This window comes from Chlorocebus sabaeus, chromosome 12 (assembly GCF_047675955.1).
Source record: "Chlorocebus sabaeus isolate Y175 chromosome 12, mChlSab1.0.hap1, whole genome shotgun sequence".
Taxonomy (NCBI): Eukaryota; Metazoa; Chordata; class Mammalia; order Primates; family Cercopithecidae; genus Chlorocebus; species Chlorocebus sabaeus.
The window spans coordinates 31,693,583-31,981,940 of NC_132915.1; the positions used below are offsets into that span (position 1 = coordinate 31,693,583).

General features: G+C 40.3%; 3 protein-coding genes across 6 annotated transcripts; 2 read left to right on the plus strand and 1 right to left on the minus strand.

The window, feature by feature from the left end:
- Window positions 1-29,964: 29,964 nt before the first annotated feature.
- LOC119624363 (uncharacterized) lies at window positions 29,965-119,574 on the minus strand. The gene is made up of 3 exons (XM_073022221.1): window positions 119,557-119,574; window positions 118,586-119,363; window positions 29,965-32,964 (listed from the first exon to the last, which is right to left on the minus strand). Exons 1-3 carry the CDS (start codon window positions 119,572-119,574, stop codon window positions 32,921-32,923), a joined length of 840 nt encoding a protein of 279 aa, XP_072878322.1. The 3' UTR covers window positions 29,965-32,920.
- VLDLR (very low density lipoprotein receptor) lies at window positions 119,073-152,005 on the plus strand. Of its 4 annotated transcripts, XM_007969375.3 has the most exons (19): window positions 119,073-119,654; window positions 132,763-132,882; window positions 137,477-137,599; window positions 138,991-139,113; window positions 140,760-141,131; window positions 141,228-141,350; window positions 141,437-141,559; window positions 142,317-142,436; window positions 142,540-142,665; window positions 143,152-143,323; window positions 143,908-144,126; window positions 144,996-145,114; window positions 145,731-145,870; window positions 146,193-146,334; window positions 147,895-148,041; window positions 148,946-149,029; window positions 149,405-149,485; window positions 150,314-150,483; window positions 151,354-152,005. In XM_007969375.3, the coding sequence occupies exons 1-19, from the start codon at window positions 119,573-119,575 to the stop codon at window positions 151,387-151,389; spliced, it is 2,622 nt and encodes an 873-aa protein (XP_007967566.3). In that variant the 5' UTR covers window positions 119,073-119,572; the 3' UTR covers window positions 151,390-152,005. The 4 variants fall into 4 exon arrangements, with proteins under 4 accessions (XP_007967566.3, XP_007967568.3, XP_007967569.3 ...); XM_007969377.3 differs by lacking the exon at window positions 148,946-149,029; XM_007969378.3 differs by lacking the exon at window positions 138,991-139,113.
- Window positions 152,006-214,758: 62,753 nt separating this feature from the next.
- Window positions 214,759-226,791, plus strand: KCNV2 (potassium voltage-gated channel modifier subfamily V member 2). Its single transcript, XM_007969374.3, has 2 exons — window positions 214,759-216,343; window positions 226,191-226,791. Exons 1-2 carry the CDS (start codon window positions 214,988-214,990, stop codon window positions 226,470-226,472), a joined length of 1,638 nt encoding a protein of 545 aa, XP_007967565.1. The 5' UTR covers window positions 214,759-214,987; the 3' UTR covers window positions 226,473-226,791.
- The last annotated feature ends 61,567 nt before the right edge of the window (window positions 226,792-288,358 follow it).

Here is a 288,358-nt window from a genome sequence, read left to right on the forward strand (position 1 = left end):
CATATTGTACTTTTTGGAATAAAGCGAATATGTTTAACCCACACTTAAGGAATGGGGGAGTTATGTTCTACTTCCTTGAGAGCAGAATATCCACATAAATTAGAAGTATTTAGCACAGGAAATTTGCCTATTCTTCATTTATTTATTTATTCAATAATATACTCACATCAGCATGGATGTATATATATTTATTTCACGTTTTGGGTATCAGTTCAATACTAAAGTACTGTATTCATTTTGTTGCTCAAATGTTCCAACTTTGGCTACTGGTAGTTCTTTTAGTTGGCTCTATGACCCTTTGACATATCCCCTTTGTTGTGTGTGTGTGTGCCTGTGTGTGAGGGCTTTTTTTTTCCTGGAACTTCCTTACTTTTTGGCATACAAGATGCTCCATGCACACCTTCTATATTTTCTTCTGTCATCCTAGAATCAGCCAGTTATCCAAGCTGTGGTTCATTTAGTTGGAGAATAGAAAACAGAAAATAGAAACCAAGAGCTTGGTGCTAGGTATACTCATTGCTACTGGGGTATCATTAACTCTAGACCTTCTCAACTGACAGAGCAAGGAAATACGTGTGCATATTTTAACCCATATCGATATAAATACACATATCCCTAAATATTTCTATACGTAACCATCAATATCTATAATAAGCTAATAGGAGTTGATATGATGTCTCCAACTATTATCCATTACCTCATAGATGATTCCAGCCTCCTCGTTTTGCTTATCTGTAACCTCCCACACCAACAGTGAGAAACTTGGCTCTCACCATTATCCATCCATTTACTTAATTGCTCAATTCTCGTATGCATGTATAGCAGAGTCAGAATTGCTAACCTGTACTTCCACAGAAACAACTTTATCAGCTGGAGTAGCATGCTTATGTTATAGGCTCCTTTATAGCCTTTACTCTCACAGTCTCCATTCATTTCTAAAGTTGTTTAGGTCACCACCATTTTTCCTTCACAATCCTCAGTGAGGTTGTTTTAATACATTTGTAATACAGTTAGCTTATTTTGTCATAATTTTGCATTTCATCCTGGAAACCTCCAATCCCCTAAACGATTTGTTAAAGTCTCACATACATTAAGGTTCACTCTTTGTGTTCCAAAGTTCTATAGGTTTTGACAAATGCATAAAATTATGTAACCATGATTACAGTATTATATAGAATAGCTTCACTGTCGTAAATAATCCCCTGTGCTTCACTTATTCAATCCTCTCCCCCTTTCCCTAAGCCCCTGGAAACCACTAATCTTTCTATTATCTCTATAGTTTTGCCTTTTTCAGAATGTCATTGAATTTGAATCATATAATGTGTAGCCTTATCATACTGGCTTCTTTCACTTAGCAATATGTACTTAAGATTCATCCATATCTTTTTGTGGCTTGATAGTTCATTTTCTTTTATTGTTGAATAATATTCCATTGTGTTGATATGCCACAGTTTGTCCATTCATGTATTGAAGGACATCTTGGTTGCTTCCATCCATAATTTTAGCAATTATGAATAAAACTGCTATAAACATTCACATACAAGTTTTTATATGGATATAAGTTTTCAAGTCAATAACTTAGTTTTCACATCAGTAAAAATATTTGATTACTAGATAGTATATTAAGACTGTCAGGCCTCTTGAGCCCAAGCTAAGCCATCATATCCCCTGTGACCTGCAGGTATACATCCAGATGGCCTGAAGCAACTGAAGAACCACAAAAGAAGTGAAAATAGCCTGTTCCTGCCTTAACAGATGACATTTCTCCATTGTGATTTGTTCCTGCCCCACCCTAACTGATCAATCCACCTTGTGACATTCCTTCCCAGGACAATGAGTCTCATGATCTCCCCACCCTGCACCTTGTGACCTCCACGCCAGCCTGAAAGAGCTAACCACCTTTAAGTGTACTTTTCCACTACCTACCCAAATCCTATAAAACTGCTCCACCCCTATTGTCCCTTTGCTGACTTCTTTTTCGGACTCAGCCTGCCTGCACCCGGGTGATTAAAAAGCTTTATTGCTCACACAAAGCCTGTTTGGTGGTCTCTTCACACAGACTCATGTAACATTTGGTGCCAAAGACCCGGGACAGGGGGACTACTTCGGGAGACTGGTCTCCTGTCCTCGCCCTCTCTCCTTGAGGAGATGCACCTACAACCTCGGGTCCTCAGACCAGCCCAAGGAACATCTCACCAATTTTCAATCGGGTAAGCGACCTCTTTTTATTCTCTTCTCCAGCCTCTCTCGCTATCCCTCCACCCTTCAATCTCTCCCTTCCTTAATTTTGGTTCCTTTCCCTTTCTGGTAGAGACAGAGGAGACGCATGTTATCCGTGAACTCAAAACTCTGGTGCCGGTCATGGACTCGGGAAGACAGTCTTCCGTTGGTGTCTAATCACTGCAGGGACGCCTGCCTGATTATTTACCTACATTCTAGAGGTATCTGATCACTGCGAGGATGCCTGCCTTGACCCTTCACCTTGGTAGCAAGTACCACCTGCCCTCTCTCCATGTCTCTACCCTCTCTTTTTTCTAAACTTACCTTTTTACTATGGGCAACCTTCCACTCTCCATTCCTCCTTCTTCTCCTTTAGCCTGTGTTCTAAAAAACTTAAAACCTCTTCAACTCTCGCCTGACCTAAAACCTAAGTGTCTTATTTTATTCTGCAACACCGCTTGGCCCCAATACAACCTTGACAATGGTTCTAAATGGCCAGAAAATGGCACTTTGATTTCTCCATCCTAGAAGATCCAGATAATTTTTGTCGAAAAATGGGCAAATCGTCTGAGGTGCCTGATGTCCAGACATTCTTTACACATCTGTCCCTCCCTACTCTGCTCCCAATGCCACTCGTCCCAAATCTTTCTTCTTTCTCTCCTGTCGGTTCCTTCAGTCTCCACCCCAAGCTCTGAGTCCTTTGAATCCTCCTTTTCTATGGACCCATCTAACCTCTCCACTCTTCCTCAAGCCAGGCCAAGCCAGGTCCCAATTCTTCCTCAGTCTCCACTCCCCCACCCTATAATCCTTCTATCACCTCCCCTCCTCACACCTGGTCCAGCTTACAGTTTCGTTCTGTGACTAGCCCTCCTCCACGTGCCCAACAATTTCTTCTTAGAGAGGTGGCTGGAGCTGAAGGCATAGTCAAGGTTAATGCTTTTTTTTTTTAAGCCGACCTCTCCCAAATCAGTTAGCAGTTAGGCTCTTTTTCATCAAATACAAAAACCCAGCCCAGTCCATCACGCATTTGGCAACAACCCTTAGACGCTTTACCGCCCTAGACCCAGAGGGGCCAGAAGGCCATCTTATTCTCAATGTGCATTTTATTACCCAATCTGCTCCCAACATTAGAAAAAGCTCCAAAAGGTAGATTCCAGCCCTCATACCCCACAACAGGACTGAATTAAACTCGCCTTCAAGGTATACAATAATAGAGAAGAGGCAGTCAAGCAGCAACGCATTTCTGAGTTGCAATTACTTGCCTCCACTGTGAGACAAACCCCAACCACTCTTCAGCACACAAGAACTTCAAAAAGTCTAAACCGCAGCGGCCAGGTGTTCCTCCAGGACCTCCTCCCACAGGATCTTGCTTCAAGTACTGGAAATCTGGCCACTGGGCCAAGGAATGCCCGCAGCCCATGATTTCCCCCAAGCCATGTCCCATCTGTGCAGGACCCCACTGGAAATTGGACTGTCCAACTCACCCAGCAGCCACTCCCAGAGCCCCTGGAACTCTGGCCCAAGGGTCTCTGACTGACTCCTTCCCAGATCTTTTCAGCTTAGTGGCTGAAGACTGACACTGCGTAATCGCCTCGGAAGCCTCCAGGACCATCACAGATGCTTTGGGTAAATCTTAGATTGGAGGGTAAATCTGTACCCTTCTTAATCAATACGGAGGCTACCCACTCCACATTATCTTCTTTTCAAGGGCCTGTTTCCCTTGCCTCCATAACTGTTGTGGATACTGATGGCCAAGCTTCTAAACCTGTTAAAACTCCCCAACTTCCATGCCAACTTGGACAACATTCTTTTATGCACTCCTTTTTATTTATCCCCACCTGCCTAGTTCCTTTATTAGGTTGAGACATTTTAACAAAATTATCCTCCACCCTGACTATTCCTGTACTACAGCCACATCTCATTGCCGCCCTTCTCCCCAACCCAAAGCCTCCTTCGTGTCTTCCTCTTGTATCCCCCTACCTTAACCCACAAGTATGGGACACCTCTACTCCCTCCATGGCAACCGATCACACGCCCATTACTATCCCATTAAAACCTAATCACCCTTACCCCGCTCAACGCCAGTACCCCATCCCACAACAGGCTTTAAGGAAATTAAAGCCTGTTATCACTCGCCTGCTGCAGCATGGGCTTTTAAAGCCTATAAACTCTCCTTACAATTCCCCCATTTTACCTGTCCAAAAACCGGACAAGTCTTACAGGTTAGTTCAGGATCTGCGCCTTATCAACCAAATTGTTTTGCCTGTCCACCCTGTGGTGCCCAACCTGTACACTCTTTTGTCCTCAATACCTTCCTCCACAACTCACTAGTCTGTTCTTGATCTTAAAGATGCTTTTTTCACTATTGCTCTGCACTCCTCATCCCAGCCTCTCTTTGCTTTTACCTGGACTGATCCTGACACCATCAGTCCCAGCAGCTTACCTGGGCTGTACTACTGCAAGGCTTCAGGGACAGCCCTCATTACTTCAGCCAAGCCCTTGCTCATGATTTACTTCCTTTCCACCCCTCTTCTTCTCACCTTATTCAATATTTTGATGATCTTCTTCTTTGCAGCCCCTCTTACCAATCTTCCCAGCAGGACACTATCCTGCTTCTTCAAAATCTCTACTCAAAGGGGTACCAAGTATGCCCCTCCAAGGCACAAATTTCATCCCCTAACATTACCTATCTTGGTATAATCCTCCAACAACATACATGTACCCTTCCTGCAGACCATGTTCAGTTAATCTCCCAGACCCCCATCCCCACCACCAAACAACAACTCCTTTCTTTCTTAGGCATTGTTAAATATTTCTGACTCTGGATACCAGGGTTTGCTATCCTAACCAAACCACCTTACAAGCTCACAAAGGTTAACTTAACTGATCCCATAGACCATAAGTCTTTTCTCCATTCTTCCTTTCACTCTCTCAAAAAGGCCGTGGAGACAGCTTCCACACTAGCACTCCCTAACTCATCTCATCCTTTTTCCTTACACACAGCTGAAATACAAGGCTGTGCTGCTGGAGTCCTCACACAGGAACCAGGCCCACAACCTGTTGCCTTTCTATCAAAACAACTTGACCTCACAGTTCTAGGCTGGCCCTCATGTCTGTGTAGGGCAGCAGCTGCCACTTTAATACTTCTAGAGGCCCTCAAAGTCACAAGCTATGTTCTACTTATCCTCTACAGTTCTCACAACCTTCAAGCATTAATATCCTCCTCACACCTTTCACATTTATTGTGTGCCCCTCCACTCCTCCAGCTCTATTGACTCTTTGTTAAAACTCCAACAGTAACTATTACCCATGGGCCTGATTTCAACCCAGCTTCTCAATGAGCACCCAACACAAGTCCTGAATCACATGACTGTATTTCTTTAATACACATAGCATCTTCCCCCTTTCCTCTTATTTCCATTCTTTTCAATTCCAAAGACAAATTCTATTCCATTCCAAACACAGACCACACTTGGTTAATCTATGGCAATTCTTCTAAACCCCATCAATTTTCACCAGCTAAAGCTGGATATGCTATCATGTCCCATATCTCTATTATTGAAGCTGCTGCACTTCCTCCCTCCACCACTTCCCAACAAGCCGAACTGATTGCTTTAACTCATGTGCTCTCTCTTGCTAAAGAAATGCACATTAACATTTACACTGACTCCAAACATGCTTTCCACATCCTCCATAAACATGCTGCCATTTGGGCTAGAAGAGGTTTTCTTACCACACAAGGCTCTTCCATTATCAATGCCTCCCTAATAAAGGCCCTCCTTAAGGCTGCTCTTCTGCTGGCCAAGGTTGGAGTCATTCATTATAAAGAACACCAGAAACCTACTGATCTTATTGCAAAGGGAAATGCCTATGCCAACAGGACAGCAAAAAAAAAAAAAAAAAAAAAAAAAAAAAAAAAAAAAAAATAGCCAATGCCTCCACACCCACTAATATTTCAACCCCCACTCCAGAGGGCCAGTATTTTTCTTTCCCCTCTATCACTCCTACCTACTCTTCTTCTGAAAACCTGCTCTACCAGTCTTTTTCAACGCAGGACAAGTGGTTCTTAGATTATGGAAAATTCATTCTTCCTGCCTCACAGGCTCATTCCATTCTTTCTTCCCTTCATGACCACTTCCATATGAGATACAAGCCTCTGGCTCTCCTTCTGCAGCCCCTCATCCTCTTCCCTTCATGGAAATCCATCCTTAAGACCATCACCTCTCAATGCTCTGTCTGCCATGCCACCAGCCCCCAAGGCTTTATCAGGCCTCCTTCTTTTCCTACGCATCAGACTCATGGATTTACTCCAACATAAGATTGGCAGATTGACTTTACTCATACGCCCCATGTCCATAAATTTAAGTATCTCCTGGTTTCGGTCAACAACTTCAATGGATAGGTCAAGGCCTTTCCCACTAGCTCCGAAAAGGCTACTGCAGTCATCTCTTCCCTTCTAACAGATAAAATTCCCTGATTTGGCCTCCCTTCTTCTATTCAGTCTGACAATGGTCTGGCTTTTACTAGTCAAATCACCCAAGCAATTTCTCAGGCTCTTGGTATTCAATGAAACCTTCATACCCATTACCATCCTTAATCTTCAGGAAAGGTAGAACGAACTAATGATCTTTTAAAAACACACCATACCAAGTTCAGCCTCCAACTTAAAAAGGAAAACTGTATATTTTTAAATGAAGAGTGTTGTTTTTACCTAAATCGATCTGGCCTGGTATATGAAAACATAAAAAAACCCTCAAGAATAGAGACCAAAAACTCGCCAAACAAGCAAATAATTATGCTGAACCCCCTTGGGCACTCTCTAATTGGATGTCTTGGGTCCTCCCAATTCTTATTCCTTTAATACCTGTTTTTCTCCTTCTCTTATTTGGACCTTGTGTCTTCCGTTTAGTTTCTCAATTCATACAAAACTGCATCTATGCCACCACCAATCATTCTATACAACAAATGCTCCTTCTAACAACCCTAGGATATCACCCCTTACCATAAAATCTTTCTTCAATTTAATCTCTCCCACTCTAGGCTCCCACACCACCCCTAATCCCACTCAAAACAGCCCTGGGAAACATCGCCCATTCTCTCTCCATACCATGCCCAAGAATTTTTGCTGCCCCAACACTTCAGCACTATTTCATTTTGTTTTTCTTATTAATATGAGAAGACAGGAATGTCAGGCCTCTGAGCCCAAGCTAAGCCATCATATCCTCTGTGACCTGCATGTATACATCCAGACGGCCTGAAGCAACTGAAGAACCACAAAAGAAGTGAAAATAGTCAGTTCCTGCCTTAACTGATGACATTCCTCCATGGTGATTTGTTCCTGCCCCACCCTAACTGATCAATTGACCTTGTGACATTCCTTCCCTGGACAACGAGTCTCATGATCTCCCCACCCTGCACCTTGTGACCCCCACCCCTGCCCACAAGAGATAACTACCTTTAACTGTAATTTTCCACTACCTACCCAAATCCTATAAAACTGCCCCACCCCTGTCTCCCTTTGCTGACTCATTTTTCAGACTCAGCCCACCTGCACCCAGGTGATTAAAAAGCTTTATTGCTCACACAAAGCCTGTTTGGTGGTCTTTTCACACAGACTTGCATAACAAAGACTATGTTAAGCTTTGTGAGAAACTGCCCAACTGTCTTCCCAAGTGGCTGTACTATTTTGCATTCTCACCAGCAATGTGTGGGACTTTCTGTTTGTCTACATCCTTGTCAGCAATTGATGTTGTCAGTTTTTTAAATTTTAGTCATTTTGATTGGTATGTAATGGTATTTCATTACTGCAACTTGCAATTCCCTAATCATAAATGATGTTGAATATCTTTTCACATGCTAATTTTCCATCTGTATATCTTCTCTGGTGAGGTATTTGTTCACTTGACCATTTTAAAATTTGATTGTTTTCTTATTGTTGAGTTTTAAGAGTTCTTTGTACATTTTAGATACAAATCCTTTATCAGATATGTGTTTTGCAAATATTTTCTCCCAGTCTGTGGCTTGTCTTTTGATTTTCTTAACAGTGTCATTCACAGAACAGAAATTATTCATGTTAATAAAGTCCAGCTTATCAATTTTTTCTTTCATAAATCATGCTTTAGGTCACATATCTAAAAACTCATCACCAAACTATGGTCACATAGCTTTTCTCCTATGTTTTCTTCTGAAAGTTTTATAGTTTCGTATATTGCATTTTGGCCTATGATCCATGTTGAGTTAACTTCTGTGAAAGTGTAAGGTCTGTGTCTAAGTTCGCTTTTTTTGTATATATCAACTTTCAATTGTGCCAGCACCATTTGTAAAAAAGCTTATCCTTTCTCCACTGAAATGCCTTTACTTCTTTGTCAAAGATCAGTTGAATATATTTGTGCAGGTCTATTTCTGGGCCCTCTATTCTGTTCCATAGATCTATGTGCCTATTCTTTCACCAATGTAATACTATCTTGATTACTGAAGCCTTATAGTAAGTCTTGAAGTCGGATAGTGTGACTCCTCCAATTTTGTTCTCCTTTTTTAGTATTGTGACAGGCATTGTTTTTATTATTATTATACTTTAAGTTCTGGGATACATGTGCAGAACATACAGGTTTGTTAGATAGGTATACTTGTGCCATGGCAGTTTGCTGCACCCATCTACTCATCATCTACATTAGGTATTTCTCCTAATGCTATCCCTCCCCTAGCCCCCACCTCCTGACAGGCCTAGTGTGTGATGTTCCCCTCCCTGTGTCCAAATGTTTTCATAGCTCAACTCCCACTTATGAGTGAGAACATGCAGTGTTTGGTTTTCTGTTCCTGTGTTAGTTTGCTGAGAATGATGGTTTCCAGCTTCATTCATGTCCCTGCAAAGGACATGAACTCATCCTTTTTCGTGGCTGAATAGTATTCCATGGTGTATATGTGCCACATTTTGTTTATCCAGTCTATCACTGATGGGCATCTGGGTTGGTTCCAAGTCTTTTTTGCTATTGTGAATAGTGCTGCAATAAATATACATGTGCATGTGTCTTTATAGTAGAATGATTTATAATCCTTTAGGTATATACCCAGTATACCCAGTAATGGGATTGCTGGGTCAAATGGTATTTCTGGTTCTAGATCCTTGAGGAATTGCCACACTGTCTTCCACAGTGGTTGAACTAATTACACTCACACCAACAGTGTAAAAGCATTCCTATTTCTCCACATCCTCTCCAAGATCTGTTGTTTCCTGATTTTTTAATGATCGCCATTCTAACTGGTATGAGATGGTATCTCACTGTGGTTTTGATATGCATCTAACGACCAGTGATGATGAGCCTTTTTTCCATGTTTGTTGGCTGCATAAATATCTTCTTTGAGAAGTGCCTGTTTATATCCTTCAACCACTTTTTGATGGGACTGTTTGTTTTCTTCTTGTAAATTTGTTTAAGTTATTTGTAGATTCTGGATATTAGCCATTTGTCAGATGTACAGATTGCAAAAGTTTTCTCCCATCCTGTAGGTTGCTTGTTGACTCCAATGATAGTTTCTTTTGCTGTGCAGAAGTTCTTTAGTTTAATTAGATCCTAGTTGTCAATTTTGGCTTTTGTTGCAATTGCTTTTGGTGTTTTCGTCATGAAGTCTTTGCCCATGTCTATGTCCTGAATGGTATTGCCTAGGTTTTCTTCTAGTGTATTTAGGCTTTTAGGTCTTATGTTTAACTCTTTAATCCATTTTGAGTTAATTTTTGTATAAGGTGTAAGAAAGGGGTCCAGTTTCTGTTTTCTGCATATGGCTAGCCAGTTTTCTCAACACCATTTATTAAATAGGGAATCCTTTCCCCATTGCTTGTTTTTGTCAGGTTTGTCAAAGATCTGATGGTTGTAGATATATGGCATTATTTCTTAGGCCTCTGTTCTGTTCCACTGGTCTATATATCTGTTTTGGTACCCATACCATACTGTTGTGGTGACTGTAGCCACGTAGTATAATTTGAAGTCAGGTAGCATGACGCCTCCAGCTTTGTTCTTTTTGCTTAGGATTGTCTTGGCTATATGACTCTTTTTTGATTCCATATGAAATTTAAAGTAGATTTTTCTAATTCTGTGAAGAGAGTCAATGGCAGCTTGAAGGGGATAGCATTGAATCTATAAACTACTTTGGGCAGTATAGCCATTTTCACGATATTGATTCTTCCTATCCAAGAGCATGGAATGTTTTTCCATTTGTTAGTGTCCTCTCTTATTTCCTTGAGCAGTGATTTGTAGTTCTCCTTGAAGAGGTCCTTCACATCCCTTGTACCTTGTATTTCTAGGTATTTTATTCTCTTTGTAGCAACTGTGAGTGGGAGTTCACTCATGATTTGGCTTTCTGTTTGTCTGTTATTGGTGTACAGGAATGCTTGTGATTTTTACACATTGATTTTGTATCCTGACACTTTGCTGAAGTTGCTTGTCAGTTTAAGGAGATTTGGGGCTGAGACAATGGGGTTTTCTACATATACAATCATGTCATCTGCAAACAGAGACAATTTTACTTCCTCTCTTCCCATTTGAATACACTTTCTTTCTCTTGCCTGATTGCCCTGGGCAGAATTTCTAATACTATGTTGAATAGGAGTGGTGAGAGAGGGCATCCTTGTCTTGTGCCAGTTTTCAAAGAGAATGCTTCCAGATTTTGCCTATTCAATATGATATTGGCTGTAGGTTTGTCATAAATAGCTCTCATTATTTTGAGATCTATTCCATCAATACCAAGTTTATCGAGAGTTTTTAGCATGAAGGGGTGTTGAATTTTATCAAAGGTCTTTTCTGCATCTATTGAGATAATCATGTGGTTTTTGTCATTGGTTTTATGTGATGGATTACATTAATTGATTTGCATATGTTGAACCAGCCTTGCATCCCAGGGATGAAGCTGACTTGATCGTGGTGGATAAGCTTTTTGATGTGCTGCTGGATTCAGTTTGCCAGCATTTTATTGAGGATTTTCACATGATGTTCATAAAATTAGTTAGGGAGGAGTCTCTATTGTTTGGAATAGTTTCAGAAGGAATAGTACCAGCTCCTCGTTGTACCTCTGGTAGAATTCAGCTGTGACCCTTCTGGTCCTGGGCTTTTTTTGGTTGGTAGGCTATTAATTACTGCCACAATTTCAGAACTTGTTATTGGTCTATTTAGGGATTCAGCTTCTTCCTGGTTTAGTCGTGGCAGCATGTATGTGTCCAGAAATTTATCCATTTCTTCTAGAATTTCTAGTTTATTTGCATAGAGGTGTTTATAGTATTGTCTGATGCTAGTTTGTATTTCTGTGGGATCAGTGGTGATATCCCCTTTATCATTTTTTATTGTGTCTATTTGATTCTTCTCTCTTTTCTTCTTTATTTTTCTAACAGTCTATCTATTTTGTTAATCTTTTCAAAAAACAAGCTCCTGCATTCATTGATTTTTAAAGGGTTTTTGTATCTCTATTTCCTTCAGTTCTTCTCTGATCTTAGTTATTTCTTGTCTTCTGCTAGCTTTTGAATTTGTTTGCTCTTGCTTCTCTAGTTATTTTAATTGTGATGTTAGGGTGTCAATTTTAGATCTTTTCCACTTTCTCCTGTGGGCATTTAGTGCTATACAATTCCCTCTAAACACTGCTTTAGCTGTTCCAGAGATTCTGGTACACTGTGTCTTTGTTCTCATTCGTTTCAAAGAACTTATTTATTTCTGTCTTAATTTCATTATTTATCCAGTAGTCATTCAGGAGCAGGTTGTTCAGTTTCCATGTAGTTGTGCAGTTTTGTGTGAGTTTTTAAATTATGAGTTGTAATTTGATTGCACTGTGGTCTGAGAGACTGTTATGATTTCCATTATTTTGCATTTGCTGAGGAGTGTTTCACTTCCAATTACGTGGTCAATTTTAGAATAAGTGCATTGTGGTGGTGAGAAGAATAGATATGCTGTTGATTCAGAGTGGAGAGTTCTGTAGATGTCTATTAGTTCTGCTTGGTCCAGAGCTGTGTTCAAGTCCTGAATATCATCGTTAATTTTCTGGCTCATTGATCTAATATTGATATTGGGGTGTTAAAGTCTCCCACTATTATTATGTAGGAGTCTAAGTCTCTTTGTAGGTCTCTAAGAACTTGCTTTATGAATCTGGGTGCTCCTGTATTAGGTGCATATATACTTAGGATAGTTAGCTCTTCTTGTTGCATTGATGTCTTTACCATTATGTAATGCCCTTCTTTGTCTTTTTTGATCTTTGTTAGTTTAAAGTCTATTTTATCAGCAACTAGGATTGCAACCTCTGTTGCTTTTTGCTTTCCATTTGCTTGGTATATCTTCCTCCATCCCTTTATTTTGAGCCTATGTGTGTCTTTGCACGTGAGATGTGTCTCCTGAATACAGCACACTAATGGGTCTTGGCTCCTTATCCAACTTGCCAGTCTGTGTCTTTTAACTGGGACATTTAGCAAGTTTATTTTCAAGGCTAATATTTGTTATGTATGAATTTGATCCTGTCATTATGATGCTAGCTGGTTATTTTGCCCATTAGTTGATGCAGTTTTTGCTTAGTGTCAATGGTCTTTATAATTTGGTATGTTTTTGCAGTGACTGGTACCAATTTTTCCTTTCCATATTTAGTGCTTCCTTCAGGAGCTCTTGTAAGGTAGGCCTAGTGGTGACAAAATCTCTCAGCATTTGCTTGTCTGTAAAGGATTTTATTTCTCCTTTGTTTATGAAGCTTAGTTTGGCTGGATATGAAATTCTGGGTTGAAAATTGTTTTCTTTAAGAATGATGAATATTGGCTCCCACTGTCTTGTGGCTTGTAGGGTTTCTGCAAAGAGATCTGCTATTAGTCTGATTGGCTCCCCTTTGTAGGTAACCCGACCTTTCTCTCTGGCTGCCCTTAACATTTTTTCTTTCTGGTGTTCTCTGTATTTCCTGAATTTGAATGTTGGCCTGTCTTGCTAGGTTGGGGAAGTTCTGGATAATATCCTGAAGAGTGTTTTCCAACTTGGTTCCATTCTCCCCATCACTTTCAGGTATATCAATTAAATGTAGGTTTGGTCTTTTCACATAGTCCCATATTTCTTGGAGGCTTTGTTAGTTCCTTTTCATTCTTTTTTCTCTAATCTTGTCTTCACGCTTTATTTGATTAAGTTGATCTTCCATCTCTGATATCTTTTCTTCTGCTTGATCGATTCAGCTATTGATATGTGTGTATGCCTCACAAAGTTTTCGTGTTTTGTTTTTTAGCTCCATCAGGTCATTTATGTTCTTCTCTAAACTGGTTATTCTAGTTAGCAATTTGTCTAACAGTTTTCAAAGTTCTTAGCTTCCTTGCATTGGGTTAGAACATGCTCCTTTAGCTTGGAAGAGTTTGTTATTACCCACCTTCTGAAGCCTACTTCGGTCAGTTTGTCAAACTCATTCTCCGTCCAGTTTTGTTCCCTTGCTGGCAAGGAGTTGTGATCCTTTGGAGGAGGAGAGGTGTTCTGGTTTTGGAATGTTCAGCGTTTTTGTGCTGGTTTTTCCTCATCTTTATGGATTTGTCTACCTTTGGTCTTTGATGTTGGTGACCTGCAGATGGGGTTTTTGTGTGGACGTCCTTTTTATTGATGTTGATGCTAGTTCTTTCTGTTTATTAGTTTTCCTTCTAATATTCAGTCCCTCTGCCGCAGGTCTGCTGGAGTTTGCTAGAGGTTCACTCCAGACCCTGTTTGCCTGGTATCAGCAATGGAGGCTGCAGAACAGCAAAGATTGCTGCCGGTTCCTTCCTCTGGAAGCTTCTTCCAAAATGGCCACCTGCCAGATGCCAGCTGGAGCTCTCCTGTATGAGGTGTCTGTCAACCCCTGCTGAGATGTCTCCCGTTCAGGAGGCACAAGGCTCAGGGACCCACTTGAGGAGGCAGTCTGTCCCTTAGCAGTGCTCGAACACTGTGCTGGGAGATCCACTGCTCTCTTCAGAGCCCACAGGCAGGAATGTTTAAGTCTGCTGAACCTGTGCCCATAGCTGCCCCTTCCCCCAGGTGTTCTGTCCCAGGTAGACGGGAATTTTATCTATAAGCCCCTGACTGGGGCTGCTGCCTTTCTTTCAGAGATGCCTTGCCCAGAGAGGAGGAATCTAGAGAGGCAGTGTGGCTACTAGAGGCTTTGCAGTGCTGCAGTGGGCTCTGCCCAGTTCGAACTTCCCAGCAGCTTTGTTTACACTGTGAAGGGAAAATCATACTCAAGCCTCAGTAACGGCAGATGCCCCTTCCCCCACTAAGCTCAAGTGTCCCAGGTCGACTTCAGACTGCTGTGCTGGCAGCGAGAATTTCAAGCCAGTGGATATTAGCTTGCTGGGCTTTGTGGGTGTGAGATCTGCTAAGTTAGACCACTTGGCTCTCTGGCTTCAGCCCCCTTTCTGGGGGAGCAAACGCTTCTGTCTCACTGGTGTTCCAGGTGCCACTGGGGTATAAGAAAAACATCCTTCAACTAGCTCGGTTTCTGCCCAAATAGCCACCCAGTTTTGTGCTTGAAACCCAGGCAGGGCCCAGGTGGTGTAGGCACCCGAGGGAATCTCTAGTCTGCGGGTTGCAAAGACTATGGGAAAAGCATAGTATCTGGGCCAGAATGTACCATTCATCATGGCACAGTCTTTCATGGCTTCCCTTAGTGAGGGGAAAGAGTTCCCCAACCCCTTTCACTTCCTGGGTAAGGTGATGCCCCACCCTGCTTCTGCTCGCCCTCTGTGGGCTGCCCCCACTGTCTAACCAGTCCCAATGAGATAAGCCAGGTACCTCAGCTGGAAATGCAGAAATTATTTACCTTCTGTGTTGATCTTGCTGGGAGCTGCAGACCAGAGCTGTTCTTATTCAGCCATCTTGCCCAGGTCCTGGGCATTGTTTTGTTTTTTTTTTTTCAGCTTCCCAAATGATTCCAATGTGTAGCCAAGGGTAAGAATCACTGCCTTGGAGGCAACTAGGAATAGAAATAAGAACATAGATTTTAAAGTCAAGAAGCCCTTTGTTCAAATTCATGGTCTGTGTTTCAAGTCATTTGAAATGTTGGGGCTTTAGTTTCATGTTCAGAAAATGGAAGATTAAAAGGCTTACTCAGGGTGTTTTGTCAAAGCAACATTTTGGAAGAAGCCAACATAAGGATGAGCATGTAGCAACTGACCAGTCAAGACAAGTTCTCTTTCTTCTACTTTGAGTGCTTTCTTGACTGTTTTCTTAGTGTACTCTGCTTTGACCAAATATTATGAAACATTGGCATAATTATTACTATGAAATGTCTCTCCATAGATGCAGGAACACACAAAATGGGTTATAATCCAGCATTTTGCTTCTCCTAGAAAATGACTGCATAGATTAAAGAAATAAGGCTGTTTGACTTTTTTTTTTTAGAAGGGAGTGATTCATGTTAAGCCGAGGGGACTTAACTGGTCTATTTTTATTAATGATTTGAGGAAGAGAATAATCTGACTACATGAAAACATTAATAGGAGAATAAGAAGCAAATAGCACAAGTGATTTTTAAAAATAAGGGTGAAGAAAGTATGTGCTTTTTAAAATAAGGCAAGCAGCAGAATGATCAGGAAGGACATATCTGAAGCAATGATGGATTGCTATAACTCTGTACTTTTTTATTTGAACCATTATTTTAGCACACATTTACATAAAAAATTATTAGGTAAAAAGTACAGTTTAAAGATTTTTCTATAAATGCCATCTTGCTTTCTAAAAACTCTTCCTTTGTTTTACAGAGTAAAAAATTATATTTACAAGCAAGCAAACAACAATAAAACAAAAAGTCAGAAAAGGCAAAAAGAGAACTAGCATTTATCAAGTTAGTTGCTCCAGGTTTCATGCTAGGAATTACATACATTTAAATTACTTAAACCTGTGACAAATTTAATACCATTCTCACTTCACAAAATCTCAGAAAAGCTAAATAACTTGTCATAAGGCATACCTTTAACATGGCGTGGCCAGGATGCTTCCCAACTGTGCCACAAATCCATTCCCATTCCAGGATTCATTCTGTTGTAATGCTCTGATTCTTTCATTTCTGAAAAGGAAAAAGAGTGTGGGGTTACAAAAATATCCCCAAAGTTTCTCTATATCTTATTTTTTCATTTTTAATTTTAAAATGCATTACCTATTGAAATGATAAAATTTTGGATACATAAAACGTTCAACTTTGGTTACAAAGTACACTAATAAAATTTTCAGCAATTTATTTTCACTTTTTTATTTTTAAATTTTTATTTTTTAAATTTTATTTTCTATTTTAGATTTAGGGGTTTGTTACATGAGTATATTGCATGATGCTGACATTTGGGTTTCTAATGATCGCCCAAGTAGCGAATATAGTAACCAATAGGTAGCTCTTCAGCCCTTGCTCCTCTCCTTCTCTCTCTCCCTCCCCACTTTTGGAATTCTCACTGGGGAGTCTATACATTTTATAAACTGAATCTTAAATTCTGCTTATTTTCCTGTATGGATATCCCAAGAATTCTGGTTCTAAGCATTTATGAGAGGAAAGAAATCTGTCATTACTTGCAGGACACAGGCAGGCACACTTTCACAATCATGCCCCAAGACGGTAAACTCCTGTCGCATCTCCCCAGCTGTCATTAGTGAATCCCAGAGGCCTCCATTCTGCTTTCAAATCATCTGCCAGCCCAGCAGCAATGGCCGTAATGAGTCTCAGCCACAGCATAAGAGATGCTGGCTTCTTACAGGACAGCGGGACCAGGCCCACCCGTGCCTTTCCCTCAGCCACAAGCATTAAGCCCAGACAAATTCCTCACAACAAAACTGAAGGCAAAACTCAAACGAAAATATCAGGAGGTCAGAACTGGTCACAGAAAGCATGGAAGAACCCAGTTAAAAGTTGCTGTTCCCCAGCCTCTCTTATGACAGGTACTTTTGTGCATAACCCGTCTTCATTTCCCTGAGGTGAGGTGATGAGACATAGACCAATAGAGTGGAAGATGCAGCTCTAAGAAAGGAACTGTTAGAGAACTCACAGCAGCTAGCAGGCACGAAGCAATGGAGGAGTAATTAAAGACACTCTAAGAGAAAACAATCTTCTGTCATGTAAACTAAGAGGAAATGGGGAATTGGTGACTTAAATTTTATGACATTTTATTCACAATAGAGCTGAATGGCATTCCCCTCATACTCATGCTGGGAATTCTAGGTGGGGTGATTTGAAAGTCATATGTCTAGGGTCTGATCGTACATCTTGAAAGCCAGAAATTTAACTTTGTCCACCTCTTCAGAGCTACTCCAAAACTTTCATGCTAGCTGACTTATAAGATCCTAAAACACATACTAAAATGCTCAGGTTTTTGTTTTCAATTTATAATATTTTTGTTTTTATTTTAATAGCACAGAATTTTCTATTAGTCATTACACTCACATCAGGATACCATCCTAATAGCAGTTAGCTCTTGCTGTGTAACAGCCATGCAAAACTCAGAGACTTTTTTTGTACTTCAATGGATGCAAATCAGTGACTTCAAACAAGGCATCATTTGTTTTTTTCTCACGTATCTAAGATCAGCTGGAAAATTTTGACATTCTGGGCCAGGTTCAGTTAATCTCTCCTGGGCTTTCTCAGGCCTTTATGGTCAGCCAATGGTTGGACTACAGGCTGGCTGATCAAAGAAGGCCCCACACACGTGTCTGGTGTTGCCTGGTCATCAATCAGAGTAACAGGAGTCAATAGGCCTCATTTCTCATCACTGAACAGGTTGGCCTGAGTATGACCCCATGGTGGTTATGCAGGTTGTTCAGAGAGAGGGAGAGAGAGAGTTAAGCATTCAAGGCCTCTTGATGCCTAGGCTTAGAACTGACACATTATTGTTAGTTACTTCATCTTGAATAGGGGCCAGGTAAAGTGGGGATGAGACCTGCTAGGCTTCATTCCCAGGAGGTTAGGAATTCTTAGTCAAAGGATGCTATAGAAGGTTGGCAGGATTGGTACCACAAGATGCAGGTCATAAAGACCCTGCTGATAAAACAGGATGTGGTGAAGATTCCAGCAAAAACCCACCAAAACCAAGATGGGGATGAAAGTGACCTCTGGTCATCCTCACTGCTCATTACACATTAATTATAATGTATTAGCATGCTAAAAGACACTCCCATTAATGCCATGACAGTTGACAAATGCTATGAGATGTCTGAGTTACCCTGTATAGTCTAAAAGGGGGAGAAACCCTCATTTCCAGGAATTGTCTGCCCCTTTCTTGGAAAACTCATGAATAATCCACTCCTTGTTTAGCATATAATCAAGAAATAACCATAAATTTACTCAGTCAAGCAGCCCATGCCACTGCTCTGCCTATAAAGTAGCCATTCTTTTCTTTCCTAATAGACTTACTTTCATTTTATGAACTCACCTCAAATTCTTTCTTGCATGAGTCTGGATTGGGAACCCTTTCTGGTAACACTATCACTTCCGCCACATTCTATTGGCCAAAACAAATTACAAAGCCAGCCCAGGTTCAAGAGGGTGAATAAATAGTTTCTACCCTCTGATGGGATGAGTTGCAAAGTCATACTGCATGTGGGCCTATATACAGGAAGGGAAATAGTTACAGCTATTTAGGCATCAATCTATCACACTTCCCATTCTCAAGCTCTTGGAAACTGAATTAATAAGCAGAGGTTGCTTGATGAACACAAAATCAAATATAATTGAATGATGCTCAGGGATTATTTCAACCAACCATCAAAAGAACTTAATGAGCACCCTAGCTCCAAAACTGGAATGTACCAGAATACCAGACTCACACTTTCTCTCTCAATCTCTCTCTCTCTCTCTCTCTCTCTCACACACACACACACACACACACACACACACACCCCTTACATGTCCCTTTGGAGATAATCTCTCAGGGTGGATTCCTTTTGCAGATGTCTGCCACTAAACTTTTCTATTATGCATCGCTTTTTGCTGGTTTTACTCTTACGGTGACACCAGTTTTCACATAGTAGATTTACTTTCTGTGATCTCTATATCAATGACTATGTTTGCTTTTTAGTCAGTTATGGCTACTGAAATTGTTTCAGGAAGAAAGGAGGAGACATTCTCTCCTTAACTACCACCTACCTCCTCAGGATTATAAAGACAGTGGCACTCTTGGAATCTGGAAATATAATCCTTCTTCTTTCTTTCATTCATTATGACTATGATCAGGAATTTCTGGCCCAGTCAAATGGAAGAGCCCAATCTCTGTGGGTCACAGCTTTATTGCACACCTAGGAATGTTTCCTGAACTAATTTGAAGCTGAAAGTTGGTTATTTTGTGGAAATTCAAGGAGCCCAAACTCTATTAGAATAAATTAACATTTTGGTTTTCCATATTGCTTTGGAATGAGTCATTCTGTAGAAATTAGTTTTCTAGGTCGCTATTTCATTACACAGTGCCCTCCTTATAACAGCCCAAGGGAGAAATTTCTTTCTGATCTCAGAATGGGAAATGCACGCTGCTTTCTAGTACTTAGAATGGTTTTGTGGTGACTCTTATTGCAGATAACGAGGATCATGGACATGAGGGCATCACCTTCTTTGCATTTCCTGCTGGACAACTTAGCACCAAACCTGAGACCCATTTATAGCTGATTGACAGGTCTTTTTGGTGTGAATTTTAGATGTTAACCTTGTGCTGGCTTTGCCTTATCTTTCTTATTTCTATATATAATCTGTTCTGCTTCCTCATTCAAGTATTTTTATATTTATATTTTTCTATTTAAGATACTTATTAAACAGCCTTAAATATCTTTGGAACATCAAAGAGAATAAATAAATATATAAATACCAACTTCACAAGAGAAGCCAGAGTTTGTTTTAAAAAAAATTTTTTTTAAATTATCTGCTTTCATCTATTTTGGTGGAACCCTTACTTTTTGAATTCAGGTACTGAAGCTGAGTTAATCACCCTTCTCAATGGTTTATTATAATCTTTGGTCCAACAAGATCTCTATCATTTTATTTATTTTTCCTTTATCCCACTCTAATTCCTCTACTGCCCCAAGGCAATCATTCCAACTATGTCCTTTTGTTAATAAGTATTCTTATAAAGCACACAGTTTTATATAAGCATGGGCCTTAACTATGTGCAAATGTCATTGTTATCTACCTCAACCTATTTCTTTCTTCATCCACCTTTCTGCTGAATAGTGTGAATTGAATGCATTTTGCCTCTCCACTCCCCAAATTGCCTCTAGTTCCCCATCACCAAGAATATCCTGTGATGACCAGCCTTAATCACAGGGAGGGAGAACATTTTTGAGAATGGAAGGGTGATATTAATAATTACACTAGGACAGCAGTTGTACACTATGACTATCCCAGGCAAGTTAGGATGTCTCATCACCCTATTCCTATAGAGCCCTTAGAAACTCTTGGATAATTTTTTTGTGATATGGTTTGGCTGCGTCCCCACCCAAATCTCATCTTGAATTGTAGTTTCCATAATCGCCATGTGTCATGGGAGGCACCCAGTGGGAGGTAATTGAATCATGAGGGCAGGTTTTCCCATGCTCTCATGATAGTGAATAAGGTTTTTCCATGTTCTTGTGATAGTGAATAAGTCTCACGAGATCTGATGGTTTCATAAAGGGCAGTTCCCTTGCACATGTTCTCTTGCCTGCTACCATGTAAGACACGCCTTTGCTCCTCCTTCACCTCCCGCCATGATTGTGAGGCCTCCCCAGCCATGTGGAAGTGTGAATCCATTAAATTTATTTTCTTTATAAATTATCCAGTCTTGGGTATATCTTTATCAGCAGCATGAGAACAGACTAACACATTTTGTGATATACATATGCAGAAATGGATTTGGCTGGCTAGGTCAGAAAGTATACATAGATCTATCTGCCCTTACCACTAGAGTCCTCTGCAGAATTTCTACACCAGTCTACAATCCCATTAGCAGTGTGTAAGTATTCTGATGGCCCCACATCCCTGTTAACACTTGGCATTATCCAGCTTCCTAATTTTTGCCAGTCTAATACATGTAAAGGAGTATCTCATTGTTTATTTTACATTTTTCTATCAACTAAGTTTGAACATCTCTTTAGATTCTTGCTAGCTTTTTGTATTTTATCTTCTCTGAAGTTTAACTCTTCATTATCTTTGCCCATTTTCCATTGATTTGTCAGAGATGAAACTTTTTCTATGGTGAGTACATATTTTGTTGTCTTAAACGGTGCATAGCAAGCATAACTATACTTTATTGAAGAACTAGGTCACATGATGATGATATAAGTAACAACGCTGTAATTATAAGATACTATAGACCACACCTGTAATCTCGAGACTTTGGGAGGCCAAGGTGGGTAGATCACTTGAGGTCAGGAGTTTGAGACCAGCCTGGCCACAATAGTGAAACCCCATCTCTATAAAAACACAAAAATTAGCAGGGTGTGGTGGCAAATGCTTGTAATCCCAGCTACTCGGGCAGCAGAAGCAGGAAAATCACTTTAACCCAGGAGGCAGAGGTTGCAGTGAACCAGGATCATGCCACTGCACTCCAGCCTGGGCGACAGAGTGAGACTGCCTCAAAAATGAATAAATAAATAAAAAGATACTATAGAGTCTAGAGTTAAATGGGTACCAACTAATCAACATGTAGAAACATTTTCACATTTAGCCATTTGTATCTTTCTCTTAAGATAAAATGAAAGATGCTCAGCTGTATGATCTGCTAGATAGTATAACCTGGCTGTCTTTCCAGAAAATTATTCACTGAGTCAACAACTAAGGAAACCACATTCCAAATGATTTCTTTAGACTCTAGCAATTTTTTTTTAATTGCAGCTATCAATGTCATCTGTCTTAGCAGCATCTTCTGAAGAAGCACAAAAAATAGATTATGGGTACTGCCAGTCAACTTTTTTTGTCTCTTTTATATAACTCACCCTGCTTAAGGATATGAGGGATGATTATCTTGCATCATTTAAAAGTTTGATTGAAGCTGGGCGCTGTGGCTCACACCTGTAATCCCAGCACTTTAGGAGGCTGATACGGTTGGATCACTTGAGGTCAGGAGTTCGAGACCAGCCTGGTCAACATTGTGAAACCCCATCTCTACTAAAACTACAGAAATTGGCTAGGCATGGTGGCTGACACCTGTAATCCCAGCTACTCGGGAGCCTGAGGCAGGAGAATCATGTGAACCTGGGAGGCGGAGCTTGCAGTGAGCGGAGATCATACCACTGCCCTCCAGCCTAGGCAACAGAGCAAGACTCTGTCTCAAAAAAAGAAAAAAAAAAAAAAAAAGGAGTTTGATTGGGACTTCAATACAGGGATTTTACTTGAAAACCTGTACATTTTTTATCCTTCAGGGAAAAGAACACCTTTAAAGAGATGATACCGGAACAAAGATGGAAAGTAAGTTTTATTTCACATAATATCAATCAAATTGACAATGGTTGCCCAGAATATTGTGTTGAGAAAAATTCAGAAGCTGAGTATAAACTCAGTAGGCACGAAAGCCAAGATGGATTAGTAATGCCTGCCACAGTCCTGCTGTGGGGTGTTGGTATGTATGCCATGTATTTGTTATTTCTACGTGAATAGACCCTCATTTTGTCTTTAATGTTTGACTATGAAAAACAAATTCTGGCATAGGTATCCTTCAGCATTTCATCTTGAATGTTATAAGATTCAAAGCTCGGTATATTATTTACAGGATGAAGAAAAGTGCTTCATGATATCACCTCTTAACTTCATTTTCTTTTCTGGGAAGTGCTTGATTAACAGTGCAAGTCAATGACCATGAAGCACTGAATACTTTCTATGTGCCTGGCACTGATGTGAGCACTTCATATCTATTAACTCATTTAAACTACACAGAATACCCATTTTACAGATAAGGGCACCAAGGCCCAAAGAGGTTAAACACCTTTTTAAGGTGCCAGTAAGTGAGGATTTGAACTCAGAAGTCTGACACTGTAATTATTGCTCTTAAATATTACATCATGTTGATGCCTAAAAACACCTTATCAAAAATGAATGCTGTTTTTCAGAGTAAGCTACTAATGAAAATGGTTCCCAATCCCTAGGCACTCGGGTACTAAGTGGGTACTGAGGTTCAAAGCTCGTAATACTGATGTGGAAATTAAAAGGAAAATACATAGAACTAATTAGAACACAAATGTTGCTTATCAATCCATTTGTTTCTGGAATGTTCCGAATGTTTATTTTATCATTCCCTGTGATGAGGTTTATAAAGATTATTTTATTTAATCATGCAGATTATCCTATGAAGTAATTATTCCTATTAAATGAATGAAGAAATGGAGGCAAGAGAAGTAGCTTGCTCCCAGATCACACAACTGATGAATAATGGAGCCAGGATCCCAAGCTAGGTAGTGTGACTCTAGAAACCAAGTCTTCTCTTTCTCTCTCTCTCTCTCTTTCTTTTTTTGACGGAGTTTCACTCTTGTCACCCAGTCCGGAGTGCAATGGTACCATCTTGGCTCACTCAACTTCTGCCTCCCGGGTTCAAGCAATTCTTCTGCCTCAGCCTCCCAAGTAGCTGGAATTATAGGTGTGTGCCACCATGCCCAGCTAATTTTTGTATTTTTAGTAGAGACAGAGTTTCACCACATTGGCCAGGCTGGTCTCGAACTCCTGACCTCAGTCCACCATCCTTGGCCTCCCAAAGTGCTTGGATTACAGGGGTGAGCCACCACACCTGGCCTGAACCCAAGTCTTAAAAGTACTCTGTTACTCTCTACTCAAAATTTACAAAGCTTTACTTTAGGTTTACTCCAGTTTAGATACAGGTAAATATCTGAAACTCACTTCAATTGCTTACCTCATTGGCCAGTTGGAAGCATCAAAACTTTCTGTAAAACACTTGGAATGCTTATTAAAAATCAGTCAGTTACATCATTTCTATAAAACAGTTCATATATAACAGACTGCTCATAAATCAGGTACTTCTTCCCCTGGAAAAGTCACTGAATTCTTCAACTTTATGACTTCTACTTTTTAAAAAATTTGTTTTCCAATATAATAACCTCCTCTGATAGCACCAAGTCCCTTAGAGGAAAATACCCATAGCTCAAACACCTATGCTGCTCTTATAAACCTTTTGCTTCTGCAATTAACAATGGGCCAGAGATAAAGGGGCGAACCTAAGATTTTTCCAATGGATGCAAGTTTGTCATGGGTACCATAGGATGGTTTCAGGGATGGTGCTAATTATTTTGCTGCTTGTAGGTATCTTACCAGCAACTCATATAATCCCAAACATTATGATCTGTTCCTGTGAATCTGTAGAGAACTAACTGCTTTTTTCCCAAAGCTAGAAAAAGCAGAAGCAGGAGTTCAACTCAGCTCTGTCTGGTGTCCAAATCTAGGCTTTTCTCACCATTTCAATTGACCCAAGATAGTGCTTGTCTGATCTGTTATGGATATGCCTACGTAACAGTTTCCCACAATTCTTCTATAGGTGTCCTTAGCTATTGGAGCCTCAGAAAACCCATTTTAATGCCACTTCTCTCTCCTGCTTAGTATTGCTACTACTTCCTGAAAGAGCCTATTCTCTCAGCAGCTGGTGATATTTCATTTGATTAACACCCTGGGACCGATCACCAGACTTAAAGATGATGCCTAATTAACTGCTTACATTAAAGAGATGGCACTTTCTGCATTTGGTTCACACTTCCAGCCTCAATCATGTTTTCGTTTCAGCAATAATATTTACATGATTAGCAAATAGTCAATTCATACTCTGGTGTGGACCTAAGCTGTGTTTGGGACTTCCCAAAGCAGATGTCCTTGACAGGTGTAAAGAAATAGGCTTTTTTTCATAGCAAGAGTCATAAGCAAGATCTTCTGCTCATTTGTCAATGAAAAATTATGTTTGGATCAAGAAATATTAGTTGAGCACTGACCTAAGTGCCAGTCATTATATTTCCAAGGCCCCCATACGCCCTCACTAAATAATCATATTAGACTCATCTCAGTTTTGTTATCCTTTTTCTTTCTTTCATTATATATTTATTTATAAATTTATTTATTTAGATGCATAGATTAGGAAAAGGCATTCTACATTAGACATTCGAAGTTTTAAAAGGCATTTGCAAAGGTCTCTCAAGTCATTTTCATGCAAAACCCAGAAATACATAGCCTTAATGATACTACAATTAAGTAAGCTTGTGATGTTAAATGATCCCCAAGATGTGAATAGACATTGAAGGAGCACAGAGAGTTTCACCCCAAAATAGGGCTCACTGATATAATGAATGTTTTGAATTGGAAACCCTTTGAAATCAATAGGCCTTGGAAGAGACTTTTCCCCTTCTTCGTAAGGATTAGATGGAATCACCAAGATGAACAATTGCTTTTCCTTTCTTTCCTTATAATCTTATCATCTATTTCAAGAAGGGAGAGGAAGAAGGTAACCGGACCAGGCCCAGCCTTTTTACAAAACAATGTCTGTCTCTCAGGTTCATTCAACTTCCAAAGAGAACCACGAGTCAATCACTGTTCACCACCCACCTGCTCTGCAATCCACTAATTCTCCCAAGTCTTCATTCATTTTTCTCGGTAATCATTTAATGCCCCTCAACAGAATTACCTATATTCTCCATGTTCCGCCTTGCCTCTAAAAGGTTATATAAGTGTTTGGGCCTCATTGGGATATTGGGAAATCACTCTGATTCTCCCTGTGTGCATGGTTAAATACATTTGTATGCCTTTTCTCTTATTAATCTGACTTACCATAAGTTGATTTTTCAGTGCACCCTCTGAGGGCAAGAGGGAAGATTCCCCTTGGCCCCAAATCCCTTGGCCCCAACAAGGTCAAACTGGAAAGATGCAAAGTGCCACAGGGCTATTCCTTTCTTTCTTTTTCTCTTTTCTTTTCTTTTTGAGACAAAGTCTCTCCCTGTCACCCAAGCTGGAATGCAATGGCATGATCTCAGCTCACTGCAACTTCCATCTCCCAGGTTCAAGCGATTCTCCTGCCTCAGCCTCCCCAGTAGCTGAGATTACAGGCACACGCCATCAGGCCTGGCTAAGTTTTTGTATCTTTAATAACATACAAAAATTAATAGAGACGGCGTTTCACCATGTTGGCCAGGCTGGTCTCGAGCTCCTGACCTCGTGATCCTCCCACCTTGGCCTCCCAAAGTGCTGGTATTATAGGCATGAGCCACTGAGCCTGGCCCTATGCAGTATTTTTAAATCAATAATTTGGGTAATGATATAGAAAAGCAAGATTATACCTTCAGGTAACAGGAATTTGGAAGGGAGAAGCCAGCATTTTGGATGACAAAGTTCTTGACAGACTGGATAATGGGTTGAACCATAATGTCATTAAATTTAGTAGGAACAAATGCCAAAAAACCACCAGCACAAGTACTAGATGGGGAAGATGTGGCTTCATGGCAGCAAGGGTGGAAAAGACTTGAGAACTGCACTTACACGAGACAAGCTTATATGAAACAATGGTGTGATGTATGGACCAAGTCCCTAACACATCTGTTTGGTTGCACCTGTAGTGTACCAAGGCTTAGGATGGTGAGAGCTCTGCCCTCACTTTTGCTAGTCAGCTCGCTCTTAGATATTACATTCTGTTCAGTTGTAGGTAGGTTTACCAAAAATGATATTCTAATAAGAACACTTTTGAGAATGAAGGAGTTCCTAGTAATAATTAAGCTCAGAAAATAGCCATAAACTAAGATCCCTGGACACAGAGGACCTATGTTAGCTAGTTATAAAAGATGTAGACACATTGGAGGATATTTGGAGGAGAGGCTCAAGGAAAGGAAAGTTCTCAAAGAAACAGACTATGATAAAATTAAAGGGGTGTTCAGCCTGGAGAAGAGTAACCTGAGGTTTATAAGAAAGTTTTTTTTTTTTTTTTTTTTTTTTTGAGATATTTAAAGGCAACAAATGGAGGAGGGATGGGGCTTGTGAATTATGGGTCTTAAAGTATAGAGAAAATTACAGCTTCTCAGGCCAGCTCAAGGGGAAGGGAATGAAAAGCCAATCTCCAACCCTAGATGTTACAATTTTATAAAACAAATTTGGAGTGCTTACAAGACACCAAATCTCCAAACTGCACCCCCACCCCAATTCCAATTCAATGATGACTATTTTCTGTTGTTGTTCTAACTGTTTCCAGAATGGACCCTATGAAAGACTTTTTGAACATCAGCCTAGCTACCACCATCAGTTCTTGTTCACATACCTACTCACTTCTTCAAAAAATCCAATAAAATAATTCTTTCTTAATGAAACCCAGCCATTTTTCTTTTAAAGATGTTATTTCATTGTCTAAATATATGGTGGTTCCTCTCTCTTTTTAAGATCTTGATAGCTGGACTTTATGGAAGTTAGACACCCACAGGTTTGTGATTCACTGGGCTCCTATAGTTTCACATATGCCTTTTTCAGGGAACTATTTGGACTTCAGAATCTTCTTCAATATTCTTCTCTGTAAAGACCAATGCAAATATCATGTTATACTGAACCTAAGACACCAGTGGTTGTAAGATGCACCACTATTATGTACCAGTAAGACAGAATAAAATGCTGCCAATTAAACTCTATTCCAAATTTCTTCACAAGTAGAGTATCCAACTCCTCTGAGTCCCTTTTCAACTCAGAAATGGCACCTTTGTTCCCATTTTTTGTATGATATTGGTATCCATGTCATCAAGAGCATTGAGAATGCAACACTTATTTATTTATTTATTTATTTATTTATTTATTTATTTATTTATTTTTGAGACGGAGTCTCGCTGTCTCCCAGGCTGGAGTGCAGTGGCCGGATCTCAGCTCACTGCAAGCTCCGCCTCCCGGGTTTACGCCATTCTCCTGCCTCAGCCTCCCGAGTAGCTGGGACTACAGGCACCCGCCACCTCGCCTGGCTAATTTTTTGTATTTTTAGTAGAGACGGGGTTTCACCGTGTTCGCCAGGATGGTCTCGATCTCCTGACCTCGTGATCCGCCCGTCTCGGCCTCCCAAAGTGCTGTGATTACAGGCTTGAGCCACCGCGCCCGGCCTGCAACACTTATTTATAAAACACTCTAATATTATCTTTGAATCTTCTTCCAAGCACTAACACTTGATCTAGAAGCATTGATGGTTTTACTTTTTAAAAAATCTAACCAGCAGATGACAACAGTAGATTTACTTTTTTTCCAGTAAATCAGGATTTACTTTTTCTTAGTTTGTTGACTGCAACTTTGAGGGGCTGAAATTGACCAGTTATGCCATTGTGACTAACAACAAAATTTATACTGCATGCACAATGATACGACATCCCAATGCCACCAGGCCAAGAGATGTCTGGGATGTTAAAATGTAAAATATGATTGTATTAGATTTGACAAAATACAATAACTCCTTTTGCATACCTGCCTTTTTGTCTTAGGTGATACCCTTACCTGATAATCTGAGCACTGCTTTCCTAGCTGACTGGGATAACCTTTATTAGCTCCTTTTCACTTTAGCTGAGCATCTTCTCAAATGCTCTACTGGGTTGTCCTTATTTCCATTTTATGTACAACCTACTCTACTTTGATAATATTCCTAATCCTTTCATTTCAGCTAGTTTTCCATTTTATGGTCATCAACTAGTAGAAAACAAAACAAAAATGAAAAGGTCAACCAAGATTTTGCATCTCAAAAGAAGACACACTTCATCTCTCACTGTTTTAAAGAAGAGCTGTACAGCTTTATGGTAAAGAGGCAGTTCTTAGCCAAGGCTGTCAAAAAAAAATAATTTGTGGAGATGTAGACTGCAGTGGGATAACATAAGACCCACTCACTCTGACTCTTGGAATGAAGGATGAGGCTTTCAAAGAAGCAGGCATTTATATCTTTCAAAAAGTTCCACAGATTAATGTGACATGTCATCTAAGTTGCAAACCCTCAGGAAGAGAAGGAAATTAGGCATTTTCCAGTTCATCTAGGGACAGCTCTATTGGCACATACAAACATAAATTTGAAATTAAGAGGGCTTAAGTCTAAGTGGGCTGCAAAAATGAATCCCCATGGACAGACCATGCTTGTATTCAAACCATGATATTCACACCATCCCGTACTCAACATGATTCAGTTAAGGGCTGTGATGGACACTATGATGACCAGACATGGGAATGGGTATGGTGAGAGCATAGGCATAAAACAAAGGATGAGATTTCCTTTTATCGACATCCCAACATCCCAACTGATGCCTGGTCTGAAGAAACAGAGAAAGTGATCTTTTCCTCCATTCTCCAGCCATAGTTTTCTAGGTCCATTTCAGGGGCAAGATGACCTACAGATAATTAAGAAATAGTTTCATGAATTGGGGATATCTTATAGCTTTAGAGTGGAGAGTGCTACTAATGAGGGCTTACACTTGGAAAAAATTCAAATCCCTACACCAAAGGGCTCAGAAGGCAGGTTATGGCTGTGGCAGAGCTCTGACATCCTCTCCTGATCATCTCCATTTTTGGCAAAAGTTCTTCTGAATTTTAGATAGATATTAAGATCCCCCATGTTGCCTGGGTAAAGCAGATAATTGGTGATTCTACTGTTAGCTCTATTGCCTTTTAATTGTGCCAGGGAATTCAGAATGCAGTACCAACTCCAAATCCCAGATCACCTCTTGCTCACCTATAGATCCAGAGACCTCTTGTTTGTGACCATGGAAGAGTATAAGAGTGATTGTCTCCTGTAAACTTCTTTTCCTTCTGAGCCTAAAGTAGACGCTGGAAGCAAGAACACCAAAAGCACAAATCATTGCAAATCGGTGCTGATGGTTCAAATATTTATTCTGTCCTTTTATTTTGGACAAACACTATGTGCCAGGCCCTTTATATACAGTCTCATCTATTCCTCACCACAACCTTTGTAGACATCATTATTCACCCCTATTTTACAAAGAGAAAACAGACTCAAGTTAAGCAACACCCCCAAGATTACAAAACAAGTAAGTGCTGAATCCAGGAATTAATCTGAGATCTGATTCCAAAGTCAAAGGTCTCTCATATGTTGGATGTATTTGAAAGGCAGTGAGGAAAAAATATGTATTGATGGATGGATAGCAGGACGAGTAGATGGACAGATATCATAACATAAATATAATAGAGGGCATATTATAGAAGCTATGTGGTCATTACATGGGTGTTCAATGAATGAGTCTTTAAACTGTTTGTATGTTTGAAAAAAATTGAAATAAGTTAGGGGTAAAGAAGAAAATTGTGAGGAATTCAGAGACATTGCCAATTAAACCTTCTTGTAAGCATCTGTCTCATGTTTCACTAACTATGTGTTTTAGAATTTTAAGCTAATTTAGTTTGACAAATATATGTTAAGGCTTTATTATGTAATAGGCACCAAAATACCTGCCAGCCTAGGATGCTACGTTCATTGTAGGTGCTGGGGCTGCACAAGATGGAGCTCTTCTGGGGTTTACAAATTAGCAGCTGACACTATCGTGACCAAAAACCTGCAATACAAAGGTGACTTGATAAAGGGCTATCATGGATGTGTGAGGTGCTGAAGGAGCATGAGGATGGATAAGATAATAATAGCTAAGAGGTTTGGAAAACTGTCAGGGAACAGACAAAATTGAAATTGCACCTTAGAAACTGGGGAAGATGTCAAAAGGACAGGAAGAGGAGCAGTATCTGAAGTAGGGGCTTTGGAACAAAGGCACAGAGGTGGGACAGGGCCTGTGAAGAATGCACAGGAAAAGACGAGACTGTTGGAAAAGAAGGAAGGAAGTGCTGGGCATTACCCACCAAAATATGGAACCAACTTTCACAAAGGAAATGTTTGACAATTATTAGAATTCTCTCAGATTTCACTTTGTTGAGTCTTCGTTTACTTATCAGTAAAGTGGGAATAATATCTGGTCTCACATATACTATTTAAAGGATTAAATGAGGAAAAATGGCAGAGGTTCCTAGAAGAGTGCCAGCCACATATCAGCACTTACTAAGCAATGCAGACTGAGCTACACCCACGAGCCTGGGGCTGCACATAAACTAACTACACAGCAATAGTCAAGATTTGTATTAGGCTGTAAGACAAACCTTGATTGGAATTGTTACAATTCTCCTAAATTCCAGAAAGGAGGAGCTAAATAGTTTTGTCAGGTATGACTGATTTTTTTAAATTAACTTATTGATTGAATGACTGGTTTTACTTTGGGTTCAGGACTCAATCAACAAATTCAATTGTACAAGAAGTGAAACTATTTTTCTGTAACCACTTATCTATTTTGAGCCTATCTTCAGTGTTAGAACCTAATTTCCCTCAATTCTGCACCCCCACTCTTTTCACTGGTTTCCAGGGGTCTTACGCTGTACCAGAGCAATGGGTGGAGATAGCATCACACATCTCTTTGTGATGCTATCTCAGCACCAGCCTTGGCTGATATGACCTTATTCCTGGTGGGTTTTCACCACTGAGCTGTTCCCCAGCATGAGACTCCTTCAGACATGGCACATTTTCTCTCAACTGTTGCCAAGCCCCTTGTTGGCACAGGAAACTTTACTGCACTGCTTTCAGGCCACAGGGGCACCAGGAAGCTCTGTGGGTCCTTCATTACTATTCTGGTGGGACTTTTGGGCACAGAAGACTCATTCTAACACTTGTGAGCTGTGCTGGGGTACACTCAGTTCTTTGAGGCTGGCTCCGACCATCTGTCCCCTGGATACCACTCAGCCATTTCTGTTGTGGTTTTTGCAGTCTTCTTGAGCTCTGCTTGGAGGTGATGACAACCCCAATCCATCTTCAGTTCTGTCGTCCACAACCCTCTCCTCTGGGGAGCAGGGTGTAGAGTCTTTTTCTCAGAGGAGAAGGGAGCCACCAGCATCTAAGAGCTGTCTCTGCTTCCTCTTCCCCTTCCACCTTCCCTTCCCTCCTCCCCACCAGCATCTAACAGTTCCCTTTCCTCCCCTAGCCCTAACACTGTCCTCACAGCACACCTGAAAAACTTCAGGTCCTACAAGGGGTGGGAAGCCTTATATCAGTTCAGCTTAGTGTCTCTATGCCAAGTGCCCTCAGGGTCTTGACTTTGGAAAATCAAAAGGCTTTTTTTCTTGCTCTCTGGTGAAACTTCTTCCTGATAGAACAAATGATATCTAAATGGGTTTGGGGGAGGCGGCAAAGGCAACAGGAGCTGCCAGCAGACGAAAATCAGTTAATATATTTAAAATATTCTGCCAGTGTTCTCATCCCTTTAAATTGACTTCATCCTTTGAACAAGGTGGGACATTTTTCCTGCTAGTTCTTATGTCTCAGAATTTCATTTCCAGGTGACCTGCTGCAGACTGGGCTAGAGTGGCACTAGGTGGCCCTAATACTTACAGAAGACGAATCACACTTCTTGAAAGCTGCCTTACCCTTAGAGTTATGGCTGACTCCCTGGAGGTTTCTTCAAGAAATTCAGCCGATGGCTCCCCAAGTTGCTAATCACCAAAGTGCATGATACTTTAGAAATAACACTTGATTTCTAGTATTTGTATGGCTGGTGTGCCTCCTGTACAGTCTTTGAAAAATTATAACACAAGATCCTTTAGTTGGGGCTATGTGCTTCACAAGTTTCATGTGCTAGTAATCACAACAGGGAATTAAGTATTGCTCATACTGCCACCTGTTCATGCACAGCTTCTTTCTGGCCTTGCTGGTAAGATTTCTGCTCCTTCTCATCCTTTAAGGCGTGTCTTTAGCTTGATGCTGGAGTAATTTCTTTTGTTTCAGTTACCCTCTCTGGGTATGATAATCTTCTATATCAAGCTTGGAGCCTGAAAGAGAAGTAACTTGTTGGTTTAAAAAAAAAAAAAAAGATAAAAGTCAAAGATCAGGATGTTTGAGAAAAAAAAAAATATTAACTTGGTTCTTTTCTTCACTAATTACTCTCCCCAAACAAGACCCCGAAGAGTTTCATTTCTAAAACATAACTCTCTATATTAAGAAGACTCCCAGTTCAGGTTGATAAATACCCATAAGGTCTATCTCTCACCATGAACCTGCACAGGCAAGGGGCAGAAAACTCTCTTTCCATTAAGCACTAAGAAACTTTCCTTGTCACAATTAAAGTCCTCTTTGGTGGCCAAGGATTTATCAGCAACCTTGTTCATAATGATCATCTTATGAATGGTGACGGAGAAAAATAAATCACTTCCTCTTGCTAATAAATTGCTCCAGTTGCTTCAAAATGGCAGACTTTCTGCTGAAATGAACCTTCCCTGGGCCAATAATAATATTCCTAGAGAAAAACTGGGTAAGTGAGGGGTTGAAGTGGGGTGGGGCCCATATTTCCAGCATCTGAAGGGAAACCGCAACACATGGCTTCATCACCTTACCTATATTCTTCAACAGCCCCTAGAAGAGATGCTGACCTCAGATAAGCTGAGGTTCACCTTCACCCATCCAAAGAGTTACATCTTAATTATTCAGTTGAACTTTTATTATTTAGTAAACAAGAATATAAGCGCCCAACATTTGGTGTTTTATCAATTACAGCCTTTGTCTTAATTCTGTACAAAATACACAGAAATTTCTCTCCCAACAACATCCTCCCTCAAAATAAGCATATGCTTAAAAAAAAAAATCACCTAACCAGACTTTTTCCAAGAAGCACATATAGTCCTTTTTATTCAAGGTAACATGCAGACCTGTTAAACTTTTTTTTTAATTTTTTAAAATTTGAAGTCTTCTCTGAAGACTTCAATAAAGGGAGCTCATATGCCTCACCCAGTCTGCCTGACTTAAAGCAGCGTGAGGCAAGAATCATCCACATGCAGAGTTAAACAATGAAATTTTCCAAGTATATGCACGCTGTGAGAATCAATAACCTCTTCTCAAACGAGCAAATTGGTCTCAAGTATTCGGTTCACTGGTTACATCCAACAGCCACAATAAGAGGCCACCTCCCGAGTGAAAGGGAAGGTGAAGATGAATTCTTGAAAAATGCGTTCTCACCAGAATTCCTGTGCTTCTTACTGCATGGATGGTATTTGTAAAACTCTTCGGAAAGAACACTGAGTTTAATTTCAGGCAACCTTTTTTGTTGATTTTTTTTCACTAACTTTAATTTTCTTATGTGAACTGTGATATACAAAGGCAATCACTTTCAGTATAAAATTAAGAATGGCAAAAGTAATTTTATAAAAACTACTGTAGAAATAACATCATCCAATTAAATTTATAGAATATGCCCGAAAGAAAAATGTAAGAATATTCACATGAAGAAATACTAATCTAGTGCTCAGAAGACCAGAATACGTACTCCAGGGGCGTCAGGGGCAGGAACTAGGAAATAGAGATAAAAGTTGCTTTTTGAGACATTTCTCGCCTTAACCCTGAATGCTTCATGCTCCCAAAGAATCCAGTTATGGAAACACAAATTACCTCATCCTCAGTTTCACTTAAAATACAAAAAACAGGTTACACTTTCTTCTTTTTTTATTATTTTTCTTTGAGACGCAGTTTTGCTCTTGTCACCCAGGCTGGAGTGCAATGGCACGATCTCAGCTCACTGCAACCTCCGCCTCCCAGGTTCAAGCGATTCTCCTGCCTCAGCCTCCTGAGTAGCTGGGACTACAGGCGCCCACCACCACGCCCAGCTAATTTTTGTATTTTTTTTAAGTAGAGGTGGGGTTTCCCCACATTGGCCAGGCTGGTGTCGAACTCCTGACCTCAGGTGATCTGCCCACCTCGGCTCCCCAAAGTGCTGGGATTACAGGCATGAGCCACCGCGCCTAGCCACAGGTTACATTTTCAAGTGTTATTAAGTTGTTTATACAAATTTAAAGTCATAAGCATGACTTCAGGATCTGTGCTTTTTATGTCAAGTGCTCCTCTTTGTTGGAATTTTAACAATAAAGTTTTTTTCAGAGTGCTGTGCAGTATCTCATTTCATGAAAATAATTCATGGCATAATTTGATGTTTTCTGGCTTAGATTTCTCTTTGCAGCCAGGCTATCCTTTCTAAAATAAAACTGATATTCTCTAGAAAGGTTTGCCTGAAGCGATTGCTGTTTCTACTGAGCTATGTTCTGGGAATATTTGTCAGAAAATCTGGTCATTGAAAGCAGAATTGTCTGTGTCCTTCATTCCCAAGCAAATAACCTGTGTTTTCTCTTTTCTCCCTTCCTTCCCTCTCATTCCCTGAGGGCATCCACCCTTCTCTCCAGCAATCCCTGTGTGTCATCACCTCCTCAAACTGACTTTCCTCCCATGCTCTCAGAGGGCTTCTGTTCCAATCCTTCTACCCTTGGAATCTCCTTTTCTTTTCTTCCTCTTGACATGGAATGTTAATATAGAAATTCTTGCAAAAATATGGCTACCTTTATAGTCTAGATAAAAGAAAAATCTTCCTCCTAACTTGTGTTTCTTTAAATTTTTTGCGGGGGGTTGTTTCCTAAGTTCTGGGATACATGTGCAGGGTGTGCAGGTTTTTTACATAGGTAAACATGTGCCATGGTGGTTTGCTGCATCCGTGAACCTATCACCTAGGTATTAAATCCAGCATGCAGTAGCTATTTTTCCTGATGCACTCCCTCCTGCTGCCATGCCACAGTAGGCCCTGGTGTATGTTGTTCCCCTCTCTGTCTCCATGTGTTCTCATTATTCAGCTCTCACTTATAAGGGAGAAAACGTGGCGTTTGGTTTTCTGCTCCTGAGTTAGTTTGCTGAGGATGATGGCTCCCAACTCCATCCATGTCCCTGCAAAGGACATGATCTCATTCCTTTTTATGGCTCCATAGTATTCCATGGTGCATATGTACCATGTTTTCTTTATCCAGTCTATCACTGATGGGCATTTGGGTTGGTTAATGGGATCACTGATGGGCAATTGGGTTGATTCCATGTCTTTGCTACTGTGAATAGTGCTGCAGTGAACACACATGTGCATATATCTTTATAATAGAATGATTTATATTCCTTTGAGTATAAACCAGGTAATGGGATTGTTGGGTCAAATGGTGTTTCTGGTTCTAGATCTTTGAGGAATTGCCACACTGCCTTCCACAGTAGTTGAACTAATTTACATTCCCACCAACAGTGTAAAAGCATTCCTATTTCCCTGCAACCTCACCCACATCTGTTGTTTCTTGACTTTTAATAATCGTCATTCTGACTGGCATGAGATTGTATCCCACTGTGGTTTTGATTTGCATTTCTCTAATGATCAGTGTTGTTGAGCTTTTTTCATGTTTGTTGGTGGCAGAAAAGTCTTCTTTTGAGAAGTGTCTGTTCATGTCCTTTGCCCACTTTTTAATGTGGTTGTTTTTTTCTGGTAAATTTGTTTAAGTTTCTTGTAGACTCTGGATATTATCCATTTGTCAGATGGATAGATTGCAAAAATTTTCTCCCATTCTGTAGGATGTCTGTTCACTCTGATGATAGTTTCTTTTGCTGTGCAGAAGCTGTTTAGTTTAATTAGGTCCCATTTGTCAAATACTTGCTTTTGGTGCAATTGCTTTTGGCATTTTTGTCATAAAATCTTTGCCAGTGCCTATGTCCTGAGTGGTATTGCCTTGGCTTTCTTCTAGGATTTTTGTAGTTTTAAGTTTTACATTTAAGTCTTTAATCCATCTTGAATTAATTTTTGTATAAGGTGTAAGGAAGGGGTCCAGTTTCAATTTTCTGCAGATTGCTAGCCAGTTCTCCCAGCACCATTTGTTAAATAGGGAATCCTTTCCTCATTTCTTGTTTTTGTCAGGTTTGTCAAAAATCAGATGGTCGTAGATGTGTGGTCTTACTTCTGAGATCTCTATCTTGTTCCATTGGTGTATGTGTCTGTTTTTGTACCAGTACCATGCTGTTTTGGTTACTGTAACCTGTAGTATAGTTTGAAGTTGGGTGGCATAATGCCAGCTTTGTTCTGTTTGCTTAAGATTGTCTTGGCTATATGGGCTCTTTTTTGGTTCTGTATAAATTTTAAAATAGTTTTTTTCTAATTCTGTGGAGAATGTCAATGATGGTTTAATGGGAATAGCATTGATTCTGTAAATTACTTTGGACAGTATTTTCTACTTAAGCACACGTACTTTCAAAGGGACATATATGGAAGAAAAGGAAAAGGGACCTATCCTAGCTAGCATATCACAGGGCTCATAAGCAGCTTCTTCCTTTGAATGGTCTCTGGGCTCTCCTCCATTCCCATCACTCTGGCCCACCCGACACTCACTACTAGAATTGCAGACATCAGAACATGGCTTGATGATATCTTTCATCCATGAAGCTCTGGAAATTGCTAGTAATTAGAATTCTCTTTCCTTTCATAGCCTCCAAATCCTTCTCAAAGGTCATAGGACTTAGTAAATGTTAGGGCTTAAAACTACTATTTTAGGGACACCTCATCCATTCAACAGGCCTTTATGGACTGACCTAGAACTATTACTAACACTAATTTATTTTATTTACTGATAACCTTATACCCCTATTTGTTAAAGGAATTTTAGCATTATTAATAGCATTGTTGATGACAAGCCTAGCACCTAAGAAAAACTATGAGTTAGAACCAACTGAATTATACACCTAATCTTTGATAAAGAGTATAAAAATTGAAGGCTCCTCCTTGTCTGTTTGCTTGCTTTTCACATTTTTTACCTTTCTGCATATTTATTTATTCAACAAATATTTGATAATCGCCTGCTACACATTCTATTAGGTGAGGTGACTAAAACAACAGGCTAAAGCAGAGAGCTCCTGCCCTTGTGGAGCTTACAGTCTAGTAGAATAGACAGACAACCAAATACTGGGGAAGGGGGAGTACAACTGCTACAATAACAAATGATGAAAAGGATGGGTACACAGTGCTATACTAGGAATAATCAGTCTAGTCAGAGAGGCCAAGGAAAGCTGAGTAAAGGTGGCAGAAAAGAATGTTCCAGGAGGAACAACATGTGTAAAAGCCCCATAGCAAAGGCAGCTTGGCAAGGCAAGGGCCTGAGGAGAAGTTGATGTTGGCTGGGTGCGGTGGCTCACGCACATAATCTCAGCACTTCGGGAGGCTGAGGTAAGCGGATTGCTTGAGCCTAAGAGTCCAAGGCTAGCCTGGGCAACATAGTGACACTCCATCTCTACCAAAAAAAAAAAAATTACCCAAGCATGGTGGCACATGCCTGTGGTCCCAGCTACTCAGGAAACTAAGGAGGAAAAATTGCTCGATTCTGGGAAGTCAAGGCTGCAGTGAGCCATGATCGCACCACTGCGCTCCAGCCTGAGCAACAGAAAGACCGTCTAAAAAGAAAAAAAGAAGATGATAATCAGGAACATATATAAGCAGCAGAGTAGGGCGCACGATGAGTCTGCACAGGCTGAACTTTATGGGGCTTTATGAGGAAGACTGAAGGAAACCTGAAATTACCTGAAAAACTTGACAGGATCAGTTAGGAACTTTAGATCAACTCTATAGTCATGGTGTGGAGAACCATTGGTGGCAAGAGCAGCTGTCCGCCATCTACATCTGAAAGGCCACTGCTGGAGTTCTCATGAGAAATAAGGGTCACTTAGACTAGAGCGGATGGAGAGAGACTCAAGATAATGGTAGATAGGAAAGCTCACAGGATCTGGCGGTGGGTTGGATAAGAGGGCTGAAGCTCAGGAAGCATGGCTAAATGATGCTTAGGTTTCTAACAGATCCTAGTTTAACTATTTGGTCCTTTGCTCTGTCATTGGCTGTTGCCTATGATTTTTAAGCATGAATTATTTTTTCTTCATGTTCCTACTTTATCTTGAAGGGAAAATTCTCTATTGCTTCAAACCTAAAAATGCAAGGAGTCCCTCAGCATTATTCCATCAATTTCCCCCAAATAAGGTTCCCAAACAACTTCTGTTTCTAATTTTTTAAGTAAGTTTGATCTCTCCCCCATATATATTATTTCTGTCTAGTGTAATTTCCTTCGTTGAAATGGGAAATCTGTAAGTGTGATATAGCGGTGAAAGATTTTTTGCTACAAATCATTGAAATCAACTTGAACCAACTTTGACACTAAAGAGAATTTATTACAAGAATATGAGAGTGTCTCATGCAATCAAATGCAAAAATGCAAGCAAAACATAGGAGTAGGATGGAATCCCTCAGATTCTCTCTCCATATTATCTGTTCTTCTCTGTAAGGTGGCTTCAGTCTCATCTTGGAAGGCCAGCTTTCTCCACACTTCAATCCACAAGACGGCCCCGTGATAGCTCCTGTGTTTATATGCTCTGGTTTTAACCACAAGGACTGACCTTGTGGTTTGTTTGTCCTCAGTGTCTCAAGGATGAAAATGTAGCCTAGCTATGGGTCAGGTGTTCAACCCTCATCATTTAACACTGGCTGGGGGGTAACTGGATACAAGAGTTCAAGGAAGAACTAGCCAACACCAATTCTGAGTTTTCAGAGAAGGGAGAATTGTTAAAAACTTGGCAGACACCCCACATGGAGAAGGAGGGAAACAATAGCTCCTTTGCTTCAGTGAACATGTATTAAGCACCAACCATGCTCCACGGCCAGGCTAGGCTTGTGGATATAAAAACAAGTACAAAAACTTCTACTTTCAAGGAACGTAACATGCAGCACTGACTGCGAACATACCTGTAAAGCAAGGCTCATTCTTACCCCCTCATTGTCAGTGTGGGGAAGAGGGAATTAAAAGGAATACAGAGCATAAGGGTAGCCAACGAAGTTACGAGAAAGCAGTCCAAATCAAGTACCAATAATAAGCAAAAGTAAAGAAGTGGGACCCACAAGCACTGCTGGAAGTTTGGGCAGCTGAGCTGACAAGAGTACAGTGTCTGTGTAGATGATGTGGTAAGAAATGAGGCTGAAAATTCATACAGGAGCCTTCGCTGAGGATTTATAAGTAAGGGGGAGGGATGAGTGAAGAACAAAGGGAATAGAAACACACAGGCCAGGCAACAGAAAGATTCTCTTCCAGACTTGTGGCTTGATTACCAGGTAGTTAACCTGCAGGCTGTACATTTCCAATTTTCCCCAATGCATGACATGCCTGTCACTTCGCAGATTTAGTTGTGTTTAATCTTTCCTTTTCAAACAAAGCAGAAACAAGCCACATAGTTAATGTAGTGACTTTGACCTACAAAAAAGAAAAGTTCATACTATTTCCTTCAGCTTCCTTATCCAGTACGATTTCCCCTCCATCCTTTATCCTCTCAAGCTCTTTGTTTCCTTTTATGATAAGCTTACATTCAGATTAGCTACCTCTCTAGAAAGCTTTCGTCTCCTTTTCAACTTCTTTTATTTCTGGCCTCACCAGATTTTATTTTTGCATTTTCAGCACTCACTAAATCTCTATTCATTTCTCTGAGCATTGCGTCCATTTGAAATGCCTATAGCATTTTAAATCAATAGTATTATTTTTCGCTTTTCCATTGCTCTCTCAATATGATCTCTAACTGCAGAACAGGAGATACTAAGCCAATTTTAATTGAATAAGTAATTTAAGCACCATTTTTAAAAAAACAAAAATGCTTTTAGAATTCACTCCTCTGTTACAAAGAATATTTCCCTGTAGGTAGGAAAATTGGTTCTTAGAGAGCAAAAATACCTTAGATATCACAGTGGGTCTGTAATCCTCCAATCCTTAACCCTGTCCAACTGCATAAAGAGATATATACCATACCTGTTGTGTAAAATTTCATGGGAAGAGAAGGCAATTTTTTAAAGTTTTAAATGTCTCCTTAGTGGGGCAATAAGAAAAAGGAATAGAAAATGTAGAAGAAAACAAGTTTAGCTCTAACTTATACTTACATAGTGTATAAATTTACAAAAGTTAAATGCAATCTTTAATTTGATCTCTACAAAAACCAAGGTGAATTAGCTACTTATTAACATCTTTCCCAACATGTAGATTGATTACCAGAAAGGTAACTTCCTAGTTGTGTGACTTGATAGGAAATTCCCCTCCATCTATGATAGCATAAAATACACATTTCTTTAAAGCAGGGATTCTCAACTTCAGAACTACTGATATCTCAGGCATGATAATTCTCTGTTGGATGCATCCCTTGCACTGTAGGATGTTCAGTACATCCCTAGCCTCTACAAAGTAGATGCCAGCAGGAACTTCCTATCACCAACTGATGGGACAACGAAAAATGTCTCCAGACATTGCCAAATGTTTCCCAGGTAGTGGGGTGGAAGAAATCACTCCTGATTTACAACCACTGATTTACAGCCTACTTAAAAGAAAGATTACTGTTTTAAAATTCATAAGCAGTTTCATAATAGTTGAAAGTTACTGAGCATTCACTATATATCAGGCACTTTATATGAATTGGCTCAATAATCCTCCCAACAACCCTGTGGGGCAGATACTAGTATCATGCCCATTTATGAATAAGAAAACCTAGGCCATAAGCATTGTAGTTAGTAAGTGGCAAAGCTGGGATACATGGGTACTTGTGTTATCACAAAGAAGTGCTTGAACTATTGATTCAAATATAACTATTTCCATTTATACAAAATTATCTGTATCATAATTATGATTATGAGGTTGACTTTTAATTTAAACCCAGGTCTGAGCAATGAACCACCATGCTACACTATTGGTTTCAGAACTAACATGTCCTCAGCTATTCTCCTCAATTCTACAGTATTTCTCCTCTGTTATCCCATTTTACATGCAAATATCAATTTCTGGTAGGTGCTGCTTTTTAGTCCATTCATTTACTCAATATACTTAAAATGAAATAATCTAATAACATATATAATAGATAAACAAATATGTTAATACATTTTTAAACTTATAACTATATGCTCAGTATAATTTCATTGTTGTAGAAGATTACATATACCGTAGTCACACACCCACAAATACATGCAGAAAAAAGGCTGAAAATGCACATATCAACTTCACAGGACTTATCTATAGGAAGTAGGATGATGAACATTTCTAATTTTTACCTTTTTGTTTACCCATATTTTCAACCTTTGCTACAACAAATAAGCTTTTGAAATTATAAAAATAATTTTTTAAAAGATTTGATGAGTTAGGTGAATAAGGATAGAATTTTGGGGGGTAGCAAAAAATATTTTGTTACATAAGTTCCCTAAATTTGAATTGCTTACACACTAACAGGAGTATCATGTCCACAGAAAACTAGAATCTAGACCAGTGGTTCTTTGTTTTCTAATTTTCTACTGAGACTAAATCATACCCTTTTCCAAATTTTCAAGAATAATTAAATTTAGGGACAACATTTAAAGCTTTGTCCTTGTACATTTTCTTTAAATCTTAGATATCTCCCTCTATTTGTTTCCAGCAAGACTACAAAAAGGCAAAATGAATAACTGAATTAGAAGCAAATAAGTATTTTGGAAAAACTTGGACATCTAAGTAGATACTTAATTTGTGGGACTAGTAGTCATACAATCATATTATTTTCTTTTTGGATGATTGAACTAAAAATAAGTAGTTCATGACTTCCAAATACAGTGACACCAAAACAAGGTCAAACTAGATTGAGTTCAAGGGTAGGCCCTGCACCTGATTTTTTTCTTTATAACTCCCATCAATTGGCATGCTGTGGAAGCACATCATGTTGTTAATGGATTTAATGAATGAATACAATGAAGAAAGTGTTATAATGTCTTAAGAGGAATAAATAAAACAACTGACATGAGAATTGAGAGGAGAGATGCCAGGCTGAGTTGTGGGGACAGAGACTGGCTAGTTGTTCACCAAACAATGTCTTCTTTCTCACCTGGAAATGCAGTTAGACAACATTCCCAGCATGCCTTGCATTTAGGTGTGGAAATGTGATCTGTTTACATCCATAGGAATGTATGCAGATGGCAGGAAACCACTTCTCAATCTGGCCCATAAAATGTACCAGCTGAAGAAAGAGGACCATGGGCACCTGGTGGAAGGTAGAGTCATAGAATGGAAGAAGCCGGAGTCCAAGAAACTCTGCCAGAATAAAAACTGCCCAACTGGGAACACCTATATTGGACTTCAGACACAAGAAAATAGGTATATTACACCTCTGGAATTTTGGAACTATTTGTTACATCAGTTGGCTACCCTGACTAATACATTTGGTTTAACCTGCAACCACAAATGCTCAGAACCAACCCTGGAACTGGAAGCTTTTTCCGTTAAGCGGATTCATAAAATCTCTAACTGATGCGCCATCAATCTGTTTTGCCTCTGGAGACAACAGTACCACTGTTATTAGGATAAAGGCAGGTGTGTGAATAAAGCACTTAAGGTCACAGCTGAGCTAAGATATATGGAATAAGAAAATTCCCTTGAACCAAAAGTACTTAAAGAGGCCTGTCTTCATTTTCATGTACCTTTATTTAATTTTATTTATTTATTTTTTAATATTATTATACTTTAAGTTCTAGGGTACATGTGCATAACGTGCAGGTTTGTTACATATGTATACCTGTGCCATGTTGCTGTGCTGCACCCATCAACTCGTCAGCACCCATCAACTCGTCATTTACATCAGGTATAACTCCCAATGCAATCCCTCCCCCCTCCCCCCTCCCCTTGATAGGCCCCGGTGTGTGATGTTCCTCTTCCTGAGTCCAAGTGATCTCATTGTTCAGTTCCCACCTATGAGTGAGAACATGCAGTGTTTGGTTTTCTGTTCTTGTGATAGTTTGCTAAGAATGATGGTTTCCAGCTGCATCCATGTCCCTACAAAGGACACAAACTCATCCTTTTTTATGGCTGCATAGTATTCCATGGTGTATATGTGCCACATTTTCTTTATCCAGTCTGTCACTGATGGACATTTGGGTTGATTCCAAGTCTTTGCTATTGTGAATAGTGCCGCAATAAACATACGCGTGCATGTGTCTTTATAGCAGCATGATTTATAATCCTTTGGGTATATACCCAGTAATGGGATGGCTGGGTCATATGGTACATCTAGTTCTAGATCCTTGAGGAATCGCCATACTGTTTTCCATAATGGTTGAACTAGTTTACAATCCCACCAACAGTGTAAAAGTGTTCCTATTTCTCCACATCCTCTCCAGCACCTGTTGTTTCCTGACTTTTGAATGATCGCCATTCTAACTGGTGTGAGATGGTATCTCATTGTGGTTTTGATTTGCATTTCTCTGATGGCCAGTGATGAGGAGCATTTTTTCATGTGTCTGTTGGCTGTATGAATGTCTTCTTTTGAGAAATGTCTGTTCATATCCTTTGCCCACTTTTTGATGGGGTTGTTTGTTTTTTTCTTGTCAATTTGTTTGAGTTCTTTGTAGGTTCTGGATATTAGCCCTTTGTCAGATGAGTAGATTGCAAAAATTTTCTCCCATTCTGTAGGTTGCCTGTTCACTCTGATGGTAGTTTCTTTTGCTGTGCAGAAGCTCTTTAGTTTAATGAGATCCCATTTGTCAATTTTGGCTTTTGCTGCCGTTGCTTTTGGTGTTTTAGACATGAAGTCTTTGCCCATGCCTATGTCCTGAATGGTACTACCTAGGTTTTCCTCTAGGGTTTTTATGGTATTAGGCCTAACATTTAAGTCTCTAATCCATCTTGAATTAATTTTCATATAAGGAGTAAGGAAAGGATCCAGTTTCAGCTTTCTACTAAGAATTGATGGCTAGAGTAATTAATGCAGAGAAGGTCATAAACGAAATGAAAGAGATGAAAACCATGACACGAGAAATACGTGACAAATGCACAAGCTTCAGTCACCGACTCAATCAACTGGAAGACAGAGTATCAGCGATTGAGGATCAAATGAATGAAATGAAGCGAGAAGAGAAACCAAAAGAAAAAAGAAGAAAAAGAAATGAACAAAGCCTGCAAGAAGTATGGGATTATGTAAAAAGACCAAATCTACGTCTGATTGGGGTGCCTGAAAGTGAGGGGGAAAATGGAACCAAGTTGGAAAACACTCTTCAGGATATCATCCAGGACAACTTCCCCAACCTAGTAGGGCAGGCCAACATTCAAATTCAGGAAATACAGAGAACGCCACAAAGATACTCCTCGAGAAGAGCAACTCCAAGACACATAATTGCCAGATTCACCAAAGTTGAAATGAAGGAAAAAATCTTAAGGGCAGCCAGAGAGAAAGGTTGGGTTACCCACAAAGGGAAGCCCATCAGACTAACAGCAGATCTCTCGGCAGAAACTCTACAAGCCAGAAGAGAGTGGGGGCCGATATTCAACATTCTTAAAGAAAAGAATTTTAAACCCAGAATTTCATATCCAGTCAAACTAAGTTTCATAAGTGAAGGAGAAATAAAATCCTTTACAGATAAGCAAATGCTTAGAGATTTTGTCACCACCAGGCCTGCCTTACAAGAGACCCTGAAGGAAGCACTAAACATGGAAAGGAACCACCGGTGCCAGCCATTGCAAAAACATGCCAAAATGTAAAGACCATCAAGGCTAGGAAGAAACTGCATCAACTAACGAGCAAAATAACCAGTTAATATCATAATGGCAGGATCAAGTTCACACATAACAATATTAACCTTAAATGTAAATGGACTAAATGCTCCAATTAAAAGACACAGACTGGCAAACTGGATAAAGAGTCAAGACCCATCAGTCTGCTGTATTCAGGAGACCCATCTCACATGGAGAGATATACATAGGCTCAAAATAAGGGGATGGAGGAAGATTTACCAAGCAAATGGAGAACAAAAAAAAGCAGGGGTTGCAATACTAGTCTCTGATAAAACAGACTTTAAACCATCAAAGATCAAAAGAGACAAAGAAGGCCATTACATAATGGTAAAGGGATCAATTCAACAGGAAGCGCTAACTATCCTAAATATATATGCACCCAATACAGGAGCACCCAGATTCATAAAGCAAGTCCTTAGAGACTTACAAAGAGACTTAGACTCCCATACAATAATAATGGGAGACTTCAACACTCCACTGTCAACATTAGACAGATCAACGAGACAGAAAGTTAACAAGGATATCCAGGAACTGAACTCATCTCTGCAGCAAGCAGACCTAATAGACATCTATAGAACTCTCCACCCCAAATCAACAGAATATACATTCTTCTCAGCACCACATCGTACTTACTCCAAAATTGACCACGTAATTGGAAGTAAAGCACTCCTCAGCAAATGTACAAGAACAGAAATTATAACAAACTGTCTCTCAGACCACAGTGCAATCAAACTAGAACTCAGGACTAAGAAACTCAATCAAAACCGCTCAACTACATGGAAACTGAACAACCTGCTCCTGAATGACTACTGGGTACATAACGAAATGAAGGCAGAAATAAAGATGTTCTTTGAAACCAATGAGAACAAAGATACAACATACCAGAATCTCTGGGACACATTTAAAGCAGTGTGTAGAGGGAAATTTATAGCACTAAATGCCCACAAGAGAAAGCAGGAAAGATCTAAAATTGACACTCTAACATCGCAGTTAAAAGAACTAGAGAAGCAAGAGCAAACACATTCGAAAGCTAGCAGAAGGCAAGAAATAACTAAGATCAGAGCAGAACTGAAGGAGGTAGAAACACAAAAAACCCTCCAAAAAATCAGTGAATCCAGGAGTTGGTTTTTTGAAAAGATCAACAAAATTGACAGACCGCTAGCAAGACTAATAAAGAAGAAAAGAGAGAAGAATCAAATTGACGCAATAAAAAATGATAAAGGGAATATCACCACTGACCTCACAGAAATACAAACCACCATCAGAGAATACTATAAACACCTCTACGCAAATAAACTGGAAAATCTAGAAGAAATGGATAATTTCCTGGACACTTACACTCTTCCAAGACTAAACCAGGAAGAAGTTGAATCCCTGAATAGACCAATAGCAGGCTCTGAAATTGAGGCAATAATTAATAGCCTACCAACCAAAAAAAGTCCAGGACCAGATGGATTCACAGCTGAATTCTACCAGAGGTACAAGGAGGAGCTGGTACCATTCCTTCTGAAACTATTCCAAACAATAGAAAAAGAGGGAATCCTGCCTAACTCATTTTATGAGGCCAACATCATCCTGATACCAAAGCCTGGCAGAGACACAACAGAAAAAGAGAATTTTAGACCAATATCCCTGATGAACATCGATGCAAAAATCCTCAATAAAATACTGGCAAACCGGATTCAGCAACACATCAAAAGCTTATCCACCATGATCAAGTGGGCTTCATCCCTGGGATGCAAGGCTGGTTCAACATTCGCAAATCAATAAACATAATCCAGCATATAAACAGAACCAAAGACAAGAACCACATGATTATCTCAATAGATGCAGAAAAGGCTTTTGACAAAATTCAACAGCCCTTCATGCTAAAAATGCTCAATAAATTCGGTATTGATGGAACGTACCTCAAAATAATAAGAGCTATTTATGACAAACCCACAGCCAATATCATACTGAATGGGCAAAAACTGGAAAAATTCCCTTTGAAAACTGGCACAAGACAGGGATGCCCTCTCTCACCACTCCTATTCAACATAGTGTTGGAAGTTCTGGCTAGGGCAATCAGGTAAGAGAAAGAAATCAAGGGGATTCAGTTAGGAAAAGAAGAAGTCAAATTGTCCCTCTTTGCAGATGACATGATTGTATATTTAGAAAACCCCATTGTCTCAGCCCAAAATCTCCTTAAGCTGATAAGCAACTTCAGCAAAGTCTCAGGATACAAAATTAATGTGCAAAAATCACAAGCATTCTTATACACCAGTAACAGACAAACAGAGAGCCAAATCAGGAATGAACTTCCATTCACAATTGCTTCAAAGAGAATAAAATACCTAGGAATCCAACTTACAAGGGATGTAAAGGACCTCTTCAAGGAGAACTACAAACCACTGCTCAGTGAAATAAAAGAGGACACAAACAAATGGAAGAACATACCATGCTCATGGATAGGAAGAATCAATATCGTGAAAATGGCCATACTGCCCAAGGTAATTTATAGATTCAATGCCATCCCCATCAAGCTACCAACGAGTTTCTTCACAGAATTGGAAAAAACTGCTTTAAAGTTCATATGGAACCAAAAAAGACCCCACATCTCCAAGACAATCCTAAGTCAAAAGAACAAAGCTGGAGGCATCACGCTACCTGACTTCAAACTATACTACAAGGCTACAGTAACCAAAACAGCATGGTACTGGTACCAAAACAGAGATATAAACCAATGGAACAGAATAGAGTCCTCAGAAATAATACCACACATCTACAGCCATCTGAACTTTGACAAACCTGAGAGAAACAAGAAATGGGGAAAGGATTCCCTATTTAATAAATGGTGCTGGGAAAATTGGCTAGCCATAAGTAGAAAGCTGAAACTGAATCCTTTCCTTACTCCTTATATGAAAATTAATTCAAGATGGATTAGAGACTTAAATGTTAGGCCTAATACCATAAAAACCCTAGAGGAAAACCTAGGTAGTACCATTCAGGACATAGACATGGGCAAAGACTTCATGTCTAAAACACCAAAAGCAATGGCAGCAAAAGCCAAAATTGACAAATGGGATCTCATTAAACTAAAGAGCTTCTGCACAGCAAAAGAAACTACCATCAGAGTGAACAGGCAACCTACAGAATGGGAGAAAATTTTTGCAATCTACTCATCTGACAAAGGGCTAATATCCAGAACCTACAAAGAACTCAAACAAATTGACAAGAAAAAAACAAACAACCCCATCAAAAAGTGGGCAAAGGATATGAACAGACATTTCTCAAAAGAAGACATTCATACAGCCAACAGACACATGAAAAAATGCTCATCATCACTGGCCATCAGAGAAATGCAAATCAAAACCACAATGAGATACCATCTCACACCAGTTAGAATGGCGATCATTCAAAAGTCAGGAAACAACAGGTGCTGGAGAGGATGTGGAGAAATAGGAACACTTTTACACTGTTGGTGGGATTGTAAACTAGTTCAACCATTATGGAAAACAGTATGGCGATTCCTCAAGGATCTAGAACTAGATGTACCATATGACCCAGCCATCCCATTACTGGGTATATACCCAAAGGATTATAAATCATGCTGCTATAAAGACACATGCACGCGTATGTTTATTGCGGCACTATTCACAATAGCAAAGACTTGGAATCAACCCAAATGTCCATCAGTGACAGACTGGATAAAGAAAATGTGGCACATATACACCATGGAATACTATGCAGCCATAAAAAAGGATGAGTTTGTGTCCTTTGTAGGGACATGGATGCAGCTGGAAACCATCATTCTTAGCAAACTATCACAAGAACAGAAAACCAAACACCGCATGTTCTCACTCATAGGTGGGAACTGAACAATGAGATCACTTGGACTCGGGAAGGGGAACATCACACACCGGGGCCTATCATGGGGAGGGGGGATGGGGGAGGGACTGCACTGGGAGTTATACCTGATGTAAATGATGAGTTGATGTGTGCTGACGAGTTGATGGGTGCAGCACAGCAACATGGCACAGGTATACATATGTAACAAACCTGCACGTTATGCACATGTACCCTAGAACTTAAAGTATAATAATAATAAAAAATAAAAAAATAAAAAAATGGAGGCTTCCTTATTATCAAGAATTTGAGTACATGCCACCTATTTAACTGTAGTTGCTAGTTAACATCTGTTAATGCTATATAAATGCTAGAGAAAATAAAGAACTTACACCTTATTAAATTTACAATAAACATAAATTTACTGTGTTTCTCCCTGTAGTCAACAAATATCTTGAGGGAGACACTTTGAGACTATGCAAATCTCTTTGTTCCTCTAACCTTGGCCCACTGTGTCTAGCATTCATCCATGGATCCATCTGCAACAATTACCACTGTGCAGGTTGCCTAGTGGCAGTTTTCTCTCATTCTTTCCACACTTATTAATTGAAATTCTATGCAAAAAAAAGAGCTGCCAGTTCTCCATACACAGTTAATCTTTATTCTCATGGATTACATATTTGAGAATTCACCTGCTTGCTAAAATTTATTTGTAACCCAAAAATCAATACTCATGTCATTTTCTTGGTCATTCACAGACGTGTGCAGAACAGCAAAAACTTTGAGAACTCAATGTGCATGTTCCCAGCTTAAATCAAACAAGGTGATACTCTGCCCTTCCTGTTTCAGCTCTCATCCTGTAAACAAGTGCCCTTTCTGCAGTCTATTAAGTGCCATATTTTTCATATTTTTGTGCCTTTTGTTGGTCATTTTGCTGTTTAAAATGCCCTCAAGCATAATGCTGATGTGCTGCCTAGTATTCCTAAATACGAGAAGGCTATGACAGGCCTGCCAGGGAAAATAACATCTATTAGAGAAGCTTCACTCAGGCATGAGTTACAGCACTGCTGGTGGTGAGTTCGATGTTAATGAATCGACAAAAAATATTAAATAAGGTGTTTTTAAACAGAAACACACATGAAACAAGATAATGTATTGATTAGTTGGCAATAGCTCACAGAAACCTAAACCTATATTTCCCCAAAGAGCAATGGGTCAGTATTTGCTAATTCAGTGTTCATAGTGACTTTATAAAACACAATTACCGTGAATAATGAGAATTGACTCTATCTATTCAACCAATTATTTATTGGTGTCACTATGAACTCATGGTTCATATTTATATTATTTTATGGACTACAATCCAGTACTATCATTATGTATTTTTTGGCTTAAACTTTTCCATCTTTGGCCATTTGGATAGCAACTTTATAGTGGAAAACTCTAGTGGTGATCATTTCCACCAGGTGATCAGCACCAATATCACCAATAACAATACATTCTGGCATCATGAAGGCCATGATTTGATGCACCTAGAAGGATGAGGCACCATTTCTGTGGTACCCTTGACAGGGATGCATAATGTCAGTTCAATCATGAGAAGATTCCAAAAGGCCCAAACTGAGGGATGTGTAGCAAAATAACAGATCAGTACTGTTCCAGGTGTCAGAATCATGAAAGACAAAGAAAGGTGGAGAAGCTGTTGCAGATGACAGGAGACCAGAGAGAAATAACAATCAAATGTAACGTGGAATCCTGAGTGGAATGTTGGAAACAACAACAACAAAGAGACATGAACGGGAACCTTCAAAGTGAAGTTCAACTGTAATCTTTAGTTTATGGTACTGTACTAATGTTAATTTCCTTGTTGTGATAATTATACTATGGCATGTAAGATGTTAACAATGGAGTGGCACAAGGACATATGGAAACTCTCTATACTGTTTCTGTGATTTTTTTGGAAAGTCTAAAAGTAGTTCAGAATTTTAACCATTGGGTCATCTTGCACACCCGTGGTTGCAGAATTTGTGGAAGGCAGCAGGGAGGAGGTGGGTGAGAAATTCAGTTTCGGAGACCATTACTTTAGTGAAGTGTTCCACCTTCCAGATAGTTTCTCTAAATCCAAAAAGAAATGTGAGGAATAGTACAGTAATAAATGCCTTCTATTTTAAGATATTACAGAAGGCTTACTTGTTTCTAGGCAGGAAACTTCACTTCTAGATGGTGACCTTAGGCAAGCCATCATTTCAGTTTCCTCATCCATAAAATGAAGGGACTGAAAGGAATAATCTTATATCTCAGATTCCTTAGAACATAAATTCTTATAATTCTAAATTAAACTTGTTATTCAGCATTTGAAATCAGGTTCTGCAAGAATACTCTTTTGGATGGTTATTTATTCTGGTTTCTTAGTAAAAAGCAGCAGTATTGACATATTACAGAAAATCTAGTAAACAAATCATCATCGTTTGAGGAAATTCTGTGGCAGTGCTTCCTGAAGCTCATCTACAAGATAGATACAAATTACATACTCATAAACAATATAAACATACCTAAGAGATCAAGAATTATGCAGCTCTTTAAACTGCATAAGTTGCTAGGCCCGGCGCGGTGGCTCACGCCTGTAATTCCAGCACTTTGGGAGACCGAGGCAGGCGGATCACGAGGTCAGGAGATCCAGACCATCCTGGCTAACACAGTGAAACCCTGTCTATACTAAAAATGCAAAAAATTATCCGGGCGTGGCCGTGGGCGCCTGTAGTCCCAGCTACTCGGGAGGCTGACGCAATTAGAATGGCATGAACCCGGGAGACGGAGCTTGCAGTGAGCTGAGGTGCCCCAGCTACTCAGGAGGCTGAGGCAAGAGAATGGCGTGAACCCGGGAGGCGGAGCCTGCAGTGAGCTGAGATGGCGCCACTGCACTCCAGCCTGGGCGATCAAGCGAGACTCCGTTTCAGAAAAAAGAAAAAAAAACAAAAAAGCATAAGTTGCTAAAACATTACATGGAAAAGCAGGTTATAAAAGTGCACATATGCACATATATAATGATCCCAGAGAAACATTTTCTCACAAATATTTTTAGATGGGGGTGTGGTAGAACTTCTGATAATAGTCTTGTTGATTGTTATTTTATGAGACATAAGTCACTGATACAAGAAAAATATATGCTATACACTGATAAAATGTAGCATTCAGAATAAACGATAAAATATCTATATATGTTGATCATCCTCATATCATAATGGAAATCATAATTTTGTCAGACATTGCTAAATCAGCTGAGAACTTTAACTTCTGCCTATTTCATAAGTGATTCCATTGGGGAAATACCAGGAGGGTAGGATGAGAATTAAATCAATGGATTTAACAGCCCTCAGTGTGTGATCACTTCACCAGGGTTTCAGAAGGAGGCAGGGAATGAGGAGATTGAATGTGAATCGTTTGTGGGTTCATGAGACAATTTCTCTTAATCTTCCTTCTTTTTTCATGTGACAAATCCATCAGTTTAGTTGAACAGTAAAGAAGGAATGAGAAACAAGGTTAAAGACAAGAATGGAGTTCAGTTTGTGGCGTTTCTCATGGGTAGTAATTCTCTGCCTCATGTAATACAGGCAAGAAAGGTACTCTGTTAAGAATTTTAAATTTAAATATTTTGAGCCACAATTAACACACATTAACTTATTTATTTAAAAGCTAATAACTCATTAGATTTAAAATAATCCTCTAATCACTAATAAATTCAATTTAAATATTAAGATCTATTATTAATAAAACACATATGGTGACCAAATTAGCATAGGATAAACATCATGGACTCTTGTCATCCTTAATTAATTTGGTCAAATAATTTCTTTCTCTGGGCCCTATTTCAGCATCTCTAGCATGGAAATAATGTAGGTTATATCACATTCGATTATAGTGAAGATTAATTAAATAAAATAATGTACATAAAATGCTTGGCACGGTATCTAATAAATGCCCCATATGTATAAACTATTAGTATAAAGTAACTTTTAAACAGATAAATTATATAGGTATATGTGTACTTAATAAATGTGTGAAGAAGATGGGAAAGAAATATAGCAAAATATTGACAGTGGTTATGTATGGGCAGTAGGATTATGGTACTCATGTTTTTATTTATTAGATTTCTTTATTTTGCCAAACTTCCTACAATAGACAGATATTTCCTGTATAATGAAAAAATATATTGTTTTACAAACTAAGCAAACAAGAACTGTAAATCCACAAATACATTTATTTATATCTTTTTTTAGTTTTCAGTGATCCATTATCTAATTATTTCTGACCCAGAGAAAAAGATAGATATTGACAGTTCATTTTCACTTTATCTTAATAGAAGTTGGGGTGGGTTTACCAGGCATCTTCATAGACAGAAATGCAGGATAATAAAAAATTAATTGGGGAAGGGTGAAGAGCAAAGGAAGAAGATCTCCAGGAAGAGGCAGATCTAGAAAAAAATGAAGAGACAGGAAAAGAACTAAGAAAGGGACCATTGCCAAAATTCTCACAGACCAAAGAGAGGTTGCCAACAGAGCATCAGAAGAAAGAAAAGATCAGATTTTACTGTGGAATATTTTGTGCAAGAACCATCCATAGGAATTTTTAAAACTCTATTGGAAACTTTTGGACTCCAGCCCTACATGTATGGAGCTTGGAAGTTGCTACTCTACCTTAACATTAAGCTGAACAAACTAAAACATCAAAAATTCTTCTTAAATTTGTAAAAGAAGCGAGATCACAATTGCCATAAATAAATCGAATACCTGGTAATACAGCTAAAAAGGGAAGTGAACGATCTCTACAAGGAGAACTGCAAACCATGACTTAAAGAAATCAGAGATGACACAAAAAAACGAAAAAGCATCTCATGCTCGTGGATAGGAAGAATCAACATTGTTAAAATGGCCATACTGCCCAAAGCAATTTATAGATTCAATGCTATTCCCATTAAACTACCATTGACATTCTTCAGAGAACTAGAAAAACCTTTTTTTGTTTTGTTTTGTTTTTGAGACAGAGTCTCACTCTGTCACCCAGGCTGGAGTGCAGTGGGACAATCTCGGCTCACTGCAACCTCCACCTTCTGGGTTCAAGTGATTCTTGTGCCTCAGCCTTCCAAGTAGCTGGGATTACAGGTATGCACCATCATGCCCAGCAAACTTTTGTATATTTAGTAAAGATGGGGCTTCACTGTGTTGGCCAAGCTGGTCTCAAACTGGCCTCAAGTGATCTGCCCGCCTTGGCCTCCCAAAGTGCTGGAATTACAGGTGTCAGCCAGCGCACCTGGCCCAAACTGTTTTAAAATTCATATGGAACAAAAGAAGAGCTCAAATAGCCAAGGTAATTCTAAGGGGGGAAAAAAAAAGCTGGAGGCATCACACTACTCAACTTCAAACTACACTACAGGGTTACAGTAACCAAAACAGCATAGTACTGGTACAAGAATAGACACATAGACCAATGGAACAAAATAGAGAACCCAGAAATAAGACTGCACACCCACAACTATCTGATCTTTGACAAACCTGTCAAAAACAAGCAATGGGGAAAGAATTCCCTATTCAATAAACAATGCTGGAAGAACTGGCTTAGCCATTAGCAGAAAATTGAAACTGGATCCTTTCCTTACACCATATAAAAAAATTAACTCAAGATGGATTAAAGATTTAAATGTAAAACCTAAAACTATAAAAACCCTGGAAGAAAACCTAGGCAATACCATCCAGGACATGGGCATGAGCAAAGATTTCATTACAACACCAACAGCAATTGCAACAAAAACAAAAATTGACAAATGGAATCTAATTAAACTAAAGAGCTTCTGCACAGCAAATGAAACTATCAATAGAGGAAACAGACAACCTACAGAATGGGAAAAAATTTTTGCAAACTATGTGTTGGAGTGATCAGACCCAATACCAGGTCACAGGGGCAGCAAAGTCTGGCAGAGCCAAAGGATTGAGAAAGTTTGAGAAGTAAAGTGGGACCAGGGTGCCATCGTGATTGTGGAGGCTGTGAAGGCCCTGAGCTCTGGGAGCCCACGCTATTTATTAGTAATCCAACAAAGCAACAGGTGGTGAGAATGAGGGGGTCAAAAGGGCGTGTGACATTAAGCACATGATTTACAGATGTGATGGTTTAGCATTTTGCTCTGCTACTTGAGATAATGGAGAGCAGGTTCTTTTAACTCAAGATACAATTGATCCCAGGAGAGCAAGGGCAAGGAGCCAGCAAGTCTAGACACATTCCAGAGCCACAAGCCCTGGATTCTATCCAAGCCACAAGGGATTTTATGCCCTGGGCTTAGATTATGGTGAGTCATGGTAGCCTTCCATCCTTTAGCACAGAACTTGGTGTTCCAAAGGCCACAAGGCATTTTAGACCCTGGACCCCGGACATGTTCCCAGACTCTTTTACATTATGTCCGACATGCAAGCCCTGCCTCAGCTTCTCCCAACACTCACCTTTTCCCAACAACTATGCATCTGACAAAGGTCTAATATCCTGCATCTATAAGGAACTTAAACAAATTTACGAGAAAAAACAACCCCATTAAAAAGTAGGCAGAGAACATAAACAGACACTTTTCAAAAAGAAGACATACATACAGCAGCAAGCATATGAAAAGAAGCTCAACATCACTGATCATTAGAGAAATGCAAATCGAAACCACCATGAGATACTATCACACACAAATCAGAATGGCTATTATTAAAAAGTCCAAAAATAACAGATGCTGGTGAGGTTGTAGAGAAACAGGAATGCTTTTCCACAGTTGGTGGTAATGTAAATTAGTTCAACCATCGTGAAAGACAGAGTAGTGATTCCTCAAAGACCTAAAGACAGAAATATCATTTCACCCAGCAAACCCATCACTGGGTATATACCCAAAGGAATATAAATCATTCTATTATAAAGACATATGCATTTGTATGTTCACTGCATCACTATTCACAATAACAAAGAAATAGAATCAACCCAAATGCCCATTAATGACAGACTGGGTAAAGAAAATGTGGTACATATACATCATGGAATGCTATGCAGCCATAAAAAAAGAATGAAATCACGTCCTTTGCAGGGGACATGGATGGAGCTGGAGGTCATTATTCCTTAGCAAACTAACAGACGAACAGAAGACCAAGTATCACATGTTCTCACATATAAGTGGGAGCCGCACAATGAGAACACAGGGACATACAGAGGGAAACAACACATACTTGAGCCTATCAGAGTTGGGAATGGAGGAAAGAGGGGATCAGGAAAAATAACTACTGGATACTAGGTTCAATACCTGGGTGATGAAATAATCTGTTCAACAACCAACCATGACACATGGTTACCTATGGAATAAACCTGCACATCCTGCACATGTACCCAGAACTTAAAATAAAAGTTTAAAAACAAAATTATTGCCTTTGTGTTGATTTTAATAGCCGGAAGACTATAGACCTTGGTGATATCTTTTTGCAATGAATCTCTGAGAAGTTCTTTCAGCTTCTTGTATTTGGATGTCTAAATCTCTAGTACAACAAGGAAAGTTTTCTTCAATTATTCCCTCAGATAAGTTTTCCAAATTTTTGCTTTTTCTTTCCCTTCATGAACACTAATTATTCTTAGGTTTGGCCATTTTGCATAATTCCATATTTTTTTGGAAACTTTCTTCATTTCTTTTAATTTGTTTTGTTTATTTTTGTCTGATTGGTTTAATTCAAAACCCTTGTCCTCAAGCTCTGAAATTCTTTCTTCTACTTGGTGTAGTCTGTTGTTAAAACTTTCCACTGCATTTTGTAATTCTCCAAAGGTTCTCTAAATTTCCAGAAATTTTGATTGGCTTTTCTTTAAAATATCTATCTCTTTAGATAATTTTTTCATTCATATCCTGAATTGTTTTTTAAATTTCTTTATGTTGGTTTTCACCTTTCTCTTGCATTTTCTTGAGTAACTTAACAATCAACCTTCTGATTGCTTTATCTGGTATTTCCAATATTACATATTGGAAAAAACTCACTTTAAATATAAAGATGCATGTAAATTAAAAGTAAATGGATGAAGAAAGATATAACATGCTAACACTAATCAAAAGAAAGTGAGATTGACTATATCAATTTCAGACAGAGCAGACTTTAGAGCAAAGAAAGTTATTAGGGATAAAAAATGTATTACATAATGATAAAGGAGTAAATTCTCCAAAAAAACCCCATAATAATCCTTATATGAATGTACCTAATAATAGAGTGTCAAAATATGTGAGGCAAAAACTGATAGAACTGTAAGGAGAAACAGATTAATCCACTACTGTAGTTAAAGACTTCAACACTCTTGTATCAGGAATGAACAGATCTAGCAGGCAGAAAATCAGTAAGGGTATAGCTGAAGTCAACAATACCATCAATTAAATGGAAATAATGGTTATCTATGGAATCCTTTATCCAGTACAGCAGAGTGTACACTCCCGCCAATCATACATGGAAAATTCACCAAGATAGACCACAAAGGAAGAAAGGCTATTACAAGGGAGTAAAGATAGTCTTTCAATAAGTTATGCTATAATAACTGGACATCCACATGCAAAACAAAACAATACAAAACAAAACTAGAAACAGACCTTACTCCCATCAGAAAAAAATTAACATGAATAGATTACAAACTTAAATGTAAAACACAAAACTATAAAATCTTTAGAAGATAACATAGGAGAAAATCTAGACAACATTGGTTTTTGAGATGAGTTTTTAGATACAACACCAAAGGCGTGAACTATGAAGGAAATAATTAATAAGCTAGATTTCATTAAAACTATAAATTGCTGCCCTATGAAGGACATTGTCAAGAAAATGAAATGGCAAGACACAGACTGGGAGAAAATATTTGAAAAGACATATGTGATAAAGAACTATTATCTGAAATATAAAAAAAACTCTTAAAACTCAACCATAAGAAAATAAACAACCTGACTAAAAAATTGTCTAGAGAGGTAGAGCAAGATCTCCAAATAGAAGCCTCCGCCAATTGACCTCCAAAGGAACACAAAATTTAACAACAATCTCCACAAAAAAAGCACCTTCATAAGAACAAAATCAGGTGAGTAATCACAGTACCTGGCTTGAACTTTATATCATTGAAAGAGGCACTGAAGAGGATAGGAAAGACAGTCTTGAACTGCCAATGCCACCCCTCCCACACCCCCTGGCAGCAGCCGTGTAGCACAAAAAGAGAGTATGTGTGTTGGGGGAGGAAGATTGCAGTAATTTAGGGAATTTACATTGGAATTCAGTGCTGCCCTGTTACAGTGGAAAGCAACACTGGGAAGAGCTCAGCTGATGCCCACAGAGGGAACATTTAGACCACCCCTAGCCAGGAAAATATTGTCCATCTCAATGGTCAAAACTCAAGTTCCAGCAAGCCTCACCATCACAGGCTAAAGCGTTCTGCGGCCCTAAATAGAAGTGAAATGCAGTCTAGGCCACAAGAACAGCAACTCCTAGGCAAATCCTAATGCTGTGCTGGACTCAGAGCCAGTGGACTTGGGAAGCATGTGACTAAATGCAATACCATCTGGAGCAGCCAAGAAAGTGTTTGTGTTATCTCTCCCTCAACCCTGCACAGTGCAGCTTGCAGCCTCTGAAAGAGACTCTTTCCTTCCGCTTGTGGAGAAGAGAAGGAAGAATAAAGAAGACTTTGTCTTACGGCTTGGATACCAGCTCAGCCACAATAGAATAGGGCACTGGCCAAAGTCCTGAGGCATCCATTCCAGGCCTTAGCTCTAAGATGACATTTCTAGACATACCCTGGGCCAGAAGGGAATCTGCTGCCTTGAAGGGAGGGACCCACTCCTGATAGGATTCATCACCTGCTGACTACAGAGCCTATGAGCCCTGAATAATCAGCAGCAGTAGCCAGGCAGTACCTGCCACGGTCTTGTGTTTAACTCTAAGATGGACCAGTTGTGGTGGCTACAAGGAGCGCCACCTTCTGATTGAGAAAAGCAGAAGACAGTAAAGGGGACTTTGTCTTGTGGCCTAGGTACCAGCTTGGCCACAGAAGGGTAGAGCACCAAGCAGGATCTTAGGGTCCCTGAGGCTAAGGGACAGCCTTGGCCTTGGCTCTTGGACAGAATTTCGGACCTGCTCTGGGCCAAAGGGGAGCCCAATTTCCCTGAAGGAAGAGTCCCAAGAGTGGCAGCATTCACCACAAGCCAACTGAAGAGCTCTTGAGCCTTGAGTAAACATTGACAGTAGCCAGACAGTGCTTCCCATGTGTCTGGAGCAGTGGTGGCCATGGGGAGAGACTCCTCTGTTTGTGGAAAGGGGAGGTAAAACTGGGAAGGACTTTTTCTTGTTGCTTGGGTGACAGCTCAGCTGTAGTACAACAGAGCACCAGGTAGATTTCTAAGGTTTTTGACTCCAGGCCCTGCTCCCAGATGGCACCTCTGGACCTACCCAGGGCCAAGGGGAACTCATCACCCTGAAGCGAAGAACAAAAGTCTGGCTGACTTTGCCACCTGCTGATCGTAGAACACTAAGCTCTTGAGTGAACATAGGCAATAGCCATGTAGTGGTTACAGTGAGCCTTGGGTGAGACTAGTGCTGTGCTGGCTTCAGGTCTGCCTCAGTACAGTCCCAGTGGTGGTGGTCACAAGGATGATTGTGTCACCCCTCCCCCAGTTCCAGGCAGTTCAGCACAGAAGGAGAGAAAGACTCTGTTTGGGAGAAAGTAAAGGAAGAGAACAAGAGTCTCTGACCAGAGAATTCTTCTGGATCCTATCAAAGACCACCACGGCGGTACCTCTACAAGGCTGCAAGAGCCACAGTATTACTGGACTTGTGGTGCACCCCCAATGCAGACATGGCTGCAGTGACCAAAAACATAGATCACAATACCCAAGTCCCTTTGAATATCTGAAAAGCCTTCTCCAGAAGGATGGGTATAAAAAAGCCAAGACTGCAAGGACTACAATAAATACCTAACTCTTTAATGCCCAGACACCAACAAACATCCACAAACATCAAGACCATCCATGAAAACATGATCTCACCAAACGAACTAAATAAGACACCAGGGAACTATCCTGGAGAGCCAAATATGTGACCTTTCAGACAGATAATTCAAAATATCTGTGTTGAGGATCACAGAGAAGGATTTCAGAATTCTATCAGATAAATTTTATGGGGACTGAAATAATTAAAAAGAAGCCAGCAGACATACTGAAGCTGAAAAATGCAATTGATAATACTGAAGAATGCAAGAGAATCTGTTGAGAGCAGAATTTACCAAGCAGAAGAATTAGTGAGCTTGAAGACAGACTATTTGAAAATACAGTTAGAGGAGACAAAAGAAAAAAGAATAAAAAACAATGAAGCAAGCCTACAAGATCTAGAAAGTAGCATGAAAGGGGCAAATCTAAGAGTTACTGGCCTTAAAAGGGAGGTAGAGTGAGATATGGGTAAAAAGTTCATTCGGAGATAATAACAAAAAACTTCTAAAACTAGAGAAATATATCAATATTCAAGTACAAGAAGGTTATAGAACACTAAGCAGATTTAACCCAAAAAAAGACTACCTTAAGTCATTTAATTGATTATTAAATTTCCTAAAATTCCCCTAAAAGGATCCTAAAAGTCCCCATAAAATTTATAAACTTCCAAAGGTCAAGGACAAAGAAATGTTCCTAAAAGCAGCAAGAGAAGAGAAACAAATAATATTCAGTGGACCTCCAATATGTCTGGCAGCAGCCTTTTCAGTGGTAACCTTACAGGCCAGGAGACAGTAGCATGACATATTTTAAGTGCTGAAGGATAAAAAAAAGTTCTATTTTACCCTAGAATAGTTTATCCAGCAAAATTATCTTTACAACTTGGAGGAGAAATAAAGACTTTCCCAGACAAAAAAACCTGAGGGATTTCATCAATACCAGACCTGTCCCACAAGAAATGCTAAGGGAAGTTCTTCAGTCAAAAAGCAAAGGATGTTAATGAGCAATAAGAAATCATCTGAAGATACAGAACTCACTGATGTTAGTAAGTGCAGAATAAAACACAGAATATTCTAGCACTGTAATTGTGGTGTGTAAACTACTTGTATGTTAAGTAGAGATATGAGTAGAAGATGAAATGATAAAATATAATAACTACCACAAGACATAGGCAATATAAAAAAATATAAATTGAAACAAAAAGTTAAAAAGAGGGAAAAAGTTAAAGTATAGATTTTTAAAATTAATTTTCTCTTTGCTTGTTTTGTTAGTTTGTTCATGCAAACAGTCATTGGGCCCTACTTGAGGGTGGAGGGTGGGAGGTAGCTGAGAATAGAAAAATTGCCTATCAGGTACTATGCTTATCATCTTGGTAACAACATACCATGTACACCAAACCCCCATGACATGCAATTTATCCATAGAACCAACTTGCACATGTACCCCTAAAACTAAAACTAAAATTAAATTAAACTAAAATAGAGATAGCATATGATCCAACAATCCCACTGCTATGTATATACCCAAAAGAAAGGAAATCAGTATATCAAAGAGCTATTTGCATTCCTATGTTTATTGCAGCACTATTCACAATAGCCAAGATTTGGAAGCGAGCTCAGTATCCATCAACAGATGAATGGACTTAAAAAATTTGGTACATATACACAATGGAGTGCTATTCAGCCATAAAAAATCATGAGATCCTGTCATTTGCAACAACATAGATGGAACCAGAGGTCATTATGTTAAGTGAAATAAGCCAGGCACAGAAAGACAAAGTTTGCATGTCCCCATCCCCACTTATTTGTGGGAGCTTAAAATTAAAACAATTGAACACATGGAGACAGAAAATAAAATGATGGTTACTAGAGGCTGTGAAGGGCAGTGACGTGGGGTACTGGGAATGGTTAACAGGTACAAAAAAGAGTTAAAATGAATAAGATCCAATATTTGATAGCACAACAGGGAGACTATAGTTAATAACAAGTTAATTGTACATTTTAAAATAATTGAAAGAGTATAATTGGACTGTTTGTAACTCAAAGGATAAATGCTTGTGGTGATAGATATCTTGTTTACCATGATGTGATTATGCATTGTATACCTATACCAAAATATCTCATGTACTGCCTATAATTATATATACCTACTATATGCCCACAAAAATTAAAAATTTTAAAGGATTAAATACGGCCAGGTGCGGTGGCTCATGCCTGTATTCCCAGCACTTTGGGAGGCCAAGATGGGCGGATCATCTGAGGTCAGGAGTTCGAGACCAGGCTGATCAACATGGAGAAACCCCATCTCTACTAAAAGTACAAAATTAGACAGGCATGGTGGCACATGCCTGTAATCCCCACTACTCAGGAGGCTGAGGCCAAAGAATCACTTGAACCTGGGAGGTGGAGGTTGTGGTGAGCCGAGATCAGGCCATTGCACTCTAGCCTGGGCAACAAGAATGAAACTGTCTCAAAAATCAAAGAAAAAGGTTTAAATACTTTAAAAAAACGCCTTACTAAAGAAGATATACAGATGGCAAATAAGCATAGGAAAAGATGCTCTACATCCTGTGCCATGAATAAAATGAAAACTAAAATGAGATACCTCTCTATACCTAATAGAATGGCCAAAATCCAGAACACTGACAACACCAAATGCTGGCAAAGACATAGAGAACAGGAGCTCTCATTCATTGCTGGTGGAATTCGAAATACCTCCACTTTGAAAGGCAATTTGGAAGTTTCTTAAAAAACTAATCATACGATCATAAGATCCAGCCACCATGCTCCATGATTTTTACCCAAAGGAAGTGAATACTTATGTCAACATAAAAACATGCACATGGATATTGATAGCAGCTTAATGCACAATTTGCAAAACTTGAAAGCTACCAAGATATCCTTCAATGAGTGAAGGGATAAACGGTCCTAACTCAAACAATGGAATATTATTCAGCACTAAAAATAAATGAGTTATCAAACTATGAAATGACATGAAAGAAACTTAAATGAATATTAATAAGTGAAAGGAGCCAATCTGAACAGACTATATACTGTATGATTTCAACTATATTATATTCTGGAAAAGGTGAAACAATAGACAGTAAAAAGATCAGTTGTTTCCAAAAGTTAGGGGAGACAAATAGGTAGAGCACAGAAGACTTTTAGGGCAGCGAAACTGCTTTATATGATATTGTAACGATAAATACATGTTATACATTTGTCCAAACCCATAGAATGTACAACACCAAGAGTCAACCCAAAGGTAAACTATGGACTCTGGGTGATAATGATGTAGGTTCATCCACTGTAACAAATGTGCTACTCTGGCGAGGGATGTTGATAATGGGTGAGGCTATTCATGTGTGGCAATAGTGGCATATCAGAAATCTCTGTATCATCTAATCATTTTTGCTGTGAGCATAAAACTTCTCAAAAAGTCTGTTAAAAATCTATTGAATGTCTGAAAAAAGAAAATACAATTAGCATTAACTGCTGTATTGGTCAGGATTCTCCAGAGGGACAGAACTAATAGGATATATATATATATATGAGTTTATTAAGGAGTATTAACTCACATGATCACAAGATCCCATAATAGGCCATCTGCAAGCTGAGGAGCAAGGAAGCCAGTCCATGTCCCAAAGCTGAAGAATTTGGAATCTGATGTTCAAGAGCAGGAAGCATTCAGCACAGGAGAAAGATGTAGGCTGGAAGGCTAATCCAGTATAGTCTTTTCATGTTCTTCTGCCTGCTTTTTATTCTGGCTGTGCTGGGAGCTGATTAGATTGTGCCCACCCAGATTAAGGGTGGGTCTGCCTTTCCCAGCCCACTGACTCAAATGTTAATCTCCTTTGGCAACACCCTCAACAGACACACCCAGGATCAATACTTTGCATCCTTTAATCCAATCAAGTTGGCACTCAGTATTAACCATCACAACTGTGTGCCATGCCTCTGAGTAACCATTCTTGAGGACTCTTGTAGTCATGCTCACAAGATAATGACTATTTGTGTTTCATTTTGAAACTTCGTAAAGAGACGTCAGACAGTGATAAGGACCCAAACAACCAGCAGATTAGACAAGACATATTTTTTTTTCTTATTGTTTAGAGACAGGGTCTCACACTCACCCGGGCTGGAGCACAGTGGCTACCACAGCTCACTGCAACCTTGCACTCCTGGGCTCAAGTGATCCTCTACTTCAGTTTCTGAAGCAGGCAGCACTACAGACTCATGCCACCACATCCATTTACTTTTTAGTTTTTTGTAAAGATGAGGTCTTGCTATGTTGCTCAGGCTGGTCTCAAATTCCTGGCCTCGAGCAATCCTCCCACTTTGGCCTCCCAAAGTGCTGGGATTACGGGCATGAGCCTCCGCACCTGGCCTTAGACAAGAAACTTTCTATTCACACTTGCTACTCCTAATTAAGCATCTTTTTTTTTTAAGACTGCTATTTCCAGTGTTATATATACAATTGCAAAATTAACACCTTATGTAAAGAACTGCCAATGACCTTACATAACCCACTGGTAGACTGGGGAGCAATCTCTGCAGGCCTTCTCCCTTGGATTACGAAATTCCCTTAACAAACCGTGATACTACTGATGTACCAGTCATCACTGAAAGATGTTTTCCAATGGGGCTAAAATATTTACACTGACCTAACTACTTGTAATACTATTTAATCTTCCTTGGGGGCCAATTTGCCACAGCCACCTATGGTGAAAGGTACAGCCAGTGACTGTAAGAGAGAATCAAGCAGAAATATAACTAGGAATGGAATCCACGAATGGTTTCATTGAATCCATGGACCAGATGGCTGCCTGTCATCCAGTCAGAAAAGAGTTAGGGTTAGACAGTTTCAAAATATAATCTGGTAGGCTATGAGCAGAACTGAAAATATGATTTAATTCCACTGAGTTCTATTTTTGGGAATAGCTAGGGGTTATTTACTAGTACATCCTTGGTGAATTATTAAGGGTTACTAAATAAACTAAACTTAGTATATTGCCTGAATTTACCAAGGATTTATTCTATATTTTCCTAAAATGGCTTAGTGCCAAGCAATACTTACCAATGTTCAAAAGCTCCCACTGGGCATGCCCCACATATAAATAGAATTCCTGCAAATTTTTAGAAAGGGTACTTAGGGAGGAGCCTCACCACTGTTGATTTGAGTTGGTCAGGTTTTTAATCACTGTTAATTTTCCTTTTTAATTATAAATTCCTCTTAGTTTTGCATCTTCATTATGGATTTAGTTTGTGCAGGGTTGTTCAGTTAATAACAACTACTATTTGAGTGTTTAGTCCAGGCCCTAGGCTGAGATCTCTACATGTTCATTTGTCGCTCTTAACACCCTTTTGAGACAGATAATAATATCATCCTCATTTTACAGATGAGGAAACTAAGGCACAGAGAAACTAGACAACTTGCCTATGATCATACAGCTAGACACTGCAGAACCAGGACCCAAACTCAGGGATCTTCACTGTAGGTCAGAAGTCAGCAAACTGTTTCTGTAAAGGGCCAGATACTAAATATTTGGGGCTCTGTAAACTGTAGAGTCCCTACTGAACTATGTTGTTGTAGCCCCAAAGCAGCCTTAAACATTACATAAACAAACTGGTATGACTGTGTTCCAATAAAACTTTACAAAAACAGACAGTAGACAGGATTTGGTCTCTGGGCCACAGTTTGCTGACTCTTGCTCTAGATACCTTGCTGTTAACCACTATGCCAATAATATTTGCCCTCTTAGGTTTCAGTGAAACACATATACAGACTAGGAAACTAAAATGCTCCAAGAGCTATATACTGAGACACAAAGGCATTGCAATTCAAATATTAATCAACTGTGCCTTTATTGATAAACAAGATATGAAATGTATGCCTGTACATTCATTGCTGATGTGAAGAAATTTGCTTGCCTTTTTTTAGCTGCAAATTATTTTGATTACCTAAACTTATATTGTAGCATTCTAGAATGTAAAATCTATACATAAGCTTACTATTTTAAAGTAGGCATAAAATCCACATATTTTGGGCCTCAATGCTTTATATAATCTAGTTTGAACACTTAAAGTAGAGAGTCAAGAGGTCTTTTGAACCGCTGGGCTGGCTATAGTCCAAAAATGTTTGAGAGCCATCACTCTGAAGAAATGAGTAGGAAAACTTCTGGGGCCAAATCATATCTTGGAGGAGATCCCAAATGGCAACAGCAAGGAGTGAGGGCATTTTATATTCAGCAATAGTTTAACACAATGGTTCCTGTTAAGGGCTAAATGGTGTTACCCCAAAATTCATGTTAGAAGACCTAATCCCCATGTGACTATATTTGGAGATAGGGCCTTTACAGAGATAATTAAGGTTAAATGAGATCACTGGGTTGGGGCCCAAATCCAATAAGACTGATGTCCTTCTAAGAAGAAGAAAGGGCACCAGAACTGACACTTTGCCCATGAATACACAGAGAAAAAGTCATGCGAAGACACAGAAAGAAAGTAGCCATCTACAAGACAGGGAGAGGGGCCTGACCAGAAATCAACCCTCTTGGAACTTTGGTATTGGACTTCCAGCCTCCAGGATTGTGAGAAAATACATTGTTATTTAAGCCATTCAGTCCATGTTATTTTGTTATGGCAGCCAGAGCAGCCCAATACAGTATCCAACTTTTGAATGCAAAAAATTATATGAACTTCCACAAACTTTTAGTTATTCTATCTTCATTAACTGTTGACTGAAATGATATATAAATACATATATACACACACAAATAACTAGATATAATGAATTCAGCAATACTTATATGTTACTAATAATAACAACATATAAATATATTTGTGGGAAAAAGTTGTATACATATTTGGAAGATTTGATTTTATTCAGGTTCAGATAATACTTGATATTAATGTGTTTTCACAGTCCACACCCTTACAACAGTTACTCCATTGACTTCTTGGGATCCTCAGTCTTTGGGGTAGGAATCATCTATTCCCCCCCCCCCCTTTTAAGTCTAGCCATATTAGGATTAACTTGGGCTCAGTCCCTCTTCTGCAGCTGCTTCTCTTGATAGAGGACATGGCACACACACACCCAGAATAAAATGTGTCAGTCACAGTTTGAGTAAATGATCTAATTGCAGGGATCCCATGAGCCAGGACAGATTTTCAGGCCACGAAAAAGTCATGGCAGTAATGGGATTAAAAGCTGACTGACATATTGGTGTCTGTCTTACTACCCAACCATCTTATTTGCCTGAGACTAGAAGCTCATCAGGAAAAAGCACCAACATCTTCATCTTAAACCTCTTTCTATATCCCTTATGGAATTTATAATTGCACGAGCTTAATTAACATTGTTTAACAAAAGAGGGGTCCAACCCAAGTGTTTCCAAACCTGGCTCATCATCAGTGTTTTTAAAACTGTGGGTGACCAATCCTACCCTGTGCATGTCTAAAGGGTAGAGAGATTGGAGGACCTGCATTTTTACTATGATTCCTCTGTTAATTCTGATGTAGCCATTTCAGCACCATTTCTCAGATTTGCATTTGATAACTGTGTTAGATGAATATAGCCAATGGCCTCAATTAATGATCACCCCATATCCTCCCCCTTTGCCCTGTAACTTTATAGTGTCATGCCACTGTGACTCTGAGCTTGCCCCAAGTGACTTGTTTTGGCCAACAGAATTTCCGCAAACTTGATGCAAGGAGAGACTTGGAAAAGTGCTTGCCTGCATGTCTCCATTTTCCCTCTTCAACCCCTGTCACTGCAATGAGACTATCCAAGGCTAGCCTGGTGAAAGGGCATGAGAAACACATAAAATAGGACTGAGTCATCCCAGCTAAGGCCACACTAGACCAGTCATCCCCCAGCCTACTCACCAGCTGGCTGAAGATACATAAGTAAACCCAATTGAGATCAATCAAGACCTCAATCAGAGAGCAATGTCAACCAGTGAACTGCAGACTTGGGAGAAATAATAAATGGTTATTATTTTAAGCTACTAAGGACTGGGGTGGTTTGCTCCACAACACAGCTAATTAATACAACCACCATGATGCAGACCGACTGGAGGGATGGAGCATCTAAACCAAAGGCTGGTGTCAGACTTGTAGAAATCTTCAATGTCTATTGCACAGGATGGTGTTAAAAAGAAGAAAGGGTTTTCCAAGGTCAGGTATATGAGAAGTGCCAAGTTACAGTTTAGTTTAGTTGGTTTCCTTGTGTCTTCCAAAGAGACAGCATGTAAGCAATGTTTCCCAAATTTATTTGACCACAGAACCTTCTTTATCCCCCACTCCCAAACTAAGAATCATACAAAATGAATATTCCATAGAGCATATACATTGGGACATTATTTAAGATAAATTGGTCTTCATCCTGCTTCAATGTTATTCCAAGGGGTAGAACTGAATTTAAGGCATTATAATTATAGGGAGAATTGGGATTACACATATTCAGGCAAGGGTTTGTCAACTATGAGAATTATCCAAAGATGAAATTGCTGGCCTTGTGAAACGGTGACTCCAAACCCCAAGACTGAAGGTATTCAAAGAGAGAAATCTGAAATTTAGAGGATTTGGGTGGTGACAAGTTACCTTCCTTGAAATCTTTATTCCCCAATAGCATGACAAAGGCTTCTGATTACTTCTTTCAGTTCTAAGTGGTGTGACAGTTCATTTTATGTGTCAGCTGGGCTAGGCTACGGTGCCCTCTTGTTTGGTTAAACACTAGTCTAGATGGGATGTGAAGGTATTTCGTAGATGTGATTAACATTTGTAATCAGTAGACTTTTTAAGTAAAGCAGATTATGCCCCATAATATGGGTGGGTCTTATCTAATCAGTTGAGGGCCTCTTAACAACTGAGGCTTCCCACAGAAGAAAGAATTCTGCTTCAAGACTGCAACACAGAAATCCTGTGAATTTCTCTCCTCCTGCCCTGCCCTGTGGATTTTGAACATACCAGACCCCATAATTACGTTAGCAAATTCTTTAAAATAACTAGAATAATTCTTTTTCTCTCTCTGCCCTACCACATGTGTATGTGTGTGTGTGTGCATATATATATATATATCTCCTATTGGTTTTGTTTCTCTGGAAAACCCTGACTGATACAAGTAAATATCAAACATCATTTATATTTTATCACAATCCTAGACTAAAATACGCAGCAGTTCTACCCTGCTTCCTAATACTTGCGTTGGAATCAGTGTTAGGTTTCCCAGATTTCCCGTGTAGTTCCTCTAAGGACTCTTGCGGGTAGTCATCAGAGAATCAGAACTCCTAATTGCATTATTGTGGTAGCCAGGAGGTGATATTTCTCATATTCCCTTTTTAAGAAGGGCAGATTTTATGAGTCACCTTGGGTGGCATAGCAATTTTGCAGCTGTGTAGTGTTTGTAAGAAACTGACAGTCCCTCATAAACCACAGTGACCCAACTTGGCAGGGCCCCAGCACCTATTTATGGCCTTAAATATGGGGGAAGAGGTCACAGGAGGAGGTTCTCTCTTCTGGAATTGAGCCAGACAGATGGTAACACTCTAGGTCAGAGTTAACACAGTCTGATTCACTGTAACATGTTCTCTGAATGACTTCCTAGGAGCCTAACTGAACTACTACAAATCCAGTGTTGATATCCAGTATTTAGCCAAAAAAAATTTAAAAGATTTTAAAAATTTAGAAAAAGATTTAAAAAAATAAAATAAAAGAGAAGAACAATAATAAAAAAGTAGGCTTTAAGAGAAATAAACGAAAAATACCAAGTGTAGCCCAGTGATAGTGGGAATACAGACCTGGAACAACCCACTTGTTCAGTTAGATGCTCTGTTCACGTTACTCAGAAGATCTCTCACACTGCAGCCACCGTCAACAGTAGCTAGTGCCTTGAGGACAAACTCTTGTTTTTCCTTGCCTAGTTCAATACCTAGCACATACAAGGAGCTTAAAAACGATTTACCGAGTGAATGAGCCACTTAGGACATACAGCCCTTCACATCCTGTAGCTATTAAGCCAGGATTGTTTTTCATCCTGTCATTGAGCTTCACAAGCCCAGTATGATCCAGCACCTGAGAATATTTCTTTCTAAACTAGCCCTGATACATGTGTGCAGTTTCTGGGTTCTTAAAATCTTTAGAACTAAGGTCCTTATATTTGGGTACTGTGTTTGTATTCATTTGCTAGGGCTGCCAAAACAAAGTACCACACACTGAGTGGCTTAAACAATAGAAATTTATTTCCTCACAGTCGTGGTGGCTAGAAGTCTGAGATTAAGGTGTTGGCAGGGTCGGTTTCTTCTGAGGCCGCTGTCTTTGACTTGTGGATAGCCATCTTCTCTTTGTATCCTCACATGATTTTCCCTCTGTAACTGTCTGCATCCTAGTCTCATCTTCTTAGAAGGACACTAACCACATTGGATTAGGGCCCACTCTAATTGTCGCATTTTATTTCATTATCTCTTTAAGGATCTGTCTCCAAATTTAGTCACATTCTGAAGTACTAGGGCTTAGGAATTTGATATACACACTTCAGAGGGTCACAGACACATATACACACACATATAAGATACATATAATAGATCTATAAATCTTCTCACAGCTTTAAGGTCAGAAAGGGAATGTCTTTTCATCTATTCTATCTTAATAGCTTTTCTCTGGCTGCATACTTAGAACCCTCCTACGAGTGTGAAGAAGAAAAACTATAGTATACAATCTCTGTATCTTTCCTCTAATAAATAATTAAACTAACTTTAATCTAATTAATTGATTTCTTTTACATGATTCTCAAATTTTTATTTCCTCTTTGTATTAAGCTGTTCTTGCATTGCCACAAAGAAATACCTGAGACTGGGCAATTTATTTAAAAAGGGGTTTAATTGGCTCAGAGTTCTGTAGGTGTACAGGAAGCACAGCAGCATCTGCTTCTGGAGAGACCTCAGGAAGCTTCCAATCACGGCAGAAGGCAAAGGGGGTACAGGCACGTCCTATGGCAGGAACAGGAGCAAGAGAGAGTGGAGATGGGAGGTGCCACACACTTTTAAAGGATCAGATCTTGCCAGAATTCACTGTCACGAAGACAGCACCAGGCCATGAGGGATTCATCCCATGACGAAACACCTCCCACCAGGCCCCACCTCCAGCACTGGGGTTTACAATTCAACATGAGATTTGGGCAGCAATAAATATCCAAATCATATCACTCTTAGAATTCTTATAAGCTGAAAGAAACAGAAACACAGGAGTCTAGAAGTGGCCCACAGAGAAGTTGTTATGTCCTGAGCTCCTTGAGAACAGGCTGGGTCTTATGTCTGTGTACTGTGAGCATATACTACATTACCTGGCATGGAATGGTTGTTCTAAAAATATATAGGTAAATGATGTATGCAGGAAACAAATCTCATGCTAGGTTCCTAGTTTTATGTTCCAGAATCACATTTGCCCCCTAAGCAATGTTAACATATGCTGACTTACGTTGGCCCACTGCACCCTTAACTTTTTAAAACACATTTATATATAATTACTTATTTCCTAGTGTTTCAACAGACTTGTTTGCAGCCATTTATGTTAAAACAAAAGATAAATGTCTGTAGAGTATTATCTACACATAAACAAACCCCTAATAGCATCAATCTGCGAGACAGCATTGTCCCATTCAGAGATGAACTTCACTGAAACATACACTGATTGTCACTCATGGAGCTCACCTGACTCCCCATTGCTAAGGGAGTGTATTCAAGAGTCACATACCTGTCAGGGTCAGCCTTGCATCTGACCTTGGCTTTGCCCTGGCCAAAGAGGCAGCACTAAGAGGCAAGTGTGGGAACTTGGTTAATCTTCAGCGCCTTTCTTGTTTAATACTATCAAGGTATTCCTGTAATGGACCAGTAATCCATTGATAAGGAGACATTGTTGCTGAAAATCTTGAAAATTGAATGTCTAACATTCTATATCTGACCTGTGGCTGATTATTTAACTCTGATACTTGAATGAATTATTCTGATCTGGTTAACCTCCTATCTTCTGTCTCTGGACCCAGACTACCTATAGTCTAGATCCTGTTCTGACATGGTTGTCTATCTGGAAGGGGGATGTGGAAATAAATAATAATTACTACAACACAGTGACTAATCAGCAAGTTGGTTTATATTTGTTCATTCAGAACAACAACAACAAAAAAAGTAAACTAGTTGGGCATGGTGGCTCATGCCTGTAATCCCAGCACTTTGGGAGGCTGAGGCAGTTGGATCACTTGAGGTCAGGAGTTCGAGACCAGCCTGGCCAACATGGTGAAACCCCCATCTCTACTAAAAAAAAATACAAAAATTATTTGGGTGTGGTGGTGCATGCCTGTAATCCCAGCTACTCAGGAGGCTGAGGCAAGAGAATTCCTTGAACCCAGGAGGCAGAGGTTGCAGCAAGCCAGGATTGAGCCACTGCACTCCAGCCTGGGTGACAGAGTAAGACTGTCTCAAAAACACAAAAACTAAACTTATTATTCTCCCTATTGAGACTGAGGAATCTTGATTAATAGATACATATATGGGTCACAACTTAATTTCTTGAAAAAAATCATTATCAGCTGTAAACCAGCTATAACCTAATGATTCTGTCCTCCCATTAAACATCAATGACCAAATCCTGGAATGCCACTTGCCAGCACTCACTAGCATTGCCATATAGTTCCACATCACTAGGTGGGGTTAAAAGTGTGATATGATGAACACTGAACTCAGAGTCATAAGGACAAAAGTTCAAAACTCAGCTCCATAGTAGCTGTATTCTCTCAGCAAGTTACTGAGCCTGCTTTCTCAGTTCATCAGATCAAAATACCAGCATCTAACCCATAAATGAAGTGCCACAAGGATTAAATAAGATAAGGAATTATTCCATCAATTAGTCAACATATATTTACCGGGGCATATTAAGTGCTAGGCACTGTTCTGGGACCTAGGGAGAACATCTCTGTGAACATCCTGGTGGGACTTTTATGTTAGTAGGGGTAGAGGAAGTGATGGAATGGACGATAAATGAGCAAGGCAAAGAGAGATGATGAGTAATACAGCCTGGGGATAGGAGTCTGTTATTTTATTAATAGGGTGACCAGGGAAGGCTTCTCCAATGAGAGAACATGTACAGAGCTTAGAATGAGGTGCAGGAATGAAGTGTACATGTATGAGAGGGAAAGAACTTCCCTATCCCCTAGAGGGAAGAACAGGCACAGATGACCCAAGGCAGGAACATGTGGAGGAAGGCCAGTATAGAGGAAACAGAGTGAGCAAGGGGGATGTTTGAAGACGATGTCAATAAGTTGGCCTTATGTCATCTAGGGTCTTGTAACTAATGCATGGATATTGGATGTTACTCTCTCATAGGAAACACATGGATGATCAGAGCAGCAGATATGAACATATGTGTGTTTTAAGGGAGCACTCTGGCTGCTGTGTTGAAAAAGATCAATAGACAAGGCTGGAAGTAGGGAGCTCACTGAGGAAAAGATGGAGGTCTAGGTGAATAAGACTGGAGGCCTGGACTAGAGTTGCAGTCTGGAGATGGGGAGAAGCGGATGGGATCGGGATTTTTTTTAGATGGAGCCACTAGGATTTGCTAATATATTCGATGTGGATATGAGATAAAGCACATGTACATAGTGTTACTTGGTACCTGCTGATTTGGGGACTCTGTAAAGAGGCATCCTTCTTAAGAACGTAGATCTAAAGAAGTTAGATTGCACCTAGGCATAAACTCTAAGATCAGGACACAATGGCTCATAAACAAGGTCTGCAGTGTCACCTTAACAGGACAGCCCAATTCCTCTGCCAATAGGATGAGGCCTCAAAGGTTTTAATATAGGTAAAGAAGGCATGTGTCAGCCAAATGAGGGTTTCCCAGACATGGAAACATATACAAAAAGAAAATTATAGAGGCAGAAGTTGACTATACCTTTCCAAATACCATCTGGAGGATGGGAGCATTTGCCAAGTGATTTCATTTATTATGGTTCCATTGGCACGACCATCTCTATGGTAAAGATTGATATAGGAAATTACAGCTAAATGACTTCCAGTATCCTAGACCTTTGGCAAGATAAGCCTTATTGTGGAGATGGATGCTGATTGCTTGGTAAGCATGGCAGGCAGTAATAAGGGAAACCTGGCTGGTACTATCACAAAAGTCCAGCAAATGGCTATTAACAGGAGAGAAGTCAACAAATCAAGAAATCATTGTTGCTTTGCCCAAGTGAAAGAATTGTAGTCAAACATAGGTTCTTTCTTCTATTGAAGCCTGATCTGTATCATCACTTCTAAATTAAAGGACAATAAGACTTGTCATGTAAAGACGTGTTTCAATAAGAAAGCACTGTAATCATTATTTTCAACCTTGGTGCTAGGTAGTAAAGAACCTAGTGGATTATTTTCAATGACTGAAATACCAACATTAAATTTTGTTATCTCTTGCATAATTCAGTAGAAAAAAAATTGTTCCTACTGAGTGACCCTAGAAAATACTGAAGTGTTTGTTAATGCGTGAGATTTATCAGGTTTTAGACAGAAAACATTCCACATAAATGATATTTCAAATGATTGATTACAACCCACAGACACACCAATACTTTAGGTACATTGACAAAAATAATTCTAAAATAGATTACACTCGTCCTTGCCCTCTTAAACAAAGGACACTGAAGATAGTTCCTAGAGACTCAGAATCATTACTATGAACATTAGTCATCATGATGCTCACAAGAACCACTGACCTCCATAGAGTGATATGTCCCTGCACTAAATGGTCACTCTTAAAAATAAAATATTAGCTGGACGCAGTGGCTCATGCATGTTATCCCAACACTTTGGGAAGCCGAGGCAAGGGGTTGAGGGAAGGGGTAGTGGTGATTGCTTGAGTCCAGGAGTTTAAGGCTATGGTGAGCTCTGCACTCCAGTCTAGGTGACAGAGGAAGATCCTGTCTTTAAAAAACAAAAAACAAAACTTAAAAAAAATAGATAACAATTTTTCTTTGGTCCTTCCCTAGCAAACAACAACTTTCTTTTGATTGCTATTGTTATGTCTGACTTTGCAGGGGGTGCCCCCAAATTCATATGTCGAATCCCTAACCCAATGTGATGTATTTGAAGGTGAGGCTTTGGGGAAGTAATTAGGGACCAATGAGGTCAGGAGAGTGGGGCCTCTATGCTGGCGTAGTGCCCTTATAAGAAGAGACATGCGAGAGCTCACCCTTGTTCTCTCTCCGTGTGCACATACCTAGCAAAGGCCATGCAAGAAGGGGGTCATCTGCAAGACAAGAAGAGAGCCCTCACCACAAACCTGAATTGACCAGCACTTTGATCTTGGACTCCTAACCTCTAGAGCTATAAGAAAACAAAAAAAATTCTGTTGTTTAAGCTACTCAGTCTACAGTATTTTGTTATGGCAGCCTGACCTGACTAGACATAGGGTGACTGCATTTCATTTCTGATTCACTGCTTCTAATCTCCTGTGAACTGCTTGATTAAATTTTGCTTAAAATAAACATTTAGATATGTTCCATGGGTGCTGTTTCATTTATTTTGACTGTTTAGGTGTCTTCATTGTCTACTTTCAAATTCCAAGTTAAATCCTGGCATTTGGAAGTTCAGTATTTACATTTGTTTTCTAGGCTGCTAATAACTAAAAGCTGTTTGGCAAAGTTAACAATGCAGACCATGATTTCTGTTTTTCGTTTTTAACTTAAGGAAAAAGAGAAAAGTCTTCAATTGTTCCTCACATCTGAGTTAGGAGAAGAATCTTGAAGCCCTCTCAAATTCAAAAAGAGTTCCCTTTGAGAAATCATAATTATATTCTGACTGTTAATGTTTTGGGTGTGAATGGTTAAAAGATGGGGGCAGGTGAAACAAACAGAAAATGCATATGCTAGCATTTATTTTATCTTCAGGGATATAGTTAAGATGATATTTTTAGATGCTAGCCCTTCCTCAGAGTATGAGAGTATTTGGGAGCAAGGGATGATTGTTGCTTACGAAACCTCTGGAATAATAAAAGTAATTAGTATGCAGTTCACATCAAACCTATAATTACTGTGGTTGGGTGACAAGATATGCATAAACTGCAAAAGACTATTATTCTCAGAGTAAATAATGTGACTTCTGACCAGTTTTAACATTTGCTGTAGGGAGAAGAAGCTAGAAGCTTGTGGGGGTGGGGGATGGGGTGGAGGAAGGCTGAACTGTTTTTCTAAGATTTTAGCAGTTGGCTTAACAATGAGCGGCTAGGACACTTAACAGAATGGGGTCAAGGAATATCTGATGATGACCCTGCTAAGGAGATGAAATTTTAAGATTGCCAATTGCTAACAAGGCACTGAGGAGAAAAAAAAAAGTACTTTGTGAGTAATGACTTGTTATTTCATGTACATTTTATGCCACGTATATATTATTGAGGGTTTCAGGATATAAGAGAGGAAAGGAAATGGAGCTTAGTTATAAAGCAAATAAAGAGACCATTTACTGATTTCAACTTCCACCTTTGGAGCACAGCCAAGTGTGTCATGTGGGTAATATATAAAATGAATACAAATATTCTATGGGCCAGGTGCTAGAACTTTAGGAGTGGCAATTGAAAAATTTAAAAAGCCAAGAAGAAAATGATTTGACTCTCCCTTGTCTATCTCATAAGCACAGGTTCCTAGGTAGTGCAGTTAGATGTCTAATATCCCTCTCCCCAGCAAATTTTACAACCTGGCCAAGCATAATAGCTTAGAGACAGTAAGGCAGCTAACAAATGTTTGTGTAAGAAATAGCTACATTTGTGAGACAGTTTACTAAACACTCTCACCTGAATTATTACTATAGCCTCCTAAGAGAGAATGCGTTATTCTTCCCAATCCACAGATGAGGAAGGCAAAACTCAAGAAGTTGAGTTCTTTGCCCAAGATCAAACAGCTTAAAAAGGGATCAAAGAGAGGTTTCAAACTCATACCTGCCTCTAAATTCAACACTCTTTCCAATGACTGTTCGAAGACAGTACACACCAAATAAAGAGGCGTATTGATCCTACAGCCCTGGACTTGAGCACAGCCTGGCAGCACAATAAATATTAGCTTCAGAGTAACAATCCACATCCAAATAATTGGTTTCATACTCTACCTTACATTCCTAACTTATTTCAGATACCTAAGTCTACCCAAAAGTACCATGACATCCTGGCTGAGAAAGAGCATCTCATTATACAACCCATCATGCCCCCTTTTCACTGGGAAAATATGTATTTGTTTACAAGCTTTCTGACTGTAATTCATTGCACAACTCTCAATCGATTGTCTGTGGGCAGCACCTGAAAGACAGAGCTTATTTGCAATGAATGACAGAGTAATTTCTAGTGATGCTTAAGCTTATGGGCCAGCAAGACCAAGTGTGTTAAGTGAGATTGAAAATGCTACCACATCAAATGGTTTTGAAAGTTTTTCAAAGTTTTAAGACTTTCCAAAGCATGCACAAGAATCACCAAGTTACTCATCTATGCCAGTAGTTTGCATTGAAAATAATTTCAGAGGCTACTTTTACATGGTAATTCTGACCCAAGATTTTATTTTCCAGAAATGTCTTATTTCAACTCTTTGATCCTATATTCCACCTGGAGTATTCTGTATTCTATTCTACCACATGTCCTTTATAGCCAATTTATCTCACTTCCACCAAAAGGTCATGAGAATTTCAGGGGTTTCTTCCTTCCTTGAGTTGCAATAACCTCCTCATTTAAATCATTAAGTTTGACACTTAACATGTGATCATCTGTAATTTCTTCACACATATAGTGTTTTATTTCTTGTCAAGGTAATACCTTCCCTAAGGATAAGGATTATGTATTGTAGACTTCATACTATAGCAAAACCCCACAGATGGATAAAGTAACTACAGTAAGTCTTTAAAATAGTGGGAACATAAAGGGAACTGATTACACAGAGATAGAAGAGTTGAGAAGCCAAATGGAGTATGGCAACCCACAAGATAGCAACAATAGGAAGCCTCTACCATCCTTAGAGGTGGGGCAAGTAATGGAAAGAATGGGATTAGCATAACTCAGGTGGCAGGGCCTTCCAGTAAGAGCTGGAACTATGAAGGAGACAGAGCTACTGTCTGAGAAACCATAGAAAACAAAAATAAGAAATGAGAATACCTTGACTTCTCTTCCCTGCTCTCACTCTCCAACTTTCTACCAGCGCCTCCTTTTGGTCATATATTCTTGGAAACCAAAGAGTGAGGGAGCTTCTATCTATGGCACACATCAGAGAAGAAAAGGAGCAAGGACTAGATCTGAGTATAAACGAGCAATTTACAGAATGGTTATCAATACACTCTCACAGTAGATACAGATATAAATGAATCCAGATGCAATCATTGTAAATTACAATTCAATTTTTCCTTTTAAAAATGATTACTATGAAAAACTGCAGGATGATAGACTGTTTAAGGAATGCATAGAACAGGCTTTTGCTTCTGGTAATGGTAGACCAGGAGATATGGACTAATTATCCTGCTGAGGATAACTAAGATATACACACTCATATACATATACATATACATATTCTACTTGACAGCATTAGAGAGCCAACACAATAGTAAAGATCCAATGTTTGGGGTTTTCCTCTGGGGCGTTTTCCAATTCAGGAAGTGGTAGCCAAATGGATAGGCAGCACTTTTGGCAGTCTCATGGGGATAAAGTCACAAACGTTGGATTATTGGGCTTGGTAACAGAGCCTGGGTCACCCTAACAGTGTTGATCCAGATGTAGACCAGCTCTTCTAGGAACTTTAGTTCAGCTTTAAATCACCTTTATCCCTGAAATTGGATTACGGTGATTCTAGATGCAAGAACCACCAGACACTTAGAAGAAAACATACGCCCTCCCTGCAGAAAGAAATTATTATAGGCACAAATTATTTAAGCAAATACTTTTTCAATACAATGTCTGAAACAAAATAAAAGCAAGAAGCCAAGAACAAGGGACAATAGAACCAACAGATAATGGAAATGGGCCCACAGTGGATCCAGATATTAGACTTTCAGGCATGAACTTTAAAATAACTACAGTCACTAAATATTGATAATTGCTGGAACTGGGTGATAAGATCTTTCAGGTTCATATACTTTTCTCTCTACTTCAGTGTATATCATAATTTTTATACGGAAAATGAAAAAAAAAGTCTATAAGCCAATCCAAAGAGAATTTTAGTTGCTGCCTTTGCTGCTACCTCATCAAGAACATACTGAATACCACTGCCTGGGGAAACACCATATCATCTCTCTGACATTCGTTGGTATGGCATAAATAGCAATGAAACGTAGACTACATAAAAACATAACTATGTGTACTCTTTCAAGGAAATAAAAAGAATTCAGCCCAGATTATAAATGATTTCTTAAAGGACTTACAAGATTGGAAAATAAATAAAAATTCTGTAATTGAAAAATATAATAGGCTGGGCGCGGGGGCTCATGCCTGTAAATCCCAGCACTTTAGGAGGCCGAGGTGGGCGGATCACGAGGTCAGTAGATGGAGACCATCCTGGCTAACACGGTGAAACCACGTCTCTACTAAAAATACAAAAAATTAGCCAGGCGTGGCGGTGGGTGCCTGTAGTCCCAGCTACTCCAGAGGCTGAGGCCAGAGAATGGCGTGAACCCTGGAGGCGGAGCTTGCAGTGAGCCCAGATCGCCCTACTGCACTCCAGCCTGGGCAACAGAGTAAGACTCAGTCTCAAAAAAAAAAAAAAAGAAAAAAAGAAAAAAGAAAAATACAATAAACAAAATTAAGATGTCAGTGGATCATTTAGAGCAGTTTATATCACAGCTCAAGAGAGATTTAATGAACTAGAACTAGTGGACAGGATCAGAAAAAAAAACTCAGATTTAAGCATAAAGAGACAAAAAGTTGGAAAATATTTTTAAAAGAAAGAAAGTAAGTGGGTAGTGAAAATCTCTAAGACAAATCTGAAATACCGAAGGGAAAGGAGAGGAAGAATGACACCAAAACAACAGTTGAAGAAACATTAGCTGAGAATTTTCCAAAATGATGAAAAACAACAAACTGTGGGTTCAAGAAGTTTTATGAACTCCAAGCAGGTTAAAGAATCAGTTTAAAGGAAAAACTTTGAAGATAAGTTTTAGGCACGTCATGGTAAAACTATTGAACCTCAGATATAAAGAGAGAACATTTAAATACAGCCAGAGTAAAAAGAAAATTGTTTTCTGTGATGGTTAATACTGAGTGTCAACTTGATTGGATTGAAGGATGCAATATTGATCCTGGGTGTGTCTGTGAGGGTGCTGCCAAAAGAGATTAACATTTGAGTCAGTGGGCTGGGGAAGGCAGACCCACCCTTAATGGGATGGGCCCCATCTAATCAGCCACCAGCGAATATAAAGCCGTCAGAAAAACGTGAAGCAACGAGACAGGTCTAGCCTCCCAGCCTGCATCTTTCTCCGTGGTGAATGCTTCCTGTCCTCAAATACCAGACTCCAAGTTCTTTAGTTCTGGGACTTGGACTGGCTCTCCTTGCTCCTCAGCTTGCAGACAGCCTATTGTGAGACCTTGTGATAGTATAAGTTAATACTTAATAAACTCCCCTATCTATCTATCTGACTATCCATCCATCCATCATCTATCTATTAGTTCTGTCCCTCTAAGAGAACCCTGACTAATATACTTTCAAAGAAGCAATGAGAACAATAGCCATCTTCTCAAACCATAAAAATCAAAGTTGAATGTCACTGGAATAATTTCTTCAAAGCAGTAGCCTTTTCGGTGCAGGAAGGAGTGATTGGGAGAACTTAAGAGGAGGACTTCTGGGCCTCTGTCAGTGTTTTACTTCTTGATCTGGGATTGACTGTGATAACTCATTGAGCTAGATATTTATATGTTTTGTGCACTTTTATGTATGTTTTTAATAATTCACAATAATTTTAAAAAATAGATTGTGGTAGAAAGAATTATAATTGTTCAGTAATCATATAATAACTGTCATACTGTGCTAGCTCTATTTGAAAGCACACTATATTGCATTGTAAAATTTTAGACTACAGAAGGAAAAGGCTGAATATTTGGGGAAAAAAAGTTTATGAGTTCCAGATTTATAATTAAAGCTAGTCTAACCTCATCTTTCTTATTTGTGATTTTTAAAAAAAAAGCCTGACTGTAATGACTGAATAAATCTGCCAATCACAAATATTCACATCAACAATATGTTAAAGATGCTACTAAAGAGGGTAGTTGAGATGTTTGAAAGATATTGTTCTCTAAACCCTTAACTATCCGCCATCTATGCTCTTTGTATTGTTTGTCAAAAGGTAATAAACAAAAGGGAAAGACTAGGTCTTTAATTACTATCACAAATGTAGAGTAAAGCATCATTGGTTGTATTGTCTTAGATACTTTGCTTTTCTGTATAATAAATTTGCATGCTCTCAAAATTACAGGAATAGAAATGGATTGACATTATTCACTGCAGTGGTGGTAAGGCCATATCCATGCTGCCTGTTGCACTCTTCAGGGTTGCCATGAAAACATGAAGAGAAGCTAATTGCACATAGTAAGTGTTTTAATTGACAAGTACCTGACCATTACAGCAATTTCTACTTCCCAGAAGTATCCCAGCTGACATTGTTATAGAGTAGCAGAAATGAAAAAAGTGAGGCTAATTGGAGCAATTAATTAAAAACACACAACTAGTTTCCATGGCAAACTTTTTTTTTTTTTTTTTTTTTTTAAACTTCTTTTCCTCATTGCTTGAGGCCTGTGAGGGTTTTATTGAGTTTTACCACATTGGGGGTTGTCTGTGCTGATAATTAACAAGGAAAGACTGGAAAAACAGGGATTGAGCCTGCAGCCAAACCAGGTGAGAAGGTTTGGCCACTTTTCTCTCTGGCAAGCCAAAAACAGAGCAAAGACCTGAAGCCTAAATAGGAATTCAGGATGGGGTCTACGTAAGAGCTGCTGAAACTGAGAATGTGGATAGCTCTTGCCAGATCCTTTAACTGCAAAAAAGTAAGAAAAGGATTACTTGTTTATTTCCCAAGAACATGGAGAAGACACTTCAACGATTATGGTGTTGGCAGAAAAGAACACTGCCCCTTTGCAGTTGACCATTGCTGCTGCCCAGCCTAAGGTTGGGCTATTTCAAGATTTGGCAGCTGGCTTCTAGAATCAAGTTTGATTTTCTCTTTCTTTCTCTCTTTCTTTCTTTCCTTTATTTGGCTGCACCTCTGAGTGATATGAAGGAATCAAAACATCTCTAAAAAGACATGAAGAGTCAAGAAAGGGACATATTCTCCTTCATTCACATCCCAGTCTCACAGAGACCCGACCCAGTTCTCACCTGAAAACATGCCTAGAACATGCCAATAAGCCTGGGGTACAGGATAAATCACAAAAAATCTCTAATACATTTAAAATCAAGGTTGTCAGGCTGAAGCTTGCACCCAGTTACCTGGCCACAAAGGAAGCTGAAAGTGAATGAGTGAACTGAAAGTAAAAATCCTTATTAGTAAAACCCTTCTCTGGAAAAGGTCACCACTTGATTTCATGTGTCAGTCTGTAACACCTTCCAAAGCTTCGGACCTAAACACCATCACAATGGGCCTAGTAGTCAACATATTTGTGGAAAATAAACATTCAGTCTATAGCAATACTCATATTTTTAATGAATAAATTGTATAGATAAAGCTGTAGATTGACTGTAAGAACAAACCAGCAATCCTGAGAGGACCCACAGACCCTCTGAAGGAAGCGGACCGCTCCTGCAGGACCCAGGAGATACCCCAAATACTCCTTGGAGGCAGAAAGCCTTGGGTAAGTTTTCAAGCTGGTCTTCCCTGCACTTGGAAACAGACTTGGAAACAAAACATGCTGTTTTGGAGGGCATGGTGGTAGTGACACTGGCCCTTTGGTTTGCATGGGAGCTGGGTGAGGCCTGTGATTGCCAGCTTTCCCCCACTTCCCTGACAAACTGCATGACTCAGCAGAGGCAGCCATAATCCTCCTAGGTACACAACTCCAGTGACCTGGGAATCTCACCCCCATCCCCAACAGCAGCCGCATCAAGACCTGCCCAAGCAGAGACTGAGCTCAGACATGCCTAGCCTTGCCTCCACCTGATGGTCCTTACCTACCCACCCTGGTAGGGCATATAATCTTGGGAGTTCTAGGACCCCACCCACCGCCAGTCCCTCTCCATACTACTACAGCTGACGCTTTCTGGAAAGGGCAACCTCCTGGCAGGAGGCCAACCAGCACAAAAATAGAGCATTAAACCACCAAAGCTAAGGACACACAGTAGAGTTCATTGCATCCACCACAACCTCCACTGGAACAGGCACTGGTATCCATGGCTGAGAGACCCATAGAAAGTTCACATCACAGGACTCTGTGCAGACAACCCCCAGTACCAGCCCCAAGCCAGGTAGACTCACTGGGTGGCTAGACCCAGAAGAAAGACAACAATCACTGCAGTTCGGCTCACAGGAAGTCACATCCACAGGAAAATGGGGAGAGCACTATATCAAGGGAAAACCCATGGGACAAAAAAAATCTGAACAACAGCCTTCAGCCCTAGACCATCCCTCTGACAGAGCCTACCCAAATGAGAAGGAACCAGAAAACCGCCTCTGCTAATATGATAAAACAAGGCTTGTCAACAATCCCCAAAATTCATGCTAGTTCACCAGCAATGGATCCAAACCAAGAAGAAATCCCTGATTTACTTGAAAAAGAATTCAGGAGGTTAGTTATTAAGCTAATCAGGAAGGGACCAGAGAAAGGTGAAGCCCAATGCAAGGAAATCCAAAAAGTGATACAAGAAGTGAAGAGAGAAATATTCAACAAAATAGATAGCTTAAAGAAAAAAAAAACAAAATTCAGGAAACTTTGGACACACTTTTAGAAATGTGAAATGCTCTGGAAAGTCTCACAGTAGAATTGAACAAGTAGGAGAAAGAAATTCAGAGCCCAAAGATAAGGTGTTTGAATTAACCCAATCCAACAAAGACAAAGAAAAAGAATAAGAAAATATGAACAAAGCCTCCAAGAAGTTTGGGATGATGTTAAATGACCAAACCTAAGAATGATCGGTGCTCCTGAGGAAGAAGACAATTCTAAAAGCTTGGAAAACATATTTGGGGGAATAATCAAGGAAAACTTCCCTGGTCTTGCTAGAGACCTAGACATGCAAATACAAGAAGCACAAAGAATACCTGGGAAATTCATCACAAAAATATCTTCGCCTACACACACTGTCATCAGGTTATCCAAAGTTAAGACGAAGGAAAGAACTGTAAGAGCTGTGAGATAGAAGCACCAGGTAACCTATAAAGAAAAACCTATCAGGTTAACAGCAGATTTCTCAGCAAGGACCCTACAAGGTAGAAGGGGTTGGGGCCCTATCTTCAGCCTCCTCAAACAAAACAATTATTAGCCAAGAATTTTGTATCCAGTGAAACTAAGCATCATATCTGAAGGAAAGATGCAGTCATTTTCAAACAAACAAATGCTCAGAGAATTCAGCATTACCAAGCCACAACTACAAGAACTGCTAAAAGGAGCTCTAAATATTGAAACAAATCCTGGAAACACATCAGAACAGACCCTCTTTAAAGCATAAATCATACAGGATCTATAAAACAAAAATACAAGTTAAAAAGCAAAAACAAAAAAATCAAAGTACACAGGCAACGAAGAGCATGATTAATGCAATGATACCTCACATTTCAATACTAACGTTGAATGTAAGGGCCTAAATGCTTCACTTAAAAGATACAGAACTGCAGAATGGATAAGAACTCACCAACCAACTATCTGCTGCCTTTAGGAACCTCACCTAACACATAAGGACTCACATAAACTTAAAGTAAAGGGGTAGAAAAAGGCATTTCATGCAAACGGACACCAAAAGCAAGCAGGAGTAGTTATTCTTATACCAGACAAAACAAACTTGAAATCACCAGTGGTTAAAAGGGACAAAGAGGGACATTATATAGTGGTAAAAGGCCTTTTCCAACAGGAAAATATCACAATCCTAAACATATATGCACCTAACACTGGAGCTCCCAAATTTATAAAACATTTACTAGTAGACCTAATAAATGAGATAGATAGCAACACAATAATAGTGGGGGACTTCAATACTCCACTGACAGCACTAGACAGGCCATCAAGATAGAAGGCCAACAAATAAATAATGGACTTAAACAATACCCTGGAACAAATGGACTCAACAGATATATAGAGAACATTTCATCCAACAACCACAGAATACTCATCTATTCAACAGCTCATGGAACTTTCTCTAAGATAGACCATATGATAGGCCATACAATGAGCCTCAATCGATTTTTAAAAATTGAAATTATACCAACACTCTCTCAGACCACAGTGGAATAAAACCGGAAACCAACTCCAAAAGGAACCTTCAAAACCATATAAATACATGAAAATTAAATAACCTGCTCCTGGATGAGCATTGGGTCAAAAATGAAATCAAGATGGAAAATTTAAAAATTCTTTAAACCGAATGACAATGACACAACCTATCAAAACCTCTGGAATACAGCTAACGCAGTGCTAAGAGGAAAGTTCATAGCCCTAAATGCCTCCATCAAAAAGTCTGAAAGAGCATAAACAGACAATCTAAGGTCACATCTCAAGAAACTAGAGAAACAAGAATAAACCAAACCCAAACCTAGCAGAAGAAAGGAAATCACCAGGATCAGAGAAGAACTAAATGAAATTGAAACCAATGAACAACAACAACAAAATACAAAAGATAAATGAAACAAAAAGCTGGTTCTTTGAAAACATAAATATAATTGATATACCATTAGCAAGATTAACCAAGAAAAGAAGAGAGAAAATCCAAATAACCTCACTATGAAATGAAACAGGAGATGTTATAACTGACACCACTGAAATATAAAAGATCATTCAAAGCTATTATGAACACCTTTACACACACAAACTAGGAAACCTAGAAGAGATGAATAAATTCCTGGAAAAATACAACCCTCCTAGCTTAAATCAGGAAGAATTAGACACCCTGAACAGACCAATAACGAACAGTGAGACTGAAATGGTAATTTAAAAATTACCAACAACAACAACAAAAAAGTCAAGGAGTAGACAGATTCACAGCAGAATTCCAACAGACATTCAAAGAAGAACTGGTACCAATCTTTTTGACACTATTCCACAAGACAGAGAAAGAAGGAACCCTTCCTAATTCATTCTATGAAGTCAGCATCACCTTAATACCAAAACCAGGAAAGGATACAAGCAAAAAAGAAAACTACATACCAATATCCTTGATGAACATAGATGCTAAAATCCTTAACAAAATACTAGCTAACCAAATGCAACAACATATCAAAACCACCATGATAAAGTGGATTTCATGCCAGGGATGCAGGGATGGTTTAATGTACACAAGTCAATAAATATGATACACAACATAAACAGAATTAAAAACAAAAATCACATGATTATCTCAATAGATGCAGAAAAAGCATTTGACAAAATCCAACATCCTTTTATGATTAAAACCCTCAGCAAAACCAGCATTCAAGGGACATACCTTAATGTAATAAAAGCCATCTATGACAAACCCATAGCCAACATAATACTGAATAGGGAAAAATTGAAAGCATTCCCTCTGAGAATGGGAACAAGACAAGGATGCCCACTCTCACCACTTCTCTTCAACATAGTACTGGAAGTCCTAGCCAGAGCAATCAGACAAGAGAAAGAAATAAAGGGCATCCAAATCAGTAAAGAGGAAGTCAAACTGTCACTGTTTGCTGACAATATGATCAGTTACCTTGAAAACCCTTAGGACTCCTCCAGAAAGCTCCTAGAACTGATAAAAGAATTCATCAAAGTTTCCAGATACAAGATTAATGTAGACAAATCAGTAGCTCTTCTATACACCAACAGCGACCAAGCAGAGAATCAAACCAAGAACTCAATCCCTTTCGCAATAGCTGCAAAAATAAATAAATAAATAAATAAAATACTTTGGAATATATCTAACAAAGGAGTCAAAAGACCTCTATAAGGAAAACTACAAAACACTGCTGAAAGAAATCACAGATTACACACACAAATGGAAACATATCCCATGCTCATGGATGGGTAGAAATCAGTATTGTGAAAATGACCATACTGCCAAAAGCAGTTTACAAATTCAACACAATCCCCATCAAAATACCACCATCATTCTTCACAGAGTTAGAAAATACAATTCTAAAATTCATATGGAACCAAAAAAAGAGCCTACATAGCCAAAGCAAGACCAAGCAAAAAGAACAAATCTGAAGGCATCACACTATCTGATTTCCAACTATACTATAAGACTATAGTCACCATAATAGTGTGGTACTGGTATAAAAGTAGGCACATAGACCAACGGAACAGAATAGGGAACTCAGAAATAAGCCCAAGTACTTACAGCCAATTGATCTTCAACAAAGCAAACAAAAACATAAAGTGGGGAAAGGATGGCCTTTTCAACAAATGGTGCTGGGATAATTGGCTAGCCACATGTAAATGAAACTGGATCCTCATCTCTCACCTTATATAAAAATCAACTCAAGATAGATTCAGGACTTAAACCTAAGACCTGAAACTAAAAATTCTAGAAGATAATTTTGGAAAAACCCTTCTAGACGTTGGCTTAGGCAAGGATTTCATGACCAAGAACCCAAAAGCAAATATAATAAAAAACAAAGATAAATAGCTGGGACCCAATTAAACTAAAGAGCTTGTACATGGCAAAAGGAACAGTCAGCAGAGTAAAGAGACAACCCACAGAGTGGGAGAAAATCTTCACAATCTACACATCTAACAAAAGACTAATATCCAGAATCTACAATGAACTCAAACAAACCAGAAAGAAAACAACAAGCAATCCCATCAAAAAATGGCCTGAGGACATAAATAGACAATTCTCAAAAGAAGATATACAAATGGACAACAAACATATGAAAAAATGCTCAACATCACTAATGATCAGGGAAATGCAAATCAAAACCACAATGTGATACCATCTTACTACTGCAAGAATGGCCATAATCAAAACATAAAAAAATAGTAGATGTTGGTGTGGATGCAGTGATCAGGGAACACTTCTGCACTGCTGGTGGGAATGTAAACTAGTAAAACCACTATGGAAAATAGTGTGGAGATTCCTTAAAGAACTAAAAGTAGAACTACCATTTGATCCAGTAATTCCACTACTGAGTATCTACCCAGAAGAAAATAAGTCATTATTCAAAAAAGATACTTGCACATGCATGTTTATAGCAGTACAATTCACAATTGCAAAATCATGGAATTAGCCCAAATGCCCATCAATCAACAAATGGATAAAGAAACTCTGAGATTTTATATATATATATATATATATATATATATATCATATATATATATATCACATCATATATATATGATGGAATACTACACAGCCATAAAAAGGAATAAATTAAAAGCATTTACAGTGACCTGGATGAGATTGAAGACTATTATTCTAAGTGAAGGAACTCAGGAATGAAAAACCAAACATTGTATGTTCTCACTGATATGTGGAGGCTAAGCTATGAGGATGCAAAGGCATAAGAATGATACAATAGACTTTGGGAACTTGGGGGTGGAGAGTGGGAGGGGGACGAGGGATAAAAGACAACAAATATGGTGCAGTGTACCCTGCTCAGGTGATGGGTGCACCAAAACCTCACAAATCACCACTAAAGAACTTACTCGTGTAACCAAACACCATCCATACCCCAATAACTTATGGAAAAATTAAAATTAAAATTTTAAAAAGTGCCAGTCTGCAAAGGATGTACTCGGGTTTCCCTTTGCAAACATTTTCTAGATACTCTGGTAGGAAATAACATTCTACAAGGCTCCTTTCTACCCATCATCAGTTTCTGTTCTCATCAGGTAGAGCTAGAATCATGATGACAAGGTTATGTAAAGAGTGTGCACCAGTAAGCAAGTAATATGAGTTAAGCTTCAAAGAAAGCTCTTTTTCATAACTGTTTTCATGGTCTAGTACATGTTACATCTGAAAAAGAAAATGAACATAGTGATTTTTGGTCACAAGTAAACCAAGTCTTTCTTTCAGTATTTTAGTTCAAGCCCAGAATTGTAATTATATATTTTTGCCTTTTACTTTCACATATTTAAGATGACTAAAGCATTATGTAGTGGTAAAATGCTGACCAGTTCTATGCATCCCTACATATCTTATGAGAAACAAAGAGTGCACAGCCAGAAAACAATGCAAAACCTGCCTGAAAATCTCTCACCTAGGTAAAGCTTGTGATTATTACACAAAGGTAAGAGGTTAAATTTGCCTTTATTTTACAACTTAGTTCAACACTTATCATATCAATGACTGAACATTTGATAGATTTCTCTTTAACTTCAAACAATTTGCATTTTCTTGGCCATCCCTCAGTTGAATGCACATAAATAATAACTACTTGTTTTCAGTAAATATGTACATCACATAATTGATCAAAAATTGATGATACTCCAGTGATTGATACAAAATGCCAAAAGGTATTAATTGCCTTATATACCCAAGGTTTGACCTCACTCCAACAAAATCAATTTAGGCACTGGCGTAAGAGTTTCCAGCGCAGAATAAATATATGTAACCTCAAATTACATTCATTACCAAAACTGTTGCAATCATTGTATCAAAATCAGAGTAGTATACTGGTAGTTAGATGGCAAAAGGTACCAAGATCAGCCTCCTCACCTTACCAGGACTTAGAGGAGAGATATCTATAAGAAACAATGGTAATTAGGAAACAAATACCTATCATTCTGTATGTTTGTGGGCCACTATTCAAAGCTGAAAGTTTGGAGAAGTTGTTATAGACAATCACTCTCCACCATTTGTTTCTATTTGAATTAAGCCTACATAGCTTTAGGCTGAATCAAGGTTACTTACTGGAATAAGGCAATATGTTAGTTTTTATTAATATAAAGGAATACCAGAGAATGGGTAATTTATAAAGAAAAGAGGTTTATTTTGGCTAACAGTTATGTGGGATGTACAGGAAGTGTGGTGCTGGCATCTGCTTTGGGTGTGGACCTCAGGGAGCTAACTACAATCATGGAGGAAGACAAAGAGGGAGCCAGTGTATCATATATTGAGAGAGGGAATAAGGCAGGTGCAGGTGCCAGGCTCTTTTAAACAACCAGATCTTGCTTGTACCACCAGAGCAAGAACTCACTCATTGCTGTGGGGATGACACCAAGCCATTCATAAGGAATCTGCCCCCATGACCTAAACACCTCCCATCAGGCCCACCTCCAACGTTGGAGGTCACATTTCAACATGAGATGTAGAGGAGACACACATTCAAACTGTATCATTCTGCCCCTGGCCCCCCAAATCTCGTGTTCTTCTCACATTGCAAACTACAATCATCCTGCCCAATAGTCCCCCCCAAAGTCTTAATTCACTCTATCATTACCTCAAAGTCCAAAGACTCACCTAAGACTTAAGATCAAGTTCCTTCCACCTATAAGCCTATAAAATCAAAACAAGTTATTTACTCCCAAGATGCAATGGTGGTACAGACGTTGGGTAGACATTCCCATTCCAAAAGGAAAAAATCAGCCAAAAAAAAAGGGACAAAAAATCCCATGCAGGTCTGAAACCCAACAAGGTATTCATTAAATCTTAAAGTTCCAACATAATCTCCTTTGACTCAATGATCTGCATACAGGACACACTAGTGCAACAGGTGGGCTCCCAAGGTCTTGGGCAGCTCTGCCTCTGTGGCTGCTCTCACAGGTTGGAATCTGGTACCTGAAGCCTTTTCATGCTGAGGGTGCAAGCTGCCAGTGGCTCTACCATTCTGGTGTCTGGAGAGTGACAAACCTGTTCCCACAGCTCCACTAGGCAATACCCTGGTGGGGACTCTGTGTAAGGGCTCTAACCCCACCTGTCCCCTTGGCACTGCCCCACTAGAGGCTCTTTGCAGGGTTCCACCACTGTAGCAGGCTTCTGCCTAGGCACCCAGACTTTCTGATACATCAGAAATCTAGGGAGAATCTGCCAAGCCCCTTTCATGTTTGTGTTTTGTGTGCCTGCAGACTTAACACCATGTGGAAGCTGCTAAGACTTACAGCTTGTGCTCTCAGGAGTGGCAGCCCCAGCTGTACCTGGAGCCCTTTGAGCCATGGCTAGAACAAGAGCAGTCAGGATGCAGGAGGCAGTATCCCAAGGATGACCAGGGCAGCACGACCCAGAACCTGGTCCCTGAAACCATTCTTTCCTCCTAGGCCACTGGGCCTGTGATGGGGGCCATTCAGACCTCTGAAATGCCTTCAAGGTCTTTTTCCCATTGTTATGAATATTAGCACTTGGCTCCCATTTAGTCATGCTAATGTCTCTAGCAGGTGGTTGCTGCATAGCCTGCTTGTGTTCCTTGCCTGAAAATACTCTTTCCTTCTCTATCACATGACTATGCTGCAAATTTTCCAAACTTTTATGCTCTGCTGCCCTTTTAAATATAAGTTCTAACTTTAAGTTATTCTTTTACTCCCATATCTTATCATAGGCTGTTAGAAACAGCCACCCACTTCTTGAATGCTTTGCTGCTTAGAAATTTATTCTACCAGATACCGTGGGTCATCACTGTAAAGCTCGAGCTTCCACAAAGCTCTAGGTCATGGACACAATGCAGCCAAGTTCTTTGCTAGGGCATAACATAGATGATCTATGCTTCAGTTCCCACTTAGCTCCTCATTTCCATTCAAGGCCTCATTAGCCCAGCCTTCACTGTCCATATTTATATCATAATTTTTGTCACAACCATTTAACCAGTCTCTAAGAAGTTTCAAACTTTCCCTCATTTTCCTGTCTTCTTCTGAGTCCTCCAAACTCTTCCAACCTCTGCCCATTACCCAGTTCCAAAACTGTTTCCACATTTTCAGGTATCTTTATAGCAACATCCCACTTATTGGTAACAATTTTCTCCATTAGTCCATTTTCATTGCTATAAAGGAACACCTGAGACAGGATAATTCGTAAAGAAAAGAGGTTTATTTTAGCTCACAGTTCTGTGGGCTGTATAGGAAACGTGGTGCTGGCATCTGCTTCTGGTGAGGACTTCAGGGAGCTTGCAATCATGATGGAAGGTGAAGGGGAAGTTGATGTATCACATGGCAAGAGAGGAAGCAAGAGAGATTGGGGAGGGGGTTGCCAGACTATTTTAAACAACCAGCTCTTTCATGAACTACCAGAGCAAGAACTCACTCACTACCATTAGGAAGCCATCAAACCATTCATGAGGGATCCAATCCCATGACCCAAACACCTCCCGCTTCTCCCTGCTTCAATCAAAAGCAGGACTCAGAATAAACACCTCCCAGACCCACCTCCAAAACTGGAGGTCATATTTCAACATGAGATTTGAAGAGGGTGCACATCCCAAATATATCAGGCAGGAACAATCAGGAACAGACAACACTGAGAAGCAATGATTTTCCCTAGTTCTTTGCCCAAGAATGAGCATTGCCACTAGTGTGAATATAATAAAAGGAAGATAAAGTAGGTGGGCCTCATCCCATTTAGGAAGAGCCTTGGCCTTTTAATTCCATTCTTACATGGAATATTTATAAAATGGCAAGCTATAATCAATAGCTAAATGTGGTATTGACTAATATTTGGGTGAACCAGAAATGCTTTCAGCTGAAAGTAACAAAAAAGCCATCTAACACTGACTTGACCAAGGGTGTATTGTCCTCACGTAAGAAGGCTGCAGGTGGGTAATGGTTAGTGTTGGTTCAGCAGGTCAAAGATAGCAGAGACAGAATCTCCACCATTCTCTTGATCCTTCTGTCAGTTCCATTACCTTATGGTTGCAAAGTGACCACCAAAGTCTAGGCATCACATGTGAATTCAAGCCTAGAAGGTAGAGAAGGGGGTTCCAGTATCACTATGCCTTTATTCAGAAAATGAGTCTCTTCCCCGAAAGCTCTCGGTAGAATTCAGTTTACATATAATTGGACAGAATTTTGTCATATCACCACTCTTGGCTGCAAGAGAGTATGGAGAAGTGAATATTTGGACAGGTGCACAAGGGAGTTCTTCTTGGGGAAGAGCAAGAGGTAGGGCTGGAGGCATGATAGAAATGAGGAAATGAGAGCCTTTAGGAAGATCACATAGTAAATATCTGGCATCAGATTTTGAAGTAAGATCACTAGAGGAGAGAAGGAAACATTCTCTTCCTTTATTTAACACACATAGGAAAATAATTTCAAGAAAGAACAGAACGATACACATCAGCATATATTAGCAGGATGAGTGAAAAGGGCTTCCCTAACTAACTCAATCCAAAGTAGGACTCAGATCATGTCTGGAGCTTCACTGAACCTTCATCAAAACTGGCAGGCCAAAGTCACAGGCAATTACAGCCTTCTTTAGTATTTTAATCTACCAAACAAGAAGATATGGGTAAATAACACCACACTAAGACACTGAAGAAACCCTTGCATTTGACGATGCATGTCCTGGTATTCAAAATGCCTAAATAAATTAAATATTTCATAATCAATTGAATAGTGATGAGAAGGACAAGACAACTGGCATTTACCAGTTCTTAAAGAATTTCAAATATAAAACTTAAAGATGAAATATGAAAAAGTGGAGAGAGCTCTGCAAAGCTTTTCTAAGAACTAACTGACTATATGGTAAGGCTATGCGGGGTAGGGCATGCTATTTGGCCTTACTTTTTCCACGTATATGAAAATCCAATTGAGACAAAATATTTTGGCCATGAACATAATTTCACAGTATGTTTTTCAAGTTAATGAGACAAAATATATAGTACCCTGATACCAAAGGGTGTTGAAGAAGAATATTTTTCATTTACTCAGTTAGCAAAATGGTTCTGAACCCTTTTTATCAACTAGAGTCACTGGGAGCTTTTAAAATTACAGATGCATTGGCAATCACACTGCTTAAAAATTCTAATTTAATTGGTTTGGGGTAGAGCCCAGGCATAGACATGTCTATTTGTTTGTTGCCCCTGTGTTGATTCCAAAGTGAAGCTAGAGTTGAGAACCATTGGATGAAGAAAATAATACTCAACAGCATTGAAGATGCAGTGAAGTTGGAGCACACAGAAACACTAAGTAAAAATTAGTATCATCTGTCTAAAATATAATTTGGCAATATCTCATATGCCCAAACAATTGACTGTCTTTCTAAGAATATGCTCTAAAGAAACAGGCAAAGAATCAAAGATTAATATACTGAAATGTTCACTGCAACATCAGTTATTAGTAAAAACATCCAATAACCATATAATAACCTGACACATTTCCATTAAATATTTTCAAATAAAAATTTCAAAAATGAGAAACTACTAATGAAGTTTTTATAAATGTAGAATACAAGTGTATATATTATGGTATAAATCAAATGATATGAAAAAAAGGATACAAAAAAGCAAAGTAAGAACATTAAGGTAGTAGTAGCAAAGTATTAACAATAGTCTTATGGTATGATTACATTGTTAACGTTTATTTTTATATTTTATGTATTTTTCAAATATTCTATATACATGTTAATTTTATAATCAGAAAAGCAAACATTTCTTTCCAAAGCCATTGGTTTTAGCATTTGCGGATCCTTTATTTGTTTAGAAAACCCTAATCTGATTGCTGCCATATGAACTGAGTATACAGACTTCTAGTTTGAAGAAAAATGTAGGTTTTCATCATTAAATGATGAGTTCAGTAAGTTGGGGAGGTAGTTCTCAAAATACTTTTCAAGTTCCCATAGCTTCTTTACGAAATGAGCTCTTTTATATAAAATATAATTTAATCTCAAAATGTAATTCTAAGATGAGTATAACTGTACGTAGTCAGAATGTATAACAAGATTAGCCCAATTTTCTGTACTATTGTTGCCAAAGATGTTAACATCCTAGGGGAAATTTAACCAGCACTGTTTCTCAATTTGTTAAGTATACTAAATAATCTGTGATATAATAAACAACAAAGTTGTAGATATTCATTCATAAAGATATTCCCCTAGACATAGGTACTTTTTCTTCTTACTCTCCTATTTGTTTCCCTTTGTTCTAATCATCTTCCTCCCAAAAAGAAATCTAGTACATTGCCTCTCTGAATGTAAATATTTACAACATTTACATTTGCAATATTTAGTTTTGCTTCATGGGAGTTCATGGCTTAGCCAAGCACACTATAGCATTGGTTTTCAATTTTACATTCCCAAAGGAGACAGCTGGCTTCATGTCATGGTTATTGAGTTAATTGCTGTTTTGATGACTTGGGGTAATGACTTGTATAACCCTTTAATTTAAAGCATTTCAGAAAACATACACAGACGCTGTTGGGTATGGACAAGAGTCCAATCTGAGTCACCATGCTACACAAAAGACGGAAGAGAAAAGTCTCCACTTCCATGCCAGGCTGAGAATTTAGGAGGAGAACCTGACCACGCTACTTCTGTAGTGTAAGAGCCTCTTGCTATTAACTTGTCAGCCATGAGCAAGAAAATGGGCTCTTGCTCAATGATTTGGGGGAGCTAGACTTGAGCTTCTACTATTCAAGTCATGAGGCTTGAATACGCTAAAGGGAAGGGGTGAGTAGTTACCATGGGACACACAGAGGATTACAGCTTATATGGATTAAGGTCAGCCTAATTAGTGCATGGAAACAGCCAAACTAAAAGCCAGTGTGATTAGAGAGTCTACATTTGTTAAGGGCAAAGATAATGGGCTATAGATTGTATTCTAGGGAGGCCTAGCAAAGGAGCAACATGTAAATGAGCTCCATAACCTACACAACAGGCAATTTGTCTCTGGGCACTTCTCACCTGCTCTACAAGCTGGCTTTTCCCCAGCACCAATCCTGAGATCTTATTTTTGCTTTCAAACAATTGTCTGCCTAGTTCCCACTAACTCTAAAACAGCAAAGGGGCTGGCTGGCAACACCCCAAGTGGTGATGCCCCTCGGGTCTATTCACATTGTGGAGCAAGAGAAGAGGGGGAGGTGAAGAAATCCAGAAAAAAGAACCTGTCTGTGGCCTTGCAGGATCAGCAGCTTCTGTGAAGGGGCCTAAGGCAGCTCCATCTCACTGTCATCATCCCAGGACAATACGGGGACATGGGGACTATGCTACAATGAAAGAAACCTAGAGATGACTTGAGACCTCACTTAAATTTAAATGAACAAATACTGTCATTTCAGAAAAGCTGTTGACTGTCCATCTAAACTTTATAGTTTAACCTACCCCCATCTCAACTCTGCCAGACCCCAGAAATTCAGCAGGGATTTAATTTAAGACTTTGCTCTGGGAGAAAATATTAGTAATCATATTATAATAACAAATAACTATTGAACATTTATCATGCTTCAAGCACTATGTTACAACTTTAAATGAACTTCGGTAGGTATATTATCAGCATCATCATCAATTCTGAGATGCAAAAACAACCTCAGAAAGGTGGCCGGTTCTGTTCTGAATCAAATAGGAGGAATGGGTGGGACCAAGATCAAGTGTAGGCAGCCCCATGACAGGGTTGTGTTGTGAACCACCGTGGGAGGTAGGAGAGGAGTGGAAGAGAGGAGGCAGGAGAACAGTAACTGTGAGGCAACCACACCTGAGTGCTAATTCTATGCCAACCTCTTTGCTAGCATAACACAGCATAACAACTGAAGATAGTTTGTTCCATCAACCCCCATTTTACACATGAGGAAAAGGAAGTTTTAAGGGATTATATGACCCCCAGCTGGTAAATGCTGGAGCTAGCATTAGAATCCAGACAGATGCTCTAGTGACATTTGACTCAATATTCTTGCTGCTACCAGGAAGAGGCACTTAACTGAGCAGTCTGGCTGGAAACTTGAACTTTGAGGATCTTCTAACTTCGAGTAGGATGAGGAAAGTTTTCATTTCGGTCTCACTTTGATGTTTTATGTTTGTCTGCCTTAAAAAGCATGAAAAATGGGCAGGTAAACGCCCTCAAACACTACAACTTAATCCTGAATAGAGATGGCTTAACAGCACAGAGAGAAAGTGGATCAATTACTCTTCCTCAGACCACAAGTCCAATTACTAGGGAGTAATAAAACCAAAGAAAACTAAAAATGGAACATGTAAAAACAAAGAGAGGATTGCTCTTTAGTTTTATTATTTTTCATGGACTAAATCAAGTCTTTTCCCCCATAGCAAGTACCATCTACTGCATGAGTCTCGAATCTCAGATGCTTGTGGGAGTCTATTACCCATCACATTATTTCCCTGATATTTGGTCAGAGTGAGAAGGCACGATGAAAATTTTGGCAGGCTTTCTACAAGGCTGATCAATATTTTTCATTTCCCCATTTATGTGTCACTACAATTCATAGCTCAGAGGACAAGTTAACCGGATACAGCATAGGACAGAAAGCCAAGCAGATACTCAAGTCAAGGCAAAGACAGAAGGAAAAAATTAATGGAAAGAAGCTGAAGGAAGAATGGTTAAAAGAAGCAAAACAGGCCAGGCATGATGGCTCACACCTGTAATCCCAGCACTTTGGGAGGCTAAAGAGGGAGGATCGCCTAAGACCAGGAGTTCAAGACCAGCCTAGGCAATGTGGTGAAACCCTGTCTCTACAAAAAGTACACAAATAAGCAGGAATGATGGTGCACGCCTGTAGTCCCCGCTACTTGGGGGATTGAAGAGAGAAGACTGCCTAAGCCCAGGAGGTCAAGGCTGCAGTGAGTCATGTTAGTGCCACTGCACTCCAGCCTGGGTGACACAGTGAGATCTTGTCTCAAGAAAAAAAAGAGGAAGAAGAAGGAGGAGAAGGAGGAGGAGGAGGAGGAGAAGGACAAGAAGCTCATAAAAAGCTTACAAATCCACCACTGCACATAAAATGAAGGTGGTGGACCCAGTCTAGCCAGGACTAGAGTGTTCCCACATATACCCAGCACTAGCCCAGCATCATCAGTCTCATCTATGCCACTATCAATGATGACAGCGGGTTCAGGTCCCAGACTCAATACCAAGAGGGGACCTAGAAGAGAACCTTGAAACTGTGGCCAATTTCAACATGCCTCCCACTAAGATCTGTCTTGGTAGGCAACAAGTTGATGTTGACACCTCAGACTCTAGGTTCCCTGGCACTGCTAAGTTTTGGTGCCTTTCTTCTTGGGTCCCCACTTACCCTTAGGGACTGGAAAACTGGCAACAATGGGACAAAGCTGTGCAGATCTAGGGGCACAGTCAACTTTTAAGTCAGTTAGATAGCCAACCTCTGTCTACCTCCAAGTTTGCCCTGATGGGTTAGGATGAGGAGACTGCATCTGAGCCCACTGATTGTGTCTTCAACTAAATTAAGCAGAGCTTGGGGATAGTGTAGATTTAAGAACATCAAAATCAAACCATCACATAGCCAGAGAATCAATAAATAGCCCATGAGGCCAGGATTAGATATATAGACATTAAAACCACTTTTTTTAAAAGAGAGAACTATAAAGAATGAGATCACGAATGCTGAAGACCAAGTCAGGTTTCCTGGAAAGGAAATGGGAATTAGGAGCAGTCACTAATTCTGCTAAAGTCTCCTGCACTTGATTCTTCCTCACAAGTTTACCCCATGGCACATCAAATCTACTTCTTTTTCCATACAATTTGGGTAAGAGTAGATATTCATTAAATTTGCTTCTGGACTACTCACTGCCCCCTTTAGCACAGCGCCCCCATCAACATCTAATAAATTAACGACCTAAAGCAAGAGAACAGCCTCCCATGAGGCTTCTGTTAACACAGCTGTGCAAAGGGTCATCAGATGGATCTTTTGGCTTTGTGAGATATTTAATAGAGCAAGAGGAAGAGAATGGAGCCGGAGCATCAAAAAGGACTTTAATTGTATTTGTTATATTTTCTTGTATTAAAAAAATAAAACTGGGAGTAGAAACTGTTAATTAAATTTTACGTGGCATTGCTATTTTTAAAAAATATGTCAAAATAAAAAAGAAACCAAAGGATGATGAGACTGAGGGAGGGCAAAGGAGTTGGGGAGAGAGAGGAGTAGGACTAGAGGGGGCAAATGAGAGAGAGGGAGTGAGACTAATGAAGAAGGGGAGGAAACTTCCATTTGAAAGGCTCTATGAGGCGCTTGGTAAACCCCATGGTGAAATGACATGGAACCCAGCTCTGTCAGAGGTTGTTAGTACCCAAAGTAAGGGATAAACAAAGATAAAGTTCTAGAAGCCACAAATATGAGAGAGAAATTATTCGGATACAGAGAAGGGTCCAGGGAAGTCCTTCTAGGAAGTACTACCAGAGGCTCCAAAGGAGAGAAGAGAATTGTGGTCGATGGGTAAATTCCACTTATGTTCCCAGAATTCCAGGGACCTGGTCAATACCAGAACCTCCCATCAGACACTTTCAATGCATTTATATAGTTCAGTAAGGAAGTGTTATTCTGGCTTTAAAACAGGAGCCAATGAAGAAAGAGAATTCTCTTTATAGTTAAATGATGAATTTTTCAGGAAACTGAACTTCTGTATGATGGGGTACCTATATTGCATTTACATCTCTGAAACCTAAGTATGGGCAATAAGCAAACATACCACCTAGTGGCAGACTACCTGTTGTGCTAGAAACACAAAATCCATTCCCTTTTGATATTAAAAAAAAGGGGTTTTTTTTCCCTCATAAGACTTTAATATCCAGTAGTGAAACTAGCAGCTTATAAAATTTGCAGTATTGGAGAGAAGGAAAAAACCAAATATATATTATTTCCTTTCATTAACTGAATACTAGAGAATGGAAGAGACTTTATAACTGCAGGAAGAATACATCCTTTCATTAATCCCAGCTGCTTAATTAAATCAATTGGAAGTCTCTAATTTCATTGTGTCTTTTCAGATACTTTAAATCCATTTATTGAGAGAAGAAGATTTTAGATGGCTAAAGTCCCGTTTGGTTGAATTTCTTTAGAAGACATAATCTCTTAGTGCAGAAAGGGATTGTCTGAGACAATCAACTGACAGATTCCCTCCCAGTACTTTTGAAGGCTGTCAGAGGACAAAGCAATCATCATACACAGTGGGGCTGATTCCTGTAAGCCACATATGATAAAAAGAAAAAAAGATTAGCCTCCTCGTTCAATAGTCACACTTTAGTCCCTGGAGAAAGTGGAATTTTACCACAACATCTGACCAGCAGAAAACTACCAGGATTGAAGAAAATGTATTTACCCATCCCTTCCTGGAAGAGAAGGTAATTCAAAGTAAGCAAAGAAAAAAGTGACACATTTCAAAACAATAAGGGGAGAAAAAAATCTGTACAAGGTCAAAGAAGGAATATCAGAACCTAATGGTCATTCAAGATATGTCTTCAATGACTTTCTGGTTGTATTTAAGCATCAGAAACATTTTTATTTTGGGGAAGGAGAGATACAAAATTTAACAAAGTAAGCGATGGATAATTTAGAAGTGCCTGTATGTGGGGCTGGTTGGAGTCTAAACACCAGTCTTCCTCTGTAAGTAACAGATTACTGGCTGGGCTTGGGGGCTCGTGCATGTAATCCCAACACTTTGGGAGGCTGAGACAGGCGGATCACCTGAGGTCAGGAGTTCGAGACCAGCCTGGCCAACATGGTGAAACTCCATCTCCACTAAAAGTACAAAAAATTAGCCAGACCTAGTGGTACATGCCTGTAATACCAGCTACTCGGGAGGCTGAGGCAGGAGAATCGCTTGAACCGAGAAGGCAGAGGTTGCAGTGAGCCGAGATCACACCACTGCACTCCAGCCTGGGTGACAAAGCAAAACTCCATCTCAAAAAAAAAAAAAAAAAAAGAAAAGGAAAAAGTAACATTACTTTTGCTACCCACCACATCCCCTCCCCCTCACCAAAAGAGAGAAATTCTAGACTATGGAAAAATGTGATTTCTGGAAAGCTGCTGCTAAAAGAGAAAAATCTTGTCAAATTGTACTGCCATATTATCATGACCCACCACTGTTCTCTTTCTACCTCTTTTTATGAAAGGGCAGAACTTACACATGTTTGTATTTTTAAAAATATTACAAAAGGTACACTTGTTCCATCTTGAGATAAAATTGAATCCCTAATGCCACATTCACGGGGAACTCCAAGTGGTTAGTAAATTCTCTTGGGGCTTATGTTCTCCCAGTCATTTCCCCTTCTGATTCTCTGTTTCTGCTGAACTCCTCCCCACACTCAGCTCTCACCTCCCACATCCCCTCTGGCCTCTTTATTGATTCCCAGTCTATTTAAACAGTCTCTTTCGCTAATTTTCCTAAAGCATCAGTTACTCATGGCAGGGGGTATATGATATATTTTATAGAAGGTCAGAAGCCATGATGGGGATTATATTACAGCAGCCCACAAATCCCAATAAAACAAAATATAATAACTAGTTTTATGGTGCTTAATTGAGTGAAAAACGATATAAAATTGTATGTCTAGTGTTTTGGAGGGGTCATGGGGAAGGGTCTTGCTCTGTCACCCAGGCTGGAGTGCAGTGGTCCTATCACAACTCATCACAGCCTCGAACTCCTGGGCTCACCACAGCCTCCCACCTCAGCCTCCCACAGTGCTGAGATTACAGGTGTGAGCCACTGCACCCAGCGGTGTGCATATTCTGATTGTGTTAACATTACCCACTAGGAAGACAAAAAAAAGAAGGAAATACACAAAAGTGTGACAAAATTATTGTTCATTTTTTTCTTCCCCTTCCTCTCAAACTTTCTACAACTTCTTTGATGCACTTGCCTCTCTACATGTCAAGGTGGGTGACCTTCTCTTCCAGCCCCCATATCTTTGGGCTTCCTTTTCATATTTATAATGGAATGTCATCTCTGCCCAGCTTAGTGAAATGTTGCAAGCCTGTGGCTTTGCACTTTCCCATCTGCTGAGAAGAGTTGCGTTCCAGGTGCTTATCAGAGATGACCTCTAACTCTTTGCTGCTCAATATTTCGCAAAGCTTCAGTTGAAAATAAATAGTATAAATGGAAGATTGCCTGGAGGTTATTTCTTTCCCTTTGTAGAATTACACTTTGGCAAAATGCCAAGAATGAGGGACGTTATACAAAGAGGTCTGACACAATTCAGTTGCAGTCACTGCAGGGCATTTTAGGAACCTGATCATCAGAGCTCAAAATACTTTTTATGAGTAACTGTGAGAAAACTTACTTCTGTTCTTAATACCAGGGACAACTGAGTTCCTTCTAAAAAACTTCATTTTTTTAAATCACATAACCAAATGGGATTTTCCTCTTTGCTCTAGTCACTGGGAAGCCTACAAATGTTTATTCCACAGGTATACATTTTCCGTATTTACCTTTGCCATATTTATCCTTCCCCTTAGTCCTCATTTATTTTATATTCTTATTTTTTTATTGTCTTAAAGTTTTTATGAACCAAGACAGTTATAAGAAAAGCACTTGCCCCACTGTTATGAAGGAAAACAAATTTGAACAATTGCCCATGGAATGATGGAGGCACATGATCAGACCTTCTTTTCACTCTTCAATGAAAAAGACAGACAGCATCTTCTTTGGCAAAACAACACTGATCAAGGAAAAGAAGAATACTTCAATATTTTCTCTGAATCCTGGGCTGTTTTCCACAAGAAAGCTGGATCTCTTTAAGAACTTCTGAGCTGGCAAAATGTTTTCATTAAACATATTCAAACAGTTTTTCTCTGTGGTTTGTTCTGGGAAAATGTGTGTGCATGAGTGTACCTAGTTGCTTGCTTTGCATCAACAAAAGGACACCTGAATATTCACTTTTTAGGAAAAGCACGTATATAAGGAACAATCACATGAATTTCTGTTCCAGGGCCCTTGCAGAGCAGTAATAGGTTCTAGCTCTGCTTAGCTGGGCATAAGTCACATGAGACAGCAAACCTGGAATTTCATGGCAGAGCTTGTGTATACCTCCTGTTGTATAAAGGTTATGGTGTAATCATCATACTGCCTTGTTACCCAGGCTCTTTGGAACTCAGTAGGAAGTATTAAAAGTACATAATCTTAAGTATTAAGGTTTATAGAGAAGATCTTTGCTATCATGTTTAAGATAGTCCCTTCAATATAATCCAGAGCTGGCTTGTTTTCCCCCTCAATGACTTTCTAGAAAAACTCTCATCCCTTTTTGCTGAAATGGAGCTGTACCTTGTCGCAGGATGGTTCTATGTAGCCTCAGTTGTCACAAATGCCCTTCCCCACAAAGATAAGCCCCCTATTAAAAATAAAAAAATAAAAAAGCCCCCTATTAAAAAAAAAAAAAAACAGATGCTGGCAAGATTGTCAAGAAAAAGGAACTCATATACTGTTGGTGGGAGTGTAAATTAGTTCAACCATTGTGGAAGACAGTGTGGTGATTCCTCAAAGACCTAAAAACAGAAATACCATTCAACCCAGCAATCTCATTACTGGGTATATACCTAAAGGTATATAAATAATTATATTATAAAGACATATGCACATGTACATTCACTGCAACACTATTCACAATAGCAAAGATATGGAATCAACCTAAATGCCCAACAATGATAGACTGTATAAAGAAAATGTGGTACATATACACCATGGAATACTATGGTAGCCATCAAAAAGAATGACGTAATGTCCTTTATAGGGACATGGATGGAGCTGGAGGCCATTATTCTCAGCAAACTAAGGCAGGAACAGAAAACCAAATACCACATGCTGTCACGTACAAGTGGGAGCTGAATGATACGAACACATGGATACATAGAGGGGAACAACACACAATGGGCTGATCAGATGGTAAAAGGTGGGAGGAGGAAGAGGATCAGGAAAAATAATAGGTATAAGGCTTAATATTTGGGTGATAACCTGTACAACAAACACCCGTGACACCAGTTTACATATGTAACAAACTGTACATATATCCCTGAATTTAAAAGTTTTAAAAAGTCCCCAAAAGATGACTGTATGACTGTAAGCAACAACAGTTAAGTTGCTGGAGTTCACTGGAGTTAACTAAGTTCTTACTATGTGCCTGGAACAATGCAAAGCTCTTTATGAAGATCTCATTGTCCTTCACCACCAGCCTTCTAGGTAGGTACTGTGGTCTGAATGTTTGCGTCCCTTACAAATTCCTAAGCTGAACCCTAATTACAAACATGATCGTATTAGAAGATGGGGCATCTGGGAGTTGATGAGGTCATGAGGGATCAGTGCCCTTAGAAGAGGCCTGAGGATGCTGATTTGCTCCTTCTACCACATGAGGATGCCTAGAAGTTGCCATCTACGAGGAACAGGCCCACACCAGACACCAAATCTGCTGGCACCTTGATCTTGGACTTCCCAGTATCCAGAATTATCAGCAATAAATTCTATTGTTTGTGGATTCCATTTAAGGTATTTTGTTAGAGCAGCAGGAATGGACTAAGACAGTAGGTCTATCTCCATTTTAGTGTTCAGGCTCAGACCACTGAGTAACTTTTTCAAGGTCAAACAGTTACCAGATGATAGAAACAGGATTCAAACCCAGATCTGTCCAACTCCCAAATATATACTCTTAAACATGACATCACTGGAACTCCATTTGTCCAGAAGAGCAGAAAGTTTAAATCCTCTTTCCATGGCTTGTTCACCCCAATGGAGCTAAGAAGTTCCAGGTACTTGCTCATGGGCAGAGGGTCTGCCAGTCCTGCTTTCTCCCAGTCAGCCCCTAGAGCCAGAAGTCAGTCATGCTTCTTTGATCTCCAGAGTACCGTAATAGCTTGTAACAGAAGACAGTTGCTTTAGAAAACAAAATTAGTCCAGAAACCTTGTGTCCCGTGAAGTTTAAAAAGGTCTTCCACTGACTAACCCTGACTTCACTAGAAGGCACAGTCACCTCCAGCTATGTCCAAAACAGTTTAAGTGAAGCTGGGCCTCTACCCTAGAGTTTCTTATGACAATGTTAGCATTCCCAGAGGGTGTCTTGGAAATATGCGGGCACATTTTAGTTGTCATAATGACTAAAGTTTTTGTGTTGCTGGCTTTTAGTGGGCCAGGATTCCAGACATCCTGCAAAGCAGGTGACACATCCTACATATCAAGAAAAATGGTCTACAGGAGACTGAAGCAGGAGGGTTATTTAAAGCCAGGAGTTCAAGACCAACCTAGGCAACATAGCAAGACCTTGTCTCGAAAGAAAGAAAAGAAAGAAAGAAAAGAAAGAAAAGAAAGAAAGAAAGAAAGAAAGAAAGAAAGAAAGAAAGAAAGAAAGAAAGAAAGAAAGAAAGAAAGAAAGAAAACCTTAGCCAGGCACAGTGACACATGCCTGTGGTCCCAACTACTCGGGAGGCTGAGGAAGGAAGATGCCTGGGAGTTCAGAAGTTAAGGCTGTAGTAAGTTACGGTCATGCCACTGCACTCCAGCCTGAGCAAAATAGTGAGACCACCCCCAACAACAACAAAAAAAAGGTCTACATGCTTCATATATCCAAAGATGTTCCAATAGGCATCAAGGGTTTCCTCCTTATTTATAATTATCTTAGCAAAGGTTTTGATTTTGCCTTATATATAAGCAAAAATTACTTTTTTAAAGTTTTATGATAACTGAATTTGAGGAATGCAGCTACTCTGTCTAGAAAAGGGAAGATTGCTACGTATTTAACTTGGAACATCATCAATTGTGGCTCACCATTTCAGAAAATCATGTCACTAACAGCAACACTACTTGTGATATGACAGAGTCCATTCTATTCTACTATACCAGTATCATATGGATACGATGACCTATGGGCTGCCACATTCATGAAGATCCTACATGTGCAATATCTGACCACTGCACATTGTCTTCTGAAGTGGTTTGGCCATATTGCTTTTTTATAAATTATTTTCCCTTCATGTTTCCTTTATATTATAATCAGGACATTATTTTGATTATTTTTTATAGATTATATATGTATGTATATTTTACATATGATTTTCGTTTCAGGACAGGGAAAGGGCATTTCAAGATATTTCTTACCTGAAGGGGCAACTGATAGCATTGGGAATCACTCTACTCTCCTACCTAACAGAGTGCAAACCCCTGTCTGAATAATGTGGATCTTCAGGTTAAAAAAAAAAGGAGGCTTCTTTACTCAGTGTTATCTCAGCTGAGGATGCTCTACGCCAAAAGTGATTTGGGCTACGAGCTGCCATCTTTTTAGATTCAAAAAGATGGCCCAAGCCATTTGCTCAAAGCAGAATCCTTCACTTTTTGGAACAAGGCAAGATCCAATGCCATTGCTAACATCCAGCACAACTCTGTCCCCATAGGCACTTTAATACAGGGACCTTTTTATATTCCTATGGCATTGGATCACCCAGACCACTCAAAGGTTTCTGTAACCTGAAATTACAAGAAGAGAGAGTTGAGAGATTTTGGTCCCTTCCCTCCCAGGAGGGCCATTAAAGTCCTTACGGAAGTTTACTTACCTCTATCCTGCTTTCTTCCTTACAATTTTAAATTCTTAACATCTATATACTGTCCCAGTGAAAACCTCACTGGACACTCCACCAAAACAACTGATAGTCACTTTATATACTCATTCTCCCTTCAGATCCAGATGAAATGCTATATAAAAGGCCAGAAGTTGAGCAAGAATTATTTCCTTTCCCCAACTGAAGAAAGTGAGGCTCAGAAGGACTTAGGGGACTTTGTCAAGGACACAGAGCTCATGATTGCAAAGTCTGGACAAAAATCCTACCTTTTGAATCCAAATGCCAGGATAGGTCATACCATATTAAGGTGACGGAAATTTTTGCAAAGCCATCTCAGAGTCGAACAAGTTCCTTCTACAACACATCTTTGAAAGTTTTTTCCTTCTTTCTTAAGCAAAGTAACTAGAGTCATCCTCTAGATAAGCAGATAAAATATTACTTACAATTTAGATGGCACTTTATATTGAATGTGGGCCAGAAATCCTTCTAACACACACAACTCACACACACTCATACCCAAACTCCCACCTGTTACTTGCTCAGCTGCTTATTAATGGAATGGGACATTTACCCATGCAACTTAAAATCTTATCTGGGGGCTGCAGACTTCATATTGGAATTATCAAACATTTCCACCTTATTAGCCCCTGCATTCCTGAACTCAAAGGTCCTACAGAGCCTGAGGAAGGGAGCCAGAAGTTTAAAGGGCGCCACCTTTTAGTATGTTTTCCTGCTCATAATGAGGGAACTTAAGGTCTCTTTATGCTCTGAAATCCCATGTTGCTTTGACAAGGGCCACTCTTCCTTTCCCTTAACAAACACTGGGCATTCACCAGTCTCCTCTCAGGGCACCTCTGAACTCTGGAGAGCAAAGCAGTGCTCTCCTGACTACCTCCGAGAGCTCACCCAGACCCAAGAACCACATGCAGCTCTGTAAGGGAGAGTGGCCACAGGCTTCTGGGACCTGGAAAACTGGTGCTTGCTACTACCAACGGGAGCATCTTCAGGCTGAACATAGGACAGACATGGGTACTCCTGCCTCCCCAGTGCCTACTCGTCAGAGTTTATATGTTAAGACTGGTGCTTGATCCACATTGTCTGTGTCAGTGAACAAGTACTATAGATTAGCATTCAGTGGTTAAAATTACACACAGCGGACCTTTACTGTTAACTTCTTTCCATGAAACAACTTTAGTACAAGATAAGTGTCTCTTGTATCTGGTCCAAGACTCTGTGCTGCCATGTTACACAAGGATTACAGTACAAAGTGTCCTGTCTATGAGAGGTTCATGCTATGTCCTCCAAAGGTCACAACTTTATCAAGGCTTTAAACATTTTCAGTCCGAGTTCTGATTGCAGTAGAATTTCAGTGGTTACAGAAGACACGATAAGTATAGTCTGGATACAGATTACCCTGGTTAGTCACTTAAATGGTGCTTTAAGTGTGTGCATGCAGGGGCCTCCTACTGTGGGCTCCGTGGTTATGGTCCCAGACATTACAAATGTCAATGCACTTGAAAAAAAGGTTAAAAATAACAAAAGGAAGAAAAAGTTACATGGCAAAAAGTGTAATGCTCCTGGGATCTCCAACCTTATTGAACATGACAACACGTATATAATGACAAAAATTCCACAGATCCACTCCCGCATGATACTAGAGATCAAGACCAAAGGAAACACAGGACTGTAGCAGGTATTTCTGCTCCCACAAAACCCCAAGAAGATTTTTTAAAATTAACCAGGGAGTGTTTGGGGAGAAAAATACAAAGACCCACCCCTGCCCCCCAAATCCAGATGACCACAAGAAAGGCAGAGTCAACTTGCTACTTTAGTTGTAAATCCAAATGTGTACACTGCCAAGTCTAGATACAGGACAAGTATTTATAGCTGAGCAAAATTTAGATGGCCAGTAACTTTTCCTACCACAAATACTTTGGTGATTAAGGAGAAGATTCTGGCCAGGCACCGTGGCTCACACCTGTAATCCAAGCACTCTGGGAGGCTGAGGCAGGTGGATTATCTGAGGTCAGGAGTTGGAGACCAGCCTGACTAACATGGTGAAACCCTGTCTCTACTAAAAATACAAAAAAGTAGCTGGACATGGTGGCACGCACCTATAATCCCAGTTACTAAGGGGTGCTGAGGCAGGAGAATTGCTTGAACCTGGGAGGCAGAGGTTGCAGTGAGCCAAGATCGCGCCACTATACTCCAGCCTGGGTGACAGAGCAAGACTCTGTCTCAAAAAAAAGAAAAGTAAAGAAAGATTCTGATGATGACCAGAGGCTGGGGGAGGTGGGGAGGGAGGAAATGGAAAGCTGTTGATCAAATAGAAGAAAGTATCAAACAGAAGGAATAGATTTCGAGATCTATTGCACAACAGGGTGACTACAGTCAATAATCGTGCACTGTATATTTCACAATAACTAGAGGGTGAATTTCAAATGTCTCACCATAAAACATGATAGGTGAGTGAGGTAATAGATATGTTAATTAGGTTAATTTAATCATGTCACATTGTATACATATATCAAAACATCAAATCATACTCCATAAATGTATACAATTATGATTTGTCAATTAAAAATAACATTAATAAATTTTGAAAATATACAAAAAAGGAAAAAATAGATTCTAATAGAAGAGTTATTCTATCTGACAGTATATTAGACCTGTTAGTAGAAACCAACTGAAGCCAGTTCATATTAGAGACAAAGGAAATGGGAAAAGAATTTGACCTGATGAATAGTTCCTGTTTTCACCTTCAATTTCCAAATAATCCTTGTTGCAATGTTTCCGGTAATTTCTCCAATGAATTGTCTCCTGAAGTGAACTTGATTAGAGGAAACAATATTAGATCTACAAGACACAGCTCCATTTCTCTTCATATTCTATAAACTTTCTTCCATGGGCAGGGCCTCCCGAGATTTCTTAAGAGAGCCAAACAGAAGACAGGACAGGGATTAGAGGAGGGAGGCTAGAATCAAAAAAGAAAAACAGCAGCAACTTTAGTGGATGTTCCTTAAATTTCTTTGTAAAAACAAAAAAAGAAGTTATAACGGCTGCCAAGTTATAACTATTGATTTACTTTTCCTTCAAGTTACTAACAGAATTTTTACCTGCCATACTTTGCTACAAGATCCTAATCAAAACAACAGAGGGAAAAAGGATGTTTCATTTCCCTCTTCAGAGGGTCCTGTAAGACTCCAAATTTTACCTGAGGTGATCCAATTTGGTACCAAGTCATGCTAACGCAAATACTACTTGGTATCTCTTGTTTTGTTCTCATTTTATTTTTGCCTTGCTCCACAAACAGATGTTAGAGGAAGGCCAGTTCTAAGAATGGCCACTGGCAAGAAAAAAATAAACTATAAAAGTGTACAGTGTGCCTTTTTAAAGTATAAGTCATGGAGTTCATCAAGGATCTCAGTTAAACTTCATCTAGCCACATTAAGTATTAATGACACCCTTCTATGTGTGAGGCTTAAAACAGTCAGGGGACACTTTGCATAAATTCAGTGAGGAAGCTGATCTGTGCCTGAGCTCCTCCTAACTGCTGAAAAGGGATTATTCTCCTCAGAATTCGTCTGCAGCCTCCTCCCAGGGAGTACTGATGTCATGTTTGCAAAGTACTTTGAACCTGCTCAGAAGAAAGGCAACACACAAACTCAAGACATTCTTCTCATACTATGTAAGACATAGTGATCATTTTTTTGTTTCACATTTAGAAAACTGCCCCTCTAGCCGGGCAAAGTCTATGATGAAATCACTGCAAAGGAAAGACGAGATCTCCTATGACCTTCATGTATCTTTTGTTGCTTGTTTTGAGGAGTCTTTTTAAAAACTGTTTTTACTGATATGAATACTTGACATATTTATAGGATTCGTGTGATATTTTGTTAGTGCATAGATGGTGTAATGTTTCACTCAGGGTGTTTGGGGTACTCATCACCTCAAGCATTTATCATTAGAAACATTTCAAGTTCTCTGTCCTAGCTATTTTGAAATACATAATATATTCTTGTTAACTATGGTCACTTTACTATCAAACATTAGAGCTTATTCCTGTGTCTAACTGTATATCTGTATCTATTAACCAGCCCCTCTTTTTCATCCTCCCTCTCCATTCCCTTCCTAGCCTCTGCTATCTGTCATTCTACTCTCTATCTCCTTGAGATCAACTTTTTTAGCTCCCTCATGAGTGTGAGAACCTGAGATATTTGTCTTTCTGTTCCTGGCTTATTTCGCTCAGCATAATGACCTCCAGTTCCATCTATGTTACTGCAAATGATATAAACTTATTCTTTTTTATAACTGAATAGGATTCTGTTGTGTAGCTATACCACATTTTCTTTGTCCATTCATCCATTGATGGGCACTTATGTTGATTCCATATCTTTGCTAATGTGAATAGTGCTGCAATAAACATGCAAGTGCAGGTATCCCTTTGATATACTGACATCTTTTCTTTTGGATAAACACCCAGTAATGAAATTGCTGGATAGTATGGCAGTTCTGTTTTTGGTTTATTGAGAAACTCTATACTATTTTCCATAGTGGCTGTACTAATTTACATTCCCACCAGCACCACATAAGAGTTCCCTTTTCTCCATGCCCTTGCCAGCATCTGTCATTTTGTTTTGAGCACTCTTTATGCCAGCCAACTCTCTCTCCATCTTGTCTTTGTCCTTTCTTGCAGTCCCTGGCAAATGGGAGGAAGGGAGGGAAGAAGAAATATAGAGAAAACTAAACAATGATCCATCCTCCTTGTAGATGCCCTGAAAGGTGCCTAGAGTTCACCAAGAAAATATGATTAAAAGATCTCTTCCCATATTCCAATTCAATTCCACAAACATAGTAAGCCCTTCAAGTATTTAAATCATAATTTTTGCCTTCACAGTATTTACTTCTCATAGCAGCAAAGTAGAAAGCTTTGATTACAAAGAAGGACACTGTTGATATTGTGGTGTTATCATATCAATTGTGGTATTATGGCTAAGAATACAAAAAGCAAATGTTAGAGTCAATAGCAGTCTCAGTATGTCTCATTCCCCAAGTTTCCCCTCCCAATCCCAACATTTCCCCTCTCCATCTCTATCCACAATGAGACCGCTCTGGTACTTCCAAATGACCTTTCATTATCTTCTTCCTAAGCAAATCCAAGTCAATTTAGGAACAAGGTCTGATTTGGGTCATTAACCATCAATTATCTTTTAATTTGGGTCAGTAACCATGACCAGTTCTTCAACTATACAAGGAAACTTCTCCTAAAGGGTGAAATTTCTTATTTCTCTCACACGCAAGCCTTGTCCATTCAGAAAAACAACGAGACCCTGAAAATTGCTGTGATAAACACGCCTTCTGAGAGAGTTCAAATGTTTCCTGAGGTCGGGGGAAACAGAATTCCAAAATAGAATTCCACTTTCTACCAGGTCTTAAACCTGCTCCCACCATGGTTTAGCAATAAAACCACAGCCTACACCTTGTTATCCTATCACAGGAACAGCTGAAAATCATCTTTTTAAAAAAAATTTTATTTATTTATTTTTGAGATGGAGTCTTGCTCTGTTGCCCAGGCTGGAGTGCAATGGTGCGATCTTGGCTCACTACAACCTCCACCTCCCAGATTCAAGCAATTCTGCTGCTTCAGCTTCCCGAGTAGTTGGGATTACAGGTGCCCACCACCATGCCCGGCTAGTTTTTGTACTTTTAGTAGAGAGGGGGTTTTGCCATGTTGGTCAGGCTGGTCTCAAACTCCTGACCTCAGGTGATCAGCCCGCCTCGGCCTCCCAAAGTGCTGGGATTACAGGCGTGAGCCACCACACCTGGCCAAATGACTATTTCTTTACGTTCAAAAACATACTTTCCCTCCCACACAACTCATTCAAGAGCTCCTTTAAGATCTCAGTGGAAGACCTGGCTCCTGCTAAAAGTGCTTCTCCAATTACAATAGAATCCCCTTAACTCTTTGATCTGTGTATCCATTTATTCCAGACTTTTGACTCTAGGAATCATTAAGTGGTCTTTCCTCTTTTAGATGGCAAACTCTGTCATGCCTCATAATTGAGTGGGCACTCGATAAATGAATGCTATAGTGCTCTGAGAAATAATACTCTTCCTATTGGCAGCAAATCCAAGAGAAACTTCTTTAGAAGAAAGGACTGTCAATTACCACTTAACAAGCCTGAGTTTTGGCTCCTGCAGAAAAAGCAAACAAAACAATAACAACTCACCCCCAAGAGCAGCCACATTGCTATCTGGCTGCTGCCCTCCAGTCACCTGGCACACTGTAGGTCCCACAGAAGGTGCTCGACAAGTCCTTGCTGGTAGATTGATTTGTAAAGGCATGAGACCACTGATATGTAATCCATTACCTGATAGGTGGATGCCAGCTGGGTTCCAAACAGTCTAGCTGTGCCCAGCTTCTGACCTCCCATGGTCCTTGGCCCCCTTACAGCTGACAAATCTAGCTGGATGTGAGATGCTGGGCCAGGAGCAGGATGCACAAAGTGAGAACTGGGAGGCTGTTCTGGAACACTAGGAGGAATTTGCATTTGTTTCTCCTGCCACAGTCACAATATCCCTGTCTCCCTAAGAGTGCATTCTCATTCAAAACCTACCACACAGCTCCCCTTCTATACCTCAGTGGCCACAGCTTTAGGCTTGACACTGAGTGAGTCACCATTAGAATGCACATTAGACTCACCTGGAAAGCTAAACACTGCTCGTGCCCAGGCCCCACTCCCAGACATGTTATTCAGTTGGCCTAGATAGAGCTGTTCCTGTGTTGATAGTCTTAAAAGCTCTCTAGGAGACTTTAATGTACAATCAGGGTTAAGGACCACAGCCTTACATTGTAGAAATCCTGGGCCCATACCTGTCAGTTAGGTAGCACCTCTGTCAGTTAGGTAGCACCTCTGTCAGTTAGGTAGCAAGTAAGAGAAAACTCAATCTAAACTGACTTCAGCAGCAAAGGGAATTTTTTGGTGCAGGTAAGCGAGAAGTACCACAGAAGGGCAGCTTTTGAAACAAGCTGATCTGGGTTTGGGCTTACAAATTTGAGGTCATTTATTTCAGTTGCCTCTTCTCCATGAGTCAGTTTCATCTTCCAGCTGGCTTCCTTCAAGGTGGCAAAATGGCAGGAGCAGTTCTGGCCTTACGTCCACACATCTCATTACTTAGAAGATAATGCCTTTCTAACCAAGCAAAAGCCCTGAGCTTCATCATAACTGAGCCAGCTTTTGTACTGTGCTTAGGGCTGAAGCATCCAATCAATGTAAACAGAGGAAGGCCATAGGTTGACTGGCTGAGGCCCTTAAACCAATCACAGTAGCTGAGGGGGAAAGTAATGTCAATGGGTTTAGAACAGTGGTTCTCAATGTATGCTCCCTGACCAGTGGCATTAACATCATCTGGGAACTTACAAAAAATGCAAATTCTTGGGCCTACTGATTCAGAAACTCTGGAGGTGGAACCCAGCAATCTATGTTTTAACAAGCCTTCCAAGTGATTCTGATGGAAGCTAAAATTTGTGACCCACTGATTTTGACCATCAGGTCCTACTCATGGAGACTAGAAGGGGTGAATCCCACTCATTTCCCTGGCCTGTCACACAGTTAGAAAATAATGGAATGAAGCCTGGGAAGTTACCATTGAAACACTTCAGAAGGGGATGGCCCTAGAAGAGGACAGCTCATTTCACTGCTGACTTTCTATGCTGAGGCTGTAGGGTAGAAATCACAGTGATGAGTACTACAAACTAGCAAATTGGTTTGAAGATTATTTCTGATGCCAATATTATAAGTCTAAGGACCTTGAAGAAAAATAATGACAAGCATCAACCCTAAGGTTGATGGATCCTAACCTATTCCCTTAGGAGAAATGTGACAAATTAAGTTACACAAATATGATAGAAGTAAACCTACTTAGCAATTAAATGGCATTGAAGAAGTCATTCTCTAAAACAGTTTCTTAATCATGACTAATTCTAAGAACCAACTGGAATAGGGTTACATATACAGATTCCTGGGCTCTACCCTAGACCAATTGAAAAAGGATCATCAAGGGAGGGGCCTGAGAATCTGTACTTTTAGCAGACATAGCCAGTGATACACATGGATTATACATGTTTGGAAAATGAGTCAAAGAGATAAAGCCCAAAAAACAAGGAGAAAAATCTCATGGAGGAATTATTTGAATGCTTCTGACTAATCACACAGTAGTTTCTTCCTCTTATTTTTTATTTTTATTTTATTTGAGACACAGTCTCCCTGTGTCACCCAGGCAGCAGTACAATGGCATGATCACAGCTCACTGCACCTTCACCCTTCAGGGCTCAAGCAATTCTCTTGCCTCAGGCCTCCCTCCACCCCCAGTAGCTGAGTCTATAGGTGCGTACCACTATGTCCAGCTAGTGTTTTGTATTTTTTGTGGGGTTTTGCCATGTTGCCCAGGCTGGTCTTGAACTCCCGAGCTCAAGTGATTTGCCTGCCTCGGCCTCTCAAAGTGTTGGTATTACAGGTGTGAGCCACTGCACCCGGCCTCCTCTACTTTCTTTAATGCACTCCCTCACTACTGGGGCCTCTAACTAATGTTTCTTCCTCTAGTCTGACTCTATCCCGCAACCTAAACGAGTTGTTTTCCATACTACTGTCAGAGTAAAAGAAACTGGATGTCAGGCCTCTGATGACAATCTATCACAAGTTCTTACTATGGTTCATAGGATAAAATCCAAAGCCTTAGCATGACACCCTAGACTCCAGCTAATCCAGTCCTTGCCTTTCTTCTTCAACCTTACTTCACATTGTTAGTCCACTTGAACCCCACCCTTGAACCACCCTGAATCCCTTCCATTGCCTTGAATACATGCTGCTCTTTTGCCTTTGTGCCCTCTGCTAACCATGGTTTTCCTTCCCTCTTCCCCTGGTGTATCAGTCAGGTTAACACTAGGTTATGCTGAGGTAACAAAATCTCAGTAGGTGAAGATGACAAAGATTTACTACTCTCTCACCCGTTCTGTCAGGGGATGGCAAGTTTTTTGTTTTTTGTTTTTTGGGTTTTTTTCTAAAGAGCTAGATGGTAAATATTTTAGGATTTGCGAGCAACGTACAGTCTCTGTTGCACACTATACCTCTTCTTTGTAAAACTCTTTTTAAACATAAAGATCATTCTTATCTGTAGGCCATACAAAAACAGGTGACTGGCTAGACTTGGCCCATGAGCCCTAGTTTGCTAACCTCTACTCTATGTGGACATTGCTAAAGACACATAGACAGCAGGTAACTACTCACATGGGTAGTTCTAAATGAATCTAATCACTCAGAGACCTGGACTAATGCAACAGCCACCTCTTAAACATTTCTTGTCACCATGCAGACAAAAAGAGAGGGTCTCATATATGCAATTAAATGCTCCAGTCTGAAAGTGGCACCCTGTAACTTAGGCTCACAAATAATTAGCCAAAGTTAGTCTTTCGACCCCATCCAACCATAAGGGGGCCAGGATGTCCAATCCTATCATGTGTCCAGAAGTAGGGAGAATTCAGATTACTGGGTAAAAATCATGAAAAAAGCTCGGAAACAAATGCTCTGTGAAGCCTTTTCTGATACTCTCATCCTGCAGCCAGAATAGCTGCTTCTTCCTTGCAATCTTATAGCACTTTAAGCATCTCTTAATCAGAGTGCTATACATAGGGTACTACAATTTGCCCACTTGCCTGCCTCCCCTACCAGATGCTGAGCTTCCTAGATAAGCACTTCTGTATGCCCACTACTTTGCACATTGCCTGTTAGCGAGGGATGCTCAGTATGTGTTGCTTCAACAAATAAATGAATGTGGTGGATTGTAGAAGTGAATGGGATTGCCTCTGCATTTACCTGAAGGCATCAGGAATCCAGCAGTGTCAACTTATCTGAACCCAGTTAGTTCAACCATTTCAATCTCCACTTATGATCAATTAGCTCAGTTAGTTCAACCACTTCCATCTCCACTTATCAATTTATCTTTTTAGTTATTAGCTACTTTCTATCATAATCAAATGCATTTCTCCATACAACCTTTTTCTTCTAATAAACAATGCCTTGCAGAGAGCTGGTCCGTGAGGCCACGGAGCACTTTGATATAATGTGGGTTGGTTTTATTTTCAGTTTACAGGCCAAAAGGCAGACACGGAGAGGCACAGTGATTTTTACCAAGTTATATGTCGATCACAGATGGAGCCAAAAGTTACGCTTTATTTTGAGTCAACAAAAAAGTTACAGGGTTGAACACAGAGCTGCAGCTAAGTTCACCGAAAGTTTATTTATATCCCTTGGAGAATTAGAAAGTACTCACACATGTTTTTCAAAGATAAGTCTTATTATACCATATCAATGTATAGCTTGTAGTATACCTATATCTCTGAGAAAAGTATTAAATCAAGTCATATGCCTGTTTATTAATGCTGCCTCTTTTCCTATTGATTCCACCCATCCCCTCTACTCCTTTCCTCTTGTGTACAGTGACAGCTCATCAGATGGCATTTCAGAACCCTGAGAATATGAAAGACATCATGCACTAAGGTTTTCCCATCACATCTCAATGCCGTTTGGTGAATAACACCAGCATGCATCTTCACTACTAAATGTCATAAAAACAAATTTTAATTGTTTCACATGCAACCTGTGTGACTGCTGCAGTTTGTATCAACTATGTAACCACAGGGTAGGCAAAAGAGCATTCAAAATGAACTATAGTGCAAGATCCCCTTCATACCTAGAGTTAAGCCTTTTCAGGCTTAGCAGTCACAATCAGGGTATCTTTGGTCCCACAGAAACATATCCTGACTTGGAATTTTCCTCTCCTGTGTGTCTCCTGGATATAGTAAGTTCCTAACAAACATCTCCCCTGATTGCTAGCCTTGACAAATTTCCACAAGAACCAGGGCAACAAGAAGACAGTCAGGCAGTGCCCACTACTCTTCAGATCACCAACAGAATAGAGTCAGAATATGATATTACTGAAATCTTCCAAGTTTGAATCAAGATAAAAACAACTTTTTAAAAAATACCTAAAAACCTTTTATTTAAGAAAGTGAAATCGCTCAATGTGCCCTCCCACTCTGGTTAGATGCTTAGCAGACCACAGCAGGAGAGACAATGCACCTCAACCAGGGCTAAGTGTGCAAGAAAACTGAAGTACACAAAAAGCAAATTATAGACTCAGGTACTGTCAGGCACAAAAGAAGAATCAATCCTTTCTAGGAGTCTTGCCTTTGCTTCCTTTATGCTTTCCTCGATTCTTGTAATTGAATGTTACAAAGTATATCAAGAGGAATAAACGTATGGGGCCCGTCTCTTCCAAACAAGAAAAGGTTAAGCTTTTAATTACAGGCCCTCAAACTACCATTTAGTGCAATTAGCAATTAACTATAATCGTTGATGAGCAAACGCAAAGCTGCGCTAGCAATTTCCCTTCTTCTTATCCCAGGCTGGGTTATTTTAGTCTTGTTCTATTACAGAGGAGCAGTCACAACCGCGCGCACTCTTTCTTTCAAACACACACACTCTCTCACTTAAAGACACATTTAGTTTTTAGGAAAATGGCATCTCAGCGTGCGATTGAGACCGACATCCCAAACCCCACATTTGAGCGCCCCAAACGTTTGGAGCCCCTCAGCTTCATCACTTTGAGTGGAGAGAGGAGGCCCGAAGAAGATGCTACCTACCAGCCTCTCTCAGGGGCGCAGGAGAGGGTGGTAGAGAGATGATTGTTGCCCCTGGAAACTGCAAGTACCCCCCAGGTGCACGCCCCGTTAGTCGGGAGGCAGTGGCAATAGCAACGATAGTTGCATCAGCGCTAACTGCTGCTGCTGCTGCATGTTCTGCTGGCGGCTGCCGGGAGGGTACAGTAATGACTGTAGAGAGCGCACAGCTGCTGCGGCGGCAGGTTCCCTGGATCAGGAAATTAGGACAGGCACCGGGGATTGGAGACGAGGGCGGTGCGCGAGCCAACCAGCGGCCGCCCCGGGCCCCCGTCAGCTCCAGGCGGCCTCGCGGAGCAGCCGGGCCCCTAAAGCAGCCCGGGTGGCGACGGCGGCGGCAGCGGCCACAGCCACGACCACGGTCACTCATGCACGCACGCTCACACTCGCACACTCCTGGCGCGGGCACCCAGCTGCCCGGCGCGTGTAAGAGGAGCGCGTCGAGGGAAAGGAGGACTGAAGCCGCCGCGCTCCCGCCCGCCCGCCGCGCCTCCCGTTGACCACTCCCCCTCCTGCCCCCTCCCGGCTCCTCACCCCGAGCTCCAGCCGCCGCCGGTGTGGGTGCTCGGCTACCGGCTCCTCTCTGTTCTGTCCTCTCTTCTGCTCTTGGCTCCCCACCCCCTCTCCCTTCCTTCCCCTCCCCTTCCCTCCCCTCCTCTGCAGCGCCTGCATTATTTTCTGCCCGCAGGCTCGGCTTGCACTGCTGCTGCAGCCCGGGGAGGTGGATGGGTGGGTGGGTTGGCTGGTGGGTAGGAGATTGTGCAAGTTGTAGGGGAGGGGGTGCCCTCTTGTTCCCCGCTCCCTTCCCCCCCCAACTCCTTCCCCCTCCTTCTCCCCCTTTCCCCTCCCCGCCCCCACCTTCTTCCTCCTTTCGGAAGGGCTGGTAACTTGTTGTGCGGAGCGAACGGCGGCGGCGGCGGCGGCGGCGGCGGCACCATCCAGGCGGGCACCATGGGCACGTCCGCGCGCTGGGCGCTCTGGCTGCTGCTCGCGCTGTGCTGGGCGCCCTGGGAGAGCGGCGCCACCGGAACCGGTGAGTGAGGACGCGCCCCTCCGCCGGCGGCCGGGACCCAGCCGGGGCACCGGGAGACCCCGAGGCGCAGGTCTCCGTTTGCCCACCCGCCTCCTAGGAGGCGCCTCTCGGCTCTCTCTCGCCTTCTCTCCCTCCCCTCAGTGGTGGCGCCTCTGAGCTGTCAGCGCCGCGGCTAAAGGGAGCCGGGCTTGGGGAACAGTGGGGTTTGGGGTGTCCTGACGCCTCGCCTGAACTAGTCTTCGATCCCTCACACCGCCTCCCCCAGAGCCGCTGCTTTGCCTCGTTTCTCGCCCCCTTGACAGGGGCTGAGGTATGTGGGCTTCTGAGCATTGAACAATGGTTCTGCCTCCTCTGCCAGGCGGAGTGTTAGGAAGGAGGTAGAGGGCCGAGACGTGCGCGGCAGCCCGGGGCGCGCCCCTCGAACCTCAGGGAGTGTGGGAGCGGACGGTGGGCGAAGGTGAGGGCCTCCGGGGACGCGGGGCGCCAGGTGCGGGCCGGGGCTCGGAGTCTTCCGGCGGCCGTGAGCGGGCGCACGTTCGGTGGGCGGCAGCCGGGAGGCTCCGCGGAGCCGCGGGCAGTGCGCAGTCTGCGCACCCAGACTGCGTCTCCCCCGGCGCGGGGCCGCCTCTCCGGCGTGCGGGGTAGGGAGGAGCGGGCTTTACGCAGGACTGTCCTCTGGGTGCTTCTCCCCTCCCTTTTCCAAGCCTTGGGCGGCATTTGGAAACCTCTCGAGTCTCTCGTGTAGCTGAATGGGGAGGGGGAGTGGAACGAAGACTTAATCAGGTTAGTTTGCTGATCCTCCTTCCCGTTGACGTTTCCTCGAGAGGAATTGAGTCCTAGGCTAGTGACTGTAATTAGCCTTCATTCTAAACAATAAATCAAAAGAACAGCGCGAGAGCGAGTGTGTGGCCCTGTCTTATTGAGAAGGGCGGTGGTGACTACTGTCGGGTCCCTAGAGTCTGCCGCAGGGGCTTGGGGGCCCTGCCTGGTCTTCAGCCACGTTCCCACTTGGGGCCTCATAACTTTCCTGGACAAGCGACAGGAAGCCCTTCTAAGAGGACTCAGTCAGAATCCTAGCGCGTCCCAGAAGTGATCTTCAGATGTGACGCCAAGGGGCTTGTTTGCCAGCTGCGGGGAATTGAGACTGAAAGCTGCCACGGCCCGAAACACCCATTCCAGAGTCCCTAGCTCCAGTAGCCAGGTGGCTTAAGGGGCCCTGCCTGCCTGCAGTCACGTGCTCCTGAAGTGAGAGCGAACTTTAAAGTATGTGGTCAAGGAGCCTCTCGGGCAATGCCTGGGGTTTTTACGTCTCTGAATGCCCCTGCCCTTTAGTTGCCACTGTCCGGAGGGTGTGAACTGGGATTGGCCTTTCTGCCCTCTGCGATTGGCTGGCAGTGCGATCACGTTTAGGTTGGTCACATGGTTCCGCGGACTCCTAAGCGAGCAGCACGGGAAGTGTTATTTTCAATGGAAAGTAGGAGACTCCACAGGCTCCTCAAATGCCTTCCCCTGCCTGGACTCTTTGAAGAGGACGAATGTGTAGTGAACATGGAATCTGATGTGTAACAAGCCTGAGAGCCTAGAAAAGCTCTGCTTACAAGAGTTTTCAAACGCTAGCATTAATCATTAATGGATGAGTAATACTAACTTCTTAAACGATTTCTCAGTATAGTGCCATGACTTGCATTATGCCTTTTGTAACATTTCAAAACACTAAGGTATACCAAGAGGAACAATTATCCAGGAAGGTGAGAGAAAAGTTTCATTTTTGCTGCATGTCCCTTCCACTAGAGGTTAACTTTACCTTATAGAATGTTAGGAGTGCACCTAAACTGACTTGAGTTAGTCAAAGCCAGATATTCACCTTGTATTAGGCAGGTGAGGATCCTCTTTGTCACATGTGAAATATTTGACATGCCATGGACAATGGAAAAAACAAATTCTTCAAAGGAAAGGAGGCAGATTCTTTCAGAACTGAAGAAAATTTGGGCTGAGGCAGGTATTGACTCTAAACCAATCCCAACTGGCATCTGTCTTAAGTTCAAAGTCCCAGGGCATGTGGGCTCACTTCCTACCCTGGAGCTTCTACGCATACCCTGTCTCTCCACTGGCACATGGTGCTGTTCCATGGTACTCCTGGACAAGGCAGGTGAGCACTGAGACTCTGGCAAGGAACTTAAAGCTATTGAGAAGTTGGTATGTCTGATTGCACGATTGCTGGGGGTTCTAGGACATTTTCCTCCAGCCTGAGTAGTCAGGATTAAGATCTGTGGTACGATATATTCTTGAAGGCCAAAGTCTAAAAATACCAAGGTTTTGTGAGAGCTATTCATATATGGCTAGCAACTAGGCTAAGAGTAGAAGGAAACTTCCCTCACTGTGAGAAGTGGGTTGGTGTTACTGGTGGTAGTAACAGACCTGGAGGGAAGAAACTGGAAGGCATGGAAAGTAAACTTGGCTCATCCAGATAGCACCAATGAAGGTATGACGATAGTAACCCTTATCAAAGCCTGACCACTCATGTGAGCAAGGACTGTGTAAAGGAAGGTCACCAGCCAAGCCCTCCTTGGCAGTAACAGCTTCTTGAAACCTAGTGTAGCTTTGTTCCCTGAATCATCCTCTTGCCCACTTTATGTGGCATTTACCTATAGTGCCTGTCCTGTGTCGTTTTGATTGTTTGCTTTTATGGCCTGAGTCCCCAGATACCTAAAGCATGTATAAAGGTCAAGTAGAGCTGCCAATATTAAGACTTTAGTACAATAGACTGCTATTTAACACTAAATGTTGCTAGCAAAGGTGACAGCCTCCATGCTCAAAAGAAGTGAAGACCTGATCCAAGTGTCTCTACCTGTCATAAAATTGAATAACCATAAACTTGACTTGACTTGAGTAGTTTTATTACAATTTTGGAAGAGGAAAAAAGTTGTTACAAGCCTCTTCTGCTCCAGGAGAGGTAACAAACTGATGATACTTAACAAGAACTCCTAGAGTAGAACATGACCATAAGATCAAGGGAACAGATAGTACCCAGCCGTATGGTTTCAGGTTTTGATCCCAAACCTTGAAGACTTGGCACACAGCATAGAATTCATTTTAAATATCTAGCCCATTTTCTATTTCTCACAGAATGTAAATAAAGTCGTTCTTTTCAGTGCATGGAAAAGTGCTTAAAATGAGGCAGTTGCCTACATGACTTAAAGTAATGATTGCATTCACTTTGGATACTGACTTTCATTTGGAAAACCACCTTCATATACTAGCCTAAGAAATGAATGCATTAAAGGGCTTGATGAGGTCTATAATGATGTTCATCGTAAATGTGCCTGCCTTAGGGAGTTCCTTGTGGTGGCTAATACAACTGCCCTCTCCATGGTTGGTTGACTAAATTCAAAATTGCTTAGTTTGGTCCCTACTAATTAATTAATCTCAAAAGACTACTTGGACAACAGCATGATAGACTACTTTCAAGGCAAACAGTCCAAAAATACCGTCTACTGAGGTTATGGGCGAGATAGACTTGTTAAGCAGAAGTAAGTAGTCCAGGGACAATTTGGGACAATTTTTTCTGCCACCTAAGAGTTTTGGGCTAGAAAATCTGAGGACTGACAGTTCTTCTGAAGAGCTGGGGCAGGGTCTAACCTAGCTATAGGAGAATCTGGCTTTTAAGTAAAAATCATCTCAATTTTACTCTCTGCATTTTTCAAACTAAATTGGTGTCTCTTTGCTAAGTTCTTCTATTGGCTTGCAACAAAAACTCTAAACACTGTTAATACCACTTAGTTAGATACTCTAACCACACTGCAGGAACCAAATGAGATGGCAGGTGATAACACAGGTTGGGTGTCCCGTATCTGAAATATTTGAAACCAGAAGGGTTCCACAGATTTTAGATTTTTTCAGATTTTGGGACATTCACACATACATAATAAGATACCTTGGGGATGGGACCCAAGTCTAAACATGAAATTCGTTTATATTTCACATACACCTTATACACATAGCCTGAAGGTAATTTTATAGAATACTTTTAATGATATTATACAAAAAACAAAGTTTTGACTGCAACTTGTCACATGATGTCAAGTGTGGAATTTCCACTTATGGCATCATGTTAGCACTCAAAAAGTTTTGGATTTTGGAGCATTTCAGATTGTGGATTAGGGATGCTCAACCTGTACCATAAATTTAGCATATTTTTCCCATTGAGTGAAGTCTCCTAGGAAAGCTTGGCCCAATAGTTTGTTTGTTTGTTTGTTTGTTTGTTTGTTTGTTTTTGAGACGGAGTCTCGCTCTGTCGCCCAGGCTGGAGTGCAGTGGTGCTATCTTGGCTCACTGCAAGCTCAGCCTCCCGGGTTCACGCTATTCTCCTGCCTCAGCCTCCCGAGTAGTTGGGACTACAGGCGCCCACCACCATGCCCTGCTACTTTTTTTGTATTTTTAGTAGAGATGGGGTTTCACCTTGTTAACCAGGATAGTCTCGATCTCCTGACTTCGTGATCCACCCGGCCTCCCAAAGTGCTGGGATTACAGATGTGAGCCACTGCACCCGGCCCCAATAGTTATTTTGGGTCTCTAAGCAAGATAATGCCTGCTAGGTCCTGTGAGGGTAAGTGTGGAGATTCTGTTAGAAATGTTGCAATGCTTGCTTAGAGATCCTTTACCTACTTTGTAGTTTAGAGATGCTGGAAACTATAAGATGGAGCCTCTGGCTAGAACAGCTGATTTTGCCAACTTGGGGGGCATCTGGGTAGCCTTTATGTATATAGATATGGTGGTGGGGATGGGGGGACTTGCAATTTGCCAAGCAAGGGACCTAACAAAGCCTTGGCGATAGACAGCATTTGTGATTACATCATATGTCAGAACTTAATAGTTCTCCCACATACTGTGAGTAAACAGGGTTTCTATTTTATAGACTGCCTCTAATCTTTCATTTTCTTAAAGACTTCCCCAGATCTGAGGTATTAACTGATCTATATGTTCACTAAGGTTGTAGATTGATGCTGGTCATCTTTGTGCATCTTCTTGAAACCACTTGATGTATATCTACTGAGTACCTACCGTATGGTACCAGGCACAGGGTCAGTGACCACAGCACTGGTTCCTTCGTTCGTGGCACTTAGTCTAGTGGGGGAATCAAAGCAGGAAACGGCCGAAGACCGCTTGGAATAGAAACTCTGAAGAGGAGTGAGCAGATCCGTTGTTTAAGACCTAATCATAAAAGAGGCAGACAGCAGCTGAAGATTGCTGGAGTTTCCGTGTGCTATCTGGGTTCTAGCTTATGAAGTTTCCCTAAAATCACCAAGAACTTAGACTTTAATATGAAAAAGCCAGTAAAGAGTCTATCTCTGCAGATAATCCTACAAAAGTGATATGATTCAAGCAACAATGGATTACTGCCAGTATTACCAAAGAGCAGTAAAACATGTCAGAAGTAAAATCTGGGTCTGATATATCAAACTCTTAACCTTACCAGTTAGCCGCTGCTTACTTTCTCAGGTGTCAAAACCTCTCTTTTCACATGGAAATGAAGCCAACACACCCAAAGGGACACACTCATTCTGACAGACAAGTGTGTGAAAATGCACTGTTTTTAAATGATAAATTGCAACAAAAAGGCCGGGCGTGATGGCTCACACCTGTAATCCCTGTGCTTTGGGAGGCCGAGGTGGGTGGATCATGAGGTCAGGAGTTTGAGACCAGCCTGGCCAACATAGTGCAAGCCCATCTCTACTAAAAATACAAAAAAATGAGTGGTGTGTGGTGGCACGCACCTGTAATCCCAGCTACTCAGGAGGCTGAGGCAGGAGAATCACTTGAACCCGGGAGACAGAGGTTGCAGTGAGTTGAGATCGCGCCACTGTAGTCCAGCCTGGGCTACAGTGCGAGACTCTGTCTCAAAAAAAAAAAAAAAAAAAATTGTTACAAAGATGAGGTAAAGGTACCCTCATAGGCATAGGGAACAGGGACCTTTATAACCTAGAGTGTTTCAAAGTATTCTAGCTAGTAAAACAACCAGTCACACTTGGTTTCAAGTTCTGAAAAGCTGGGGAAAATGTCTTTGACAAAAGTTTTTAGTTGAGACCAGCTTTATTAGTAAACTAATAACTCATGCACCCAAGACTACCAACTAGTGCCTAGAGAATGTAGGATGTCACGCACCAGGTCCTGAGTTACAAATGTATATTGCAGGCCATGCCTTAGGAGATCTCTGTGTCTAAAGGTGAAAAATGGTAGCTGAACTCATCTCCTTGTGTGATGGCTCTGTGACAGGGACTATTATGAGAAAGCAGCCAGACCATACCTAGTTTTTCCAAAAAAGGCATTGAGGCCTCATTCAAGAATACAATCTGAGCCCACTCCTGGTGAATGGGTGGACAAGGGCAACATGAACAAACTGAGACAAAGCAGCCATGAGGAAGGGCAAAGCCACGGGGAAGTGAGTGGGTCCCCTTCGAGCTGTTGGCTTAGCCTGTATAGCAGATGGTGGGTGGTGGCCAGTAGGGAAAAGTCTGAGGAAATTAGTAGGGAACTTAATCCTAGAGATAGTGGTAAGCCGAAAAATGACCCCATTCTTGGCTATTCTAGGTTGCTTGAATCACTAGGTTGCTTGATATGGGTAGAGAATGTGGCAGCCTGGAGGCAAAGGAACAAGAGATTTAACTTTAGATCAGTTGAGAGAGGAGGGCTTGGACATGGCCACGGCTTGATGGCCAAATGTCAGGGAAGAATTTGGGCTTATTTCTGGAGTACTGATTTAGAGTAAGTAATGGGGCCAATCAAAGATAGATCACACAGGGAGGGAAGGATAGACTTTAGAAGAACCTCTGCCTAGTAAGACACCCAAATAAATTTTTTCTACAAAATAGTTTTGAGGGCTTTACTCGGGTGTTACTATCATGTGTGTTGTAAAAAAGGTATTTATCTCCTGTGTCCCTCCTGTGATGAACTTTAGGCCTTATGAGGGTGTTATTAGTAGATGTTACAACCCTGAAAATGAAAGAGCCACTTACATTATGGGTAGAATCTGTAGCTTCTTAACCTTAGTGCAGTGGTTCTCAAAGTGTGGACCGAAATTGGCAACATTAATTCAATATTAATTGAGTTCATGTGTCAACACTGACTCATTAGAAATGCAAACTTAGGCCCTGTTCTAGACCTACTGAATCAGAATCCAGGCTGGGGCCCAGCATTCTGTGTTTTAACAAGCCTTCCTGGGGATTCTGATGCACACGGGAGCTTCAGAACGACTGACTTAGTTTACCGCTCACAGAAGCTAACGATTTTCAAGGTATATCAGATGGAGGGCCTTTCCTCTGACTTGAACCCTAGACAAGAAAAGCAAGAGCTGTAATCCTTTTAAAAGACTTGCTGAGGAATTCTAGCAGCATTTTTAAAAACTTAGAATGGGTAAGGAAAGCAGGCCTCCATCTCAACAACAAGGCTCAATCTAAATTGATGCTTACTAACACAGTATCTGGAGCCTGTGCCTGGATTCAACTCCTAGCTCTGCAAAGGGCGATCTGGGACAAGTGACTGTACTTTCCTTCTCTAGCAGGTTTCCTGATCTATAAAAGAGGAATAATAGGGCCAACCATGCAGGATTAAGAATTTTAAAAGCTAAGAGATGTGAGGTCTTAGAGCGGTGTTTGACCAATAATAAAAACGATTCAGTTATATCCATGATTCTTAAGATCAATTTGATGTAAATGGAAAAACTGACAATTGAACTGTAAAATTCACTTATTTCCGTGACTCAGAAGAATTAGTCTACATATTCACCACTTTTTAGTGGCCCCCAAACTTTTTTTTTTTTTTTTTTTTGAGGTGGAATTTCACTCTTGTTGCCCAGGCTGGAGTGCAGTGGCACTATCTCAGCTCACTGCAACCTCTACCTCCCAGGTTCAAACAATTCTCCTGCCTCAGCCTCCCAAGTAGCTGGGATTGCAGGTGTGTGCCACCATGCCTGGCTAGTTTTTGTATTTTTAGTAGAAACGGGGTTTCACCATGTTGACCAGGCTGGTCTTGAACTCCTGACCTGAGGTGATCTGCCTGCCTCAGCCTCCCAAAGTGCTGGGATTACAGGCATGAGCCACCGTGCCTGACCCAAACTGGTTCTTACAATGTTTCAGAGGCTGACTTTAAGGCCAGAACACAACCTTTGTGCTTGACAGCTCAGAACATTTCCCTTAACACCTGTTGTGGTACTTTGCCTCTTACAAACCCTTCTCCCCATAGGAAAACTTTTTTGCTGACTCAGAAATTTGCTTGTCCTGAAAGGAGTTTTAGCTTACAAATAGAAACACTGGCATTAAAGTGGCAGGCAGTAAAGTGAACTAGGCTAAAAATAAATGCCCTTTGTGGCCCCAGAAGTGCCAGAACAAATGGACTGAAGGAATTCCAGCAAATAACACCCATATGCTCAAGCAATGAGTAAGGGCATGAAAGAATTAAATGCTTGGCCCTGGTAGCCCCAGCAGTGTGGCAGCATGAGCCTCTGTGCAGGTTGAAGTACACTGTGAGCCTGGTACCAGAGCTACTTTCTCTATATTCTGGGCATGCATGTTGGAGTGCTCCTGCCAGGGTGCTGCTCAGAGCCCCATAGGGAGATTTGTAGTCCATCTGGAAGGCTTGGTATTTACTCAAAGGCCTATGCAGTTTTTTACTGAAGCTTATGTATTGTTCTCCCAAGTCAACCCCTGCAGGGAAAATTAGACAATGGCAGGCTGACTTCTACATGCTTTAAAAACCCTGCGTTTCTCTCTAGGACATTGGTCTAGACAAGGAATTTATGAAAAAGATCTCAAAAGCTTAGGCCACAAAAACAAAATAGAGAAATAGGTCTTAATTAAACTAAAAAGCTTCTGCACAGCAAAAGAAATAACAAAGTGAAGAACAACCTGCCGAATGGGAGAAAATATTTGCAAACTATTATCTGACAGGAGACTAATATCCAGAATATGCAAACTCAACAGGGGAAAAAAAAAATCCCATTAAAACGTGGACAAAGGACATGAATAGATATTTCTCAAAAGAGGACATAAAAATAACCAACAGATACATGAAAAATTCGTTGCCATTACTAATCATCGGAGAAACGCAAACCAAAACCACAATGACATATCTTATACCAGTCAGAATGGCTATTACTAAAAAGACAAAATACAACAGATGTTGCTGAGGATATGGAGAAAAGGGAAAATAATGCCATTTGCAGCAGCATGGGGATGGAGTTGGAGGTCATTATGCTAAGGGAAATAAGCCAGGCACAGCAAGACAAATATCTTATGTTCTCACTCATGTGGGGAAGCTAAAATATTTCATTCCACGGAGGTAGACGGTAGAAAGATGACAGAGACTCAGAAGTCGGGGGAAAGGGAGGGCAGATGAAAAGAAGTGGGTAAAAGAATACAGATATACAGTAAGATAGAAGAAATAACATCAATGACTGTAGTTAACAAAAATGTACTCGCATGATGGACACTCTAAATCCTCGGATTTCATCAGTATGCATTCATTACATACATGTAACAAAATTTAACATGTACCCCATAAATTTATACAAACAGCACCAAGAAGAACCCTGAGTTTCTTGGAGCCAGTGAACTGCCAATGTGTCTGTGTAGCAATGTTAACTATTTAGAGAAGCAAGGCTCCCAGGAAAATAGGTGCCTTGAAGTGTGCGTAGTCTGATTCCATCTATGTAAGTGATAGTAAAGGTGAGAATTTTGTTGACACTCCAGGAATTCATGCATTACAAATTTAAATAGCCACATAAGTGAGTAGGTACAAGTGACTTCCAACCTCCTCACCCAAAGGAGCAGAGATATTCTAAGTATTAGAGCTGGAAGAAAACCTATACAATTTCTTAACAGAACCCTTTTCAAATTCTTCCAACAAAATCCAACATTCAAAAGAAAGTGTTGGTAGAGGCAGAGGTGGAACACACAGGGCATGGCCTTTCCCTCCACTTCAACCGCCCCTTAACCTAAGGCATTCTTGTGAAACCTCATGGCTTTGAGGAACCCACTAACAATTGCATTTTACCCCAACTTCTCACCTGTCTGAGCAGAAGTGCCTAGCACTTCTACTTCCAAGGTATTTTTTGAGGTGTCATCGGCTTTAGCTTAGCCCTAAGAATTAAAAGAACCTCGAGTGTAGATGATTTCAAGCTCAACTTGTTCCCTTTATGAAAGTATAATACTGAATTTGAGACTTAACTTTCATGGATGGGAATAGACTGCAGGTCCACAATCCTGTAATCCCCAAAGCTTTGGAAACCAAAAGCTTCTTAACTCATTTGGTGCTTTCAATTCTCCTAGAGCTCTGTACAGAAGCAGTCCCAGCTAAGTCCCAGAGGTAGAAAGGTAGAACCTTTTAAAAACTTGAACAGAAAACTTAACAGTGTTCCAGTCAGTGGCTAAGGGATCGGCATTCGATTTAGTGTCTGGGCTCACCCTCTCTGTGGGAAGCAGAGAATTAAACAGAACTAGGGAGCACTTTCTGCCCAGTAGCTGTCCCTCAAAACAAAGTGCTTAGGAAACGAAGAGGCATAGCCATAAAGCTTAAGGTCTTTATTTGCCTGTCTTTAAAGAATCCTTTATAAAGTCAGCTTGTCTTCCCACCGCCACCCCAATGTCATTCTTTTAAACAAGCAGGGACATTTTAGTAGCACACTGTACTCCTAATGCCTATTGCTACTTCTTATTGGAGTGTGTGCGTGTGTGTGAATATGTGTGTATGGTTGACAGAGAGAGGGTAAAACATAGCTTCATGATGATCAGGCAGAAACTTGAGTAAAGTGGAAATATCTGGGATAAGAAAAGCTAGAAATTAAACTCCTTTTTGGCTTCAGATATTTTCTTAGTAGAAAATGCTGATGCCTGTCCTGAGTCTGCTCAATATAGACTCTTGGAGCAGAGCTGCTAGGATTTTAATAGAATTTATTACTGTCGATAGCTTGTATATTACAACTAAATTCAGAGACCCTCTTTAAGGCAATAGTAGAGTACATATCAGCCTTAGGATACTGTATACCCATATTTAATCCCAGACCACTCTGAGTGCCTATGAAATCTGTAGCTTCAAACTCATTTTTAAGGAGGTTGTCTTCCAGGTGCCTTAACCCTGAGGTGGGAAACTATCATTTGACATTGACCTTTAAGTTGCTATTCAAATCTGATTACAAGGTTCCCATTTTGACACTGTAGATATCAATGTCAATGTTTTTGTCTCATTTTGACTTAACCTTTGGTAACTAAAACCTTAAAAAAAAAAAATCAGAGGCTTTCAACCTTTACTGTATCCTGACTCCAACCTGACTGTTCTTTCCAAGTATATTTATACCTATGTTCTCAGACTACAAATCGTTCTTTTTCTGATTACTCAAGGTAGAGTCTTACCACCTTCACAGTCCCCAAAGGTAATAAGGTTATATAGAACTACAAGACATGTACCCTCAGCATTGAGAATATTGCAGACATATTAAGAATCCAGTGGCAATGAGGGAAGAGGGGAGAGGCACCAGGTACATCATATTTGGTTTAGCAGTATGAAACCGCATAGGTGATGCCTCCTGACAACAATCTCTACCCTCCTCTAGCTCCCCTTCTAAATCCCTAGTATATTACAACCCATAAAACATGTGAGGAATGAAAAAGTATTAAGAAATGAAGGTAGGAAACCATTCTGCTTTGTAGCTGGGTCCTAGCTTAATTAGACTCATGGGAGCAGAGTGATAGATGCTGTTTTAAAAGCTACATATTTAATATCCAAGGAAGTAAGCACACCCATATGGTCATCTTGATTTGGGTCAAATTTTAATCTCCCAGGGAAGAGCCACAAAGCACAGAATGCTCCCAGACAGCAGGGAGTAGCTGACACTAGGGAGACCAGCTAGGGTATTGTGCACGTAACACAAGAGTTCCAGTCTGTGCTTGTCTCTGTAATATCAGTTCTTATGCCAGCATGCCACAGCTGCAAATGCTGAAAGGTGGCAGGAAATTGGAAGGCCTTCTGCTTGGAAACCCTCCCTAAGTAGTCTGCGTGAACTATATGATTCCACTGTTTTTCTCAAATATTTGCAGTATATTTGCTTTAAGCGGCCACATCTGTGCCTTTTATCATAAAGCAATCACATCCGCCAGAAGGACAGAACTGCTAATGATAGGAAGCACCTGAACATTAGCTGGCCTGTGCCGGGCAAAAAAACCAACTGTCCCACTTACAAGTCTTAGTTCACACCATTGTGTGAATTAAATATCCATACATTAAGCATAGAAGAACAGATTCAGAGAAATAGAATCTACATCTTCAGCTCCACCTCACTTTTCTTTCTTCTCGTCTTTAAATGACGAATGATCTTCCTTTCCCTCTTAACTATACTTTCTTGTTGCTTTTATCTTGGAGCTGTTTTGTAAACTTGTGTTTTCCAATTAGACCTCAGTTTCTAAGAGGAGGAATCATGTATTCAATCTCTATTTCTACCCTATTCTTGTTGCTCCTTCTAAATCTTCACTGTGCTTATAATAGAAACATCATTAATGAATAATAGTATGGATGTGGACAAGAAATGCCATTAAAGGATTAGGACTTGGCTGATTATAGCCACACATGTAGTTTCAACAAATGAGAAAAATGAGTCCAGAGGCAGAGATGATGCCCCTTGTGGTCTCTGGGCAATCTGGATTGTTTCTATTTTGGTCTGGTTCCATTTGCCCGAGATCACTATTCCAGCCACCATGCCCAATTTTCAGGTACCAGAAATGAATAGATGGAAGGAAAATGGATCCTCTGTCCTCTTAAGGATATTTTCTAAAGTTGTATATACCATTTCAGTTTACATTCCATTAGTCAGAATGTAGTCCCTTGTCTGTACCTCACTAAGAAAGAGGCTGGGAAATCTAGTATTTAGTCTTAGCGTGGACCCAGCTAAGAACGCAATTACTGTCAGTCACTGGCTGAAGATTCATCCTACTCTGGCCCTTAGGATGTTACAGCCTGCCGAGTCTGCAGTATCCTCCTTAGAAGGTCCCCATCCATGGGTATTAGGTATCTTAAATCTATAACAACAATCCTTGCTTTGCTGAGTGTTCCCTTCTTATTCCAGGGAGAAAAGCCAAATGTGAACCCTCCCAATTCCAGTGCACAAATGGTCGCTGTATTACGCTGTTGTGGAAATGTGATGGGGATGAAGACTGTGTTGACGGCAGTGATGAAAAGAACTGTGGTAAGTAAAGGCTTCGATGACTTATGCATTTTGTTAAAATATGATGTTAATCTGCAAATGTATTGAGATTCTAAAAATAAAATAACTTCTAACAGTTGCTTTGAAAGAGTCTAAAGAATCTGTACTTCTCTGTGTAAAGGAATAAACTTGAATCTTTGACATGGGGTTATCAACTTGAGAATGGAATAAGGTGATGTTCCATTTAAATGACAGGACCTAGTTTATCTTAGATCAGACAAACATGTGGAATAGGAATCTGGGAGAAGGAAGAAGAGGACCAGAAATAGAGACCAACAGAAGATTGCTTAGAAAGGACTGTTTTCCCCTTTTGATTTTCAAATGGCTCTGATCCTAGAAAAGAAGGCAAGCCATGGACATGAGAAAATCCCATAAAGTTTCAGGGGGTTAATTAACCCCTGACATAGAAACTACAAGACAGCACAGATCAAAGATCCGATAAGGATTCTTTTTTAATTCTCTGCCTACAATAGTTGCTCATTCTAAAGCATTAGCAGAGCGGAAGACATTCTCTCCCCAAGAGAATGGGGATACAGTGTCACATCCATCAATCAGCATCTATCAAAAGATCATTGTGAGAAATGCCTATGTATGCAATCTATACAACCTCATGTCAAGCCAAATCAGCTGAGAACTGCGTGGCAAGATCACATTTAGATACCATGAATACATGCTGAAGTTTGCTCTAGGATCCTTTCGTTCCATGTTGTAAACATTCTGAAACAATATTCTATGTGAATATTGGTGCTAACATTGTCATTTATCTTTTAAAAGATGTTACATAAAGATGTTCACTATACAAGGTAGAAATACAGAAGAAAAGTAGAGACTAAATGTAGGTCTCAGCAACTGACACCTTGTTATGCCCTTACCTACTTCTTGCATCATTACTAAAAGGCTATACAGTATGCATCATGGCAGACCTTGTTCTACACCTGTTCGCTCTGAGCAGTATCACAGGTGTTTTTATGCCAATGTGTAGAGCAGATAAGCAGCTCCTTTGAAAGCATAAGAAAGTCAGTTCTACAGTCTCAGGGAAGAAACTTAAATCCAGTCGTAGGACCAAGAATAGTTCTCCTGTGCAACACTTTCCCATCATTTGCATTTTAACACTAAGATTTTAATCTATTCCACAAGACATTGAGTCTCATGCTATTTCTGGGTTACCTAGGTAATTTAGTTCCCTCACTAAATATCTCCCTAGAGAGTCCTCACTCTTGTCAACTATTTTCCTGTTGTAAGTTGCAATTTTTTTTCTCTATTCTAAACTATATATTTGGCAAAACCCATTGCTTGTTCTTAAAAAGCAATTATTCTCTTTATATTGCAAAAGTCTTCTTTTACCATCTGACTCAGTAGGAACTAACCTGGGTCAACTTGGGATTTTTCTAAAATAGTCTTGTATAAGTACTCTCTACTAGCCACATGGTAGGAGAGTTTGGAAAAGAAAAGGAGGTAGACATATATCTAATCAAGATCATTTGAGGTAGGAAAAATTGTATTCTTAGCCACAATTAGTCTCTACTTCCCATGTGTGACAGTAGAGAAAGAAAGTGGAAACATTACAATCAGGGAAGTTCTGAGTGCTTACTTTGTTTCTCTATGGAAGAGGAAAGCTGTAGAATTACTTAAAACTTCCAAAGCTACCTCCTATTTTTGGTCTAATCTCTTAATATGGAACTTGGTTACAATATTTAGTATGGTTCTTTATTTCCAGTATGTCAGTGGGCATAGTCAACTTAACTTTAGATTCTCTAAGCCATGTGCTTCTGTTGGTCCCATTAACTCGTTCTTTTAGAGTGTTAGGCTGAGCTAATTAATCAGCAACCTAAGTACTCTAAATATGTAACTGCTAATTCTCTTCCTCTGTAGCACATCTAAATTTTTACTTGTCTCTCAAGGCCCAGTTCAAATATCCTTTCTTTACCCTCCCAGTCTATGCTCCAGATGAAGAGAGATAACCCTACAGCAATTTGTCTCTGTTTATCTTTTGCTCAAACACTCAAATACAGCCAATCTTTCACATCCTCATTATGTTTTCTAAGACTTAAAATCATGGGGGGCCAGGTGCAGTGGCTCATGCCTGTAATCCCAGCACTTTGGGAGGCTGAGGCGGGTGGATCATGAGGTCAGGAGATTGAGACCATCCTGGCTAACACAGTGAAACCCTGTCTCTACTAAAAATACAAAAAAAATTTAGCTGGGCGTGGTGTAGTCCCAGCTGGGCACCTGTGTAGTCCCAGCTACTCGGGAGGCTGGGGGAGGAGAATGGCGTGAACTCGGGAAGGCAGAGCTTGCAGTGAGCCGAGATCGTGCCACTGCCCTCCAGCCTGGGCGACAGAACTAGACTCCATCTCAAAAAAGCTGCCAGGAGCAGTGGCTCATGCCTGTAATCCCAGCACTTTGGGAGGCTAAGGCGGACGTATCATGAGGTCAGGAGATTGAGACCATCCTGGCTAACACGGTGAAACCCTGTCTCTACTAAAAATACAAAATATTAGCCAGGCGTGGTGGCAGGCACCTGTGGCTACTTGGGAGACTGAGGCAGGAGAATGGCTGAGGCAGGAGAATGGCCTCCGCAGGGAGGCAGAGCTTGCAGTGAGCCGAGATCACACCACTGCACTCCAACCTGGGTGACAGAGCGAGACTCTGTCTCAAAATCAATCAATCAATCAATCAATCAATCAATCAATCGTGAAGTCTCTTTACAGCCATTCCACTACTCCCTCTTTTGCAACTTCCAAAGAATATCACAGGTTGAATTACAGCAACTAACCCTGCAGACCCTCTGACTTCTTCCTCCATGCTCAGGAGAACATGGGCCTTGAATAGCACTTAATTCATTAACACTAGTGTTTGAGTTTTTCAGTGATTTTAGAAACAGTCATGAATCTAAAGCTAGCATGGCTAGTCTTGTTTCCTTGGTTATGTAATTCAAGGAGATAATCCTTTTTAGATCATAATTTGCCAACCCATCTTGAGTTCTAGAAATTAACTATAATCACTATCTCTCCCCTTTATAATATCTTACACTGAACCAGAGTGGTCCAAGGGCAAACTCTAAACTCTGAGAGTTCTACTTACTTTAAGCCAGTGATGTGGGAAATAGTCCCTTTCAAATGTTCATCAAATTGTGAATTTTTCACTTATTTATCTTTACAGAATATATGTTATAGAGGAATGTTTTAAAATACAAATTTGGGTAGAAGTTATAAGCATATAGGCAAGAAAGAATATAATGTAAGAAAGATAAGCTTAGGGTATCCTGTGTGGCTACTTTATATCAAGATTCGTCCTACTCTGTGATTCCTTCATGGCTAGGGTAATCAAGCTGCCCAATTTGCTTAGGACAGCCCTGGTTTATACTTATCTTCTGGATTAATTAACAGTGTCCCCTTTCTGCTGAGACTGTCCCAATTTGGACAAAAAATTGCATGGTAACCCTAAGTATAGGGGAAATACCTGCCCCAGCAAGAATTAGCAGCAGAATCAATTCCTTTCCTTAGGCTATTTTAACATTAGCAGTCAGTTATGGATATTAGCACTGACAGCTTCAATGACTTTTAGCTGATTGATGTTAGCCTACCCCTTGACTAGAAAGGCTAAAATCATCTCTCCCTTGAATTCTAAATACAACATCTCTTGTTACACTGATTGAGTTTTCTCCCCTTTCTATCTGATGAGTTCCTTTGCCCCTGTAGACCAGTATGGGTGACAATATTCAGTACTGGGGTTTGGCCTTCATTCTCCACACTAAACACATGTGTTGTTAAGGGATGCCCCTTGAACAGTGTCTTAGCTCAGACTGCTCTCACAAAAACACCATAGATGGGTGGCTGAAACAACAGAAATTTATTTCTCATAGTTATGGAGGCTGAGAAGTCCAAGATCAAGGTGCCAGCAGATCTGGTATCAGGTGAGAGCTGTCTTTCCGATTTGCAGATGACCATCTTCTCACTGTGTCCTTACATAGTAGATTACAAAGAGAGAGAAAGCAAGTGCTCTGGTTTCTTTTTATAAGGGTGCTAATCCCATTCATGGGGACTCTACCCTCATGACTTAATTACCGCCCAGAGGCCCGACTTCCTAATAACATCATATTGGGGCTTAGGATTTCAATACATGAATTTTGGGTGGAAACAAACATTCAGTCCCCAGCAAACAGTTCTACTATGATCCAGTCAGAAGAGGGAATGTTTAGCTGTTAAATGTATGAAGTACTTGAATGACTTGGAAGAAATACATGTAGAAAATGAAAGTGTTACTTAATCTCAACATTATACAATAGGCAGGAAGTTAAATGTAAGATATCTCCGAGTCGTAAGATAATGGGCAACCTCCATCTGACCTTGACTTCAGTTTTCTCCAAATCTCTCAAATGAGCATCTTCCTTCTCTGAAAAAAAAATAATAATAATAGTTTTTCTGAAGTTTCCCCCTGGATATTGGCAATTGAGTGCCCATTGACTCAGCTTTTTTTAGAGCAGAACATGCTAAAATGCAGTATGAGCCCTCATGTGAAGCTAGGGCTGTGGGTAAGTGACTTCAACTTTAACCCTTCAAATAAACGTTTGCAGTAAAGAAGACGTGTGCTGAATCTGACTTCGTGTGCAACAATGGCCAGTGTGTTCCCAGCCGATGGAAGTGTGATGGAGATCCTGACTGTGAAGATGGTTCAGATGAAAGCCCAGAACAGTGCCGTGAGTGTAACTTGCTTTGGCCTTGAACTTTCCTAAGTTGTTCGGTGTCTCACATTTCTAAGTATTGCTTAATCTACTACTTGGTATTCATTTTTCTTTGCCCGCCTTAAAGTTTAGGTCAATTGACTCCAAAGTCAGTCAAATCATTACCAGTTTATCAGCCTCCTTTAAAGAATGTTCTCCCTGGTCCAACAAGACTTACATTCTCTTGGGTAGCTTTACTATTGAATACTTAAAACTGAAGTCAGCAGATTCAATCAAGAACTCCTTGACTAGGTGCATAGATTTCAAATGTTTGATTATAATGACTCTGAGCAGATGGTACTCTGGTCCTGGAAGCTAAGTCAAGAAGTGAGGGTTCCCTATGGGCCAAGCATAAACTTTTAGAAGCACAGCTTCTCATACTATTAAGCTATTACTGAAGAGGTAAGGTAGCTAGTAATTGGGTGAATAGTGACTTCTGACACACATGTAGCCTAAAGTTACTAAAATGGAGATCTTACAGCTTATTCTTAAATAAGATAAACTTCATAGGTATGCAAGTGTATACCTGTGTCCTTAGGAAACAGTCTATGAGACCATAAAGAATGATGGTTTGGGATCATATAAATTGAGATCACATGAATGTCAAGGCAAAGAAAGTCTTAGAGTTTATTTTGAGTCAGTAGAGGCCTGCACTGGTAGAAGCACTAAAGAAGGACTAACATGAACAAAATTTAGGTCTAAAATGTGATTATGAAAGAAAATCAAATGGAAAGGAAGATAAGGGTGTTACTTTCAATTTTGTAGATAAGTGAGGGGAGTAATATTGGTCAAGACAAGTGAGTTCAAGGACTGCGAGCTAAAGACAGGTTGTGTAAAGATTCAGCCTCAAGTTTTAGTGGAGAATGACCTCGTCAAGTCAAGCATTAGGGCATGCTTCTACTTTGCAAGATGTCAATTTAAAGGAGGTTGTGAAGGAGGCCTGTAAAGGAATCTAGGCAATAGAAGATTTCCTAGGTGTTTGACGATCTGACTTTTCATGCACTTGAGATTAGATGACAATATCTGGGTCTGTCCACTTGATATCCAACAGATAAATAGTGGTCTAGGAGCAGCCCAGCTAGTAAACTTCACCATGCCAAGTAAAACAAAAGCCAGAACTGAGCACGCCATGGGACCTTGAAGGAGTGACGTGGTCAAGGCTGTCAGGTACGCTGTCAGGTAGCATAGGTTGGCACAGCTTCTAAGGAATGGAGCTGATGAAAGAGCTCCCCAGGCTTCAGCCAGTTAGAATTTCACCAGTTGCCAGGCTACTGAGTCACAGGTATTAGCGCTTCCAGGCAGCACAGGAGCATCAGCTTTGCATTGATCAGTTTTGAGGCTCTTTTGAGACTGTATATCATCAACAGATATGAGAACATGCCGCATAAATGAAATCAGCTGTGGCGCCCATTCTACTCAGTGTATCCCAGTGTCCTGGAGATGTGATGGTGAAAATGATTGTGACAGTGGAGAAGATGAAGAAAACTGTGGTAAGAAGATCAGTGTTGAGTGACGTAACCCAAAGACCCTTTTCCTAAAGGAAGGGTGGGCAGGGGAAACTAACCTAAGCATGAAGAGGCACTGACATTGACTCACTTTTCAGTGACTTCACTATCTGCTCAATTACTCGTCCTTCATAACTGCCCTAAAACCCTAAAAGACATTCACGTGGTAATTGGCCATTGCTTGGTGTTTCTTTTAGGCAAATAGAAATAAGAAGGTAAGTCATTCAAGGCACTTGTATGTAGCAGTAGCTCAGGGAAGCAGCAATTGTGTGGACTTTTGTCTCTGTTGTGACAGTAATTCATGTGCCTTTTGCACTTTGGCACAATAAAATTAGGTGAGTAGGGTTGGCAAACACATTCGTAGGTCTAAACTTGATTGGGTTATTGGAACAAATTATTTGAGTATTATACAAATATTTCTTTGCCCCTAAACTAGATTCTGGCATAACTTTTTTGGGGGAAAAGAAAAAAGACACAGAAGCATGAATTAACATCTTGCCTCAGATACCCAAAGAAAAGTCTACCCAACTGGTAATACCTTTGTCTCCTGTTGCAGTTCCTGTCTCTGAAAGCTAACTCTGTTTCCTATTCTTTCATGTTTCTGGTCTTGGAAAATCTTTAATAAAATGCTGCATGTTGAAGGTGAAGTCCTGGGAAAATCGCTAGGTTGAACAAACAGTGCTTTGAATGTTCTTTCAAGCTAGCGCCCTTTTTATAGGGCCTCTAAAACCTACCCAGGTCTGACAAGCATGGGTCTCCTGATATGGTAGTAGTCAAGGGAGCTCAGGGTACTTACAGTTGAAACACCAGTCTTGTGTATAGAAGTCACCTCCTGAGGTCAATACCATTGCACCTAGTCCAATGAGTTTTAGTGTTCAATCCTAGAACTGAGTTTTCTGTATTGGTAAGCCTTGTGCTGCCAAGTGTTTCCCTTATAAATCTAGACTTTGCTTCCCAAGAGAGTCGTGGTCTCTATTCTAATTGCCACCAAATTGTGACCTTGAAATGTTTGGCAGGAATTTAAGTCAAAGTACCAATTGGCTAGTAGGACTAGCTTATCATTGTCAGCATACCTGATTGTTAAATGGTGATTACAGCCCTGGCAGTGACTTTTTCAAAATGGAAAGTGTTTAAGACTTGTTATTCCTGATCCTTATTTAAAGGACCGAAAAGAGGAACCATGTATGGTAGTATGTGGTTCACCTCTTTTTGGTGACAGTGTCTTAATGCTTGTTGTATTACGTTGCATGATATTCTCAACTAGTGATGAGATCTGACAAGCTGTATGTTGATTCAAGGACAACTCAATCTCTGCCTTCCAAATTGAAATCCCTTGTTTCAGTTTGTTATTTATCACAGCCACTTTCAGAGTCAATTGTGGTTCTCATCTCAAATTAATTTCCAGTATTCAGCTATTTTCTTGGTCCTTTATTTCTGTTCTTCTTATTTACAGTGTGCCTTCATTTTTTGTACAGTGAGACTGTGTTCTTGATTTAACTCCGTTGTAGCCTTTAAGTTGGGCTAGTAAGTTAGGATTAATGAATAAAGATCAATGTATTAGATTTTGGGACAAGAATCTTGAAAGGACCTATCTTGATGCACTTTCAATGGGGCATCCTCTCTCTTAATAGGCAATATAACATGTAGCCCCAGTGAGTTCACCTGCTCCAGTGGCCGCTGCATCTCCAGGAACTTTGTATGCAATGGCCAGGATGACTGCAGCGATGGCAGTGATGAGCTGGACTGTGCCCCGCCAACCTGTGGCGTCCATGAGTTCCAGTGCAGCACCTCCTCCTGCATCCCCATCAGCTGGGTATGTGATGATGATGCAGACTGCTCCGACCAATCTGATGAGTCCCTGGAGCAGTGTGGCCGCCAGCCAGTTATACACACCAAGTGTCCAGCCAGCGAAATCCAGTGCGGCTCTGGCGAGTGCATCCATAAGAAGTGGCGATGTGACGGGGACCCTGACTGCAAGGACGGCAGTGATGAGGTCAACTGTCGTAAGTAGCTTTCTAGCATGGCATGTTCAGTTCTCTTCCGTGTATCAACTGGGACAATTTGCTAGCTTCATTCCATGGTGTTACCTCCCTTTGTAGCCTCTCGAACTTGCCGACCTGACCAATTTGAGTGTGAGGATGGCAGCTGCATCCATGGCAGCAGGCAGTGTAATGGCATCCGAGACTGTGTCGATGGTTCCGATGAAGTCAACTGCAAAAATGGTAAGGGTTTCTTCTTGTTGGTTAAGCAATGGATTGCTCTGACCAGACCCACTCATGGAATCTCTCTTCTTTGTTTCTCTTTGTAGTCAATCAGTGCTTGGGCCCTGGAAAATTCAAATGCAGAAGTGGAGAATGCATAGATATCAGCAAAGTATGTAACCAGGAGCAGGACTGCAGGGACTGGAGTGATGAGCCCCTGAAAGAATGTCGTAAGTGTACTTGTTGCTCAAGTACAAACCCTGGAAGTTTGATACAATCCAGCATAGCTAACACTGTAGACCCCATGTGATGGCCGCTTAAACTTTTGAATATACTGAAGTTCAATTGTAGACTTCAGAGTGAAACTTTATGACTTAAAAACCCAGGTAGGACAAACTATAGTGTTTGTTTTTTGTGTTTTTTGAGACGGAGTTCCACTCTTGTTGCCCAGGCTGGAGTGCATTGACACAGTCTCGGCTCACTGCAACTTCTGCCTCCCAGGTTCAAGCAATTATCCTGCCTCAGCCTCCTGAGTAGCTGGGACTATAGGCGCCCGCCACCATGCCTGGTTTTTTTTTTTTTTTTTTTTTTGTATTTTTAGTAAAGACAAGGTTTCCCCGTGTTGGCTAGGCTGGTCTCAAACTCCTGACCTCGTGATCCACCTGCCTCAGCCTTCCAAAGTGCTGGGATTACAGGCATGAGCCACCATGCCTAGCCCAAACTAGTTTATAGTTTAACCTCCTTAAAGATAACTGATCATCAATAGAGAAATTTGACTAAATGCTGCTTGACCAACTGGTAACTTGCCAAGGAGATAGATAATCCACCCTGAAATATATACCTATAAAATAAATGATTAGGTCTTAGACAAATCATGGGTTTGACCAGGCCAACTAGATAAGTTGCCAAATAGCTTGGGTTTTAAATGTGAAAGACAGGTATTAATTGAAAATAAGTTGTCAAGTGACTGCTACATTTTTATTCCAGATATAAACGAATGCTTGGTAAATAATGGCGGATGTTCCCATATCTGCAAAGACCTAGTTATAGGCTACGAGTGTGACTGTGCAGCTGGGTTTGAACTGATAGATAGGAAAACCTGTGGAGGTGAGTCTAAGAAGAAAACCTAGACCCTGCGGGTGATGGGAACGGGTAGTATGTACCTAGTAAGGTATAGGAGCAGCAAGACTAATTCTGATTTCCCTCCTAGATATTGATGAATGCCAAAATCCAGGAATCTGCAGTCAAATTTGTATCAACTTAAAAGGCGGTTACAAGTGTGAATGTAGTCGTGGCTATCAAATGGATCTTGCCACTGGCGTGTGCAAGGCAGTAGGTAAATGAACTTGGACTGCTGTAGCTATTGTACCTTTACAAGTCCCTCTAAAAGGTACAGCCAGTGACCACAATTGTCAAACTAAACATGAAATCATACTTGAGAACAATGTTGCTAGCCTCATAATACAGCAGTATCGGTTAAATAGCAGATCTCTCCCCCAGACATCTACCTTGGTCATTCCTTTTGCGTATGATACCATGAATACCTACCAGGTTTGCATGCTCTCTGTTTCCAAAACTTGAGTGCAACTCAAATAAGTGACTTATTCATCACCCACCCTGTTGTTGAAGGTTGTAACCCCAGGACTGCCTTCCTAAACCATAGGAAGCACTTGCAGGTCCCGGGGGCAGGAACTCCAGAACAGATACTACTGACGTATTCCACAATACCTTTACTGTCTAAGATCTCTGCTGGGAGGAGGTGGTTTAGAAAGACCTTGCCTTCTTAAAGCAAAACTAAGTAACCCTGACTTTCATCTTGCAGGCAAAGAGCCAAGTCTGATCTTCACTAATCGAAGAGACATCAGGAAGATTGGCTTAGAGAGGAAAGAATATATCCAACTAGTTGAACAGCTAAGAAACACTGTGGCTCTTGATGCTGACATTGCTGCTCAGAAACTATTCTGGGCTGATCTAAGCCAAAAGGCTATCTTCAGGTAACTTTCAGTTCCATTTGTGGTGTCTTGACATGAGTCATTGTCACTTGGGAAGTGATCTGTGGGATAGTTTGGAGGAGTTTCATTTTGTGTCTAGCCCCATCTAGCATCTAATTACCTGGGGACATTAAATCTAACACTAATTCTTTATTAAATTGTTATCATTTCCTAATTAGAAACTAATAATTGTCTATGAAGTAAAAGATGACATCTTTCATATTTTTTATATTTTCTCCCTTTTCTCTACAGTTAATTGAGAACTGTTCATTGTTGCTACAAATAGAAATGGTAGTACAGCCGTTTCTTAATGGGAACTATAGAAACTCAGATGATGGATACTGAAACAAATAGCTTCACTTATAAATTTGTTGTTCTTGTATATAGAATACATACCAGCAACTAGATAATCCACAGCATTATTAATTTAGCATCAGTAAGCAGCATGGTTAAATAATTTGAGTGGTGAGCTGTGGTGTTGATTTCTTTCTGAATGAAGTCATTGACCATTTTGTAAGCAAAAAGTCCATTCTCCAAGCTCTAATTGTGTCAAACTCTTAAATTTCTTGTGACCTATTCTGTTTCAGTGCCTCAATTGATGACAAGGTTGGTAGACATGTTAAAATGATCGACAATGTCTATAATCCTGCAGCCATTGCTGTTGATTGGGTGTACAAGACCATCTACTGGACTGATGCGGCTTCTAAGACTATTTCAGTAGCTACCCTAGATGGAACCAAGAGGAAGTTCCTGTTTAACTCTGATTTGCGAGAGCCTGCCTCCATAGCTGTGGACCCACTGTCTGGGTTTGTACACCCTTTTCTATCACATAGCTTTTTGAATGGTATCTGTGTAGGTCAGGAGCTTTCTCATACCTGAATTAGTACTAAAATCTCAAGGTTTATCAGCCCTCTACAACAAAGAATTAGAATTCTAATTCAAGATATCAGTTTTGCCCCAGTTGAATGACCCTAGGACGGCCTTATCTGTATGACAGGTCCTCCTGTCTGACTCGTATGACTGATTGCTGGTTGATGTTAATGAATTAACATTCCTGATTTGATGTGTGTACCAAAAGCTGTATCTGAACCCTTTTGCCCACCCAGTTTCTACGCAAGTGATTTTTTAGTTTTTGACAGAACACTTTGCTGGGCTAGCTCTGGATGATCAAACCTAAATGACAGCCTGAATTGTGGGGATTTGGGTAACGACATTGCATCTAAGTGTTATAGAAACATTTCACTAAGGGGGTTCCCTAAATTACCACTAAGTAACATAGAAGAGCAGCTTAGGAAATTGACTAAGGTTGTAGTCATCACAACTGGCTCCCCTGCAGCCTCATTAGAACTCAATCAGCCAACCCCTGCTATGAAATTTAAAGGATATTTGTCTTTCACTCCTCTGAAAGAAGTCACCTTTTAAAAAGGAAACACAACCTTGTGACTTTGGGCCGAAATTTAAATGTCAGACAAACATAGATTATTACAGTTAATAATGAACTTGCAGATTCTTAATATTCAATTTTATTTACCTAGAACAAAATTTAGACCCTTAAGTGTTACTATTTGTCACTAGAGAATCCCTTGAGTTTTCTGCTCAAATTTTGAATTGTTTCAAGCTACAACTTTACTCCTTCTAAACCACTGAGGCTTATTTCTCATTTAATTCTTCACAGCTTTGTTTACTGGTCAGACTGGGGTGAACCAGCTAAAATAGAAAAAGCAGGAATGAATGGATTTGATAGACGTCCACTGGTGACAGTGGATATCCAGTGGCCTAACGGAATTACACTTGGTATGTATGTTCTTCCTTCTCGACCACCCACTCAACTATCTTCATAGTGTTTCCATTTATCTCCATGGTGAATTCTGGACTAGCAGATGACTCTTCTGCTTCCGCCTAAGTTCTAGCAGGAATTTTCAATGGGAGTAACTGAACAACACAAGTAAAATGGTGGATTAGCAAATTACACATTCCATAACTACTGACCTGTTGTCCACCTGGGCCTAATATGTGACACGAACTCAGTGAAGGTTAGGTCTTGGGTGCACTCATACTAAATATTCTGGGCATGAATGCCTTAGCATTTCCTGAATTGCAGGCTTTTAACAGTTTTCTTCTGGCTTTTTGGAGGAGAACAACAAAATTCCAGCCTCTTTTAATATTTTCTGTAATGTGAGTAAGATTTCTTAAGTCATTTACTTTGAGAATCTCAGGTACCCCATTAGTCCCCAAAAATGAATGTGGATACAGATTCTGCATGCTGCTTTACCAGGTTTGTGTGACCCCTGTTAAGAAACCCTGTTGGGGAAATGAAACATAAAAGTAGAATCTTAATTCATTAGATGTTTTAAATGGAAGCCAGAGTAGTAGTGGCTTGTCATGTAATGACAATTCTTTTCCTACCTAGACCTTATAAAAAGCCGCCTCTATTGGCTTGATTCTAAGTTGCACATGTTATCCAGCGTGGACTTGAATGGCCAAGATCGTAGGATAGTACTAAAGTCTCTGGAGTTCCTAGCTCACCCTCTTGCACTAACAATATTTGAGGTAAGATGTGTCTCACATTAAAGTGTGTATACCTTTCAGCTACTATATCACTTTGAGGAGAAATAACAGACATGGTGGGAGGAGGGAAGAGCAGCTGAGCATGGCTTGAGAAACTGCATTCACTTAAAACCTGGTACAAATTAGACACTAATTCCAGAAGCACTTCAAACCTAAACTTGATTCTTTTACAGTTTTATATCTAGTGTCCCAGCTCAGCATTCAATAAACTTAGTCCATTAAATGAGAAGTAAATGATGATGGCCTTAGAAATGGACTTGTATTAATCCTGGATGTGCATGCTAATTGTGGGGTTCTGTTGTAGGATCATGTCTACTGGATAGATGGGGAAAACGAAGCAGTCTATGGTGCCAATAAATTCACTGGATCAGAGCTAGCCACTCTAGTCAACAACCTTAATGATGCCCAAGACATCATTGTCTATCATGAACTTGTACAGCCATCAGGTACCGTGGAGAAGCACAGTCCTTAATAACCACTTTAAGGGAAGCAGCATGACACAGAACCTGCTGGATGTCAGTAGCTCTTGGCAACTCACCTTTCTTTAAAAGGAATATTTGCCCTCCGGTACCCTACCTCAAACATTTCACACGTTATTTTTTTATTTCTGCTGCCTTAGAGAAATGGCTTCTCAGCTTCAGCTCCTAGCTTCCCTCCCAAGCCTCAGTGTCAGATCTTTTATTTCTGCTTCATCCATGTCCCTTGGCCTTCAGCCCCTCTTGCCAAGACTATTGCAGTAGCCTCCAAAGTAGCTTTGGTGCTACAAACTTCCTTTATTGTTAGTTTGCTAGGATTTTTGCAATGAAGTGCCACAAACTGCCTTAAACCACAGAAATTTATTGTCTCAAAATTCTGGAGGCCAGAAGTCTGAAATCAAGGTGCCAGCAAGGTTGGTGCCTCTTGAGGGCTGTGAGGGGAAGGGTCTGTTCGGGGCCTCTTTTCGTGGTCTGTTGACAGTGCCTCCACCTGTGTCTTTTCACATCATCTTCCCTCTGTATATGCTTTTGTCCAGGTTTCTTTTTTCTTTTTTTTTTTTTTGAGACGGAGTCTCGCTCTGTCGCCCAGGCTGGAGTGCAGTGGCACAATCTCAGCTCACTGCAACCTCCACCTCCTGTGTTCAAGCAATTCTCTTGCTTCAGCCTCCCGAGTTGCTGGGACTACAGGAGTGAGCCACCATGCCCAGCTACATTTTGTATTTTTAGTAGAGATGGGGTTTCACTACGTTCACTATGTTGGCCAGACTGGTCTCAAACTCCTGACCCTAAGTAATCTGCCTGCCTTGGCCTCCCAAAGTGCTAGAATTAAAGGCATGAACTGTAATACCAGTCATATTGAATTAGAGCCCACCTTAATGACCTCATTTTAACTTGATTACCTCTATAAATATCCTATCTTCAGTATCTCCAAATCCGATCACATTCTGAGGTACTAGGACTTCAATATATGAATTTTAGGGAGGAACACAATTCAACTTGTAACACCTACTTTCTCCCTGTGACACACCTGATATAGGATTGTGTAGATTCTCAAACACATCAGGTTATATTATGTCCTGCTGAAAACACTTGGCTGGTTCTATCTAAATAAAACCTTCAAACCTTCCTAAGGCTGAGTTTCCTTCCACTTTGTTGGAGCAAGTCAAGAGAAAACCAGGAGAACATACCTAGTCTCCTTTCTCTGAGCCTTCACACTAAACCTTGGGCCAATAGTGAGAGCCAGTCCTGGTCCCTCACCTCCCTTCCCCACCTCCTCTTTTGAAATCTATCTCTTAAAGACATAACTTTTATAGTCTGTCTCTAAGAGGTCCCTTATCTGGTGTCCTTAGAGCATGCTGCCTGTACCTTTATACTTATTCTTCCTTGATATTGCTCTCACTTGAAGGATTGCCAGAGTCAACAAGTCTAAGCTCTTGGGGGCAAGGACTCAGGTCTTCAAGATGTAGAACAAGGCTTTATATATTCTAGGCATTGGAATACCCATTTTAATGGTATTTTTTTCCTGACTAGGTAAAAACTGGTGTGAAGAAGACATGGAGAATGGAGGATGTGAATACTTATGCCTGCCAGCACCACAGATTAATGATCACTCTCCAAAATATACCTGTTCCTGCCCCAATGGGTTCAATCTAGAGGAAAATGGCCGAGACTGCCAAAGTAAGGCATTTTGTGTTTCAACTACAAGTAGAACATACAACAAGCAATATAAGACACAAGCTTGGATTGTTAAGAATTCTGTTTTAGCTAATTCTTTGAATAGATTTGAGAAGATATCTGCTATTGTTGTATGCCGGGTTATCATGTCATTTCTTTAGAACTGATTTAACCCATTTCAACATTAAATGAGTTTATAGGAGACTAAAGTGTCAACATACCTTACACTAATTTGTACCAATTACTCCCTTAACAGCACCGAGCTAGCCAACTTGCAGGTAATTAAATGAGGCCTTAACATTTTTCCTCAAGAGGAGGAGGACAGAAACTATGCTTAAGAAGGCCACGGTTACAGAAACCTCATTGCCTCAGTGGGTGACGCTTCCCTAAAATAACACTTAAGCTGAATTTGCATTTAGTCTTCTGTTCTTAGCTTTTGATTAAGTGGCAAATTAAACTCGTTTGTGTGGCCAAGGAAGCTCATATGGTGAGGCTGGTGAGGTTTTTATTAGCGTGATTCATGGTCAGGTCACGGCAGGGATTAGCTCAGTTTACCAAGAAATTAGTTGCAAGTCAGTCTGGTATGCCTGGTATACCAGAGCATCTTGAAAACATTTCTTGTAATTTCCAGGAACGTGGGATATTGTTTAGAGGGATAAAATATGGTTGTCCATCATTTTGAATTGTCGAATTCTAAACACCGACTGTTCTTCCCAAAGTTTCATGTATCTCTTTTTGCATGAAGATTGCTATTTCAATTTTGACACATCAGCTGTACACTTAATTCAGCAGTGGTTTGTCTATTTTACCTGGTTTTAAAATAACCTTTTGCATGGCTTGTCTGGACAAAAGAGCTAGCCATTCTGGAACCTTGGCATTAACCAGGTTCTTGGTTTTTATAATTCAGGTACTGCAACTACTGTGACTTACAGTGAAACAAAAGATACGAACACAACAGAAATTTCACCAACTAGTGGACTAGTTCCTGGAGGTATCGAGTTCAGTACTGCAAACTGTTAATCTCCACTAACAGCCACACTCTTTGTATCTATAGCTTAAATAATTAATGCAACCTTTAACTGCTATTTCTGCCCCAATTGGTAACCTATATTTAAACACCAAAGACTTAAAATGTGCATATCTTTTCCTGACTGATCTTTAAGGTTTCTAGTAGAGAACTGTCAGTGAAATGGCTACTACAGCGTGTGACTCAGACACTTCTAGGCCAGAGTTGTTCCTGGTGTTCAATTGTAGTAGATACTGAACATCAATGTTGGATGCATAGGTTTTGGCTCCTTACCTGATGGGTAAATCTCTAAATCTTAATACAGACCCTTCTGAACTGATTCCTTTTATTCCTCTGTAGGGATCAATGTGACCACAGCAGTATCAGAGGTCAGTGTTCCCCCAAAAGGGACTTCTGCTGCATGGGCCATTCTTCCTCTCTGTAAGTAGATTTCCTACAAGTCTGGGTTCAAGAACTTCTTAGATACCAAATAAAAATTTTTGTTCATCTGGAGCTACCCCTTTCATGGCCCTTTATGCTGTCATAGCACTTATGACACTGAATTATATTCACTTTCTCCCCCACATAGTACACTAAATTAAGGCCCATATCTTTCTCTTCAATTGTGCCCTTGGCACAGTAACTGGCATGATAAATGTTCAACAGTTAATGCTTTCCACTTCAACACTGTTAGGCTGGCTTATCCCCTTATAAGTCTCTTTAACTGCTCTTCTGTTCCCCCTTTGAAATGCGTGTAATGCTTTATACAGGAGATGCACAAATGCTTAAATGCTTTCTTGAAGAGTTACAGGACTTGTTGAGGGTAAATTAAAAGCAGTTAAGAATTTTCAAACCTATGGAAAATGGACCTCTAAAACCTATTATGAGACATGCGAATTATAAGGACTTTGCTATAAAAGCTTTTGTCCTAAATTAATAGATTCCAAGCTTAGCTAACACACCAGGAACACCTGAATAGCTCTCCAGAACCTTCCGCAATTTTAATTTGGTGAGCCTAAGGTGGGACCAAGGACCCTGCCCTTGCCTGGATGGATGTGGCTAGCCCAGCTCCAGTGCATAGAACTACCTCTGGGCTGAACTTGTTTCAAGCTCCTGGCCCATGTTTATTCCAACTTCTAGTTATCCTAGCTCCATAAAACATGACATTTTTACTAATGTCAATTATTATGGATTCCTGAACATTATTACCTTTCTTGTATGTTCCAATACTAGACTTAGCTCACTTAGCTACCCTCTAATTTTTTTCAGTGCTCTTAGTGATGGCAGCAGTAGGTGGCTACTTGATGTGGCGGAATTGGCAACACAAGAACATGAAAAGCATGAACTTTGACAATCCTGTGTACTTGAAAACCACTGAAGAGGACCTCTCCATAGACATTGGTAGACACAGTGCTTCTGTTGGACACACATACCCAGCAGTAAGTCAGCTTTGTGTCTTTATATACCATGGCTTGAAGTAAGACTTTTCAGAAAGGAGACCTAGGCTGGAAAGAGAGCCATTAGGATGATGGAGTTACCAAATACTTCATCTGCTACCTGGATATTAGACAGTGTAGCCTGTTAGAACATAAGTCAGTCAGTTGATCAGCATCTAACCTTCACCAAATGGCAAGAGGGTCAACTTTAAGGTCACCACTATATTAAGATATTTTTGGTTATAGAAATGACATGTAAATATTAGCATGAACCAAGTAGCTCTTTACTGAACTATTAAATCCATTGCCTACTAGATATTTGAAAGTAAATTAGCATATCATATATAGGGGAGTTGGCTTAAAGTCAGTGTATTGAGTAAGATTCACTTAGCCAAAATTATGATACGCTTTGCTTTAAAAAGTATCCCACCACACTTAGTATAGCTAGCTTTTCTTCTAGCAGTAGTCATTCACTTGTTCTTCAGATGAAACCCAAGTGGAGTAGTTGGCCTTCACGTAGGAAACAGGCTGAAAAAAACAAATATTGATTGCTCCCCTCTCAAGCTCTGGTGAAACATGGAACAGTGGTCAATTCTTGATACACATATGACTTTTCACATTTTTCTCCAAGAGTTATGATCAAGTAGAAGAGGCAGAATCAGTCACACTATCTTATCTCACTACCAAGCAGGTATAGTTGAATTCAAATTAAATGCTTGAATGATACAACTCAGTACTCTTTTGTATCTGACTTTTCTTCTGAGCACTCTGAGTGTTCGAATGACCAACTAAAAAGCAGGGTCCATTTTAAAGACGAGAGTTGCCATCAGTGAGTGATCACCAAGCTCATTCCATACTTCTTCTTTTCCACAGATATCAGTTGTAAGCACAGATGATGATCTAGCTTGACTTCTGTGACAAGTCTTGACCTTTGAGGTCTAAACAAATAATACCCCCGTTGGAACGGTAACCGAGCCAGCAGCTGAAGTCTCTTTCTTCCTCTCGGCTGGAAGAACATCAAGATACCTTTGTGTGGATCAAGCTTGTGTACTTGACCGTTTTTATATTACTTTTGTAAATATTCTTGTCCACATTCTACTTCAGCTTTGGATGTGGTTACTAAGTATCTGTAACCCTTGAATTTCTAGACAGTATTGCCACCTCTGGCCAAATATGCACTTTCCCTAGAAAGCCATATTCCAGCAATGAAACTTGTGCTATAGTGTATACCACCTGTACATACGTTGTATAGGCCATCTGTAAATATCCCAGAAAACAATCACTATTCTTAAGCACTTTGAAAATATTTCTATGTAAATTATTGTAAACTTTTTCAATGGTTGGGACAATGGCAATAGGATAAAACGGGTTACTAAGATGAAATTGCCAAAAAAAATTTGTAAACTAATTTTGTACGTATGAATGAAATCTTTGACCTCAATGGAGGTTTGCAAAGACTGAGTATTCAAACTACTGTACATTTTTTTTCAAGTGCTAAAAAATTAAACCAAGCAGCTTAACCATGGTTTGTGCCTGTTCCTCTAGGATGAAATCCTAGCCTGAGTAGTATCAAGTGTTCTGTGTGAGCTATAATTCTTGATGTTGTATAACTAAGCCTGTAATTGGACTAGTTTCTCTTACACCCAAGTACAGCTAAAAAATGAAGTACTGTTTAACATTTGCTCCCAAAATATTTCTTACTGTGTAAAAGAAGCTAGCTTAGTCTGTACCTAGAATTCCTTTTGGTTAGAGGAGTTTCTTTTCCATTAACTTGTTTCCTGATCGAGAAACACATGCTAAGATTTCTATGAATTCTGCTTCTTTATAGTTAAGTCTGTTTTCCATGTTCTGTCATTTATTTAGGTCAAGGACAAGTGCCTTCTAAGGCATGGATAAGGGATTTCTTCTTGTAAAATTCTAGACTGTCTTACTGTGAAGATGGCCAGGGAGGATAGCAAGCAATGGCATTCTTGAACAATCGAAGGCAGGGTTCTCAGTGTGGTCCCGGGAACAGAAGCATCTGCATCACCTGGGAATGTGTTGGAAATGCAAGTTCTCAGCCCCATCCCAGACCTACTGAATCAGAAACCCTGCAGGCTAGGGCTGAAACCTGTTTTCATAAGCCCTTCAGGCAATACTGATGTAAACTAAAGCTTAAAAACCACTGTTTTAATGTGACTTCATGAATAATATAATTATGATATCACCTAAATTTTTATCCTGGCTGGGATAGGGCAGATTTTTATTATGGACAATTTCTGGAACTTACAGTATGAAGAGCAGATGAAGAGTTTGAGACAAAGAAAAAGTTGCACAGGGAGTTTAGTGAATTTTTCCATCAGGTTGGCCATTACTTACTTTCTCCAAAGTCTCAGGATGTCTGGAAGCAAGGAAAGACACAAGACTGGAAGCATTGGGTGGATGCTGTGTGTCGCAAGTGAGGTGGAGAGTTGACTGTGGAAGGTACAGCAATTCCTCTGGAATTAAATGACCGACCAACACTGTAGGAAGAAGATGAAGAGAAGATGTTTTAAGTCGCTACATGAATCAGTGGATGACTCATATTTTCACTTGCATATGAAATATAAGGCAGTTAACATCTTGTTTGTGGCTTAAGCAAGGAAATTAATATTACTAGATGAAGGGGAAGTTGGTTCTGTTATCTTAAGGGATGCCCCCTTGTGATTTTGGTCAACTGAATGAAAAAGATAGCCTTGGACCTTTTTTTCATGGGAGGTTTGGAGGTCAAGCATGTAGAAGGAAAAGGCTGTAGTCATGAATATAGAACTGTCTGCTCTCCACCTTTTCCTTACTGTACATTTAGTCATCACACTGAACAGGATGTGGCCTGCTGATAGTGAGTAGCTGAAGTGCCTATTTGGTAAGTAGGTTAGCATTCAACATGAACTCTGAAAGCCATTTCAGTGTTTGAATGCTGCTCTGACCCTGCTATGGTACAAAAAAACATGGATTTTTTTTTTTTTTTTTTTTTTTAACTGGAGTAATACCAAATTCCCTTTAGAAGCTTGAAGTTTGATACTATTGCTTTCCCCATTATAACGATTATACAGTATTAATTATAAGGCCCAAAGTTTGTTTTGGCAAATAAAGTATTATTCTCTATCATCATCATCTTTTGAATTCCTGTCCCTAGTATGTTCTTTCATGTTCTGGGTACAAATTTCCAACCCTCAAAGAGTCTAAAACATTTTTTTTTTTTTTTTTTTTACCATGTCCTCCCCAATAAGAAGCCAAGGTACAACTCATTGTACCTAAGAGGTACAAACTCATTTGTAGAAACAAAGTAACTAGATATTCCTATTGAAATAAGAATAAATATACTGGGGGTCCAGGTATGGTGGCTCACGCCTCTAATCCCAGCACTTTGGAAGGCCAAGGTAGGAGGATCACTTGAGGCCAGGAGTTCGAGACCAGCCTGAGCAACATGGTGAGACCCTGTCTCTACAAAAAAAATTTATAAAAATAAAAAATAGTTATATGACTAAACTACTAGTCAATACAACTTGTAATACTAGTGCATGAATGATAAGAGGCCTTGGCTTTATCACCCAAACAAGAACCTGAATTCTATGTGAAATGTGTTAGGGTAAGTTTCCTGTGTCTCTAGAGTTTAATGTAGAAGATAATTAAGAGGTAAAATATGAAGCTTACCACACACTAAAGGAGAATGTTTGGAGTTAGATGAGCCTGTCACACAAAGTGAAAGTGGACTCTCCAGAAATTTTAGGAATTGCCACAAAGATTGATGATAGGTGAATAAACAGATTTGTGGCCTCTGCTAAAGAAATCCAGCCAAGTTCCTCTGTCCAAATTTTTAAGTGCCCTTTGCAAGCTATCTATTTGGCAAAATTAGTCCCAGTTGTTCAACTAGTTCCCTTGAAACATTCTAGTAGGTGTTTTAAAGCCTAGGTATCCCTGCCTCTCTAGTTCTTGATGAATACGAGGCAAAAAAAAAAAAAAAAATTGAGACTTGCACTTTGGCATTTGCTTCTGTACCTTATATCTGTGGAAGTCAAATAGCCCTTCGCAAAAATGAGAAGCCAAGCTTTAAATAGCAAACTATAGGATATTAAAAGACTAATTCTTCAGTTAAGAACACTGTTGAAATGGGAGACCAACTTAAAGTCTACCTTTCAAGAATCTCTACCCCAAACCTAAAGATTCTAGGGGTCACTTAACTCTATTATGTAATCTAATTGGAATAATTTCCTAGAATTCTTACTAGTGAAATCTTACCCTAGTAAAACAATTTATTATTTTGAATCCAAATGAAAGCTATACATTTTGCTTTCAATGGTGGCAAAAACTTGCAAAAACCAGATATACTTTTGCTAATTTAAGTTCAAGTTCAATGAGTACCACCTGCTAATCTTGATCCCCAAATCTGAGCCCTTCAGTTTCATAATTGTTTTATCCTGAATGTAGTTGTGACATAGACATTTCTCAAAAGGGTCTGATACATCAAACTCCTAACAAGTAGGAGTAGCAACTAGTGAAAGAGTAGAAAGAAGCTTCCCTTCTTGTGGGTAATGAGGCGGTGCCTAAAAACCACATATATATCATCCCCTGTGGTATTATACATTCTGCAAGCCCTGTTAGTGGGGAGATGGTGGCAATAGCAGTGATAGTTGTGTCAGCGCTAACTGCTGCTGCTGCACGTTCTGTTGGTGGCTGCTGGCCAAGTGTGCACACTTAGCCCTGGTTGAGGTGCATTGTCTGCTGTGGTCTGTTAAGCATCTCACCAGAGTGGGAGGGCACATCAAGTGATTTCACGGATTGATGGATTGATTCTTGTTTTATGCCTCACAGTACCTGAGCCTATAATTTGCTTTTTGTGTACTTCAGTTTTCTTGCACACTTAGCCCTGAGGTGCACTGTCTGCTGTGGTCTGTTAAGCATCTAACCAGAGTGGGAGGGCACATCAAGCGATTTCACTTTCTGAAATAAAAGATTTTTAGGTATTTTTGGTATTATGTATTCTCTAAGGCCAGAAGGGACTTATAATGACTTTTCTTCTCTTCCAGAATTGTAACATTATAAAACTACTCGAGTAAATATCCTAACAAGTATGATTTTCTTTGGGACAACTAAAAATTGTACATTCATGCTTCAGCCATATCATGGACCTAAACTATAAGAGTTCAGAAATATATAAAAGTAGAAAAATCATCAAAGGTACTTATTTCCAAATACGGAGGGAATGAATTTGAAGATGGAACAATAGCATTTTTCGAACTTATTTCTCTCTAATCCAGCCTGGAGGATTTTTAGCTCAAAACAGTTACATGTGAAGGTTATCAGGCGTCTTTGCATATCCCTTTCATATCTACCTTCACACATGAAAGCTGAATGCATTTTGCCAGTGAGGCTCTAGATATGAAACTTAGGGATCCATAGATAAATAAGCTACTAACGAACTGATAACAGTGGGGTTCCTTCTCTCTATCATGTCTCCTGAGTCTGTTTCACATTTTTGAGCCTGGCTAATCTGAGAAAAAGAACAAAGTAGGACCATAACCCAGTGTTCTCCTGTAAATCTCACCATAAAAATCTCAGTGTCAAAACACTGAGACAGGAGTGAGACCAGCTGCGGGTGGGGAGTTTGTGCTCTGCAGGTTACCTCACAGCATATCAAAAATGGCTCTTTTCTTCACTACGCTTAAGGAAAAAGTCAGATGTGTGGCAAGGTGGTTCTGTTTAGAAGCAGCAGGCAATGTAGTTAACAGCATAGACTTCTGTGTCTTGTGTGTGGTACGTTGGGCAAGTTACTAATTCCGCCTGTAAAGTAGAGATGATGGGGACTGTCTCACTGTGACAAGGTAAGTGTTAAGTGAGATGCACACGAAAAGCTCAGCACAGTGTCTGGCATCTAATATGTGCAGGGCAGATGTCGCTACTGAATATCACATCAATGCTAGGTCTGTATTTACTGTCACACACAGGAACCGGTAAGTGACTTTACCAGAGAAAGTCACAGGTACCTTTATCTATGATGAATGTAATGTGTTAGATGCTGACCCAAGTGTTCTCCTCTACACCTGTCTAAAGAGAGCTAAGTCTGATATTTAAGGAGTGATAGCATCTTGCATAGTTAAGGCGGCTTAAAAGATTGCATGGTTTAAACGCTAGAAACATAGATGGGATGTTTCTGCCTCAGTTCTTTTGACTACCTCCTAGGATGGAAACAAATGTTTCGGAGCCTGCATAGTCTTTAGATGGCTGCCAAAGAACTTAAAATCTCCTTTAAATTCTTATCATATGCTTAATTTTGTACTAAGTAAGTGTCCCCAAGTCTTCTACTTGCTCCTCACAGCAACCCTAATAAGTATCTCCATTTTACACAGGTAAAAACTGAGGCTACAAACAATGTGTGATTCCAAATCCTATGTGCTTACTGTGCAAAGATTGAGCTGGATGTTGCATTGCATGTTTGCTGAGTCCCCTTCGCTACTGATGTGAGGATCCTTCAACAGTTCCTCCGATGCCCATTATGGCTGGCATCCAATATGGTGGTGTAATGGAAGTGTACCACTGGTACTACCTTATTAGGTCAGCACAGATCAGCTCAACTATTTGTTATGCCTTCAAGATGCTACACATTCCAGAATTATTTTCCTTGGCCATCCAAGTGAAGTAGAAGTAGATTGTTGGATTGCAAAGAAAATAATAAAGATTCCCCTAAAGGAATTTATGAGCAGGCAACTTCATTCCTAAGATATTGGGAGGAAACAAGCTGTACCACAACAAATCTTAAGTTTCAAGACTCTCCTATAGGGAGAAATATGGCCAAAAAGACAGGAAGAACTGTGGCTTGTAACTCAATGATGCTATAACTCCAGGATTGGATCTTAGGTATTCTGGAATCTACCCCCTGAGACTTGGGTATTTCTCAATTTACACACATGCAAGGAGGAAGAGAATTTTTTGAACAAAATGACTGGCTTTGACAAAACTATCTTGCTCTTTTTAAATGTCACTTGATACTAAAATGTGATTTAAAAGCTTGTAATGCCTCAGGAGTCCGGCTCATACAACCAAATTATCATGCTCAGGATCTTCAGAATTCTAAAGGTACATGTTAGAATGCACAGAGTCCTGATGACCTGTCGATAAACATTTTTTTATTAATGAACTGTACATTTAAATAAAAGTTTATTTTTGAGATAATTGTTGTGAGCCTTTCCTTTTCCTAGATACCTTTTATAAAAGCTTTTATTCAAATCTTTTTCCTTTTCTCAACTGAATCACTGAAGATGACTCAGTCACCCCTTTCTAGGAAACAAGGTCACCCAGGTCTGGACTCTTCAGGCTGAAAAACTGAGATGTTTCCTTTCTTGCCATATTTAGTACAGTTAGTGCCTCACCATGGACAGCCAGTATATTATCCTCTCAAATTTCCCCTCTCTACCCTTCCCATGAAAAAGACAGAAGTCAAAGCTCCTGTTAGTTAGGAATGTTAGCCTAGCACTCCCTTCTTGTACGTGACTGAGAACAGGCAACACCTGGCTAAAGAGGGGCATACCCCAGGGCAACAGGACAGGAAAGGACGTAACAAGTAAAATCATTTTGATTCTGTCTCCTCGTCAGTTCTTAGATGGTCTTTGTTGAGATTCATTTATAAAGCTAAAACTTTTGTGAGCCTTAGATATATTCCACTAAAACTTTTCTAAGCAATGGCCCCAATTGTCTGAATTAAATTACGCACTAAACCTTGAAATTGACTCAGAGGATCCAAAAGAATAGGATAAAAATAAATAAATCAAAGGAAAGAGAAACAGTCAAAAAAAATTTTAAAGCTCAACAGTGAGTCCTTAATAAGTGAGATGTTGCATTTTGTTTGAGATGTTGATCTCACCAGCTTTGCAGTAAGTGGATATAAGTTTGGATGTTTTTCCACTACTTAATCAGCTGTGGCCACAAGTAAGTTGCTTTCCATCCAAGCTTCTGTCCTCTTCTGAAAATCACAACACCTACTTCCATAGAGTTCTCATAAAAGAGAGAGGCAACACATATAAAGTGCTTCATTCAAACAACAACTGTTATTTCCCTCTCTAGCACCAAAAAAAAAAAAAAAAAAAAAAAAAAATCGTGATTCATCTTTTTTAAAGTAAAAATCCTTATGTCTATTCGGAGATCTGATTTTGATCTGTACTCCATTTGCAAGTATTCCTTGTTAAATCTCCCCTTGAAATACTAGCATTTGGTGATACTTTTTTTACTTCAAAAAATCAAGATGATTCATCATCCTGCACCTATGAGCTTTGTAGAAAGCCTCGTGTGTGACCCTCTGCTGATTAAAGAACACAGGTGATTGGTTTAAGTTCAATTATTCATAAATGTCTTTTTAATTAGTGGGGGTAAGAAGACAGACTGTACCTTATACCACTCTAGAAGGTATAGCACGCTCTTTGGATTTATCAAGCTCAGGAAATATGACTGGCCCACAATCTAGGAAATGTGGAATGCTAGATTTCAGGCATGAACATTTCATGTTACAGTGTTCAATTCAGAGGCATTTCTTGCCTACTGGTTGATTGAGGGCAGAGAGTATATTTTAAACCCTTAGTCATTGTTTATGTTTCCTTAAATTTACCCACTTACATGTGAGATTTGCTGAGGATTAGTTCTTTAAAGTTCCAGGGGAATTTGCCTTTTGGCCTGACCCCAAACAAGTAGCCCTGTGGTTTCCTAAGCAGGACTTCTAAACGCTGGAAGGTAATCTCAGATAACTAGATAGCAACTGGCATGCCTCCTCAGACCTCAGGGGAATTAACAGATTCTAAAAGATTCCAGAACAGTTTTCTAATTGGCACATCCTAGATGAAACATCAGTTACGGGGAAGTGCAAACATTTCTTAAACTTTTCACAAAATTGAGGAAGGATCTACGGATCAGCCCCATCAGAAGCTGTCCCTCCTTATAGCCACACACAGACACCCCCTACATGTGCTGTCTTTACCTCATTCATTTGTTTAGTGCCTGCTATGTAGCAGGTATTGTTCTGGATTCTGAGGAACCAGTGAGAACGTGACGGGCCAGAGCCACATCCTTCATCGTGCTCATTCTAGCTGGGAGTCAGGCACTAACCCGACATTTATATGTTAGGCAGTGATAAGATCTATAAAGATAAACAAAGTAGAGTAAGGGACTAGAGAACAGCAGAATGTGCTATTTTAGATAAAGTGGTTAAGGTAGCTCTCCAAAGAGAGGACTTAGCAGCTAACCTGGTGGAAATGTGGTATGAGCCCACTGAGGCATAGTAAATACGTGAATCCTGAGGCAGGAGCATGCTTGATTTCTCTAAGAAGCAGCAAGATGGCCTTGGTAGCTGGGAGTGGCAGAGGCAGAGTGGGAGGAGAGAAAGGAAGAAGGACCAAGTGATGTCAATTTCAAGAGCTGTGGTTTGGACTCAGAATTTTAAGTGACAGGACAATTTTAGTGGGCTTGGGGCAATAGAATGACATCCAATTTTAAAAGGCTTACACTGGCTGCTTTGTTTAGAATGGACAGCAGGGAAGCAAGGGTGAAAACGGGGAGATAAATTAGGAGACTGGTAGTGGCCCTGGTAGAAGGACAGGATGTGAGCTAAGCCAGCAGGGATGAAAGAAAGCTCTACTCCAGATTCAGTCCATCACAGGGGGTGTGTGCACAGGCTGTGTCTCCAGAGTAGGGGGAATTCAGCTTGTAGATGGTCTCTTAATCCAGGAGAATCTCACCAGTTCCTATCTCAGCTGTGCCCTCTGCCTGTGGGATATCTGTTTGGCTGCCTCTCTGACTGGGCAGGAATGATCGGCACAACCCCAGCACGGCCGGAAAAAAACGAGGCTGCATGGAAAGTGGGAGAAAAGTCATGCCTCTTCTCCCTAACCAAAAGAAGTCAGGATTTAGGAGAAAAGAAGAGCCTAAAGCATGACTTCCAGCCCCGCAAAAGTTCAAAGGCTTCAACCATTCAAAGGGAGTTCTTTTCTACCCTCAACGTAAAGGCTTTCCAGGGACATATTTTGGCATCATCATTTTAATATGGAGTTCCCCATGGTCTCTGGAGGAATGTTTGTATGAATGGCATCATTTTTTTGAAATATGATGGCTTTAGGCAGGGTCCAGCATATTCTGTCTATCCAACTGCTTTATATTTTCCCTGTTACCTGTCTGGTCTCCAAAAATATTGGAGAACTATCAACACTACTTTCCCTAAGAAATTTTAGAATCCTGGTGTTTCTGAGTTAAAAGGAACCTGAAGGTCACTGAGTCTCTGATAATTGTCTGATATAGGAGGCAACAGGCTCCATTGAGGAAGCAGAAAGCGGGCCGCCTAATGTTACCAGGAAGGAGACCTCATTCAGTAATGTCTTAAGTCACCCACAGAGTAACAATTGCTCTCATAGTAAGCCTGTAAATTCAACAATAACTTGTGACTCTTTAAGATAAAGAAAAAAAAAAAAACCCAGAAATGGATTCTGTTTGGGAAAACAAAGCCTCCTAAAGCCAAAACTTTGAGGAAAGGATTATGTTAGGTAGTAAGGTGAGTCTCTGAAATGCATCCATGCATGTTACAGAATAGAAGCCAAATAGTAGCAAACAGCTTATGAAACAGAAAGCAGCCTCTTCCCAGACATTAGCCCCAGTGCCTATTTCCATTCAGAAAAGAAGGCCAACCTCCTGTATGTCAGGATCCGCTAACCTCCACGGAGGACTATGCTGGGAACAGAGACTATGTGCCATTCTCCCTCTCTTCTCCCACCCCGCAGCAGGCACTGTGTTCCCAGTACTCTGTGAACTGTCTCTATTATGAGACAGATAATATTTCAATGGGCCTATTTAATGGTGTCAGTTCACCAAAAGTGGCACACTAGTTTGTATGCAATTTCCAGTCTCAGAAATCCAGTGAAATGGGGGTGGAAAAAGATTATCTAAAACCAAAACCAACTGTAGCTTCTTTTGCCTTGGTAGGAGGGCTAGGAATGCCCCGGGAAGGGAAATTTCTATATAGCTACAAAGGAAAGAAAATCTGTGGATCTGCCAAAGGAGGTCCTGAGCCAAGTTTGGGAAGTAGGCTACAGATGGCTGCATCGCTCTGTATTCTGTGGACAGAAAATACAGGGTCAGGTCAGGGACGAGGAAGTAGCTGTGAAGCAGCAAGGTAGAAAGGAGGGCAGAGCCACATGGTGTGCTGTGGAAATTTGGGGCTCAAGGTGACAAACAAGAATATCCAATATGCAATTTTGGATTGCTTACCTTTTTGGCACTGTAAGCCCTATCACCTCCCTGATCCTTCAGTAACGTCTGTGGCACACACTAACACCTTGTGGGAGTGGCTTTTGATGAAAATCATAGATAGGAGCCCAGTCCTAGACCTGGGTTGATATGGCAACAGAACAGAGAAGGAACTTTCTGAACAATTTGTTAACTGGACAAATTAAGTCACTGAAGAGCTTAGACTCAGAGAACATAAGCAACCCAGGGTCTCTTAGAACTCTGGCTGGGACACTGGACTTTCTGCAGGATGTGGAATGGAAGTTCAAGCCCGTATTATCTGGAGATTGAAGGACAGAGTGACTCCAGATGATGTCACAGGTTATTAAATGTATTAGGTGGGATCAGGGACTTTTAAATAATATGCATCCAGCATTTTGCTAGTCAGGATACATAACTAAGTATAGCCATGGCTTGCAGGATCTTGGACTATCTTGAATTATGAAATCATCTTTTCAAAGTCCAAATATGATCACGTCACTTCCTATCTAAGATGACTTCTTGTTGCCTACAGAACAAAGGCCAAGGTCCCAAGACTCAGGCTCAAGATCGCCATGACCTGACCCTGGAGCCTGCTGCTCAGCCACACTATGCCCTGCAGTTCCCCAGGCCAACTTCTCAGTAATGCTGAACTCTTTGTAATCCCTCCCCTTTAACCTCCTCCTTTACTGCTGTTTTCTGTACAAGGCTGTGCCTTTGCCTCTGCTCTTCCCTCTGCTTGAAGTGCCCTTCTGGCCTTTACTTACCTGGCTCTTATTCTTCTTCCAAGTCTGGGCTCAGATGTCTCTTCTTCCAGGAAGCCTTCCCTGTTGTCCCTGTTTGGGTCATGAGTCTCTTGTCTACCCGGCATATAATTCTACAATAACATGTATATCATCATGTTGAGATTATATATAACTCTTTGACGGAATGAAATACAAGTTTCGTTTATATAAGAATTTAGTCTTTGCAATCTTTGTGCCCTCAGTGCATAGCACAAAGTTGGATGCTTTTTAAGTGCTCAAATACTGGATTGTAAAACTAAATTGGTACTATGAATGCAAACCATAGATTATTTTTAAAGTAAGCATCCCAGTATTTAGACCTCCAAGTAAGCACTGTCTCTTGAAAGAATAAGAGATTGTTTGCCTATCCCAGTGATTTACTACTCAGCACACAAGTTACAGGTCCTTTCGTTGATTTATATTCAGGGAGTACAAAACTGATTTTTGCATACATACTGTTATATATATTTTAAAAAAAAAACCCTTACATCTTTGAAGGTAGACTTAAGATTTTGAAACAGCAAAATCATTGCACTTTCCATCAGGGAACATAGTAATTTGTCATGCTGGTTAATGCCCTTTTGAGACCCTCCGTGGCTGTCCTAATGAGGAAGTCCTACAGACTGTACGTAGAGCTAATAGCATTGACATGGTTTGACTGTGTCCCCACCCAAATCTCATCTTGTAGCTCCCATAATTCCCACAAGTTGTGGGAGGGACCAAGTGGAAGATAATTGAATCATGGGGGTGGGTCTTTCCCATGCTATTCTTGTGATTGTGAATAAGTCTCACAAGATCTGATAGTTTTAAAAACAGGAGTTTCCCTGCACAAGCTCTCTTTTTGCTTGCCACCATCCACGTAAGATGTGACTTGTTCCTCCTTGCTTCCTGGCATTATTGTGAGGCCTCCCCAGCCATGTGGCGCTATAAGTCCATTAAACCTCTTTTTCTTCCCAGTCTTGGGTATGTATATATCAGCAGGATGAAAACAGACTAACAGAGCAAATTGGTACCAGTAGAGTGGGGTGCTGCTGAAAAACCACCAGAAAATGTGGAAATGACTTTGGAACTGGGAAGCACGCAGAGTTTGGAACAGTTTGGAGGGCTCAGAAGAAGACAGGAAAATGTAGGAGAGTTTGGAACTTCCTAGAGACTTGTTGAATGGCTTTGACCAAAATGCTGATAATGATATGGACAATGAAATCCAGGCTGAAGTGGTCTCAGACAGAGATGAGGAAATTGTTGGGAACTAGAGTAAAGGTGAGTCTTGCTACATTTCAGCAAAGAGACTGGTGGCATTTTTCCCCTGCCCTAGAGATCTGTGGAACTTTGAACTTGAGAGAGATGATTTAGAGTATCTGGCAGAAAAAAATTTCTAAGCAGAAAAGCATTCAAGAGGTGACTTGGGTGCTGTTAAAGGCATTCAGATTTAAAGGGGAAACAAAGCATAAAAGTTCCAAAAATTTGCTGCCTGACAATGCAATAGAAAAGAAAATTCCATTTTCTGAGGAGAAAGTCAAGCTGCCTGCAGAAATTTACCTAAGTAACAAGGAGCCATATGTTAGTCATCAAGCCAATGGGGAAAATGTTTCCAGGTCATGTCAGAGACCTTTGCAGCAGCCCCTCCCATTACAGACCCAGAGGCTTAGAGGAAGAAAATGATTTTGTGGCCCAGGCCCAGGGTCCCTCCGCTGTATGCAGTCTAGGGACTTGGTCTCCTGCAACCCAGCTGCTCCAGCCATGACTAAAAAAAGTCAAGGTACAGCTTGGACTTTTCCTTCAGAGGGTGGAAGCCCCAAGCCTTAGCGTCTTCTACATGGTGTTGAGCCTGCACAAGTCAATAATTGGGGTTTGGAAACCTCCTCCTAAATTTCAGAGCGTGTATGGAAATGCTTGGACGTCCAGGCAGAAGTTTGCTGCAGGGGTGGGGCACTCATGGAGAACCTCTGTTAGGGAAGTGCCAAAGGGAAATGTAGGGTACAGAGCCCCCACTGGGGCACCACCTACTGGAACTGTGAGAAGAGGGCCTCTGTCCTCCAGACCCCAGAGTGGTAGATCCTCTGACAGCTTGCACCGTGTGCCTGGAAAAGCCACAGACACTCAACACCAGCCCATGAAAACAGTCAGGAATGGAGTCACAGGGGCGGAGCTGCCCAAGGCTGTGGGAGCCCACCTCTTGCATCGGCGTGACCTGAATGTGAGACATAGAGTTAAAGGAGATAATTTTGGAGCATTAAGATTTAACTGCCTGCTGGATTTTGGACTTGCATGGGGCCTGCGGCCCCTTTGTTTTGGCCAATTTCACCCATTTGGGATGGCTGTATTTACCCAATGCCTATACCCTCATTGTATCTAGGAAGTAACTAACTTGCTTTTGATTTTACAGGCTCCTAGGTGGAAGGGACTTGCCTTGTCTCAGATGAGACTTTGGACTAAGGACTTTTGAGTTAATGCTGAAATGACTTAAGACTTTGGGGGACTGTTGGGAAGGCATGATTGGTTTTGAAATGTGAAGACATGAAATTTGGGAGGGGCCAGGAGTGGAATGATATGGTTTGGCTCTGTGTCACCACCCAAATCTCATCTTGTAGCTCCCATAATTCCCACATGTTGTGGAAGGGACCTGGTGGGAGATAATTTAATCATGGGGATGGGTCTTTCCCATGCTGTTCTCATGATAGTGAATAAGTCTCACAAGAACTGATGGTTTTAAAAATGGGAATTTCCCTGCATAAGCTCTTTTTTTGCCTACTGCCATCCATGTAAGACATGACTTACTCCTCCTTACCTATTGCTATGATTGTGAGGCCTCCCCAGCCATGTGGAACTGTAAGTCCATTAAACCTCTTTTTCTTTCCAGTCTCGAGCATGCCTTCATCAGCAGTGTGAAAATGGACTAATACAAGCATCATCTTCGAAAAAACACATAACCGGGGAAAGGAATCACATTGAAATGGTAACAGTTATCTAGGTTACGATACGCTGATGGGGCTATTTTTAAAGTTATCCTATAGCTTGATAATCATACCTGTTACTTAGTTTTTTGTGTTTAGAATTGATTTGCCAACTAAGTACCTTAATTAAGCATTGCTTGATCCCACAGTCCTCATGGGTTCTTACCCTAGTTATCAGAGACTTTAAAGTCAACATTTACAAATCTATGTTTTATTAAGCATATACTACGGGCACAAAAGGGTTCTGTGTACTCTGAAACAGATTATTGAGATGAAGTCCCTCTTATGTATAACAGTTAAATAACAAAGCAAAGTTCAGTGGGTCCCAGATAAACATGCCAGACAGATAGCACACTCTCTGAAAGCTCCGGAGATGGAGATATCTTTGTGGGCTGCTTTGGTGGGGGATAGGAGGAATTATTTTTGGTGTCTATCAGAGTAATGGTTCTCAAGAAACAAACCCCCTTTAAAAGTCCAATGAAACCAAAAGATCCTCCCAGAAAATATTTATACTCAAAAAATTTTACATTTAATTTCAGGAATTCCTGTATCTCCTGGTGTCTATCTATATGGGGATTCTAAAAAGGTCCATATCAGAAGTTGGAAACCTCGATTTTATATACATTTAAATAAATTCACATTATCTATGCCTGTTTTCTTTTTTTTCTAAAATCCCACACATAAGTTCTCTGAGATACCATCAAAACAGTGTATTAATGGGTGGAAAAAAAATCTTATTTAAAAGTAAAACATAGACATTTCTTTATGGAATTGTAACATTTGGAAACTTATTGACAAAATATTCAAATCCAGGGATGTAATATTGGCTTACCCTATGTATATACCAAGTGTGTATATTTTGAGTCTTGCAAACGAGGAATCACTTCATCACCATTTCTGTATTGTCCCTCTGGAGAGGTGGTACGCCATGTGTAGAAGCACGAAAGCCAGAGTTGAGAGATTTTAGTTCTGATCTTAGTTTTGCCACTTACTTATTATAGTCCATGCCTCCATTCTGCATCTGTACAATGAGTGAATTATAAAATTTGACTTAGTTGCTTCACATAGTTGTTATGAGAACCAGATGGGATAGCAGATGTATATGATCCAAATGTGAGATTTTTGTTTTGTTTTGTTTTGTTTTTAAGGTTGTTTGAATAAAAGACATTTGCCATGTGTATATTTTGCAGGTTCAATTCCCAGAAAGAAATTTTATTGAAGTTTGACATCACAGACTTTACAATGAAAATCACTGTGCAGGATGTTCTGTATTTAAAATAACACCACCCATGTTGACAATGCCAAGTCATTCACACTAATGCCAAGTGAAAGCCATTCCCTAACAAGGCTTTTTCCCAACAACATTTTATTATATTAGAAAGGTGTTTAGGTATTGTTTGGGTTGCAGTTAAGAAGAAAATGCTGAAAGATGCTTTCATAAACTTATATTTGGGGAAATATTTTCATGAGCTGAAAAGGGCTTATAAAATATGATGGTTTCAGCCTTAAGACAAATTCATTTTATTATTTTTAGTTTAAGTTACTAAACTTTTGAGTTGGCACTGGCCTATCCTATCCTGAGAGCCAATGCAATAAAGTGAAACTCATTGAGATTGGCCATTGCAATCAGATAAATTGAATTTCAATATTGTTTAATAAAAATCATAAACAGTGTGGAAAGAAATATGTTGGATATCATGCCCAGAACAGGAGACCGTGTTTATTCAAAAGGACAAATCTCCAGTATTGAAGGAAGGTGGCAACATTACAGAGTTGTATTATGAATAGGCCCTTCAGACTTGTTTTCTTTCATGACTCTAAACCTAGAAAGAAAAGAAAATCTAAAATCGTCTTTAAAACATTCCAGTCACTTAAAAATGCTGCCATCTAACTCTGGTCTTGGCACTTCATAAAGCCAAGTGTCAAGCCGGGTTGGATTTATTTTGCTGAATTAGAAACCCAAGGGAGGAGAACTAATTTTTCAGTGATGATGGCTGCAGCCCCCTCATTGCCTCCCCATATAGAAAAATCTTCTTTCAGACTATTCACAGTTTTCATCAAATGGGGTCACTTTCCCTTCTATGTAGGAAATTCCTTCCAGCCTGTGAAAGATTAAACAAAAGCTTTTTCTGCAGGAACTTTGGAAATTAGAATATAATGTTTTCCTGGGTGTTTATATTGCCCTCGCTGCCAACATATTTCCTGCCCATGGCTGCCAGATTCATCTCTCCAAAACCCACTTTGCAGACATCATCCTTTTACCATAGAAACTATTGGAGGTTTCTGAGCAAAGTCTAAGCTCTTGAGCCTGGCATTCAAGGCCTTCCAAATGGCTTGCTGGTAAATTTGACCAAATATTTAAGAAAGAAATAATACCATTACAACCTAATCTCTCCAGGAAATTGAAGAGAATAGAATCTTTCCCAACTCATTTTAAGAGATCAACATTACGCTGATACCAAAACCAGATGAAGACATTACAAGAAAATAGATCAATATTCCTCATAAGCACAGATGAAAAAATTCTTAACAAAATATGTTAGCAAATGAAATCCAGCAATACAGAAAATGGATAATACAACATGACCATACGGGGTTTATCTTAAGGATGCAGGGCTAGTTTAACAATTGAAAACCAACTAATGTAATTTGTGATATAAATAGATTACAAAAGAAACCAAGTAATCATCTCAATAGATACAGAAATAGCATTTGACAGAATACAGCATCTATTCCTAACAAAAAAATTAAAAAAATCTCAGCAAACTAGAAATCGAAAGCTACCTCCTCAACCTCACGAAGAACATTTGCAAAATGTTTATAGCTAACATCACACTTAATAGTGAAAGACTGACTGACTGCTCTCACCCTAAGATCAGGAATAAGCCAAGGCTCTTTTCTTTCACCACTTCAATTCACTATTGTATTAGAGATTCTAGTCAATACAATAATACAAGAAAAAAGAAATAAAATGCACCCGGATTGAAAGGAAGAGGTAAACTTTCTTGATTCACAAATGACATTATCAACTGTCCAGATAATCTTACAAAATCTATAAAAAAGATCCTAACTTAATGTGTGTTTAGCAGTTGCAGGATATAAATGCACTGCACGAATATCAATTGTCTTTCTATAAACTAACAACAATTAGAACATGAAACTTAACGATAGGTGTAAAGCTGACAAAAGATATGAAGACCTGAACGTAAGAATGTAGTCTATTTTGATAAATGCTACATATGTAATTTTAAGAGAATATGAACTCTGCTGTTGGGTGGAGTGTTCCGCAAATGTCAATTAGGTCAAATTAGTTGATAGTGCTGTTCAAATTGTATATATTCTCACAGATTTTCTGTTTTATCCGTTATTGAGAAAGGTATTGAAATCTCTAACTATAAATATGCATTGTCTATTGATTCTTGTAGTTCCATCAGTTTTTGTCCATATATTTAACGCTCTACACAGAAAAGTCCTGTTCTGTTTGGAGACTTCTCAAAGAATTTAAAATAGAACTACCATTTGACCCAGCAATTCCATTTACCCAAAGAAATGTAAGTCGTTCTACCATAAAGACACATGCACACCTATGTTCATCTCTGCACTATTCACAATAGCAAAGACATGGAATCAAACTAGATGGCCAACAACAGTGGACTGGATAAAGAAAATGCAGTACATGTACACTAAAGGATACTATGCAACTATTAAAAAAAATTGAGATCATAGTCTTTGCAGCAACATGGATGGAGCCAGAGGCCATAATCCTAAGCAAATTAATGCAGGAACAGAAAACCAAATGCCGCATATTCTCACTTATATGTGGGAGCTAAACACTGAGTGCACATGGACACAAAGAAGGGAACAATAGACACTAGGGCCTATTTGAGGGTGAAGAGTGGCAGGAGGATGAGGACTGAAAAACGACCTATCAGATATTATTCTGCTTACCTGAGTGACAAAATTATCTGTATACCAAATCCCTGCAACATGCAATTTCCCCATGTAACAAACTTGCACAGGTACCCCTTGAACCTAAAATAAAAGTTGGGAAAAAAAAAAAATGAAAACTCCTGGTCCGTGTCTGACAATAACAGCTTGTGTGAAAGCGCATGCGCACACTCACACGCAGGTGCATGTGAGGGCATCTATCAATCATTGTCACTTATAAATGCAAATGAAAATATTCCAAATAAAATGCTAGCAAATTAAATTCAAAGATACCATAAACGGCATAATCCACCATGACCAAGTCATAATTATTGTGCTATGCTAGAAAAATTTAATATTAAGAAATCTAATATGGCACATCAATGGATCAAATGAGACAAACCTTATAATATAAAACGTCCAAAAGGCATTCTGTAAAATTTAATAAGCAATTTTAAATAAAAGCTCTCTGAAAACCAGGATTACGAAGACACTTCTTTAAAATGATAAAAATATACAGCACTTTTAAATCAATAGCCACTTCCATACTTAACGATAAAATACATCAGAAGCATTTCTTCTGAGAGCCTCAATAAAACAAAAATGCTGGGTTTGGCTGGGCGCGGTGGCTCACGTCTGTAATCCCAGCACTCTGTGAGGCCGAGGCCAGTGGATCACGAGGTCAGGAGATCGAGATCATTCTGGCTAACATGGTGAAACGCCGTCTCTACTAAAACTACAGAAAAAAAATTAGCTGGGTGTGGTGGCAGGTGCCTGTAATCCCAGCTACTCGGGAGGCTGAGGCAGGAGAACTGCTTGAACCCGGGAGGCAGAGGTTGCGGTGCGGCCGAAATTGCACCACTACACTCCAGCCTGGGTGACAGAGCGAGGATCCATCTCAAAAAAAAAAAAAAAAAAAAAGGATTTTTTCCCAAAGATATTTGCAACTTGCTCACTTCTATTCTTCATGTTACGTGCCCCCACTGGCTCCAGGGTTCTTGAATTTCCTCAGTTCCTGCCAGAGACAGTTGTTGCAGGGTACTCAATAGGGCTTGGTGTCATAGGGTTTATACCTTGGTGTCATAGGGGTTATACCTCACGTCTAATTTGGCCAAATAATTATGGCAAAAGCATCTGTGAGCCACATAGATTAAATGAAGTAGAAAATAAAAAGTCAAAATTATTGGGAAAATAATTTCCTTATAGCTGCATCAAATGGGACAAGCTTTTCTTATAACTATTCAGTCTTATTTTCAGATTTCTATTTCCTGGTCTTATTAACACATTCTTTGTCCTACAACTGAAATATTTATAGCAATAGGAATTATACAGTGAGAATATTTTTTGTTTTAATAAAATACTATTATATTATGCATATTTTGTAGCCTGCATTTTTTCACTTAGCTGTATATTATCACCATTTTTCTACATAACATATGTTTGGCTATATTATTATTGTATAGGCTACATAATATGTCATGATATAGCTGTACCACCATCTACTTAACCTTGTCCCTATTTGTAAGCAATTGATTTTGCCTCAGATTTTTCTAAACTTGGGTTTTTAAGGAATATTCCCACCTCCTCCACCCACATAGCAAATAGAAAACTCATTAGATTTTCCTCATAACCCAGATCACTCTCTCTCTTGTCTTAATAATAACCAAGTTTACAATCTGGAAGAAATAAACCAGAACTTTGAATGAAAATAGGATGGAACAAGTTGGGAGTAAACATTGTCTATTTTCAGAGCCCCAACCTTCTTAATTCCCAGAATATTGCAGCTAGATTTATACAGGCTTCTACGCACACACACATGACAGGGGACTAAAGGTTTTGATATGACCAAGAAAAAGGATCTGTAGTTGCCGATGGTCAGAATTCCCTCTAAAAGTGGCGAGGTACTGAACAAAACCATGTACAAAGAAAATCACCAGTCAGCAAGCCCTACTCATGCACACAGAGTTTTAATTAACATTTTAGTTCCTCACCCTTAAATATCAACAGCCAAAAGATCACCCAAATTTTTTTAAAAGCCTTCCAACGTGAAAGACAGACTAAATTGAACAAGAAAAAAGAACTTCAGAAGAATTCGTGTCAATGAAGAAAACAGAACAAAATGTTAAAAAAAAACCTCTATAATTCATAATTTTGAAACATAAAATACTGCATAAAGCAAGAATTAAATATTATAAAAAAGTAATATTCCAAAAATAAGAAAAGTTTTCGAAAGTTAAAAATACTATAACCAAAAATAAACAGGTCAGTAAAATAATTCTAAAATAAAATGGGAAAAAAAAGAAAAACAATTCCAAAAAGCAGAACAAAAGTCAAAGAAAGAGAAAATAAGAGACAAAATATATGACAACTAGAGTATCAGTCTTGGAGGCCCAATACTCACAGACAAAGTTCCAGGAAGAGTTCAGAGAAAATGAGATAAAGGATATCACTGAAGTAATAACATGAGAATTTACTGGAAGAGGAAAAATGAGTTTTCAGACTGAAAGGACCCCCCCTTACCTGACTGTCCAGAACAATAAAACACATATACCCCAAGACACATCCCCATAACATTTCAGACAACTGAAAAGCAGAAATCATAAATACTTCCAGAAAGAAAAAACAGGCCACAAATCGATCAGACAACCATATGTCACTAGACTTCTCAACACTACCAGACACTAGAAGAAAATGGAATGGCTTTAATATGCTGAAGAAAGATTAGTTTAACCTAGAGTTCTATATCCAATCAAATTATTAATCAAATGAGAGAAGGGTGAAATGAACACATTTTTAGCCATGCATGCTCTTAGAAAGATTTACCAAACAAAAAGTTAGGTGATTATTATTTTCAAGAAAATAAAAACTAATCATACAAGAAAAATAAAAATACACAAGATTTAGTATTTACATCATTATGAAAAACAAGACTATGATTTACATTGTTACAAAAATATAAATACAACTATTAATAATAGTAATCTACAACTTGATTACTATAATCAAAAATTGTGCAATAGAAGGATATAGAGAGGAAGAATGTGGAGGCAGAGTTGTGAGGAGTTTTAAGTGAGTAAAATTCTCATGTTTGATAGTAACAAGTCAGTTGATAATCTGTAACTCAATAAAAAATAAGATTTAGCAGTAAAATTTTATCGTTTAGAAAATGAAGTGAAATACTAGCATTAAGGGTAGTAAAAGTTAACAGTACTTGTCTCTGGGGAGCTGGGATCAAGGGTGGGAAAGAGGTGAGAGAAGGGACCACAGGTTTTCATTATAATCATTGTAGAACTTCTTAATTTTTACAACAGTGCCTACATTTTGTTTATTAAATAACTTCAAGAAGAGCATGAAGTAAGGGCTTTGATGGCATGAACACATAGGGTTGAGGAAGTTCCTTTATGCTTTGGTGTAAGGAAGATAAAATGATATTCCAAGAAACAAGGTGACCTCTGAATTCCACGATGCACTGAGGAATGTGTAGGCTGTGCCGGTAATGCCAGAGGCACAAAGAAAGGAATATGCACTCTAGTTGAAATAACTACACAGAAAGTTTTTAAAACATTCACCTGGATCAGAAACTGCTTTCTCTGCCAGAACTCTTGCCTGAGCCCAGCCAGGGAAGACTGTCTGTCAGAGATCTAGGCCTGTAGTATGGTTTGGTCGTGTCGTCACCCAAGTCTCATCTTGAATTGTAGCTCCCATAATTCCCATGTGTTGTGGGAGGGACCCAGTGGGAGGTAATCAAATCACAGGGGCAGGTGTTTCCTGTGTTATTCTTGTGATAGTGAATAAGTCTCACGAGATCTGATGGTTTTATAAAGGAGACACTCTCTCTTTGCCTGCCAGCATGTAAGATGTAACTTTGCTCCTCATTCATCTACCGCCATGATTCTGAGGCCTTCCCAGCCATGTGGAACTATGAGTCCATTAAAACCTCTTTTCTTTATAAATTACCCAGGCTCTGGTATGTCTTTATTAGTATCATGAAAACAGACTAATACAGCCTGGATCAGAGAACCAAATTTTGCAAAATGGAAGAAAAAAATAATTGAAGAGATGGAAGAGGATGGACGGAAGACTTAGGCATAGGGAAAAGAGTGGGAGAGATCATGAATTAATCGTTTATTGCTTGCCAACCATGTTTCAGGACACTGTGCTAAGCATATTACCTCCACAATAACATATACTCTCACATCACAATAATTAGGCATTTCTATTTTCTCCATTTTACCAATAAGAAAGCTGGAACTCTGAGGAGTGAACTCGCCTGACCAAAGCCACACCATTAGTGAATGGTGGGGCTTGGATTTGAGCCAAGTTTGACTGATGCCAAAGTCTTCTGTGCCATGACAGAGAAAAAGAAACCCAAAGAAACAAGTTTTCTGTGCTCTCTGGGCATATTAAAATGTCAGGTTTGTTGTTTGTTTGAATTGTGGGAAAACATGCTTAACATAAAACTGACCATTTTGACCATTTTAACCATTTCAATGTATACAATTCAGCAGCACTAAGTACATTCACAATATTGGCAATTGATACCACTATTTCCAGAACTTATTCCTCATCCCAAACAGAAACTCTGTACATTAAACAATAACTCCCTATTCCCCACTTCCCCAGCTTCTGGTAAATTCTATTTCACTTTCTGATTCTATGAATTTGTCTGGTCTACTTACCTAATATAAATGGAATTATATAATATTTATCCATTTGTGTCCTGCTTTTGTGTTTGGCTTAATTTGCATCTGGCTTGTTAAGTATAATGTTTTCAAGATTCATCCTTGTAGCATGCATCAGAATGTCATTCCTTTCAAAGGCTAAATAGTATTTCATTGTATGTACATAATACAGTTTGTTTATCCATTCGTCTGTTGATGGACATTTGGGTTATTTTTATTTTTTGGCTATTGTGAATATTGCTGCTATGAATATTGGTGTACAAGTATTGGTTCAAACACCTGCTTTCAATTCTATACTATTTATTTTTAAGCCTCTTGTTCTCCTTTGACATTATTCTCTAAAAGTTACACTTTTTCTCAAACTTTTTCCCAAACCTTTTCTTCTACCCCCACTCCATCCTTCAAACATCTTCAGCCCATGAGAAAAAAACAGTGGAAAAGTCTATTTTTCCAATAGCTCCTTGTACTCTCTGGACCTACTTAATTAATGATCAACACACTTACCCCTTTATTTATTCATCTGACAAATATTTTGAGCACTGCTTTTATGCCTGACACTGTTCCTAGAGCAGGGATACTTCAATTAACAAAACAAAGATTTCTACAAAGATCATTAAGTTTACAAACAAAGATCATTAAGTTTACATTCTACCTGCTGATTTTTCTGACTCAACTTTATCAGAACATTTCTAAATCACAGGGATGTTTTTATAGGACAGAAGAAAAGAAGTCTTAGTCATTCAAGAATGCAAGTCTCAAATTTGAGTGCACTGATGGAAGAGAAAACATGACCCTTCTGAAAAGATTTGGATCCCTTCAGAAGGATGTGAGTGATTGTTTGACCCTCACTTCCCTGTCCTGGAGAAGAGATGAAAGCAGGAAAGCAAGAGGAGGAGAAAGAAGCAAGAAGATGAAGCAAGAGTCTTCGTTCCAGCATTAGCATAACTTGCTTTGATGAGTCCCATTTCCAGAAGCAAGATATAAGGTGCCTGTATCCTTTCATCAGGATGTTTGAAAGTTGAGATTCCCCAGTGCTTTCACTGGATCACTTAGTAGATGACAGGCACTACATTTTTGCTGAACTCAAAGTCCACTGAGGATTCTAAAGGATGTTTTGAGTCCCTAACGAGTTGGAAAAGACTTTTGCAACTCTGCTCCATATAAAGGCACAGCCTCCTACATTTTTTTAAGATTAAAAAAAAAGTCCTGCCACTATATATAGTACACTGCTGAATCTGCAAATGATTTTATAAAGAGCCATGTCTTTCTTGGCTCTGAAGCCACTTAAAAAGCATCAGTGTCATTGAAAACTGGAGCATTCGATTTTCCCCAAAAGGCATGGATTTGGGGCCAGTAACTGACATCAACTCAAAAGCGAGTCTTGGATGACTACAGACCCAGCTGGCCTGCTGGTAACACAGTGCAGGGGTTGCTTGACATATTTAGGGCACCAGTTAGAATTTGGCGAGAACCAAACCAGTATATTTTCATTGTTTCCAGGTCAAAATCAAGATTACAAGCTGACACCGAAAACCAATCTTGAAGAAGTGTGCTTCCCTAGTTTCGACAGGAAGACTCAGAATACAAAGAACTGGTTACATTCAGTGACACATACCAACATTAATCCCTCTACCAAAGCAAACCAGGACTGCCAGAGTCAGCATATTATGTTCTAATACCCAAACAACTTGACTGGAAATCAACCCCCAGCAAAACAAACTGAAACAGGTTTACCAACATGACACTGCCTGAATATGTTTATTAGATTTGCTCTTGAGCCCAGGAAGCAGCTGGAACAGGCTTTCCTTGGGTCCCTTTTTTTTCTTCTGCCATCTAACATCTCTAAATGCAAATTCTATCTAGCCTGATTTTTCTGGGACAGTGGTGTTCTTTAGGATTCCAAGTTAGTATAATGTCCTCAGGCAAGCAAGTTTCAATAAATGATAATTAAAATTAATTTTAAAGCCTGGGTTATCCTCAAGAAAATTTCATAATGAAAATGTTCAACTGACACCTTCCCTTTGGAGGGCCTTAGGACATAAGAAGGAAAAACACAAGCTACGATATGAAGGAAGGAAGTAGAAAGCTTCCTCAATGGGGTATAAACATGGTATACTGGCAGGGTGATCTCAATTACGCTGGAGGAGCCCGATTATGACCTGCTCTTTGGGCCAACCTGTGCATTTAACTAGGGTGACTAACCCACGCACACCCTCTGCAACCAGCACCTAATAAATAACAAAACACGCCAAGCCTCTGAGTCCTGGTTATGTAGAGGATCCTGAGCCCTCTTTTCCCTCCTTGCTATCTTTATTCCTGACTTCCTCTGTTCTTGTGTTTACCGGCTGCCCAACCCATGGGTATCATCCTCCATTCCGCCCTCACTCACTTTTGGAGAGGCTTTACTCTTTCTATTCGTCCTTGTGGTACCTAAGCTCAGACTCTCCTTGCTTTAGAACCCATAGCCTATTTTTCCCAGGCAAGCCATTGACCCTTCAGGTGGGTGCCTCACAACTCCATGGGGAAACTTAGGCTACACATCCAACATTCTCTACTCCAGATTATACTATTATAGGTGACCTCCACAGGCACTGACATTAGGATCATTGTGCTAACGTCCCACTTTAAAAGAAGTAGAGAGCTATATAGGAGAATACATTCTGACCTTGGATTTAGATAACTTGAGTTACACTCTAATTTACCTATCTCTTACAGGCTATGTGACCATACTACCTGGTAAGTTCAAATTTCACTTCTTAGCACACAAGGCCCTTTACTGTGGAATTCCTGACTTTTTTTTCGAGACTGAGTCTCGCTCTGTTGCCAGGCCGGAGTGCAGTGGCGTGATCTCGGCTCACTGCAACCTCTGCCTCCCAGGTTCAAGTGATTCTCCTGCCTTAGCCTCCCGAGTAGCTGGGACTACAGGTGCGCACCACCACGCCCAGATAATTTTTGTATTTTTAGTAGAGACAGGGTTTCACCATGTTGGCCAGGATGGTCTCAATCTCTTGACCTTATGATCCACCAACCTAGGCCTCCCAAAGTCCTGGGATTACAGGTGTAAGCCACCATGCCTGGCCCCTGACAATTTTTTTTTTTTTTTTTAATTTCACTGCCTATCACTGCCTCCGTCACTTCATTCAATTCAACCATACAGTCCCAGCGATAATTGCTCATGCTCTGGTAAACCCTAGCAGCTTTTGTGCATGTTTTTTCTTTGGCCTTAACTGCACTTCCTCTCACTTCTCCTTGTCCTGCTTGTCCTTTGAAACACATCTCAGGGGCCATCAATAGAAAACCTTCTCCATCACTATACCATCATCATCATCACTATCTCTCGCCTCCTCCTCCGGGTTTCTTTTCTGGAATCACTGATGTACACATCTGCTTTCTCCAATGGACTGTAAACTCTTCAGAGTCAGGCACTGTGCCATATTTGATTTTTTTTTTTTTTTTTTTTTGAGACAGAGTCCCATTCTGTCACCCAGGCTGGCAGTGGAGCAATCTCGGCTCACTGCAGACTCCACCTCCTGGGTTCAAGCAATTCTATATCTCAGCCTCCTGAGTAGATGGGATTACAAGCATGAGCCAAAACACATGGCTAATTTTTGTATTTTTTAGTAGATGCGAGGTTTCACCATGCTGCCCAGGCTGGTCTCAAATTCCTGGCCTCAAGTGATCCTCCTGCCTCAGTCTCCCAAAGTGGTGGGATTATAGGCATGGGCCACTGTGCCCAGCATATTTGATTTTAATGTCCTGTCCTAAAATATGCCTGGAACAGAGCAATACTCAATAAATGTCTGTAGAATGAGTAAGTGCTCACCTGCATCCCATGCCTGCTCTAACTTAATCCTCACAAGGTCTATAATAGTATGTCAGTTAGCAAATAAAAAAACTGAGGCTTATCTTGTATTGGCTAATTATCTGGTTTCAGTCACACAATTAATGTCAGAGATGATTTGTGAACTCAGGCTGGCTTGACCCTAAACCCTGTTCTCTTTTCACTACATCAGGCTTCTTCTACTGCATGGAACCAAGCTCAGTAATGAATCTGAAGTATGCAATTAACCTCATGTGGACTTATTCTTCCTATGAAGACTTCTAGACCTTAACAGAATAGAGTACGCCATGTATCACTACGTCCAACTGGTAGCTTTACCACTGAGATAGGCCTTCTATCTGTGAAAAGCTATAAGCCCACTTTTGTGCTCTTGTAATATAAAATTGCCATCCCATCAAACCTATAAGAGAGAGAGAGAGGAAGGGCAAATGAGTGGGGAAGAAAACACAACAGGGAGAAAAGAAAGGATTTATTTATTTAAGATCAAGAAAGCTAAGTCAGCCCATGACTAACAATTTCATGAGCACATAACTCAATGGAAAGCTTCCTTTGCTGCAACTGGTAGAACTTGTCAATCAAGGTTCCAAAGACCTTTCCTTTCAGTACAATCACCCAGTTGCTCTGTTTTTCTATAACAACTTCCTTTGTGTGGCTTTGGACGTCTATTCTTAGAGTTCTATGGTGCCTTCTATAAGCAAAGTTTGCTTTAAAATAAAAGCATCACAGCAGAGTTTCAGACACCTGTCACCAGAATCTTGGGAAAATTCCACGTAACTAAGAATTAAGTTTGCAGTGTCTTTTAGACGAGTGCTTACCATGATCCACTGCCAAAGTCCAAAACGTGTGTGTGTTTATGTGTGTTTGGGATTGAAAGAGAGATGCTGTGGTGAGACAGACACGAGATGTATGAAACAGTATTATCCAGCAATTAACAAATATTGACAGGTCTAATAATAGTTTATCCTCAGCTAATCCTGTAATTTGCTCCCACAATACTATAGGCTAATCATCTATAGGCCTGTACTTCTAGCAAGCTTGCCTCAGCACCCAGCTTCCTGCTGTGGGTGGGACACTGAGTAAATACTGAATTGACATTTCTCTATTTTGCAGATACTGACACAGCTGTAAGTGCTTTGCCTGCATTTTATCGATTTGGTTATTGATGTCAGTATCATGTTCTTGCCATGGATTTCACACACACAAAGAAATAGAATAGATTCCTTTTTTCTGCAACCATAAGAAAAATAAGTGTAAAAAAATCTTAACCAACTACAGTGTTACCTTGTTTCAAAGTGGAAATATTCTACCACCTCCATCCTCATAAATCATTTTTAAAACAGCCTAGATCTGCAATATTTCTTCCTGGTTTATAAAATTTGCAATGGAAATGGCTTTTCTTAAAAAATAAAATACTAGACTTTTCCCTATTTTAGTAGTTTTTGCTTCTTAAAGTTTTCCATAGCAGGAGAAAGAACAAGAAAAATGTCTCTTTATTTTCTACCCATGAAGCTCCATGTTACAGCCAATAAGGGCTCTTTAGTTTTCAACAGCTATCTACATAAATACTATAAAGGTAATATATTATTAGGATTATTTTGGCTACAAGTAACAAAACAATAAACTTAACTATCTAAACCATAAAGAATTTACCATTTCACTTAATAAAAAAATTTAGAAGAAAAGCTGCCCGGCTTTGTAATCTCAGAACTTCTACATGTCACCATGTCACCATGGACTCAGATTCTTTCCATATTTCTGCTCCATCACTCTGGTCTTCTTAGCTTGTCCTCAGACTGACTCTCTAATGAAGGCCAGATGGCTGAATAGCTTCAGGAGTAGACGTGCTTTCTTTCAAGCAATGGGAAGACTGCTTTCTTCAAGGGGTCTTATCAGTGAGGAAACTTTTCTAGAGCCCCAGTAGCACTTTTTCCCTAACTGGCCAGAATTTATCACTGGCCAGAATTAAATCATGTGACCATGCTCACAACAATCATAAGCGAGAGAAATCTAGTCACAGTGATTCACTAGCGCACTCTGGTAGTTAAGACATGCCTGTACCTACAAATGTTGTCCACATCCTCTGGGATCCCTATTAATAGGTGATTTCTTAAAAGATTCACCTAGAGTTCTGCTGTGATCTGGACATTAAAACCATAATAGAAGTAACCAAGTCTCTGGTTAGAAACCTTACTTATATTTATGCTAAATTGTTAGTTCTGATTACTCTTTTTTGAATTTATTCTATAAACAGAATCACAGAGGTGCACAAAGGCAAATGTACAAGGATATATGTTGCAGCATTACTTATAGAAGGTAGACATCAGAAACCATCTTAGGATAGGCACGTGGTAGCTCACACCTGTAATCCCAGCACTTTGGGAGGCTGAGGCAGACAGATCACTTGAGGCCAGGAGATGGAGACCAGCCTGGCCAAAATGGCAAAACCTCATCTCTACTAAAATACAAAAAAATTAGCCAGGCGTGGTGGCACGTGCCTGTAGTCCCAGTTACTTGGGAGGCTGAGGCAGGGGAATCGCTTGAACCCGGGAGGCAGAGGTTGCGGTGAGCTGAGATCACGCCACTGCACTCCAGCTTGGTGACAGAGCAAGACTCAGTCTCAGAAAAAAAAAAAAAAAAAAAAAAAAAAAAATTAGCTGGGTGTGGTGGCACGTACCTGTGGTTCCAGCTACTTGAGAGGCTAAGTTGTGACGATCGCTTGAGCTCTGGAAGTGGAGGCTGTAGTGAACCGAGACTGCACCGCTGCACTCCCACCTGTGCAACAGTGGAAGGCTCTGTCTCAAAAAAGAGAGATTTAAAAAAAAGAGAGAGAGAGAGAAAAAACAACAAAAAAGAAACAGCCTTAATGTTCCTCAATATATCATGACACAATGCCTGAACATCCCATGACCAATAAAACAAAAGAAGTAATTCTATGAACCAACATGGAATGATCACCAGGAAACCTTAACAGAAAAAGCTCAGTGCAGAACAATACATATGACATGAAGCCTGTTTGTAGACAAATTAACAAAGAAACAGAAGGAAAATACAGTATATCTACATGTGCTTGAATATGCAGGGAATGCCTCTAGAACAGCAGTCAGTAAACTGGCCCAAAGGCCAACACCAGCCCACTACCTGTTTTTGTATTTTTTTAAAATATTTTTAATGATTAGAAAAAATAAATAGAAGAATAAATTCAAAAGATGAATATAACGGCATGAAAATACATGAAATTCAAATGTCAGTTTCCATGAAACTTTCCTCGAACACAGACACACTCATTTTTTTTTTTTTTTTTTTTTTTTTTTTTTGGTTAGTGGCAAGTGCCACTATGTCCTGCAAATTTTTGATATTCTTAGTAGAGACAGGGTTTCACCATGTTGGCCAGACTGGGGCTCAAACTCCTGACCTTAGGTGATTCACCCACCTCAGTCTCCCAAAGTGCTGGGATTATAGGCAGGAGCCACCATGCCCAGTCGACACACTCTTCATACTATCCACAAAATAATGGTAGAATTGAATAGTTGTGATGAAAGCTTCATGGTCCACTAAGGGTAAAACATTTATTACCTGGGGCTTTACAGAAAATGTTTGTCCACCCCTGGTCAAAAAGAATTTACAGCAACTAACAGCTATAGTTTCCTCTGGGGAAGGGCACTGGAATTTAAAGACAAGGGCAGGAAGAAGACTTAGGTGTTACTTTCTACCCTTGTGTGTGTGTGTGTGTGTGTGTGTGTGTGTGTGTGTGTGCGCGCGCGCGTATTTTTTTTTTTTTTTTTTTAGACAGAGTCTAGCTTTGTCGCCCGGCTGGAGCGCAGTGACATGATCTCAGCTCACTGCAACCTCCACCTCCTGGGTTCAGGCGACTCTCCTGCCTCAGCCTCTCGAGTAACTGGGATTACAGGCACAGGCCGCCACACCCAGCTATTTTTTTTTTTTTAAGTAGAAACGGGTTTCCACCATGTAAGCTAACATGGTCTCAGTCTCCTGACCTTGTGATCCGCCCACCTCAGCCTCCCAAAGTCCTAGGATTACAGTCTTGAGCCACCATGCCTGGCTTCTTTTGTATATTTTTAAATTTTGTGCAAGGGTCCAACGTTTCTTATTTTAAGAAAACAATTAATTTGTTAATAATGTCCTTAAATTATTTGATTAATAATCCAGTAAATCTTTGAAATTGTCCATTTGGGATAAGAAATGGTCCTTGATGAGGCATTCTTTCATTGGCCTGACTCCCCGAGGTGATCCTTGGAGTATCAGAGAGACCAGGAAGCTGGACAAGTATGTGTCCTATATTATTTTACCACTGCATTTAAAAGAGTCATCTCTTCTGAGGAAGAAAAAAGCAAGTGTCCTTATTTCTTCTGACAGAAAAATAAAATACATGGCTATTTTATGTGTGTGTGTATATATATGTGTGTGTGTGTGTGTGTGTGTGTGTGTATAATGCTACATTATAGTGCATTATAGTACTTCATGATCATTTTCTCTGTGGCTACATTGGAAAAGTAAGTGAAAATCTTCCCTGTGATCGTCTGGACCTGGCTGCATAGGCACAGAGGGGAACCCCTGAAAGGCATCTGGAACCTGGAAATGAGCAACCTGTGCAGAGATCTAGATTCTAAACTACATCCAAGGTTAAGAACTTTCTCTAAAGAGCATCTCAATTTTTTTTTTTTTTTTTTTTTTTTTAAGACAGAGTCTCCCTTTGTCTCCCAGCAGCGCAGTGACGCAATCTTGGCTCACTGCAACCTCTGCCTCCTAGGTTCAAGCGATTCTCCCACTTCAGCCTTCCGAGTAGCTGGGATTACAGGTGTGCACCACCAGGCATGGGTAATTTTTGTATTTTTAGTGGAGATGGGTTTTCACCATGTTGTTCAGGCCAGTCTCTAACTGCTGACCCCAAGTGATCTGCCCGCCTCAGCCTCCCAAAGTACTAGGATTACAGGCATGAGCCACCGCATCCGGCCTGCATCTTGAAAATTAATATGAGCATAATTAAAAAGAAAATGTAAGGAGAAAAATAAAAGAAATACAATTCATGATCATAACCAAGTGTCTGAAAAAAACCTTAATGAGAAAAGTGTGTGACTTTATACATAGAAAAGAATGAAACTTATAATAAAGAAAGCTTGAATTAATATAGAGCCATATCTTCCATGAGCAAATATTTGAAAGATGCTAATTTACCTCCTTCCCCCACCCCAAGAAAAATTCACAGAATGATTTATTCTAAAGTTATAGGAAAGAATGACTGAGCTGAAATATTTACAATAATTCTAGAAAGCCTGGTTGCAGGAGAATCTAGAAAGACAGTGCATTGGTGCCTCCTGCCTTTGCTAGACATACAGCTCCTCCTGAGCTTTATCTCACTCCTCTCAGCCTAGCATCCACTCGGGCAGTGAATTGGCAAAACTGCACACACATGTTACACACATTGCACATCAGTGCGGTATGTCCTCTGGGCCAAATGGGAGCCTGGGAGGCAGAGGCAGCAGAAGGTAGTTCCAGTGCAAGGATCTGAAGCAGCCAGATCCTGGGAATAGCTTGATCCCCTGAGATCCCTAAACCTCTGTAGGGAAAGTTGACAAAGTTGACATTGGCCAGTCTCACCAGGCCCAGAGAAGCTGATGAGGAGCTGTGAGGGTGGACTGAAGGCTCCCCCTGAGGCTGGGAAAGCCATAGAGAGCCTCCCTCCTCCTCCACCCTGCCTCATGCCATGATAGGGAGTTGATGACTTCTCACTGCAGCCCAGCCAGTTTTCAGGGCCAGATCACCACACCTTCTGTTTCTCAGACAATCTCACACCACCCTCAATCCCAGTTAAGGTATCCTAGCCACTAAACTCCAGTGATCAGCAAAGAAAAATAGCCAGATGCTAAGGGGGCTCGACAATTAGAGAGAGGGAAAAAAAACAAGGATTAACAGGTCCCTCATGAAATAAAGCTGACTGGAGCAGGCAGAGGGCAACGTATTAAAAAAAATGAAAAAGTAAATTATCGAAAGAGTATTTAAAGGGATTCAAATTCAGCACATAACAAAAGACTTCCTGGAAAACATGCATTCATTTTTTTTTTAAGTCGGCAGATGAATTTAAGGAAACGATGATCACTGATGATACTCAAATTCAATGCCCTGGAAGATCAAAAGGATAAAATAAGTAAATTCTCAAGAAAAAAAATACAAAGGTCTAGTAATCTTGAGGAAACAGATAAGAAGTAGACCCAGGAAACCGGCACTAGAAGAAAAAGAAAAGAAAAAAGTAAAGAGATGGAGAAGAAGCAAAAGTTAAAAAGAAAAACAACAACAACAAAAAAAAACCCTGAGTTTTTAGATTGAAAATGCCTAATAAACTTCAGGCAATATTATTTAAAGAAGAGAGACATTTATCCATACTTTGGCAAAACTTCAAACTTCAAGCACAAAGAGAAAATCTTGAAAAGCTCTGGGTTGAAAGGACAATTATTTTCGAAGAAAAAGATAATTCTACAAACTTGGAAAATCCTCATCCTAATGCTAGTAAAACAGAAATACAAAGAAAATAATTACACATTTCTATCAGAAATATAAGTAAGAAAATGGTAAATTTATGTGAAATTTTATGCAGCCAATAAAAACAATCATTAAAATGATTCTATAGTTACATGGAAAAGCAGAGATGTAAGGAAAAACAACACATTATAAAGTAAAATAGCAAATTATAGAATGTTCTACAGTATAATTAAAACTATTTTTAAATGGTCATGAAAAAGAATAAACAAGGATGACAGTAGTTGGGTTAGAGTCGTTAGAGGAATAAGCAAGATAACTATAGTTGGGTTAGTGTTGCTAATGGAATTATAGGTTTTATTCCCTGTTTCATACTTTCTGAAATGTAATATTTTAGTAATAATTTTTTGAGTTAATGGTTTATATAAAGTTCAGCTTTTGTAAACAAAAAAAGGAGTTATATTTTTAATAAGTAATATGAAGAAGTCACAGCTATAATCTGTAAATGCTGAAGGAAAGTTCACACATAGCACGTGCCTTGCAGCTAAGCCAGATGATCCAAGGCTCTAGGATCAATATGCCAAGATCAAAATCAAATTTTAAGCTTGATATTGCTTGGGGGAAGGGTTTGCCCTAAGACTTAGATGGTTAAATTATCTATTAGAAGAAATAAGAGAAGTCTCAATTTCCTTATTTGCCTGTATGTTTACACTGATTCAAACCAAAGTTTTAGGGTAAAATCTTGTCTCTCTGAAGACATTTCCTCCAGTTCATCCATACTTATTAGGCTCCTCAGTCTATAGAGTGGGAGAAATAAACACAGCCCCTGACAGTTGGGAGCCGGCTGGCACTAGCAGTTAGATCTTGGTATTGCTATTATAGAAAACAACGCTAGACAAGGCCATTCTATCACTGTAATAAAGTGAGACAGAAATACATTCACCTCACGGTCATGTCTGAGCACAGACAAAAATAAGGCCACTGTGAAAACTACCAAAATAACCAATTATGTATCTCAGCTTATGAGAGAGACTATAGTTTCTTAATAATCACAGCTTTAATCACACTTCATTCTTCCTGCCTTCTTGATAAAAATTCAGATACCCAATCAGAATTGGCCCAGTTCCTGATAGCACCGTATCCGGAGCAACACATGCTTCCTTGAATTCTCTCCAAAATCATCTAACACCAGCTCAAATATCATAATGTAAACCTCTCACACCTTCTCTCTGTGCCTTCCACCGATGTGTCCCGTTGATATGCAGTCTCCCTCAGTGCAACAAGCCAAGAAAAACCCAACTCAGTTTGACTTCAGGTGCATTCCTGGTGGTCTTTGGCTTTAGAGCACTGTCAAATGGAATCACATCTTCACTCCTGGCTCTTTTTCTTATCTTTCTTTTGAGACAGAGTTTCGCTCTTTAGCCCAGGCTAGAGTACAATGGCGTGATCTCAGCTTACCACAAGCTCCGTCCAAGTTCAAGTGATTCTCCTGCTTCAGCCTCCCAAGTAGCTGGGATTACAGGCATGAACCACCACGCCCAGCTACTTTTTGTATTATTAGTAGAGACAGGGTTTCACCATGTTGATCAGGCTGGTTTTGAACTCCTGACCTCAGGGGATCCACCCGCCTTGGCTTCCCAAAGTGCTGGGATTACAGGCATGAGCCACCGCAGCCGGCCTATTCCTGGCTTTTGTTGCCTTTAGTATAAGCAATCAAAACTTACGTGGCAACCCAGAATTCTGTTTGTAGGCTCTTGCCATTGCTAAATTCATTGCTCATTTAAAAGAAGCAATGATAAACTGCCTGCAGCGTATGTAGTCCCTTTCTTCCTCTAAGACCTTGAAAATCTAAGCCCTTGGATTAACTGAGGACTTACTATAGCCTAACTGAACTAAACTTTGGTATAATGCTGTGAGAGCATTCAAAAAACCTCATCACTTGGCCACTGTGAAGATGCTGAAAATGCCATTCATTACATAAAGCAGTTTTAGAACTCTCAGGAGAAATTATTCTTTCAATAATATCAGGAACAGTTTTACTTCTGAGCAATCAGTTTGTTTCCATTTTATATACAGTGTGAATTGTATAACTGTAAAGTTTCCATTTTTAAGTTGGGTTCTTGAAAAGTGAGCCAAATCTGTAGCAAGATGAGCCTGCTCTCTGATGTTTGTTTCATTCCTGGCTCTCTTTAATATTTCTCTGTATTTCTCTGTCGTTGTTTTCCTTTCTCCCCACTGCCAAATTTATGTTATCTTGCTTCATTTTATGTACCTGTGTAAGCCTAAATATACCTTTAAAAAAAAAATTGGAAAGTCTATGAAGAAAGAAAACTCAAGCCTGAAGTGGTGTGGTACCAATTAGAAAGCAGGGTACCTGTCTAGAAGAAGGTGAGAATAGTGGAGAAGCAATCGAAATCTAGGCTTTGGGGGCTGTGTGGATAAGGGACCACATCAGGACACTGGAGGAGCAGAACTTAGCAGTGTATATGGGAGGTGCAGTGAGCAAGACAGGAAGGAACCTTGTCTGATGGTCATGTAAAGTTCATGCCAGAGAGATAAGCCTTGGAATGCAGAAGAGGAGAGGAAGATTGGAGAGAACCTAGAAAACAAGGAGTAGGAGTCTAGGCTTGATGTAGGTCACATCTGTGCTTTGTGTATGTCTAACAAACACAATTGCCCTTGACCCCACATTCAGGAGTCAGCAATGCAGGCGGCAGAAAGGATCCCGTATTAGTATAATATGGGGTACCACATATTATAACGAAGTACCACAGACTGGCTGGCTTACACAGCAGAAATTTATTTCTTCACAGTTCTGCAGGCTAGAAATTCAGAATCAAGGTACCAGCAGAGTTGGTTTCTTTTTGGGTCTCTCTCCTTTGTTTGTAGATGACCGTCTTCTCCCTATGTTTTCATATGGTCTTCCTTCTCTGTGTGTCTGTGTCCTAATCTCTTCTTATAAGGACACCAGTCATAGATTGGATTTGAGTTCATCCAAATGACCTCATTTACCTTAATGACTTCTTTAAAGACTCTCTCCAAATATAGTCACAGTCTGAGGTATTAGGGATTAGGACTTCAGCACATGAATTTTGAAGGTACACAGTTCATCCCATGACAGGGACCTGTAGTAGTTTCTGGAGAGGGCACAAAGCAGATGGCAGCTAATATCCAACGAGAGTCCACATGGAAAATGCAATTTGTTTCTGTGAGATGCAGCACCTCCTGATGGAAGGAAGTTGGGAGAAACAAGCATTTTGAAGAAGCACTATCCACTTATTTTGCCCCCCTGAAAATCAGCTAGGGCTCATCTTTTCCAAACACCTCGAATCAACGGCAGCAAGGGAGAAGGGTGAACTTTGGGCATAATGAAGATGACAAAAGAATTTTACTGGCAATGACTATGATGAAAACTGTGAGCAATTTATGATTTTATCCTCAGTACAATGAGTGATAAAGGACAGACATACAGTGACTCACAATAGCCATGTCAATTCCATCATCACTAAGGCAGAGGTAAGAACACACACAGTGGGACTGGGAATAGTATTCTGACCTTACCTTCACTCTCTTCCATAGGTGCCACACTATCTGGTTGGCATGTCCAATTCCCTCCTCTCTGTTCTAATTACTTATCCCAAGAAGTTCATAGACTTTGCTAACATACCATCTCAATATCTTTAACTGGGAATGCATCAGTTGAATTCTATAAAAGCAGGCTTTGCTTATTTTCAATATTCCCTGTTTAAAAAAAAACAAAATTGCTTACTGTTTCTGACATGTTCCCAGTTAAAATTATGCTATCCTGTATGCCGCTGAGCCTCTCCTCCTCTCTAACCTGTTTCAGATTGGTTGCAGCATCTGTGTGTGCTTCATAGAAACAGAATTCTCTCCAAGGAAAAAAACCATCATTTCCGGTAAAATCACCAAACTCCTGCCTGCTATGTCAATGGAAGGAAATGTTACATCCTTTATAACAGGATGAATTACTTCCTGTTGTGGGTCCAATGAAAAATGAATCGTTGGTTAGGAAGAAACACAGGGCCCATGACATTTTTAGCGCTACCTATTATCTTCTTTCCAATAATAACTCCTGATAATATAGTCACTTCAATATTGAGTTTGCTAGATTAGCAAGTAAATTCCCTTCTTGCCTTTACTGCAGTCCTTTCAAGTTGACTTTTGCTTTTCTGTGCTACCCCATCCATACAACATTTCATGAGTTGACTGCTATCCCTGAAGGTTATACCCGTTGCAAGTTTAGTTGACTGAGGTTGCCCCCAATTATTATTCTAAATGGATCTCTTTTTTTCATAAGATAAAAACATTATTTGAATAATAGTGGTTGTCAGATCCAACTTGAGAAGGCTTAAGCTTGAGAAGGAGAAAATAATTGGAAGCTGTTGAGTAAAAGGTTGAAAGTAAGACAATTCTGGTTGTGGCATTCAAGGCAGATGAGTTTAAGAGGAGGATGGGGTTGGGGTGCATTCACAGCAACCCAATCCTGAGGTGACACTTCAAGGGCTTGAATTCCCCAAGGCTATGAGAAATGAAGGACCCTAGAAACAAGGAATCTTAGAGAGTGGCCACAGTAAAAGGAGAAAAGAAAATAGGTCAGCCAAAAGGACAAGAAAATTGCCACTGAGAAAGATGGCATCACCAAAGTTTTGAGGCAGAAAACTTTTAAGACCTTATAATCCAAACTGCTTTAATGTTATTTAATTTTATTTATTTTTGAGCTGGAGTCTCGCTCTGTCACTCAGGCTGCAGTGCAATGGTGCAATCTCAGCTCACTGCAACCTCTGCCTCCCAGGCACAAGCGATTCTCCTGCCTCAGCCTCCCAAGTAGCTGGGATTACAAGTGTGACTCATCACTCCCAGCTAATTTTTGTATTTTAGTAGAGATGGGGTTTCACCATATTGGTCAGGCTGGCCTCAAACTCCTGACCTCAAGTGACCTGCCCTCCTCAGCCTCCCAAAGTGCTGGGATTACAGGCATGAGCCACCACACCTAGCCCCAAATTGCTTTAATTTTAAATGTGAATTCATGCTTCAGAGTTGAATTCAATGTTACAAAATCTTTGGTCCCAAACTCCACACCCCTCTGCTAAGAGGGACATTGGAATACACCAGCAAGGTCATGGAGGATAAGATAGTCCCCACAGAAGCTATTTGCCTCCAAATATCTTTCTTTGAACAACTCTGTAACCCGATTAGCTTTCAGGCCTATCCCCATTTTGATACTGATGGGGTGAACAGCTGTGATGTATGTTGTCATTGAAACTGCTCAGCATTACCACCTGCCTCCCTCCACTGAGTTGGTGGCACTGATTTAGTGACACTGCCCTTGTTGGTGGGAACAAACAACTGCCAGAAGTCTGAAGAAATAAAAGTCCATAACTTTGCCCATCCAGAGGAGAATGGGTAAAGCCAGGACACATACTAAAGTATTTTCCCCCGACATTCTCCCTTCATCCCTTACTAAGAAATAAATATCTGGCTTCTGGGTTGACCTTTTTTTTGAGAGCCCACTATGTAAGGTCAGAGTGGGCAATGAGTGTTGAAAGATGAAAGGAGGCTGGCGAGCAGGCAGACTGAGGAAGCCCACACGGCCTGCCTTAAATTCTAGTCCTGTCACTTTCCAGCTGCACCTCAGGCCATTATTTAACTTCTCCGAGATTGAGTTTCCTCATCCGTATACACACACACACACACACACACACACACACACGATGATAATGCTTCCTTTGCAAGTTATAAAGAAAAATATATAATTTTGACAACATAGGGAATGTTTTAGAAACAACTGCTTCTACTGCCATTAAGAGAAAACGTATTTCTTGACCATATTCTTTGTGCCAGGCAATGGCCAAGCACTGTTGACATAAATTTCCTCATATAATCCCCATATCTGTTTTACGCAATAGATACTATTAACCCGGTTCAGACAGGTACAACTACTAGCCCAAAATTAATTGGCTTATATGGGCTGGCCTCAGCTGTCACCCCTAGACCTGTTTTTCTCCAAGGTTTCTTCTAACAGATGACAAGTTTGTCCATCTTTCAAAGGCCCAGGCTGGGACATTTTTCAAGAGCACTGTGATTTCCCTAGACTTGTATGACTTTGCTGTGAACTTGCTGGGTCATGTAAAGTTGTTACTTTGGAGATAGTTGGGCCACTACACTTATTCAGCTGTACCTCAAAGGGAACTGGATGTGTGTTTTCATCAGGTTCACTTATCCTCACTCTCTGACAAGTGAAGTGCTACTTTCAAGTTGTTTTGTTGAGAACTCTGAGAGCTCTTTGCCCTCGGGTCAGGGCAGAATGGGTACCAGTATTTTAAGCTACACATTGGTCCACAGATAGATAGGTAGATAGATAATTAGTCAGGCTTGTCCAGACAAAAAGGATCAAGTGTGTGTGTGTATGTGTGTGTGTGTGCGTGTGTGTGCACGTGCACACATATACATATGAATATCTATTACGAGGAATTGGCTCATGCGGTTTTGGCGACCAAGTCCCATGATCTGCTGTTGCAAGCTGGAGACTCAGGAAAGCCAGTGGTGTCATATTCTAGTTGAGTCCAAAGGCCTGAGAACCCAGAAGCTGATAGGTAAATCCCAATCCAAGGGCAAGAGAATACCGATGTGACAGCTCAAACAGGCACACAGGAAGAAAGAGAGACACATTCCTCCTTCCTCTACTATTCAAGCCCTCAATGGATTGGATGATACCCACCCACACTAGGGAGGGCAATTTACTTTACTCAGTTCACTGATTCAAATGCTACCTCACCTGGAAATACCCTCACAGATACACCCAGGAACAATGTTTATTCTAGGCTCCCCTGATGCAGTCAAGTTGACAGATAATACTAACCATCACAATAGATATAGAGATAGATGTATGCATCGATAAGGATATGTGTGTGAGTGTGTGTATACACACATATGTATATATGTGTGTAATCACTGGAACGCTTTATGTTGCACATACACGTGTGTGTGTGTGCATGTGTGTATCTGTGTGTGTCTTTGCTAGTTAAGATTTTTCTTTTTGAAGGCTGGGTGCTGTGGCTTACTGTAATTCTAGCACTTTGGGAGGCTGAGGTGGGCGGATGACTTGGGTTCAGGAGTTTGAGACCAGCCTGGGCAACATGATGAAACCCCATCTCTACCAAAAATACAAAAATTAGCTGGACGTGGTGGTGCATGCCTGTGGTCCCAGCTACTTGGGAGGCTGAGGTGAGGTGGAAGGATCACTTGAACCTGCGAGGCAGAGGTTGCAGTGAGCTGAGATCGCACCATTGCACTCCAGCCTGGGTGATGAGTGAAACCCTATCTGGGGAAAAAAAAAAAAAAAATAGATTTTTCTGTTTCAGCACCAGACTCATAAGCTACACTTTGGGATCCTTTCCCAAGTCAGAAGTTTCCCTGGCCCGTCATAATTTCTTTGCACCACTATTAATATACCCTTGTAATTGCCATCAGAAATGTCTTCCTGAGTTCTGTATTCTGAAGCCAACTATTCATTTTCCTCTATGAAGTTATCTAGTTTTTCTGACCAAAATACAGCTGAGACCTTGCCTCCTCTGTTTGAAATGGAAAAAGAAATTGCAATTAGTGTACTAGATTTACAAAAATAAATTTTAAGCCTAAAGAAGTCAAGTTTGGAATTTGGCTTCTGGTATTAGAGCCCTCATTCACATCACCACATTCTGCTGCTTCCCAGTAATGCCAGCTAAGTATCATTAGAAACAACAGTGATCAGAAAGTAGAATAGAGGCTACCAAGGCGCGTGGGGAGGGAGTAATGGGAAATTATTGTTTAATGAGTATAGAGTTTCTGTTTAGGATAATTAAAAATTTTTGAAATAGTAGTAATGATTATACTACATCATAGATATATTTAATGCCACTGAATTGTACAGTTAAAAATGATTAAATGTTATGTTTTTCATTGTTGTTGTTCAAAAGGTTCAAGCAATTCTCCTGCCTCAGTCCCCCGAGTAGCTGGGATTACCAGCACATACCACCACGCCGGCTAATTTTTGTATTTTTAATAGAGACGGAGTTTCACTATGTTGGCCAGGCTGGTCTCCAACTCCTGACCTCAAGCGATCCACCTGCCTCGACCTCCCAAAGTGCTGGGATTACAGGCATGAGCCACCGCACATGGCCAAATGTTATGTTATATGTTATGCTTACATTATGTGTATTTTACCACAATAAAAAATACACCAAAAAATAGTAATTACTACTTGTTTTGCAATTCATTTAACTTATTAAAGCCTCGGTTTCTCCATCAGTAAAAAGGGTGACAATAACACGTACGCTCGAAAATTGTTGTGATAATTAAACTCTAATACATCAAAAGCACCTCGCTTGGTACTTTGGGGTGGTTATACAGCCTATATCATCCCTTCATCTGATGGCTTCCATTTCCTCAACCCACCAGCCAGGGGTGGGCTTTCAGCAGCTGTGTTTTAATTTGCCTAATATGGCCTGTATAACTGCACTGTTTGGCACAGAGCCCATTGTGGTGCTCAACCTATGTTCATTAACTTTCCTTTGCCCAATGCTAAGACAAGTTGAGTACCCCAAATTCAAAAATCAAAACTCCAAAATGTTCCAAAATCTGAAACTGAGCACTGACATGTTGCTCCAAGGAAATACTCATTTCAGATTTGGGATTTGCACATTTGGGATGCTCAACCTGTAAGTATAATGCAAATATTCCAAAATCTGAAAAAAAATCAAAACTCAAAATACTTCTGCTTCTAAGCATTTCCGTTAGGGGATACTCAACCTGTATCTCCATTTATTTATACTTACTGGGCTCGGCTAGCAGAGTTGGGAAACGTGTGTGCTAATGGGAAGCTTCTCTCTTATTTAAAAGTGGTAGCACACTATCTGAAAATCCCTAACACTTAATAGGTGCATAATGAATGTTTGTTCAACTAAATTGGATTGAATAGATGATAGACCACAAGGGAACCAGAGAAAAATGAGGATGTACTACTCAGACAGTTCTTGATGCACGTATCAGGGACTCTCAATCCATAGGGGATACAAACAGTATTTGTTGTTGATGAGGCAACTATGTTTGTGGTACACTTGATTACATTCCAGATTTAGGCTATTTTTAAAAAGCTTTTTTATGTGCAGTTTTACTACCTTGAACAACTGGAGCCAATGGGAAATTGGTGTTTGGGGGATCATCTGTAATGAAGAAAATTGCAGTAATAGGTACAAAAAGCAGATTCAAAGGTCACAAGTTACTTAATCCCCAGTTTAGGTGATGTAAATTAAAATCTGAAAAATGGAAATAGGCATTGATTGGGCTCACCTTTTATTTCTAAGCTTGCATAGAGTTTATTATAGGAATGATCATTCTAATTATGTAATTTAACTAACACTGCTTTTAAATTCAGAGCAAGGAACATAAAACTTTATTCCATAAATTACAACTTCTAGAGAGAGACAATAATTTCATTTGATATTTTCATAGGTTAAGTGAAGAAGACGGGGTTGAGTGAAAGCAGAAAAGGGAATAATAAGGCAAGAGAGAAAGACAAGAGAAAAACCAGGCAAGGGTAGGTCAGATAGAGGTCCAAGGAAAAGAAGAAACCCACATAAGGAGACATAAATAGAAAAAGAAAGAAGTGCATAGTAGACATAGAAGGACAACCCAAAACTCTCAGTTGGTTCTGAGGTAAGTGAATGAAACAGATTGGACTTCCAGCAAACCAGGGAATGTGGGAGCGATCATCTGATTGACCTAGCTTGGGTTAGATGTCTTCACATGGCCCAATCAGCTATAGTCATACAGGCCATATTAGGCAAATTAAAACACAGCTGCTGAAAGCCCACCCTTGGCTGTTGGGTTGAGGGGATGGAAGCCATCAGATAAAGGGGTGATAATAGGCTGTATAACCACCCCCAAAATACCAAATATGTCCCATCCTTCCCTGAAATCTTTTAGTTCCCTTCTGGTGAACCAGTCCAATGGTTCTCGTACTATAGCCAATGCAAAAGTTACCTCAAGGGTATTAAGACACAGTTTCCTGGGTCCCAGGACTTCTTTTGTTTGTTTGTTTTGTTTTGTTTGAGACAGGCTGGGGTGCAGTGGTGCAATCACAACTCACTGCAGCCTTGACCTGCTTGGCTCAAGCGATCCTCCTGCCTCAGAAGTGAACAAGAAATACAGAGACCCACAGAAACATGGAGAGCCACGGAGAGACTGATAATGAAGTAGTCAGGCCTACTCTTCCCAATGATTATGCTACCACTTCTGACACTTGGCTGGGAAGAGAGATGAGAATGAGACAGAACAAGCAGGCCAGAGGTCCTTGAGCAATGAAGTGGGTCCTAGCCCATCAGTGAGAAATAAATGAGAGAGAGATGATACTTTCAATCATTAACCTTTCCACATACATAGCAAATATGGCCCAAGAACTATTCCAGAGTCAGTTCAACTCACAGCAACTTTCTCTCCTTTGGGAGAAATTGGGAAGAAGTTTGAGAGAACCGCAGATAGAGCCTTGAAACAAAATTCTTGTTAGTACTCCCCAAACACCATGCTACATGTGCTACATGAAGTGAAAAGTGACCTGATGGCATGTAACGATGCTAAAGAGACAGTAAAAATTAGGTATGGAAGTCTATTTGATGAGGTTAAAAACCCTGGGCTATATCCTGTAGGTCAGTGCTGCTTGCTGTTGTGGTCCATGAGGATGCAAATTCTCTAGCCCCATCCTGGACTGCTAACTCAGAATTTCAGATTTGAGACTGGGTGTGGTGGCTCACAGCTGTAATCCCAGCACTTTGGGAGTCCAAGGAGGGAAGATTGTTTGAGCCCAGGAGTTCAAGGCCAGCCTGGGCAACATAACAAGATCCCAACTTTACAAAAATTAAAAACAAATTAGCCAGATGTAGTGGCACATGCCTGTAGGCCTAGCAACGTGGGAGGTTGAGACAGGAGGATTGCTTGAGCCCAGGAATTCAGGGTTTCCATGAACTATGATTACACACTGGACGCCAGCCTGGTTGATAGTGTGAGACTCCATTTCTAAATTAAAAAAAAAAAAAAAGGAATGAAAGAAAGAGAGAAAAAAATATTTTGCTTTTTTAAATTTTGAATTTATTTTTTTCTTATTCTCCTTTGTCACCAGGCGAATGTATCCACATCATTGGGGAGGTAAGATTTCAGTATTTCTGGACACCCTGGCTTTATACTATCATACTACCATCAAAACCTCACCTTATTTTTGACAGAGGCTATTTCATATGGGGAAAAACCTGGGCCCAATAATCCATTCCCAACCCTGCCACTTCATGGCCCTGTGTCTTCCATTCTCCCATGCCAAATGAGGATTTCAAACACTGACCTCACAGGGCTGTTGTAAGGCTTAAATGAGAAAATAGCTTTGAAAAGTGATTTTGGCAACTATGAGACTTCAGCCCTCTTTGCTAAGCTTCTATTATCAAAGAAGGCTAAGCCTGGGTCTCAGTGTTCAGCACAAAACTTGCTAGCTGGGTGCTCTTTCTTGGTGGAGCGCTTATTCTTATCTTGATGGCCCTCTCCCAATGAAATGCTGTTGAATTTGGAACCCGGCAATTCTCAGCTCCTGTTCAGATTGCTTTCTTCCATGTAGCAACAGTCATTTGTTGTATCTTCAACCACCAACATGAAATAGGAAAAACTGATCTGTGACTACTTAGCTCAAAATTTATTAACTAAACATCCCTGCCTTCTGGAATCTTATATGGCAACTGGAATCCACCCATGATGACATCATGTTACCAACTATATAATGAGACCTTCCTACAGTTGACCCACTGATATTAAATAAATACTGGGGTGGACCAGTGGGGATACCACTAATACATCCTCCTGGATTCATAGCCATTTTGCAAAGCATATTTCAACAATCTCCTTTGTTGCCTTCTACAGTTCCCAAGTCGCTACATTATGCATTGTCACGTAGTACTTTATGAAGTTATATGCACCAATATATATCCCGGCATCTTTTTTACAGAGCAACATTGAGGCACATCAGCTCAACTAAATAGATTCTCCTATCAAGACTGACTTGTCTCACAGTAGCTGCCACTTTACACTCCAGGACAAACTGAGAAGGTGGAAGCTGGCTTCAGATCGGATGGAAACTATCTTTTGTTATGTACAAGACACTCATATCCTTGTCTTATCATAACTTCAAAACAGCCAAGCAATTTGGGCATTGTTAAATCCTTTTATCAGATGAGGAAACTAAAGACAGAGAGGTTAAGCCACTTGTACTTGGCCACACAGTTAATGTCAGAAACCAGAATCCAAATGCACAGGTTTTGCTGGTTAAGAAGTAAACTGTCAAAACAGCAACAAAGTGAGACCTCCACCTTTACAAAAAATATAAAAAATTAGCCAGGTGTAGGGTACACACGCCTGTGGTCCAAGCTACTCAGGACGCTGAGGTGAGAGCATCATTTGAGCCTGGGACGTTGAGGCTGGGGTGGGCCATGATCATGCCACTGCACTCCAATCTGAATGACAGAGCAAGACTCTGTCTCACAAAAAAGTAACCCGCCAAAACACGTATGTGGTCACATCTTTTATTTTATGTTTAATCACAACATCACAGTCAACACACTTACTTGCATTCCTAAATCACAAGTGTGGCTATGTTCCCTATCTTTCATCAGCTCTTAGGAAACACAATATATTCCAAGCCTTCACTAACAACTTTCCTCATGTTCCATGACCCCCAAAGATCTTGAAGATAAAACACGTCAAAGGTTATTCTCTTTCTTTCTTGGCACTGGGCAGGGACCTTGTTCAGGCGCAGCCTAACCCAGCAGTACTTGCCACCCATAGCACAAAAAAAAGCAGATGAACAGAGAACTGAGCACTGAGATTTTATCATGGAAACATGATGTTATCATGATGTTCTCAAACATCAATCATAGAGCTGTACCTGGGGGGCATGAATTGAAAGGATAAGGCAAATAACCTCCTCAAATCTTTCACGTCTGCTCTCATGAAATGGTTGACAAAGAATGACATCGATTAAAGTGATTTAAAACTGGCGTGCTGCAATTGTCCTATAAACTATTCTGAAAACTGGTTTTCATGGAAATGGAGAGAAGGTAATGGAAAATGGAGGTGAACAGGACCTGGGACAGAAGCATTCCAAAAACCTGGTTAGTCCCCAAAACTCATCAGTCTGATAACCATATGCTTCAGTTCATCCCCATCTTCAAGCCATGAGTCCCATATTTAGCAGTGAGTTAGCATCCTCCCAGGAGCTTTTAAAAATGCAGATGATCAGATCCAAAGAATAAGCCTCCTTGAGGAGTGGGTCTAGGAATTGGTATTTAACTTTCACTTATAATTAGTTTATTCCAATGCCGCCAGTCACTCCAGGAACCAACTCTCTTAACAGACAATGGCACATGAGGCAATTTATGAGAAGGAAAAAAAAAAAAAAAAAAAAAAAACAGTCCTCTGCAATTTAAATCGGAGTTACTTGCAGTCTGAAATGCTTCTGGACGGTCAGAAGGCTGGTCTTCCGCAGAGGAGCAGCGTGAGCTCCTTAGTACGCTTCACCTCTTCTACCAAGTCCCACAAGTCCCTTGTTTATCTTTAACATCTTTTCTGTGTAAGGAAATGCTAATCATTTTGTAGTGTAACATTTCCATCTGTATTCTGGACCATGGAGGAGGCAACACCCTGCTGCCAGACAAACCTATCACTTTGCCATGAAGACACTTGCATACAAAGAAGAGGGTTCCCTGAGCTGCTCGAAGCTTCTCTTTTTGTTCACATGCGGGTGCCACAGCTGAGGCTCAACCTCAACAATAAAAGATCAACAATGCACATGTACCCTAGAACTTAAAGTATAATAATAATACTAATAATAATAATAAAAGAATGGTTTGAAAAACGAAAATAAAATAAAATAAAATAAAATAAAATAAAATATCTATTTGATTAAAAAAAAAAAAAAAAAAAAAAAAAAGAAGGCCAGAGAGCAATTTAATTCATGTCTAATTCCCAAAGCTAAGTTGTTGCTTAAGTAAGCAGAGACTTCTGGCTGGCTCCTCTCTGTGAAATAGTCATATCAAATAACGTATGCAGAGCACTTTATTTTCCAAATCGTTTTTCTTTTCATTACTATCTCATCTAAGCATCAGAATAACCCAGAGAAGTAGGTATTATTTCCTCCACTTAACCTGAAGAGACTGAGGCTTGGACAAGTTAAATGACCTACCCAAGGTCACACAGAAAGGAAATGAAAAAGACAGATTTAGAGCCAGGTCTTTTGACTTCCAAGTCTTCTCATGCAATTGTCCTGCGTTTCTAAGGACCTAACAAATATTGCTGAATGAATAAATGAAGTGATAGATGGATAGATGGATTATCTTTTATGAAACAAACACAGTGGTAAAAATTCAAATTAACTTTAACATACACTATTGGATATAATCAAGGAAGATGTCAAAACTTAAATAAAACCTCTGGAAATGGACTGCCAAACAGAAACCCAAAGTGTGAATTTGCTAGCTGGTCTTACCACGTTAAGACTCTGAAACCACATAGCCTGAGTTTGAATCCCAGATCTACTACTTACTAGCTTTGCCACCAAGAGCAAGTTACTTAACTGCATTCACACTCAGTTTCTTTGTCCACAAAAGGCAAGTAATAAGAGTAAATGTTCTAACTTACAGAGTTGGTTGAGGATTATAAAAATTAAACATATTTAATGGATTTAGAATTGTGCCTGGCACACAATAAGGTATCATACATTTCTTTGACATTAATGAAAATAGTTTCTCATATATAATCCACTCTCAATTGTCTATGTGTGGATTATTCACTAGGTTTTAGGTTTTAGTTGGGGCTGGTTTGGTACCCTTCACATATGAAGATCTATTACCTCAACAGTTAACTGCCCTTGGGAAAAGAGAAGGAACTCACATTTGCAGAGCAACTACCACGTGTCAGGCACCAGGCCAGATACTTTTTACACACCATCTTACTTAATTCTCATACCACCACCACCAAGCAGCTATTATTATCCCCATTTTACAGAAGAAAAAAATCTAAGGCTCAGATTTAAATAAACCCTATCTGGTAAGTGATGAAGGGAAGATTAAATTAAGCCTGTCTCTCCCCTGATCTCTTGCTCTTCCAGACTGTCTCTTGTTCAACATGGATATGAATATGATCCTTACTAAATTCAAACTATATTAGCTGCATGCGGTGGTGTGCACCTGTAGTCCCAGCTACTGAGAGGCTGAGGTGGGAGGACTGCTTGAGCCCAGGAGTTCAAGGCTTCAGTGAGCTATGATGATGTCACTATACTCCAGCCTGAGTGACAGAGAGAGAAACCCCAACTCTAAAAAAAAAAAAAAAAAAAAAAACAAATAAATAAAATTCAAACTACAACTACATGCCTTCCACACTAATCATGCAATATATCACACCTAGCTCCAGCTCCAGAGGCAAATCCTGATGACCTGTAGGAACCACTTCTTGGGAGATCAAACGGCACAGGAAGGTCAACCACTCTGTTGAGCCACCATCAAACCAATGCTTTCCTTCAGCAGCAAAAGTGTGTCCTGTGCTGCAACATCCAAAGTACTGGAATAACGATGTGTACCTTAGGAGGTAGTTGTGCTGATTGTAATTAATTGCTCTCACCACACAGCAAGCACCCAGTAGCTACCGGCTATAACAGGCAGTTCAGGACAATGTTTAAGAGCATAAACTCAGGGCTGGTGGCTCATACAATGAACTTGTGGTGGCTCGTGCCTGTAATCCTGACACTTTGGAAGGGTAAGACAGGAGGATCACTTGAGTCCAAGAGTTCAAGAACAGCCTGGGCAAAATGGCAGGACTCCATCTCTATGAAAAGAAAAAAAATTAGCCAAGTTTGGTAGTATGCACCTGTAATCCCAGCCACCCAGGAGGCTGAGACAGGAGGATAGTTTGAGCCAGAAAGTCAAGGCTGCAATGAGCCAAGTTCATGCCACTGCACTCCAGCCTGGGCAACAGAGACCCTGTCTAAAAATAAATAAGTAAGTAAGAAAATAAGTAAGTATGAACTTGGAAGCCAGATTGTCTGTATTCAAATCCTGACGATGTCACTTAGTAGTAGGGAGACCCTGGACAAGTTATTTAGTTCTTCTGTGCCACAGTTGCTCAACTATAATTGAGGATAACAATAGTACACCTGAAAGGGTGTTGTAAGGATTAAATGAGCTAATACAAATGAAGCCATAGAACAGTGCCTGGGGAAAAGTAACTGCTATATAACTGTTGGTTTTTATTATTAATATTAAGAAAATGTGGAGCTGAAGAAAAATGGGCTGGTGAAATGCGGAAAAGTAGGCATCTACATATGTTATTGGTTGGATTTTACATCCATGACATGTTTTAGAGGGTGATTTGAAAATATCCAGCAATATTTTATTAATAAATATGTGTGCACCTTCTGATTTGTCAATTCCATACAGAAATATAAACTGTAGTTTATGTAGTTATGTAGCAGTATGAGTGTGTGTGTGTGTGTGTGTGTGTGCGCGCCTGTGTGTGTGCTGAGAGAAGCAACCAGGAGTTAGAAGTAACTCCCTTAACCTAATACGGATATCCATCGGAAACCTATAAAATAGTATTCTTAAACTGAAAAATATTAGAAAATCCCCTTAAAATCAAGAACAGAACAAGGATACCCACTATCATTTCTTCTAGTCGATATTATACCAAAGACTAAGGCATCTGCATGGAGAAGAAAAATAAATAAGGATTGGAGAGAAAGACTCAAAGTTGCCATTAAGTACCTATAAGATGATTATCTACATAAAACTCAATAGAATCTATTGAAATGTATTATCACTCAAATTGAGAAGAGAGCTAAATAAGGTAGCTAGGTAGGAGAATAATGTAAAAACTTTAATTTCATTTCTATATAACAGAAAACATAATTTTTAAAAAGATATATTAATTATATACTAGTCTGTAAAAAATTATCCCAAAATTTAGTAACTTAACAAACATCTCACAGAGATCAAGCAAGCCTCAGTTCTCTCCATGTCGACCTCTCTGGAGGGCTGCTTGGTTATCCTCGTGACATAGCACTGCCTTCTTGCACAAAGGGTGATCCGGGTGATCTGAGAAAGAGAAAGAAGAAAGCCAAAACCACAGTACATTTTATGAGTCATTTTAAAATTACTTCTGCTTTATTTTATTCCTTAGCAGCAGCAAGTCACTAAGTTTATCCCACACCTAACAGGAGGAGAATTAAGCCCTTTTTTTTTTTTTTTTTTTTTTTTTTTTTGCCTGCCAGGGACTGAAAGAAGGAAGCACCACCTTTTAAAAGGAAGAATTTCAAAGAATGTGTGAACATATTTAAAAACCATCAGGAATGTCATATCTAAAACCAGAAAAATTTTAAGTTACTTAGAAATAAATCTAATGAAAGATGTTTAAAACCTTAAAGAGAAAAATTTTAAAACTTTAGTGACAAACATTAAAGAAGACCTAAATAAAAGCAGAGATACATGATAAGTAGTCTTAATAGCAATTCTTCCAAATTAATATAATAATTCAATTTAATTCTAATCTGAGGCCCCAACAGATTTTTAAAAAAATATTTGGGACTTGAAAAGTAGATTCTATTGGCCGGGCGCGGTGGCTCAAGCCTGTAATCCCAGCACTTTGGGAGGCCGAGACGGGTGGATCACGAGGTCAGGAGATCGAGACCATCCTGGCTAACCCGGTGAAACCCCGTCTCTACTAAAAAAATACAAAAAACTAGCCGGGCGAGATGGCGGGCGCCTGTAGTCCCAGCTACTCGGGAGGCTGAGGCAGGAGAATGGCGTAAACCCGGGAGGCGGAGCTTGCAGTGAGCTGAGATCCGGCCACTGCACTCCAGCCTGGGCCACAGAGCGAGACTCCGTCTCAAAAAAAAAAAAAAAAAAAAAAAAAAGAAAAGTAGATTCTGGGCTGAGTGCAGTGGCTCACACCTGTAATCCCAGCACTTTGGGAGGCTGAGGAGGACAGATTACTTGAGGCCAGGAATTCAAGACCAGCCTGGCCAACTACTGGTCTCTAATAAAAATACAAAAACTGCAGGTGTGGTGGTACGCACCTGCAATCCCAGCTACTGGGGAGACTGAGGTGGGAGGATGACTTGAGCTCAGGAGGCAGAGGTTGCAGTGAGCAGGGATTGCGCCACTGCACTCCAGCCTGTATGACAGAGCAAGACTCTGTCTCAAAAAATAGAAAAGAATAGATTCTGAAGCTTTTATGGAAATAATTCAAAGGTCGAAGAATAGGAAACAAACTCTTGAATGAGAAACAGCACAAGATTGAAGAACATGTCCCACAGATACCAAGACTTCTTATAAAGCTTGGTATCAATGGCTGTTAAAACAGTGTGGGATTGCTTCAGCAATAGACAAACCAAGTAATGGCAAGGAGAGGACCAGACACAGATCAACTATAGAAATTTGATATATGCTAGAAATAATATCGTAAATTACTTGGGGATGAGTATACTATTTAATAAATACTACTCAGACAACTGGTTATCCATGGAAGTAAAAAGTAAAATTGTATCCATATCTCAGGCCATATCTTCAGATCAATGGATTCTAGATAAATTTTAAACTTAAATGTAATGGAAAATTATAAAAGTTCCCAAAGAAAATAAAAGGATATGTCTTTGTGACCTTATGGGAGGGCTTCCTAAGCAGACACAAAAAGTGCTAGCCATAAAAATGATTGATACATTTAACTACATATTACTCAGTATTGTCCTAAAGTTATGAGCAAATTCAAAAGACTAGAAAATAAAATAATCTACATAAACATTTTAAAGGTAGAGATAAAACTCTAGATTGATGTGATTTTATTTCCAGAAGCCCTAAAAACTCTAGTTAAAAAAGAAAAATGTCTAGAATTAATAAGAAATTTGATAAGATGGCTAAATGCAAGATAAATATACAATGATAAATAACTTTTCTTAAAGCTATCAGTGAAACCTAAGACATGAAAATGGGCAGCTGGGTGCGGTGGCTCACGCCTGTAATCCCAACACTTTGGGAGACTGAGGCAGGTGGATCACTTGAGGTCAGGAGTTTGAGACCAGCCTGGTCAACAATGTGAAACCCCCACCTCTACTAAAAATACAAAAACTAGCCAAGCATGGTGGCAGGTGCCTATAATCCCAGCTGCTTTGGAGGCTGAGGCAGGAGAAATGCTTGAACTCGGGAGGTAGAGGTTGCAGTGAGCTGAGATCTTGCCACTGTGCTCCAGCCTGGGCAACAGAGTGAGACCCTGTCTCAAAAGAAAAGAAATGGAAATGGGAGATGTTTCATTTACAAAGACAAAGGGAGTAAAATATTTCAGGAGAAATTTAACAAGGTAGTCTTAGGACTTTTATAAATAAGTCTGTCAAATCTTGCCGAAAGTCATAAAATAAGATCTGACCAAATGGAAAGACAAGCTATTCTGGAAAGTTTCTCTACATTCATATTTGAGTAAAAATTTTAAACAGGGGAATGGCCTTGTTCTATTTGCAGAATAATTCAGAATGAATGTGAGCTGGCATCTGCATTCAGCCATTCTACAAATATTTACCACTTACTAAGTGCCAGCCTCTGGACTACACATAAATTATAATCTAGAGTTGGTCTGCGTTCCCAAAAACCTGATAATTGAGTAGTAATGGAAGATACGGTTTAAAAAATCACAAAACATAAGGGTTGATGGAAGAGACCTTATATGTTACCTATGCTCATGCCAATATTTCACAGATGTAGAAACTGAGCCCAGAAAGAACATGTGTTTTATTGAAGTTCACATAGCTAGTAGCTGAGCTGGAACTACAACTCAGTTCTTGTGACTTCCACAGCATATCATTCTGCCTCTCAATTACAATATGAAGAGTTTAAACTATTCTTCTCAGCATAGTCTAATCTAGTACTTAAAGAGATTTTACTGCACAATTAGGACACACGAGTAGTGGGATCAGGCTCGAGAAAAAAACTAAGCATTGTCATGGTGCACATACTCTATTAATATTTTGTTAGATAACAAATAAGGTGCATACAAACAAGAGACTACCAGACAGCTATTAAAAAGATGATGGAAAACTAGACATAGATCTACACATGGAAAAATGACTGCTACATATCATTGAGTGAATAAAGGTTGTAGAATGTTACATTTATCCATATTCCATAGAAGTAAAATTTATATAAATACATGTGTGTTATCAGGGAATACTATGCAGCCATAAAAAATGAGTTCACGTCCTTTGTAGGGACATGGATGAGCTGGAAACCATCATCCTTAGCAAACTAACACAGGAACAGAAAACTAAACACCGCATGTTCTTACTCATAAGTGGGAGTTGAACAGTGAGAACACATGGACACAGGGAGGGGAACATCATACACTGTGGCCTGTCAGGGAGTCAGGAGGACAAGGGAGAGAGAGCATTAGAACAAATACCTAATGCATGAGGGGCTTAAAACCTAGATGACGGGTTGATAGGTGCAGCAAACCACCATGGCACATGTATACCTATGTAACAAACCCACACGTCCAGCATATGTATCCCAGAACTTAAAGAAAAAAATGTGTTAAATTAGACATAATATATGTGTGTGTGTGTGTATACATACACATGTATATGGATAGAGAGAGACAGCAAGACACAGAGATCTCTGGATGAATGTTCATGATGATGTGAACAGTACATAGTTATTTTGAGTTGTAAGATTTAAGGTGGAATTTATTTTTTTCTTTGTACATTTCTCTACTATTAATTTTTTCTTATATTTATCAAGTATCTTTATTAAAGCAACAAAATTTAAAATACAGGCTGACCTGAATAACCCCAGGTATCAGAAGCATGACCAACCAGTGGGTTGAAACAAATGTTCATATTAGGACGTAGATTGGATATAGAGATTAGAGCAGAACTTAATCATCCAGAAAAAGAAATAAGGGAAAGAATTTGTATTTAGGACCAAATGCACCTTTCTAAAGTTTACAAATATTCTGGGATTTATCTGTATGTAAGTATGCACCACAATACAAGAGATTCAGAGTTTATATTTACACACAAGGTGGCAGTTAGTCTTCGTTGGCATATCAACACCCAGTCCCAAACATCTAGAGCCCCAACCATACTATAAAACAATACTATGAATACTGGAAAGCATAGTAATCACCTTCCCAAACTCCCTTGTAACTCAGATCTAGCCAATCAGAAATAAGTAAAAGTTGCTGGGTGGGGCTTCCTTAAACAATATCCTTTTGAAAGGGGCCTCTTACTCCTTTTTTTAAATTATTAGTTTGTTGTTGTGTTTGTTTTTTATGGTTTTAGAGACAGGGTCTCTCTGTGTCACCTAGGCCACAGTGCAGTGGTACAGTGATAACTCACTGCAGCCTCAAACTACCGGGCTCAAGTGATCCTCTCGTCTCAGCCTCCCAAAGCACTGGGATTATAGGCCTGGGCCACCATGCCTGCCCTTCTTTTTTTTTTTTTAACAGCCTGAAATATAGACTTAATTTCTGGAGGTTCAAAAGTCATCTTGCAATCATGAGGACCAAAGCCATGTATTAAAGATGGCAGGATCCTGGATCCTTGATGACATCCTTAGCACCTCCACCAGCCCTGGACTGCCAATCTTTGAGCATATTGTCACAAGAGAGAAATAATGCCTACATGTTGAAGCTGTATTTAGTATTCTTTCAGTTACAGGCAGCCTAACGTAATTCTAAAAGGTGGATGCAATAAAACTTCCTTAAATTGACTTTACCTGGTCATAGTTTGTGCTGTTCTAATACAAGCAGGAGCTACAATTGACTTTTGCCAAATTAATTTTAGAAGAAATCAAGAGTGAAATTATGGGGACAAGGATAATCATTAACTTTCTCAGAAAAAAAAAAAAAAAGCTACTTATTAATCGCAAGCCCTGTAGCAGCACCCAGCACAGAGTTACATACTAATAGTTGCTATGTCAATTATAATAATTTTTATTTATTCCATAAACTCTTTCAGTCAATTACTTGCTAATCTATTTCCAGTTTGATCTTCAGTCTAAAACACTGACTTTTCTCATGGAATTCTCTGAAATCAGCTACACTGCTTGAAAATTTAATCCACATCAACATAAAAACAATATGACAACAAATTATTTAAATATATTATTTATGCTTTTCAGTGTGTGTAACTCACACACACATTCATCACTTAAGGTCTAACTCTTCTGTTCTGACTTTATGAATAGCCCCTGCAATGCAAAGATCTATTTTAGAAAGCTATGTGGAAAGTATTTATCTACACTATGTAATTTTTCCATGACCAATAACTGTTGACCTGTACAAACAAACAAACAAACAAACAAACAAAAAACAGCTTTTGGAGTAAAACTGCATAGGAAATTTGTATAATATAATTGAGTCATCATTAATCATTTGCAATCCTTTTCCTTCATCACATTTATTAATCCTTAAAAGATTCAGAGAATGATTCTGTTCCAATGTTCTACACATACCATCTGTTCAAGCACATTCCTTATATTCTTACTAGGTTTTCACAGATGCCACTTTTGAAATCGGCAAATCTCCTCAGGAGCATCATCTGGCTCCTGTCACCCCTACTCCAGGGAGCCCTCATCATTACAGTAATTCCAACGTCAGAGCAGATGTTCCATAATCTCCGGCATATTTCCCTTCCTTGGTAGAGCTTTTGAATGCAAATTTTGAGGTGAAAAAAGGTCCTTTGAGTGAAAGCACTATCTGCAAATGCTTTCTCTCTGCATCAAATACAGCACTCAGGCATCTTATTTCTGCTCTTCCGGAGGCATGGTCAGAGAGAACCTCACTGCTCATAGCAGAGGAAGCAGAAACACACCAAGACCCAGAGACCAAGAGAGAACACAAGGAAACTGAAGGAGGTTAGATGCAAAGCAGTGTCAAATTATACAAGACTAAACTTTTAAAGGTCAATGGGGCTGTGCCCCAACAGAAAATAAGCAAAGTTCCGGGATGGACAGAAGATAACATACTGTTTAGGAAAGGTATGTGACATTCAATTGAGACTATGTAGGCAACAGAAAATGGGGAGCAGAAATCTTCCACAAAATTAGATCTGTGAAGGCAATTAGTTTGGATAACTGATCTCAGCTCTTTTTTAAATGCCAGGATCTGATATTTAAATTACTCAAAAACATTCCCCCTAAATCTATAACTTGCTTGTTCTGCATAGATACAACTTCAAAGTGGAAAATGCATTCAAGGAAGCAGAAACAATATCAAGTTAAAAGAAAAGGGCACTAACCTGGAGTTAGAAAGGATTCTAGAGTAGAGTGAGTTAGGTGCTACTAACTTACCTATCTGTGAGATTTGGGCCTAGTCGCCTGACCTATCTGACACCTCAGTTTCCTTATTCCTAAAGTGAGCAGTGGAACTAGGTAACCCTGGGTCACTGCCAGTTTGAAAATAGCACAACGCTGTGCAGGCAGTACAAGCAGGTACACCTATTTCATGTTGAATTAGCCTGCATCCACTTCCAAGATGGCAAAACAGATGGCAAGATCTGTTGCATCAGCTGGGGCAAAAAGAACAAAAAGAACCATGTTGAAAGATAGTCCATATATGTTTAGGAGGAGCAATAAATAAAGACTAGTAATAAAAGTCAAGATTTTCTAAGTGACGGGCATATCAATAGGGGCTTCATGTTCAGTTACCACAGTCCAGAGAAGAGAAAGGTGCCCAGAGAGGCAGATACATGTGTCCCAGTTCCAGATCCAGCAGGCTAAAAACCCACATCTTTAAGTCTCAGGTTCTTTATCTTTTGAAAAGAGAATTAAAGTGGATGGATGTGCTTTGAGAAAATGGATGCAGCCTCCAGATTTAAGCTTGATTACAAGACATTGATAAAATGAATGCTTAGTTACAGCCTCCTCTTCTCCTATCATTTACTCTTCCTTTTTCTAAACTCACAGACAACTTTAATTTAGTCAGCAAGAATTTCAACCGCATAGGACACTCTGCAATCAATTGCTGCTCCCATTCGTTCCACATCTCACCTATGGTGAGACAGGCAAATGTAAAGACGAGGTGAACAAATAATTCAATTACTAGAAGAAATTTACCAGACTTAACAGAGGCTTTGGGTAGGGGGATGGTGGGAAAGACCTACTCTTTTTTCCTTTATTGAGAGTGGGGAGATTGTTGTGCTTTTTAGAATAATTTATTTTTGTTTGACTATCAATTATCCAGCTATTTATTTCAACTTCCCATTTTACAATTACAATCTTAGTCATTTACTTTCAAAGGCCCTAAAGGAAATGCACTTTCCCAAGTAAATGCCAAAGTTCCCTTCTGTCTCCCTCTCTCCCTCTGCCTTTCAGAACTAGGTCTGAGCAAATTTGCAAAGTTGTTTGTTTTCAGTACTCTTGCTATTCCTACCATTTGCCTTAGTTCGACTCTTTTCATATTACTCTCCCCAAGCCATCCTGAGTCCATACTGCAATGCCCCCATCCCAAGCCTGCTCTCTACCTGCTCATGCTTCTCAATCCTGTCCCATCATCCTACTCATTTTATCACAATTCTTTCCTCCCTGTCACATTCCTTTTTAGTCTCAGAAGTAGCAGGCCAGCTTATGCTGGCAAACTCAGTTGATTAAGAAGTTTAAGAACCCTGTGTATTTAAAAGAGATGGATCTGGATGCAGTTGATAGCTTAACACTGCCCTGTCCAACATGGTAGCCACTAGCCACATGTGACTGTTCAAATTTAAATATAAATTAATTAAGGCAGGTTCGGGCGCTCATGCCTGTAGTCCCAGCATTCTGGGAGGCCAAAGCGGGTAGATCGCTACAGCTCAAGAGTTTGAGATCAGCCTAGACAACATGGTGAAATCTAATCTCTACAAAAACAAAAACATTAGCCAGGCGTGGTGGCCGCACCTATAGTCCTGGCTCCTTGGGAGGGTGAGGTGGGAAGATGGCTTGAGTTCAGCAGGTGGAGGTTGCAGTGAGTTAAGATCGTGCCCTGCATTCTAGCATGGGTGACAGAGCCAGATCCTGTCTCTCTCTCTCTCTCTCTCTATATATATATATATATAAATTAATTGTATTAATATACATATTGATTTAATTAATATGTATTAATTAAAATTAAATCGAATTTAAAATTCCATTCCTCTGTGGCACTTGCCATGTTTGAAGCCATAAGAACATTACCATCCACATAGAAAATTCTATCAGTCAATGCTGCCTTCACATAAAGGAATTAATGTTAATGGTGGACTAAGAATGTAACCATTATTTCTGTGCTAAGAAACTCTACAGGTAATAAAAATGAATTTATTTGTGTGTTATAGGTGTAGAGTCAGGAATTGAGGTATAGGAGGTGGCTAAATGAGGGAGAAATGACTGTCTTTTGAGGAGTACTTTTTATATGCCAAGGTTTGGGCATAGACCAGGGAAAAATAAAGTAGAGAAGTATTCTCTTTTTATATTAGCAGATGTTCCAGTAACCCATTTTATAGATGCAAAAACAGAGCCTAAAAGAGGCTAAGTAATTTGCCCAAACTTTGTAACTAGAATACAAAATCAAGTCTGTTTGCATTCCAGTGTTCTTTTACTGTACTATGCTGCCTGTAAATCTCTGTCAACAAGGAAAATCTCTATAAATCCCAGCGACTGTTCCCCAAAGTTATTTGTTTTCTTTCCTTCAAACTGGGGACTGGGGCTATGTCAATGCAGAGTAATATTCTTTAACTTTTTATGTTAAGATAATGGTAGATCCACATGCTTGTAAGAAGGTTGTAAGAAGTCATATGGTAAGTTTTTGCATATCCTTTTAATACTTTCTTTAAACTCTGCTACCATACTAGACCCCCCTCTTAGTGCTGGGACCACAGAGACAAGATCATCCTTTCCCTTAAAGACTTCAGAGGAGATGAGGAACATATAAATAAATCATTAATGTGGAGTTGGTTAAAGCAAAAATATAATGCAACTTCCACCTATCAATTAACAAATAATAATAATAATAATGATGACATTCTGGCCAAGCTATTGTAAAACAGACACTTGTATCTGTTTTCTCATCTGTAAAATAGGATTAATAATAGCAATTGCACTATAGGATTGGTGTAAACGTTAACATAACAGTATCTGGACATTCTATTTACTATTTAATATTGTATCAATTGTTGGCATTCTGGTTTCTATTTTTAAATTTTTCTACAATGCACTTATGTAACTTTTAGAGAAAAAAAAATTAATCACTCTTAGTTAAAACAAGTGTCTCATGTCGTAAGCTAGTGGTATATCCTATCTTAAAAGAATACACTGAGATGGCACAGCTGATTCACCTTGGAGAAACACAGCGATGTCAGAGAAGAATCACGGAAAGAGAAAGACAATGTCTGAGCTGACTTTTGGAAGCCAAAGATTTAAGAAGAAGGTTGGAAGAGAATTCAAGACAAATTTGATAATTCAGGATTATCAGGCAAAGACTTAGAATCTTAGTAATTTAAAGGCAAGAAGGGGACATGAAGGTCATCCAGTCCTGCTTTCCACCCTGTGCAGGTCTCCCTTGCAGTCCACTCGACTGATTCTTAAATGCATTCAGAAAGAGGGTGCTTTCCCATGGAATACTATGTAGCCATAAAAAGGAATAAGACTATGTCCTTTGCAGGGATACGGATGAGGTTGAAAGCCATCATCCTCAGCAAACTAAGACAGGAATAGAAAACCACACATCACATGTTCTCTCATAATTGGGAGCTGAACAATGAGAACACATGGACACAGGGAGGGGAACGACACACACCGTGGTCAGTCGGAATGAGGGGTGAGGGAAGGGAGAGCATTAGGACAAATAACTAATGCATGCGGGGCTTAAAACTTAGATGACAGGTTGATAGGTGCAGCAAACCACCATGGCACATGTATACCTATGTAATAACCCTACATGTTCTGCACTTGTATCCTGGAACTTAAAGTAAAATAAAATTTATAAAAAAGAAAGAGGGTGCTTTCCACATTATGAATCAACCATTGTTGGAGACAGTTTTATTAGAAACTGTGTCTACATATGTGTATACTCATCTAATATTACACTTACATGCATATACATCAGGGCAAAATCCAAGCAACTACTCATACCAAGGGTGTAACAGTCACTTAAATGTGGTCTACCAAGGTAATATTCCTCAATCTACTGTATGAATGTGGTGTCTGTGCTTAGCTTCTAGGTGCCATACAAACATTACTATCTCCATAGTTTTTAAGTGCAAAAGCCTTGAGAGTGTTGAAAGTTTGGGTAAGTAGTAGTATATGGCTTGGGCGCGGTGGCTCACACCTGTAATTCCAACATTTTGGGAGACCAAGGTGGGTGGATCATCTGAGGTCAGGAGTTCGGGACCAGCCCGGCCAACATGGTGAAACCCCATCTCTACTAAAAATACAAAAATTAGCTGGGCATGCTGGTGGGTGCCTGTAATCACAGCTACTTGGGAAGTTGAGGCAGAAGAATTGCTTGAACCCAGGAGGCAGAGGTTACAGTGAGCCGAGATCATGCCACTGCACTCCAGCCTGGGCAACACAGTGAGACTCTGTCTCCAAAAAAAAAAAAAAAAAAGTAGTATATTATTTCAATTGAAAAAGAAGAAGATAAAAATATGAAAATGGTGATATTTTTACTTTTTTTTTTTTTTTTTTTTGAGACAGAGTACAGCAGTGTGATCTCGGCTCACTGCAACCTGTCTCCTAGGTTCAAGCAATTCTTCTGTGTCAGCCTTCTGAGTACCTGGGATTACAGGCACCCGCCAGCACACCCAGCCTGGCTAATTTTTGTATTTTTAGTAGAGATAGGGTTTCATCATGTTGTCAGGCTGGTCTCAAACTCCTTACCTCAAGTGATCCACCCACCTCGGCCTCCCAAAGTGCTAGGATTACAGGCATGAGCCACCGCACCCAGCCTTTACTTTTTATTATAGTATAATTGGTTCTGAAGAGAAAAGGTGAATTTATACAACATGCAAAATCTATTATGGCAGTACTCAGCACAATATAAAGAAAAGATAGACTTAGAAAGCAGTGTGGCTAGCAAAACAACATCAGTATTGTATACCAAAAAGGGAATGCTAGAAATACATTTAGGAACTTAAAGGCTAAGCCTGGTAAGAAGCTTTACCATAAGCTTGTAGGTCTGAGGCCTATTGCAGGCTAAACAACATCGATGAATTCTATGCTAGCAGATGCAGACCTCGTAATGTTACCCATCTCAACAACTTTGAAGCATAGTTACAACTCAACTAAGTGACAAAGACAGTACCACAGATCAGTGAGGAAATGATGGATTATGCAATTAATGTGTTGAAACATCTGGATAAAAGCTTGGAAAATAAAGTTAGGCCCCTACTTCACTCTTTACATCAAAATTAATTTCTGATGTTAAAAACAATAAAAAGAAAATTTTAATTACAGAGAGCTGAAGCCTTTTCTAATAATACACAACACCCAGAAGTCATAAAATAAAGATTTTTACATGGGAAAAATATCAAAGGAAAAACTGAAAAAAAATTTGCAATCCATATCACAAGTAAAGGGTCTTTTTTCATAATATATTAAGCTCTCCTACAAATCAATAAGAAAAATGTAAACAATTCAATGGAAAATATAGGCAAAGTAGATGAACAGTTCCCAGAAAAAGAAATAGCTTTTAATCACATGAAAAAGTATTCAATCACATTTTTAAGAAATACAAATTAACCCACACATCATTTTCACTTATAAAATTGTAGAGTTCAAAAAGTGTGACAAGACATTTTCAACCATTGATGGTGAAGTGTAAATTGGTAAAACTTTTATGGAGAGAAATTTGGCACTACTAATCAAAATTACAAATGTACAATGTTTGACCTAGTAATCTCACCTCTCAGAATTTATCCTTCATGTATCTTGAACATGTATAAAGTGTTATACATAAAAGGTATTTGTTGCATAATTGTCTATAAAAGCAAAGGTAGAAACATCCTGAATGTCTGTTATTAGGAAATTGCTCAGTGGCTATTTTTAAAATAAGGTAGATTTTTGTGTTCAAATATGAAAACATCTTTTATACGGTCAACCGGAAAAGGCAAAGTATATAGCATTCTATAATTTCTATTAATAATGAAGAGGTATTGACATGATGGATAAATGTATTGACATGGTGGATGCTTGTATATGTTTAGAATATTTCTGGAAGGATAGCCAAAAGGTAGTAATAGTAGTTGCTTCCTTGAGGTACACCTGATGGCTTGAAATTATGGTTGGGAAAGACATAAACTTTCTACTGTAATATGCCTTTCTACCTTAAAAAATTTTTTTATCATGAATTTGTATTAGCTATGCAAAATAAATTGAATCAAAAAACCTATTCTCTGCTCAAAGTAAATCCCTCCTGCTCCTCTGCTCCCCAGTATTTTTTACTACATCTTTTGTTATCCTTGCATGTTTATATCCCCAGGAGTTCTTTGAGTGCTACAACTGTGTGTCCATCGTGTTTGCATATCCAGCATTTGCACGGTGCCTTAATCATGAAAAGGGATTGTTTTAAGTGATGTTTTGAAGGATGAAGAAGACCCTTTTTTTGGGTGGAAGTCAGGCTCCCTTTAAATATGACCGAATACAGTTGAGCAGGGTTGCAAGGCCCTAAAACATCTTCCTACTATTCCTGGAATTCAAGGTAGAATTCTTGAAACATCCCTATTCTTTAAGAGAAAGGGATGAGACAAAAAGGAGAGAGAGAGAATCTGAAGCTGACTTAAAGATCTGACTGGACTTCAGAGCAGTGCCCCAGGGAGAAACCATCTGGGAAAAAAAAAAAAATGTGATCATGTGAATAGACAAGAAGGAGATGGCTTTAGATCTTATATGCTCTAAACAAAGAGTTATGCTGAGAGGGAAACTGACTTGTCATGAAGTCAGCTTTGCTCTGTTGCTATTTGTCATCCCTGCTAATGGTGAGTTTACCTAGGGCAGAGGCTACCGTCTGAATCATGAAGCTGAAGACACAGGCATCTGTATTCTAAAGCTAATTCAGTTGATTTCATCTCAGCACACATACACTGAGCACTTCCTAAGAGCAAGGTTGACTGACATTTTTATTAGCAATAATCGCTGCCTTCTTCTGATTCTTTAGAGATTTAAGACCACATAATCGTCCTCTACGTCACAGGGTCAAGGGAGTGGGGGAGGAAATGGGCTAAGAGGTTCTAAATCCCTCGTAACACTTGCTTCTTCCCAATCAGCAAGATTAGAGCAGTCAACAGCTGACTGCGTTCAGACCCTGCAGGCTGGGCTGGCCTGTCCGGGACCTGAGGAGGGGCAGCTCCGGTGGCAATGTCTGGGCCCCTAGGTGTGCTGGTCCAGGCTGGCCTCTCTAAGACAGTGCAGGCCACGTGATTCATCCTCCTAGAGGCAGTGAGCAGGTTAGGGCCCCTACGACAGCCGGGAGGAAAAAGTAAGGAGTCCACTTTCCGCAGCCATGCTGAAACAGAGCGAGAGGAGACGGTCCTGGAGCTACAAGCCCTGGAACACCACGGAGAATGAGGGCAGCCAACACCGCAGGAGCATTTGCTCCCTGGGGGCCCGTTCTGGCTCCCAGGCCAGCATCCAAGGCTGGACAGAGGGCAACTATAACTACTACATCGAGGAAGACGAAGATGGGGAGGAGGAGGACCAGTGTAAGGATGACCTGGCAGAGGAGGACCAGCGGGCAGAGGAGCTCACCACCGCCAAGCCTGAAAGCCCCAGCGACCTTCCGGCCCTGTTGTCCACGCTGAATGTGAATGTGGGCGGCCACAGCTACCAACTGGACTACTGCGAGCTGGTCAGCTTCCCCAAGACGCGCCTAGGTCGTCTGGCCACCTCCACCAGCCGCAGCCGCCAGTTAAGCCTGTGCGACGACTACGAGGAGCAGACGGACGAATACTTCTTTGACCGCGACCCGGCCGTCTTCCAGCTGGTCTATAATTTCTACTTGTCCGGGGTGCTGCTGGTGCTCGACGAGCTGTGTCCACGCTGCTTCCTGGAGGAGCTGGGCTACTGGGGTGTGCGGCTCAAGTACACACCGCGCTGCTGCCGCATTTGCTTCGAGGAGCGGCGCGACGAGCTGAGCGAACAGCTCAAGATCCAGCGCGAGTTGCGCGCCCAGGCGCAGGTGGAGGAGGCAGAGGAGCTCTTCCGCGACATGCGCTTCTACGGGCCGCAGCGGCGCCGCCTCTGGAACCTCATGGAGAAGCCATTTTCCTCGGTCGCCGCCAAGGCCATCGGGGTGGCCTCCAGCATCTTCGTGCTCGTCTCCGTGGTAGCGCTGGCGCTCAACACCGTCGAGGAGATGCAGCAGCACTCGGAGCAGGACGAGGGCGGCCCAGACCTGCGGTCCATCCTGGAGCACGTGGAGATGCTGTGCATAGGCTTCTTCACGCTCGAGTACCTGCTGCGCCTCGCCTCCACACCCGACCTGAGGCGCTTCGCGCGCAGCGCCCTCAACCTGGTGGACCTGGTGGCCATTCTGCCGCTCTACCTTCAGTTGCTGCTCGAGTGCTTCACCGGCGAGGACCACCAACGCGGCCAGACGGTGGGCAGCGTGGGTAAGGTGGGTCAGGTGTTGCGCGTCATGCGCCTCATGCGCATCTTCCGCATCCTGAAGCTGGCGCGCCACTCCACCGGACTGCGCGCCTTCGGCTTCACGCTGCGCCAGTGCTACCAGCAGGTGGGCTGCCTGCTGCTCTTCATCGCCATGGGCATCTTCACTTTCTCCGCAGCCGTCTACTCTGTGGAGCACGATGTGCCCAGCACCAACTTCACCACCATCCCCCACTCCTGGTGGTGGGCCGCGGTGAGTACCTTGGCCCTGGGCTTTCCCATCCTCTTCCCCAGCCCAGTGAGCTGCTCCTCCCTTCCCTGGTTGTCAGCCACCAGGCTCTGGCTTCTGATCCTCTTCTTCCTCCTCACCCCCAATTGCTGCATACAGTTAACAAAACGGCAGTGGATGTCAAAGTGTTGGAAAGACAATCTCAGAATTTCAGTAAGTAACTGAATTTGACTTAGTCGTAGAAATCTCCAAATCTACATTTAGTCTTTAAACCTTTGAAAGACAGATTTTAAGAAGATTCGTCATTGTTACTGTTATTTACCATTTATTGAACATCCAGTGTCCTAAATGGTTTACAAAGCTTACCTCATTTTGGCATCACAGCCTTGTGAGATGGTTATGACCACCATTTTTGTTTAAGGGGACAAGCAGAAATGGCTTCAGTTTTTGAAAGAAACTGTAGATTTATGCAGAGAAGGAGGTGAGACTTGGCTGAACCCTGTCGATCCTAACTGAAACCCCACCACCTCTGGTTCCAGTTAAATCTGAGTGTGGAAAGAAGCATCTCAAACTGAAACTTGCTCTAACTTCCCTAAAGTTCTTTCAGGACCCAGTATTATTGCCCCATCTTACAGTTAGTGAAATTGAAGTACAGAGAGTTTGAGTGTGGACACACAACTAGAGGTGGCAAAGCCAGAACTGAAACTCAGGCCTGTCCAACCGCAAAATCCATGCCTTTCCCACACCCAAGCACTGTCTCTTTCAAGTTTTAGTTCTTTTGCATGCATTGCTGAATTTGTACAGTTAGTATAATAGTTATTTTTTGTCATTGTTTTCTTTGGCCTTTGCCTTTTTATAACTTGTCCTATTTACTCAAAGGTCTGTATTTTGAGCTATGGAAGCTGAATCCCTGGAAATAAATGTTAATCAGGTCTTCTGAGATCAATGAATAAGTTGGCATATATGAAGGAAAGAATTGAATGTATAGTTTCCTTAGTTTCCTTTTTAAAAGTAGATTGTAATACCTTTAAAGACATTAAGCAAATATAGCCAGTTTTCCCGTGTCAGAAGGTAGATATTTTCAATATTAACATTGTATATGTCATAACCCACAGTCTGGTATGCACTTCTGAGACACACAAGCCCAAGGCCACTGACAGTGCAATGTAGCTTGATATAAGATTTAGAAAACCTGATTCTAGGCTTGGCGCGGTGGCTCATATCTGTAATCCCAGCACTTTGGGAGGCCGAGGGGGGCGGATCACCCCATCAAGAGTTCCAGACCAGCCTGACCAACATGGAGAAACCCCATCTCTACTAAAAATACAAAAGAATTAGCCGGGTGTGGTGGGGCATGGCTGTAATCCCAGCTACTTTGGAGGCTGAGGCAGGAGAATCGCTTGAACCTGGGAGGCAGAGGTTGCAGTGAGCTGAGATTGCGCCATTGCACTCCAGCCTGGGCAACAGGAGCGAAACTCCGTCTTAACACACACACACACACACACACACAGAAAACCTGATTCTAGTCCCAGATCTGCCAATAATTAACCATGACCCTGAATAATTAACTGTGAAACCTCAATCCCTCACTTGCTGTTCTGCTTTCTCACCTCTAAAAGGGGAGGTTGGACATGTAAAAGTATGCAGTTCAGTGAGTCTTCCTTCCCTTGAAAGCAGGGAGCTCATATGTATAGAGGATATGTGAGCTTTCTTCAGTGGCAGGATGACACGAGGCCCTTCTGAATGAGCTAGCCAAATTCTGCTTCTCTGATCATATTCCAAGTGATGAAAGGTCATCCCCATAGTAGATAAACTATGTGTACAGATGAGGCTCATGGTCGATGATTTGTCCCCAGCAAATGACATTTACTTTGGAGGTGACTAAAGCAGGAAAGCAGAAGAGTAAATCCACACGCTGATGATATGATACAGCACCTGAGAGTCAAATTTCTATTCATCTAAACATCTTTACAGGCTAGTGCATGTAGGCAGTGGACCTAGTACCCTCTTTGATACTGCAGTTGTAACCCACAAAAGGTTTTTCAACCTTTTGTATATTAACAAATACTTTGATAAAAGTTACGTTACTTTCAAAGGGATATGGCTAGAGAAAAAATTTTAATTAAAATAAAATAAAGACTAATGTTACTCACGTTGTATTTTTACCAGTAAATTTTCTTTGAACTGAATACCCATTGATCTCACTTAAATTTCTGATCTGTTTAATGTACAATGAAGTCTAAACCTTTCGAATTATCGCTTATGTTAAGTGGCATTATTTAACTCAAAATCAATGTTTTTTATAAGTTTTACAAAAATTGAATCACCAGTTTTTATCAATAATAAATGTTACCAACTATTGTTCTTATCTGTATGAATTTCCTTTTGAAGCTATTATCGCTATCAGCCACTATTTTCACAGGCCAAATTCTGCACTTTCCAACCATCCCATTTATGAACCTTACCATTTACCAATGGTCTTTGTTCATTTTATTCTGAAAATTATTTATACCAGTAAAATTTGTTATAAATTAGATAAAAGACTGATCATTTGTATTTATTTCCAAACTAATCTATGAAAAACAATGGGAGCAATTGCCCTTAAATATTCTAAGACCACTCTGTTCCCCAGGACTGCTATGTTATTAATCTAGTTCTTCTCTACACTTATAACTATATTGCATAATACAGACTAAAGGTTCATATTCTCAGTAGAGCAAAGAGAAAAGAACACTTTGAAATGATGTGGACAAAATGTCTTGTTTCCAATATGTAGATGCAAAGTGAAAAGAAACAAAATACTAGGACCAATTTTTCATGGAACCTACAAAAATTCACCTCATTCATTCATTGAACAATAAGTTTTTGAGCACCTCCAATGTGCCCAGTAGTATTCTAAACACTAGGGATACAGGGTAGGAGAAGAAAAAACAATGAAGTTTTTTTTTCTTGCGGAGCTTACATTCTAATGGAGGATGACAGATAATAATTTCAGGTATTGGTATAGCTTGTGTGGGATAACAGGGTTCAGAGTGGTTAAGGTGGTAGAGTCTGTCTTTAGTGGGATAGTCAGAGAAGCTCTATTGGAGATGACATTGGGATCAAGTTTGAAAGATGAAAAGAGACTCATCCAAATACACCTGACTAAACAGATATGACAATCTGAGAAGACAATTCCTAAAAGTAATTGATCTAGTGGTTTCTAAGCATTTTATTGATCATGCATCTTATTTTTAAAAATTTGGGACACATACCCATGATAAATGTGTATTTATTTATAAACAAATTAGAAGTTATTTATTGCTATAATAATGATGCATCACAAACCATCCTGAAACTCAATGGCTTAAAACATCAAGCATTTATTTAGCTCATGAATTTAAAAGTCAGCATTTACTCTGATTTCAAATAGAAGGTTCTTCTCTTTCATGAGGCTGTTGTTACTCATCCACATGCCTGATGGTCAGCTGGCATGAAGAGAGAGACTAGTCCACTAGCAGACCTCTGCATTCCTCTAGCAGACCCTAGCAGCCACAAGTCCATGGCTGTGGCAAAGAATAAGAGAGAATGCAAGCCCCATCACGCAAACACTTCATAAGCTTCTGTTCATGGCATTTGCTCAGTCCATTGGCCAGAGTAAGTCACATGGCCAAGCCGCAAGTCAAAGGGCAGGGCAGCTTAGCCCACCCACCATAGGAAGGCATTGCAAAGTTATATGGCAAACAGCTTGGATACAGAAAGATGTAAAGAATTAGTTCCAATAATTCCAATAGTTCTTTCTCCTGCAGTAATATATAACTGCTCAAATATATTATACATATCAGAAAACATATACTCACAAATTGAAACTTTAAAGATGAGATAAAGAAAAATAGAACTGGCATTTTATTTCACCATTCTGGGGCTGTATCCTTTGTGAAATATTCATCCCACATTACAGAGAGTTTCTCTTATCCATTGTTTTATGTATTTTTCGTACTTTCAGACAACGCCAAATCTGACTTGCTTTTAATAACCTTTCTTCTCTCTATGCCAAGGATCCTGCAAAACTTTCTCTGTAACTCAAGTCAGGGATTTAAGAAAAATACAGTAATTTTCATTATTGTGAATTCTCCTGCAGCTGCAAAACAAATCCCTCCTGGACACTTATGTCTGCAAATGTTCATGTATCAGGATGTAAGATAGACCTGTCTTTTTCATCTGTCAAATGGAAGTTATTTGCGAGCACTAATGTAATAGGAAACATATGTAAACTGCTAGCCTGTAGTAAGTCTGCAATAAATAGAAGCTACCATACCTGACTAGTTGATAGTCTTTATCACATGGAAGCAATAACCTTTGCTTCCACATTCATTTGGGAAGAAAATAAAACAGAAATGATTCTTTTTCTACTGAGGAAAAGAAAGAGCCTATAAAACATACAAAAAGGTCAGCTGTTCCCTCACGGGAGAACTTCTGAGAGTCCAGATAAACAGGCCCACGTCTAAAGCAGCTCCAGCCATCTTGGGGCTCTCTGGATCGCCTGGGGGTAGGAAATGCAAGGCACAGCTAAACAAGAACAAAGGGCTCTATGATGAAGCTGTAATCATTGGCCTCCTCTGTGGGTATGGTTTTTTCTTTTTCTTTTTTTTTTTTAGCCTCAACATATTACCACATTTTTTTTTTCTTTTTTTTTTTTGCAGGGGTGGTGGTGGGGGGTATGTTTTTAAGTAGAAAAGAATAAGTAGATTTTGAATGAACCACTTTCCTTCTGAGTTTTCCAGGGCAAGTTAAAGCTGTAGAAACCAAATAGGAAACTATGGCATGAACTCATTCCTTCAAAACCTAACTTCTCAAAAAGAAAATTTATCTCTAGTTGAGGCACCAGATAATTTTGTCCCAGAGACCTTGTTCCCATCTTTGTTTTCCTAAAGTATGCTTTCATTACCTTGCCAATAGGTGGCACTTACAAGATCACTGAAATTGTTTTATTTTTGTTCATTGATTGCTTTGAGGAAACCCATCTGAAAAATAAATTAGGTTGCAGTTAGGAAAACGGATACCAAGGTGAATATTTCAAACAGGGAATTTAATACAGGGAAATAGACAGTTGTTAGAAGACTAGAAGAAAAAAAAAAAAAGACTGGAAAAGCAGAAAGAGAAAACTGAGATAATCCAGAGATTGGTAACTGCAGGGAATAGCTATTGGCCCTAGAACTGGGAGAATAAATGGGAAAAGGTATTGTTACCAGAAGCTGAGTCCAGAGGAAGGGCCTCTGTGTAGCTGTTGCAGGGACTCCTAAATTGGCACAATGAGGCTGATGTCGGGAATGCCAAAAAATGCCTGAACCATAGCTATTGGCTGCAATTGGAGGAATGACAGCAGAAACCAGAGGCAGGATTAGAGAGCCTTATGTCCTCGTACCATCTTCCAGTCTCTTATAGGCAGAATGTAATTAGAAGACAGTGGGCAAGAGAATCTGGGAAATGTAGTTTGCAGACTCCCAGTTCTGGAATTGTAGAATGAAATACAGAAGAGTGTCAGGCTTGGGACTAAGAGACAACACATAAATATCTGGCACAGAAAGTAGTAGAGTTCTAGCTCCTTCAGAAATAGCACAGGAGCTATAGACAGGGTAAAGGCTCTTAGGCATTGTTACTACTTTTGATCTTATGGATTCCCAATTTTGGAGTGGTCTCCTTTTATGTGTTTAAAGTATGTTCCTTATGTTAGCCAATATGGCATGAGTGGAACATGACAGAATTGTTGAGGGCAGGGAGAAATGCAAGGAAGCTGAGGACGTGGAGAACATCATTACTGTGCACCTTTCTGTGGATAGATTAATAGATCTCAAACTTACATTTGTGGTTTTGCTTTAGCTGTGCACACCTACCCCTTATTGTACCATTTACAAACATGTCAGAACTGTAATATACAGATGAGGGTGGTGGTTCTCTTGAAGGTAGTCACCCATGACCTTGTTCTAACAGTGCTTCCACTGATCAAGACATTCTTTGAATTCCGTGAGGAATTACCTTCAGAGTTTGTGACACATCCACTTGCTTCTTTGTAATGTTGCTAAATCTTTATCTTTTTAAGGCTAGATTCAATATTTTAAAATAGTTAAGACACTTTATCGTTTAAGATTGACACTTAGAGTAAACCATCAAGGTGAATATGACTGCTTGCTGCCACTGAATCCACTGTGCAGATTATAATTCAAAAGAGGAATTCCAAACATACTTGTAACAATAGCATGAGTAAGCACAGCCTGTGAAGCTGAATCCCTTGAAGGACAACATGTATTGAGGCTTATAATAATTTTATCCAAAAAAGGTCCATCTTCACCACCTCTAATTCCTTTGGAAAACAGAGTGTGGTTTTGAAAAAGAAGTTTTATTCCCTAGGATCATAAATTCCTGAATGCATGTACTAGTGGGTGCCAAGATTTATTCTATTCCTTGTTCATTACGAGGGAAACAAACTTGCCTTGTTAAATGAGAAATCCAAGTATTCTGAAGTTTTAGAGAAAAATTTGATGCTTATCCTCATAATATTTGGCAGGCCAGGATTTGCTGTTAAGTGAGTAAACTGCCAGGGGAAGGTCACATTCTGGCTTTGGGACCCAAAGCTAAGGACAATATGTACGTTTACAGCAGAATGGTTAGGTCTCCAGTTTGCAGAGAGTTGCTGAGCTAGCCAGTTTTCTTCAGGATATTAAGATGGATCGTGGAAATTTTGGTCACATTTCCAAACCCAACTCCTGCTAATGTGACAACTCATTCTGTGAGGTCACTTGGGTCAGTCTGGGGCCTTCAGCTTTTAATTCCCATCTAGGGAGAAACGGCTTGGCCTATGGAATGTGGAGAAAATGTTCCCCAAAGCCAAGGAATCCTGAGTTCCTCCTGGAGCCAAGGGGCAAGAAACAGATCACTTGTTGAGTCAAATTGTTCACAAAATAGACAACACATAAATTAACTGTACATTTTGAACAAATTATTGGGGACCGGTCACACATATACTCCTAGCAGAAGAGATCTTTTCTCTAAAAATAGAGATTGAAGATATACAAAAATATTTGGACCATATTATGCACATCAAATATTTATTCTTCTTTAAGCCAATTCTCTTTGCTTTTGACTTTTCACTCAAAGTTCAGCCAAAAAAAGAAAAAAAAAAGAAGTTTGGCTTAAGGGTAAAGCAAAGCCAGTGTGCAGAATGTTCAAAAGTTGAAAATAAGCAGTTTGTCTTAATCATTTTCTTCCTCCGTGTCTTCCTGCCCTCTCCCATCCCTGCCATCCTGAACCCTTAAGTGACTTGTTTCCTCCAAGGCCTCTGCATTGGACTTCTGTGGATGTCTCATGTTCTAAACCAGGGGTCCCCAATCTTGGGGCTGTGGACTGGCACTTGTCTGTGGCCTGTTAGGAACCTGGCCACACAGCAGGAGATGAGTGGAGGGCCATCAATCATTATCGCCTAAGTTCTGCCTCCTGTCAGATCAGCCACAGCATTAGGAGTGGGAACCCTATTGTGAACTGCACATGCGAGGGATCTAGGTTGCTTGCTCTTTTTGAGAATCTAATACCTGACAACCTGCGATGGAACAGTTTCATCCCGAAACCATCCCCTCCCCCAACCCCGTCCATGGGAAAAATTGTCTTCCACAAAACCAGTCCCTGGTGCCAAAAAGGTTGGGGATCGCTGTTCTAAACTATCTCTTCCTGCCATTCACTCCTAAATCCAAACTCCCTTTAGGCCTCCTCCAGGGAAAGTTGACTAAACTTTCATCCAGACGTGTGAGTGATGGTGTTAGTGACAAATGAAAGTTATTGTTCAGCTTACACACCCGGAGAGAGATTGGCCTAGGGTTCTTTTACTTTTGGGGTGGTCAATGACAAGAAACACCCACTCAGGCAAACAAGAGGACTTTGAGATTAACCGACAATCTCACTTTATCACTGCCTCACATCACCCCTTAGTCCAGAAGTTGGGAAAAGGAGATTCTCTACTGGAACCAGAGGGCAGAGTCAGGGAGGAGCTTGTTTCCACAGCCTGTGGGTCTGATAAGCATAGCATGTATAGAGTTTCTGGTGTAGAGTGTACTCAATAAATGTTGGTCTTTGCCTCTCCTCAGTGGGGGCCAGCTTCAGGATGGGGGACCCTGGGATGATATATATACTAATATTATTGCTTACACACCCTGTGCCAGGCACTCCTTCAATTCCTATAACAACTGTGTGAGGTAGATGCCACACAGGTCAAAAGCAGAAACTGAGACCAAGAGAAGTTAGGTGATCTGCCCAACTTATTCAGCGGGGAAGTGGATTCAGACCCACAAGTCTAGTGTAGTCCCTGTTTCCTTCAGCTTGTCTACACCATATTACCTCTCTTGGATGCTTGCTTGTATTCTGACCCTGCAGAAAAAGGCTGCACGACCTCTCACCAGAGACAGAGCATTGAGAGGAGGTGCATCATCAGCCCCAGAAAGGAGGGATGCCCTTCCTTTCTTCATGGGCTGGATGGAACTGTGGTTCTTATCAGTGCCCCCAGTTTTGTCCAGCTGGCTCACTTCTCCATTTCATTCTAATCAATCAACTGCACTATTCTAGGTTCGAACTAACCCTTACATCATCAAAACAAAAATATTTACACTACTAAGCTAACAGCCACCTCAGCATGGATCCACAAGATGAGCATATGCTTTACTGCCGTCTGCTGGAAAATTATGGCAACAACTACCCAAATACACAAAGCAAAGAGTGCCCCCTGGAGTTGTGCAATGCAAAAATGTTTACAACTGTGAGCAACAGCTCTGCTTGAAAGGCTTCTAGTAATTTAGCCAATACTCTGGGGATCAGAGGGAGTACATGAGGCATAAAAAACAGTCCCCAAGGAATTTTCCCAGGGTTTTCTCTGGTAACTGATAACTAGTCCCATGGGTATCTGCATTTTAAAACAGAAGCTTGTTAACCTAAATAAATCTCCAATTAGTGGGATTTAAATCAGTATGACAAGAGTAATGGGAAGTATTTCATGCAGGGGTGAACATATTTTTGGTGAGCCATGTCTTACAAAAGTCCCTTTACAAAATAATGAGAGTGTTTCTCCAGACATCTGCAATTAAAGCACCTTCATATGAAGTCTCTCATTTGAACGACAGAACAACTCTGGGAAGTGTTATAATTGTCTTCATTTTAAAGATGAGAGGAAGACAATGGAGGAGTTTCATGCCTTTTGTATGCCTGGTACTGTGTTCAGTGCATTATATTCATTTTCTTATCTAGCCAGCACAAGAATCCTGAGAGTTAGATGGTTGTCTCCTGTTTTAAATGAAAACAAAAAGAGAGGGAGAGAGAGAGACAGACAGAGTGAGTCCGAAGGTTTTGCCCGAGGTCACTTAGCTGGAAAGGGTCAGAGTCAGGACTTAAACCCAGGTCTGACTGTTCTAAGCCCAAGATTTTTCCAATACATACGGTGTACAGGCAAACCCAGGGACCCCCTGTCCTGAAGCTGGTCCCAGCTGAGTTAGGGAGGCAAAGATCATTTACTGAGCACGTTCTACACCAGGAATTTAACATACTATTTTAAATGCTCTTTACAACAACCCTTTCAAATAGGCATTACCTCCTCCCGTATCTTACATTCAAACATGCATGAGTTGTAGTCAGGATTTCAGCCAAAGTCTTTCAGCTCCATCCATAGCTTCTGTTTTTTCATGACACAGGTCCTACAGGGAGTCTTCCTGGTACCTCCTAAAGCAGGCTCCATGGGAAGCCATTACACTTCCCATGTGCACCCACAGGGAGGACACTTCTCTGCCTGCTCCTCTCCCTTTCTTCTCCTCCCCGATCTTAGTGCTAACAATTCCATCCTGCTTTCCTTCCTCTACAGGTGAGCATCTCCACCGTGGGCTATGGAGACATGTACCCAGAGACCCACCTGGGCAGGTTTTTTGCCTTCCTCTGCATTGCTTTCGGGATCATTCTCAACGGGATGCCCATTTCCATCCTCTACAACAAGTTTTCTGATTACTACAGCAAGCTGAAGGCTTATGAGTATACCGCCATACGTAGGGAGAGGGGAGAGGTGAACTTCATGCAGAGAGCCAGAAAGAAGATAGCTGAGTGTTTGGTTGGAAGCAACCCACAGCCCACCCCAAGACAAGAGAATTAATATTTTATAGGACATGTGGCTGGTAGATTCCATGAACTTCAAGGTTTCATTGCTCTCTTTTTTAAAAATAATTATGATTGACAGCAAAAGGAAATGTGAAGCAAACATACATAAAGGCCATTTAGTTCACAAAGTTCTGCCTCTAGAAATGCTCATTTTGGCCCAAACTCAGAATGTCTCCCAGTTCTCTTTCCCTGTGTTGTGTGAAACATCTGACCTTCTCAATGACATTGATATTGAAAACTTGAGAGGAGCAACAGCTTAGATTTCTCTTGTAGCTTTTCATGGCATCTAGCTCAATAAACATATCTGGACTCGAGTTGACTTGAGAAATTTTTTTTACTTTATTTATTTATTTTTAATTCTTAACTTTCCAGAGAAAGGGAGTGTTACAGCAGGAATTATACAAGCTTTGGAGTTAGACCAACCTTAGAATCCCAGAGCTACCAGCTGTATGGTTTAGGGCAAGTGCCTCTAACACTCTAAGCCTCAGTTTCTTCAACTGTAAAATGTAGGTAATACTTACCTTGCCAGCCTGAGCAACATAGTGAGACCCTGCCTCTACAAAAACTTACTAAAAATTATCTGGCTGTGCTGGCCTACACCTGTAGTCCCAGCTACTTGGAAGACTGAGGTGAGATCACTTGAGCCCAGGAGTTTGAGGTTAGAGTAAGCTATAATCACATCACTGCACTCCAGCCTGGATGACAGAGTAAGACCCTGTCTCAAACAAATGAACAAATAAATAAAACCACCTACCTTGTAAATGAGTCTGGGGATAATAGATGTGTGTAAATGCTTAATAAACGATAGCTATTAAAATGGTTTAAGTGGATGTTATCTAATGAAATCTCTAGACCATTGGTTCTCAAAGGCGAATTCATTCCCCAGAGGCTATCTGATGTCTAGAGATGGTTTTGATTGCCAATACTGTGAGGGGCAATAAGGGGGACTTCTGGCATCTAGGAAGTAGGGGCTGAGGATGTTGCTAAACATCCTACAAGGCAAAGGACAGCCCCCATAACAAAGAATTATCTGACCTAAAATGTCAATAATGTCAAACTGGAGAAACTCTTGTCTAGATTTAATATGGGAGCCCCCAGACTGGACTTGTGAAACATACCTAAATGTACTAATCCTCCCCCTTTAAAAGGAACCCCCATCTTGTCCTCATCAACTCAGGCCTCCTTTTTCTCTCTTTCCCATGAATGGAAAAAAAAAAAATATCCTACCTTCTGAACAACTGCTGTGGGCAAAAGGAATTAAATCAGTGTGGCCCTCCACTGCCACTGCTGGTGGATTAGAGAACCAGTGCCCACAGGAAATTGGTCCTTACTCTCCCTGTAAGCTTTTCCTCTTAATTTCTTTCTCCTTCCTTAGGACTACTGGAAATGGAAGTGTTGAGAATTAAAGGCTCCTTGGAACTGAGCACACAAAGATTGCCCTGTAACTGGAGCTTGCCATGCAGACCCTCAAATTTGTCTCAGGGCATGGCTGGACCTACACTTGTGTCATAAGTATAAATTGCTGATTCAAGCAACAGAGAGAAAAAAAATAAGAATAGTTGCTTACAATGACAGGCAATTTGGGCTTTATACGTAGCATATTACTTTAATATATCCCTAAATAAGGTATTGGATTACTTTTTAATTTAGGAAGAAATGGAAGCTTGGAGAAGTTAAGTAATTCCACTACGTTCACACAGCCAGTAAACAGTGGGACTGGGGTTCAAGCCCAGGTCTGTCTGATCCCCAAGGCTCTTGATGGAGAGCTAAACTTGTGTCCTCACCATCACCTGGAGGGCTTGTTAAAGCCGAGCATGCTGGGCCCTGTCCCTGGGGTATGAATCAGTAGGCTTGGGATGGAGCTCAAGGATTTGCATTTCTGACGAGTTCCAGGTGATGCTGATGCCGCTTGTGAAAGGAACACATGTTGAGAGCCAGGGGTCTAAATCACTTTGCTCTGCCCTCCCATAAGCAGCTATGATTATGAAAGTAGGCTATGGCTGGCAAACTCGATTTAGATTCCCCTCCCCCTTACTCCCAAATGTTCTTATCATCAGCAATGACCTGGCCTCTGAAGGCTGAACAGAAGCCCTACTGTCCTAAGGTTGCCAGATAAAATACAGGATGGCTGGGGTGTCTTAATCTGTTTGTGCTGCTGTAACAGAATACTACAGGCTGGGTAATTTACAAAGAAGAGACACTTATTGCTCACAGTTCTGGCGTCTGGGAAGCCCAAAATCAAGGCATGTGCAGGTTCGGTTGTCTGATGAGAGCTGCTTTCTGTTTCCAAGATGGTTCCCTATTGCTGCATCCTCCTGAGGGGAGGAGGACTACTCCATCCTCACGTGGTAGAAGAGGAAGTATACCAAACACTACATGAATCCCTTTTTATAATGCCCTTATGTCCTTTCAGGAGGGAGGATCTCTCATGGCTTAATCAACTCTTAAAGACCCACCTCTGAAAAGTATCACATTGATAACAGCTGAATTTTGGAGGAGCTACATCCCAACCATGGCACCAGTTACATTTCAAGATAAATAATTTTTAGTAGGAGCATTTTCCAAATATTGCATGGTGTATACTTCTACTAAAAAACTGTTTATTTAAAATTCAAATTTAAGGTGTCCTGTACTTTCATTTGCTAAATCTGGCGATCCTGTACTATTGCTTTTGAGAGATAAAGTTTTCTCTTATGGATGAAAATTACCCCCAAGTCCTAAAAACCCCACCCAAACAACAGGCCTCTTAGCCAAGGAAGACTTCTCTCACCTCTTGCCAAATATAAAAGAGAGAAATTTCTAATTAGTTTATTTGCCAGATACAATCATGCAAACAAAGTTACAGCGTGTAAGAAGTCTGGAGCACAGCTTATATAACCACCTGACACCCTCACTGCAGCAGCCGCCTCTTCCTGTCCACCTCCAGCCTTCCTGCTCCTTCTGTGGTCTCCAAGGGGAGGGTTTACTGATGAAATGCATCTGCTGGGGCTGTTAGGAAGGGCCAGTGTCCATCACCCCAATCCCTGCTTGAAGCCCAGAGAGAATGGTCTATCTTCCCAGAAGGAAAGACTGCCTGAGAGAAAGGAGTAGGGACTTGTGGAGGCAGGGTTGGGAGAGGTCTTGATGACAAAGATGGACTTCTCCAGGTCCCTGGGAGGGAATCTAGGAAATGACAGTGGCCCACTCCTCCCAATCTCACTGGCCACATCTGCTCAGACAGCTGTGCACTGCCTTCCAGCAAGTAAGACTGACAAATCGAAGGAAGTTAAAACAAAAATAATGTTTCATAAGCCTCACTGTGTACCAGGCACAAAACCAACATTATGTCACTTAATCCTTCAACACTCCTATGGCATAGGTTTCAAGGTGGTCATTTACAAAGGCTTAGCCTCCTTTAACTTGACACGGTCTTTGGGTCTGGGTTTGAAACCTGGCTCTGCCATTGACTAAGAGGTTAAGCCATATGAAGTTTCTATTTGCATTTTAAAATATCTGAATAGTGGTAATTTCACATGGCATAACTGAATAGTTGTGTGACCACAATTTCCCTCAGCCTCAGTTTCTGCTTGTTTTAAATAGAGATAACAATGTCTTTCTCAGGGTCGTGGTGGTAATTAAATGATATGATAGATCTCTTAATGTACTATTTGGCACATGTTTAGTGCTAAATGAATTTAGGTCACTATTATCACCATCATCATCACTATTTTGCTAGCTGCATAGGAAAACTATACAAGTCCAGACAGAGTCACCTGTCATTGAAGAGAGGAGTCTGTGGGTGAAGACAGCTTTTGAATCCTGTTGCCAGCGCCCTAGCCCAACCAGGGGTATGCACAAGGATCTAGATGAGTCTGTCCAATAGAACTTTCTGTAATGATGGAAATTTTATTATGCACTGTCTGATGCAGTAGCCATCAGCCATGCGTGGCTGGCGAGCACAAGAAATGCGGCTAACATAACTCTGGAACTAAATTTTTTATTTACTTTTTAATTAATTTTTAGATTCAAATGTCCACGTGTGGCTGGAGGCTACCAAATTGGACAATGCAGATGTACAGTGCAATGTAGCCTCTTCTTCTGCCCTCATGGTGGGATCTCAGGAGGAGTGTTTGACTTTTTGAGGAGGAGTAGAACCAAGAAAAGAACAAGAAAACATGACAGTACCCCTGTCCTGGCCTAGCAGCTGGAATGGGTTTCCAGGCCAACAGGTACAATACTGGAAATAGATATCATTGATCTGATTGGTAGACTAGGATGGCCTCCTTTGTTAAAGAGAAAAGAAAAGAAAATCGTCCAAAGTATAAGCAACAACAAAAAAGAGCTCTGAAAAGACCATCTCCATTATTCAAATGGGTCCCAACGTTCATCCCAAGGGGCTTTGGGGCTGCTTCACTTGTGCCTGCCTAAGGCCATACACATTATCTTCTTAATCTTCTAACACAAACTGGGCCAAAAACACTTCCCTTGTTTCACACCTTAGCTTCAAAAAATAAGTGGACATGTTCACAATAAACGTTTCTTAAATTTAAGGGAAAACATTAGTCATCACCTGCCTCCAAAGATTCCAGGTTCAATAAAATAGTTTGCATTTTGTTGAGCTCCCAGTTCCCTCCTCCCAGGCTGATATCCTTGTTCCCCAGTTGAGGGGAATGTGGTGCCTACACTCCAGCAATCCTTTCTCTCCCTGGTCTCCTCTGATACGATGCTTTTAAAACTCCTGTGAATATTTTATTCCATCTTCTATGTCTATTCTTGTGTGATGGGTCTTCTCCATCTGTCCTCCCACAGCCATTATTTACCCTTTTCTGCCCTGCAGCATGACCAAGGGGTCTTAATGTTCTGGGTGTCTACTCCTTACCCTCTCCCTAACCACTGTCTAGTCTAAGCAGCAGTTGAGTTCCTACAGTTGTGGCTCAGTTGAGTAGCCTTGTTTAACCACAGCATTCACAGGTCTTAGAAATACCTTTCCCTCCTGTTCCTTCAGGCCTGTGAGTAGTAATGGCCTCCCACTGCTGCTAACTCTTGAATATCTTACCTAACCTTGTTGGGGTTCTCTTCATCCTGATCATACCTGTGTGTGTAAATGGAATCTTTATTAAAAATCTCTTCAATTAAACTCCTTGAGTGTGCCATATATTTCCTGCTGGAACCTTAATACATCTTGTATATTTAAAGAAAAATATATTGTACATATTCCCCAACTAGCCACCAAATAGATGAGGCATGTTTGTCTGACAGTCACCACCCCAGACTGAGAAAGACAATCTTCAGATTTATCAACAAAGAGGCATGTCTGCGGGCACGGTGGCTCATGCCTGTAATCCCAGCACTTTGAGAGACCAAGGTGGGTGGATCACTTGAGGTCAGGAGTTGGAGACCAGCCTAGCCAACATGGTGAAACCCTGTCTCTACTAAAAATACAAAAAAATTAGCTCAGCATGGTGACACATGCCTGTAATACCAGCTACTTAGGAGGCTGAGGCAGGAGAATTGCTTGAACCCGGGAGGCAGAGGTTGCAGTGAGCCGAGATCGCACCACTGCACTCCAACCTGGGTGACAGAGTGAGACTTGGTCAAAAAAAAAAAAAAAAAAAAAAAGCCATATCCAACTCACAGATGATTGGTAGGGTGTGATAATCGGCATACCTCAGTGCCAATAAATGATTCATCTCTCCTGTCAAAGTCTTCCAGCTCCACCATCTTTAGGAGAACTTTTCTGTGACTAAATCTGCTGAGTTCCCTTACACAACCTCATGCCAAATATACAAATGGATTGTTGTGAATATATGATGAAATTGTGTGCATAAAATCAGTTCAAATATATGAACCTAGAAACAGAAGTTTTGGTGCCCTCTGAGGACGTCAAGAAATCATCTCAACCAGGCTCTTACACTTTGATTCAGGTAAGGTTTATTTACCTTGTTTGGCAGGTGGTATAACTGAGACCCAGAGAAGCTAAGAGAAATGCCCAGAGATGGATCTGTTTCCTATGCTGCCACCCCTTCCCTAAGACCATAGCAGATATTGTTAATCAATCACATGACTCATTCCCGTTGGAAGGCCTTCTTGTTGCAGTTCTCTAGCAACCAACGCAAATCTCCCAGAGTTGACACTCAAGACCTGTTTGTCATCCTAGCACATGCTTGAGTGTTAAAAACGGGGGAAAAAACCCTAGAAATCAGTCTCTATAGTCTCCTAGTGCACTGTTCTATTTGAAGGATTTCCCTGTAAATTCAGAAAACCTGGGCAGACTATGCTCATGTTATCCTTAATACCTAGTATGTTTTGTTAAGTGAGCCTCTTTGTCTCTTTTTTTTTTTTTTTTTTTTTTCTTTCTTGAGATAGGGTCTCACTCTGTCTCCCAGGTTGGAGTGCAGTGGCGCGATCATGGCTCACCTCAGCCTTGACCTCCCAGGCTCAGGTGATCATCCCACTCAGCCTCCCTAGTAGCTGGGTAGTAGCTGGGACCACAGGTGCCCACCACCACACCTGGCTAATTTTTGTACTTAAAATTTTTTTTTTATTTTTTAATATTTTGTTGAGACAGGGTTTTGCATGTTGCCCAGGCTGGTCTCCAACTTCTGGGCTCAAGTGATCCGCCCACCTCAGCCTCCCAAAGCAAGAGAACTACATGCATGAGCCACCATGCCTGGCCAAGTAAGCCTCTTCAAGTCTCAGTCTTCACATTATAACATGGAGATTATTAAGATTCCCTTATTGAGAGGGTTAACTGATACATCAATGCAAAATACCTGGCACAATATCTATTATATAATGGATGCCCTGTTCATGGTAGCTCTTATTATTCATATTTTATCAACAGAATGTCCAGCATCCACAGTGTGCCCTTCTGTGGTGGTCATCAGGGTCCCCAGCCATTAGGCTGTTCACAAGTATTTTATTAATTTTCCTGAAATAGGTGCATTCTAATTGCATTTCTCTACCACATGCAAGTTATGTGTGACCAAATGGCTTGCTTTGGCCAAAAAAATAAGAGCAAGAGATATTACTTCTGAGTAGAAGCGTTTAATTGCTGCTTCTCTCCTCCAGTCTTCCTTTTCTATGTTTTTGTAACTGTGGAAACATGTCAAGATGGAGCATCCGTCAGCCAAAGGCTGAGTATGTTGATGAGCAGAACCCTAGGCTGACCCCTGTTGGACATGTCATGTAAGTGAGAAATATACCTCTGTTGGGTAAAGTCACTGAGATTTTGCAATTGTTTCTAATCCACCTTGATGAATGCCTCTTTTTGCATCAAGTTTCCATCGTAACGGAGAGATAACCTGAAACATTCATGTGTCTTGAATATTCATGTTCACCAAAGTAATTTTCTCACTCTTCTACATGGTACTTGATAATAAGGCTGCTTAAAATGTATCCAATGCCCATTACATGCCAAGCATTTTTTCTGAGCACTTCATGTAAGCTAATGTATACATTTTAGTACCATGTCTGGCACATAGTAAATGTCCAAACTTATTCTAATCATTACCACCATCATTGTCATCATTACTACGTGTCATCTCCAGTCCTTATGACAGCCCAGTGAGGTAGGCACTATTATTATCTCCACTAGACAGAAGAGGAAGCCAAGGCACAAAGTCATTAAGTAATATGCTCAAGATTTCAGAGGCAGAAAATAATGCAGCAAGGATTTGGGCCCAAGTATGTCTGAAACCAAAGTTCTTGTCTTTTCCATACTGCTCCATATACTGCCCATTAAGGACTGCCAAATTCCATGTAATAGACTTTCCTGAGACAATTTCTACTTCCCACTGATGTGGCAGGTGCCCCAACCTCAGAATTGTCGCCCTGGTTTTACCACTTGGAGCTGTTGTAGACTAATTCATTGAGGGAGAGAAAAATTGGATTCCCTCAGGCTAATCCCTTCATGGAAATTAAAGCTTGGCATTCAGAAAGAGGATTTATATTTTTCTGCCAGCTTCAAGATACACTACCAAAGGGATTTCCCCCTCCTTCCTTCATTTTCTTCAAAATCTCTAGGCTTGTCTGTCACTTATTTCTGTTTCATAAGTAGCATGAGACGAGGGGCCAATGACAAGTTTTTCCTTCCCTGCTCATCCTCCTAGAGCTACAGAGTCCACACAGGGAGGTAGAGAGAGAGAGAGAACCCAAACACGGACAGACCTACCAACCAACCTCCACTCACCACATCTGCCTCCAGGCCATTTATTTCATTAAAGCACAGGATGCTCAAGAGAACTCAAGGAGGGGGACAATTTCATTTTTCCTACACTTTGGAAATTAAAATTATTTCCAAAAAGTAATGTGCTTTGTTCTTCAAGAAAGCTAAGGAGAGGAGAAAAGAGGTCAAAGGAGTAAGAGGTAAAAAAAATGAGAGGCAGAAAGGGAGTGAGGGTGAGAGAGAGAACACAAAGACATATAGCAGTGGCTCACACCTGTAATCCCAGCACTTTGGGAGGCCAACAACGCGGGAGGATTGCTTGAGACCAGGAGTTTTAGACCAGCCTGGGTGACATAGTGAGACCCCGTCTCTACAAAAATTTTTCATAAATTAGCCAGATGTGGTGGCATGCACCTGTGGTCCTAGCTACTCAGGAGGCTGAGGCGGGAGGATTGCTTGAGTCCAGGAGATGGAGGTTGCATTGAGCTTGACTGAGCCACTATACTTCAGCCTGGGTAACAGAGTGAGATCCTGTCTTAAAAAAAAAAAAAAATAGATAAAGATATATATATGTGTGTGCATGTATGTGTGCATATATATGTATATGTGTGCATACATATGTATATGTGTATGTATGTGTGTGAATGTGTGTGTGTATGCAGGGAATAGAAAGAACAGAGTAGCAATGAGATTGGCTCTGTGTCTTCATTATATCAGCAACCATTTGATTTTTTAAAATTTTAATTGGTATTACTTTGTCAATCACCCATATTTGGTGTGTTTTATGGAATCCCTTCCTTGTACTCCCACTCACACCCCTAGAAAATCCTCTAACTCAATGGTGCTCACAAGTCTAGTTTATATCTGTGGTTCATCTTGAAATGACATGGGGTAGTGGGAAGGGCAGACTTTCGAGTTCAACTAACCTGGGTTCAAAATACAGCCCTAGCCCAGCCCATTGTTTTCATTCAACTAATACTTATTGATAACCATATGTGTGCCAAGCACTGTTCTAGGCACTGAGTTACAGTGAACAAAATTTCCTGCCTTCATAAAGCTTCCATTATAGAGGAATAAATAGAAAGAGGAATATATAATATTTTACTGATAAGTACAATGGAGGAAAATAAATCATAGGAGGAGGATAAGGAGTAACAATACTGGAATGAGGCACGATGTTCAATAAAATGATTGGGGTGGGCCTCACTGTGAAGGATGACACTGGAGCAAAGCCTTGCAGGAAGGTGAGGACTGAACGCCGCAGATATCCTGGGGAAGAGCAAACACCAAGTGCAAATGTCCTGGAGTAGGAGCACTCCCAGCATGTGAGGAGGCCACTGAAGGAATGAGGAACAGCAAAGAGGAAGGTGTGACAGATTGTAGGTCATGGTGCAGTTGAAGAGTTATTGAAGTTCAGACACTACAGGGAGTGAGCTGGAAAGAAAGATATCAAAAAATGGGATGTATGAAATTGACTTTATGGAATGATTGCCATTCCCATGCATAATCTACAGTAATGGCAGTGAGTGTCTGAAGTAGGATAGAAGAAAAAACTACAGATGGTGAGAAGGTGAAGGGTATTGGAAGTCTCACTGATGTAGGTATTAAAGAACCTGAGAATTAGAGAAGAATGGTGTTGGAGTATAATCGCCCATTGGATTCATTTGGCCCACTGCCCAGATAGAGCCAATTTATCAAGGTGGGGGGACTGCTATAGAGAAAGTTTAATACACGTAGAGCCAGCTAAACAGAAGACCAGAGTTGTATTATTACTCAAATTCCCTCCTTAAACATTCAGAGGCTAAGGTCTTTTAAGAATAGTTTGGCAGGCAAAGGGCCAGGGAATGGGTGTTCCTGATTGATTGGAGATATAATCATAGGGGTGTGGAAAATGGTCCTCACGTGCTGAGTCTACTTCTGGGTGGGGGTGGAGCCATCTGGTCATCAGAAATGCAAAAGCCTAAAAAGACATCTTAAAAGGCCAATCTTAGGTTCTACAATAATGTTATTTATATGAGTAACTGGGGAAGTGGCAAATCTTGTACCCCCAGAACAATGGCTGGTTATTGGTTAACTATGCTTACATTTTAGCAGAATTCAGACCCCTCTCATCCTCCTAACCTGGTGGCCTTTCCCTAGTTTTACAAAGGCAGTTTAGTTGTGGGAAGGGCTATTATCATTTAAAGTATAAACTAAGTTTCTCCCAAAGTTAGCTTGGCTCACACTCAGGAATGACCAAGGACAGCTTGGAGGTTAAAGGAAAGACGGAATTGGTTAGATCAGATCTATTTCACTGTCATAATTGTCGCACTGTTACAATTTTTGCAAAGGTGGTTTCAGGAAAGGGTGACAATGAGCCAGGTCCTACTCGTCAAGGAATTAGAGGGAGGGTCTGGAGAGCGGTAGCTGATTGTGGTAAGAAGTGGGAGGGGATCTGTGACTTGCAGTTCAAGCTTGGTTTGGAGCAGTCAGTGAAGGAGGAGGCAGATGGTCTGAATGCAGCAATAAGGAGCTAGGAGGACACCTACCTTATACCAGGCCCTGTAGGTAAGGGTCACTGGATAGAAGGCACCCACCATCTGAGGACTACAGGGAAACAGGGTTTGCAAGAGAGAACCAAGTATCAGTTAGGTCAATCTAATTGGGAGCACCTGGAGCTTCGGTTTCCTCTTGTCCCTGGAGGAAGACCTCACAAGGGTATTCTGAACTCTACTTAGTTCCTGCCACATCTAACTCTTTGTCCTTGGGCAAGTTACTTGACCTTACTGAGCCAGTTTTATAATCCATAAAGTGACTCAATGAGACCTATCTCACAGGATTGTGGTGAGGTTTAAAACTGGACAACATCCAGAAAACATCTATAAAAAGATACAGTCCAGCAGATGGTAGGTGCTCACCACTGTCAGGCCCATAGCCTATGGCTCAGGTTACACAGGTATGAGTTCAAATTCTGATTCTGCCCCTTGTTATTACTTGTGACCTGGGGCTAGTTACCTAACTTCTCTGAGTCTTAGTTTTCTTCCATAAAAGATTGGAAGACTTATACCAGGCACAAAGGATGCTTGTAAGGAATAAATGGAAGAATAACATAATGAGCTATTGAGTTTTGCCACCTTCTTCTTGCTAGAAGAAACTCCAAAGCATAAAAAAGTAGTTTTCTCCTTCCTAGCCCCAGCGATTTTTAAAGTGAACCAGCAGGCTTCTGTAGTCTGGGCTCTCTTGTCCCGGGAAAAGTAAGCAGCTTCTTTGAGAAGTTTCATAACTGCTACTGAGGTCTAGAATATGTTAAGCGGTTAGGCAAGATCATGCTGAACTGGAAAGTAACAGAGACTAGAGTTAGGAGTTGACATTGGACTACGGGTAGCTCAAACCCAGGAAAAGACAGGTGAATTCCCTAAGATGGGGAAAAAGGAGGCTTGGGTTATGCAAAATAGTGGCAGAGAGGTATGTGGCATTCTAAGGCAGACCTGGGGATGTGCCGGGCTGCTAGTGGGATAATGCATTCCAAGTCTTCTCTTCCAGCCCCATCACATTGATGGGTGTTTCTGCAGCCTGGAAGTCAAGGGCACCGCAGTGTATGTAGAGCAAATATGTTGCAATTTTTATCCCTGTCTTGTTCTTGGCTCAGAGCATAGCAGGCCACCTGCTCAAGACACAGTCAGATAACTATTGTGTCAAGGTTACCCTCCACACAGGTGTCCCTGGAGGTCACCTCACTCTTCAGTACAGGGGGCTGGCAGCTGCTTAGGGTGCAGCTGCCTTGCCAGACACTTTAGGTGGCTAGGATGGAGTCACCTGAATTCAGTGCCTTCTGCTTCTGTTTGCTCTCAATCCAGCTTCCAAATTTCAGACTCTTTCTACTCACTCTTTGGTGACTTAAGGCCAATCATTCAGGTAAAAATTTGCCTAGGGCTTGTCTTCTGTTAAATGGAAATAATTTCTATTTCATAGGATTTTTGTGACTCATGAACAACAAACTCTGCACATGGGTGTGGCAATGAGGTGCTAAAGGAATGGCAGCCATAATGATAGTAGAACTAGTAGTACTCGTATTACTACTAAGACAACAGATACAGTGACCAGAGGCTGGCCCAGCTTTTCACCAGTCCCAAAGGTAGGCAGCAAAAACAGGAGAAAGCACACTGGCCCAGCAGTCCTGAAAACATAGTTCGGCTCACGGCTTTGCCACAGACTGCCCTGGTGACATTGGTTAACCCCTCAAGCCTCTGCCTTTGTTTCTGTATATGTCAAGTGGAGATGATCCCTTCCACTTTAGGAAAAAAAGTTGCAGCTGGAAAAGACACTGGTGGGCTGGGAGAGATCCCCAAATTCCAGAGGACTTCAACCCCAGCCAGTGTCCAGGCTCTTGACACTGTCACGAGAAGGAATTCAAGGATGAGTCAGAAAATAGTGAAAGCATGGAGATATACTGTGAAGCAAAACGTACACACTCAAGAAAGGGGAGTGTGGGCCTACTCAAGAGTCACACGCAGGGGGTTTGGGGCTGCTACCCTTATGGGTTTCTTTAACCAAGGGGTGGAACATTCATGAAAATTCCCGGAAAAAGGTGGACATTTCTCAGAACGGCAGTACCATCCATTTTTATACCAAATATGGGTCTTTCTGGAACTTCCATGGCACTGGTGGATTTCATGTTTTAATGTGCATATAATGAGATCCTAGGAGAAACCCAGGTAAAATCCAGCTCCATGTTGGGTCCAGTTAGTCTTAGCCAGCTTGGTCCACATGCTGGTTTTTCAAGGTCTTAGTCCCTGGCTTCTGTAGCTATTTAAATTTTCCTTTTGCTGGTCATATGAAACTGCTGCCTGGAATTTTCTATTCTACTGCAACTATACTATATTATTCCTGTCTCAGAAGGGTCCTGTGAGAATATCTGGTCCAACCTTCTCTCCTCTGAACCCCATTTTATAGAGGGAAAAAAAATTGAGGCCAAGAAGGTAAAGCAGCCTACATGATTAATGCAATGAACACTGTTTCCAAAACCATAAAGGCTTCATTTAATTTTGTTTTGTTTTGTTTACTGACATGGGTTGGGAAGATTGTGGGGTAGGGGCAAAGAATCTATAAATGTGAGATTCTTTTCCCTTGAAAGGCTTTTGATATACTAGGAAAACAAGGTAAATTCATGCCAGAAAAAAGTTTTTAAAAATGAGATAAGATATGCGAATTTATCTGAAAAATGTAAAAATATAGACAGATTATGGTAGTGTAGAGGCCAACAGAAAACTTTCCCGTTGCCCTCTGAAGATTCGCTGAAAAATAAACTGACAAAAGGCAGATTAATAGGAGAAATGGCACACAAATTTATTAATATGCATGTGTGAGAACCACAGAGTGATTGCCCCTATGCCCCAGTGGGGTACAGAATCTTACACACCATCTTGGGATTACAGAAGAATGGGGGCTCAGAGTATAGACAAAAACAGATGATGGCGGTAATCGGGTTATGGTGGAAAGACAGGTTGTGGGAGACAAACGTGGCTAGCAAAAGTGGTCTTGTTATGTGGATGAAACCTCACATTTAGTAGCCTGCAGGGAGAACAGATAGTAAATATTTCTTACAGATCTTTAAGGGTGTCGGGCTCTCTGTTAATCTTTTCTAGATAAGGACAAGAGAAAGCTTCAGGGAAAGCCTGGCTGCCTCAATGCAGATTCTCTACAGATGCAAATCTCCCCCACAAAAGATAGCTTTGCAGGGCCACTTCTGTGTGCAGGCTCTCTGAACTGCCATCTCAAAATACGTCAAAGAAGTATATTTTGGGGTGAAACATTTTGGTTTACTTCAGTAGCCAGCCTGCAAGATGGCTCCCAGCGACTCCACCCTTTGGTATTCACCCCCTTGTGTAGGCTCCTCCCACATTGTACCAGGACTGGTCTGTGTGACCAATAAAAGATGGCAGAAGTGATAGTCGGTCACATCTGAGATTAGATAATAAAAGACTGCAGCTTCTTCTGTCTTGGGCTGTTTCTCAAATTGCTTGCTCTAGATGAGGCCAGCCGCCATGCTATGAGGACATTCAGGAAGCCTATGGAGAGACCCGCGTGATGAGGTATGCAGTCCATAGCCTGTGAGGAGCTGAGTCCTACTAACTACACCATGAATGAACTTGGAAGCAGATCCTCCAGACCCGGGTGATCACAAGCCTGGCTGACAGCTTGATGGCAACTATAGGAGATACCTAAGCTAGAACCACTCAGTTAAATCTTGTCCGCATGCCTGCCCCACAGAAACTATGAGATAATATATGTGCATTGTTATCAGCTGCTAAGTTTGGGGGTTGCTATGGAGCAGTAAATGACAAATACGTACATCATCTTTTTTTTTTTTTTAATAATTTATTTATTATTATTATACTTTAAGTTGTAGGGTACATGTGCATAACGTGCAGGTTTGTTACATATGTATACTTGTGCCATGTTGGTGTGCTGCACCCATCAACTCGTCATTTACATCAGGTATAACTCCCAATGCAATCCCTCCCCCCTCCCCCCTCCCCATGATAGGCCTCGGTGTGTGATGTTCCCCTTCCCAAGTCCAAGTGATCTCATTGTTCAGTTCCCACCTATGAGTGAGAACATGCGGTGTTTGGTTTTCTGTTCTTGTGATAGTTTGCTAAGAATGATGGTTTCCAGCTGCATCCATGTCCCTACAAAGGACACAAACTCATCCTTTTTTATGGCTGCATAGTATTCCATGGTGTATATGTGCCACATTTTCTTAATCCAATCTGTCACTGATGGACATTTGGGTTGATTCCAAGTCTTTGCTATTGTGAATAGTGCTGCAATAAACATACGTGTGCATGTGTCTTTATAGCAGCATAATTTATAATCCTTTGGGTATATACCCAGTAATGGGATGGCTGGGTCATATGGTACACCTAGTTCTAGATCCTTGAGGAATCGCCATACTGTTTTCCATAATGGTTGAACTAGTTTACAATCCCACCAACAGTGTAAAAGTGTTCCTATTTCTCCACATCCTCTCCAGCACCTGTTGTTTCCTGACTTTTGAATGATCGCCATTCTAACTAGTGTGAGATGGTATCTCATTGTGGTTTTGATTTGCATTTCTCTGATGGCCAGTGATGATGAGCATTTTATAGAGCACCTACTGTGTGCTGAGCCACGCTTCCCAAAGAATAGGTAACAAAGACTTCAGAAAAACTCTGGCTAGGGATGATGACTGCATCGGGGGTTTGAACTCACAGGTCTGAGTTCAAATACTCACTGCCCCTTACTATTACTGTGTGACCTGGGGCTAGTTATCTAGCTTCTCTGAGTCTTACTTTTCTTCTATAAAAGATTGGAAGACTTCCACCAGGCACAAAGGATGCTTGTAAGGAATAAATGGAAGAATAATGTCATGAGCTATTAAGTTTTACCACCTTCCCTTGGGTTTGTCTCTTGGGAGCCAGTGGGTGGTACACACTAACCCCTCAACTCTATCAAAGTAAAGCCATGGTTTCTTTCCAAAAGCAAGATCACAAGGCTTATGTGTGCCTGCACAATGAGTAAGTGAGAGAGACTCATTTATATTAATTTCAGCATGGAATAGAGATCCAAGACATGGCTGCCTTCCACGTGGGCCTTAGAAGGAGGCAGGTTCTAAAAGATTCTCAGCAGTAGGTGGGAATAAAACATCTCCTTTGGGCCAGGTGTGTTGGCTCACGCCTGTAATCCTAGGACTTTGGGAGGCCAAGGCGGGCGGATCACCTGAGGTTGGGAGTTCGAGACCAGCCTGACCAAAATGGAGAAACCCTGTCTCTACTAAAAATACAAAAATTAGCCAGGCGTGGTGGTGCATACCTGTAATCCCAGCTACTCAGGAGGCTGAGGCAGGAGAATCGCTTGAATCCAGTAGACAGAAGTTGCGGTAAGCCAAGATTGTGGCATTTCACTCCAGCCTGAGCAACAAGAGTGAAACTCCATCTCAAAAAAAAAATTCTCCTCTGGAAAAGGGCCTTTAGCTGCTCCCCTGGAGAACCTGGCTGCATCTGTGAACCTAGTAGGCAGTAGCTACATCATATGTAGTGTGGCATCAAGCAAGTCAGTTGTTCATCCACAAAATGGAAATAAAATCGATTTTATTCTCTCAAAAGAATGTAGCAAAGGTCAGATGAAAAAATGCTTCACAAATTGTAAAACATTGTGCAAATGTTGATTATAATGAAAATAAAGTGAGATCTTATCTATAAAGTACCTAGAACAGGGCCCGGCTGGCAGTATAAAGTATAAAACAGACGGTACGGTATAATTCTATTGATAGACTCACCTCCGGTAAAGTGAGAAAGAAGCAAGTAAAGTGATGGCTGCAGAGATTTTCTGACTTCTGGACTGTGCCCAGATGCCACTTCCTTCCTAGGAAGCCTCATCAATATGCTGAAGACCACCCCTCCTCCACTCCTCACTCCCACACTCCCACCCCCAATTACAGGCCTCTGCAGTCAGGCTGAGTATAAGCAGGATTTGGATCACAAAGCAGGGGGTAAAGGCAACAGATCCAGGAGGATTTGACAGCTTCCTCTTTCTAAGATCTGAGGAGGCTGAGACAGCCCAAAGGCATAGGATGGAGTGATAAGAGATAGGAAGACTAAACGGGCAGGAAGAGAAACACAAAGGCCCCTTTTATCCCTCTGGCCAGGGCTTGGGTACTGATATCAATCTCCAGCTCTGGGATTAAAGGGGAAAGGCAATACACACCTGCAAACCAGTGCATTTCTCTTGCCTTTAAGGTACAAACTAGATCTTGAGGTCTGTAATGAATTGAAATGTGTCCCTATCCCTGAAGATGTTGAAGTTCTTACCCCGAGGGTCTGTAAATGTGCCCTTGTTTGGAAAGAGGGTTTTGGCAGGTGATCAAGTCACAATGAGGTCATTAGGGTGGGGCCTAATCTGATATGACTGTGTCCATATCAAATGGGAAATCTGGACACACAGACCGACACCCAGGAAGAATGCCATGTGACTATGACAGCAGAGATCAGTGTGATGCATATTTGATGATTACCTGCAAACCACTGGGAGCTAGGAGGGAGGCCTGGAACACATCCTTCCCTTGCCGCTTTCAGAAGGAACCAATCCTGCTGACATAGTGATCTTGGACTTCCAAATTCCAGAACTGGGAGATAAATTTCTGTTGTTTAAGCCATCCAGCTTGTGCTACTTAGATACAGTGGTCCAAGCAAATGAATACAAGGTCACTGGATGTCATCAGCACAAAACTACAGGTTCAGATAGAAATAACATAGAACTCTGCATTGCCACTTACTAGCAGCATTACTTTGGGTCAGGAGCTGGCTTTAATGGGCGTTGGGTACTTTATCTGTCAAAAGAGAAATTCCTATAGAATTTATGGATAGTTGTTGAAAATCAAAGTAACAAATGCAAAGCTTCCCGTTACAATGCCTGGCTCCTAGCACCCACTCAACAATGGCAGTGGGGTTATCATTAGCAGAGATAACATCTGAACTCAAATTCCTTTACCCTCTAAACCAGAGGTCCCCAGTCCCCAGACTGCGGACTGGTACTGGTCCATGGTTAGGAACTGGGCTACCCACCAGGAAGTGAGCAAGCCAGCGAAGCTTCATCTGTGTTTACAGCTGCTCCCCATCACTCACATTACTGCTTGAGTTCCTCCTTCTGTCAGATCAGTGGTGGCATTAGATTCTCATAGGAGCATGAACCCTTCCGTGAACTGCACATGTGAGGGATCTAGGTTGTGTGCTTCTTAGGAGAATCTAACTAATGCCTGATGATCTGTCGCTGTCGCCTATCACCTCCAGATGGACCATCTAGTTGCAGGAAAACAAGCTCAGGGCTCCCACTGATTCTACATTATGGTGAATTGTATAATTGTTTCATTATAATAGAAATAAAGTGCACAATAAATGGAATATGCTTGAATCATCCTGAAACCATCCCCCGCTACCCCCTGGTTCATGGAAAAATTGTCTTCCATGAAACCGGTCCTTGGTGCCAAGAAGGTTGGGGACCATGTTCTAAACCACTCCACCCTTCACAGAGAAATAGAAGGACCAACTTCCTTCCAGTCTGTGAGGACACCAAATGCTGTGAAGGGAGGGCTTTAGACTTGCATTAGACTTCTATTGCTTCATAACAAATTCCACAAACTTAATAGCTTAAAACACCACCCATTTATTATCTCACAGTTCTGTAGCTCAGAAGCCCAAGGGGACCTAGCTGGGTTCTCGGCTTAGATTCTCACAGGCTGGGTTTTTACCTAGTGGCTCTGTGAGCAGCTGCTTCCTAGTTCCTCAAGTTGTTGGTCAAATTCAGTTCTTTGCAGAAGTAGGACTACGGTTATTGTCATTGCTGGCTGTGGGCCAGGGGTCAATCAGCTCCTCAATGCCACTCTCATGTCATTCCACATGGCTCCCTCCCTATCTGCAACAGAGGACTGCTGTCATGTCAAATTCCTCTCACACTTTGAGTCTTTCTGACTTCTTCTGCCACTAGCTGGAGAAACCTCTCTGCTCCCTTAATGGGTTCATGGGATTAGATTAAGCTCACCTGAATACTCTCCCTGTAAGTACTGAAGAAAAAATTATTAATAATACTTGTTAAAGACAGGAAGGCAGACTTTGTTCAGGAAGGGACTATGACTACTGAGACTGGCATACAGACTACTGCAATGGGGTTTTGCAGTAGGAAAGAGAGACTGTGCTCAACTCTAAATATAACAAGGAAAAGTGGGAATTTATAGCGAGGAGCAATGGATGGAAAGTTACCGCGAGGTAGCATCAGCGGTAAGGAGGATAATGGCTGAACTGATCTAACAGGATTCTTGCTGAAAGCAGATCAGGGTAATCAGACATCATCTAGGGGATGGTGGAGGATAAGCAATTTGATCAGATACGGAGAGTGGGGGATTCTGGCTAAACTGACTTAGCAGGATTCTTGATAAAATTGGGCTCTTGAAGGATATGCCCAGGGATGGGACCTAATGGGGCTCCGAAGAACTTGACTAGAGCTTAGTCAAGAAGAGAACCTTTGACACATGTAACGTAACAATCTCAGAAGTAGCACCAGAGGGCGAAGGTCATGGGGCCATCTTAAAATTCTGCCTAACACACCGGGTTCCTAGTTCTGCTACTAATTGGATAGGTAACTGTAGACAAGATGTTTTTCCTTTCTAAACTACAAATTCTCTTTAACTCTAATATTCTATAACTCTTTCCACGATCAAATCACATTTTCTTAACTATCACTGGATGTGTGTCCTGCTTGAGGGTTGCAAAGAAGTTTTTTAAAAAAGTTTCTCTCCAAGAAGCTTTGCAGTCTAAACGCAACATTGTTTAGGCTTCCATGCAAGTTTGATCATGTGGGAGTTTAAAAAATACTGATGTGTGAGCTGAGAATACAAGTTAGTAGACAAATTTCTACAGGGGCCAAAACACTGTTACAGACACATAGTTCTGTGGGCTATGCCTGTTTGGCTCCAGACCTCAAGTCTAGGCTGTGTGTCTTCAAGAGAAATGAATGGGATGCATCCTTTTGTCTAAGTATTCCCATGTATGTATACATGTCTATGTTTGTGTGTAAGTGTATTGGGGGTGGAGGTGGGTAGTGTGAAAGTTGATCATACAAATTGAGTCATTCTTAACACACACAACTAAAACAGAGTCAAGAAGCTACAGGGGAAAAGCACTCAGGACATACAACATTGCTCCAAAAATCTAATTCTCTGAAAGCCTAGCTGCTGAAACTACCCACTGTAACCTGAAACCCATTTTATCTAACAGTTGCTGAAACAACCTGCTGCAATTCTAAGATTAATTTTAACCACCACCATCACTCACCAATAAAAACTTCCAAGCTCCCACCTTACTAGTGTCAATTAACTTTCTCAAAGAGCAATACATAATGTTTCTCTTTTTTATAAAACCTCCAACCTTCTCTGTTCTTCAGGCATATATCAAAGACCACCTCGTCTGTAGGTATGCCCTGAATTGCAATTCTTTCTTCCCAAATAAAATGTTAAATTTAGAGATTCATCTCTACATTTTAATTTTGATGTTGATGTTAGATATATAGAGAGATAGATGAAATTTCTCTAATAGTAAGAAAGTCCACAGTTGACGATTATATTCTTTGGCAAGTTCTTGGTGTACAGAGTTTATCCTGGAAAATTTTAAATCCATATAATTAAAATATATAGTACCAGGAAGAAATGTGAAAAACTTTGTAATGGGCAAAAATATTGGGTGTCCTTTCAATAGAATGCTTTTCAATGGTGATATGGTTTGGCTGTGTCCCCACCCAAATCTCATCTTGAATTGTAACTCCCACAATTCCCATGTGTTGTGGGAGGAACCTGGTGAGAGGTGATTGAATTGTGGGGGCGAGGCTTTCCTGTGCTGTTCTCGTGATAGTGAATGAGTCTCATGAGATCTGATGGTTTTAAAAACAGGAGTTTCCCTGCACAAGCTCTCCTATCTGCCACCATGTGAGATGTACCTTTCCCTTTCTGCCATGATTGTGAGGCCTTCCCAGCCACATGGAACTTTAAGTTCACTAAAGACTTGTAAATTGCCCAGTCTTGGGTATGTCTTTGTTAGTAGCGTGAAAATGGACTAATACAAATAGAATGCTAAGTGTTTAGAGAAAATTTGCAGAGTTATTTGATTCTAAAGGGGTCTGCAGATTTCATTGTCCCTTACAATTCTGCAGTGATGTAGAAACAGAAGTTAACTTCTGGAAGTCTAATAGGATATAAATCATTGTATCTTCCTTCAAAGAAAGAGAAGGGCGCCAAGAGATGTAGAACTGCATAAACAAGGGAGTCGGAGTCATTGAGGAAGGGTGGAGGTGAGTCTAATAAGAATATGTGCGGGTAGGGTGGTCCTTTACGAGTAGCTTTTTCAAGAACACAGGGCTTAACGTTCAACACTGTCAATATTATGTAATAGAATGAAGCAATAAGGGGAAAATCCATCTTTTGTTTTACAATTCCAATAAATCTGGAATGAATAAAGCATTATTCATCACGGTAGAAGCTAATCCTTACAGGGGAAAGTTCTTCTTTGACAGATGGTAAAGATTCAAAAATATCTACACGAGGATATTAAAATTTTTAAGGCATGAATCGACAACATTTCTTCATAAATGTGGAACTCCTTTGATATAAAATGTACCCAAAGTGTTAACTGGGTAGTATCTTTTATATTACATGACTTATCTACAGCAAAACAAAAATACTTGTAATTTTTTAGTTTTGAATTAATTGATATTTAATATTCTTAGAAAAGTCTTGGATTATTTGGCCAATGGTTTGCTTAATTCAAGGCATTTTACATTTTCTAAAATATTTTTAGTCTTCTCATATTTTCTAACACAGTTTCCATAATTAATAAAATGTTAACATCTCTCCTCAAAAATACTTGCATGTGGCCGGGCACGGTGGCTCACGCCTATAATCCCAGCACTTTGGGAGACTGAGGCGGGCGGATCATGAGGTCAGGAGATTGAGCCCATCCTGGCTAACATGGTGAAATCCCGTCTCCACTAAAAAATACAAAAAAATTAGCCGGGCGTGGTGGCCGGCGCCTGTAGTCACAGCTACTTGGGAGGCTGAGGCAAGAGAATGGCACAAACTCGGGAGGCGGAGCTTGCAGTGAGCCGAGATCCTGCCACTGCACGCCAAGCCTGGGCGACAGAGCGAGACTCCATCTCACAAAAAAAAAAAAAAAAAAAAAAAATTCCTTGCATGTACATGTGTGTATGCAAGCAAGAATTCAAGCAAAATTTTGAGACAGAATTTTCAAACAAAATTTTGAAAAATAATTCAAACAAGATTACCAGCTCAAATTATTTTAAGAAACTTTTTAGACAGCAAATATCTTTCCATTTTGTTATTTTATTTGTAAAATTACAATGCAGTTTTCTTTAAAACAAAAACTGTTCCGGTTGTAGTACTCATTTCTGTATCTCTGCTTAATTTTGTAACAATAGTATGCCTTTATTTTAAACTTAAAAATTTATCCACATATAATTGTTTAACTAGAAAACTAGTCAAATTATATTATAATTAAAATACTAAACATATCAAGTGAATTGCAGATATGGTCTGGCTCTGTGACTCTACCCAAATCTCTTCTTTATGTGTAATCCCCACGTGTCAGAGGAGGGGCCTGATGGGAGGTGACCGAATCATGGGGGTGGACTTCCCCCTTGTTTATCTCTTGATAGTGAGTTCTCACAAGATCTGGTTGTTTAAAACTGTGTGGCACTACCCCCTTTGCACTTTCTCTCTCTCTCCTGCCGCCACGCAAGACGTGCCTAATTCTTTCCCTTCCCCTTCCACCATGATTGTAAGTTTCTTGAGGCCTCCCCGCCATACAGAATCATGGGTCAATTAAACCTGTTTTTTTTTGTAAATTACCCAGGCTCAGGTAGTTCTATATAGCAGTGTAAAAATGGACTAATACAATTGCCAACCGCAATTTACATAGGTACCACTATAGCTCATGGCTGTTGGTACAAAAGTTTGACAAAAACGTTACAATACTATATTCAGTACACAGAAAAAAATCAGTTGAACTAATGCAATCTGTTGACACTGACTAGATCAGCAAAGTGTCCATGTATAACACCAGAAAAACAGGCAGGGTGCAGTGGCTCATACCTATAATCCCAGCTCTTTGGGAGGCCAAGATGGGAGGATTGCTTGAGCCTAGGAGTTCAAGACCAAACTCCTGGCAAACTAGTGATACCCCATCTCTATTTAATAAAATAAAATAAATAAAACAAAATAAAAACAGTATCAGAAAGTCAAGAGCGCCCAGCCCACACACTATAATGCAATAATAATATATTAAATTATGTAACTATTAAGGTGACATTTACTCCTATTAAAACCATATATTTGTGTCCAATGGGAAAATACTTAACACTGTTTCAGTTTTAAATTTTAAATTAAAATTAAATAAAATTTAAAAATTAGCCTCTTGGTCAGTCTTACCATATTTCAAATGCTCAGAAGCCATGTATGAAATAGTACAGTTTAGAAAGGGAAAGAAAGAGGTTTGGTGAGCTTCTGGGAGGTGTCGGAATTTGTGAATATAAAACAATCACAGGAGAGAATTTTAAAGCTTTGTTATACTCTATTATCCTACCTTTGCTAATACCACAAGAAAATCTACAATCTATGTCTTAGCATAGAAGTGAACAAAACTGAGACCCAACAATTTATACAATGAATCAAGAAAACCAAAAGTTGATTCTTTGAAAAGATAAAAAAGAATGATAAACCACTAGCTAGGTTAACAAGGAAAAAGAGACAAGATCCAAATAAGCGTAATCAGAAATGACAAAGGTGACATTATAACCGATCCCACAAAAATACAAAAGATCCTCAGAGAATATTGTGAATGCCTGTATGCACACAAACTAGAAAATCTAGAGGAAATAAATTCCTTGAAACAAACAATCTACAAAGATTGAATTAGGAAGAAACTGAAACACTGAACAGACCAATATTGAGCAATATTGAGTTCCAAAATAAAATCAGTATTTAAAAAAAAAAACCTACCAACAACAGACTAGATGAATTCACAGACAAATTCTACTAGACATACAAAAAAGAGCTAGTATTAATTCTGCTAAAACTTTCAAAAAATTGAGGAGGAAGGATTCTTCCCTAACTCATTCTACAAGGCCAGCATAGCATTACCGTGATATCAAACCCTGGTAAAGACACAACAACAACAAAAAGAAACTGCAGGCCAATATCCATGATGAACATGGATGCAAAAATCCTCAAATACTAGTAACGCAAATTTAACAGCACGTGAAGAAGCTAATTCACCATGATGAAGTAGGCTTCGTTCCTATGATGCAAGGTTGGTTCAACATACACAAATCAATAAATGTGATTTATCGCATGAACATAATTAAAAACAAAAACCATATGATTATCTCAATAGATACAGAAAAAGGTTCTGAAAAATTCAACATCCCTTTATGTTAAAAACCCTCAAGAAACCAGGCATCAAAGGTATATATCTTATTATACCTCAAAATAATAAGAGCTATCTCTGACAAACCCAACATCATACTGAATGGGAAAAACCTGAAAGCATTCTCCTTGGAAACTGGAAGAAGACACAGATGCCTACTCTTACCTCTCCTATTCAACATAATACTGGAAGTGCTAGCCAGGGCAATCAGGCACGAGGAGGAAATAAAAGGCAACCAAATAGGAAAAGAAGATGTCAAACTCTCCCCTCTTTGCAGATGATATTATTGTACACATAGAAAACCCTAAAGACTCTGCCAAAAGGCTTCTGGAACTAATAATTGACTTCAACAAAGTTTCAAGATACAAAATTAGTGTACAAAATTCAGTAGCATTTCTATCCACAAATAATGTTGAAGCTGAGAGCCAAATCAAGAACACAGTTTCATTTACAATAGCCACACACACAAAATACCTAGGAATACATTTAACCAAGGAGGTAAAAAATCTCTGTAAGGAGAACCACAAAACATTGCTAAAAGGAATCACAGGTGACAAAAATAAATGGAAAAACATTCCATACTCATGGATAAAAAGAATCAATATCATTATCATTAAAATGGCCATACTGCCCAAACCAATCTACAGATTCATCACTATTCCTACCAAGCTACCAATACCATTTTTCATAGGATTGGAAAAAACCATTTTAAATTCATATGGAACAAAGAAAGCCAGAATAGCCAAAGCAATCCTAAGCAAAAAGAACAAAGCCAGAGGCAACACATTATCCTACTCCAAACTGTACTACAAGGCCGGAATAATCAAAACAGCATGGTACTGGTACAAAAACAGACACATAAACTAATGGAACATAAAGGAGAACCTAGAAATATAGCCCCACACCTACAGCCATCTATTCTTTGACAAAGCTGACAAAAATAAGCAATGGGAAAAGAACTCTATTTAATAAATGGTGCTGGGATAACTGGCTAGCCATATGAACAAGAATGAAACTGAATCCCTACTTTTCATCATGTAAAACATTAACTCAAGGTAGATTAAAAGATTCAAATGTAAGACCTCAAAACTGTAAGAATCCTGGAAGAAAACTTTGCATACACCAATCTGCATATTGACCTTGGGAAAGAATTTGTGGCTAAATCCTCAAAAGCAATTGCAACAAAAATGAAAATTGATCACTGCAACCTAATTGAACTAAAGAGCTTCTATACAGCAAAGGGTACTATTCACAGAGTCATCGAACAACCTACAGAATGGGAGAAAATATTTACAAACTATGCGTCTGACAAAGGTCTAATATCCACAATCTATAAGGAACTTAGGCACATTAACAAGCAGAAAACAACCCTATTCAAACATGGGCAAAGAACATGAACAGACACTTCTCAAAAGGCATAAACACAGCCAATAAGCATGTGAAAAAATGTTCAACATTACAAATCATTAGAGAAATGCAAATCAAAACCATAATGAAACTCATACCAGTCAGAATGGCTACTATTAAAAAGTCAAGAAACAACAGATGTTGGCAAGGCTGTGGAGAAAAGGGAATACTTATACTCTGTTGGTGGGAATGTAAATTAGTTCAGCCACTATAGAAATCAGAAATCAGGAATCTCTTTTCCTGATTTATGGACAGCTGCCTTCTCATTGTGTCCTTACTTGGCCTTCTCTTTGTATGTGCAGATAGAAAAAGAATGAGCTCCCTCCTGTCACCCTATAAGGACACCAATCTTATCAGATTCGGGCCCTACCTTATCATCTTTTTTAACTTTAATTACTTCCATACTCCAAATATAGCCACAATGGGGGTTGGGATTTCAACATATGAATTTCAGGGGAACACAAACATTCAGTCTGTAAGAGTTACTATGCAGACCAACAAGGACAAGCGTGACATTTTACTCACTGACCACATACAATTTTAGGAATTTTATTTTATTTATTTCTTTTTTTAAAGAATTTTGGCCAGGCATGGTGGCTCATGCCTATAATTCCAGCACTTGGGGAGGCTGAGGCGGGTAAATCATGAGGTCACGAGTTCAAGACCATCCTGGCCAATTTAGTGAAACACCATCTCTACTAAAAATACAAAAATTAGCCAGACATGATGGCACGTGCCTGTCATCACAGCTACTTGGGAGGCTGAGGCTGGAGAATCACTTGAACCCAGGAGGCAGAAGTTGCAGTGAGCCAAGATTGTGCCACTGCACTCCAGCCTGGGTGACAATAACAAGATTCCATCTCAAAAAAAAAGAGTTTTGCTGTCCAGAGAGTCACAGAAAAGTGAACCCAATGAGAATCCACAGCCGGTTCAGAGTTTTATAATAAATTACTTATCTTTTCAGCATTAGTGGATATGTAACTAGATGTGGCTTTCCTTCAATCACCGCATTATCTAGCTAATTTGAAGTATGAGAGTCGTAAATTGGAACATACTGTCAACCTAAAAGGAAGAAGCTGAGCCCAAACTAAAACTAATATAAGTAGAGAGTTTATTTGCACTAAGCCTGAGGACTGCAACCCAGGAGCATAGATTCGAGTTGCCCTGAATATACAATCAAATTAGCAGCAGTTACAAGTGAATTTTTAACTGCAAAAAAGAGGGAGGGGACAGGGAGTGGACTAATACAAAGTTGTTTGTCAGGAATTGTCACTGGTTTATGGAAATAACATTGATTCATGATTGGCTATACATTGTTAGGCTATAAGGTGTGGCTTATAGTCTCAGGTGAGGAATTATTAGGTTAATTTATAGTTACCTGTGGCAGTAGCAGGCAATTTCAAGAGGTAAATATACAACTCAACACTGGGGAGTATGTGTTTGCTGTCTCTTTTAAATGTCTCTCTGGGCCTGATAATTTAAAAGAATAAAGATTCTTTTCTCAATGCCAGTACATTTAGTTTATTCCTCCCCTCTTTCTCATCTTAAAAGTGGCCCCTGAGCTCACAGAAGGTTTATATCATATCATGACATCATAGAAGACCAGAATATGTCATCCTAAATATGCCTCCTTGGCATAAGGGTTATTTGGGGCTAATTATTTTGAGAAATAGCAGACACAGGAGAAGCTCTGAAAAGAGCAAAACCTAGCTTTTTGTAAGGAAATTTATCTTTATAAATGGAATATCCATGTATAATAGTGTCTCCCTCTTTGTACCAAGAAGAGAAGATGACTAAATCTCAAGAGCCTTTTCTTAATGGAAAAGACACTGACTTAAATCTGCATAACAGACCTTACTCTCATTTATCATACGGTTCCTGGTCACATTCCCAAACTTGCCTCCCCTGCATCCTTCTTCCTTTGATTTAGCTGAAGACGGTATTTAAGGCTGAATTCTAAGCCACCTATTTGGGTTACTCCCTGGATTTCTCCCATGTGTATATGAGATATACATGTTAACAAACTTTTTTTTTCTCTTGCTAATCTATCTTTGTTATGGTGGTCTCCAGCTGAGAACTTAAAAGGAAAGAGGGTAAAGGAAATAAAAATATTTTACCTCCAAATATATTTATTTTGAGATGGCTGCCACAGTGACAGCAGACTGAAGCAGTTCTGCAAAGCTGTCTTTGGCAGAGACAGAATCTCAGTTAATGCAGCCAGCCTTCCCTTGTCCAGATCCAGGAGGGATTAACTGAAAGTCTGACACCTTAAAAGACCTGAAAGGAACGTTTACCATCTGTTCTCTCTGAGGACTGCTACCTGTGAGGTTTCACGTGTATAACAAGACACCTTTGCTAGCCAAACCTCTCTTCTCCCCCTTTCATAACCTGTCTTACCACCAGAAGCTAATTCACCACAATAACCTGTTTTTTGGCCATGCTTTGAACTTGCATTCTTCCTGTAACACAGCCTCAAGATGGTATATAAATTTCTGTACCTCACTTGAGGGTTGGGTCTTCATTCCGAAGCCTCCTGTGTATACACATTATAGCAATTTGTATGTCTTTTCTCCTGTTAATCAATCTGCCTCATGTGAGTGATTTTCAGCAGAGCTTCAGAGGACCCTTATACGAGAAAATTATGTTTTCCTCCCCTGTAACATGGTGGAGTAGGGGGCAGCATGGGCATCTGGCCCACGGTTGTTTCTCTGCTAGCATCCTCTGCTGAAGTAACTCATCCCATCTATTCTTTGCCCCTTAACTCATAACCGAAGGAATTCACTAGTCAGGTTCTCCTGTCCTTGGAGATCCTGTCTCTGGTTGATGTAGGCTGCTCTGTGCTTTCTTCATGCTCACCACAAAGCCTCTTGGGCAGACCACATTCATTTTGGTTACTATCTCATGCTTTTGTGGCATTTCCAGAGACTAAACCTGGGAACTTAGACCCCTTTTGCCTAAAAATACCACTTTCTTCATTCTGCCTTCATCAGCACCCCCATACCTGGGGTTCCATATGCAGTCTCTCTCAAATATACACCAGAAATAGAGACACAACTGTTTTCTGTCCTCAGAGCTCATCAGTTACCTGAGGCATTGTATTAATTTTGCAATCACCCAACAGATTCTTCCTGCCCACTGCACAGACAAAACCAGGTCACTGAGACAGTGGTATTACAGTAAAGAGTTTAGTTAATGCAAAGTTCGCTACATAGGACATGGAATTATCACTCAAATTAGTCTCCCCAAAGGCTCAGAGGTTAGAGGTTTTCCAAGGATAAGTTGGTGGGCAGGGAGCTAGGAAATGGGTGCTGCTGTCTGGCTGGGGATGAAATCATAGGCGTGTGAAAAACAGACTCAGTGTGCTGAGTCTGCCTCTGGTTTGGGTGGCAGCAGGGGCACAGGACTGGATGAATCAAGTCATGGGTCTGGGTGGGGTCAGTCAGTTGTCACAATGTAAAGTCCAAAAAACGTCTCAAAAGACCAATCTTAGGTTCTGCAGTAGCGATGTTATCTATAGGAGCAATTAGGGAAGTCACAAATCTTGTGACCTCTGGCCACATGACTTCTGACTCATAAGGAATTTTGGAAACTATGCTTATATTTTAGCTGAATTCAGACCCCTTCCTTAATCCTAATCTGGTGGCCTTTTAGTAGTTTTCTGTCCCTTAACAAGGAGGGAGTTAGTTTTACGGAGGGACTATTATCATCCTTGCTTTCAAGTTAAACTATAAATTTCTCCTATGGCTAGCATGGCCTATGCCCAGGAATGAGCAAAGATAGCCAGTCTGTGAGGCTAGAAGCAAGATGAAGTCAGCCATGCTGGATTTCTCTCACTGTCATAATCCTTGCAAAGGCAGTGTCCCTTTCAACCCAGTCAGATAAAAAGACTATTGATCTTCTCAAAAACCTACAGCAGTTACCCTCACTCTTCACCTCTCAAGCCATCCTGTACCATTACAGATAAGAGTTTCTATTGTAGAGGAAAAAACAGTAACCCTGTTGACCTAAAAGGAAAAGACTATGGCATAAAATATAATTTAAAGAGATTACTTGAGCCAAAGTGAGGACAGCTGCTCAAAAGACTCAGATCCAAGTAATCTTGGCTATGAACTCTATTTGGCCTCTGTTACAAGCAGGTTCTCAAAGGCAAAAAAACGGGCAAGACAAATAAGATACAAAGTTGTTTACAGAAATAACATCAATTAGTGATTGGCTATACATCGTTAGGCTAAAAGGTGTGTGTTATGGTGTGAGGTACGGCATTATTAAGTTAATTTATAGCTACTCATGGCAACAGCAAGCAGTTTTGAGAGATGAATACACAGCTCAAAGGGAGAAGTAGAATATGACTGCTGTCTCATTGTGATGTCTCTCTGGACTTGCATTCCTCTGATGAAAGTTGCTTGCTTTTCTCACCCCCATAGGTTCTTAGTTAAAACATACCCATCTTTAAAAAGACAGATTAACAAGAGAACAAACAGAAGTTTATTAACATGTGTATTTCATATCTACATGGGTGATACCTAGAGAATGAGTAGTTCTCAAAAAGGTGGCTTTGAATTCCAGCTTTTATAGCATCTTCAACAAAAAACAGTAAATTTTTAGAGAAATGAAAAGTCAAAGGAAAAGACTTTAAGTCTTTACTGGTGATGTTACCTTCTCTAGTGCTTGTAAGGTTGCAAGGTTGGGCTACATCACTGTGACACCCTAACCCTGCTTCATCTCCAGCAAACAGGATACCTGTAGTCAGAAGTTCCCCCTCTTAACCAGACCAGTGGAAACAGGGCAGATCCAAGATGGCAGGTCATTTGACCTCTGAAGAGCCTCTAACTTCATCATAACCTGATTACCATACAACTGGCACACCTACTGGCAGCCATAACAGGAAATACCTTACCATAAAAGGAAGGAAAAAGGGCAGCATCCAGATTCCATGAAATCTCTGCCAATTTCCAGAAAAAACATGAATACTCCTCCCTTTCCTTTTCATGTCCAACACTTACATTAGAGAAACTCTATATTTTAAACCTATCACCCCTCACTAATTGATAAATTGGTTTCAGAGCCACACTTCTGCTTTTCCAATTCCTGGGCCATTAAATAAACACTTGCCCATGCCTGTAATCCCAGCACTTTGGGAAGCCAAGGTGGAAGGATTGCTTGAGCCCAGGAGTTCGAGACCTGCTTGGGCAACATAGTGAGACCCTGTTTCTAAAAAAAAAAATTAAAAATTTGGTCAAGTGTGGTGGCACACATCTGTGGTTCCAGCTACTGATGAGGCTGAGGTAAGATGATCCCTTGAGCCCAGGAGGCCAAGGCTGTAGTGGGCCATAATTGTGCCACTGCACTACATCCTGGGCAACACACCAAGATCCTGTTAATACAGTAGCTAAAAATAAATTATTTAGAAGGTTAGTGAGAATAAGACAGTCCTCAATAAGGCTTCCCTTTTAACAAAAGCAGCCCCAAAATAATTTCTTTTCTAACAAAGAGCAGCCTGTAAAATTGAGTTGGAGACATGGATAAGCAAGCTGGAAGCTTGCATGGGTGAATGCCAACAGCTGTGCCAATAGGAAAAGGCTAGGGGGCCAGGCATGTTCAACATGGCAGCTCCATCTTTCCTTTTGTCAACCACATGTACAGTAAATTAACTGACAACATGGCACTAGACAGGTAGAGAACCCATCTGCATAATAAAAGATTAGGGTGGAGTGGCCAGCTTCTTCCTGCACTATGTAAATGGCACACCTGGTCAGACGAATCTTTTGGGCCCTATGCAAATCAGACACTGCCTCCTCAAGCTCATCTATAAACACCCCCGCCCCGGCCCCTTTGTACATTTCACCACGGAACCAGAAGACCCACTTGGGAGCCCCTCTCTCTGCAGAAGAGAGTTTTTCTCTTTCTTTTGCCTATTAAACTTCCGGCCTTAAACTCACTCCTTGTGTGTCTATGTCCTTGATATCCTTGGGGTGAGGCAAAAAGCTTCGGGTATTACCCCAGATGAACCACACTGCTTCAGTGTCTCAGAAAAACAAACAAATAAAAACCAAGCTTGTTCTGCTTCACACTCACTTTTGGCTTTGTGTATTGGTTCTGCAACATCAAACGGAAAGAATCTCAGCTTTTCAGGCTACAGAATTTATCAGTATCAGTGACAACTATGGGAGGGTAAATAAATGGCAGATACATGCTAGTGTTAATTAAATTTAACCAAAAGTTTCCTCCTTGCATATTTTGAGTTCTGTCTAAAGGATTCTCTGTTCATAGTAAACTGAAACCTAACTGGCTGTATATACAGACTGTAACCTACTCCTCTGCCAACCACTGAGTTTTGGTCAAAGGTGGCCAACTGTTCAAACCATGTTCAAATGAGGCAAGCTCCAAGCTATAACCAGTCCAGCTGTTTCTGTATCTCACTTCCATTTTCTGTACATCTCACTTCCTTTTTCTGTCCATAAATCTACCACCTGGGTGTGCTGGAGTCTCTCTGAGCCTGCTCTGGCTCAGGAGGCTATTACCTGATTTGCGAATGGTTCTTTGCTCAATTAAACTCTGTTAAATTTAACTTGTCCAAGGTTTTTTTTTTTTTTTTTTTTAACATTAGGAAAGCTTATTAATTTCGATTCCTCTGATACTATCTCCAGGCCTATAAGGGTCCAAAGCTGTTTTCAATGGTTAATAAAGGTTAGAGAGGTGGTAGAGAGGTAGGTAGGATAACTTTTGTCTTTGCAAATTGTAGACGCCAAGGCCCTCGGCCCCTTGAAGATCTGCTGAAAAATCAACTTGCAAAAGGCAGATTAATAGGAGAAAAGGCACACAAATTTATTTAACGTGTTATAGACGGCAGCCTTCAGAATGAAGCCCCAGCTTCCCTATGCAGTGCAGAAGCTTATTTACCGTTGAGGTTAAAGAAAGAATATGGGCTCAGAGCATGGCCAAAACCAGGTTTCAGTGCTAAAACAGGTTATGGAAGGGAGAAATGAAGAGACTTGGCTAGAAGGGGTAGTCTCGTCTAGAGGAATCCTCACAGGCAGCAGCTTTCAGGGAGAATAGATGGGGTGTATGTGTGTGTGTGTGTGTGTGCTTTCAGGGAGAATAGATGGTGTGTGTGTGTGTGTGTGTGTGTGTGTGTTTTCTAGACCTTTAAAGGTGTCCAACTCTCAGTTAATCTTTCTAAATCCAGACAAGGGAAGGCTTCGTTAATGAAGGTCTCTCCAGATGCAAATTTTCCTCACTAAAGACAGCTTTGCAGGGACACTTCTGTTTGCTGGCCCACCGACAGCCATCTCAAAATAGGTCAAAGAAATATATTTAGGAGTGAAACATTTTTATTTCCTTCAAAATCTATGTTCTGCTTTAGGCAAACAGAGGCAGGGCTGAGAGCTTTCTTGCATCTACTTCTTAACTGTCTTCAGCTCAACAATTCTTCCTATTTTGGGAAGGCACATGCTGGTCTCCCACATTATCATCCTCTGTATGACAGAAAACCTAGTCTTAAATAATCATATATTTCTCCACTGGCACAAGCTATTTTCTGAGTCTCCTAGACTTGGTTTTAACCACCCCTACCCTCATTTTTATAAGGAAAAGTAAAGAGAAAATAAACAGGCTAGTAAACTGGAAATCTGCATACCCTCCACTTAGATCCACCTCCTGTCAACATTTTATATTTTACTTTAGCTTTCTCTTTCTCTCTGCACACAAATACTTTTCCTCCCTCTCTCTTTAAAAAATAAATGGGCAGTTTTAGTGTAGTCACTCATCTCCCTGCCCATTGCACAGATAAAATCAATTCACTGAGATTGCAGCACAGCAGTAAGGAAAGAGTTTAACTGACACAAGGCTAGCCATGTGGGAGATGGAGTAATTACTAAAATCAGTCTCCCCATAAATTTGGAGGTTAGGGTTTTACAAGGATAGTTTGAGGGCAGGGGGCTAGGGAATGGGGAATGTTGACTGATTGGGGATGAAATCACAGGGGTCTGGAAAACAGTTCTCATGCTCTCAGCCCACCTGTGGGGGCCACAGGACTGGTTGAGTCATGAATTGAGGGTCTGTGTGGAGTCAGAAATGCAAAAGTCTAAAAAAATCTCAAAAAGCTAATCTTAGGTTTTACAATAGTGATGTTATCTAGGGGAATCGCTGGGGAAATAACAAGATCTTGTTACCTCCAGAACAAGGGCTGGTAATCATTTAACTACATCTCAGCAGATTTCAGGCCCCTCTCATAACCACCACCTTGTGAACTGAGTTTTATAGAGGTGGTTTAGTTTGGGGAAGGGCTATTATCATCCTTGCTTTAAAGTTAAACCATAAACTAAATTCCTGCCAAAACTAGCTTGGCTTATGCCCAAGAATGACCACGGACAACTTGGAGGTTAGAACCAAGATGGAGTAACTATGTCAGATTTCTCTTACTGTCAAAATTTTGCAAAGGCGTTTTCACTTCTGGCATCCAAATCTGCAAATGAGGTGAGTTGGGCTGACTAGAAAATCTCTAAGGACCCTGGGATTCAAAATTATATGTGAATAGGTGCTTTCTGTTTATATGTCCTTATTGTTCCTTAAAAAAATTAATGATGTTGCAAACTCCTATCTCACCATACATTCCCGGGAAAATCAGCCAAATCCAGAGTAAATGTGCATGATCCTTGCCAGCTGAAAAAGGATTAAAAAGAGAGAAAACACCTGGCACAGGCCCTTGAAATACTTTTGCTCACGTCTACTAAACAAGGCACAAATAACACTTGGGGTTGGGATCATCTAATAATTTTTTTGTGAACACTATAACTAAAGATAGATATGAACAGGGGCTTCATCAAGAAAGAAGGGCAAGGCTGGGCGTGGTGACTCATGCCTGTAATTCTAGCACTTTGGGAGGCTGAGATGGGCAGATCACCTGAGGTCAGTTGTTTGAGGCCAGCCTCGCCAACATGGTGAAACCCCGACTCTACTAAAAATGCAAAAATTAGCCAGGCGTGGTGGCAGGTGCCTGTAATCCCAGCTACTTGGAAGCCTGAGAGAGGTGAATCGCTTGAACCCAGGAGGTGGAGGTTGCAGTGGGCACCACTGCACTGTGGCCTGAGTGACAGAGAGATTCCATCTTAAAAAAAAAAAAAAAAAAGAGAAAGAGAGAGAGAGAAACAAAAGAGAGGAGGGCAATGCACTCATATTCTCAGACCATTTCATTATAGAGTTCTTATTACCAGCATAATACTGCCTGCCACTCAGAGTCACACCTCTCTGCTCTACAAAGAAAGAAGCTGTCCTTGCAGTGGGTGACACCCACTGAGAACTACTGACTTCTCTCCTGCTGGAGAGAAATGCGGCACAGGAAACAGCAAAAATAATTCTGCTCAATGGTTCTCAGGCAGTTTTGTAACTTACAGAGTATTTTCCCTTGGAGAGTTTGGTTCATCTAAGATCATGGAAACAGGAAGTGACAAACTCCACAGCAGCCACAGACAGGAGCTATGACCAGGGCCTCATTTGATGCTCACAGCAGTAAGGCTTGGCTCTATATACCAACATAGGTATATAAAGAAAGAAAATTAAAATATTTTATCCTAGACCAGGTGTGGTGGCTCATTCCTGTAATCCCAGCACTTTGGGAGGGCAAGCTGGGCAGATCACTTGAGGTCAGGAGTTTGAGACAAGCCTGGCCAACATGGTAAAACCCCATCTCCACCAAAGATACAAAAATTAGCTGCGCATGATGGCACATGCTGTAATCCCAGCTACTCGGGAGGCTGAGGCACGAGAATCGCTTGAACCCAGGAGGCATAGGTTGCAGTGAGCTGAGATCACGCCACTGCACTCCAGTCTGGGCAACAGAGCAAGACTCTGTCTCAAAAAATAAATAAATAAACACACAAAATAAATATTGTATCCCAAAATCTATTTCTGTGACATATTTTAAAAGGGCTATCACTTGGCCTATCACTTCTGACAGAAGTGGCTTTGCAAAGCTGTTTTAAGTGGGGAAAATTTGCATCGGTAGAGAACCTTCATTACTGTAGCCATGCCCCCTGCCCTTTCTATACCTTCCCCGCTCCAGGAAAGACTGAGAGTCTGACACCTTTTAAAGTCTGAAAATAAACATTTACCATCTATTCTCTCTGGGGAAGGCTTCATCTATATAGCAAGGCCATCTTTGCTAGCCAAGCTTCTTCCTTTCTGTCTCTCTTAACTTGTCTTGCCACTAAACCTGATTGACCTGTTTCTGGCCATGCTCTGAGTCTGCATTCTTTACTGTGGCCTCAGGATGGCATATAAGTTTCTGTTACTCATTGGGAAGGTGGGTTTTCATTTTGAAGGCTCCTGTGTATACACATGTATTACTCCATTCTTGCACTGCTATAAATACCTGAGACATGGTAATTTATTAAAAGGTTTAATTGGCTTATGGTTGTGCAGACTATACAGGTAGCAGGATGTTGGTACCTGCTCAACTTCTGCTCAGGAAACGTACAATCACTGTGGACGGCAAAGGGAGGAGCAGGCACTTCACATGGCCAGAGCAGGAGCAAGAAAGCAAGCGGGAGGCGCTACACACTTTTAAATGATCAGATCTCATGAGAACACACTCACTATTGCAAGGACAGTAAAGAGGGATGGTACTAAACCATTCATGAGAAAACTGCCCCCATGATCCAATCACTTCCCACCAGGCCTCACCTCCAACATTGGGGATTACATTTCAATATGAGATTTGGGTAAGGACACACATCCAAACTATACCGACATATTAAATAAATTTGTATACCTTTTCTCCTATTAATCAATCTGCTTTATGTCAGTGATTTTTAGCGAGCCTTTAGGAGGCCAAGAGCCTGTGGCCCCCACAATACCACTACAGTACATAGAGGCACTATACGCCAGGAATTATAAATTTACACGTGTTTTCATACATCATTGCATGTGATGCTTCAGTTCCTATTACTTGCAACAAAGTATCTCACCTAATACAATAATGGAAAAGGTCTATTCCCTTGCCCTACTTTTCTCACACACATGCAAAATAACAGTCCTGGCTGGGCACTGTGGCTCAGGCCTGTAATCTCAGCACTTTGGGAGGCTAAGGCAGGCGTATCACTTAAGGTCAGGAGTTCGAGATCAGCCTGGCCAACATGGTGAAACCGTCTCTACTAAAAATACAAAAATGAGCCAGGCATGGTGGCGCATGCCTATAATCCCAGCTACTCAGGAGGCTGAGGCAGGAGAATTGCTTGAACCTGAGAGACGGAGGTTGCAGTGAGCCAAGATCATGCCACTGCACTCTAGCCTGGGCAACAGAGTGATACTCTGTCTCAAAAAACAAAACAACAACAACAACAACAACAAACAGTTCTGCTGGACAAACGGAATTTATATTCTTTATCATATTATGTATCGGAGAATCCCCACACAGTATGAACCCTCTTAGGTAGATAAGCAGGGCAAGACTTATTATCTCTATTTTGTAATGAGAAAATATTACTCAGAAAAAAAAGTATTTAACCTGTAATCTTTGCATTACACTCCAGCTATGTCTCCATACATGCTGCTAGTATTAGGGAAGTTTAACCTCAAATAGTTTCCCAGAGTTAGGTAAAATGATCATAAATTTGATGTGGAAAAATAATCGCGCTTCAGTATAGTCAAAGAAGATAAAACTAGGAAAAATAAAATAAAGGGGAAGAGGTGTGGCTCTGAAATCAAATTAAAAATATTTGTATGATAACAAACATACTAGTGGGAATGAACAGATAATCTAGAAATAGATCCTAGTTTATGTGAGAATATATGATAAAATTAATAGTTCAGTTCAATGGGGGAAATCATGGATTTTTAAATAACTAGTACCTGCACAACTGGCTATTAATATGGGAGAAAATTAAACTCTCTAATGTATACCTTCATACACACATTAACATCCAATTTTAGAAGATTAAATACCTAAATGTAAATACTTGTTGACTAAATAAATGAATGACAAATTGAAACAAAAACTCACACACAAAAAATCAGAATGACAGAGGTAGGGAAGGCTTCCCAATCAAAATTTAAATCTAAAAACTCTAAGAGGAAAGATGAGCTTTTTATGATAAAGATAATATATCATAAACAAATGATATATTGAGAAAAATACATTTGTAATGCTGATCAGGTAAAAGATAAGTATCTCAAACAAAAAATCCTACACTTTTTTCAGAAAAAACCCAAGAGAAAACCAGAAAAAGGATACAAATAAACACCTCCAAATTGCCAATAAAACATATGAGAAAATGCTCAAAGTCAAGGACACGTAATACCTTGTCAAGGACAAGATATCCTTTTACATCTATTAGACTGAAAAAAATTGAAGAAAGCCGTCATATTCATTGCTGGCAGTGATGTGGGGGAAAAGGAGACGCTTTTACACTGATGATTTTTTTTTTTAAAAGGAACATGTTATTTTTTTTTTTTTATTAGGCAGAGTCTCATTCTGCCACCCAGGCTGGAGTACAGTGGCACATTCCCAGCTCTCTGCAACCACCACCTCCCCAGCTCAATCAATCCTCCCTTCTCAGCCTCTTGAGTAGCTGGGACAACAGGCATGTACCACCATGCCCGGCTAATTTTTCTATTTTTTGTAGAGACAGGGTCTCCCTGTGTTGCTCAGACCGGTCTTGAACTTCTGGGCTTACGTGATCCACCCGCCTCAGCCTCCCACAGTGCTGGGATTACAGGGGTGAGCCACGGCACCTGGCCATGACTTAAAAAAATATTTGGAAAGCAATCGTGGAACGTCCACTAAAATTTAAATATACATGTCCTTTGACTCAATAGTTTCACTCTTGGGATTCCATCCCATAAAAATAAAATCACTAGTGTGATAGAACATACAAAAATGTTAACGGCAGCATTCATTTATTCAACACATTTTATTCAACAGCTATTTTATGCCTGACACTCTTTCAGGAGCTAGGGAACAACAAAAAGATTCTTGCTGGGTAAATCTTGTTGGAGGAGATACACAAAAATAATCTTAATAAGTAAATAAATACACCCTCGTATATTAGAAACAGGTAAGTGTTTAAAAACAAGCAAGAGCACAGTAAGGGGAATCAGCAGAGCTGAGATGGTAGGGCAGGGGTGCGAGTTGCAATTTCAAATAGGTGGGTATCTTACTCAGCTGGGGCTGCTATCACAAATTACCATAGACTAGATGGCTTAGACAACAAATGTTTATTTCTCAGAGTTCTGTACGCTGGGAAGTCCAAGGTCAAGGGGCTGGCCGATTCAGGCCCTGGTGAAGAAGGTCCACTTCCTGGTTTGCAGAAGGGTGTGGTAGTGTAAACTGACATGGTAGTGTATATTGACATGATAGATAGAAGAGGCAAGCTCTCTCCTGTCTTTTCTTAGAAGGGTACTAATTCCATCACGAGGGCTTCCCTCTCATGACCTAATTATTCTCCAGAGATCCCACCTCCAAATACCATCACTTTGGGAATTAGGGTTTCAACATGTGAATTCTGGGGGGATACAAACATTCAATTTATTGCAGGAGGCCTCCCTAAGAAGGGAGTTGAGCTGATGCTTGAAGAAGGCAAGGGATATCTGGGTAAAGAGCCTTTCAGACAGAGGTACAACTAGTGCAAGACACGAAGGCAAGAACCTGCCTGGCATGTTCAAGGAACATGAACGAGACTGGTATAGGGTGGATGAAGCAGGTTGAACAAGAGGGAGAGCAGACTAAAGTCAGAGAGAAATTGGTTGCGGGGAGGGTAGGCAGGGGTGATATGTTACATGTGGGATCTGGGAGGCCACTGTAAAGAATTTGGCTTTTATTTAGCAGTAAAACAGGGAGTCACTGCAGGGTTTTGAGCAGAAGAGTAACATGATCTGATTTATGCTTTAAAGGATTAATCTGTCTGCTTTAGAAAATAAACTGTTATTCCGAGAAGAGAGAGAGAGGAGAGAAGTAAGATGAATGCCCAGCAACAAGAAAATGGTTGAGTTATACCAGTTGGCTAAGAAAGATTTTAGAGAGGGATTATTGAATGAAAAAGACAAAATGGAAGGAAGCATATTACAATCCATTTTGGTAAGATAAATAACCACCAAAGAGAGGAATATGAGAAAGGAGGAAAGCAAGCAAACAGAAACAGACTATATTTTTTAAAAAAATGCAAACATGATATAATCATACACATCTTTATGTCAAATTATATGGGTGTGTATGTCTTTATGTGGCATACACGGCCTCTGGGGAGTGGACTCCCAAATCGCCTATAACCACCCAATGGGTTCTTCCTGCCTGCTGTCCAGATAGAGCCGATTTATCAAGACAAGGGAACTGCAATAGACAAAGAATTTAATACACATAGAGTCAGCTAAATGAAGACTGGTGATTTACTATCACTTGAATCAGCCTCCCCTTAAATTTGGAGGCTAGAGTTTTGTAATTTTTCTGTTTGTTTTTTGAGATAGGGTCTCAGTGTATCACCCAGGCTGGAGCGCAGTGATACGATCATGGCTCACTGCAGCCTCAACCTCCCAGGCCCAAGTGATCCTCCTCTGCCTCAGTTTCCTGAGTAGCTGGGACCACAGGCATGTGCCAGCATGCTCGGTCAATTTTTAATTTTTTTATAGAGATGTGGTCTCCAAGTGTTGCCCAGGCTGGTCTTGAACTCTTGAGCTTAAGGTCCTAGCCTCCCAAAATGCTGGGATTACAGGTGTGAACCACCATGCCTAGTTAGAGGCTAGAGTTTTTTAAAGACAGTTTTGTGGGCAGGGGGCTAGGGAAAGGTTGGTGCTGATTGGTTGGGGATATCACACGGGGGTGAAAAATGGTCCTCCTGTGCTGAGTCCACTTCTGGGTGGGGCCCACAGGACCTTTGAGTCATGAGTCTTGGGTCTGGGTGGAGCCATCTGATCATCAGAAATGCAAAAGCCTGAAAAGACATCTCAAAAGGCTAATCTTGGCTTCTACAATAATGTTATTTACAGAAGTAATTGGGGAAAGTGCAAATATTGTGACCTCCAGAATAATGACTGGTAATCACTTAACTATGACTACACCTTAGCAGAATTCAGGCTCCTGTCATCCTCCCAGTCTGGTGGCTTTTCATTAATTTAACAAAGGACATTTAGGTTTTGAAAGGGTTATTACCATTTAAACTATGAACTAAATTTCTCCAATTGTTAGCTTGGCCCATGCCCAGCAATGACTAAGTGCAGTTTGGAAGTTAAGGCAAAATAAAGTTGGTTAGGTCAGATCTCTTTCACTGTCATGATTTTTGCAAAGGTGGTTTCACTTCTAAATTACAGGAGAAACCAGGATGTAGTGAATAAGGTCTGATCTTGTTAACGAATTTATGGTCAATGAGTTCAGAGGCACTGAAGTACTCTTGGCTGGGGGGTGGGGGGAGGGTAAAATATACCCCCCCATAAATTTTGGATAATCTTTTGTCTTATTATTAACAATGATATTCACATGTAATCAATGACTTATTTTAATTTTATTTTTTGAGACAGAGTCTCCCTCTGTTGCCCAGGCTGGAGTGCAGTGGCATGATCTTGGCTCACTGCAATCTCTGCCTCCGGGGTTCAAGCCATTCTCGTGCTCAGCCTCCTGAGTGGCTACATTTTGTATTTTTAGTGAAGACGGGGTTTCACCATGTTGCGCAGGCTCCACTCAAACTCCTGGCTTCAAGTGATCTGCCTGCCTTGGCCTCCCAAAGTGCCGGGATTACAGGCGTGAGTCACCACGCCTGGCCGAATCAGTGACTTCTAAATTACTTTGTTTTAACTTGAAAATCTCCAGCATAACCGTATTTCTGACAGTCTATCTCCAACTGGGGAAAAATTATGGCATAGGCCAGTCCCAAATCTGGCACCTCTCCCTTATTTGAGACTTTATGAGTAACCAGTGGATTCTAAACAAGCCTTCTAGACAACCCACTGATAAGAGCAGCAATTCAGTTTATCAGCTGTAAATTACCAACATGAAAACAAGTCAATATTTTTATCTCTACACCTCCTTCTTATCTCCCCCAGGGATAAAAATGGAGAGAAAGGTTTGTTTAAAAGTGCTGGCAAAGCAGTTAATTGCAGTGCTTATCAGCCAGCACAGTTTCATTAAGGCTTAAGAAAAAAAACTCACTAGTCCTAAATCTCCTTTGCTGTGTTTAGCTGAGTACCTTTACAAGTACAGATGTCAACTAAACATCAAATGAAGATTAATGAGTTCAGCAAATTGATTAGTCTTTTTTCTCTTCTATTCTGATGTCGAATCTATGTATCTTGCTCAATTTCACATCCCACATTTCACAAGGAGCCTTGGTAATGTTACTGACAGTATCTCACCTGTATGTAATGACAAGTGCACAAACACTTTTATGTACATCATCTAATTTCACTGTGATCATAACTCTGAGATACAGGCAGTGAAGGCATTATTATTTCTGCTTATTAGAAGATAAAAGCAGAGCCCAGAGGGTTAAAAGTGGCTTGTTCTAGGTCACAGAGTTAGTAAGTAGCCAAGGTGACACTAGAATGTCAGAATAATGATTCCCCTTTGAATGAGATAGCCATTATATCATCCTGCTGCCTGGTTTGGCAACTCAGGGATGTAGTTGCATCTTATTTTCTTAGTTTTCCCCGAGGGACAGCTGAAATAAGGAAGATTTTGAAAGTGAAGAGCCAGCTGCATTGATGATATCCAAGAATAGGATTTTGACTGTCAGGGCTGTCGCATCCTAGGCCAGGAATATGGATACAACATCAGGGGACAAGAAGAATGCCTTCGCCTGCTCGTGATTTATAACCTGAGAAAGAGTTCCTTACACTGAAACATAAAAGCAAGAAACAAGTATGACTAGAGAAAATCACAGTAATTCCCACTAGGAATTCATTGAGAATGGATTCAACTATAGCACTTATGATCTCAAAAGTCTATATAGTTCTGCAAAAAGAGTAGGAATGACCATACTAAACATGAAATTTTCATCCAAGTAGGGAACTACAGTCTCACAGGTATCAAGGAGATGTGGTGGGTTGAGGATCTCACCTAATATGAACAAAAGAAAAGTTGAATCATACAAGAAAAATATTTAACAGAAGAGAAAAGGGAGTCATGTGGAATGTTAAGAGGGTGTGACGTTAGCTGGAAATACAGACTGAAAGACTCACAAGAGTATTTGGGTGAAGCAAAAAGAGAGAGAAACAGGAATTCTACCTGTGGGGGTATGCTTCTTATAAAAAAGGCTACAGCGAACATTATTAAGAGAGGCACAAATCTCAAGATGGAACAACAGACCAGAAAAGAACCCAAGTTTCTTTAAACAAGCAGACTTCTAGACCCATAAGAAATTGCAGATCTGCTGGAGGAAAAACAGTTGTTGGCAAAATTATGAAAAATAAAATTAAAAAAAGACAAAATTCCAACTTCAATTATTTTTTTCTCCCATGGCATATATGCAAAATAATCTGTGAAAGACAAGACTGGACACAAGCCATGTTAAGATTTCCAGGGAGGGGTGCAAGACAGATTCCAGAAACAACAAACCATTGCTATGCAATAAAAATTCCAGCATCGGGTATTTAGCAGATGGTTTTCCATTTAGAATGGAAAGCAGTGATCTTCAGAAGCCACCACGGGGTCTGAAGTGCAAGCATGACAAAGTAACCTAATTTCTTCTGACATGGTGGCAGGATTGACAGAGCAGAGGGATGCAGATAACTTGCATTAACAACATTTCTGACATTCTCTCATGATATTGGACAAAGTAAACACATGGGCTGGATACTAGTATAAAGAGTTAAACTTGTAGCTTTTTGGACTTGCCCAAAGAGTACTGATTGATGCATCCATGTCAACTTGACAACAAAGGAGACTTTAATTGATGCTATTGGCCTTGCTCCCAGGCATGGTCTTCAAAATTTTATTAAAAACTTGAGCAAAAATACAGACAAAGTGGTATGCTGCAGCTGGCTTGTGAAAGCTGACTGCAACATTTAAAAAAAATTTGTCAGTAAGTCAACATCATGTCACTAGTGGTCATGGTGGGAGCATTTAGACTACAGAAATTAGCAAGCACAGTAAAACAGGGCCTTTTCTTTACCCTATCAATAAGAGCATATTGTTAAACATTTCCTGCCATAACACTGCATAGAAAACAGGTATGTAAGTTAGGACTGTTTTCACTAAAGCTAAAATTGGTTTAAACAAAAAACAAGCCAACAAAAGCACCAGCAATTTGTTTCAAGTAACATGTTAAAGGTACACTTTTTGAGGGCCACAGTTTGAATACACCCCTAGAACAAAAACATTCAGAGTCACATAAGTGACAATTAAAAGTATCCTGATTTTCCTGAATGCTACCTCTAACCATAAGCAAAATCCAAGCTTTCTGAGGTCATTATAATTAGATAATTCCTATGCAATCAGCTAAAACAAGTAAGACCAGGCGGAACTGCTGCCCTAAAAAGAAGGTGAGTTTCAAGTAGCTAGTTATAATAGGAAAAAATGTACTTCCTCATTCACGTTTTCTTTTTCTTTTTATTTATTTTTTAGCTGGAGTCTCGCTCTTTTGCCCAGGCTTGAGTATAGTGGCATGATCTTGGCTCACTGCAGCCTCTGCCTCCCAGGTTCAAGCAAATCTCCTGCCTCAGCCTCCTGAGTAGCCACGCCTGGCTAATTTTTGTAGTTTTAGTAGAGACGGGGTTTTATCATGGTGGTCAGGCTGGTTTCAAACTCTTGGCATCAAGTCATCTGCCCGCCTCGGCCTCCCAAAGTGCTAGGATTACAGGCATGAGCCACTGTGCCCAGCCTCATTCATGTTTTATAACTATAGTTTTATAACTGTAGCCTCAGGCTATAACTGCTATCAGCTGAAGTTCTTACCACTTTTAGGTTCAAGTATACCAAATCATGACCTGTATTTTCTCTTATTGAATGAAAATACACTTTAAAATTTTCCTAACTTGATCTAGTTTTATTTTTGACACTTTTGGTGTCAGAAGTAGGATCCAAAGAATTCCACACTCCTCCTTCAAAGCCAGTGAGTAACCAGATACTAGTACCTACAGAGCCCATTGTACTCACTACTTTCTTGTTGACCATGGGGTTCGAGGGTAAGTCCCTCTCATGAGCTCTCTGTCATATATAACGAGAAATATTCTGTTGTTTTCTTCTGAGCTTGGGTAAGTCACCTTTTCTATTTGATAAGGAAGGAAGGGTTATTTGTTCCCCTAGATTTCAGAAGAATAGCTCCTTTGGCTAGATTCCCCATAGCTTACTTGGAATCCAAGGGAAACCGAAGGGAAGGCCAGAATAGGTTTTTCCAAGTCCAAAATAACTGGAAATCAATCTTTCATCTAGAAATCTGGCTGTTCACATGTTTAAAAACTGTGGACTGAAATCTTGTGTCTTCTTGGAAAAATGGGTGAAATTTACTACATATAATTTGGAATTGCAGTGGTCACTTTGAGGAACCTTTAACTTAGGTAAAACTAGTTCATCTTTGAGGTGCCCTTGAAAAGGAAAGGATATAAAACCTCTCAAAAATGATAGAATGCATTCTTTGATTAGCATGCAGAGACTTCTAAAAGACAGAATGATTCTAAAATAACTCATCTTAAAAAAAATCTTTATGGTGTGCTAATAAGAAATTAAAGGCTAAACATTTCTGATGAATATAGACGTGAAAATTTTCAACAAAATACTAGCAAACAAAATCCAGCAGTGAATCAAAAAGCTAATCCACCACGAACAAGCAGGCTTTATTCCTGGATACTAGGTTGCTTCAATATATGCAAATCAATAAATTCACCACATAAACAGAACTAAAAACAAAAACCATATTATCTCAATAGATGAAGAAGAGGCTTTGGATGAAATTCAACATCCTTTTATGACAAAAACCCTCAACATACTAGGCATCAAAGGAACATACCTCAAAAAAGAAAAACCATCTGACAACCCCATAGCCAAGATCATACTGAATGGGCAAAAGCTGGAAGCATTTCCCTTTAGAGCCAGAACAAGACAAGGATGCCCAATCTTACCACTCCTATTCAACATACTTCCGAAAGTCCTAGCTAGAGTAATCAATAAAAGGCATCCAAATAGGAAGACAGGAGGTCAAATTATCTCCCTTTGCAAATGATGGGATTCCATACCTAGAAAATCCCATAATCTCTGCCCAAAGGCTCCTAGATCTGATAAACAACTTCAGCAAAGTTTCAAAATACAAAAATCAATGTATAAAAATCAGTAGCATTTCTGTACACTAATAATGTCCAAGCTGAGAGCCAAATCAAGAATGCAATCCCATTCACAATAGCCACAAAAAGAGTAAAATACTTAGGAATACAACTAACCGAGGAAATGAAAGGTTTCTACAATGAGAATTACAAAACACTACTGAAAGAAACCAGAGATGACACTCACAAACGGAAAAACATTCCATCCTCATGAGTTGGAAGAATCAATATTGTTAAAACGACCATATGACCCAAAGAAATTTACAGATTCTAAGCTATTCCTATCACACTACCAATGACACTGTTCAAAGAATTAGAAAAAAACTATTCTAAAATTCATATGGAATCAAAAAAGAGCCAGAATAGCCAAAGCAATCCTAAGCAAAAAGGACAAAGGCAGAGGCATCATATTACCTGACTTCAAACTATACTACAAGTCTACAGTAATCAAAACAGCATTTTACTGGCACAAAAACAGACACATAGACCAACAGAACAGAATAGAGAACCCAGAAATAAAGCCACATACCAACAACCATCTGACCTTTGACAAAGTTGACAATAGCAAGCAATGGGGAAAAGACTCCCTATTCAATAAATGGTGCTGGGATAACTGACTAGCCATATGCAGAAGATTGAAACTGAACCCCTTCCTTCTACCATATACAAAAATCAACTCAATAAATATAGATCAAAGGCTTAACTATAACACCTGAAGATGGCTGACTAGAAACAGCTGTGGTCAGAGGCTCCCACTGAGAAGAAAAGGAATGGTGAGTGAATGCTGCACCAGCAACTGAGGTATCCAGGTTCTCTCAGTGGGACTGACTAGGCAGTTGGCATGACCCACAGAGAGTGAGGAAAAGCAGGATGGTACAACACCCCACCTGGAAGCCACACAGGGCAAGAGGAGCTCCCACTCCCAGCTAAGGGAGGCTATGAGTAATCATGCTATCCTGCCCGGAAAACCAGGCTTTTTCCATGGATTTGTGCAACCTTGGGATCAGAAAATCCCTTTCATGAGCCTACACTACTAGGGCCTCGGGTACCAAGCACAAAGCTGTGCAGATTCTCAGCAGCCACTTGGCTGGAGACTGCCTAAGACTACAGAGTTTCCTGGGGGAAGGGGCAGCCATCATCACTGTGGCTGCCTGCTGAGCTCCCTGGGGCTGCCTGCTGAGCGGCAGCCATTACTGCAGCTCCACTCTGCCATGGGAGACTGGACGGTTTGGACCGAGGAGGAATTCCACACAGCACAGCATAGCGGCTGTGGCAGACTGTGGCCAGACTACCTCTTTAAGCCAGGCCCTGACCCATCCCTCCTCACTGGGCAGGGCCTCCCTGCAGAAATTTCAGCAACTCCAGCCAGGGGTTTAGGGAAAACCTGATATCCCTGGGAATGAGCCCCTGTGGGAAGGGGTGGCTGTGGTCTCCATGGATCAGCAGACTTAGTCTTTCACCCTGCTGGCTCTGAGGAATCTTGGCAGTCCGGACAAGTGGGATTCCCCCAAGCACAGCGTAACCCCTCCACCAAGGAACAGCCAGAGTGCTTTGTTAAGCGGGACCCACATCCTGTGCCTCCTGACTAGGTGAGACTCCCCAACAGGGGTTGCCAGACACCTGATATAGGAGCATTCCCACTGGTATCATGTCGGTGTCCCTCTGGGACAGAGATCCCAGAGGAAGGAGAAGGCAGCCATCATTGCTGTTCTGCACCACCACTCCAGGTGCAGAAGGGACCCAGGTGAATAGGGTGTGCAGTGGACCTCCAGCAAACTGAAGCACCCCTACAGAAGAGGGACCTGACTGTTAAAAGAAAAACAAACCAACAGAAAGCAACAACAACAATAAAGTCCCCACAAAAACCCCATCCAGGGTTGGGTGCGGTGGCTCACACTTGTAATCCCAGCACTTTTGGAGGCCGAGGCGGGTGGATCACAAGGTCAGGAGATCAAGACCATCCTGGCTAACAGAGTGAAACCCCGTCTCTACTACAAAAATTAGCCAGGCGTGGTGGCACATGCCTGTAGTCCCAGCTACTCATGAGGCTAAGGCAGGAGAATCACTTGAACCTGCCAGGTGGAAGGTGAACAGAGATCATGCCATTGCCCTCCAGCCTAGGCAACAGAGCCAAGACTCCATCTCAAAAAAAGGAAAAAAAACCACACCACCACCACCACCACCACCGCCGCCGCCGCCGCCGCCACCCATCCAAAGGTCAGCATCCTCAGAGATCAGAGCTAGACCAACTCACAAAGATGAGAAAGAATCAATGAAGAAATGTTGAAAACTCAAAATGCCAGAGTGACTCTTCTTCTCCAAATGATCACAACACCTCTCCAGCAAGGGCGCAGAACTGGGCAGAGGCTGAGATGGATGAATTGACAGAAGTAGGCTTCAGAAGGTGGATAATAACAATCTTCACTGAGCTAAAGAAGCATGTTCTAACCCAATGCACAGAAGCTAAGAACCATGATAAAACATTACAGGAGTTGTTACCCAGAATAACCAGTTTAGAGAAGAACATAAATGACCTGACAGAGCTGAAAAACACAACATGAAAACTTCACAATGCAACCACAAGTCTCAATAAATAGACCAAGTAGAGGAAACAGACCAAGCAGAGGAAAGAATTTCAAAGCTTGAAGACTATCTTTCTGAAATAAGACAGACAGACAAGATTAGAAAAAAAAAAAAAAAAAAAAGAATAAAAAGGAATGAACAAAACATCTGAGAACTATGGTATTATGTAAAAAGACTGAACCTAAAACTGGTTGGGGTACCTGAGACAGGGAGAATGGAACCAAACTGGAAAACATACTTCAGGGTTTCATCCAGGAGAACTTCTCCAACCTAGCAATAGAGGCCAACATTCAAATTCAGGAAATACAGAGAACACCACTAAGATACTCCATGAGGGATCAGCACGAAGACACATAATCATCAGATTCTCCAAGGTCAAAATGAAGGAAGAAATTTAAGGGCAGCCAGAGAGAAAGGCCAGGTCACCTACAAAGGGAAGTCCATCAGACTAACAGTGGACCTCTCAGCAGAAACCCTACAAGCCAGAAGAGATTGGGGGCTAATATTCAACACTCTTAAATAAAATAATTTCCAACCAAGAATTTCGTATCTGGCCAAACTAAGCTTCATAAGCGAAGAAGAAATCAAATCCTTTTCAGACAATCAAATGCTGAAGAATTCATCACCACTAGGCCTACCTTGCAAGAGCTCCTGAAAGAAGCACTAAATATGGAAAGGAAAAATCATTACCAGCCACTGCAAATACACACTAATGTACAAAGACCAATGACACTAGGAAGCAACTATATCAATAAGTCTGCAAAATAACAAGCTAGCATCATGATAACAGGATCAAATTCACACATAACAGTATTAACCTTGAATGTAAATAGGCTAATTTCCCCAATTAAAAGATACAGAATGGCAAGATGGACAAGGAGTCAAGACCTATTGGTGTGCTGTATTCAAGAGACCCATCTCACATGCAAAGACACACATAGGCTCAAAATAAAGGGATGGAGGAAAATTTACCAAGCAAATGAAAGCAAAACAGGGGTTGCAATACTATTTCTGACAAAACAGACTTTAAACCAACAAAGATCAAAAGAGACAAAGAAGGGCATTATGTAATAGTAAAGAGATCAATTCAACAAGAAGATCTAACTCTTCTAAGTATATAAGCACCCAATACAGGAGCACCCAGATTCATAAAACAACTTCTTAGAGACCTACAAGGAGACTTAGACCACGACACAATAATAGTGGGAGGCTTTATCACCTCATTGTCAATATTAGACATATCATCAAGACAGAAAATCAACAAAGATATTCAGGACTTGAACTCAGCTCTGGATCAAGTGGACTTGATAGATATCTGATATGGTTTGGATGTGTCCCCACCCAAATCTCATCTTGAATTCCCACATGTTGTGTGAGGGACCCAATGGGAGGTAACTGAATCATGCGGGGAAATCGTTCCTATGCTTTTCTCATGATAGTGAATAAGTCTCATGAGATCTGATGGTTTTAAAAAGAGGAGTTCCCCTGCACAAGCTCTCCTCTTTGCCTGCCGCCAGCCATGTTAAGATGTGTCTTGTTCCTCCTTGCCTTCTACCATGATTGTGAGGCTTCCTCAGCCACGTGGAACCGTAAGTTTAATTAATTAAACCTCTTTCTTTTGTAAATTGCCCAGTCTTGAGTACGTCTTTATTGGCAGCATGAAAATGAACTAATACAATATCTACAGAACTCTCCACCCCAAAACAACAGAGTATACATTCTTCTGTGTGCTACATGGCACTTGCTCTAAAATCGATCACATAATTGGAAGTAAAACACTCCTCAGCAAATGCAAAGAAACTGAAATCATAACAGTCTCTCAGACAACAGTGCAATGAAATTAGAACTCAAGATTAAGAGACTTACTCACAACCACACAACTACATGGAAATTGAACAATTTGCTCCTGTATGACTCCTAGGTAAATAATGAAATTAAGGCTGAAATAAAGAAGTTCTTTGAATCCAATGAGAACAAAGAGACAACGTACCAGAATCTTGGGATGCAGCTAAAGCAGTGTTAAGAGGAAAATTTATAGCACTAAATGCCCACATCAAAAAATGAGAAAGATCTCAAGTTGACCTCTTAACATCACAACTAAAAGAACTAGAGAACAAAGAGCAAACAAATGCCAAAGCCTGCAGAAGACAAGAAATAACCAAGATCAGAGCAGAAATGAAGGGGATACAGACATGAAGAACCCTTCAGAAAAATCAGTGAAGCCAGGAAATGGTTTTTTTCAAAAAAGTAATAAAATAGACCACCAGCTAAACTTATTAATAAAGAAGAAAAAGGAGAATAATAAAATAGACACAATAAAAAAAGATAAAGGGGATCTCACCACTGACCCCACACAAATACAAACAACCATCAGAGAATAATGTTAACACCTCTATGCAAATAAACTAGAATATCTAGAAGAAACTGACAAATTCCTGAACACATACATCCTCTCAAGACTGAACCAGGAAGAAGTTGAATCCCTGAGTAAACCAATAACAAATTCTGAAATTGAGGCAGTAATAAATAGGCTACCAATCAAAGAAAACCCAGGACCAGATGGATTTACAGCTGAATTCTAACAGAGGCACAAAGAGGAGCTGGTACCATTTCTTCTGAAACTATTCCAAACAATTGAAAAGGAGGAACTTCTCCCTAACTCATTTTATGAGGCCAGCATCATCCTGATACTAAAATGGCAGAGATATAACAACAACAACAACAACAACAACAATTTCAGGCCAATATCCCCAATGAACACTGATGCAAAAATTCTCAAAAAACACTCACAAACTGAATCTAGCAGCACATCAAAAACTTATCCACCACAATCAAGTAGGCTTCATCCCCAGGATGAAAGGCTGGTTCAACATATGCAAATCAACAAATGTATTTCATCACATAAAATAAAACAAAAACTACATGATTATCTCAATAGATGCAGAAAAGGCCTTCAATACAATTTAACATCCCTTCATGTTAAAAACTCTCAATAAACTAGGTATTGATGGAACATACCTGAAAATAATAAGATCCATTTATGACAAACCTACAGCCAATATCATACTGAATGGGCAAAAGCTGGAAGCATTCACCTTGAAAACCAGCCCAAGGATTCCCTCTCATCACTCCTATTGGAAGTATTGGAACATAGTATTGGAAGTCCTGGCCAGGGCAATCAAATAAGAGAAAGAAATAAAAGGTATTCAAATAGGAAGATAGGAAGTTATACTGTCTGTTTGCAGATGACATGATCCTATATCTAAAAAACACCATCATCTCAGCCTGAAAGCTTCTTAAGCTTATAAGCAACTTCAGCAAAGTCTCAGGATACAAATTCAATGGGCAAAAATCACAAGCATTTCTATACACCAAAAATAGACAGAGAGCCAAATCATGAATGAACTACCACTCACAATTGCTATAAAGAGAATAAAATACCTAGGAATATAGGTAACAAGGGAAGTGAAGAACCTCTTCAAGGAGAATGACAAACCACTGCTCAAGGAAATGAGAGAGGACACAAATGGAAAAATATTTCATGCTCATGAATAGGAAGAATCAATATCATGAAAATGGCCATATCTCCCAAAGTAATTTATAGATTCAATGCTATTCCTATTCAACTATCATTGACACTTTTCACAGAATTAGAAAAAACTACTTTAAAATTCATATGGAATCAAAAAAGAGCATGTATAGCCAAGACAATCCTAAGCAAAAAGAACAAAGCTGGAGGCATCACACTACCTGACTTCAAACTATACTACAAGGCTACAGTAACCAAAACAGCATGGTACTTGTACAAAAACAAACACATAGACCAATGGAACCGAATAGAGATTTCAGAAATAAGACTGCATATCTACAACTGTCTGATGTTTCACAAACCTGACAAAAACAAGCAATAGGGAAAGGATTTCCTATTTAATAAATGGTGCTGGGCAGAACTGGCTAGCCATATGCAAAAATTGAAACTGGACTTCCTTCCCTTTTTTTTTTTTTTGACATGAAGTCTTGCTTTATCACTCAGACTGGAGTGCAGTGGTACAATCTCGGTTCACTGCAACCTCTGCCTCCTGGGTTCCAGCAATTCTCCCGCCTCAGCCTCCCAAGTAGCTGGGGCTACAGGTGTGTGCCACCACACCCAGCTATTTTTTGTATTTTTAGTAGAGGCAGGGTTTCACCATGCTGGCCAGGCTGGTCTTGAACTCCTGACTTCAAGTAATCCACCTGCCTTGGCCTCCCAAATTGCTGAGATTACAGGTGTGAGCCACCGTACCTGGCTGCTTTCCTTCTTATACAAACATTAACTCAAATGGATTAAAGAACTAAATGTAAAATCCAAAACCATAAAAACTCCAGAAGTAAATCTAGGCAATACCACTCAGGACATAGGCACAGGCAAACATTTCATGATGAAAATGTCAAAAGCAATTGCAACAACAACAAAACAAAAACAAACAAAAGAAAAGCAATTGTAACAAAAGCAAAAATTGACAAATGGGATCTAATTAAACAGCTTCTGCATAGCAAAACAAATTATCATCACAGCAAACAGACGACGAATACAATGGGAGAAAATATTTGCAATTTATCCATCTGATAAAGGTCTAATATCAAGAATCTACAAGGAACTTAAACTTACAAGAAAAAAAAAACCCCATTAAAAAGTGGGCAAAGGACATAAACAGCCACTTCTTAAGAGGAGATATTTATGTGGCCAAAAAACATTAAAAAAAAAACCCCAACATCACTGACCATTAGAGAAATGCATATCAAAATCACAATGAGCTCTCATCTCATGCCAGTCACAATGGTGATTATTAAAAAGTCAAGAAACAACAGATACTGGCAAGGCTGAGGAGAAACGGGAACACTTTTACACTATTGGTAGGAATGTAAATTAGTTCAACCATTGTGGAAGATAGTGTGGTGATTCCCTAAAGACCTAGAACCAGAAATCCATTTGACCCAGCAATCCCATTACTGGGTATATACCCAAAGAAATATAAATAATTCTATTATGAAAATAAACTTACAGGTATGTTCATTGCAGCACTATTCACAATAGCAAAGACATTGAATCAACCCAAATGGCCATCAATAATAGACTGGAAAAGTAAAATGTGGTACATATAAACCATGGAATACTATACAGCCACAAAAGGAATGAGATCATGGCCTTTGCAGAGACATGGATGGAGCTGGAAGCCATTATCCTTAGCAAACTAACAAAGGAGCAGAAAACCAAACACGGCATATTCTCACTTTTAGGTGGGAGCTGAACAGTGAGAACACGTGGACTCAGGGAGGGGAACAACACACACTAGAGCGTGTTGGTGTTGGGGTATGGGGGAAGGAAGAGCATCAGGATAAATAGCTAATGCATGTGAGGCTTAACACCTAGGTGATGGGTTGATAGGTGCAGCAAACCAGCATGGCAAACATTTACATATGTAACAAACCTGCACGTCCCACATATGTATCCCAGAACTTAAAATAAATTAAAATAGATTAAAAAATAAAAACAAAAATAAAACCTAAAACTATAAAACCTCAAGAAGAAATCCTAGAAAATACCATTCTGGACATAGGCCCTGGCAAAGATTTTATTATGAAGACTCCAAAAACAACTGCAACAAAAATAAAAATTGATGAGCAGGACCTAATTAAACTAAAGAGCTTCTCCACAGGAAAAACAAAACAAAACAATAAAACAAAAACAAAAACAAAAAAAACTATTGACAGAATAATTAGACAACTTACAGAATGGGAGGAAATATTTGCAAACTACGCATCTGACAAAGACCTAATATCTAAAATCCATAATGAACTTAAACAAATTAACAAGCAAAAACCCAACAACTCTATTCAAAAATGGGCAAAGTACATGAACAGACACTTCTCAAAAGACATACATGGGGCCAACAAGCATATGAAAAACTGATCAGCCAGGCGTGCTGGCTCACACCTGTAATCCCAGAACCTTTGGAGGCCAAGGTGTGTGGATCATGAAGTCAGAAATTCAAGACCATTCTGGCCAACATAGTGAAACCCTGTCTCTACTAAAAATACAAAAAAAAATTTAGCCCAGTGCGGTGGTGTGCACCTGTAATCCCAGCTACTCAGGAGACTGAGGCAGGAGAACCAAGTGAACCCGGGAGGTGGAGGTTGAGGTTGCAGTGAGTCGAGATTGCGCAACTGCATTCTAGGCCAGGAGACAGTGCAAGACTCTGTCTCAAAAAAAAAAAAAAAAAAAAAAAAAAACCCACAAAATTGCTCAACATCACTAATCATGAGAGAAATGCAAATCAAAACCACAATGACATATCATTTCACACCAGTAAGAATGGCTATTATTAAAGTAAAAAAAAATAACAGATGCTGATGAGATTGTAGTGAAAAGAGAACACTCATACATTGCTGATGGGAATGTAAATTAGTTCAGCCATCATGGAAAGCAGTTTGGAGATTTCTCAAAGAAGTTAAAACAGAACTTCCATTTGACCCAGCAATCCCATTACTGGTTGTATACCCGGAGCAATACACATTATTCTGCCATAAAGACACATGCACACATGCTTGTCACAGCACTACTCACAATAGCAAAGACATGGAATCAACCTAGATGCCCATCAATGGTGGACTAAATAAATACAATGTGGTACATATACACCATGGAATATTACACAACCATAAAAAAGAATGGAATTATGTCCTTTTTAGCAACATGGATGGAGCTGGCGGTCATTATCCTAAGTCAACACAGGAACGGAAAACCAAATACTTCATATTCTCACTTATACCTTGAGTACACAAGGACACCAAGAGAGGAACAATAGACACTGAGGCCTACTTGAGGGTGGAGGATTGGAGGAGGGTACGGATTGAAAAACTACCTATTGGGAACTATGCCACCTACTTGGGTGCCAAAATAATCTGTACACCAAACCGCTGCAACACACAATTTACTTAAGTAACAAACCTGCACATGTACTCCCCAGAACCTAAAAGTTGGAAGGAAAAAATAAAAGTAGGAAGTATTCCCGTGAAATCTTTATCAAATATTAAAACATAGGCCATTCTAATTAAAAAATAAAAGAATAAGCACACACAAAAAAAGGAAATTAAAGACTAAAATTCAGACTGATTCAACTGATGTGAGGGAACAACTTGTTAATCCCTCTGCTCTTCCTACCTTCCACTGCCTGATTACTCTGAATACACTAACTCTTGTGCCTTTTCTCTTTCCCCTTGAACTCTCTAGCAACAGATGTCCTTTAACATGGGGATCTTCTAATAAACCTCAGGGACCAGCCTCAGCACAATTTAAACCTTGATCTCAAGCCAAACTCTGAGCCATTTTAAAGGATTTTCCAGACCCTAAAAAAGTCCAAACTAAATTTACAGAAGAATTTAAAATTATTCTTTGTGCTTACGATTCAGGACTCATTGATTTATATCAATTTGTCAATATGATAATCCTGGATATGCTAAAAAATGGCCTCAAAAATAGATCAGAAGTAACCCACTAAAGATTTTGAAAATCCTACTAAGCATTCCTCTAAGGATGGAATAAAAAGAGCAGTAAAATAGGACAAATACTTCTTGATACCACACCTGAGGTTTTTCCTATAAGAATAGACTGGGCAGGCTGGGTGCGGTGGCTCACGCCTGTAATCCCAGCACTTTGAGAGGCCGAGGTGGGCAGATCACGAGGTCAGGAGATCGAGACCATCCTGGCTAACACAGTGAAACCCTGTCTCTACTAAAAATACAAAAAGATTAGCCCGGCATGGTGGTGGGCGCCTGTGGTCCCAGCTACTCGGGAGGCTGGGGCAGGAGAATGGCATGAACCCGGGAGGCGGAGCTTGCAGTGAGCTGTGATGGCGCCACTGCACTCCAGCCTGGGAGACAGAGTGAGACTCCATCTCAAAAAAAAAAAAAAAAAAAGAATAGACTGGGCAGTAATCCAGTCCTGCAAACAGGAAAAAAGGTGAATCTGCTATGAACTATCATATCTACTTAGAAAAAACATTTAAGCTGCACTCTGGCTTTAATGGCTGAGATGATGAATTAGTCTTATAATCCCATTTTGTTAATGGATTGCATACAGAGATAAGTGATTTATTGAAGAATCATACACTAGAATAGGAAGTTACTCCCTTGGTGGAGTTACAACATTTAGCTGAACATCTTCAGGGAACATTGGAACAGGAAAGAAACCACGGGGTATGCAAATTAATGACCCTGCAATTACAATTGCAGGAGTCCTGCGCTAACTTTAAAAGACTCTTATAACTCTTTTGATAAAGACACTTATGGTTATCGCAAACAGAAAGGAATTTGAAAGAATTTAAACAGCCGTCTGGACCATCTGACATAGCACAAAAGGGAGACCCTCAACCTCCCACCTCTGATGATAATTGTCAATGTTGATAGAGCTCCAAGGAATCACCATGTAAGGAACTTTCAATAATTCCTTTAAATCAACAAGGAGAAACTAACTTAAATAGAGAAATGTGTACTGTGTTGGCAGTTACTGGAGTAATTCTTTATTCTTAAACCCACTATGATACACTATGATACATACATAGTGTATGATATACACTATGATACATTTATTATTCCAACATCCTTGGAATAATAAAAATATCTTAGTGGTGGGAGTTTCCTATCAAATACAAAGAGTTTCTCTGTTGGAACCCATAACTGTCACCCTTGGCCTTATCTCTGAAAGTCATGCTTTTCTGTGTTACTGTCCCTGTGAATCTCCTAGGTAGAAACCTGCTTTCCGAACTAAAAGGTCAAATAAAATCTCCTCTGAAGAAATAACCATAGAAATTTCAGATTCATCAGACACTGAAGCATTATGTTCTCCAAGCCCAAATTGATTGTCCTGAGAAGACTATTAAATTCCATAGAAATATAGATATTATAGATCTTGCTGAAATACCTGATATCTATAGGCCTCTTCAACAGATGTGAAAAAAGTTTAAAAAAATCCTGAACCTATTACAATTCAAATTGATGCTTCAAAACTATCTCCTAAATTGTCTCAGTACTCCTTAAAATCTGAAGTCATACAAGGACTCACTCTTAGAATAGAAGATTCAATGAATCAAAGGCTTATTTCTTGTTTTTCTTGAAATACTCTTATCTATGGAGGCTAAAGCAACTCCATCTTGAATGGGAGACTAAGCAACTCCATCTTTGATGCTAATCCACCATGTTGACTTCTGATTAACCCCAGTTCCAGGAAGGCCTCCAAGATTTCCAGTTTATCTATTGTTTCTTGTATAAAAGCAGGTACTTACTGTAAATCCTGCCCTTAGGTCAAATAACCTTGATGTTACTGCATTTCAATTGTCTTACCACATTCCCTCTGAATCACCTCTCCACTATGGTATATAATCCCTGAATCTAGGGGGTAATGGCATGGGATCCACCATCTTGTCTTGCTGTCACCTGAGACATAGACACTAATTTGTTTGTAAATCCCTATTAAATGTTTCTTTCTGAAAAACTAGATATGTCAGCCTCTTTCTTTGGTCTCTCACCTTCCTTGAATTTGAGGGGTAGGTGTGCATAAACACTAGCCTACCTATGGGCAGAACCCATGAAGAAGAATAGAGATCTATACAAGATCTTAGAGCTGTAAGTAAAATTATTCCAAGATTTCCTTTAGTGCCTAACCTAACCACCCAATTGAGAAATACATCAACTGAATCCAAATGGTTCATAGTAGTGAATTTATGCCCTGCTTTCTTTAGCATTCCTGTAGACAAAGGGAGCCAATAATTATTTGTCTTTACTTAGAAAATTTAGCAATACACTTTGACAGTAATGCCTCAGAGATTTACTAAGGCTCCCTCATACTCTTCTCAGGTTTTACATCAGGATTTTAAAATCTTACTATTTCCCAGAAATTCTACCATGATTCAATATGTAGATGATTTGCTTTTTTGCTTTGCATCCAAAGAGGACTCAGAAATTGATTTGATATATTACTGTAACAATTGGCTTGCAAGACAATGCTTCCTGAATAAATTTTATTTCTCATAAGATTTAATGCACTATTTCTTGTGAGAATTGGTATTTATTCACAAAACGATTTTTTATGTCTCTAGAAATAATAAATACTATTCCAAGTTATTCTAAACTGGTGACTAAAAGACAATTCAGAGGATTCTTCAGACTTGCAGGATATTGCAGGTCCTGGGTGACTAACCGTTTTATGAGATTATGCTCTGTCTCCCTCAGACCTACATATTCTTCACTGTAACTTGCTGAACCCGGTTAATCCTCTTACTTTGCCAAATGAAGGAGAGGCTCACAATTGAGTCAAAGAGGTTTCCCAAAATTTGACTCTTAGCTTAGATTTGCAAGAAACACCATTGGTACTTGATTTACAAGAAACAGAATTGGTACTCAATGTTGACAGCTCCTGTACCAAAAATTCTAAAAGAAAATACCAAGCTGACTATCAGAACTCAGTATGAATTTTTAGAAAGAGTACTTCCTCAGTTTAATTCAGCCGAACTGGCAAGATTATTTGCCCTCGCTTGAGCCTGTGAATTAGCCAAAGACAAGACTGTAAATATCTATGCTGATAGCAGAACGCTTTCAGCATTATCCATAATTTTGGTATGTTATGAAAACCCGGAGGTTTATGATAGCACGCCTATGAAAAGTGAACATGAAGTTGCCAATCTTTCTGTATTACTGCTACCTTCACAAGTTGCTATCAGAGCTGAAGCTCATATCCACAAATCTGACTCTGAATATCAAGGAAATACTGTGACCAATGTTCATGCTAAACCTGCAACTCCAGAGACACCTAATGCACTAAACCTCTGTAACTTGAATGCGCTCCTTAAGGTTGATCCAAATCGAGTAATTTATGATGATTTGTTAATAAACAATGGTATGCTCCTGAAACAAAACAAGACTGGCATAATAACAGATGCAAATTTAATTGTAAAAAAACCCAAAAAACAAAAAATAGGGACTCATGGAGGGCCTATGTGGATGCTTGGTATTTCCAGAGTCTTTAAAACTCCCTTTGCTGAAAGCCTTGCATTCAGCAAATCATAATGATATTAATAAGATGACACAAACTATGGAATAATGTTGATGGAGAGATTGCTCCAAGGTGGCTAGATAGGGATATAATCAATGTCCGACTTGTCAAACTCATAATCCTGGAAAGACCATTCAAGTGGCCCCAGGAACAACTCCCCAACCATCAGAACCATTTGAACATTTGTGGATGTTTCATTCAATTAACCATCTTTATGGGTTATCAATATGTGTGTATAACAATCTGTATGGTTTTTGGATGTATGGAAGATTTTCCCCATTAAAAGGCTGATATAATTACTATTGTCAAAAAATTATTAAAAAATGTTTTTCCACTTTGGGGAATTGCAAATAAGATTTCTAGTAATAGACTCACTTTACTGTATAAAATGTAAAACAATTAAACAGGATTATTCAAACATCATGGTATTATCATTGTCCCCAGTATCTCCAATCTTCAGCAAAGGTAGAATGAACCAATGGCATTCTAAAATCAGAACCAGCAAAACTAACTGAAACCACAGGATTACATTGGTGTAAGGTGTTGCCTTTAACTCTCATGATCTACACCTTTTAGAAAACATAAATTGACTCCTTATGAAATTGTTACTTGATTATCCATGCTTTTAATGATAGAACCCCATGTTCATCCAGTACTTGTAAACTCTGACACACCCAATATTATAAAGCATTAATTCAATATTCCAAAGTATATTTACAACAGGTAAAATAAGTCTTCAGAGACTCACTGCCTAATGATGACTTCATGCCCAACACATTGCAACTTGATGACTGGATGTTCTGAAAAAGACTTCAATGAAAAACTGCACTTGAGCCTCACTGAAAAAATAAATAAATAAAAAATCCTATCACGTTCCTGTAACCTCTCAAATAGTAGTTAAATTACAGGGCATCAAAACTTGGATCCATATCTCTCAACTGAAAAGAGCTTCCTCAGACTATTGGACATGTCAAGCCACAGTTGACTTAAAATTATGTATATTGAAGGAAAAGTTTTCCCCAGAAACAGATGACAAAATGAGGTGGACAGCTTCTGCCCAAGAAAATGGAACAGTACCCCGTTATATTCCCTTTTATCTTTCCAGAATTTGTTCTTAACTTCCAAATTAATTATAGTAGGATGACTGTGATCCTACTACTTTGCAAACTAATACACAATGTTTAAACTCACACTTTTATTTCTGTTACGAACATACACCACACAAGCTGAACATGTACTAAGGTCTACTCTCCAACACACAGCCTCCCTCACTAATCCAAATAATTGATGCTTTTGTAGCCATCTAAATTCTTGGGAAGGCTGGATGCAGTGGTTCATGCCTGTAATTCCAACACTTTAGGAAGCCAAGGCAGGAGAATCATTTGAGCCCAGGAGTTCAGGATCAGCCTGTACAATACAGCAAGACTCTTTTTTTTTTTTCTTTTTTAAATAGCCAGAAATGGTTGCAGGCACCTGTAGTTCAGGAAGCTGAGGCAAGAGGATCATTTGAGCCTAGAAGTTTGAGGTTAGTGAGCTATGATCCCACGACTGCACTCCAGCTTGGGCAACAGAGCTAGACCCTGTCTCTGTTAAAACAAACAGACAGACAGACAAACAAAAACTTGGGAAGAACTGCTATTAATACTAGAACCAGCTCCTATATATGCTTGGTTGACCCATTCAGGAAAATGACTTTACAAAAAGGTTTAATGTAAGTAATTTGACTAATACTCACGGCCAGCTGGTTTGGCATTGGGAATAAGCACTGGAAGCCATGGGATAGCTTCTAGTTACTTTAAGTGTTATTACTGGTGACTTACCTGTATGCATAGAAAGCCTTAATGGTACTAGATCTAACTTAGGTAAGGTCCCAGATTCACTCTGTAATAAAATCCTTTGGTTTGATTCAGATGATGTAGACTGGACTTCTATACATAACATAAAATCATTAAAAATTGACAATGTTACATCATTAAGGAACTTATTGAAACCCATATGTTGGCTCGATGGAAATTGTAGGTAAATGGAATGCCTCAAACGTACCACTATGTAAGGTAGATAACAGTTCTGAATGCTGGATAGATCAATATACAGGACATATCAAGAAAAGGAGTTAATCAAACTTAATTTATGACTGCATAGATTACTTTATCCAATTCGAAGAAGTGTTTTTTGCTCCTATTCTGGTTTAAACCACAATCATTCAAACTGACAATGTGCACACGCCAACATGCCAAAAAATAATCATGATATTCATCTCACTCCTGATTTGTGGGTAGTGGGATCTGTCTTCATAGTTTATCTCGGTAATACTGGGTTTTTCATTCTGTGTGGTAATAAGACCTATACATGTTTTCCATTCGAATGATCTGGACACTGTGATTTGGGTTCTCACTCCAATTAACTAAATATGACTTCTAAAT

Bases quoted from the DNA above. Each gene is read 5' to 3' on its own strand.
- LOC119624363 (XM_073022221.1), bottom strand. The intron at 32,965-118,585 runs GTAGGTAGCATC...CTTCTCTTTCAG, and splicing joins TGCGCCCCTGAGAGAGGCTG to GCTCCAAGCTTGATATAGAA.
- VLDLR (XM_007969375.3), top strand. From the start codon at position 119,573: ATGGGCACGTCCGCGCGCTGGGCGCTCTGGCTGCTGCTCGCGCTGTGC. The intron at 145,115-145,730 runs GTATGTATGTTC...TTTCCTACCTAG, and splicing joins GCCTAACGGAATTACACTTG to ACCTTATAAAAAGCCGCCTC. The intron at 149,030-149,404 runs GTATCGAGTTCA...ATTCCTCTGTAG, and splicing joins TAGTGGACTAGTTCCTGGAG to GGATCAATGTGACCACAGCA.
- KCNV2 (XM_007969374.3), top strand. From the start codon at position 214,988: ATGCTGAAACAGAGCGAGAGGAGACGGTCCTGGAGCTACAAGCCCTGG. The intron at 216,344-226,190 runs GTGAGTACCTTG...CTTCCTCTACAG, and splicing joins ACTCCTGGTGGTGGGCCGCG to GTGAGCATCTCCACCGTGGG.